We start from the raw sequence: 248,861 nt of genomic DNA on the forward strand, positions 1-248,861 counted from the left end.
GCAAGGTCTCATTTTTCTGGAAAACCGCTGTGCAGGCAAGGCTAGAAAGAGATCGTTCAGATACAAAGAGTGGGGAAAAAAGAGAAAATCAGATCCAAATATATCTGCAGATAAATATTTCATGTGCTTTCCGAATTGCTGGATGGGATGAGGCCAGTTCTGTGCTGTACGAGACTGCCACCTCCTGGGGTGGGCTGACAGACACTGGGCTGTCACTGGGAGATTGGGTTGGATTTGATGTTTTTCACCCTAGGTGTAATCCACCTGTACCACCAGGTCTGGCTGGAAGAGCAGTGGTTATGGAGGTAAGATTTGAGAGGTGATGGAGCTCTTGGAGCCAGTCCAGAGGATATAAGGATGCGCAGATGTTGGAGCACCTCTACTATGGAGACAGGTTGTTTAGCCTGCAGAATGCTCTGTGGAGATATCATGACAGCATTCGAATGCCAAAAGGAGTCTACAGGAAAACTGAAGGTGGACTCTTTGTCAGTGAGTATAGTGATGGGACAAAGGATAAAGGATTTAAATTAAAAGATTTAGAATAGCTGTTAGGAGGATATTCTTTACTCAGAGGTGGTGAGGCAGTGTCACAGGCTGCCCAGAGAAGCTGTGGGTGCCCCATCCCCAGCAGTGCTCAGTACCAGGCTGGATGGAGCTTTGAGCAGTTTGATCTGGTGGGAGGTGTCCCTTTTCACTGCAGGGGTTGGGACTAGATGGGCTCTAAGATCTCTTCCTATCCAAATCATCCTGTGATTCTATGTCCTCATTACTTGCCATGAGTGTGTAGCTCATGGTGTCCTCTGGGAGCCCTGGCTCCATCTACATGGGTCAGACGTGTCTGTGATGATGTTGGCTGTAGCCATTGCTTGCAAGAACAGGAGCAGTCTGGAACCTCTTGCCATGGATTTGTGTATCAGGCTAGGAATGTAAGGGCACCATTTTATTGCAGGAGCAGACTCCCCATTTTCTGCATGAGGAGAAATATTAAAAGGTGAAGATCTTCCCTTGACCATAAGAATGAAGGACACCCAACTTCACAACAAAAAGTTGACCATTAGATGAAATAGTCTCCCCTCCTGTACATCACAGGTGCACCACCTACATGAAGTTGAATGACTTTAATTAAAGCTAAACATTTAGTCCTACTGTGTGTTGCAGACAGAGGACAGGGTAGATGAAGCTGCTGCCAGCCTGTGTTATGAGGTCAAAACCAACCAGAGCCCTTATTACAAAGGACAGAAAAGCTCATCAGCCCTAATTTTCCTGTTAAACCGGGGAAATGGCTGACAGGTTCATGTGTAGGGTGTTGGCTGCAACCAATCAATCTTGCACAGCCGCTATCTGGATGGGATGCTGAAAGGAGACAGCTTGGACACAGTGGCATGAAATGGCCCCACATCCTGCTGATAGGTTTCTGCCTCCTTCCAAGGACTTTTGTTTACCAGGAATAGTCCCTGTAATCACTCAGAGACTGCTAGCAGCTCGCTGGGTTTCAGTGAAAAGAATTAAAAACAAATTAGAGGTAATGAGCTCTTAAATTGCTTCTGAATCCACTGTGTGGCTGAGAGCTTTGGTGGATTTGGACAATCAAATCAAGCAGGGCCCATGGCTTGTAGAATACTTCCAAGCTTCCCATTGAATATTGGCTGCAACTCAACTGCCCTTTCTCGCTGAAAATAATAGTAAGAAATTCACTCAACACTAAAGAGAAGAACAGGCTCAGCCTGAAGAAATTGTTTTCTCCCATCCAAACTGCACCACAACAGCTTTAATTGACTTCTGTTATTAATTACTTCTCCTATTCTTCTAGAATAACTATGAGCAGTTACTCATCTATTATTAGTTACTCTGGACCAAAACATTTACAAAAGTTCTCCAGACCCAAGTGATGGGAACTAAAGGGCTCTTCAGATCTCTCCATCCTTTGCTGCACAATCACTGTATATTGGTTTTCAAGCAGAATTTTACTGTGGACTTTGGGCCAGTTTTACCTTCCAAGAGCTCTGCTGTATGCCGTGGACTTTAACTGCCATAGAATTAATTCTTCCATGCCTGTTGGCTTCAAAGCAATTTCCTTGTGCAGTAAGGAATGCCGAAGGACTGGAGGTGCCTCCCATAGCTGTGAAGTTTCTGAAGGTTGGTAAGCAAGAACAATCATGTTAACCTTGAGGTTAACTCAGAGCCAATGGGCCAGGGAACAGCATGAGCAGTGAAGATGGTCCAACAGGGGGCTCTTAAGAGTGGAGCTCAGGTGGAGCTGTAAAGCTCCTGGAACAGGGAAGCTGCCTCTGGCCCCTGGGGATTCCCAATGCACAGGGGAGCTCTGCCTCCTTTCTGGGGTTTCTCTCCAGCTTCCTTCACACTTAGGAAACAAAACACAGCCTCTCCCTGCTGAACAGAGAGCAAAAATTAATGGATCCTGCCTGTCCTGCTCCTGCTGTTAATAGCTCTAAACACAGCTGGTCTGGAAATTGCTCAACCACGCAGCTGGGTGCCACCACACATCCCCACCGCAATGTCTTCTGCAACATAGCTGGGGGCCCATTGCATAGTTGTTTATGAGGCTGATTTATGGGACTTAGGACAGGTTTTCAGAGAGAGGATGTGCTACGCATGCTTGTACCACCGAGGGTACTCCCAGTCATGGGGCTGTGCTGGATGGTTTGGATGCAGTCAGCATGGACACCCCACAATCCTCCCCCTGCACCAAAACCACACAAGTTCTGAATGTCAAAGGATGAGGTGGGGGGTCACGTCTTGCTGTTAGCAGATGGCTAAAAGCTTATCTGGATAAATTCATTTACTAATCAAAATCAACAGTTTATGTGTTTTGGAAGGTGAAAAGAATAGAAATCAGTGTTTAAAGCTGGACAGGATGAACCCTAAGCCACTTAGCACAAACTTGTTTGCAGTGCATTATTATTCCTGTTCTATCCTGCCTTTATTCACCTTGTGTACACTGTACCTGTGCAGCTGATAACACAGCAGCATTTGGAAAGCAGATTTTAGACTGTCCCACTTCCCCACCAATGGCAGCAAGTACTGGGGCAAGTGAAGAGGCACAGTGAGTTCTGTTTGCCCAGCTGGGGTGGAAACAGGCACATCCCTAATAGTTCTCATGTGAAAATAAGAGTTGCATCATCCCTAACCATGCCCAGACTCCCTCTTTCATTAACAAAAATGATCACAATGTTCAGGCTTTCTTTTAGCAAAGAATCAGTCATAAAATCCTCCCTCTGCCTTTGCAGGCTGAGGAATGGAAAACAGCTTGACACACACACACACACCTGCCCTGTGCTGTCAAGCATTCAGGACTGATTCAGAATACCTTGCTATAAAGTACAAATGCAATGTAGTTACCACTCTCACACTGGTGCCTTGTGCTCCCTGCACTGTGGGCAAGGATTTTGTGGATCCAGTCCTTTGGCAGAAGTATAGCACTTTCTCTGTGTGGGCCAGGATTAATATGAAGCAGTTAACTTAACTAGCAACATATGTCTGCATCTTTTCTCGCACTGCCATTTAATCTCTCTTATCCACTGACCATGCAAGTCTCCTGTAATCACTGCAGAGTAATTATGTGATTATTCCAGCCCTTTAAATTACAGCTGCAGCTTGGACCCTAGCAATTGCAGGTGACACTGCAAGCCTGACTTTCTCAACTGTTAGTTAATTACAATTAGAAGGAAAAAAAAAAAAAAAAAAAAGAAGAAGAAAAAAAAAAAGCCCACAATAATTATAATTAGAAAACTGCCAGAAAATGAAACTTGTGTTGAGAATTTTCACCTCAGTCTTTCTTATCACAAGGAAGATTAGAGCAGGAGCCATTAATAAGGTAGCAATTCATGGTAATTCATCAGCACCTAAGACTGAGAGTCTTAATAAAACCAGCTAAAAGGAAATTAATAACAAACAAAGGCGATTATGTTGTCACTATTATTACACTGGCTTTTTGAATCCTGTTGTGCTGGCTACTTTTTGTTGAACCATCCAAGGCATAGAGGAGGAGGATGGGGAATGCATCTCAAAGGTCTTGCATAAGGAGAATCTGGAAGGTCTGTAACAAGACCAACATGCATTCCATCACATTCCCCACCTTTTCCTGGGTGCTTCTCCAGTTTTGAGGTCCTTCTGGTGTCATTTTGCTGGGGCTGAGATGTCCCTTCAGGGCAGGACAGAGTATGGAGGGAGGGAAACACCCCAAAAGAGTCATAGGCCTTTATTAATAGCATTGAAGCTTTCTGATGTGAATATCTAAAGCACAAATAGCTTCACAACTAGTGGAAGAAATAGGGAACCATTAGAAATCAGCCTGTGGTTTCTCTCATTTTAATGACTGTTGACCGAGTGAGAAGCATGTATGAACCATCCTCCTGAAACATCACAATATGGATATTTTCAGCCAACTATGGCAGGCTGAAACTCCCTTGACTCCCTTCTACTGCACACTAACTCTCCTCTCCTCATCTCATCGCCTCATCCCCTCCCCACCCTCTCTTGTCACCTCACCACCCCCTTCCCTTCCCTTCCCTTCCCTTCCCTTCCCTTCCCTTCCCTTCCCTTCCCTTCCCTTCCCTTCCCTTCCCTTCCCTTCCCTTCCCTTCCCTTCCCTTCCCTTCCCTTCCCTTCCCTTCCCTTCCCTTCCCTTCCCTCTCTTCCCTTCCCTTCCCTTCCCTTCCCTTCCCTTCCCTTCCCTTCCCTTCCCTTCCCTTCCCTTCCCTTCCCTTCCCTTCCCTTCCCTTCCCTTCCCTTCCCTTCCCTTCCCTTCCCTTCCCTTCCCTTCTTCTCTCTCCATGCTGAACACTCCTAGCTCTCAACTGGTCTCCCTAAGGCAGAAAGCTGCAAAAGAGATGGCTAAAAAATAAAAGGGAAGAGAGATGCCTCCACAAAGGACCATTTTAGGAGGCTGTACATGATTCTTCATTAAAAGCAGACATAGTTTTAGCTGCTCGATTCTCTAAAATCCACTGAAATCAATGGAAAGAGCCTCAAGGGCTCCAGATAACAACTGGACTCTGCAGCAGAAGCGCAAACACCTCCTCAAATGTAAATCCTCATCACCTGCAAGGCTTGATCCAGCATCTCTGTCTGGTCTCTGCTTGCCTCCTTTCCATTCAAGCTCACTACCCTGCTCTGTAGAATTACTGAACGCAGGTCCTCCATCACACTTACATTTAGCTACTGGGCACATCACGTCGTCCAGTTGCTCCCAGGTTCCTTGAAGGCTCACAGAGGGGCAATGAACTGAAAGCATGGCCCAATCTGTAAGTGTAATTGATGGCATCAGCAAATTCAGCACCACGTTTGGGACTGAAATACTGCAAGAGGCCATTTGAAGAAGGAAATTGTGTGGAGGCAAATGCTTTATGGTAGTAACAAGTGGAGCCCTGCGAAGCAGCTAATACATCTATATGTACAAATACCCATGGGTCACTTAGATTTTCCCCACAGTGACTCGAAGAGACAATGTTATGGTTTTGCGACGTGACATCACAAGGCAATAAAAGTAAAAGGAAAAGCAGAAGAAAAAAAATCTGGTGATGAACTGCAAAATAAACTGTCCTTCCAGCAACACAATAAAGGGAGAAGAATATCCTCCATTTCCAGAGGGAGGATGGAGAGTGGGAAAGATGCACTTTACAACCCCTTCTGCTGCTAGGAGCTGGGGGTCTGCCACAGAAAATGTTATGCATTCCTTTCTCTTCCCTTGGAAGAAAATTGAGGAAACCACTATGATTTAAGAAATGATAGCTCAACGGTCTATCACTGCAGGCAACCTTCATCAAACATTAGCCTCTTGGCTGCACTGCAGAGCATCCAGTTCTCAGTCCGATTTAGAAGATCCTTATTTCATCCCTTGATGTTTATGATCAGAATATTTCATCTGTTTTCACCAAAGCCTTCTGTCAAACTCTCTATTTAAGCAGGAATATCAGGAATCTCTCAGTATTATTTGGAAAGCGTTCATGAAAGTTCAGAAGCACTCTGCTATTGATGTGTTCTAAGAAGAGATTGGAACAGATTTTGCTAAATGACAATTCAAAAAGAAAAAAAATAAGAGAGGAAAAGCTTCAGTCCAACAGAGCTCAACAGAGAGACATCAAAATGCTCCAAACAGCCAAAGATAATACGATGCACTGGTGCAAATGGGAATGAAAGGCAAGTCTTCTTATTTGCCAAGACTCCTTTGAGCTATTGGCAATGTCTCCACTGGTGGCTACAGCCAAGGGATGCTCACAAGATGACCAAGTAGCTCAGAAATGCTCTTGGCTTTATAATCAGATAAAAAGCAAGCAAGGAAACACCAGACACCTCCAAGACTTTACCCTTCTCATGAGATTAAACATTTCTAAACTTGCCAAGCCTGACTGTATTTAGTCTGGCCCAAGTCTAACTGCCCACCCGTAGCCCTTACACACAATACAGCAGTGATGGTGGAAGATGTCATGTTCTTCTTAGAGCATAATACAGTGGTGGGACTATTCAGCCAACATGTGGGTAACAATTTCTGCTCTTGTTTGGTACAAATTTATGTGCCTGGATGGTTTTTCTAAGCATGTGTATTCTGTAGATGCTCTCTTTATGTCCTCACACTTTGGCATCCAAGCCTGCTCCCAGTACTCAAGGTGAGGCTGCACAGCACAGAGCAGAGGGCTGAATCCCTTCCTTCACCCAGCGTCAGATCTGGGCCTGGAGCCCCTCAGAGTACGACTGGCTCTTTTTGCTGAGAGCACATTGCTGGCTCATGGTCAGGCTGCTGCCAGTGTGATGTCCCTGCATGTCATGGGACAACATCTGTGAGGAGTGATGAGACTTCTGACCCTGGGGACAGTGGATGGTGACAACAATGAATCTAAAATGCAAAACTCTCTGGAAAAGAAACTGGTTGGGATTGAAATCTGGCCTTCCAGAGTGGTGTCTCAGCCACCACATGTTGGAGCTCTTCTCCAGCTCTACACAGAGCAAGACAGCACAAGCCATATAGACAAGTATCACATCATCACTCAGCCCAACTCACACTCTCTACCCTTAATACCAGGGTGCTTAAGACAAGAGATAGACAATGGACATTGGAGAGCTAAGTCATAATAAAGAGGCTTGTGAAGATCATGGCCACTTAGAAAAACATAAGCCACCAAGCAGGACAGGAGGAGGATCTCTATTTTTCACTCTATTGCCTGCAGGGCAATTATGCCCTTCCATAAGCATAGCCTGCAGTATTTTAAGCACCTGAAGAAGATGATGCCTCCACCTAAGTGATCTGTTTAATCAGGCCTGAAAACAACCAGCCCTTGTCCTAAGGGCACAGTGAGGATGCTGCTATGGCCTCCATTATCCTTTCTTGCTCAGCTCATGCTGTTCTGTTTAAAAGATTAATGAGACATATATTCTCAATCAAGAAGCTATTTCAGAAGCTCTTACTTCCAATCAGTTGTACAGTTCAGTTAGTAGCATTATCTGCCCTTATTTTGGTTGGGAGTTTTAGTAAAATGATTTATGGATATTTATTTCCCTGAGTAGCATTTGCACGTTGATGGACTGAATATCGATGGTACTAAAGCCACATAATCAATGCACATCTAATGGCGTGTGGAGTGTGCTAAATTGCCCAACAGTAATATGGGGAGGGAAGGTGCATAGATGAGGATACCTGCATTCCTCCTTTGAGTGACATGTGTGTTTTACAATTGAAGAACACATGTGTTTCCAAGACACAATAAAATAAATGATATGTGAGTATCCTACTACCTAAAGCTCATAATTTTAGTCTAGTAGGTCTGATCCCAAGCCTAGTAAGCCAAGCCTTATTCCCCTTTATAATTTAACATTATATCTGACTCTAGCACAAATCTTCCTGCCCCTACTCAGCTCACCATCAAGCCACAGCAGCAAGATGTGCATGAGAACACTATTGGAGCTGCATATTTTTCCCTTCTGATTGTAGAGGAAGCTAAAACTGCTGGTTCAACTGTAAACACTGTGACTCTAGACTCCAAAAGTTGGGTTATATGAATTACAACCAGAAGACTGGAAGCCATATGCCATGTCATGCTCTGTCACAAGCCTGGAATGCTCAAAGGGAAAGCTTTGGGTAGCAATTCCAATGGAGGAAGAACCAAGGCTCCAAGAAAGAGTCCAGTCAAGAAGAAAACATGTCAGGCTATCAGCAAATTAGCTCACATTGCAATATGAAGCCAGAAAAAGAACCACATCCAGCTCCACTTTAACTGTTTTAACAGCTCTCATTAAGTATCTCAGAAGCTCCCAGAAGCACAGTGTGTACTGGTCACTCTTAGAGTCCCATCCATCTCTGTTTTTCTGCTCATTCCTTTACAGCTCTGCAACATTCTCAGGTTTTTTTCTTTACTTTTAGGACTATTTCAGCAAGTTTCATAACCCTATTCTTCTTACTCAGGATAGCTTGCAAGTACACTCTGGTTCTTCCACAAATCTTCCTCAGGAGTTTGTATCTTTGCACTGAAAAGCATTTCTGCTAGTGAAAGTCCTGATTTTTCCAGTTATTTATTTAGTGTCCACCATAGCCAGGCACAGATTGCTGTCAGACTGCACATACCCTTTACCTGCATTTTCATCTGGCCTTCTCTCTGCCTGCAACACTGGACTTCAGAGATATACGAAGCTGAATGTGATACTCTCAGATCTGTGAGATTTCACGTGTTTAAGTCGTTTCTCCATCCATTTTGCATATTTTGGCCTGAATTGTTCATTTTAGACATGCTTTTAGGCTCTCGTAAGTACATCTTCTTAGAATTCCTGTACTTCTCTGAAGCATGTAAAAGAACTCAATACCTCTGAAGCCAGCGTTATCTTCAGTCTACCACAAACTGCACAAAGCTTTGGTTAGAACTGCAAATACAGGTTATGTATAATTCCCTGGTCCATCACAGTCAACACCTTACTGGCCTTCAGTGTTGTCTGATCCCTTGCTGCGCCTTCTGTAAATTTATTCCACATTGTTTTTGAAACTAGATAATTCTTTCCGATCAAATATGCATGTATTGCACTCTTCCCTGTAACAGTTTCAAGCACGGCCTCATCAAACACTCTCATGAGCACTTCTACTATCAGTAATTTTTTTCTTCACTGACTCTCTATTTCCAGTTCTACAAGAGAAATTGGAATAGGAACATTTTTGTTATGGGTGCAATATCAGTCTGTACTTTTGGTGCTGCAGATGTGAGGTATTTGCACTCAGGATTTTGCTACAGCCTGTCACATGGGAATTAAATTGTAGAAGTTCTCATCTGAAAACTCAGTATCAAACTCCTCCTCGCACGGTGACATTCCAGTACAATATTGCTGATGTTTTCCATCACCTGGTGGCAAATCATAGAATTGTATCACAGAATCATAGAATGGCCTGGGTTGAAAAGGGCTATAATGGCCACCTAGTTGCAACCCGCCTGCTATGTGCAGGGTCACCAATCACCAGACCAGGCTGCCCAGAACCACATCCAGCCTGGCCTTGAATGCCTCCAGGGATGGGGCATCCACAGCCTCCTTGGGCAACCTGTTGAAATCTCTGTTCAGAATTTTTTTCAGCCCGTGATTGCAGAAGGAAAATTGAGCAAAAAAAAAATAACATTCCAAACATCCACACATTTATTTCTGAAATATTCCCTTGGAATTTCAAACAAGTAAATCTGTAATGTAAAAAGTAAACTTATCTTGCTGAAACTGATCATCACTGATTTATTATGAACAAAGTATTATCATTACACATCACAGAAAAATTTTGATTAAACTATTTGATTCCATTTTTTACTTCCAAATTGTGATAACTACGCCCTACGCATACAACAGTGCTGCATACTAAGTTACTTCTATATGTGTTTTCTGTTTATAAGTACCCCTAAAAAAAGATAGGGAAATTACAGACTTGCAAATAAAAAGTATTAAAATTGTTGACTCAACCAAAAAAAAAAAAAAAAAAGAAAAGAAAGGTGATATCCTCTAATATTGTTATGCAAATGGAGAAGAAAATCATCTCTTAGGAGGAAAGCTTGAGAAAAATTATATGTATATATATTCAGAATGATGTACTTAACAAAGCACTGCAGTATCAGTAGTAAAGTGTAAAACCTGTGGAAATCATTATTATTATTAAACATTTTGATACGTGCTGACGTGATTAGGAATATTTATTACTAAAAGATAGAAGTGCAGTAGAAGTAAGGTAATAGTTACTCGAATAATTTCTAGCTAGCATTCTGAAGGTTGTATTTCGTATAAAGTGGTTTTTTTCTCTATTTCCTTAAATTTTCAAGTTTTCTGCATCAGATTCCAGAAGATCCAGGGGGATATGGACAGGTTGGAAAAGTGGGCACAGGAGAATATCATCCTGAGGTTTAACAAAGTACAAAGCATCACACTTGGATCAGAGCAATCATAGTTATGAGTTTGAGAACATCTTTAGGGAAGATGCAGAGAAGGACTTGTGGATCCTGATGGACAAAAAGCTGGACAAGATTTGTCAGTGTGCATTTTCATCTGGGAAAGCCAAGTGGACTACATCAACAGAGGGCAAGGAGAAGACTGTCTTCCTCTACTCTGCCCTTGTGATGCCCCATCTGGACCCATTGGTGTCCCATCCTGGGGCCACCAATACAGGAGAAATTGGAGCTGTTGGAGTGGGTCCATAAGAGAACCACAGAGTGCTGGAACACCTCTCCTATGAGAAAAGGCAGAGGGAATGGGGTTTGCTCAGCTCCAGGGAGACCTCATTGCAGCCTTCCAGTATTGAAGGGTGCTTACAAGCAGGAGTGACTTCTTACATGGTCTGCTAAAGGCAGGACAAGGTAGAATGGCTTTAAATTAAAAGACAGTAGATTTAGATTAGATGTTAAGAAAATTTTTACCTAAATGGTGTTGATGCACTGATACAGGCTGCTGAGAAACTGTGACTGCCCCATCCCTGGAGGTACCCAAGGCCAGGTTGGATGGACCCTAAGCAGCCTGAACTGGTGGAGGGCAACCAGCCCATGGCAGGGGGTGGAACTGGGTGGGCTTTAAGGTCCCCTCCAACCCAACGATTCTTTGATTCTATGATTCTGTGATATCTATTTAGGTTCAGCAGTTGGAGATGATGATCTTGACGGTCTTTTCCAACCCTAACGATTCTATGATTTTACTCATAATTTCAACCAGTGAAAAATTAGACAGCTGGTCATCACTAGAAAATAGTCCAGAATGGTGACCACCAGAAACCAGTCCCCAACATCTTATGCAAAAATCCTCCTATTTCTGTGCAACAAAGAGATTTTTAAAGCGGTTTCATTTGCACAGTGTAGTTAATTTCATCTTGAGCCTGCAACACAAGATTTCATGGCACAGCCAGCGAATTCAAACTCATTTGAAGTAATTTCTCAGAATAATTTGCCAAGCCAACTGTTTTTTTACTGGATATACTTTAGACCTCTGCTATTTATTTTATTAACACATCTTAAGTAAAATACATAATTAATTACAGATAAAACCGCGGCTCATTGTAACTTTTATTGCAAATCAAATAAAAATGTCATACATCCTTACACTGTTTTTAAAAAGGACTTAAAAAGCTTTTAATGATCTCTTCCAACCAAGATTAAGTGTCCTTCAGGAAAATATGCTTTAGTCAACACCAGGTTTGGGGCTTCAAAGAGGATTAAATGGGTAGAACTCAGTACTCTGTTCTACATCCAACCACGTCAAACAGTCCCTAAAATCTACAAACATAAAACTTCCCCTTCCCTTTCCCCTCCCTTCTCCAAATCAGTAGTTAAAAGATGGAAAGCCACACAGTCTAAGTCTTGTACATTAATTACTTGTCTTATGTTTGCATATGAACCAAGTAGTTCAACGTTGAATGTGCAGTAATTAAAGTATTTCCAGATGTGTTCGGTGATCCTACTCTGTTTTTACAGCCTGCAGTTATCATGTGTTTTCTTTTGGCGGCTGCATTAGGCACAAAAGTTAACAATTTTATTTTAAATTGTGGTTTTTGAATAAGAAACATCCCTGGATGTCAGAGCAGTGCCCTGATAAGGACGGCTCTGATCCAGCAAAGCTCTCCAAGCCAATCTTAACGTTTAGTATATGAATCCCTTCCTATTGATTGAAATCCCCAGAATAACCACAATCAGAGAATTCCAAACGTAACGTGAATCCCGTTACCAAATTAAAACTGCAGTAATAAAACATTTCCAGTAAAATCTGCTAAAGAAAAGTTCTCATTTTTCTTTCAAAATGCACTGGTTTTGCTTTTTTTCCCCCCCTATCAGGCTATACATCATGATTATTTTTCATGCTTGTGTTTCACAAGACAAACAAAATACCGAGGACTGCTGATTTCCAGACTTACTTTGCAGATGAAACACCGATAATGGCGTTTTTAGCACACGAGTAAAATGTTCTCAAGCCTCAGAAAAAGTGCAAAGTGAAAATCCAATCTCCACCCTGGCAACGCCTGAGCGCTCCTGCCCACCCCAGCAGGAAAATTGCCAATTGAGCAAGCGGCAAAGATGATAGAAGAGGTCTGTCATGCAGAGAGATGTGCTGTAAGCAAGGGAGCACGGCCGTAAAATCCTTAGGATGAATAAATTGGTGCATAATGCAAGAAAAGCCCACAAACTCTAGAAAGCTTAGTGGCAGCTAACAACTTGACAAACCCTTTCCTATTCCCGATTCATTTTGATAGGCACTAATTAAAGTCCTGTCTGGCAACTTTCTGTGAAATCAGAAGAGCTTAAGAGAGTCATCACTCACGTTTTCAGACTTCTGAGCCATTCTCCCCCATGCACACCTACCTCCATCCACACATGAGATTAAATATAACAGTCTAGACAAGATGAAATGCAGCACTCATACAGTTTTATTTGATTTATTAAAAGGAGAGAAGTAACCAAGTGGGAGGGAGATAGGTTAAGCATTCTAGATCCTTATGAAAATGTACAAGCTTTGCTCTCAGTTTTCAAGCATTCCTTCCAGATTGGTGCTGTGTTTGTTTTGAGGAAGATATGAAGATAAAGATGGGGGCTGGATTCAAGTGAGGAAGCCCAGGAAACCTAAGGATGAAAAGGAAGGAAAGGAGAAAGCAAGAAGGTGTTGGAGTGCAAACGGAGCATCCCAAAGCTCGAAGTCACAGCACAAGAGGCAGGACAACATGTTGAGGCTTCTTTAATATTTTCTCCTGGGCATTATAAGAGATGTACTAAGAAAGAAAAAGCTCCTTTTCCCTCCTCCACCTCTCTGGCTTCATTGGGCCTCGGCCCCAGCTCTGTGACTTGTCACCATGCTCCTTAACTCTATTTATTTCCATCAAAACCTTGAGCTGTCTCAGAAATCTCTCTTTGCCATTTGCTTCTGTGGCCTCACTGGTTCTATTACTCCACTTAATATCATGTTCTGGTTCCCTAAGGAGTATGTCCTTTTCCTTCCAGGTGTAGACTTTGCTGTAATGAGTGCTGGGATGTCCTGTAGGTAATATTGTCCTCTTAATTGATAACTGGTGGAAAATAGCTGGGGACCACGGATAGCTACTGAACATGCATTCTGAGAGTAGCGTTAGCAGAGTGCCTGTGTTTGAGCATTTATTCAGTTCAGTTTTTGTGCCTGGGAGAAAGGAGCGATGACATCTGGTGGTTAGACACTGAAACCAAGATAGAAAGAAATTTCTGATGGAAATACAGCATGATTTCCTAGATGTTTTCTACCTAAAAACACAACATTATTTCTGTAACTGGAAGACATTAAATCATGATTTAGTGTGCATTGGTGGCTTCAGAAAGGTCACCAAAGAATTAAATCTTGTAAATCCCTTGTAAGTCCCTTCCCAGCATGTCTGGTCAGGATTAGAGCCAGTCTTCCTTGCTCTGGATCCCTGGAGCAGATGCTCAGATACAATCCTTGCATCTTACATTTGTCTCCAACACAACTCTCCTTCCTCAGTTTCCCAACCCACTCATCCTCCCCTCCTGGTTTCATCCTTCAGAGGATACGATGACAAATAAGCAAAAAGACATAAACAAACAAACAAAAAAAATCACATGTGAACATTTTAACCATATTTCTTCACTTGTAAAGAGCACTACAGATTCATAATCTTCACAAAATCACTGAAGGCTTAAGAGGATGCCTCCCCCTGGGTCCAATCTTCATGGCATTTCAGAGGTCAGCAGGCTTCTTTGTCTTCAGATTAACCTTCTTGAATATGTTAAATGATAAACTTCTTTACAGAGCCCTATACCCTCCACAGGTCTTTTGCTAAGCACATCTCTGCATCCCATGTTGGGTAGGGAAGTAAAAGTCCTCAAATTCATGGCAGTGATTTTCATGTTGAGCAAAACAATAAAAATAAATCTAGGCCACGTTAGCCCTTGTTGGTGTAAATACAAGTGAAATACTGTGATGGAGGACAACATGTAGTGCCTATCACATCATAAAGTATAAATCAGAATCTCCTTTGAAGAACAGCAAGTTAAAATGATTTCTCAAAATAGTGAGATTTTTCATCATTTGCAAACAATTTTAATTCAAGAGAGATTTTTCACCAAGTTGATTCTTGTCATCCATTGAACCAGACTAGCAGATACATGGGCGGGCATTCCCTATAAATTCTATTTTGTTCCATACATACATATTCCTCCAAAGAGATGCCATTCAGTATCACTTCCATTCAGGTCATCACTGAATCATCTTGCCTTTCTTGGGAACAACAAACATTAAGACTACTGCCCATCAAAATCTGGTACATGAACAGAAGGCACATAATGAGTTAGGCCAGCTAAATCCATAGACCCATCCAGTGGCAAAAGTAATATTTCCTGGAGGCATTTGCATCCCAAAATATAACATTTTTGGCAGCATCCCTGAGCTGACATCAGGGTCATATAATGGTATAGCAAAGATTTCTCTCTGATCACCTCTCAGACACGTTGCAGCCTATTTATTTCATCATATTACCGATTGGGTGACATTATTCTGACCTTGTAATGAATAGGGCATAAGTAAAATATAAACAGAAAACACAAAATGCCTATTTCACTCCAAAGCTGAACTCATAAATGGAAATTGCAACGCAGTCAACATAGAAACTGGGGTTTGTGATTTGACGCACCTACATTCAGGTTAGTCATATGAATGAATTTCTAAGAGATGTGCTACAAAATTATAAACTCAACACAGACATTAATGGCTGATGGCCTTTGCCCTTTGTTATGCAGACGGTGGGACTATATAATTATAGTGGTATCTTTAAAATCTCTAAATAAAGAACTCCCCTTACAATTAGAACATCACACACCTCCAGGAGGAAAGGAGATTGTTGTCTCCCCTTTATGGAGTGGGAAATTAGACACAGCTTTACACCAACCATAATTATCCTCTCCACCTGTTTGTTTGTGATGGCTCATTGTGTGAAAAACTTCCACTGTGCAAATAACTCATGAAAACAACCAATTTTAACCTTGAGTCCATGACAAAATAGCCCTGAATGTGCAGTTGTAGTCCTGCCCTTCCAGATTTCAGTGGGAAGCTCCCGAGATGGGGAGAGAAGGACAGAGCTCTGGGATGTTCCAAGGGCTGTGAGCAAGCAGGCAGGTGGTTCTGCCATTGGCACTCTGTCATGCTCTGAAACATGAAGAAGATGGGCTGTCCAGAAGGACCATGGGATGGTCAGGGAGATCCTGGGCTACCTCTTCTGCAGGTCTTCATCCCAAGGCAAGCTGAGAGCATAGGACTGAACATAAGGAGCTGCCTCTTATCACCAGAGGGAATCTCTGAGGGATTTGCTGCTTCACATAGCTACTTCTAAAGAGGAAAATGTGAGCTGTATAATTTGGATTTTGTATGCCAGACCTCTGCAGAGACTCTGGATTCTCATCAGAAATGCCTTGTAGAAAGAAAGCCTGCAGGGAAGGGCTATTTTATTTGCTTCTGAATTCCAATAGCAGTCTATTTTGCGCTGTTACCAAGTGCCTGGAAAGCATCCAAACTCTCTAGAGAAAAAGATCCCCGGGAGATGCATTGTATTTGCTTCTTGTGTAATATTCTGTATGGTGATGGTGGTCTATAAACATCTATGTGTTCTAGCGTGGGAATGACCAAAAGCCACTGTGACTGGGTTGGACTTCACCCATGTTAAAATGGTATTGATTCTTTCTACTGTGAGATTGATGCACATGTTCTCAAGACAAAAAAAGAAGGATAGGGCGAGTATGGGACAATAGGTCTTAGGAATATCTGGAATAGAGGTTTCAGTTTCTGCACTGGATTTGAGATGGGGAGGATGGGATGAAGAGAAATATAGGGAATTACAGAACAAAGCATTCTGGGCAGATGGGATTGAGCATTCCTTAGCACCCCTGATCTGGAAATTTCCAAGTGGGAGCAAGAGCAAACTCTCAAGGAACTCTGCTCCAACCTGCTTTTGCTATGGGAAACTTGGTCACCCTCCAGAGTAGATCTTTAATTCTATGGAGGAAGGTGTTCACTCTGGCCACCATGCAGTCATACTGATTTCTGGATTGCCTTTTCTTCACCATGACCACGATGGATGTCTCCATGTCCCCTGGTGGCCTCTACACAGTCTTCCACACTTGTAACCCATCCAACCCAAATCAATAACTCACCCCAAGGATGGTGTCAGCATCCCAAGAAATTACAGCTCTCCCATTGGAATGGGATCCCAGGGAGTGAGATAGGTGCCAGGCTTCTGATGTGCCATTTCCCTTTCCTACCAGCAAAAGGAACCAGTCCCTATGCAATCAGAAATAAAAGTAGTAAATAATAACAGCAGCATTCTGTTCACATTGTGCCCTGCATGGCTGACCCCTAGGAACTCAAGTGAGCCGAGCAAAGGGTATATCTGGGTCATTAATGCTCGCAAAGCTTTCCCATCTCCAACAAACAGCTTTATCTAACTAATCCTCATCTCCTCTATGGAAAACGGGAAGAGCACATCATGGACTAGGAAATGGGGACACATAAAAAAAAGTTAAACATAATGCTTGAATCTAGCTGGTAAATTATGATTCAGCTTGGGACTGGAGTTCTAGGACTCTCAACTCCCTGCCAGTTGCTAACTCAACCTTGCAGCTGCAAGGCCATTTTACTGGAGATACAAAAGCACTGCCTACTGACTTCTGTGAGTTTTGCTACCAGCTAGAGGAGCAGAGCCTCCAGGGTTGCCTAAGCACCTTTTGCCAAAACTGAATTGTAATGTGGCTTATGCAGTTTTGCTTGATTTACTTTGTTCCTTTGATGTGCAAGGATTTAGTGACATGCTTAGCAATACAGTAGCATGAGAGACACTGCATAAAATCAAATCACTGCTGGGGCAGATGCTTCCAGATTTAAAAGCCCGATTGGTACTACAGACACGTAGCTGTATAACTGCAGGCTGTTTCGCCTGAAATTCAGGTTGTAAGGGCTTCTCAGGACCCCTTTTAGTCCCCAAACTGCTGTAACGAGGCTTAGGAGTCATTCTTTGAGCTTCAAGGTGACTGTTTAGATCAGCAGTAGCTGCTCTGTGACATTCAGGCTGTACCAGTGTCTCTAAAGGTCTGCTTTCAGCTCTGATTTATCAGCCAGTGTCATCCTTCTCCCCTCCCTTCTCTGCTCTGCCAGCTGTGGACATGGCCAGGGTGACCTACATGCTTGTCACCTCCAGGCTGGGTTTTACCTTCATTCACAGTTTCTAAAATAGGACATGAAGCAGATGGACAGATCGTGGATGGTTCACAGAGGAGCCATTTCATGACCTGGGACAGCCAAGTGACACTGAAGTGCCAGTGATGCATCAGTTCCCAAACACAGCCAGGTTTTCCCTTTGATCCATCAACCACATCTCATAGGAACAGGACAGCTCCCAGATCTGAGGATGAAGCATGTGACGTCAGGAAAAATCATAGTCTGTAGGAATGAGGTGGGGCTTTATGAATATTCCTCCCACCTATAACTTCAGGGGCCTATATAGCTTTCTCAGTCTGTCTTTCCCACCCTGTTCTACCTTAATCCATCCTATTCTTTTCCATGAGATTCAAGTGGATACACACTGGGGTGCTCAGGGTACAGAACAAATGGTGTCTGAGCTTTTCCTTCCAAGAGATGGGATTCATCTCATGGGGCATCAGGATTTACTCTAAGTGAATTATCCAAGTTGTCACTTAACAGAAAACTGAGAGATACAAGCTCGGCTTGACTGCTCCTGAATCCTGTTTTAGATATTCATCTCATGTTTTAGATATCCATCTTGAGATGCACAGAGGCATTTAAGGGAACTACCTGGCTATTTTGTCATGTAGGGTTTCTGTATCACCAGCTTAGTTTGACTACCCAATATTTAGATGGCTACAATGAGCCAAGAGCCATTATTCCTTAGAAACTTTCATCTCCTTCAGCAGGAACAGTTAAGAGCACAACACCAAAGAAACAAGGTCACCTTGACTCCTTAATCCAGATGGAAAAGCAGTGATCAGAAATGAAAAAGACAACTTTTAGTTGTTTTAGTTTTCCCTCACAATTCACTACAACAGCTCCTCAGATGGTGATCCTGCACAACTCAAGTCAATAGGAACACAAGGTTGAGGGCTGCAAGCCTGCACTGTACTGATAAGAAGGGATGCCCCAATCTATAGGTTATCATTGCCTTTGAGAGTAAAAATTATACTGCTGGGAAAACAAAGGCAACCCACAATCTCTGCAATGAACAGTGTGGAAGCTTCTTCAAGTCACTGGCAAGAAGCTTGAAATACTTCTTCTAGTTTGGCAGTATGTGAAAGATTCAAACAGTCTCAGTATCTCCTCTGCTCTGGTTTTGACAAGAACAAAATCCTGGACCATGCCCAAGAGCTGCACGCACTGAAGATTGCTACTGGGGATTTAAGTTGGAGAATTTTGTAATGAAAATCCTCCTTGTGAAATATTGTCCCAGAATCTCCCATGAAACTAAGAATAAATCACATGCAGTGTTTCCTAAAGTGTCCCGGCCTCTGCTAAGAGCATAGATCATATCCTCCCACAGAGCACCTTTGTGCAGATCGGAGACCTGATCCAGTTAATCATCAGACAAGGTCTGTGTGCTACTGCAGAGCTCATTGCTGGAGCACAGCCTGATGCAGACCCCTTGGTTGCAGGTGCAGAAACCAACTATTTGATTGACTCATGTTTCTAACCCCTAGCGTTTTCCTTCTTGTTATCTGCACCTGGTAAAAGCTTTTCTGGTAATGGGATCATTTATAATGAAATATATGTATTTTTAATCCCCTCTTCCACCTCTTATCTTGTTCTGAAACTAAGCTGCCAATTCCCAGTTACCAAATGCCCCGCAGTGCAGGATCCATCTTTATATCAGCAGGTGGTGCACAGGACCAGGTCATACAGAGATGGAGGGTGTTGCAGCTTCTGGCTCTGCCTGCCTGTATCCTGAGTGCTTTTACTGAATTCAGTGACATGGGTAGAGTTCATCTCAGGAGCACAAATTTAGAGCAAAATACGCTGAGGTATAAGAGAAGTTCTTAAAGATAGGATGTGGACGGCAGAGGTGATGAGGCAGGAAATGGGATCTACGTAGTTCTACACAAAAAGGCAGGAGATTTGAGTTAAAGCATTTAGTCTGCCGGTGAAACAAAGAGATAAAGAGGTGTTAGAAGTTGTTAGGGCGACCTGGAGCACCCAAAAGTCTGTCCCAGCACCAAAAAGAAACAATAGCAGCCCTGCTTCAGAGCAGCCCTTGGTGGTGTGATGTTATGAGACCTCTGCTGTCATCTAGTGACAAAAAGGAAGAAGTACCTGGAAAAGGAAGGACAATCTCGGGGTGAAAGAAATGCCAGAGCAGGTTATGACAGGGGGAAGAATAAAACTAAGCATCTGGAGCTCACTAGCAGCCTCACCTGTACAAACAGAGCCTGTTGAGATGGTTTTTAATATATCGTCCTGCAATTAGAGCAATTGGATTGCTCTAATTCTTTAAACAGTGCCCACGGCCAACCTATCTCAAATGGGTGCCTCCCTTCTCCCCATGTAGGTTTTCCATTTGAGACTGCTATCATAGGCACCCCTGTGAGCATGCATTATTTTAGGTGTCTGCTTCAGCATGGGGTCTCTTGCTCCATAGGAGAGCTTATTTGTATCCATCAGCTATAACAGGGACAGTGAACAACATCTCAGATGTAGAAACCTTCGTGGCAGGTGAGATGGCTGCTGCCCCTTATGTCTACTGGGAGGTGACCTTCGACTGGAGAAAAGTCAGAATTGCTCCAGAAACCTTGTGATCTTTATCCTCATCTTAACTGGTTTTGCAAAGAAATGCTCAAACTGGCCGCAGCAATGATGAGCATGATGCAGCTTTGTCCTTCAGGTGGTGCAAGGAGCACCTCCAGAGATTTGGGGACGTGCTTGGCAGGGTGACACGTCCCCCATGGTGACACACTGGAGGCAATGATGAGCATGGCTGGAAGCTGCAGGAGGTCGGGGGTAGCAGAAAGTCTCTGGGCAAGAGGAGGTGGAGGGAAATGAGGCATGAGAAAAACAAGAGCCAATGGTGCATGCACAGAATGAGACATCAGGAGGTCAGAGTTCAAATCCCACGTGTGACCTTGGCCCTTTGTGTGATTTAGGACAAGCTGTTTCAGCATTGTAGCTCAGCAGCACGAGAAGATATCGTTTTCCCATGGGATATCTCCAAAGGCATTAAAGATTATCAGCATAAAACACTGCAGTGATGCTGAGCTCAGTAGTCTGCAAATACTTCAGTTTCAAAGAAAGTTCAGGTTTAGTTTCAGCCATGCAGTCACTATCTGGGTTCCTCTCCTTGCTCTTCATCTGCAGAGTAGTTAGAAAGGTTTAGTTTTCCCCTTTTTAGCAGGGCTGAAGAAGTTGAATCTGAATTTTGCCTTTGTTTGCATGTCCCACGCAGTATTCCTGAGCCACGCTGCAGAATGGGAGCCTATCAATGCTCCTCTGCTGGTTCCAGGCTCTCAGTTTCCTCTGAATAACTTCATTAAGTTCGCTGACCTGTCAAAAGATATTTCAGAGATTTTCTTTTAAGTCTTGCAAATAAAATATTAAGCACAATCAATCATTCCCCGTGACAGCTTCTTAGTCCATAAACTGCTTCCATTCATTAGAAACCATCTATTTAAACGTCACAGAGTGTGGGAGAGGGGTGGGCATTCCAAAAAAAGAAAGACAAAAAAAACCCACTGCTTCTTAATCCTAATGCTGAACTGTTTTCATGCTGGTGTCACATATTGCTGTGCCTTGAATAAAGCAGGAGCATTACGGGTGCTCAACAGCTGGAAGCTTAACCTGAAGTGGTGTGAAGAGCATGAATCTCCTCAAGATCGGCCAAGGTTGGAAGGCAGGTTGGGTATTAGCAGTGATACACCTTCACGCATCCAAGCAAATTCTTCCTTCTCCCTGAAAAACAGCAGAAAACCAGCTGCCCTCTCTGCATTTCAGGATAAGTGGGATACTTATGAACAGGATTAAGAGTTCTTATATTCTCCTGCCAGTAAAAGCAAGCTGAGTATGAGGGCAGAGCCAGCATCTAAGCTTGCCTTAGGTTGGCTTGAACGCTCTTCCACAGCAAGAAGCCACATCTCTCAGCCAAGAGGAGGTTTTCTTACAAACAAAGGGATGGCAAATGCTGATACCTCTCTGCCTGCAGAGGGAAGGTGGCACACAGTAAACAAAGGCAACATTTCACCACAGCATACAGTACAGCTCACCTCAGGTAAATATGCCACAGTTGAATAATAAAAAGAGCCCGGGCTGTTATAAGGAGAGGCTGTCATGGAAACCCTGGCAGCAAGTGGTGGCATTTAGCAGATTCACTTAGGAGTGATAGAAAAAAGGGCAGCAGTACTCTGGGATTAAACACTGAGCAAGGCTGATGGGCAGTTCTACAGGTTGCCCATCAACCCAGTCTTTCATTGCCTTCCTTGTCAACAAGGGGGATTTTCACCTACTATGAGTCGCCGGGGTTGTTGAAAGGGTCTACATTCTTTAGAACAAGGAACATCCCTATGTGTTGGCAAAGAAGTTGTATGTAGTAACCAGACTTTCTGTAACCAGAAAGGTTTGGTGTTGGTATACACCATGAGGTTTGGTGGTAGAGCCTGAAGGAATAACAGCAGAACGGCTTTGAATTCCCTCCATAACATGGTCCAGAAACTCATAGGTGATCCTGCAATCCTTCAAATCAGCATCCCACAGTGCTGGAGCACAGGACAACTCCATGCTGCTCATTTGATCTGAATTAATACTAACATTTTGAAAATGAACCCCACATTTTCCAAACCTGGTTCCATCAGGTATGGGAAGATCACCACTCAGAACGCTGGTTTTGCTCCAGTGGTGTGCAAGCATCTTGCTCCTGGCATTTATATTGGGGTTTATGTCTTAATTGGCATCCCCCAAACCCCTTCAGCACAAAGGCAGACAGTGTGATAAATACAAGAATATGCCCTCTTTTCAGTGCCTTTTCCATAGTATTTCCCCTTGCAGGCAGTCTGAGCTGCCTTTATCCCTTTCTAAAAAGGAATGTGCAGCCGAGTCCCCAAACCTCACAGCAGCAGGGCGCTGGAGATAAGGCAGGGAAAATATTTCACTTGCAAGGAAACTGTGCTCATCTCACACTAACGTCTCCATCCTCTGGAATCCAAGGCAATAATTACAGCAATTTGTAGATAATTATTTGTTAATTAAAAACAGGCTTGCTGGGTACAGTTACCAATTTCCTCCGCTGGCTGCATAGGGTTGTGCAAGGAGACACTGGGGGATTGGTGATTTCGTAAAAGCATTTGTCTATTCAGTTCAGAAAAAGGCCCCCGGTGGGTCTCCTCCCCCTTCTTCCCACATCTTGGCAGGTCTGATTCATTCTCCAAAGACATCCCAGAGAAATCCATGCCTGGCTTCCCCTTAGAGATTTCCAGTGACAGCGATGTCTGCATCTATCCATAGCAGCCTGTTTCCCTGGCTAATTTAACGACCCAGGTTCACACAGATGCATTTCCATCCACACTTGACTTAGTAGTTCCTAAACGAGTGGTAGCCCTATGTTGAGGCCATAAGGATGAGAGAAGCTCACTTCCATCCCGTATTTATACTAGTAGTAATAAATGAATAATCCATAGATGATGTCAAAGCTGGGAGCAAACTGAAACAACTGACTTACCTAGTGCTGTTGGGCAGACTGTTGTTTTGGGTAGCGGCCTGAGCATAGTTTCCATGCCAGCTGCAAGAAAAAGCAGTGAATGGATTTCAGATGTCCTCCAAGAAATACTGCACATGTATCTTGGGATGATTACCCTGACAGTGTTCCAGAATTTGGGATCTATTTGTCCCTTTGCCTTACTTTCTCCAATGGAGCACATGTTCTTGTGGGCCCACCACCAGCCAGAAACCTGCTCAAGGGTTCCCCATTTCTTGAAAGGCTGGAGGAATTATTTAGTCTGGAAGCAGGGAGGTCATTGCACCTCATCCACTGCTGGACTGTGCTGGCTCTCAGCAGTCATTTTCATAGAATCATAGAAGAATTTGAGTTGGAAGGCACCTCTGAAGGTCATCTAGTCCAATTAGGATGCAGTGAACAGGGACACCTACAGCTTGATCAGGTTGCTCAGAGCCCCATCCAGTCTGATCTTGAATGTCATTTTGGATGTCCCTTCTTCAAGGGCACAGAGGAGCCAGCTCATGTAGGAAGGCAAGTTGGATGTGTGGGCTGTGTACCAAAACAGCATGAGAAGCACTGGCCTAGACCCTCATAAATAAATCCTCCTGGCTGTAGCAGAGCTGTTCAGTGCCATGGTGACAAGGACAGGACCAAGGAGTGACCATTTTGTCACTGTGTCCAGAAACAGATGCTTCTCATCCCCTTTAGCAAAACAGCAGTGAGGAGAACAAACCAGTGCTAATAGCAGGGAGCAAATTAGACTGTCAATATCCTCTTGGTGGAAATAATCTCATGGATTGTTAGTCACACAGAGCTGTCTTTGCCCCTCTAATTTTCTCCTGTATGTGAGCTTTCATGTTCCTCTCATCACCTTAGCAGCTGAGTGCCTGCACCATGTGCTGAGGAATCACAGTTAAGCAAAGTGGTTCAATGTCACGATGTATGGGGTGACGTCTCCGCTTCAGCAGCACAGAAAACTAGAGAATAACTAAGATTAAACACTGGGTTAATTAGTACATTTAATTAGCTCTCAGTTATTAAATCCTTTTCAGACCCTCAGATAAATTGCTCAAAGTACAAAACATTCCTCAGAAATGCTGTTATTTTTTCCTGCTCTTCTCTCTCCAGGTGTGTGCAGGGCTGGGAAGCTTTAGCTTTCTTCCTATATCTTCATGTATCATATTTAAGAGCATGGTGGTCCCTTACTCACCCAGCCAAAGAGCTACAGAGACTCATGGGGCTTCACAGACCACCACTGCAGCATTGACGGAGGGTATTTATTTACAGCAGGAGAATCCAGTTTCTCAGACAATCTTGGAAAACCACCCAAAGTATTTATCATGGGGGCGCTGTAAGGCCCTGAAAAACACAGGCTCTGGGCAGGCTGTGAAACTCCATTTCCATGGAGTTAAATCTGTAGGTTTGGGTCTAAGAAAGGGAGTTTCAGCATCTTCAGCATCAAGCCTCCCCATTCCTGCTTATTAGCATATGTGATAATGGGTACAGAACTCAGGTCCTCCTCTTGCTGGTGACCTCAACCCTTAAACAGAAAATTAATGGGACAAAGGGCTATCTTGGACATGACTTGCTTATTAAAAATAAGACAGTACCAGATTAAGCTGAGGGATATCTCCCGTTGTGCCATGAAAGATATCACGCAGTGAGGATTCACCCAGTACTTCTCTGTGGTTCTGATAATCCTAAACAATTAGAAAGGAGAAAACAAAGTCTGTGAGAAGACATTGTTACAGAGCAAAGTGAATTTTGGGAATGAGAATGCAGCCTTATGGAAGATAACATTCCTATTGTTTTTTTTCCCCCTGCACAGTTTTGAAAGAGAGGTATTTAATCTTTTTATAAAGAAGTATGAACGTATTTGCTTTCGGAGTCTACAAAATATGTCTGCAATGAAGCAGTGTAGAAACATTTGGGAATTAAGCAGCTAATTTGACTCTCATAAGGAACCATAACCATAGCTGAGGATTGTATCTCAGAGGACAGGGCTGACCTTTCAGCAGCTGATGCTAGGCCTAAAATGGCTTCTCATCACTGAAAGCCCAATCTAACTTCAGTTAAAATAAATTAAAAGCTATCAGTGGCTTCTGCGAATACTGGATTAGACCACATAAAAACCCACTCGAATGCTGGGAACCCAAGGAAATTTTCATGGTAAATCTAACTTCTAGTGAAGTCTTACAGGCTTTAAAACATCTCTCCGCAGTCCCATTAAGAATAGGTTTCCACTTAGCTCATGAATAATTCACCTTTCTTTTTCTGTTGATAGATGATGAGTCCCACGATGAAGCCTAACTCCATCTTAAAATCCAGCATTCCAGTTTCCATTTTCCCCATAGCAGATCCAGAACGCACTTCTATTGGAAGAGCAGTTCAGAGAATTAAGGTTCAGGCTAGACATCATTTCTTCCTAAAATCTTTTCCAGTTTCCTGCTGTTCCCGTATTGCTGGGAGTGACCTTTCCCAAGATTTTCTGATCCCTCAGTTTTCAGTCTCTTTCTCCAGGCCATGGGGATCATCTCTAATCCCCTTTTAATCCTCCCTCAATGAAAGATGCACCTAGTAGGAGCATTTCATGACTTCTCCACCTCTGAGGTGAGTTCATTGCTCTAGAAATTGGCAGGAGGGCACGTGCATTTGTTAGTTTTCAGAGTCTTTCCCCACTATTTTCTGCAAGGTTTCCATAGGTCATTTTCTTCAGTCTTAGATTCGTAGTAAAGATGATAACTACTCCAATCCATTTCACTCCTCCCCTGCCCTACTGAATTCAGACCTACCTCCCACCATCCACTCAACTTCTGATGTCAAGTGGATGCCAAACAGAGAGGTGGCAGATGAGGACAAATGTTATCCCAGGCTGCATTATTTCTCCCTTGAATCATACTGGTAGCTGAGCCACTCCATTCTGTTCTAGTACTTTGTGACTGTCTGTCTCCAATCCACATGGGATACATACCCACATCACTGTTACAGGAGCAGTTCTGCTTGTCCCAGAGGAATCTGTCCAGATGCCTTGCTTGCTGAGGGTTATTCATGTAGTAACACCCTTGTTTTGGAAGTGGTAGGAAATGCTCAAGGGGGAGACACACAGAACAAGTTCAGGGTGGGCATTTTGCTGCAGTTCCCTCCTGTTCTCCAATAGCCAGGATCTCTGCTCAGCTGGAGGACCTGTGCGAAGAGCCAGTTTTCTCTTGAGTCTAACTGCCAGAGCCCCAGTACAGAGAGGACTTGAAACTAGGAACTGCCACAGAGTTTCTTCCTTTCACCATCTCTTCTTGAGGAAGGCTGGTTGTTCCTTCAACAGACACCACAAACAAGCAGCATTAGAACGGAACAGTTATCAGAGGTGCTCACATACTGTTGTGCATCTCCCTGGCTCCATCCCTGGGGTATTATCTCTGGTCTGGCTCCTTTCTGGGACCACGGATAGACCCTAAGCCAAGCACAGGGAACTTGCAACATCTCTGAACATTGCATTTACTCACCCATCAACCTGAGTGGAGCATGGTAACATAAATACAGCCCCAAAGTCATGCAGGTCAAGCCACATATTACCCTCTGACAGAAGGATGTGTTCTTTCCTTTTCTTTATCTGCTGGGAATGTGAAGGAAAAAAGAATGAAGGACTATGTAGGAAGCAGTTTTTGTGTCTGCTTGTGTTTCTTTTCAGTGAAGGGTTAAGAAAGAGAAAAGAAAAAGGGAAGCTGAGATAGAAAGAATGAATTATCTAAACCAGTGATTTGTTTAGGGAAAATCATCTTTATTTATTGGAAGAAATGTTCTTTTTATTGTATCTCATTTCATTGGAAAGTTACTGCTGTGAAACAAAGAAATACAAATTCTTTACTTTGGAATAAAGACAAATGTGCTTCATTTTGGGTTACCAGGATACTACTGGAAAAAAAGAAAGAAAGAAAGAAATGGAAAAGAACAGCACTTTCTAATCACTGTGTCCCCACTGCTCTTGCTGATGCATAGCAGGATGCTTCCTATCTGGTGCATTTCGGTTTCACCTTTGGGGGCACCAGAGGGCATCTGATACACTGAAATGTCTCCATAAAGTGGGAAGTGTGTCAGGTTGAAGAACTGCATATTAACCACAGGTTAACAAGGATATTTATCTGCCTTGCTCCTCTTCTTTTGGGGAAAACATGCTTGTACCTTGCACACACAGTCTTTTATCTGTTTAGAAGATGCTATACTGAACTGCAACTGGAAGGCAAAGGCTGATCTGATGACACACTGAAAGGGATGCAAGACTTTCTTATGGTTGGGGTCAGAGGTCTGCCTGAAAGAGGTCACAAGTCCAGACAATCATCATGGGAATGTGCTAGCTAAATCTCAGCATCAAAAGGAAACAAGGACAGGTTACTTCAAAAGCAGAACTGCATGGAGCTATTCCTCCTCCACCCACTAGACAAGATGAAATGAGGGAACAGAAAGCTGTAGAGTGCATGGATGAGGAGGCTGAATGTTGAGGCAGAGTAAAAGCACCAGGATGAAACACGCACAGAAGAGGCTTTTCAGCCTAATTTTTCCTGCCAGGTGAAGGCTGAGTGTTCCTTACACCATGCCAACGAGGTGATGACCTACAAGTACATCACTAATTGTCCACTCCCATCCAAAACCGATGTTCCTTGTTTGGAAGCTCTTCTCCACCATTGTTCCAAACTTTCTCAGCAGACCCTATGCCCAGCTGGAGTGTAAGAGAATGATTATTACTCACCATTCTTTAAGCTTCTCTCCCTGCAGACACTCTGACAATTGGCTTTCTGCCTCCCAGCTCAGACTTACATTATTAAACTGATGCACAAACAACACTAGTGTTCTCTGGAGAGATTTTAGAAGAACTCTTTTCTGCAGGGAAGGGAGAAGAACAGAAATACAGACACTGCCACATCCTTTTTAGACACTCAAACTGGCTCCTGAACACCCAGTTCAAGTACCAGAAAGGGAACAGACATGTGGGCTAGCTCTAGCACCATACAGACCCATAAGGATGAAGTGAAACAACTGCAACCTGCGCTTGTCACTGAGACTTTGATTCGTGTTATCAACACTACAGAACATCTGTCCAGTAAGGACAGCAGCCAGCAGTGACAAGAGGATGATTAGCTTTGAGAGGAACAAACATTTGTTGGAGAGCTTTGGGAATATACTAACACCTGTCTGTCCCTCTGTCCTCTTAAAAGGCCAGTTGGAACTGTACCCATTAGCACACAAATGTTATCTGCAGTCCAGTAGCCTGGAGCAGCTCACAGAAAAATTACTAATGCTTCATCCTCATTTTCTTTCAAGGATGATGGACCGAAGTCCTGCTCTCTCCGGTGACACCACTCCATCTTCAGAAGGAAGTTATTCAGATGGATGGGAAAAGATCATAACAAGCGTTAGAAATCTGAGGCCAGATTTGCCAAGTTATTCAGTTCTCTCAAAGATCCATAGGTGGCCCTGTTGCATAGGGATCTGACAGAAGAACCTTACATCTTATCTCATGTAATCAGCTGCTGGCATTGACGTTAGTCCCAAGTTATTCTGAAATAAATAGATTATCCAGTCTGGAGATAGTTCTATGAGTCAAGTTATCCTGGAACAAAATATTCTGGGACACTATGGGCCAAACACCAGAGGCAAAATCTATAGATGAGAAGTAATAAATGTACCATCTGTGACCTGATCCCTTGAAATAGCACAGGGTACAGATGAAACCAGTTATCAAGTTCTCCACGTTGGTTCTGGCCCAGCTTTCGCCCACCCTTTCTGTGTCCCTTTTTGTGGTCTCCTGTCCTTTTTGTGACTTTCTTTCTCCTCAGGCTATTCCTGTTCCCCTGATCAGCACCTCTAATTCCTCGGGATGACCTTCTAAGGGAGCTCAGAACTCAGGTCTAGACTGAGAGCCATGGGTGGGGACATCACAGACTGGAAGAAAAGAGAGAGGTGTGAGGACTTTGAGGACAAGCTTCTTATTCACAGATAAAAAGCACCACAGGGGAAAGTAAAAAACAAGTATCTACAAAGCTTTCCTCTTCTCTTTCCCATGTTGTTCGTTCCAGAGAAGAGGATGAGCGTAGGCCTCATGGCAGCTGCAGCTCCTCATAGAGAGCGGGGGGGCTCTGTGGTGACAGGCAGTTCTCAAAGGAACAACATGAAGACTTTTGGGTTCATCAAGTCCAATTGCAACCTAAGCATACTACCCTAACTAACAACCCTCCACTAAATCATGTCCCTGAGCACCACATCCAAATGGTCTTAAACACATTCTGGGATGGTGACTCAACCACCTCCCTGGGGAGCCTATTCCAGTGCTTAACCACCCTTCCTGTAAAGAAGCTTTTCCTGATATCCAGCCTAACCTGGTTCAATTTGAGGCCATTTCCCCTCATTCTGTCACCAGTGAGAAGAGACCAACCCCACTCTGGTTGCAATCACCTTTCAGGTATTGCAAGAGAACAATAAGGTTTCCCCTTTTTTGCTTTTCACAGAATCACAGAATTGTAGGGGTTGGAAGGTGTCACGGGTTACTTAGATTTACCTATGCCCGTGACAGGGGAAGCCACCCCGTGGGCCCCCTCCCGGGGCCCGGAAAAGAGGGGGAAAAAGGGAGTGGGATAAAACAGCGACAATCTAAGGAGGAAAAACTTATTTTACTAAATATGATACCGAAATACAAGATAACACAATATAATATAATTGAGGCTAACAAATTGAACGAAACAGAGAGAGAGAGTCCCCGAAAACCGAGAGGCCTACTGTGAACTCTAGGCGACACGGCTGGAACGCTTCCCACTCTCCGAGAAGTTCGAGAGAAGAAGGAGGGCACTCCAGCCTGGGAACGAGATTATACAGCGTCCTGGTCCCGTGACTTATCATTAACCCTGTTGTTCTCTGGGATATGTAGTCTTCTTCTGTGGACTGCACATTCAATAGAAGTATCCATACTTTACATGATGTTATGATGTGGAATACTGATACTGATAGCAAAATTACAAAACCATGACATTCCACCCCTTATTCTACATTATTACATCATGGTAAATATATATATACATATATATACACGTATGTAAAATTATGATAGCTAAACAGTAGAATTACATGTAACATAACTAAATGTACAACTATAATAACTAAAATACACTACACATGCAAACATATATACATATAAATACATAAAATTATTGACTGCACTCCCCCAGCATCAAATTCCCTTGTGGTACACATTGAACATCCCCATCCTTCTGCATTACCCACCAAGTGCACCCAGGTCCCTGGGCAAAGACAGTTCCACGGATAGGTTTGCCCTTTCCAGAAGCTGGAAGGACCCAAACAGCTTTTCCCAACATGTTCTTTACATGTACAACAGGGACCTTATCTCCTTCTACAGTGTGTAGGGGGCTAGATTGACTAGGACCATCACGATTGACAGATCCTCTAGTATTCACCAACCAAGTGGCTTCTGCCAGATTCTTCTCCCAGTGCTTAAATGTTCCGCCACCCATTGCTTTCAACATAGTTTTCAACAACCCATTATATCGTTCAATTTTACCAGAAGCTGGTGCATGGTAGGGAATATGATAAATCCACTCAATGCCATGATCTTTGGCCCAAGTATTTATAAGGGAATTTTTAAAATGTGTCCCATTATCAGATTCAATTCTTTCTGGGGTGCCATGTCGCCACAGGACTTGTTTCTCAAGACCTAATATGGTGGTTCGAGCAGTTGCATGGGGTACTGCGTATGTTTCAAGCCACCCAGTGGTTGCCTCTACCATGGTGAGTACATAACACTTACCACTGCGAGATCGTGGCAAGGTGATATAATCAACCTGCCACGCCTCCCCATATTTATACTTTTGCCACCGCCCTTCCTCCCAGAGAGGTTTCATCCTTTTGGCTTGTTTAATTATGGCACATGTTTCACAATCATGAATAATCTGCGCAATAGCGTCCATGGTTAAGTCCACCCCTCGGTCTCTGGCCCACTTATATGTCGCGTCTCTTCCTTGATGACCTGAGGTCTCATGAGCCCATCGAGCTAGAAATAATTCACCCTTATTCTGCCAGTCCAAGTCAATTTGAGCCACCTCAATTTTGGCAGCTTTATCTACCTGATGGTTGTTTTGTTGTTCTTCAGTAGCCCGACTTTTGGGCACATGTGCATCCACATGACGCACCTTTACAACCATATTCTTTGTTCGGGCAGCAATGTCCTTCCATAATTCAGCGGCCCAAACAGATTTACCCTTCCGTTGCCAGTTGTTTTGTTCCCACCTCTGTAACCACCCCCATAAGGCATTTGCCACCATCCATGAGTCAGTATAAAGATACAGCATTGGCCACCTCTCCCGTTCAGCAACATCTAAGGCCAGCTGGACAGCTTTTACCTCTGCAAACTGACTTGATTCTCCCTTACCTTCGGTGGCCTCTGCAACCTGTCGTGTGGGGCTCCACACAGCAGCTTTCCATTTGCGATGCTTCCCTACAATGCGACATGATCCGTCTGTGAATAGGGCATATTTCTTTTCATTTTCTGGTAATTCGTTGTATGGTGGGGCCTCTTTAGCACGTGCTACCTCTTCTGCTGGTGATGTTCCAAACCTTTTATCTTCAGGCCAGTCCATGATTACCTCTAGGATTCCTGGACGATTGAGGTTTCCCATTCGCGCTCGCTGTGTAATCAGCGTAATCCACTTGCTCCAGGTGACATCGGTAGCATGATGAGTGGAGGGAACCTGTCCTTTGAACATCCAGTTTAGCACTGGCAGTCGAGGTGCCAAAAGGAGCTGTGTTTCAGTCCCGACTACTTCGGAAGCAGCCCGAACCCCCTCATACGCGGCTAAGATCTCCTTCTCAGTTGGAGTGTAGCACTCTTCAGACCCCTTATATGATCGACTCCAGAATCCCAGGGGTCGGCCTCGGGTCTCTCCTGAGGCTCTTTGCCACAAACTCCAAGTGGGGCCTTTCTCTCCAGCAGCAGTATAGAGGATGTTCTTTACATCCTGTCCAGTCCGTACTGGCCCCAGAGCTACAGCTCGGGCTATCTCTTGTTTAATCTGTTCAAAAGCCTGCTGCTGCTCAGGGCCCCATGCAAAATCGTTCTTCTTCCGCGTCACCTGATAAAGGGGGCTTACAATGAGGCTGTAGTTTGGAATGTGCATCCTCCAAAAGCCTACTGCACCCAGGAAAGATTGTGTCTCTTTCTTGCTAGTTGGTGGAGACATGGCAGTGATTTTGTCGATCACATCTGTTGGGATGTGACGACGTCCATCCTGCCACTTTATACCTAAGAACTGAATTTCCTGGGCAGGTCCTTTTACTTTGCTTCGCTTAATAGCAAAGCCGGCTTGTAGAAGAATTTGAATGATCTGCTCTCCCTTTGTGAAAACCTCTTCTGCTGTATCACCCCACACAACAATGTCATCAATGTACTGCAGGTGTTCAGGAGCACCACCTTGTTCCAGTACAGTTTGGACCAACCCATGGCAAATGGTTGGGCTGTGTTTCCACCCCTGGGGCAAACGGTTCCAAGTATACTGAATGCCCCTCCAGGTGAAGGCAAACTGTGGCTTACATTCTGCAGCCAAAGGAATAGAGAAGAAGGCATTGGCAATGTCAATGGTGGCATACCATTTGGCTGCTTTTGACTCCAGCTCGTACTGGAGTTCCAACATGTCCGGCACAGCAGCGCTCAATGGGGGTGTGACCTCATTCAGGCCACGGTAGTCTACTGTCAGCCTCCATTCTCCACTGGCTTTACGCACTGGCCATATGGGACTGTTAAAAGGTGAGTGAGTTTTACTGATCACTCCCTGATTCTCCAACTGGCGAATCAAATCATGAATGGGGAGCAAGGAATCCCTGTTGGTGCGATACTGCCGTCTGTGCACTGTCTTTGTAGCAATCGGTACCTGCTGCTCTTTTACTCGTAGCAGCCCCACAACAGACGGGTCCTCTGACAGGCCAGGCAAAACAGACAGCTGCTTAATGTTGTCCATATCTACAGCAGCTATCCCAAAGGCCCATCGATACCCCTTAGGATCCTTGAAATGCCCCCTTCTGAGGTAATCAATACCCAGTATACATGGAGCCCCTGGGCCAGTCACAATAGGATGTTTTTGCCAGTCTTTGCCAGTGAGGCTTATTTCAGCCTCCAGCACAGTCAATTCTTGAGAGCCCCCTGTCACTCCAGAAATATGGATTGATTCTGTCCCTTCATGACTGGAGGGCATTAGGGTGCACTGTGCACCGGTATCCACCAGCGCCTTATATTCCTGTGGTTCTGATGTGCCAGGCCATCGAATCCACACAGTCCAATAAACTCTATTATCCCTTTCCCTCCCCTGACTGAGGGCAGGGCCCCTCTATTGGTTACCTGTGATGACTGGAGCAACTCCACTGGTGGTTGGTATGTCTAGTAGTTCTTTCACCCGTGCTCGTAGTGCAGAAGTGGGCTGATCATGCCACTTCCTCATGTCTTCTCCACGGTCACGTAGGTAGCGCCACATGGAAACACGCGGTGCAATCGTACTGTTGTTCTTTGCTCGAGCTGGGAAGCGTGTGCGTTTAACAGCTGAGACTTTTGATGATGCAGGTGAGGAGTAGGACTGGAATACTTTGATCAGATCCTTCATTAGACCTGGTGGCCCGTACGAGGATTGACCTTCATCAGTTGTTTCTGATACTATTACGGGATCATCATTACGATTAGTTGATGGAAACAATTTCTTGCACATTTCATCTACTCGGTTTTCTAGCCGTGAGATGGCAGAAACTGCGGCATGCAGTTGAGGGAGCTGCTGATCGGTGGTTTGAAGCATTATAATCAGCTCAACAACTCGGGGCCATCTGTCCACGAACCCTTTAGAACCTGTTACCAATGACTGTGCCATTCTCTCTGGTGCTGTACTTGTGATTTTCTGCCACATGTCAGGATCGGCCCTCACTCTCTCAGGGTCAAGTTCGCTTGGATCAGGGCTGTACAACATTTTCGCCATGGCCAATTCCCTCAGGCGCTGAATACCTTTTTGGACGGTATTCCAACTATCAAATTTAGGCTTCAAAGCATCCTTATAGGGGTACCTTTCTCTCACGGCTTCTAACAGCCGCAACCAGAGAGTGGCAGCTCCATCCGAACATCTGCTAATCCCTCTGTCGATACCTGCATCTTGGGCAATGTTTCCTAGTTGGCGAGCTTCATTACCATCTAGAGACAAGCTGTTGGCCCCGTTGTCCCAGCAGCGAAGCAACCAAGCAAGGATACCTTCATCTTGACGCCGTGTGAACTCCTTTCTTGAGCCTTGGATTTCAGTCAGCTTCAGAGGTCGACAATAGGTGATTTCCTCCTCATCATCAGTCTCTTCTTCATGCCTCTTGGTTTTTGCCTTTGCTTTTTTCGGTACTGCTCCATGCCCGGCACCTGGGTCTTCTGCAGCCCCCCCCTGTGCTTCTCCTTCTTTTCGTTCTAGACGCGTGGACACCCGTTTCCATTTCTTGCCTTCCACAGGGGCAACTGATATTGCTACTGATGCCTCCTGTGACTGATCAGAATTAACTTGGGCTTGAATCTCAGATCGGAAACTCTCTCTCTCCAGAATAGTATGATACAAAGCACGGTATGCATAAGCCAAACCCCACATAAGGTTTACCTCCTTAGATCTCTGACCCAAATACTCACTTAATTTCTTAGGGTCCCTTAGGTGTTCAAGAGTGAAATCCCATGACACTGCGGGTCCCCATGCTTCTAAGACTTTTCCTAAACCTTTCCATATTCCCTGCCAGTCATCATTCTCTGGTTCTGGAGGAGACTTCCGCATAGAACGAATGCATAGGAACATATATGCATTCATTAATAGTGATAACATGGATGCAAGTATGAACCCTATCTCAGTTATTGAAAGGCGTGTGGAAATCTGAGAGTACAACCTAAATAAAAAGGGTTTTTTTAGCCTGTACAATGAATTAAACATGGTGGTGTTTGTAAAATTGCCTGTTCCATCTGGGATGCAAGTACTTGTAAGATTCGCAATTCCATCTGGGATGCAAGTGTTTGTAAGATTCACAATTCCATCTGGGATGTAGGTGCCAAAATTCTGACCATACCACATCTCATAAAAGTACCAGGCAGGTGTCTCCATCAGTATCCACCTTATTAGGCTATATACCTGCACAATTCCACAACACCAAATTATGGTGTTAATAGTTGACCAATACTTTAAGAAGATCATAATTGCTTTCAATCCCTTAAACAGAGCAATTGGGATGAAGAGTGGATTCATAGCTGGCAGGCTCTGTAAAAGTCAGAGCTAGCTAGCTTTGCTCTAAGGGAGAAAGAAATCCCTTTGTTTTCTACACAAAAGTTAGATAGCAGTGCTGAGAATGTACAGCAGCCCTTAATGTTGACAATTTGTCTGGTATTTCAAGGTCACGTTCTCAGTGAGCAGCTACGAAAAGATAACACTCCCCTAACGAAGCTCTTTAAGAGTAAAGAGAGAGTTGTTCTAAAAGCTAAAAAGCTCTATGCCCGCATCCTCCACCAAAATCTGTCACGGGTTACTTAGATTTACCTATGCCCGTGACAGGGGAAGCCACCCCGTGGGCCCCCTCCCGGGGCCCGGAAAAGAGGGGGAAAAAGGGAGTGGGATAAAACAGCGACAATCTAAGGAGGAAAAACTTATTTTACTAAATATGATACCGAAATACAAGATAACACAATATAATATAATTGAGGCTAACAAATTGAACGAAACAGAGAGAGAGAGTCCCCGAAAACCGAGAGGCCTACTGTGAACTCTAGGCGACACGGCTGGAACGCTTCCCACTCTCCGAGAAGTTCGAGAGAAGAAAGAGGGCACTCCAGCCTGGGAACGAGATTATACAGCGTCCTGGTCCCGTGACTTATCATTAACCCTGTTGTTCTCTGGGATATGTAGTCTTCTTCTGTGGACTGCACATTCAATAGAAGTATCCATACTTTACATGATGTTATGATGTGGAATACTGATACTGATAGCAAAATTACAAAACCATGACAGAAGGGACCTCTAGAGATCATCGAGTCCAACCCCCCTGCCAAAGCAGGCTCCCTACACCATGTCACACACGTAGGCGTCCAGGCGGGTCTTTAATATCTCCAGAGAAGGAGACTCCACCACCTCCCTGGGCAGCCTGTTCCAGTGCTCCGTCACCCTCACTGTAAAGAAGTTCTTCCACACATTTGTGCGGAACTTCCTATGCTGTACTTTCATCCCATTACCCCTAGTCCTATCCCCACGCACTACTGAAAAGAGACCAGACTCACCACTATGGCTCCCACACATCAGGTATTTATAAATCTGGATCAAGTCCCCTCTCAGCCTTCTTTTCTCAAGGCTAAACAGACCCAGTTCCCTAAGTCTCTCCTCATAGGGGAGATGCTCCAGGCCCTTCACCATCTTAGTGGCCCTCCGCTGGACTCTTTCCAAGAGATCCCTGTCTTTTTTGTACTGGGGAGCCCAGAACTGGACACAGTATTCCGATATCTTTTAGTTCTTGCTGCTCTGGTCTGTTAAGAATAGGCAATAAATCACATTAATTTCCCTATGCTCAGTCTGTTCTGCCTGCTGTGGTGATTGGGGAGTCATCTCCCTTTCCTCACTTCAGCCCTTGAGCCCAGGGCAGAGGGGTAGAACTCAAATATCTTTAAAGTCCCTTCCAATCCAAGCTGTTCAATGAGCCTATAATATTTACAACCTCTTCCTTCGTTAAAGAGAAGCAGTGAGCCACCCAATAGAGTGAACTATATTTCCCAGAAGGCCTTGCTCCCTCTCGGCGGAAGGGGCGGTTCTTGCAAGATGGCGCTCTCCCCTCCGATTGGTTCTCTGGGTGAACTCGCCGAGCGGCCATTGGCTGCGGTGGTCACGTGAGGTTTCATCGCCTCAGTGACGCCTTAAGATGGCGGCGGGCTGAGGTTGGGACCCTTGGAGGGGATCGGGCCTACCGGGCTGCCGGCATGTTGGGGGCCCGGGGCGGGTGGAGAGCTCTCCGCTATTGCTCCTCCTCATTACCGCGGGAGCAACGGGTTCCAGCGGCACGGCTGCGGGTCCGGGAGGCGCTGGGGGCCCGGGAAGCGGCGGGCGAGGTGAAGGTGCAGGTGTGTGTGGCGATGGTGGCGGAGCGACTCGTAGGTGGTAACGTGAGAGAATGGGAGAGGAGCCCTCAGGTCCTCAGCTTTGGAATTGAGGGCTTTAGTTATAGCGTAAAAACTTCGCTTCGGCAAAGTGCAAGGTTTTGCACTTGGGTCGGAAGAACCCCGGGCACCTGTACAGGCTGGGAGGAGTGGTCCTTGAGAGCAGCTCGGCAGAGAAGGACCTGGGGGTCCTGATGGACGAGAGACTCAACATGAGCCAGCAGTGCGCTCTGGCAGCACGGAAAGCAAATGGGATTCTGGGCTCCATCAGGAGAGGGGTGGTCAGCAGGGATAGGGAGGTGATTGTCCCTCTCTACTCGGCTCTTGTGAGGCCCCATCTGTTGTACTGTGTCCAGGTGTGGAGCCCTCAGTACAAAAAAGACATGGAGATTTTGGAAAGGGTCCAGAGGAGGGCCACAAAGATGATCAGGGGGCTGGAGCACCTCCCCTATGAGGACAGGCTGAGGGAGTTGGGTTTGTTCAGCTTGGAGAAGAGAAGGTTGCGGGGTGACCTCATTGCAGCCTTTCAATACCTGAAGGGAACTTACTCCCAGGAGGGGAGTGAACTCTTCAAAAGGGCCGACAATAGCAGGACACGGGGAAATGGTTTTAAGTTAAAAGAGAGAAGATTTAGGTTGGATGTTAGGGGGAAGTTCTTCACTAGGAGGGTGGTTAGGCCCTGGAACAGGCTGCCCAGGGAGGCTGTGGATGCCCCGTCCTGGTTCAAGACCAGGTTGGACGGGTGCCTGGGCAACCTGATCTAGTAAAGGTGTATGTTTGGTGGCCCTGCCAGGCAGGGGGGTTGGAACTACATGATCCTTGAGGTCCTTTCCAACCCAGGTCATTCTGTGATTCTGTGATCCGTGATTCTGTAAAGCTGTCTGGTCCCTTTTACTGTCTCTTTCTGGCTCTGCCTGTCCACAATCACTTGGTGGTCATTAGATGGGGTTCAGAGCTTTGAAGTTAACCTGGATGTGTGCAGGGAGAGGCTGTTTCTATGGCAGATTACGCTGACAAATATATGCCTAGATGCTAGGAAGACGTTCTTTACTGTGAGGGTAGTGAGACACTGGCATAGGTTGCATAAAGGTGTTGTGGATGTGCCCACCTTAGAGGCACTCCAGGCCAGGCTGGATGGGTCTTTGAGCAGCCTGGTATAGAGGGAGGTGTCCCTGCTTATAGCAGGGGAGTTGGAACTGAATTATCCCTCCCAACCAAATCATTCTATGGTGCTGTACAGCCTAATAGAGAAGGAACGCACTTACTCAGTATAGATGCTTCTCATCTGTAGTTTTATGAATTACGCAGTCTCAAATAACCTGCTGCTAATATTGGCAGTTCTCCCTTTTTGTTTCCTTGATTCTTTGTTGCTTTTCCCTGGTGTTGACATGCATTCTTTTGCATTAAGCTGGGCTGGAGATTTGATCTGTCTTAAAACGATCTTTGCTATGAGTAGTTTTTAGTTACTGGAAGCTGCAGTCTGACCTGAATTGAGACTGACACTTAGCAGTGCTTCTGATAGAGTGTGAAGTGGTCCAAACGCTTCTGCTACAGCCTCTGCTGCTGTTTAGAAGCCTTAGGGCACACTCATATTTTCCTGTGGGAGGCTGGAAGACTCATCTTATTTAACAAATCCTGGTGCTGCTTGATGAGGTAGAAAAAAAGCCATCAAGAATGTTTCTTTGCTCAGGGTATTTTATTTGTTTGTTTCCTTGCTTGGAAGGAAACTAAGAAAAACATCTACCATTATGCATTATGTACTTGTTCTGGGCCTTTATTGGAATATAGAAGACAGGCACAACAGCTTCAGGGATGTTACTGTGCAAAACACCTTTTAAACACCTGTTGCTTTAGCTATAAGAGTATGAGGATGCCATGCCAGATAATCAGACTTTAGTTTTGGACTTTGTAAAAGACTTTTTTTGCATTAACACTGCTTCAGGTGGAACCTCTTATAGAGGATGTTCAGGTAAACGCGTATCTGAATTAGTGAGGATGGAAGAAAGGCTGAAGTTTTGGTTAACCCTAGTATTATGGTCTAAACCATCTTCCACATTTCTTGTATGCACCTGCCCTCCACAGTTTGGTAGGCACTTTGTATGCAGGAGATGTAGAAATATCGAAGGCAGACTAGACTAGGCTGCCCAGGGCCCTGTCCAACCTGGCCTTGAACACCTCCAGGGTATCCACAGCCTCTCTAGGCAGCTGTTTCAGCACCTCACTGCTCTCATAGTAAAGAACTTCCCCCTGTATATTCAACCTACATCTTCCCTCCTTTGACTTAAAACCATTTCCCCTTGTCCTTCTGTTATCTACCATTTCAAAGTGCTGATTCCCCTCCTGTTTGTAGGCTCCCTTTAGGTACTGAAAGACTGCAATGAGGTCACCATGCAGCCTTCTCTTCTCCATGCTGAACAAGCCTGGCTCTCTCAGCCTGTCTTCATAGGAGAAGTGCTCCAGCCCTCTGAGCATCTTTGTGGCCCTCCTCTGGACCCTCTCCAGCAGCTCCCTGTCTTCCTTTTATTGGGATTCCCAGACCTGTATGTAGTGTTCCACATGGGGCCACATGAGGGCAGAGCAGAGAGGGACAATCCTCTCCCTGTCCCTTCTGCCCCCCCCCTCTTCTGATGGAGCCCAGGATACCATTTGCTTTCTGAGCTGCAGGAGCACACTGCTGGCTCATGTTCAGTTTTTCATCCACCAGGACCCCCAGGTTCTTCTCTGCAGGGCTACTCTCAAGGTCTGCTCATTCTAGTCTGTATATATGCCTGGTATTCCTCTGGCCCAAGTGCAAAACCTTGTACTTCGGTGTATTTTGCTTGTTGTCTTGGTGCTGACTGTACATTTTAGATACTTCTATTTTGTATTTCATTTCCTATAATGCGTTATAGAATTGCAGACTGGTTTGGGCTGGAAGGGGCCTTCAACCCATCTGTTCCTGGCCTCTGCCTTAGGCAGGATACCTGCCACCAGACCTGGCTGCCCAGAGCCCCATCCATCCTGGCCTCAGACATTTCCAGGGATGGCACAGCCAGAGACTCCTCACCTTCAGTGGGAAGAATTTCCTTATATCCAATCTAAATCTATCTTCTTTCGGTTTACAACAAGGTTGTCCCTTGTCCGGTCACTCTGTCTTTCTTATAAGTCCCTTTTGTATATTAGAAGGCCACAGAAAGATCCCCCTGGAGCCTTCTCTGTGTGGAATAATCCTCATGCTCACAACCTCTATTCATCTTTCACTGAGCCACTGATTTATTTTAATTCCTTAATTCAAAATGGGTAAGAATGTTTCTTCTCTGTGTTTTTTTTTCAATGGGGACAGCGTGGCAGTGTTGATTTTTAATGCATAAAGAGGAACATGCAGAAGTGTCAGAGTGTTAGTTTTGATTTTTACATTGCATGAATGTCTGTTGGCTGTATTGCCATTGTTTCAACAGTCCAATGGCTTTGGGCATGTAATCAAAAACAACTAGTGAACCATTTCCAGTTGGAACCTTCGTACTGTCGCTGCTGCAACAGATTGGTACTAACGTTGTCAAAATAGCCTTGTGTATTTTAACTTAAAGCACTGTGCATTCCTGCACAGCAGCAATAAAAGTGTTCTGGAGGGAAATAACTAATAGAAATGTGTACGTTGCTAAAATGCTTTTCATCTTCAAAGCACTGTGCCAGTTTCATTATTCTAAGCTGCACAGAGATGCAGGTAGATCTGAGTTATGCTTGCTTTACTCCTGGGGAGAGCTGATGTCTCTGCCTAAGGTTTTGTTTCTGTTTGCTTTGAAGTGAACAGAAAAACATGACATTGTTGGGGGTTTTATTGGTGCTTTTCTTTTTTTAACTTCCTCATAGAATAATATTTCCTTTGATTTCAATGAAAAGCTGAAATAGGCCTGATGTGGCTTGTCCAGCTCTTTGAGTGAGGAGAAGAAAACAACAAAAAGAAACATGATTCTGTGGAGCTAATGACAAGAAATAACAAATTTCTTTTTCTTTTACCTGTAGGGCTGGGTCCGCTCCATCCGATCCCAGAAGGAAGTTTTGTTCCTGCATATAAATGATGGGAGCTCACTGGAAAGTCTCCAGGTGGTTGCTGATCCCAGTCTGGAGTGTAGGTGGGTCACTTTGTGATACCTGGAGAAATATGTGCATTCATCAGTGCTCAGAGGGGTCTCCTGAGGCCTCCTTTCCTGTGCCACTGTGCTGGAGGAGCCTCCAGCAGCTGGCACCCGACCACAGGAAAGAAACAGCTGCAGTTTGAGGTCCCTTTTATTGTGCTTTGGTGCTGTGGCTTTGTGGTTCAGCTCCTTGTCCTGTCAGATCAATTTGGATCTCACTTTCTTAGTAGCTGTAGTAGTGTGGGTGTTCTGAACATCCACATCAGTGTGATCTTATAAAAACCCATCTTCCTCTCTTTTGTCCAATACTCCTGTGTCCTAAATTCTTCTAGTGTGAATTTATTCTCATTTCAAAGAATTATAGAATGGCCTGGGTTGAAAAGGGCCACAGTGATCATTTAGTTCCAACCCCCTGCTGTGTGCCGGGTCATCAGCCACTAGACCAGGCTGCCCAGAGCCACATCCAGCCTGGCCTTGAATGCCACCAGGGATGGGGCATCCACAGTCTCCTTGGGCAACCTGTTCCACTGCGTCACCACCCTCTGGGTGAGGAATTTCTCCTAATATCTAATCTAAACCAAATCTAAACTGCTGTTAAATTGTAGTTGCATTTGTATCAACAGCTAGTTAATTGTTGTTGCTCTTGGTTTCTTAGAGACCTGACTTTTGGAAGTGCAGTGGAAGTGCAAGGGAAACTGGTCAAAAGCCCTCACAAGATGCAAAACATGGAGCTGCAAGCTGAAGCCATTCATGTGGTGGGACCCTGTGATACTTTGGTATGTTGCTGCAACAGGAAGTCCAACTGGTAGGAGCACTTTGGGAATGAATGCCAAAATGGCCAACTGTCCAGCAGAGTGTGCTTCAAACTCTGCTGTTTGCTTGTTTTCTAACTCAGTTTGCCTGCAGACTTTGATTTGGCTGCAGTGTATGTAGGGTACATCAGATGAGATCAGTTTTCTGGGCTACGTGGTTTGCCTGGTAGCTCTGTCCAGAAGATGAACCATGGAAGCAGTTGATCTGGCTAACTGCTCCAGATTGTGAAGGCAGAAGAATCTGCTGCAAGTGTGTTTGGGAGCAGTTTGCTATTGCATTCGTGAGTTGAACAATTGGCTTTCAGAGGGGCTCAACTTCCAAAAGATAAAGTATTTCAGAGTGCTGCTATTTTTTTTTTCCCTCTTCATGGCTTAGAAAAATTAAAAATAATCAAGTGTAAATCCACAGAGTACTAGAGAAGATGAGAAAAATAATGCTTTTCCCTCTTTGCTCTGTAATGATGATTGAGTTTTAGAATGCAGAGATTGTTGTTTCCATGCATGGCAATAGAGATGTATTGACTTTGTCTTCTCATCCTCTTTTATTTCTTTGCTTGTTGCTTTTAGTCATTCCCCTTCAAAGTAAAGGAGAGGCACCCATTGGAGTATGTCCGGCAGTTCCCACACTTGCGATGCAGAAGCAATGCTCTTGGAGCCCTCCTGAGGATCCGCAGTGAAGCCACAGCAGCCATCCACTCATTCTTCCAGGTAGTCACAGAATCACAGAATTGTAGGGGTTGGAAGGGACCTCCAGAGATCGAGTCCAACCCCCTTGCCAAAGCAGGTTCCCTACCTACAAGGTTGCACACGTAGGCATCCAGGTGGGTCTTGAATATCTCCAGAGAAGGAGACTCCACAACCCCTCTGGGCAGCCTGTTCCAGTGCTTCATCACCCTCACCATAAAGAAGTTCTTGCACACATTCATGCAGACCTTCCTATGGTCCAGTTTCTGCCCATTTCCCCTTGTCCTGTCTCCACACACTGCTGAAAAGAGACTGGCCTCACCACTTTGGCCCCCAACACCTTAGATATTTATAGACCTGGATCAGGTCCCCTAGCCTTTCTTCATAGAGGAGATGCTCCAGGCCCTTTGCCATCCCTATGGCCCTCCACTGGACTCTTTCCAAGAGATCCCTATCTTTTTTTGTACTGGGGAGCCCAGAACTCGACACAGTATTCCAGATGAGGCCTCACCAGGGCAGAGTAGAGGGGGAGGATCACCTCCCTTGACCTGCTGGACACGCTCTTTTTAATGCACCCCAGTATGCCATTCGCATTTTTGGCCACAAGGGCACACTGCTGGCTCATGACCAACCTGTCGTCCACCTGGACGTCCAGGTCCCTCTCAGCAGAGTTCCTCTCCAGCAGGTCATCCTCCAGCCTGTACTGGTGCATGCAATTATTCCTCCCTAGATGCAAGACTCTAAACTTGCTTTTGTTAAACCTCATCTGGTTTCTTACTGCCCAGCTCTCCAGCCTGTCCTCGCTGTCCTGAGCTTTATATGTATACCACTGCCTGAGTGAGGCCTCAGATAAACATGTTAAGAGGAAAGGGCCACATGTGTTAGCTGCACGGAGGTCTTTTTTCAGGCCCAGGCCAGGCTGAGATCTTGACCAGAGTGTTGCTGATTATGAGGTTTGCACACTGGTGGTCTTTTTAGTGTCTTTCCACCTGTTTTCCTTTTAGTTATTTTATCCCTTTCACTTATGCAGTATAATTGCCTGCAACTGTGTGTGGTCTGTAGAACACAGCATAATAAGGAATTATTTAACTCACTCTCAGCAGTGACCTTGGATAGTAGCCTCCTCCTACGTGGAAATATCTGTGATACTGAAAAGCCACAGACAAACAGACTCAGATCTTCATGTTGTTGCTGTTGATTCCTTGCATCTCTCTATACAAGTCTGTGTGGATACTGTTAGCTGAGATTAAAAAGCTTCTGTTTTAATGCATTTCAAACTGATGGATTGGAAACACCTGTATTTCATGAATGTGTCCCCACCCTCAAGCTGTGGGCAGGGCGTAGGCAGTGAGTTAACTCTGATTCCAGATGCTGCACAGAAACCATGTAAGTACGTACAGTAAGAAAGTAAGTCTTCTAACACACTGGAGCTCTTTCTTGTACAGCTATTCTTTATGTTTCAGTTGAAATAAACTGGTTTTAGCTGGTGAAGAATCACATGCACACCATTCCTATTATTATGAGAAGTCTCAAAGAACGGACTGGAATTATTGAGGTTGAATTTCTGGTCCTGAGTGTGCTTTTACTTTTTGCTTGTAGTGATGAAGAAAGCATGCTTGCTCACTCAGAGACTTGTCTGTATAAAACTGTGTGGTATTTTAAAGATTGTATTTTAAGAGCTTAATAGTAATATCGTGCCAGATAACGCTGCTGTTATTTTCAGCATTGTGCCTACTCACAACACAGAACATGACTACACTGGGAATTGGACTCTACTGGTGTTGAGCCACTAGATGGCAATGCCTACAAAACTTTGTCGTTTCAAACCTGACAAGGAAGCCAGCTGATACCGAAAAGCATCGTATTCTGACAAAGGCTCTACTTATCCAAGTTAATTCCAACTCAGACTGACGTATTCGCATTTAAACTGATCAGAGTTATTGCAAAATATGAAGTATTTTATCATCAACAGCTACAGTAAAGTGATGAGGAAGGCCTGTTATTTGCAAATGCTTTTGTCACGACTCTTCTAGCACCAGGGATGGCTGTAGCTTTTTTTCATGTCTGGTGGAAGGAAAGCATCCTTTTTAAATTACCACCTACGTCATCCCAAAAATGCTGCAGTTTCAAACTTGATGTTGTCAGGCTGTGTGATCACTTGGAAATATAACTGCAGCCTTTTTGCTCTGCAGAGCTGTAGAGAGGCTTTCTGACCTTTACAGGTCGTGCAGAAGTTTCCTTACATGCTCTGGAAAGGAATTTGAAACATGTATCATCTCTCACGTGGTGTTAATAGTTGCTGGAAAAAAAGAAAAAGGAAAAAAAAGTGGTGATATTTTGAAGTCTTATGGGGCAGTGAAAGGATCTATGACCAGCAGGTGTCTGGAATATGCATGGGAATATGGGAGAGAGCTGCACTTCATATTCATAGTCTAAAAGTGTCCTTCCCAGGCAAAGCAAATGGTTCTGGCTGTCAGACATCTTTCTGTGCAGTAAGTGGGTCTCTGTGAGGAGCTTCTGGCAGCCACCTGGCCAACCGAGGTCTTTGCACTTGTAACCAAGGTAGCCTGGAGCTGGCTGTGGGGACTTTGCTCTTGCTTGTGTTAGATTACTTCCACAAAATACACTGCATGTCCATATGAGTTCTTTGGCCCTAATTCATTTTAGTTTGATTCTCAGTTTGAACATTATGTCCTATTCCTGCTTTCCTGGTTGTTTAACTAGTTGATGATAAGGATCAGAGCTTGTGGTGTGAATTGAATTTGTATTACCCTGGCAGAATCTGTGATACTTCAGCTTTTATGAGTGCTCTTTATTTGTTTGGTGGTTTTTAGTATTTTGTGTAAATCAGATAATGGGATATGCTACATCATTGCCTGTATCATGGTAATGTCGGCACACCCTCCTTTTTAGAAAGGTTCCCCTGTACTGGGCATTACAGTGATGCAAGAGAAAACAAGTCCTTCTTGTATTGGAGGCCCTAGAGCTGGATGCAGTACTGCAGGTGTGGCCTCACAGGAGTAAGGTAGAGGGGGATAGTCACCTCTCTTGACTTGCTGCCACCCTGTTCTTGATGCAGCCAAGGACGGTTGGCATTTTGAGCCACGGTCATGCTTTGACAGCTTATTTTGAATTTCTCATCAGCCTCATTTGGAGGTGAGCAGTTGCAAAAACACATAGTAGTAATATAAATCTTAAGGAAATATGGATGAAAAGCACAAGTGATATGCTTGGACTTGTAGTCCTCTTGTTTTTGTCCATGAGAAGCAGAAGTTGCCTAAAAGGCTGCACGTACTGTCCTGGCTGGGATCTGGTAGCTGGGTCATGATTTGTTCAGGTAGAGATCATCTTTGAAGGTGATAGTTAATATCTTAAGCTAGTTAACTCTGAGTGTTCTATCTGTTCCAGGATAATGGCTATGTGCATATTCATACTCCCATAATTACATCAAATGACTGTGAAGGTGCTGGGGAACTCTTTCAAATTGAGGTAAGTTGGAGTGGGTAGAGTTTCTTGATCTATTTATGTGTTTATTTTACTTGCAGAATAGATTTGGAATCATTGAAGGTTGGGGGAAGTGTTTGCATAAAACCTTCATGTTCTGCTGTGATTATTTCTTTAAATATAGCAGTCCTTTCCTTCAACAAATAATTGAGATAGAATTAAGCTGTTAGATTACTTTTTAAGTCCTGTTTAGTGTGTTAATCAGTACCTTTTGTACTGATGAGTTACTTTATCCCTGGTGCCCTGAGATAGATTAGTGAGCAGAAAGATGTGATAGCAAGAGGTGGGGTGGGACATTCAGGACAGCCTAATATACAAAAATATTTGTTAGGTCTTGAAATTAAGAATGTAATTCACCTTGATTCTTATTTGCAACCATGAGATTACTCCTTAAAAGAATGACAGCAATATCCCAAACTGCTTTTCACACATATATATTCCTCCCTACAAGTTATTCTTATTGCATATTGGAATTCTTCCTACTGAAATTGCCTTGTCTCCTGATATTGCTAAGTCTCTCTGTTTGTCCACCAGACTCCTGCTACAATCTGTCATTTTCTTAAGTACTTGACATCTTGGGTCAAAAGTGCCTGTGAAATTTATATGCAGCTGTAAACACTACAGATTCCTCATGATTCCTAACATCTCCCCCCCCCCCCACCCCATTCATGAATCATAGGAAATTCCATTTGCTTTTTATACTTACATATTTAAAATGTACTTTTCTATCTCAGACATCCATTCTATCTCATTGCATCCATTGCCACTTATGCCCATTGGCTTCAGCCTTGCTGGTGCATCATCTATAAGAAAAACTGTTGAGGTAGCAGTTGTTTGCTGCAGAATCACATCTTCCACTCTCTGCACAGCCTCATGGCAAACAGCCTCCATCTACTCATTCTTCAGGATGTCACTATCTAACCTGTGCTACTAGTGATTCCCTTCTAGACCAGTGCGTGTGCCTCAGCTTTTTGTTTGCTGTGACAATAGAGTTGATTAGCTCAACTAAGTTGTTACTGTTTAATTGAGATCCCTTAATGCTACCAAAGGTTCCCTCCAGGCTGTTGCATGCAAATTAAGATGTGAAAACAAGTGACACTTAATGATGAGAACATTATACAGTTTGCAGCTGTACAGTATATTACGTCTTCGGTACAAATTGTATCCACTTGAAAGCAGGACTGGAGCGTAGGTGGCTGGTAGTAGCAGAAGCACTGATGCAAATGTAGATTGAGGTGGTGAAATGTGAATCTGAAACTTGTATCAACTGGATCTTAACAAATAGTTCAAGATGAAAACTGCTAATCTCTCTCAAGCATAATTGCTTAGGTGTGAAATAGTACCAGTCCTGGGGAAACTGGGCTTGAAAGGTATGGAGTAAGTACCGAGTAATATACCATTGAATGGTCTGCCCCGTGAAGAAGAACCTTCAGAGAAGCTTTCCCTGTTTTGTTACTTCTTCTTTGAGCACTGTTTTATCATGTGGCCTAATTTAGTTAGGGCTTGGTTTCCTTTCTGCAGAGCTCTGCTCAAAGTTGGTCTTGGCTAGAAGAGATCCAAGACAGCTGGCTGTGCTGCTGTGACTGCTGTGCTCTGCAGGAACAGCGAGACTGTTCCTTGGCAGTGGAAATCTTGGGGGACATGAATCCTTCCTTGGGAGCATATAAATCATGGGCTTAGGATTTTAAGACCAGTCCTCCAGTTGTGAACAGAACATAAATTGGTGTCCTATTGCTCCTGAATTCTTAGCAGTAAAACGTACCTGCTGCTGACAGTCTGCAAGCAGACAAGGCTGGCTTTTCTGCACTGCTTTTTAATTAATTCCATTGAGCAGATGGGTAGTATCACCAGTTTAGTTATGCTGCTGTGGGTGGAATAAGCTGAAAGCTTTGAGTAGCCTTTAAGGCCACAGTAGTTCTAATCCTCTAACTAATGTCTGACTGCTGTTTGGACTACTGAATTCTTGAGAGACAGTGGAAAGTGAAGAGAGGAAGAGTCTATTTTCACATGAGACTTGAAGAGATGGGAAAGTAGTATCCTGAGTTAGAAGGGAGAAGTTTTTTGAAGGCATATGATCTTTGATTCCTAGACCTCTTAATCCTGTAAGATTTGTGTTTGTTTATATATTTGGCTTCCTCATCATCTTTGTTTGGTTTTTGAGTGTACTGATTAGTCTGTACATAGTTTTGGTTGGGATGTTCTCATAGTAGGATTTAAAGTGAGGGGGGAATCCCATTCGCCTCTGCTGGGGAAATCAATTCAAGAAAACGTTTCTCAAATGAAGTCCTGTAAAATTGAGGGTGGTAAACAGAGGAAATCTTTAAAAATAAGTCAGGAGATGGTAAGAACTTCAGAGAAATCCTTTGTGTTTGAGATTTTTTTTCTGCAGCTCAAAGAGAAAAGGTTGAGGAAGAACTGCTGGAAGTGTGAAAACAGCTAGGCAAATCTTAGCCTGCATAGAGAGCATCAGCAACACCAACTTGCAGATTTCTGTACCTTTGGTCGTGTCATCTTTCTGTGGAACCCCGAAGGCAGGAAGCTTCTTGGCTGCGCTGCCTTCCTTGAAAGAAACTTACTGGGAAGTCCAGAAGAGCTTTGAATATTGAGGGCTGTGCTTTAGTGAAATGCAAAGCAGGACGGGGTAATCCTTGAAATAGGAAGATTTAGGAATAACAAGGTGAGACAGACCTTTTCATTTTTAATTTAACCAGAATAATTTCTCTGTACCATCTCTTTGAGAATCTTAGGGGGTGATCCTTTCCTTGTTTTTTTTCTTTCTTTTTCCTACTGAAATCTAAAATCCATAAAAGCTTTGTATATTGCAAGAAACTTGACCCAGTCTACTTCTGGGGCTGCTCCCTAGGAAATCTGCCTGCCTTTTGTCTTTGTGACCCAGCTGTGTGTCTGTTCCCTGCTATTTTCAGCAGCCTCCCACTCTGTCTGCAATCTTGAAGGCTGTGCATTCTGGTTCTTTTTCTGTCTTTTTGACTTTGCTGTCTGGAAAGTTGCCTTGTTTGACTGTCCTCAGCTGCTGTGGGGAAGTTGTTGTCTCTTCTCCCCTCTGGAAGAGCTTTCTTGATGCGGAATGCTGTGATAAAACCCTGGGCAGCCATCTTCCCTGCCACACAGCCTGTTAAAAGAACTTTGCATGCAGTCACTTAGCATGACAGTTCAATTGGCATCCACAGCTCTTTGAAGTGTATCTCACCTGTGTCTAGTACTGCCCACGGGCTTATTCTTTTCTGGGGCAATGCTCTATGTCTGAGAAGAGATGCAATGTACCTAGTGGCTTCAGTGGAGGTAATATGTTCTCTGTATCATTCTTATCTCTTCCTACACACATACCTCACTGCATTTGACTTCAGTGCTTGACTGATCAGACTAATACATTAAATGAAGGAATATTTATTTTCCTGCAAAACTTGAGAACCATCCAAGTATTGTTCTTCTCCAAAATGTATCCAGAGAGAGTCTAGTGTTTGGTTTTCTTGTCACTTGCTCAAGGAGAAGAATGTAACTCTGGATCCCTGAAGAGTGTAAGTTCACGGCTGTTTGTCCTGTGGAACCAGAGATGTGTGTCTGCTACTGAAATTTACTCCTGCCATACTTACAGCGCTTCTGAAAAATAACCCTGTCAGCACCAAGAAAGGTTGGGATCTGCTGGGAAGAGAAGCACAGTGAAATGCAACAGGATTAGCATCCGTCAGGTGTTTCCCCTTCAGAGATGTGTCACAGTCTGGGAGGCAGCCAGTACCTGGGAGCTTGGGACTTCAAGAGAGCTGCTCAGCAGGGCTCAGTATAAGCTGGAACTGAGCTGAGGGAGAGCTTGCTGTCATCTTTCCTGCCTCTCCTGGTTTCTGTTTTTCTCTACCTGGTTCTTCACTGCTTATAATTCCAGTACATTTGTTTGAGATGTTTCTCTCAGCAGAAATAGCTGACCAGCTGGACTCCCACTGGGCCATAGCAGAACTGGGGCTGGAATTGAAAGGAGGACTTCTTTGAAGTTAAAAATTTTGCGGTTTATCTAAAGAGGAAAACTCACTCATGTTTGTAATAGGGCATCACAGAGGGTAGTCTGGATTGAAATTGTGCTACCGTGAAGCTTCAACAGTGTGGTGTTGTGGGCCTGCTCTAGAGCTAAAGCAGTGATTTCTGTGAGCTTTAGAAGTCGTGTCTGATCCCTTCATGCATTTGGTGTGCGTAGAGTAAAAGAATGGAACAGTTTATACTCTCCTGAAGCAAATTGCCTCAAGTAGAAGTTAATACAAGACCGACATCAAAGTGAATAATTTTAAATTAAATCATTAGACATTTGAGAAGGAGAACAAAACAGGTACTAAATCCAGTTGTTCTCGTACTTAGAATGAAAATAAAAAGCCTTTGATGTTGATGTCAAATCCTAGCATGTTTATGGTGCATTTACTCTGAAACACCGAGATGTTTCATACAGGCTCCCCCCCACCTCCCTCTACTGTAAGTAGAGTTTTTGACTAGGAAATGGAGAGAACTTGAAAGCAAACACATTATTTCCCCTCCCTGAGTTGTATCTGGTAGGTCTGGTTCTGTTGTGGGTTGTTTTTTGGTGTTTTTTTTTTTGAGTGGAAGTGGGAAACAAAGTCATCTAATTGAAATAAAAGCACAAGGTTGTAGCTTCATTTTGCTCATCATCAACATGAAAAAACAACCTTGCACTGTATCTGTGAATGGGGTTATTTGTTATACAGAAGCAGGCTGAGCATAGATCTGGGACATAATCACATAAGAACATTGGCCTGAATCTGTTCTTGTATGTGTAGAGTGGAGGAAACACTTCTGATGGGTTGCTCAATAGTTGCATGTGTGAAATGGGAAGTTATTAACTATAGGACACCTCCTTGGTGTCCTTGGTAAAACTTTGTTGAAGTTGCTATATTCACTCTCCACCTTCTGTTGGAAGCAGCCCAGTAGCTCCTTGCAGTGCATCTCAGGACCTGAAGGGGTCTATCAAACTGGCTGCAGGTTTGTATAGGTCCAGTTTAGCTGCAGTGTCTCAGTTTTCCTTCAGTCACTTGCTGTTGTGTCTATTTTCCCTTTGCCTCACTGTAATTACATCTGATACGAAGAATGAAAAATGACACAAAGTCATCAAAAATAAACCAGGGCCCAGCTCCTGGAGGCAGCTGTATCCTGTTTGTGGCTTTGGGGGAAGTACTGAGATTTCATGGCTGATTTCTTCTGTTCTTTTCCTGCTTCTAGTCTGTCTTTTTCTCATTGTTTAGAAGTTGCATCCTACAGGACTAGGTGGGATTCTTCAGTGGTGGGATAAGGAATGTTACTGAACTAAACTTCCAGTAGGATAAGCTGGGGGTGGTACATTGCTCTTCTCTCTAGTTCTCTGGCCATGGCTCTGGAACTGTGGTATGTGGATGCTTGTGTGTTTATTAATATCCATATTGTTTTTGAATAATTACTCTGGATTTATTTGAAGAAAACAATAGAGGCCTGCTCTCGCATCCTTGTTTTCTTTTTTAGAACTACAAAACCTACGAAACAAAGGAAGCTGTCCTGGGGTTGCAGCAACAAATTGTCCTACTTCCATTGATCTTTGTGTATCAAGGCAGGCTTGCTCTTTTCTTTAGTGTGATGATGTGAAGAGATAAAACTGCTCTATGATCTGAGGCCTTTGACAGTCTCTTTCTTTTTGTGTTGTTTTCTTGTGTTTTTTTTTTAATCTTTATGATGAGCAGCAAAGCTTTTTAAGAACAAAAAGCAACACCTTCCAACTCATTGAGGAAAATGGCAGGTTGTAGAATATCAAAGGCTGGCAAACAAGCCTGAGCTGAGCAACCTCCCCATGACAAAGCAAGGGTGGCTAGAGGCAGTGGTGTGCTTTGTTGAGCTGGTAGCACTTAGCTTAAATTCTAGGATCTACTCCTTGAAAAGCACTTCATTATCTCAGAAGGAAGTAGTTGTTTTGAAGTGAATGTAGATCAACAAAACCTTTCTTTCATTTTCCTAACCTTTGACTCCTCTAAAGCTTAGGGGTAATGTCGAGATACAGAAGATGCTGATGTGATCTCATTTATCTTAATGTTTTTGTTTAAAAAATATATATATAAATAAAATGACAGAATTGTTACCTCTAGACATCATCCAATTCAATTCCTGTTCCTCAGGCAGAGCCAGGTTGAGTTTATCTTCTCTTGTGGTTGGGCATTAGTGAAAAGAGGGCCTAGCACTGTCTTCTTTGCACTACCCTTTCTAGTATTTGTGGACAATGATGAGCTCCCCCTGACCTTCCTATTCTCCAGGCTGAGCAGTCACAGTTCCCTATCTCTCCTCACCTGAAAGATGCACCAGTTCCTTCATCACCTTTGCTGGACTAACTGCAGTTATCACCTATTACTAGTACTCCTGTACCTTTCTTTGCTCCAAGGGCTCATTGCTGTCTTTGGGCCTGCTTGGTTTTCAGCAGGAAAGTAGTGAAGCATTATTCTTAAATAATTTGTAAAGGTATCATAGCAGAGGTCTTTCAATTTCTCTTCTGCACCTGGAAATTAAAACCTGAAAATATGCCTCACATGAATGGAATTTATTTCAGATAATTGCTGAACTTGCTAAATTTTCCATTACATGTAGTTTGTTTTTTTTTTAATGCTCAAGTATTTGGTGACCCGAACTAATAGGAAAAAGCTGAAATGAAACATTTTTCAGTGCCTGTATGATATCTCTACTGTGATGTTTTCAACTCCAGGTTGTTGTAGTTATTCTTTTCTGAAGACTGAAAAGCAATGGAGCCTTGAGAGGATATTCCATTGCCGTTTTTGCTGTTGTTTTTTGTTTTAACAGTGAGGGAAAAAATAACGCTTGTCTATGAACAAGAAATAGCACTGATTGTAAGAGTTATTAAAAGATAGTGTACACAGCATGGAAAATACACATCTGCTTTTTCAAATGGCTTGAATCTGAGTTTTGAAAGCAATGCTATTGACCTTCCTAATAGTAGAGATTCTTCCCTTTTGCTATTCTTCTTGGTAGGAAAGAATGAAAAATGCATTTTTAATTTCAGAGACAAAGTTGATACATTGGTTTCACTCTTTTGAATATTGATGAGCGAGTTGTCCCTCATAGAATCATAGAATGGCTTGGGTTGGAAGGGTCCTCAAGCATCATCAAGCTCCAAACCCCTGTCACAGGCAGCGCCATCAAACTCCACTTTTAATACCAGCCCAGGCTGCCCAGGCCCCAACCAACCTGGCCTTAAACACCTCCAGGGATGAATGGGGCATCCACAGCCTCTCTAGGCAGCTGTTCCAGCACCTCACTGCTCTCACAGTAAAGAACTTCCCCCTGACATCCAACCTAAATCTTCCCTCCTTTAAGACATTAAAACCATTTCCGCTTGTCCAGCTGTTATCTACCCTTTCAAAGATCTGACTCCCCTCCTATTTGTAGGCTCTCTTTAGGTACTGAAAGGCTGCAGTGAGGTCACTCTGCAGCCTTCTCTTCTCCATGCTGAACAAGCTCAGCTCCCTCAGCCTGACTTTGATTTTGATTTTTTCCCACTTTGATCCAGTGGGATTTTCATTCTGTGTGTTTTTATTTCCTAGAGACATGGTATGTCATTTCTCCACCTTCTCCCAAGTTCGGAGAAGTTTTGGGCTGATGGTCAGACCCTGTGAAGTTCTGTCATCTTAGTGAGTTACATCTCTGCAGCTGAACTGAAAAAACTAATTGTCCTGAATCTAACTTATAATCCCCATTGTTTTGAGCCATATCTGAAAGAACTGTTTGTTTTTCCTCTGTGTTGACGTATCTGAGCTTTCATAGTGATGCAGGTGGAATGTGCAACAGGTCACTTGTTCTGTAAGCTGTGATACCTACAACTCATAACCTCTTAAATCGCTGAAAGTGGAAGTGGGGAACTGTCTTGTTTCCAGCTTAGTGTATGACTTGGTACTATGCAGCCACATTAGGTGCTTCAAACACCTACAAACAGAAGTCTCACATGGGTTATTTTTGTTTTCCTGTCTTTTGTTTGAATTGTTTGTAGAGCCTTTTAGTTGTCTGAGCAAAGATGGGTAACATCATGTATGACTGTTGTATTGCTTCTCAGAGGTGTTTGGGTGGACTCTGATGTAAGTTCTTAGGAGGAAGAAAAAGAAGTGGGGGGCTGTGATCTTTATTCAAACACTGATAGCCTAATGTGTGGATTTTTGATTTGCAGACATCACACGAGGCAAAGGAATCTGCAGAAAAGAACCACTTCTTTAATGTGCCCACCTTCCTTACAGTTTCTGGCCAGCTCCATTTAGAAGTGATGGCAGGGTGAGTAAAATTACACGTTTTTGGTTTGATCTGTGATATCTTTTCATTTGGCAGTTGTCCCCCATTGTTACATGTTATATATCTGCAACGTGCACCAGAAAGAAAATGAGCAGCAGTGCCCAGATGATGATGTGAAAGGTCAGTCAGTGTATGTAGGTGAAAGCTGAGCTCCTTTTGATTCTGGTCTATGAATTAGCTTTAGTTGCTAGGAATCTGGTATGGATTGGGAATGCTGGATGCAGACATAATCCTTACAGGAATGACAAGAGGTTTGTTATCATCACAGAATCACAGAATTATCAAGGTTGGAAAAGACCTAGAAGATCATTTAGTCCAACCATTACCAATACTTCCCAGCTAAATCATATTCCTCAACAAGTTATAGTTGTAGTATGTTAAACATAATCTGTCAGAGCCACTTTTCCCTTTGATTAGGGAATGTTATGCTCATCTACACCAAGTTTTCCCAGTAAATTAAGTTAGTTTATCAAGCAGATGGAGTCAGAACCATCCCTTATTTGAAAGCAAAGTTCTCTGAATGCTTACAGTGTGAGTTATTCTCACATGTGGTTCTTCAGCCAAGTTGCTGTCAGCCAGCTGAATTGCTGGTAAAGCCTATCACAGATCAGGTAGGTCTGTGTCTTCTGCGTTGCCAAGGGGGTTTGACATGCACTCACAGGGGAAACAGAGCTACTTTGGAAGTGATTAGTAACTGTTAGGTAACTAATTAGGTGCAGGTCTCCTGAAAACAAGGGGAATAAAACCCTAGCTTTAGGAAACGTGGCTAGAAGTTGAACAACCTGCCTTTTCATGGAGACTCCAATGAATATTTCTGATAATCATAATGTAAGTTGTTGTCCATGTCTCATTTCCAGTGTTGAGAACCATATAATAAATGTTTAGCTGCTTTCCGTTTAATCAGTGTTGTGGAGTGTAGTTGACTGCTGGTAAGTAAATAGCTGCAGTGAAGTCATTCAGGTTTTGCCTGCAAATAAAAATAGCAGTTTCTTTAGAAATCTGTATTCTGCCTTGTTTATTCTGTCTGTGAGGCTGTATCTCAGACCACCTAGACAGCTGGGATCTGCTAAAATACTCAAGCCAGAGGTTCTCAATGGACAGGATGTTTTTGACTTGCTCTCATGTGGTGCCCTGGCTGCTGTGACAGAAGCACACAGGTCACTTGGCAGCCAAAGGCTGATGCGTCATCTCAGCCATTATCTGAGACAAGATAATGAGGTTTGTTTAACTGTAGAGTTTTGCATCCCTGAAAGAAGATGGGATGACACCCACTTGTACGTGTTAGACTTAATTGGCTTTCATGCCTTGTGACCTTTATTGAAAGACGTAATTCCACAAATCAGATAAGTGCAAAGAAAAAGTATAGATTGTAATGATTAACTTGAAATACAATCTCACCCTCGTACATCAGTCTATTCCCTTTAAATAGTATGCAGCCTGCCCTGGGATTGAGCAGAAGGCTCAGCTGGGCAGGTGCAGGTCCTGCCTGCTAACTATTTTTTCCATTGCTGTCATTCAGGTGCACCTTGCTCTGTAAGGATGGGCAAAAAAAAATCAATACTCTTCTGAATGCAGTACACTGTATTACAGCTTCGTGTTCTTGTTTGACAGTAACATGCTGTTCTTACAGGCATTTAAATGGATCCAGTGCTGTCTAAATGTAGATAAGTGGTGTTTATTCGTAATGGGGCATAGCTGCTCTGTGAACCCACTCTTCTTATTTTATTTAAACATGGGGAGTTTTTGAGACCTAGAACTCAAGTGCTGTTGTATCCTTTCAGCCTTCAAAAATAGATCAAGCTTCTAGATGCAGAAACATGTGATGTTTTGCTGTGGAACTGAGATGTGAGCTATCTTAACTCTGTGAAACCCTTCAGATACTGAGAAGGTTTTTATTTCTGGTTTCTTGTGTGAAGAAAGTCAGCTATCAGTCTGTGAATAGGATTCTTACACAATCAAATAATTAAGTGCACAGTAGTAATGAAATCGGCTTGGCAGGCAAACTTGTTCTCATGATGCTTTCAAAGCATGAAAATGTGAGAGTCCCTTGGTCAAAATGGAAGTACTCTTGCTCTCCTAGTAAACAAAGCAGTGATAACGGTGAAGAATCGTGCATTTTAGATTTGATCCAATGAAATTTACCCTTTCTTTCACTTATGGCCAAGAAAATGAACTATTCTTCAGTAATTCCCTTTTGCTTAAACAAGTGTTGACTTGCTTCAGTCGTACCATTTTCAGGAACAACTGGTGCATGAGAATTTGTGGGAGGAGTCCAAGGTAGAAATATTTGGGAGGCAGACCCTTCCTCATCCAGTCTTGGCCTGTTTCCTGCTCTGACGTGCTGTGGGAAATGGGAGTGCAGAGGCAGATCCTGCACAAACCCATTAGAAACCAGGGGTGGTGCAAGACAGGTATGAGAGGAATTTTTCCATGGGGTGTTCTAGGGATCAGAAAGTCAACTGGGCAGACAGTCATGTCTGCTTGGATCTCACTTTTAGCTTTTCAGAGCTCATAAGCAGGCTGCAAGCTGTGGTTGGAAAAGTCTGGGCAGGGGCCATATGGGAAGACTTACCAGATGTGTCTGGACCCAAGCCTTCTGCTGTCCTTGCTGAGAGTTCATTTGCAGTCTGTGGGGTGTCACTGTTAGGACATGATGTCTGTGTGTTGTCCAGAGCCCTGGGCTCTATTTTATGGTGCTATTTCTGATGACAGAAGTAGAGCTCAGTTTAGCAGTTATGAGTTGGGGGTTTTGAACCTTTTCCTCTGAAAGAAAAGGAGAAAAAAGGAATTCCTGTATTTATTGACCATCTACTAAGCTGTGTATACTTGTTATTGAAGGCAAGGTCAGAGGAGTTCGTCTTGTCTCTCGGCGTGACAAGAATGGCCTAGTTGGCACAACTTCTCATTTCATTTGCAGTGACGGCATCTAGGTTGACTGCTCAGCGTGTCTGAATCATTGTCAGCTGCTATAAATCTAGAGGCTGACTGAGGTCTCCAAAAAGTCTTTATTCAGTAACACATCTCTGTAGCCTTTTAAATCCTAGATGAGTCAGTAAACACTGTGGCTAGAGGTTTGCAGGACTGTGTGTGTCCCAATAACTGGTTTAAAATGTCACTGGTTTGCTGTGAAGTCACTGGTCCTTGTGGTATTTCCTCAACCTCCTGTAAGCATAAAGGCCCTTTGGGGTATTGGAACTAGGTTGGAGGGTCTGTGAGAGCTGATGATTCAGAGGCACGCTGCAGGCAGCCAAAACCAACTGTTGCCAAAAAGCACAGCTCACTGGTTGTATTTACTCATTTATTTCTCCTTTCACTCATCTGAACTTCCCACAAGATCTACCTGCTCCTTTCTTTCCAGCCTTGTTGCTAATAGCTTACGTCATTGTTTTGCTCTGGTTGTCCTGACCTCTCATTCCGTATCAGGCACTGTCTGTTCTGCCTTTTGCATCGTTAGTTTCATTGGAGTTGCTCTTCTGGATAGCTCTGGAGGCCACCCCCTTCCTAAATCTCAGATTAAGTTTTCTCCTTTCTCGCTCTCCCTCAATCTGTTTATTCTCTCTTCAGTCCCTCAGTAGGTTTCTCATCTCCTGTTTATCTCGTTTCCCTACAAATGAGCAGAAGGCTTAGGTGCAAACTTCTGGGAGCCTACTGACACCTGCAAAGAGGTTATCAAGCAGACAATCATAGAATCTTTGCAGTAATGAGTGACAGAAGGGCAGGAGAAAATGGGCATAAGTTGCTGTGAGAACTTCTGAATGGTTATAGGGAAAAAAGTTCATGAAGAGATCAGTCAAGCAACAGAAAAGATTACTGAGGGAGGTTGTGCAGTTTGCATCCTCAGGGATTTTCCAAGACAGAGCTGGAGGAAGGCCGGATAACCTTGGTCTGATCTTCTTGCTGACCCTGCTTTAAGCAGGGTGTTGGACTAGTGACCTCTTGAGATCCCTACCGGCTTGAATTGTTCTGTCATTCTAAGTTTATTCTTGACTTTGTTCCCGTTTTTCTCTTTGCTGATCTCATGCACAAAACCATCTAAATGAGCCACCTCTAGTTCAATTTCAGTTCAGCATCTCTCCCTAGTAGTTGTATTTTTCTGCCTAAGCCACATTCTTGGCCTTTTGCATTGACATCTGCCTGTTAGCGTCTCATTATCAAACTTGGTTTAGTTGAAACATAATTAATCTTGCTCTCATCTCCTTACACACATCCTCGTGGTTTGTAAGTGATTGTGCATTTTATTGGTTTCCTTCTAATTCCAGATTTTATCTGCAATCCTGCAACTGGCTTTTCTGGTTTTAGAGAGACTCTAAAAGAAAATCTCAGTCATTCAGACCACGTTAGCTGTGTCTACCTGAGTTTGCAGAGAGCTAAAAGCATGAATTTCCTGTTGGTTTCAGAAGATTGCACTGATTTCATTTGAAAAATGTCACCATTTCACTGCTTTTCATAGCAGCGGTGAGAGAGAGCTGTCTGTTTGGATTGATGTTTGAGAAGATATTGCAGAGCTGCAAAAAGATGCAGCCTTACTCCTGTAAAAGTGGTTTTTCTTTTGGCAGTTTGGCAAATGCAGCCTTAAAATTTGATTCCAAAATGACTTGATAATTACGGGAAAAAAATTGCATTGACCTCAAGCAAATATTTGCTCTACATTGTATTATTTGAAATACTTTCAGATGCAGCTGCGAGAATGATGTCCAGTTGTATAGCATTCCTGTTGCTAAAAATTAACAAATAGAAGTGTAATTATTTATATTGGATCCCTTTAAAAAAATCTCTGACATTTCTTGTGCAACAGTTGAGTCTGACTCACAACACAGACTCTTATAATTAGCACGCTAACTTCCATTAATTAAGCTGCCACTTAATTTGAGCTATAAAAAGCAACTGTGACATCTCTGGTTTTAATCAATTACTGCATGCTTCAGTCTGCTACATGACTGCTGCAGTGACTGTTAATGACTTTGTATCACTGGGAAGCCCAGTGCAAAAGTACTGTAGAGTGCCTAGGGCTGCTTGGCTGATAAGGGCTTTACAAAGATACCCCCTTGGTCCTTTCTGCATCTCCACATTTTTGGGAGAGGAAGCAAAGGGAATGTGCTGACAGATGGCTGTAGCCATCCACGCATGTAGGGCTGAGTGTAGTCCCAGCAATGTCTTGGACTGTGCTCTTTACTTCCTTGTGTGGCTGTAAAAAATGTGCAGGTAGCATCAGAACAGGTTTTGCATTGACCTGGTGAAAAGCATCATCATCCAAAATTCCAGGTCCTCCTAGCTAAGCTAAGGTAACCTATTCTGTACCTCTCCTCAATCCTTTGCCCTCTGAACATCTTGTCACCCATATTGAAAGCACCGGTAGATGCTTCAGGATCCGAGTCAGCAGATCCAAACATCCAGATTTGTCTCTCTACAACTGCCTGAAATGAGGATGTGGTGAGATGGAGGTCGGCCTCTTCTCCTGTGTAACTAGCAATAGGACAAGATGGAATAGCCTCATGTTGCACCAGGGGAGATTCAGGTTGGATGTTAGGAAAAATTTCTTCTTTGAAGGAGTGGTCAGGTGCTGGAATGGCCCAGGGAGGTGGTGGAGTTATCATCCCTAGAGGTGTTTCAGGAAACATTTAGATGTGGGATGTAGTTTAGTGGGGAAATACTGGTGATAAGTGGATGGTTGGACTGCGTGATCTTGGAGATCTTTTCCAACCTGGGTGATTCTATGATATTCTAGTCCAACCATCAGCCCATCACCTCTATGCCCACTGAACCATGTCCCTCAGTGCCACATCTTCTTGGTTCCTGAACACCCCCAGGGATGGTGACTCCACAACTTCTTTGTACAGCCTGTCCCAGTGCATTACTGCTCTTTTGGAGAAGAGATTTTTGCTAGTATCCTGAACATACCCTGTGTTCCAGCAGCTCCTGCTTCCCAGGGAGGATTTTACGCCCAAGGAAATGGCTACAGTACAAGGCATTAAGGCAGACAGCTCCATCTCCTTTTGCTCTCTCAGCTTTCCTTAAGGTCAGTCCACAAATCCAACAATAGTATGCACACTGAATTTCTTCAAAGGTTTGCAGTCATTGCACTGAAGCAGAATATATGGAGATGGATATTTCATAGTCGACTGAACTTTGTTGCATTAAACTTTTAAAACCTATATTTAAAACAATTATTTACTTATCACTGTCGATCTTGAGGCCTTGCAGATTTTAAATAGCCTCACCCAAACTTTCAAGTGGGGCTTCAGCTATGCTATTCTTTATGCAGTGATGCACCCACCAATGTGGTTTCTGGCTGTCATTCATATTTGTGGAGCTGGGAGAGCCAGTGTCCAGCTGAGAAAAAGCTGACAAAAATAAGTCCTCTTTAAAGTTATTAAAATGCAGTTTATAGACAATATGTGATTTTTCCACTCTGAAAGAAAAAGGATTTATCACAGTTGCTTTCTTTTTTTTTCCCATGGTTGTGATGTATTTTTATTACTTAGAGTTGGAGTCACTGGGATGAATACATTTTGAAAGAGACCTTTGGACCTTGTTTCATTTAAATGCGTGGTACGTTTTGTATCACTTCTTTGTGGAGGGTCTCTTTTATCTAGGGCATGGAAAACCATTTGAATAAATGCTGGACTGCTTTGGTGGCTTTCATCAGCCCATCTCAAGTTATCGTTGCTAATTGGTTGCTTTATTGACTTAAATTAGAAATAATAATAACCAAACTCAAACAAAACAAGAGAATAAAGTGCTAAAGAGACTCATAAAGGGGCAGAGAGCCCAGACTGATGGGATCTTTGATCCTGGAGTGGAGGAGGTTGTATGGCTCCAAGTTAACTGCTTTGTGTCTCAGTTTACCCCTGTTATCCTGCCACCTGTAAAGTAACAATAGGAAGCCTAGGTGTGCAGTGAGGCTTCATAAGGAAAGTGTGGGGTGCTGTATCAGATAGTTGGGGAGTATGGATCACGTTGCTGTTCATTCATTTGTGCCTGGATCTTTGTCAAGCAGAGATGGGTGGCCTGAAGAGGAGCCTTGCTGCTGAAGCCAAAGCAGATGACGTGGTTGGGGAGAAGCTTCTGGTAGGACTCTGCCCTTTGGAAGTCACAGCAAGGGAAACTGCTGTGTTGCTGCTGGCTGGCTGGGGTGGAAGTCTGGCACTTCCCAATCCCTGTCTGGGAACTTAGACAATATAATTTTTTCTTAATGTGTGTGTTTATTTTTTGACTGCCTACAGAAGGAAGTACAGTCCCATCTTGTCACAGCATGAATTGGAACCGTAGAGCTCAGCACCTCAGCTCTGCTGCCCAGGCCTGAGCTTCACAAGCTGCTGTAAAAGCCCCTGTCAAGATGCAGCTTTTCATCATAGGCAGGTGGAAGTGGCACATTCTGTGAGGAATCCTTTAAAACTCCTTTTTCAGCATCTTTTTCTGGATAAAATGCATTTCTCCTCTGCTGACTTTCCAGCAAAACTGTGAACATTTTGACTGCACAAAATCCAAACCACCAAACAACAGTAATGGGAATATTAGTTTTACATTGAGGTTAAAAAACACATACTTGTGTCTGTGGTTTCTCTTTAACATAGTCCACTCAGATCAACGATGTAAAACACTGTCCTGTAACCACAGATTCTTCAACCTGCTGAGCACTTGTACTTCCCCAGCATCTTTAGGAGCTCAGTGTCTCCAGCTCCTCTTCAAACAAGAAGAAGGGTCATTCACTGTGGCCAACGATAAGAACTGGCACAAATCACCCTACATCTGAACTCCTGACCACAAACCTCTTTGGAGTAATTGCTGTATTTTGGGTTAAGCAGGCACCTGTAGTATTTTGGGGTGAGAATGAGGGCACTGAAGAAAAAAATAGCTGCATGCTGGTGTGGTTTAGTGCTTAGCCCTGAGTCACAACAACCAGCTTCTGTCTCCAACTGTGTCACTAGTGTGTGGTGTGACCTTGGCATAGGCTGTAAGCTGACTGCGCAGGAATTGCATCTTTTTGATTAATTGCCTTGCTCAGAGTTAGATCCCCTTGGTTCGACAGCACAAATAAGTCTTTATTACCTCAGAAACAGCATGAAGTCCTGGCTCAGAAGAAGAAGCTCAATCCATTCCTGGCTTGGGAACCATCAGCACAATTAATTATATTTGAACTGCAGTGTAAAAATTGCCAGGAAGGCAGAGATACTCAGGCCTACAAACATTGTGCGAGTTTAATTAAAAGGATGATTTCAAGCAGCTTTGGGCACAGATACTTTATACTTCTCCATTGATTTCTATCACTGCCTTACTAATGAATTGTCAACTAGCTTGAATCAAATGAGTTTTCATTCTGCATACCGTAAAGTTCTTTGCATGGGAGGGGAGACTCCTTCTGTAGAGCATTTTGGTAATACATAGGCTTGCAGAAGGAAGAAGTTTCTCCCTTCCTGGGTATTTTACAGGTGGCAATCACAAACACAGCCTCCCCCTAAGTGTCTTTCAGTGCAGAGGAGGGCAGTGCTCCAGCAATGCGTCCATGTGCTGATTTCTGCTTTCAGAAGGACTCCTGTGAGCCTGCAACTTAGAGGTACCTGAGCCCTTGGCTGGATTGGGGCTGCAAGCTCAGCTTTCTGCAGGATGGAGCCCTGGATTTTCCTGGGGAACATAGTGGATATTCTCTTGGCCTCCTACTTAAATTCTCAGATTAGCCCAGGAAACTGGGTAGAGAATATGCTGTCCCAGAAGGGGAGCGATTAATTAAGCAGCTCTGTGCTACCTTCTGGTTTCAACCCCAGCCAGCAGCATCTGGAAACTGCATAAATGCACTCGGACTTGCTGACCAGAGAGCTCTGATCTGGAGCTCTGGGTGAGGTTGGCTGCAAAGGGACTCATTTCAAAGACTCTCTTCTGTGCTTTCGTAGCAGATGAAAGGACAGCAAGAATTCCAGATGTTATACTGCTCTGCCTTTACTAGGTAAAGCAAAGGGCTCGACAGATTGTTGTGGGTTTTTTTTTTTGACCTAGGTGTGTTTTGGATGCTGAGCCAGTATTTTCAAGCTATTTTTGAATGCTGGAGGAAATCTTGCAGAGGATGGGGAATGTAAATGATTAATTATTGGCTTGGGAGGCACAGTCCTGGACTGAGGCTCCATTGAGTTAGGTGTTGAATGCATACAGAACAAAGTGCCCTTGGTACCATAAGATTGAAGCAGAACCAGCTCTAGTGTCAGTTTTCTAATGTACTTATACATGCTTGGTGTGATACTGAAGACACGTTTCGTAATAGCAGCTGAAGAACAATTAAAGGTCAAATTTGTATAGCCTGCATTTATGTAATGTCTTATATCCTTATTGTTGCTGTTGTTGAGCACCTTGAACAGTCCATGAAGCTTCAGGGCTGTGTTTTTTATCCATGTAGGTGCTGCTCTGTGTGTGTGTTGGAGGAGATTGGTCCCAGCAGGGTGGCAGGAGCTGAGAAGAGGCTGAACATCAGTTCCTGGGGGAGCTGTTCTGCACTCATCCTCCCCCAGATGTCTGACACAGAGAGGCTTTATTCTAGCAGTGCAAAATCCATCTGTGGCTGTGGAGTGTTTGACCACACGTGGCATCTTGGAGCAGTAGTTGTTATTTTTTCAGATGGCTTGCAGTCAGCAAGCCCCTTGGAAGATAAATAACTAGACATCACGTTTGGGCTGCTATGGAGTAAGAAATAAGGACAGTTCAGAGTACTCATAGTAGTCTGTATTGCTGGAGTCTGTAATCTGCTACAGTGTCCTGTGCTAAGTTACATGTCAGTGCTTTGTACCTTGAGAAATGTGTGTCTAGCTTGTGTTTCCCACTGCAGGCCAAGCTCTGTGTCCTGTGAAGCTCCATAGCAAGTAACAGTTTTTGACCAGTTCAGGCTTAAGCGTTAAACTATTTTGGCTGAGTGAGTCATTGTTTCGTGTTTGTTGTTTGTATTGCTATAGCAGTTGAGACTTTTAAGCTTTGGATCCAAGACTTTGTTGTCCCAGGTGCTGTAGGAACATGGAGAGGGGAAAAAGAAAAGAGGTGGTGTGAGGGAGAACATGCATTTCTCTAGAACCTGAGACAACAGATGGCTCCAGATGGGAGAGCACAAAGAACCGATGAGGTAATACTGACCAGTGCAGTGAGCAATGGTGTTGGAATATCACTTATTCAGACATCACTGAAGGTTTTATAGATGCTTCAGCAAAGGGCAGTTTGAAGGAGGATGATCAAGGCAGGGCTTAAGTTCACAGTAATGTTCTATCAAGCATGGGGAAAACAGGCATGCTGAAAGGGATCCTGGATAAAAGGCTTTGCTGCAAAATCTGGTGCTAGCATCAGAAGTGTTGGTCATGTATGGCGGAACCCAGGAGTGGGAGCTGAGGGTTCTGAAAGCAGACAAACTGTATTTGTTTGAATGGGGAAAGCACAGCCAGTGGGGAGAATAAGTTTACAGGCAGGTTATGTACTTGAAATCTTGACCAGGAACTGTTTTCTAGTGTGTATACAGCTAACAGCTCAAGGAAGAAGAAAGTGCTGCTGCTTTTGATCATAACCTTTATGTGTTGTGTGATATGAAGGAACAGATGAGTGAACCAAAACATGAGTGCACCTTTGTTTGCCACACAGATGCCTTCTTAAAGGGTAAAGGAAAAGCATAGCATTTTAGTAACATTTTTTGTTTAAATTTCAGTTTAACCTGTGCACAATCCCTAGTAAACATCCTTTTTGAGCAGAAGATACAAGTCAAATGCCAACCCCCTGCAGTTAGGTCCTTTCATGGGCATTAAACTGTGCCTGATCTCTACTGATTATGTCCTTTTTCCCCTAAACACTGTCAACTCTTAAAAATAATGACAAGTTCGGCATGTACTGAAGGGATCTGCTGCACAGTTCATGTTTTCTTCTGAAACATCTCTGTCTCTTCCCCCATTCATGGTTTGCCTCCCCTGCCAGACAACTGCCATGGGGTCTGATTGGGAAGCTGAAGATGTCCAGGAGTCCGCTTTCTTGTAGCCTGCAATATAAAAACATTCCTTGGAGTGCAGTTTCCCCACAGTTGAAGTGAGATTTGAAAGGAGTGTTGCTCTTTGTTACAAAGAATTTTTAGGAAGGGATCATCAAAAAGGCCTTTGGGTCCTTTGTAATCAGCTCAACATGACTAGAGGGGAGACCAGAGGGCTTCCCAGAGTGTTGCTGGAGGAAAGACTTCATAATAGGAAAAATGCATTGGTTACTTCAGCGTAAGGTGTGTTCTGTAGGAACCATGTATAGCTGAACCATTCTCAGCTGATTGAAAGGAGCTCAATCCATTCTCTCAAAGGCCCTTTCAGGGATGAACCTAGATCTTGCCACTAGAGGAGACTGCGAGCTTTACACCATATGTTCATCCTGCTGGGCTTCACCAGCACCCTCGCAGTGCTAACATTAGTCCTATAACATCAGCAGCAGGACCGTCTCTTCTCTGCTATGCTTTGGGATGTCGTCGTACCTAGAGATGTCAGACCTTGCAGACAGATTGGTGTGAAGAGGTATGGATGAGGGGAGCATGGCTGGTGCTTCTCCCTTCACCTGATACTGCAGAATGGACCATGGGTGTAAATGTTGTTCAGTGAAAACTGCACAGGTTTTGTTTAACCTCACTTAGTCATGGAAGGCTGTGAATCCCCCCTCTTCCCACCACACTGAAGGAATGTAGCTGCAGTGTACACATTAGCATCATTAAGCTGGTCAAAGGTAAAATGGAAACATGAGTATTTCTAGATCCTGAAAGAAAAATGAGCTTGTAGATGGGATTTTCCTATGCTTGTTTGCTGGGCCTGACCTGTTTGGTTCTTGCCTTTCAGGGCCTTTACCCGTGTGTTCACCTTTGGCCCCACATTTCGAGCTGAGAACTCACAGAGTCGCCGGCACCTGGCAGAGTTCTACATGGTGGAGGCTGAGCTGTCCTTTACTGAAAGCCTCCAAGACATCATGCAGGTGGGCACCTCCAATTGCTTATGGGAAACCAGTGTCCAAACTCCCCGCTCCTCCCTCAGCTGTGCTTATTGCCCCCATCCTGAGGTCACAGCTTCTCTCTCCATGCATGAGGTGAGGAAGGGTTGCACAGGCACATCCCAAGGTTCAGGGTTTGGTCAGCAGAGGTGGGGCCAACAAGGGGATTGGGAAGGGAAGATATAAGAAAGAACAGAGGGAAAAGCAGAAATCTGCTCTGAACGGGAGGCTGCATACAGCCAGAAGATGGATAAATGCATGTGACTGGTGCTAAGGAAAGTGGCACTCTCCTCTTCAAAGCCTTTTGCATCTCTCCAGTGAATCTGAGCTGTATTTACACAGTGGGCTCCTTGTTATTCTCTTTGAAAAGAGTTCCTCGAAAACTACATTGAAATTAAAAGTGGAAACAACAGCAGCTGACATACACTACTCACCAAGACTTTAGTAAAGACTGAAATCCCTACAGGCAGCTAGCTTTATATATTCCAGGTTAGATCTCTTAATCATATGATGGATGCTAATACATCTTACTACTTTCAGCATATGAGCCATTTTGTACTCAGTAGGACTTGTCAGCAAATATTGGCACATGCCCTCATATAGCAGGTGAGCTTCTTGGAAGGCTGTTGAGAAAATATCCTTAATAATATAATATTAAAAATGATATTCTAAAAAAAGCTTGAGACCCTGGTTATATATGCATGAAATAACATCCAAGTGATGTTTTATTCAGCCTGAATCATATGCAGTCTTCAGAGTCAATCTGGCCTAACAGCAAAACTGTATTGCAGTCTGGAGAGAAGAAGGCTCCAGGGAGACTTTGTTGTGGACATCCAGTACTTTAAGGGAACTCATTAAAAGCAGGGAGACTGACTTTTTAAATGGTCTGATAGTGACAAAGGGGAATGGTTTTAAACTAAAGAGGAGAGATTTAGGTTAGATGTCAGGAGGATAAGTCTTTACACAGAGAGTGGTGATGCCCTGGCACAGGCTGCCCGGTTTGCTGTGGGTGCCCCATCCCTAGGAGGTGCTAAAAGACAGCTTGATTTAGAAAGCACCAGCTGTCCTGACAGCAAGAGATTGGAACAGGGTGTTCATTAAGAGTCCTTCCAACCCAAGCCATTCTGTGGGTTTGTCCTGTCCTGTACAGAACTGTGCTGCTGCTTTGTCTTGTATGTCAGAATAGCACTGGGCTGTGCACACTGACCCACTGGGAATCTCTTTTCTCCATTAATAAGAACCCAATCTTTCTTTTCCCGTACATTTTTTTTCTTCCTAATGCCTTATCATACTCTTAGAGCATAACATACATGTCTGTTTCCACCTTTCTTAGAATCATAGAATGGCCTGGGTTGAAAAGGACCACAATGCTCATCTAGTTTCAACCCCCTTGCTGTGTACAGGGTCGCCAGCCACCAGACCAGGCTGCCCAGAGCCACATCCAGCCTGGCCTTGAATGCTTCCAGGGATGGGGCATCCACAGCCTCCTTGGGCAACCTGTACCAGTGTATCACCAACCCCTGGTTGAAAAACTTCCTCCTAATCTCTAACTTAAGTCTCCCCTGTCTCAGTTTAAATCTGTTCCCTCTTGTTCTATCCTCACTTGTGAACGGTCATATCTCCTCATGTTCGTGCACTCCCTTCAAGTACTGGAAGGCCACAATGAGGTTTCCCCAGAACCTTCTCTTCTCCAAGCTAAACAAGCCCTGTTCCCTCAACCTTTCAGTTTCTCTAGGTAATAAGGTGCTGATTGAAACCTTAACAGATTCTGCCATACAATAAGCAATTCTTCTGCAAGGTGGCGTTTAAGCCTTTGAACACAGCATGAACATATACTGTTGCAGTGAGAAATCTAATTCCTTGTCTTCTGAAGCATATATGGCCAGTTTGCAGGCTTCAGATAATTAGATTTGAGAACGGTCCTGGAACTTGTAGGATCTTCGCTTTGTAGGAAAAGAAAGAATTCCTCCCTTGGCTTGTTTCTTATTGCTGCTAAACATCTTAGGAAGTCTCAGCTTGTGCTTTCCTTTAACTCTTGCCCCAAAGTCTATGAGAATCATCCTTTCTTACCCCAGAAATTCTCCTAGCAGTAATGGTTTTGCATTCCCCATAACAAGTCTGCATTGCAACATGTGCTTACTTTAGTGAAGTTCTCACTTGCAGAAGTGGAGTTCCTGTTTTGTTTATTTTTAGATCATTGGGCAATCTCTTTAAGAAAAAAAAACACCCACACTAAAACAAACAAAAAAGAAAAGACAGATGCTCTAAAGCCTAAGTTAAGTTTCTTTTTCCCTACGTAAATGACCTAAATTCAGTGTTATCCCACTGGGCAGTTTGTCATCATCTGCAAGGTCTTCGTTTGGTGCAGAATGCTCAATTGAAAGCCTTGGGGGCTATTGACAAGAGTTAGCATCTGAGCTTTATCCTTAGATAAATAGCTGGATTGTTTAAAAGTTATTTTTGAAGTTGGCATTCAAGATTTGGAATGAATAACTATAACTTCAGTAAGTTACTGTGCTGGGAATGCTCAGCTTCTTCAGGGACATCTTCAAGTATTTGCTTATACACCATTAAAAGGTACAGAAAAGCCTCACTACAAAGATTAGCATGTTTACCATTCTCTGATGAGGCTTGAGATCTTTGCTCCAAAAGAAAAGCAGCTCTCTTTACCAAATAAAAGGAAGAACAATATTTAATAACAAAGGCACATGTACTTGGGAGCAAAGGGCCTTTTCTCCCCACTGTAATTGCACAGAGCAGTGCTCGGTTATTCCTAAATTAGCAACCCAGTTCTTATGAAGTCTCAAGTGCCTTGATCACAGTGTCTGAAATTTCTGTTTTGTGCCAAGATGTGTTTTAGTGCTCCAAAGAAGCTAAACTCTTGTAGCACTGGTTTCACAATACTTCTTGTGGAAAGTCCCACTGTGCTCAGTGTTTGGTGCCACGCTGAGTGGTTGGGTGGTACTATTACAATTTAGTGTACAGGGTGTATGCAAGTGTTTCTATGGAGAGACCTTTGAGGCCTCTTCCCAAGAGAGTCTAGTCAAGAGGTTGAGTCAAACTGCCCCAAGGCACTCCTCCTCCAAAGTGAGTTAGAGAGGGCCAAGTTAGAAGGTGGGAGAGGTCCAGCTTGTATTGAAACATCTGATCTTACCAGAATCATCTTTCTTCCAGTTCCCAAATGGGAAATTCAAGATCTCCATTCTTATCTGTGCTCTGGGATGCCTGCTACCATCTTTTCCCATTCTCTTCAATGCTGTGTTCATCATGTCTGTAGGTTTCTGTTTTTCGTTCCTGCTGACTTAACAGTGAAGTGAATTTTGAAGGGAGCCTCAAAGAGTTCACGTGATGCCACCATCATTGAATTGTGTCAAACATGCATACAAAACCATGCTAAAATAACATTATTTGGGCTGTAAAGATATTAAATGCCAAGAGGAATATTATTTTTTGAGGACACTTTGGAAAGTCTATGCATAATTGTTAATAAAATTGGATCTTAGAACTGCTGTCTCTCACTGCATAAGATGGAAGATATAATTTAACACGGTATTTGAGCTCTGTTCTGGGTGCAGAATTAGCATCTTTCTCTGGTTATATACTTGGTCAAAACATTCATTGCTGTAGCCCAGTGACATGGAGCATTGTTATCTCCCTTTGATAGAGAGGAATTCAGGCACAAAATGAAATCAATAGCAGCACTGATTTGGGGCACCCATTGGAGGGTGTATCTACAGGGTTATAGTTTTCCTTTCTAAAGTGGCATCCAACTGTCATAGCTGAACCTTTTTCTGTTTCCTGGATTCCATCAGCAGTTAGTAATTAAGTTCTATGACCAGGGAAGCAGTGGTCCAACAGCTTTTTCTTCACCAGGTGACAAGGAAGAGTGATCTTCAGCCTGTAGAAATTTAGCTCTGTAGCTGTTCATAGTATAGATGAGAGAAGAGTCTTCACAAGATCAGCTGTGAGTCTGCTCTGTGTATGTGTGTATATGTACATGCAGGTGGTGTGTGTGAGAGCAAGCATGAGGGCAACAGATAATGATCAGGTTGATAAATGTTTGGTATGTACATTCACTGTCACGTGCGTTGCATCAGTACTCATGGCCTGGGTAAATGTGGAAGCAAAAATCCTACTGGTAGTTATTGTGTATGGTTGCACGACCTAATAGAATCAGAGAGATGGTTATTAAGTTCCACAACAGCACCAGGACAGGTCAGGACTGATGCTGCTGAACTTCTTTGAAAGGTGAGAATTAAGAGGATAAGTGGGGGGAGGTGGGAGAAAGGAAAAAATTTACCTCGCTTACACTTCTACCAGCATATTTCCTATGTTTTCCTTATGAAACAAGCAAACTAACAAGCTTTTGAAATCAAGAGTCCCACCTCTAAGACAGATGGCCACCTGTGAGTCCTCTGGTGTTTTGCATGTAAAAGCCAAAAATGCTTCTTTCAGGACATATTCACATACAATCACTTGATCTATCGCTCCAGCTCATGTGCTCCCTCAACTAGCAAGCCAGTGGCTATGGTTCTCCAGTCCCTTTTCATACATCCTGCTTTCTAGTCCTTCATTATATTATCTACTTCAAGCCATAACTTCTGAGTAGGAGAGCTTTTTTTTTTTACCTTTATTTTTTCTGTTCATCGTTCATGCCTGGTACACATTTGGCATAAATAAGAGTGGCAAGAAAGCCAATGCGTGACCCACATGTCTGTCTTCTTTGCCAGGATAAAACCTCACACTCAAACCTGGAAATATTTCTCAGATTGTTTTTCCCATACCACCCACATCTTTTTTTTTCTTTCCACAAGAGGAAGCTGCTTATGTCGAATGCTGTGGGAACCTAATTGTTACTTTATCGCAGAGCGAGGGAAAAAAAGCACTAATTAAACAAGATGCTTTTCTAAAAACAGATGATACTTTCATTTTCTAGAAAGAGGAAGCTTAATGTAAAATTCCCTTCGTCTCTGCCTCGGTGAAACCAGATGAATTGCCAAGAAGTTCTCTGATTTCATTTGCATAAGGCTTTTTCTAGCTACTTTGAAGAAAGTTCAAAGCTGCCTGTTTGGTTATTTGCCACTCAGCAGCAGGAATGCTGGCTTTTCATTTCCTCTGCGTTTGAGTACTAGTAGGGGTAAAATTGTTTATCTGCATATGATAATGCTGTGCCTTAATTTGGATCTTCCTTTTTTAGCATGGGGCTCTGATTGATGCAGGACTATGAAGGCTCTGAAGGAGTGAAGATGGGCTGTTATACAAGCTTCTCTTGGCAGGTGGGGTGCAGAGGCTGCTCATCAGTCTGTGTTTTAAGCAGTTTAGAATGGGTGATCAAACATGAAAGTCTGAACAAGATGCTTAAAAAGCTAATCTTAGCTATATCAGTAGCCAGGCTTCTTCTTCTTGAGTTTAGTTCCTCTTGCCCTGTATCAGGTTCCTTATGGGGCAGCGACTTGCTTCTTCCTCAGACTTGCTGACAGTAAGGTTCATCTTTTCACAGTGTGCCTCCCCTGGGCTTAGCAGTGTTGAGAGCCCACTGTTGATCTAGATATCATTGGTGGATTTTTTTGCCTTTGTCAGCTCTGCAGTTAATGAAACAAGTTGTTATGCTTACAGAAAACACAGAGATGTGCCAGGGCTTTCAAAAGTGCTTTTTGTTGCAACAAAAACCTTGGTCTTAACCCAGGCTGATGAAATGCAGCCCAGCTACATTGCTGCATTGCTTACAAAGATGAGAATAAGGAAAGTGATTCTGAAGAAGAGTTGGGAGTGTCAGTTCTCCACAGGTATCCCTGCTTTGCGCAGGCATGGGGGCTACAAGTAGTTATGGGAACTCCTACTGGCCAGCATGACAGCAAGTGTTCTGGATAGACTGCTCTGCTTAACCAAGCATGAAAATGAGTCTTACAGCAGCAAAATGCACTGACAGACAGTGTGGGAGCTTTTTTTGTTGAGAAGCAAAATGGCATTTATTTCATTTAATTTCTACATAAGTGAAGCCCTTTTCAATGGGTAAGTATATCCAAACAGGATGCCAGTGTTGTTTAGCTAATCCACAGTAGTTTAGGGGAATTAAAGAAGGTCTCTTTTTTGTTTCTCAGGCATCTCTGCATTGATGTGTCCTCAGCTTTAACTCAATGCTCATCTCTAAGCATGTTCTCTTTGAGTTACTGTGCAGGGTCTCTCTAACTGGAATTGGTTGAATAGTCTGGCTCTACACAGTGTGGATTTATTCTCTTCTCCTTTAGTTCTGTCTGTTGTGACAGTAAAGCAGAAGGACAGAGTTGCTCATTACAGGAAAGGCATCTCACTAGTGATTTATCTGAGACCAGTTACCACAGATGGTTGTATTGTGTTCATTTGTGGTTGACCTGGGCTGCTCCTTGAATATTTGAGGTGTGTTTTTTTTTCACTGGAAATACTTGTCTGAAGATGCTAAGGCCATCAGCAGACACTGAGACCCAAAACCTGTAGAAGAAAAGCAGGTTCTAATCCACTTCAACCGGTGAGCAAGCCTGCTAATTAGCAGCATTAGCAAGCTGGTACTCTCTCATGCAGTCTGACCATGCAAAAGTACAGAAGCTCCTTTTGTACCCTTTGGTTGATGTGTACTGTGTTTTATTTATAGTCTGGGACGTCTAAGCAGTGTTAATTTTCCATGCACTTCTGTTTTCTCTGTTAGGTTATGGAACACCTTTTCAAGACAGCAACAAGCACTGTGTTCTCCAGATGCCCTCGTGATGTTGAGCTTTTTCATAAATACGTAGCTCCTGCACAGAAGGTAATAAATGTGACAGGAAAGAGCTGCATTTGGGAGGCTCTTGACAATAGGGAGGCTTGATTTTCTTTTTACTGTGTTCTACTGTTAATAAATCGTGAAAAGCCATGGAATTGGCCTGAGCTTAAGTTATTTTTCAGATCAACACAGAGAGAACTCAAAGCTTTCTGTTGGTGTTGGCATTTGTGGTACAGCTGTAGCTGTCATATCAGCTTGTGACATCTGAATCCTCAGCTCAAAAGTTAGGCTCCTTTTTAGTACTGAGTGACTTGAAGTAGATTTTGACATATATTTAGAGCACAACACAGATCTACAAATGGGATCTTGGAGGGAGGTGGGGGAGAACTTTTCTTTCTTTACTCTGGACCTGTGAACCCTTAGGAGTAGCTTTACCGTTTTGTTTTTCTTGTTTTGAACAAGGGCAGGTTGGAACAAATGCTGAAGAACAAATTTGTAACGTGAGTACACTTTAATTTCAAAATAATCTGGAGGAGGGCTTTTGGGAAAAGGATTCCTGTTTTGTATGTCTTTTGGGAAAAGGATTCCTGTTTTGTATGTCTTTTCTTTTTCCCCTAACTCAATACCTTCTGAATTAATATGATGTCCAATCCAACTCCCTTGCGATGAACTGGGACTCTATAGATAGTGGTGCTCTCCCTTTATCCCACAGAGCATTGCAGAATTGCTCAGCCCAGCACTGGTTTTCCTATTAAGCAGCTCAGCTTCTTTTTACATCAAGATCATGAAAGATGCTCCTTGTGCATCTTATTTGTGCAGACACCACAGAGGGCTTCTGTGAAGTGAATCTCCCCATTTTGATCCTTCTCTCTTTGTACCTTTAACTAATATTCCCAGGAGGACAGAGTTACTTCCAGCTTCTCCCATGGAAAAAGAAATTGAGTCAGCCCATCTCTCTCTCCAGTTCTTCCTCTCTCTTCCACTACTGGCAGATCTAGGACCTTTCTTAGCTTACACATCCCAGTAATGTGGGTTAAACCTGTACCTCACTATGCCCAAACATATAGAACAATACATTCTTGATGTAATTTTTCCAGAGGCCTTCCATGTGTTACTAAATCCTTGTAGTTGGATGTGAAGAGCTCATGCTCTTTAGGGATTCTGGTTTATAGTTGGGTTTGGATAATGATACAGAGAGAAAAAATTATTGTGAGCAAGTTATCCTTTCTGTCTACAGCATTTTGCTTGGTATGTGGAAAACCTGTCAGCAAAAATATCTTCCACTGAGTCTTGATTTCCAGCTACCAGACTTGCAGCAACTTTAACTGCACTTTTTTTTTCTGTTAGCATTACCATTATTTTGTCAGTTCTGGTGAAAATTAGTGGGAAGTCTGATTTCAGAACTGTTATAGGAGTAGAGAAACATTGCTGCAAATAAGTATTGTGATATTTGCAAATTGAAATGAAAACACTCGAGGTGCAAGTCCTGGGCTGTTATTTTTCCTTAATACTGGAACAATGGAGCTGTGATGGATCTATGCCAGTGAAGGCATAAAAAAAACCCTCAAATTTGTATAAGGTCAGTTTAGTACAAAACTCTCTTCTGACTGAAACGCAATATTGCAGCAATGCAGAAGTGTTTTGAGAGCTCAGCATTTTCACTTTGCATGCAGTTGAAGCACAGGAAAACATAGGGTTCTTGCCATATGAAATGTAAGTTTTTGGTTTCTATTCCAAGCAGCGTTACTGGGAAGTCTGACATCACACAACAGGTTGGCACGGTCCTGGGGAAATGCCTCGTTAATTTTCCAGTGCAGCACTTGGCCAGAACATTTACTTGTTATTCCTTACACAGTTATCTCAAATACTTTTTTTTTTTTTTTCCTCTTGCAGAATTTCCTACAATGAAGCGGTGGAAATTCTGAAACAGGCTTCTCAGACTTTCACTTTTAAGCCAGAGGTAGGTGGTTGCCTGGATGTCTTTCCCTGTACCCATTGGTGCACACAGCCAGTCTGAACACTTGAGGTCTCAGTGACCTTTCCCTCTTTACTGTCTGCAAGCAGTGCTAAGTGTGTTCTAGTTTCATTAGCAGTCATCTTAAGAAGCTTATTTCAATGGTCTTCAAAGAAAGGAATTATATTTAGGTAGCACTAAAAGTTTTACAAGGGTTGATAAGTCAAAACCACATCAGAATACCATGTAATGTACATGTAGGTAAAGGGAATCCCTTTCCAAAGGATATAGCTGGGAAAGAGAATCACATAGTAGTATTGCAAACAGTGTTAGATTATGACTTAATGAAAACTGTATTTTGCCCAATTTCGAATGTATATAGAAGTGTTGAGAGTCTTTGGTTGTGCTTATTTCCAGTATACCAATTAGTCTTAACCTCACTTTGCTATTTTAAGGAAAATAACCCTCTGCCTGAAGATATCTTCATAGCTGGTTGGGTAGCTGTCTGATCTTTGTGAACAAGTGGGTGTCAAACCTTAAATCCTGTTTGTGAATATAGCTGCAAATCATGCTAGCAGTGCTGTTCCACAAATCATTACTGTTTTTCTGATGCAAAGGAGATTTATCAGCTGACTGCTTAAGAACAGAGATTTGAAAGGAACCATCTCAGTCAAATCTGTACTATCTAAATCTGAAACAGCAAACTCAGTGTATTTTCAGATGAGGAGAGCCTGCAGGATGTATTTCCCTCCATCTTTTCCATTTCCTCTGTATTCTTTGCACAACCAGTGGTCGTCTGGAGATCTCTAGTCAAAAGCCACAGCATTTATAACATGGAAGAAAGCAAGAAAAGCAAAAGGCATTGCAAATGTCCAAAGTTTCCAATACAGAATTGTTTGATAGGATGCTGAGCTTTTTTTCATATGAGAATTAATGTGGTATGTAACAGTACACAGCAGGGAAGAGAGCAGTCATCCTAGCAAAGCTGCTTTCTTCACACCAAAAGTAATAAAATGACAGTATGGTTTGGGTTGGAAGGGATGCTTGAGGTACTGGGGCAATGCTGAAGTCAGTCTGGGCTGAGTAAGCTAATTTTGGATAGGTTCCTATTTCCCTGAAGCTACGTGGAGAGAGCTTCAAGGGGTTGGTTTGTTCTGGTTTTGTATTGTTTCTGTTTTGATATCAGATGTTTGGGCTTGATGCAAGGATGATCGGGCGCTGTTCCATGGAAGTTAAGCCATGTTATTTTCATTACTTTGCTCTGCCCTAAAACCTGTGGAACTCTGTGTACTTAGCATATTTTCCCAGTAGGTTGTGTGAACTCAGAAGTTAATATTCATGTTTTTTTGTTAGTCAAAAGTGCGCCTCTCTATGCAGGACTTTTGCTTAGTGCCTTGCTGCAGGTGACGTACACAAAAGCAAGATACTAGGTCGCTTTTCTTCTCTTTACAGTGGGGCTGTGACCTCCAAACAGAGCATGAGAAGTACTTGGTGAAGCACTGTGGCGAAGTTCCTGTATTTGTGATTAACTACCCCTATGACCTCAAACCTTTCTACATGCGGAACAATGAAGATGGACCTCAACAAACAGTGAGTCCACAGGTCACACTTTTCATGGCATGCGTCTTAGTTTAAAAGTGAATAGAATCATAGAACGTCCCAAGTTGGAGGGGACTCATAATGATCACATTGAATCCAGCTCAAAAATGGCTTTCTGCTGGGCCTCTAGTCTTGAAGGCCAGGGTAAGGCTTGGCTAGCATGTGGGTAATCCTGCCCAGTCTTCTTTCTGTTGCAGAAGAAATCCCAGAGCAGGAGTAACAGGAGGAAGATACAGGAGATAGGCAGCATGAAGATTTTGTTTAAATCCTTTAAGGCATATTTGCCATAGTTTTTCTTTTCCAGGTATGCATTTGTACTGCTAGTTAAGTGCCTAGAATTGTATGGGTTCAGGAAGCCCATGATTCCCCAGTCATCCACATCTACCATGTATCTCAAATAGCAGATGGACACCAGAAATAACTCTTTTTCCACAAGTCTTTTGCTTTGATTTTTCCAATTAAACCGAGACCAGTCTGGATCAGTGCTTCTATTAAAAGAGTGACTTCTGCTGCCATGTATTGCCCTTGCTTCACTTGCTTTAATTTTCATATCTGTTGAGCTGTGCAAAAGTAACCCTACAGAGCAAAACAGGGAAGAAAATCAACCCAAACTTAACAGCATGGATGATAACACTGTTCCTAATGCACTTCAATACTGCCTGCTGTATTTCTGTTATAGACTGTATGGCCTAACTTACGTTAGTTTTCTCCTTTTTCAGGTTGCAGCTGTTGATCTTCTAGTACCGGGAATAGGGGAGTTGTGTGGAGGCAGCCTGAGAGAGGAGCGACTGCCCTTCCTGGAATCACGCTTACAGAGGTATGGAAAACCTGCGGGTGCCAGGAGACCAGCCTGGCCACAAGTGTGTTCAGGCAGCCCTCACTGGTAGACAAGGCAGGACTGGAAGGGCAACTGTTTGTTTTTTGTCTTTTGATACACATTTATCTGAGTAAGCAATTGATAACCAGTGAAGGAGGTCCTGTGCTTCTGCTGTAGGCATATGAGGTGCCACTCTGCTTCTGCTCACTGCATTTCTCCACTCTCCACTCTGTATGGACTGTCTGATACAGATTCTCCTCAAGGCACTTCATCCTTGAGCTCTTCCTTCACAGCTTTTGTGTCTGAGAGTTGATTGTGAAGGTGGAAGTTGTGTGGCCAGAGCTTTTGTTACTGTGTTGTGCAACTGAGGAACTGCAGCTGGGAAGCTTTGCTTAGCTGTGGTAGGGTTGACTTCAGTGTATTTCATAGAATAGAATTTCATAGAATTTCTTTGCTAAGAGCTTTATGGAATGCTTCATTGGAAAGGGCTGAGCCTTGTACTGAAGTCATATGGGCTCTTTGGCAGTCTTTCCCTACTGTGTTGTTCTGACTCATGAGGCTTAGAGTAATTTTAGGCTAAATTCAGTGTCAGAATATCAAAGCTGTTACTTCATTAACAATAATTGACTTTAGAGATGGGGTAAATCTCCATATAATTACTCCGTGGATCCAGTCTGAATTTTCAAAATAACTTTTCATAACTCATCTGAGTCCATTTTTACTATTTGTACACTTGTTACAAAGCAGTTGTGGAGGAGAATTAATCCCAGAGTAACGTAATTTGTACCCTGGGAATGAATTTATCACTTAAATCAGCCAATTGGTCACGGAGATGTATCTAATCAGTGGAGAAATGCAAAATCCATTTCAGCATAATGAAAAAAGATAGGGCAATTAAAATCACTACAAGATTGGTTCACAGTTTGTGGTGTAGGATGGTGTCGCACCCTGCAAGACTTTGCTGTGCTTGCTGTTAACTCTCACTGTGAACTGTCGTGACAGAACCATGCTTCAGCTGAAGCAAAGTGCACTTGAAATTTCTATCCATAGAATCCAGAGTTCACAGCCTTCCAGGTGTGGGGATCTCAGTAAAGGTCACAGCCGGACTTTTTTGTTTGACAGGAAGGTCACAGGAAGTGTTTTGAGCTACGAATGTTGTATCTTCAGTGACCTCAGACTATAGCTCTGCACTTAAGATGAACTGGACAAATAACACCACGTGTTTCTCTGTTTTGAGTGCTCAGGATCTGATCTGCTGAACCAAAATATTTTGTTAATGCCTTTAAATTCTACTTCCTGCAGCCCCAGCACAACCCAGAAGAGATAACTGGATTCTTGTCTCCTTATGCACATTCTTTACAGTAAATCTAAAAGTTCTGGTCATGGATTGCTGTGGTGCACTGGAGATCAGAGAAATGGTCTCATTTTGCCTACAAAAATTTTTGTTTATGTTGAGAGAAATGAGAAGAAAAAAAATCAACTTTGTTCTGTTTCTGCTGGGTTTGAAGAAGGGTGGAGAATCTACTGGTGGCAATTAGGAAAAGATGTCTTTAGTAAATTGCTTTACATAAGCTACTTTTATTTAATAGTTGAACGTGTTATTAAATCCGTGGCTATTTAGTGGTTTTTGTGAACTAAGAAGCCACACATATGGGGAGATTTTGCCTCATTCATAAGTGAGATTGCTGTGTGTTGTAAGTTTAATATTTGGGCCTATTTTGAAAGGTTTTTCTTATTTCCATGGAGTTAAGAAGAATTTGCACAAGTCTTTGCATGGAGCTGTGTGCTTACAAAACAAACTTTGTATTTTAAGAAGCACGTTTGAGATTCTCTACCAAGTGCCAGAGCTGACAGCCATTGATCATGTCTTCCCTTTATTCCCTGCCTTTCCTTTTTCAACTCAGTTTAGTTCTAAGACCCTCCCATTCCTCATAACATTGTTTTCCACGCAAGGGCTGCTTGTGCAGATCTGTGTTCCTTTATTAATGAGTTTTTTTTCTTCTTGTTCCACAGATTAGGACTCACAGATGCCTACCAGTGGTAAGACTGTTTCTTATTTTGCAAGCAGTATTTCTTTTCCTGAGGCTTATTAAACAACTGTTTCATTTTTTTGTACAGTTCTTGAGGGGGACATTTCTTGGCCCAGTTGCATGGCCATCACTGCCAGTCTCAATGGAACAGCCAGTTCATTTCAACAGAGTTAATCTAGTGCCACTTACTTTATCTTCCCAATTTGTCCACGGACAGCACAGGTCATTCCTTTCAGGACTGCATGAAGTGGATTAATTTACAACTCATCAGTGATACTAAGTCATCAAATCGTGTTCCAAATTGAACAGATTCTGGCCACCTTCGCATGAGATAAACAGGTTGCAGAACCACAAGCAATTTGTGACCTTTAACAGCTCTGTGAATGACTCCCTTTGCAATTGACAGAGCAACTGGTTTGAAAAATCTTCCCTAACAAAGCTATTGAAGCAATTAAAACTGTCCTGCTAAGGAGACAGAACAACCTTTGAATTAACAGCTTAGCCCATTAAAATGACAAGACTTTAGTGCTTCTCTTGACAAGTGTTTCTTGGTGTGTGCTTTGTCAAAGCTACTGAGAGGTTGATAGTGCAGAGAATTTTATATTTAGAAGAGTGTATTCAAATGCTCTTTAGTATTTGGATTGGCCATTAGGGAGGCTGCCTTGAAAAACGCAGTAGTAATGCAGGATTCTTACACTCCTCTCTTCTCAAGTATGAATTCACTTTGAAACAGCCCAGTGCCTGGCAGTCCTTTACATGATCCATTTGCAAACAAGGTGAATGAAATGTCTTCCTTTATTATTTGCATTTGTGGGTCAGAATGCACTGTATCACCTCATCTAACCCAGAGCAGAGGGTCTGGATTTCTTTCCGTAATTTCTCTGAGCCTGTGCTTTCTGTTTATAGGAAATATTTGTAGACAGGTATAGTCTAAAAATATATTATTTAAAAATATTTAACTGTCTGTGTTCCCAGGTGAAGCTGCTGGTAGGAAGCTGTAAACATGCCCGGTGTATGTTATAGACCAAGCAGCCTGTGTAAGGGAGTAACAGTCAAGCTGAATCCTTTTAGCCTACTGTATTTAGTTGTCCCTTTGAAGCTTATGTGAGATACTCAGAGGAATCCCAGGATCCCATGTGGTACTTGCAATGGTTGTTTTTTGTCCTAACTGAGCAGCACCTGATATTCAAGGTGAGCATTGTCAGCAACTCTTATATGCATAAATAATTAAATATTGGGTCTTCTGGAGAGGAAAGGGTTAGTGACGAAGGCTGATCAGGTGTATGGTTAGATGTTGTGATATAGCCTTAGGAAGTCTGTTGCTCACTAGCAGGGAGCCTTCCAGCATTGCTAAAATAGCTCAGCCCTGCCTTATGCTCCGCACAAGAGACATTGTCCATCACCCATTTTCAGTTTCATGTAATATGTAGCTTCCTGTAATCTCATTTGGGAGACCTTTTTCTTCCCTTTCTCCATTCCATCGACAGTGATGTAGTTTCTCATAGGAGACTGAAACTGGTTTTGCCCCCTGCCATAACAGGACTTGATGTACTAGGAAGGTTTGGATTATCCCATATTGGAATATCCCAGGTTACTTCTGGAATCCAGTCCAGATTCTGCCAGTAAAGAGGTAGATGGGTTGCCAGCATCCTTCTCAGAGGAGGTGGCAAGAGAGACTGAAATTAATCTCCTCCATTTTAATGATTGAATTTAGGCTCCAAAGCTGGCACACAAACTCTTTGGAGAACAGCTGAGTCATTTCTTATGAAATATATTTGCTAACTTTTGTATGGACAGCTATATAAGATGTTGTCCTTTTTGAAATCCCTTAGATAATGCCGTATCTCTGCTTCTAATTGTTTTCTTCTCCCTCTAAGCATGAGGATGTTTTGGGACACACTATTTCTGGAATGGCTTGAAGATTTACTTGCAGAGGAGTCATTGGTCAAAGAGGCAACCAACTATGTGTAGATAAAGGAATATGGCCAAACTCCTCTCAGTCTTCTTCAGTTCAGTACAGCTTTCTTGTTGTGTAGGTTTCTTTCCATAAATAGAAAGAGGTGGGGAAATACTTGGCTTGGCTTTGGAGTAATTTTATCTTATTTTCACACGCCTTCCTATGAATTGCAGACAGAATTCAGTGCTGTAGATGCTGATTTTGGCTAGACTGAGAGAGATCTATGAAACTGAGGTGGGAAAGTCAAGAGATCAGAGTTTACTCTGGGAAGTCACTTGCTGCCTTTGTGCCTCTTTCCTGCTGTTCTCTGCCAGTGTTGGCTGTTAGCTCCAGAGGACAGAGACTGTGAATTCAGTGACCATGGGGTACTGAATACATTGTGTTACGAATGGACTGTAAATCCAGCTCATATCAGTGGTTTCCACTGACCCCTCTGAATGCCTTCTTTTGTGGATTACCAAAACACTGTAGCAAAGCAGACTTTGCATGATATCAAAGATAGCATTTTACTCAGCATCAGAACCTAGAATTGCAGAGTTGTTTGAGTTGGAAGGGACCATTAAAGGTCATCTAGACCAACTCCCCTGCAGAGAACATGGACACTTACTACAGCTCAGCTGGTTTCCATAGAGCCTGTTACAGACTGACCTTGAACGTCTCCAGGTATGGGGCATTCACCACATCTTTGGGTAGCTAATTCCAGTGCCTCATTAGTGGTACTTGAACGTTTATTTCCTAAAACACTCAATGAAAACGATTCTTCATATGCTAACTCATTTCACTGCTAGTTTTTGTTGCCCATATTTTTTTCCTTAGTGTATTTCTTTTCTTCCACTAAAGTATTCAGCTCTGGGGACGACAGTGGCTTTGTTCTCCCTAGCCTTACTTTTGTCTGACTGGCAGCAGAGGCTTCAGTATTGCAAGGTGGTTGTATGAAAGATCAAGATTATATTTGTTTTGAAAGGAGACTGAAAAGCATACGTTCTGCTTTACAAATGATCACTAAGAATGCACTGATCTTCATAGTGCCTTGCCGTGCATCACAGGATTTTGTGATGGTGACAAAAGGATATAGGTGTTTAAAGGGATGAAAGGAAATGCTTTTCTAACTTGGCACGTAACAAGCTCATGGAATTCACTGCCAGGGGATGTTGTTGCAGTACATATTTTAGTAAGATTCAAATCTCAGAACTACCAGTCCTCCAAGTCCAGAACATGGAACAGTGAAGATAGCGGGGGTCATGGAAACCCCCATTGGAATAATGTTCCACATTCCCTCAGTTGCCAATGGAGGTCTCAGCCATCCCCTTAAGTACAAGCTGCTGGGAGAAATAGCTACTAGATTAGTTTGTGAGTGTTTTCTGAGTTGAGAAACATACAACACGTGGAGATTATTGAATGAAGGAAACCTCAGGAAACATTTTCCAGCCTAAAGGGATCTTTCTGTTAATCTGCAGGCAGTTATTCATTCTTTCATATGAGAAGAACAGAAAATTTCTCAATTCCTTCACTTTTTTCTAAGCGCAGTCATCAGGAAGGATGCACAGGCTTGATCCTCAGCACATTTAATTCAATGGACTTTTTCTATTAACTTTAATGGACTTTGTTTTGGTTCTTTTGCCAGAATGGCTTCTCGAAGTGCTCTGAGATCTATAGATGAAAGCCCTGGATAAGCAAGGGTAGAATTTATTATTATTGTTCATCTGGAAGGAGCAGAGTTATTTAATCTTTATGATGACTTCATAAAGTGTGTTGCCACCAAAAGGTAATGAAGGTGCTAGACACAGCTGTCTTTGCACAGGCTGAGATGTACTCGCTGACATCACCTGCAATATCTGTGCTATTCCTTCAACTCCTAGTTGTTGGCTAGAGTTGCCACCAGCTGGTTTACCAGTTCATTTTAGAACTGCTGAGTTGGTACAGGTTGACCTGCCATGGGCAGCACCCATATCACACACATCCCTCTGATTTAGGAGGCTCTTTATATTTTACAAGTCACCACCCTCAGCATTAGATTTGCTCGTCATCTTGTTTGCAAAGCTGCTAAGCAGAGTTTCCTGGAGGCAGTTCCTAGTATGTAGAGGAAACTCAGTGCCAGGAAGAGGTAAGAAGTTCTGCTTTTGATTTTACTTCTCAGGCAGAGTGGAGGAAGAAAAGCTCTTGAGGGGGAAAAAAAAAGAATAAAACCAAAACTGTTGTAATGAGTGGCTTCGCAGATTTCAACTATTGTTAATGAACTGCAAGAAGAAAAGTGATATTCTATGGTACAAAAGGCATACTGTCAAACTGCGAACAAGTGTATAATTCAAGATGTGTGTTTATATGAACTGATATTTATATGCACTTCAATACAAATACAGAATTATGCTTATATATATATTTAAGTGTAGTTGCTTTTTGTAAACTGAGCTGATGAAACACTCCTACATGAGGATGATAAGCATGTAGTAGATGTGCAGTCATGCAGTCCCTTCGCAGTGCATTCATACATAGTGACTTTGTGGCCTCATAAGGCTCAAAAGCAGCCCCATGAAAGAGCAGACCCACTGAGCTGATTTTCACTCCTATTAAAGCATAACTTGATGACAGTGTATAGCATAGTTCTTGCATGTCACATCAGATGGAGTCAGGAGGAGAAAGGGGGAACTGAGCCATTTTAATGTTATAGACACCCACATAGTTGGAATGGCTGCTTCCAAACTAGGGGGCTGTATTTTCTGTGCACAGCAGGTACTGCTCTCCAAACTGCAATGTCTTGTTGCAGATTTCACTTTTGGAGAAGATATGTACAGGGTTTTTTTTGCTGACTTGCTGTGGGAGTGAATAAATCAGACTATTATTTGGGGGTGGAGGGGCAGAAGGTGACAAAAAGCCATTATAATTACCCAAACTCAGAAGGAATCTTCAGCAGACATGAAGATGTATTTGAGCCAAGAAATTGGCTTCTTAAGGAATTACTGGAAATGAAACAACTCGGCCTGTTGAAAAGATGACTGGACAAAAGATGAATATTTATTGTAGGGCAGATTTCAGCCTGGCAAGAGCTGAACAAACCCAAGCAGGGGACTCTGATAGTGGAAAAGTTTTGTGCTGCTGTAGGAACCTGGGCTTGTGCCTCTATTAGGGATATAGTTAAAAACTTAGGTGCTCTCAGTACAAGTAGTGCTATGATGTTAAAGCTGTTCTTTCTACCCAAATGAGTTCTTGCTCCTAAACAAAACAGGCTGTAGCATATTGGCAAGGCACAGTTCTGCTGGTTTACATTTGCACCTGAGGCTTCTTGCTAATACAGTTCTGCCTGTCAAGGAGCCCCACCCCTTCATGCCCCTCTTTAATGCTGGCTGCGTTGGCAGGAATCCACAATGTTTAGGGTCAAAGGGAAGTAATTAAGATGGAAAGCAAAACACTAGATAAAAAGCTGTCTCTAATTACATCAGCATAAATGTGCTGCAAAATGTAACTGTCTGTTTAAATTACAGGTACCTAGACCTGCGAAAATTTGGCTCTGTTCCTCATGGAGGCTTCGGGATGGGGTTTGAACGCTACCTGCAGTACATCCTGGGTGTTGACAATATCAAAGATGTTATTCCTTTCCCCAGGTTTCCTCACTCCTGTCTGCTGTAGCTCAGCAGTGTGAAAACTGCCGGTGTGACCTTGTGTATATAATATTAGCATATGACTGTGTGCATTTTATAGGAAAATTGAGAGAAACTTTGTACTGGTCAAACTCTCAGTAAATTTAATACTGCCTTATTGAAAGTAATATATGTTCTTGTGAGATAATGGAAGCATGCTTGCAGTTAATTTGATAGCAGTTCATGTCTTTGATGCATTTCAGGAGCATTAATAAATCCCATTTAACCAAAGAGTTAAGATTCCCATGAGCACAAACAATGGGAGTCCTGAGTAAGTATTGTTGGGAGGTAGTGGGGGTTTGATGTGAAATATTAATAAGGAGGTGTGACCTGAAATGGACTGAGAGCCGGGGCTGCTGTGAGGCTTTAGTAGGCTTTAATTAAATGCCTGGACGGTGCTTTGAAGGTTGGGTATTGTAAAATTGCAGTATTGTCACTGCTGTGATGTATTTGCTCTTACGAAATGACAGCTGTATAAAGCGTGGCTCTCCCCACCCTAACTTAAAAGCAAATATTGTTTACGTTGGAAAAAATCAGCCAAACCTAGCAAGGAGAAATGTCATCCTGGGACTGCTGGAGTGAATTAGGTGAATGATGTTTGATTTTGTGAATCACCAATAAAGATGTACACTGGGTTGTTTTGTAACTCTTCATGGTTCCTTATGTTGTTATAAAACCATGGCACTCGGCATCGTAGCGTTTCCTCCGGTCTCTAATAGATGTTTCTTTCTGCATATACACAGATTAGTTACCCAACTTCTGCAGGAGATACCTGTTCTATGTGCCCAAGCAATCACGTTTTCGTGGCAGAAATGTTCAGTTACATCCATGTCTCTGAAGCCAACATGCAGTTTTCTGGTGTTTGTTGTTGTTTCTTTGCTTTTTCATGTTGTTGTTGGAAAAAATATAAATATGTGATGTGTTCATCTGGCCCAAACAGTTTTGTGTGTATTTTGAAACAACCACCACCCACTGCCAGCCATTGCATGTGTATTAAGTAATTGCTTATCGTTGTAGGATCTGAACTCCATGCAGTCTTTAATGGGTCTGTGCTCTCAGCCTCCCTGCCAGGTAAAGAAATATTCATTTCTGTTTTGAAAACAGGATTAAGGGCAGATCAAGTGACTTGCCCAAGGCAATTGGAAACCAGTGGTTTATTTGGGACTTGAACTGAGGATTTCCAGCATCCCCCTTCTAAATTATCACAATCCAACAAATTGTCATTTACGTAGTGCTTACTACGCTGGAGCCCAAGATGTCTGCAGTAAAAACAATTTATACAAAGAGAAAAAGCAAGGTAACAACCTTATTGCTAATGAACCCCATGTAAATTGGCACATAGAACGTGAAGTGGCTGCAGAACAGCCCTGAAGACTTTTCTTTCCAAGTAAATGAAAGAGATTGAAAAATAGTCATCAAATAGCATTGCACTGGTAACGTTGCAGGCATGTTTTCTCTGTAGTAGAGCTCTATAATGCAGTATCTAGAAATACATGTTTATGTTATGTGGCACCTGCCACATTTTGGTTTGGTTTGTGGCTGGAGCTCTTAGGTATCATGGTCATACACCACCAGGTCATTGCTTTGGGGTGCTTGGTGCATGCACTGGGACATCTCCTGCATATCAAGATTGTTGTTATATTTCTTTCTGGTTAGGCAGGTTTTGACTGCACACTTGCTGGTTTGTATCTCCTGGTACTGCCTGAGTTCACAGAATCATCATAGAATCCTTAGAGTTGTTAATTGTGGTTCCATGAATGGGTTCCAGCACCTACCTTCCCTTTGAAGCCACCACTTCCTACATAGGACGCCCTATCTTCATGCATTTGAACTCTTTTAATGAGTTATCTTAAATGCCATTGCTGGAACACTTTAAGCAGAAAGAGAGAGAGTGCAACTGCCAATAGCCCTGTCCGTACAATGTTCCTAAATACCATCCAGTCAGCAAGCGTGCTCATTGAGATCTTTAGTCCTCGAGTCTGTCACTGTTGTAATAAACGAGTCTGAACCAAAAGCTCACATGCTGCCAAAAAGCAGAGGAGTGGTAAAACCACCTCCTGTCCACTCAGCATTTGTCCCCACAGTATATGCAGGGTGGCAGTGTTGATTTTGGCATCAGCAGGCTGTTGTCAGCAAGGAGGTGGGTGATCAGACTGCAGAATGCCAGGTCTGATGGGCAGGGTGGGGCTAACAAGCGACAGGTGAAAAACAAGGTGTAGAAAAGAAGACAATGGAAGGTGACAGCAAGTCAGAAGATGATGGGGGATGATTCACAAGTCAGGGCAAGGATGGAAGGAGAGCTTTAAACAGGCTTGCAGGGTGGTTGTTGAGGCCTTACATGAGCTGACAGCTTGCAAGAACTGAAGACTGATACGATCCACCCTTCATTCTTTGTCTTGAAAGCGATTGTTGCAGAACAGATCAAGGTTGAACCTTTCACTCTGGTGATAGGTAGGAATTCGAAGCAATGTCAGGTGGTTTTGTTTTCTGTTTTGTTTTCCTGGTTGTAGCCCTTGCAGAAAGGCAGAAGTTGAAGAAAAGTGAAACAAGAGTGACCTGTGGATGGTGATTCTTATGATTCCAGCTACGTGTCCAAGAGGAGCAGCTTCCCTGGTCGTGTGCATGTGATTCTGTTTGATTCAAGGCTCTCGGTGAGTTGGCAGATCTGGAGGGCAGGGCTGACCTGATAAGCATTGCCCTTGGATCAAAAACCTCATTGCAAAAGGCTCCCCAGTCCAGCAGAATGGGCAGGAGAGCTGGGTTGTTCCCACCAGAAATAACCAGGTGAATGCTCAGACTGAAAAAAGAGGGGAAAAAAAGGGTTGTGCAGGCTTGGAAGCAGCCAATAACGTGCATCATTTTGCCTAGAGGGGAAGACCTGCATGTGATGACACTTTTTAGCCTTAAGACCCCAACAGGTGTTCTTGCAAGAAGCTTGTTAAATGGATAACCAGCAAGGGTGGCAGCCACTCATTCCCTCGTAGTCTCGCATTGTTCACCTCGAGTTACGTATAAAAAAACATTGTCTAAGGAATGCAGCATGTTTTCTCTGGGATTTCCATGTGGAATGTCATGTATTTCCTTCGAGTCTTCTCTCCCAGAATGAAACAGAAGTTAATCAGGAGGATAGGGAAGGTCATTCCTCTTGGAGATGCAGGCAGGGAAACAGTGTTTTTTAGATTTAAGCCATTTCCTTGCTTCATCTTCACTTAGAATCTGCACTCTGGCAAGAGCTGAAGCCAGATAAAAACTTCTTCAAACAAAAAGCTGTTATTCTTTGCACGCAGGAGCCATCTCTTAGCAGGACATGCAGCGCAATAGCTCATACTGGGTTATTTTCAGTGCTATAAAGCAGTCAGCCCTCAAGGCCAGGTAACCATCACGGTCTACGCTAGCATCCTTTGGGTAAGTCTTTTTTGATGTCCATCCCTGGGCCAAATGTTCAGTCAGCAGACTGGCACAGGGTTTCTATGCAATTGAATTGGGTTTACCTGCACTGAAGCCCTGAGACACAAGGGAGAAACACCAAGGTGCTCAGCTCAGCAGTCCTCTTTCCAGTTTATTCGGTAGCAGCTCTAAATTATAGAGCATCCCTTGAGGAAATGCCAGGAGTTTGATGGGAAATGTAACAGACAGTTTTGTTTGCTGGGCTAATATTGATTGTTTTGGAAATAGCTTATAGTTGTGTTTTTCTTAAAGGGAAGAAGGGGACTAATTTGCCAAGAAACACTTTGGTCATTGTTCCCATTAAATGTGTGTATAGAGATAAATGAGACTTTGCTGCTGAATGCAGTGCCGCTCATTAGTACTGTTGTTTCAGCCTCTGTCTCACGCTTAGGGGGAGATGGGTCCAAAGGAGAAGTAACGTTTTGTATAAAGACTGTCCAAGTCCCAGTTTCCTCAGATCTAAGCAAAGCTACGGAAGCCATAAAATGGTGGTCTCGGGGGTGAATTTATTGTTTTATCATATAGTTTGTTGCAGAGCCGTGACCTTCGGAAGGATTGTAAAGTTTTATTTTATGATCCTGCTGGTAAAGAGACGTATATAATTTACTGTATGAGATCTTACAGGCTTGGCTAACAAGAAGTTTGACCCAGAGTTCAAAGAAATTATGGCTCCCATTGTTTTATGGCTGCTGTGAAATGTGTGATTATCTGTCCTACAGCTGCGTCTCAATGTCTGCTGCATAAGGTGTTGGGCAAAGATGCTTTCACATAAAAGGCAGCACCAGGCGAAGCTGTGTGGCCATTTAAAAGACAAATAGCAGAAATTGTGGGCTCAGTTATGGGTGAAATGTGGGTGAAACGACTCAAGATTCCTTGTTGCTGGTAGTGCTGACACTGTTTTACTGCAGAAAGCTGAGGCACAGAGCAGTGAAGCAGCTTGCCCGAGGTTATGGAAGGTAGATGGCAGAACCATGGGCCTAAATCCCTGCTCGTTACCTCCCTGTGAGAATTCCCTCCACCTTTGGGTGCACCCACACCAGAACGTTTGCAGTTGATCTGGTTTCAAATGCATTTTTAGCATTTCTAAGATCCCAGACCTCGCTTCAGTGATTTTTATCTATCCCTACGTGTCCCCAGGCTTTTCAGATCTGGCAATACAAATTTCACAGCGCTGCTGTTTATTTTTATTACTCTTACAATTGATTTTATTTTATTATTTATTTATTTTTTTGTTCCTGAATGATTTGAGGCAGCCAACTGGGTGTATTTTTAATTTTCTCTGCTAAGCTTTTTAGCTTTGCACCAAGAGCCGTATATGCCTCACTGCCTTCAGCAGCTTCATGTACTGATACTTCAATGTAATAATGTATTATTCTGTAACAGCAGAAGCTTCTGGATTCAGAAGCAACCAACCAGGGGGCTCACAGGCAAAGAATACACAAATGGCTCAGAAAGAATCTCACTGTGTTCTGGGAGGTGGCCTTGACAAACATTGCACACATTTCTTTATTGGATTGTTCTGTCCTATCTGTTTTTAAAGAGGATCCAGATTTCCAGCCACATGGGAAAATAGTTGTATTTCATGGACTCAGTGGCTCTATAGTAGTTCTATGGTGTCTTCACAGAGTATTTTGAGCATTAATTCAGTGCTCAAGGGGAAACGGTTTTAAACTGAGTCAGGGGAGGTTTAGGTTAGAGATTAGGAGGAAGTTTTCACTCAGAGGGTGGTGACACACTGGAACAGGTTGCCCAAGGAGGCTGTGGATGCCCCATCCCTGCAGGCATTCAAGGCCAGGCTGGATATGGCTCTGGGCAGCCTGGTCTGGTGGTTGGCGACCCTGCACATAGTGAGAGGTTGAAATGAGATGAGTATTGTGGTCCTTTACAACCCACCAGGCCATTCTATGATCCTATCCTTGTAACCCTTTGAACACCTCAGGCTCTAGGAGGTTCTGGCATTGCTTTTAACTCCTGAGGCCTTGTTCTTGCCAGGCTGGAGGCTCAGGGCAGCATCTCTTTGAAGCCCTTGAGGTGACCTCTCCAGTTGTATACTGTAAATAAAACACCATGTGCATCCTGGCATTCCCAACAGCTCCTACAGCGTCACAGCCACTGAGAAGGGGCAATGCACAGCAGTTGAAGTTGGTGCTTTGGGTGCCTCTTTGTAAACATGCAGAGGTGGTGTCTTCTATATACCTCCATGCTTGAACTCAGTGAACCCAAATAATAACGCAGATGAAATCTGAGTGCTTATACAGTGGCTTAAAAACACTTCCAAAAGCTATCGGCATTAATAATCGTTTGTGGTGATTTTTAGGCAGTAGAGGGCTCAAGTATTTAACAAATTTCATATTAACAAATATGAACTCAGAGGGTGATTTGCCTTGCAGGAGTACATCGCCGTCTCCTTGGAGCACATGTACTGTTTTTAGCACTGATTGAGATCTGGTGCCATCTGTAACAGTGCTGGTATGGAGAATGGAAGAAAGTTTGTGCTCAGTCCTTTGAGACAGAACATTATGAAGTGCTCATTTCCCATATCATTAGAAACTCCAAATAGCCATCTGGCCATAACCAGAGACGCACATGCCTGCATCCACAGCTTAACAGCATTCAGCTGTGAGGGTGGCCTCTCTGTAGCATTTGAGACTGGGAGCTGGAGATCTTCCTTTGCCACGGGTCTTGGAGACTTCTCTTTGCACTTTGGCCTTTTTACAGTTCATTTGTGATTCAGACCTGACTGACTTTTAAGAGTTATCTATCTTACATTCATTTTCCATTTCAGCCAGGGCTATAATGTGGTTCCTATCCCTCCAAACAGCCTAAAATGCTGTGAAACCACAAGATCACATCACCTCCATGCATTGATGCTATGATAATTTTCACTGTTCAGAAAGTGCTGTATTTCAGTCTCCCATCTGTCTGGCCTTAGCATTAGTCAGGGTGAAATCACTGGACCTTAAGCATGAGGGAGTCATTAGAACAGAGCATAGGACGCCCTGTCCTTGGAAATATTCAAGGTCAGGCTTGACAGGGCTCTGAGCACCTGATGGAGCTGTGGCTGTCCCTGTGTATTGCTGGGGAGTTGGACCAGATGGCATTTAAAGGTCCCTTCCAACTTAAACAATCCTGTGATGATTTTGTAAGTCCATAGAACTTGACCTAAAAGATGATGAGAACAGCTTTTCATGTGCTACCTGAGTAAGTTAATTCCAGAGGGGGTTGGAAGGCCTTTATGCTGTTGGCTTCATTATATTTACCACATGCCTCTCACCTGCAGTAGATCTGTCCTTAAGTGATGGCCTCAAATTGCACCAGGGGAGGTTCAGGTTAGATATTAAGAAAAATTTAGGTATTCAGGAAACATGGATGTGTGCACTGAGGGACGTAGTCAGTGAGGATTGAGTTGGACTTGGGGATCTTAGTAGTCATGATCTCAGTTTCTGTACAACAACCATTTATACACCTCAATACACATCTGCATCATAGATCTGTGCTCCCAGTATTTTTAGCTCTACAACTGTAAACAAACATAGAAATGCACTATAATAACTTACACTTTCTAGGAGAGGCCTGAACGTAATATGACAGCAATGACTTCCTTCTCCTAATAGAATTTTTAGTTCATTATCTCGACCACACAGCGCACGCCCATATCCTCAAGGGGTGTCATTGGAGCAGGAGTGGGGGGAAGGCATCTGTTTTTATTCTGGCTTCTGTTCTGACCAGCAAATATAATGGCATATGACCGCTGAGCCGACAGTAATCCAGTTACAAAAGTCTTCAGAGTTACTGCACAGACCGAATTAAACTTGATTACATCCAATTATCCTGAAAAGCCAGACAACAGCTCGTAGCTTGGGGTGAAGTAACTTCTTGCGGGGAGGCCTTGCGGGGTGTCAGGAGGATAATTGCTCGTTTGCTCTACTGCAGAGCACCATCTGCTCTTGAAGTGATGCCTAAGGATGGGAGCGTGCACCAGGCAGGGGAGCCGGGCAAGATTTCTCCCTGCTAGTTTTATGATGATTTGTTTTATGGTTGCTTGCCCTGGGCCCAGCTGTGATCAGAGCCCCAGTAGCATCAAATGGTGTCTGTTCCATACAGACCTGGATCCAGGCAGCGTTTGCATGAGGAGCTCCGATCCATCCCAGAGGAAGGACCAAGCATGAAGAGCATCAGTAGGATTTTGTCTCATTCAGCTTGCAGCAAAATTAGATGGAGTTCGGTGCAGAAAGCAGGACTGGGGGTTAGCTTGAATTGTAGTTCCCAAATAAAAAACCCATTTAATAAGCTTTGAATGAAAGGACTGGAAGCATCCCCTGGCTGCATCCAGACTTGGGCTCATCATCCCACTGCCTGGCTGCTGCTGCCTCCCCCTCCTGATGAGATGGGCTGGGTTTGGCCAAGCTCCCAGCAGAGAGGAGACCGTGCAGGATCACAGCATCACAGTGTGACCAATGAGCTGAGGCTGGAGGCACCTCAGGGTCCCAGCTCTGCCCCAGGAGGAAAACCCAGAGCAGCCCCCAGCCCCTCTCTGGGTCCCAATTTAATCCGTTGTTTTCCCATTGCTACATTTTGAACACTGCTGACCCTTGGATCATCTTCCCTTTTTTGAGTCTCCAATGCCCCCATCTTTACCAGAGCACTGTAGTGAAGGTGCTCCAAGCTGTCTCATTATCTGATCGAAGCATCCTGCACTAATATTCCCCATCTCTTGGAAAGCAGCTGGAGCTGCTGTCTATCACCGAAGGACAGAGCTGTCTCGTGGCTTTCCTTCGATTGCTGGCTGTTCTGGGGGGGAGAAGGGAGGGTTGCTGTGCTCTTTTATGCAGGTTGGAAATCTTCAAAAGGCTCTGCTTAAAAGTGATGGTGGTTTTTTTTCCCTCTAACCTTGAAAATTCGGGATGCAATAAAGCCGCTTCCATCCAGCTCTGCAGCAGGAACTGTTTGGGGAAGATAAAGTCAGGTCGCATTGTGGACTTGCATCTCAAGAGGCCGAGCATCCGCTCTGAATCAAAAAGCAGCCGTGCACCAGCGTGCAGTACAGCAGATGCCTGTACCCTGCAGTGTGTGTAGGTTGGTATTAACCAACATGTTGGGCATTTCTGAGGGCTTGGTGCCTGGCTGGGGTGAATAGCCCGAAGCATTCAGCTTTGGGAATGCCTCACGTGTGCATCCTTCACCAACAGCCCGGTGCGGGGAGGGAAACTGAGTCAGAGCATCACAGCTCTGCGGAATCATTTGAGTTGGAAGGGGACTTTAAAGGCGATCTGGTCCAGCTCCCCTGCCATGAGCAGGGACATCAGATGCTCCATCAGATGCTCTGAGACTGCAGCCTTCCCTTCTGCCGGTAGGTGGCACGGCTCGGTTACACACATTTGGGGCCGTGTTTCAGTCCCCCACACGAGCAGGGAAGCGCAGTGAATTTCAGGGTTGAAACCACCGAGGTTCCTGCAGTAGGAAGAGTCGCTCTTTTCAGTGCATCCCAACCTGAGTTCAGCCTGGCTTGCAGGAACAGCTCGAAACTTAGGGACGTGGTTCTGTAGGCATTGGGTGGATGGTTGGATGTGATGATCTTAGAGGTGTTTTCCAACCTTAACAATTCTACCAAATCAGGAATTCTGTTATGAGCTGCTAAAGCAAAGCCACATGCATGGTCTTTAACTCCTCAATGCATTGGGGTCGTATCTGTACTCCTGGCCCTGTGCTATAGTGCTGTGCTGGAGGCTGTGGGTACAGGCAGAGCTGAAGGTGTCAAAGTATAATTCAGGGTCGTGTTTTAGAGACTGCTGAGGTATATCTGGCCATGCAACCGTGTGAGTCAATGGGATCTGCAATAGGGGATGAAGAGAGAAAGGGCAGTGCGTGGTCATGAACCAAAGACCGTGGAATAACTCATTGCAGTGATGGTAATTACGGAACGTTTCTTTAAACATCTCAGTCCCACATGGAGTGTTTCAGCTCTGCGTGGGGAAAGTTTGTTAACATAAAAATGCAGGCGGGGTTCTCCGTAACTGGTTTTAAAACTGACACCACTTTGCATCTGTGTCAGTAGGAGCAAATTCCTGACCTGTGAATCATTAACATCAAGCGTGGATGGAACAGCTTTGCGTGGTACCTGCGTGTTAATGGGGACTTTCTGCTCTCCAGTCACACTTTGTAAACCCTTTAGCAGGTTGGCAGCCTGGGAGAGATCTTTCCAGCCACAAGGATGCTGTTGTCCCTTTGAATGTGCCAGATGCCTCTGGGTTATGCATTGACACATAGGGCAGAGCTGGGTGAGCAGTGCCCTCCCTGTCCTCCCTTGCTCCATCAGCATCCCACTAGGGATGCACTTGTGATGTGCCCATAGCTGGCGCCTCTGCATCGCTTGCATAGGACCAAGCCCTTCTTTTAGGCAGTGAAAAGGTCAAAAAAATCTCTTTTTGTTGCCTTTTGCAGAAAAAAAAAACCCAATCCAAACCAAACCAACATAAAAAGAAGCTTTGGAAATAATACATTCCTAACAAATACTATCCATGTTCCTTCAGGGGTTGTTCCTCTCCTTTGTGTGTTGGCAGAGACGATAAACACCATACGGCTTCACTGCTGTCCCTGTCTCAAATTGAGGTGGCATAGCTGCTTCCCAGAGGCACTGTGAGCTGCAAGCATGGCTCGCAGGTGCTGCAAAATCCCCTCTCCATCAGCCATATGCCTTACAGCCTTAAGTATTGCAGCCCTAAAGCACTGCAGCCCGATGCCTTGCAGCCCTAAGCATTGCAACACTACACCTTGTAGCCTTAAGCATCACAGCCCTGCACCTTGCAGCCCTACAACTTGCATCCCTAGGCACTGCAACCTTGCACCTTGCAGCCCTAAGCATTTCAGCCCTGTACTTTGCAGCCTTAAGCACTGCAGCCTTAAGCACTGCAACCCTACACGTTACACACAGCACCCAACCTATGCAGAGTTGTTATTGCACCAGATACAGCGCAGCCACACAAAGAGAAACCGTCCCTGCCCATGAAGAAACAGAAGGACAGGGAAATGGAGGCAGGGAGTGAATGTGCCCAAGCAGGTTTGGGGCAGAGCTGTCATACAGCCTTGGAAATCTGTCCTCAGCGAGCAAACCTGAGTTGTATTATCCTAAAAACACTAACAGCAGCGTGAGCGTGTTGTGCTAGGAGGGCTCTGGAGAACTTTGATGGAGGATTTGGGGTTTAAGGATGGAGCGAAGGGAGGGTTGGAGCCTAATGCTGCTCTTGGGAAGGAGGCTGATGTTACTGCAGCCTGAGCCGGGGAGGGGATCAGGCTGTAAATGCGCAGCGTTCCCAGATCTGGGAGATGATAGCTAATCTCAGCCAGGCCATAATACCCTGTAACACAACACCCAGCTCGTCTGCAGGAGACTCCAATCCCCTTTCAGTGGGTACTGCTCCATTATTTAAAAATCAATAATAAAATATGAAGCTTTTATCGATTCCCCTCAATTATTTTTCTTTCCCCTCCTCCTCCAGGAGGGTTTTGCTTTAGCCATTGCATTGGCTTTTGTTGTTCTTTTTTTTTTTTTTTACCCAGCCTCTTTGTTTTCCCTGTGGCACCTCCATTGCATGCAGTGGGGTGGGAGCATTACTGGGGTGCAAAGGACCTTTGCCATAGGGAGTGGGGAAGGGGTATGGGGCAAGCTCTTTGCAAACGGTGATGGGGAGATTTTGGTTGGATGCTAGGAGGTAATTCTTTGCTATGGGGGCTGTGGGTGCCCCTGTCCCAAGCTTGGATGGGGCTTGTGTCACCTGCTGTATGGGAGGTGTCCTTGCTTATGGAAGGGTTGGGGCCGGGTGGACTTTAGGATCCCAAAACATCATGATTCCACGATTCTGTTATTCTACGATTTAGGATTAAGCCAGCAAGGCAGGCGCTCACCCGCTGAACAGTGGATCAAGTCCTATAGAAACGGGCCAGGTCCACAGCCTGGGTACGAGGCAATATCGGGGGTTGGGTGGGGGGCAGTGGGGTGTGCACAGCACTACGTGGTCCGTCTCCACACGCCGGGAGCGGGCGGGTTTTGTATCTTTAAAGCAGGAGGGAGGCGTGGTGAGCCGGGGCCGGGGCCGGTTTCCTGCTTACCAGCTCAGAGCCGCCGCTGGAAGCGGGCGAGCGGAGGGGGGAGGCGGTGCTCGGCCCCCCCACCCCGGTCCCTCCCTGCTTCTCTCATTCCCTCCCTCCTTCCCTTGCTCCGGCCCTGCCCGCTCCCTCCCGGCTCCCTCCTCCCCGGGCCGGCGCTGTGGGCGCTGAGCGCCCCGGGAGACAGCGCCCGGTTCTCGGTTCTCCTCTCCCGGTTTTGCATTCAAGATGAGCGGAGGAGGAGAGGTGGTGTGTTCGGGCTGGCTCCGAAAGTCGCCGCCGGAGAAGAAGTTGAGACGATACGTGAGTGAGGATACAGGGATGGAGATACGGGAATGAGGGTGTGGGGGGTAGGAATGAGGGTCGGGATGGGGACGGGGATGGGGATGGGAGCTCCGTACCCAACAGCCGCTGCACCTGCTGCCCGCTGTTGGCTCCGTGCCCCCCCACCCGCCCGCTCCCATCGGAACCACCCCGGGTTGCGGGGACAGCTCTGATCGCCGAGTCCCTCCGTCGGGTGCTGGTTGACACAGCCGTGCTTCCTTTGGGATACCTTTGTCCCCAAGGGTAAAGGTGAAGCATCTCCGCTTCCCTCCTCGAGCCCCATAACGATCGCTTTTCCCCCCCCCCCCGCCCCTCCCAGCCCGCGATTCCTCGGTATCCCGCAATGTTCCGACGCTTTGAAGATCAGCCCCGGTAGCGCTCGGATCGCCCTTTGTGCCATTAGCGGCGGAGATCAAAACATGTTGAGGAAGTTGTAAAAGAGGGTCCAAATGCCGCTTCTGTCACATTCCCCGCTGCTCGTTGAAAGAAATAACTGTTCTTTGAGCCCTCCTCTGCCTGATGGGCTCCGTGAAGGGCTGGAGGAGTTGCCACCCTATGACTCGGCACATCCCTCGCCCCGGTGCCGGCATCAGCTCGTGAGGATGTGCCTGGTTGGGTGCTACTCTCTTTCCTGGGGACATTCATCCTCCACCCGTGGATGCTCTCTCTCCATGGGAACCTCCATCCTTCGGTCTCATCTCTTTCCTATGGGTGTGTTTTTTGGGATCCACCTGCCTGGTGTTGAGTGATGGAGGCATTGCTGTGTACCCTTCAAAGGGAGTTGGATTATTAGTCCCATTCTACAAGCTAACGTAAGGTTGGAGAAGTATCCCATTTGTGATTTGGTGTTACCAGCCTCACCCCGAGCAGAGGCAGCCTGTCAGACATCAGTGGTGCTGTCAGCCTCCCCCAAAACAGGAGCAGCCCTATCAGTGGTGCTGTGTCTCCTTGCATTGAACCCTTCGCTATCCATTCCCTGTGCCCCTTCAAGGTGTGGGGATGGAGCGGGGATGGAATCCAACCCCAAATGTACTGAGACAGAGGTGCAGATGGCTGTTTATGTGGGAAACATCCAAAGCCCAATGCGTGTGCAGGCATTTCTGGGAGATGGACGGGATGACTTTGTGCACGCTGAACTGTGGAGGATGCTTTTAGCTTAATGGAGCAAAGCACCTTCCTCCCTCAGAAATCAACTAATTGCTGATCCTGAGTCACCGGTGGCCTTAACTCATCAAACATCATTAGCTCCCCGGCGTCCGCCCTCTGAAAGGGTGCTCACACCGTCGGCTGAATATCCAGCCTGTGCTCCAGCATTCCAGCATCAATCTGCTCAACGCCACGCACGAGGGTGTGACGAGCTAATTACCGACGTGCATAGGGAACGCTTTTCATCCAGATACACCCCAAAGTGCTTTGCAAGCCACCTATGTTTCCAAAACATCCTTATTCCCCCTCCCCATGCTCCCCGGAGGAAGCGCGGTCACGGCGGGATGCGCCCATCCATCCCACGCAGCCGTGCGGGGCAGGAAGCGGCGCAGGGCAGATGGAGCTCGGGGGGATTGCTGGGCACCGACTTCCCCTCCAGTCACTCCGGTTGCTGTTGGCTTCCTGCCTTGTGGGTTGGGTCTGGGGACGTTTGTCACCCATTCTGCTCCATCCCTTTGCCAGCCCTGCCCATGGTGGGGGGTTGGAGCCGGGTTGATCTTTCAGGTCCTTTCCAAGCCAAGCCGTTCTGTAATTCTACAATCCCTTTTGCTTTTTACTGTAGTAGTATTAATACCATCCAATAGTGGTTGGATGTGTTGATCAAATGGTTCTCTCCAAGAGTGGCTGTGATTGTGAAGCTGACAGCACTGCTCCCGTGCAACCTACAACAAAAACACACGGTCGGACTTTGATTTTCCACGCACAAAAAGCCCTCACGGTGGCTTTTGTACAGATTACCAAGGAAGGATTCGCCTCTTCTCTTGGTTTATATTCTGCTTGGCGACCTCAAAGGAGGAATCTCAAGCTGCAGGATGCTGCTAATTGGGTTTGAAGTTCCTGCTCTGCCTGTATTGACACAGGGAAGAAAGATGATGGATTTATTTTCTTTTTGACAAGCGCTTTCCAGCCGTGCGTGTCTGCCCATGGGTGTGTTGCTGAAAGTGCCCTTGGAAGGGCTGTGCTGCGTAAGCCGGGCTTTGTTTGGGTTTTACTTTTCAAGGAGATCTTTGGCAAGAGGGGAGGATGCTCAGTTTTCTTAATAGTATCCATCCAGAGCCTATAGGGGCGGGGAGCCCTTCTCTATACCTGATCTGCACAGCCTTCATCTGTAGTTACGGTCTCGCTTTAGTGGGTTGTGTGTGGGAAATATTGGGGTCAGGAGTTTCTCTTCCATGACGTGATGTTCACCAGATCAAACGATGACTGCTTCAATTGTGCCTTTATTGCCTTGTAATTGGGGCATGTGTGGTCTCAGAGCCTTAGTCCATTGGGCTCTGATCTTGGGTGAGCCCCATAGATGTTACCAGAGGAAAACCAGGCAAACACATGAAGATCAAAAGCATTGGAGGCACCAAAGTACTGATACCTCAGCTCTGCCTGGGATGCCAAGCTCCATCACTGGTTGGCTTGAGTATTTTTCAAGGCAAACACTTCAGTACCTTCTCCCCTTGTGACTTTCACGCATGGAAAGGTCTCCTCATGTGCCGCCACAAAGCACAAAGCCATCCTTTAGCTCTGGCTCCTCCTTAAAACATCCCTGCAATAAATAAACATGTATATGTGTATACATATGTGTGCATGTCCATATATACATATATATATATACATATATATACACACACACACAAAATCCAGTCCCTAACCAAACCCCTTGCCTTTCATTGTGTGATAGATTCACCGCTGCCTGTTGTCTCTCAGCCCCACGTGGGTCTGGGGGCTCAGTTCTCTTTATTCAGAGTCAGGTTTGGGGTGGGCTCTCATAGAAAGGCAATGCAGAAATGAACTGCTGTCATCGCTGAGGAGCTGGGAGCTTCCTGTCGTTAAGTCAGCGCTCTTTGCCTGTGCATTTATGTACCATGCAGCTATCTCTGTCTGGCTGAGATGTGCAGCTACAATTCTGCTGCAAACAAAACCTTTTTTTTTCCTTGCACTGGTTTTACAGTCTTTTAATGCTTTTCTTGTTCTCCCGCTGTTTTAACTGAGGGGAGTGTTTTGCTTGGTGCAGCAGTGGATATCTTCACATCAAACAGGAGCGGTTTACTCAAGGTCATAGAATCATAGGATCATATGAACTGTAAGGGACCTTTAAAGGCCATCTGGTCCAGCTCCCCTGCACTGAACGGGAGCACCCACAGCTCCATCAGGTGCTCAGAGCCCATCCAGCCTGACCTTGGGTGTCTCCAGAGATGGGGAACCACCACCTTTCTGTGCAGCCTGTGCCAGTGCTTCACCACCCTTATTGTAAAAACTTTTCCTTATACCCAGCCATATGAAGGTCATCTGAAGGCTGGCTGTCTCTCCTATGCAGTGGGAAGAGCTTAAGGGACGTAGTGGGTTATGGTGCTGGAATCCTGCAGCCCTGTTCTTTGAGTATCTCCCACTGAAGGACTTCTTTTGGGCCCTGAAGGAGATCCTCAGTATCCCGCCTGAAGCTGCACAGCAAGGACATCCTCACTAAAAAGGACATAGGATGTGGACAAAGGAAGCAGATGTAGGGTGAAGCCATAGGACCAGCGGTGCAAAGAAGTGCTAGGCTGCCCAAATGATTGGGGTACCAATATTTCAACCCTGTTGTCAAGGGAGGAGGAGAGAAGAAAGACATCCTTTTAAGTCTGTAGTGAAAGTCTAAGAGATGGCTGTCAAGCAATCTGAGCTCCTCCTTTTCTTCCCCAGTGGGTAGCTGCTGTGTTTGTCTGTGCCTAACTCAGGATGCTCCCCTCCGCTGAAAAGAGAAAACAGTTGGAGAATCTCCTGAGAAAAGCACCAAAAAATGAGCAAAAACCTAGAAAGCATGTAAAGGCTAAAGGAAATGAAGTTGTTTAGTCTGGGGATGAGAGGAGAAATAACAGTCCTTGAGCATGTCAAAGGTAGCTGCAAAGGGGAAGGGAGTAAACTGTTGTCTGAAGCCAGCAATGGGAGGCCAAGAAGTGCTGAGCTCAAGCTGCAGCAAAGGGAAATAGCGTTAGGAAAAAAAATTCCTATGCTTTGCCTGTGAGGGGTGGAACAGATGGTTTGGGATGGGCTCAGAGTCTCCGTCGGTGGAAGGAAGATTCAAAGAGCAGGTTGTCCAAGCAGTGCCTCAGGAGTGCCTGTTGTGAGGCAGTGGAATAAATTTGACAGATTCTCCAAGTCCTTTCCAGTGCTGGTTTGGGTGAGTTTAGGGATTTCGAGCCTGAATTCAGGAAGAAAAAGAAGGAGGCTTTACTGGAACGTATGGGGTCAGGTGGGTGTGAGGAAAGAGGGCGGTGGGCATGGAACAGGCTGCCCAATGCAGTGGGCACAGCCCTGAGCTGATGGAGCTCAGGGAGCATTGGGACACTGCTCTCAGACATCGGGTTTGGGTTTGGGTGGTGCTGTGTGGATCCAGGAGTTGAACCTGTTGATCCCTGTGGGTCCCTTCCAACTCAGGATATGGTATGGTTCTGTGAATCCAGCTGTCAAGCTGCCTTGCTGCACCCTGCTCCTCCCATGTAATCTACAACCTTGATTCAAAAGGGCCATCAGATGGTTTGGCCATTGTCGTCAGCCCCATGATTCAGAGGAGGGATGAGCGCTCACTCTTAGCAGAGAAGTGTTTGCAGGTCAGAGGGTGCGTTCCCCTTTCCAGGACATCACCACCTCTGTTGTGCAACACTGCACAAGGATCATGCTCCCTCTCTCTTGTTTCTCTGCAGCATCATATACTGACAAGTCAAAACACACAGCCTTTTCCTTGCAACTTTGTCTTGGGACCACTTTCCTTAGGAGAAGGTCCTGGGGTCAGTGTGATGGTGGTATGTTCTCACTGTGATGCTCCTTGTGGTGATCATCTGGACAGTTGGACTGGATGACTTAGAGGTCTTTTCCAGCCTCCGTGATTCTGTGATTCTTGACCTCCAGCCTCCACCTACTGAAAGGGTAGTTCAGGGGATGGTGGAACCAAACTCTTGGACAAGGGGGAATGGTTTAAAACTGAGACAGGGGAGGTTTAGGTTAGAGATTAGGAGGAATTTTTCACTCAGAGGGTGGTGACGCACTGGAACAGGTTGCCCAAGGAGGCTGTGGATGCCCCATTCCTGCAGGCATTCAAGGCCAGGCTGGATGTGGCTCTGGGCAGCCTGGTCTGCTGGTTGGTGACCCTGCACATAGCAGGGGGTTGGAACTGGATGAGCATTGTGGTCCTTTTCAACCCAGGCCATTCTATGATTCTACAATACATGCTGTGCTAAGACAGCTCCTCTGCTACTGGGCCTCTGGACTGGTTTGATCAGGGTGAGCTCAAAGACATGGCCAAGGGGGTGAGGTATTTGTGTTGTGAATGTTGTGCTTCATCTCTCCTTTGTGGCCACATTGTGACTTCAGAGCTGGCCAATGGTCCTGGCCAAGTCCACAGTAGAAATGAGAGATCAATAGTGGCAAAACACAGGTTGGGCTTAAGGACCACGAACAGTACTTGAAGAAAGTGTTGTGGGAAGCTTGTTTCATTTCCCTTTGGAAGAGAGCAAAAGTGATACTCAAACCTTTTTTTTTCTCTTTTTCTTTTGGAGAATGTTAGATGCAAGAGATGATGTAATAGTGTTTACCAGACCAAAGCACATAATTTATAGTAGTGACTCAAAGGCAGAGCAAATATTATTTATTTGGATTACAGTAGCAGCTGAGGAAACCAGAATTTGGACTCAAAGCACTTGGTGTTGGCCTCAAGCCAGCAATGTGCTCTTGTGTCCAAAAAGGTCAATGTTATGCTGGGGTACATTAGAAGAGCATGGCCAGCAGGTTGAAGGAGGTAATCCTACTCTGCTCTGACCTGCTGAGGCAACATCTGGAGTACTGTGACCAGTTCTGGGCTACTTGGTTCATAAAGTTAAGGAAGTGCTGGAGAGAGTCCAGTGTAAGGCCACAAAGATGACTGAGGGTCTGGAGTATTTCCCTTATGAGGAAAGGATGAGAAATCTGGGACTGTTCAGCTTGGAGAAAAGGAGACTGAGAGGGAATCTTATCAATGGATATTAAATACCTAAAGGGCAGAAGCCAAGTGGATGGGGCCAGGCTCTTTTCAGTGATGCCCAGCAACCCCTGTGACTCTTCTGTGATTCTGTGTTGGGTGTTCAATGAGGCCAGGAAGGTTTAGTCAGATGGAGAAACCAAGGCACAGAGCAAGTTGGTGGTTTGACCGCACTTGTGCTCAGGGCCATCTCAGCTGGGAACCAGTCATGACTTAGATTAATTAGAACGTAGAGCCATTAAGGTTGGAAAAGACCACCAAGATCATCTAGTCCAACTGTCAGTCCACACCCACTATGCCCACTGACCACATCCCTCAGTGCCACATCTCCATGGTTCTTGAACACCTCCAGGGATGATGATGGATGATGGATGATGGATGATGGATGATGGATGATGGATTCTGACTCCGCCACTTCCCAAGCAGCCTGTGCCACAGCACTGCCACTCCTTCAGAGAAGAAATCTGTCCTAATATCCAACCTGAATCTTCCCTTGTGCAACTTAAGGTCATTAGTTCTCATCAATATTACCTGGGAGAACAGGCTGACCCCCAGTTTGCTATACCTTCCCTTCAGGTAGTTCATCCCATCTAGTTGAGTAAGGACATCCCAAGGTCTTGTTCCCCTGCTGTAATGCTGAGATGCTGCAGCTGGATCTTAGGGCAGCCAGAGGTGGTGATGCAGCACTTTCATCTCTGTCTTGGGAAGGGTGCATGGGGAGCAGTCTCAGAGCTGGAATAGGTTTCTGAGTTCTGTCGTTGCTGTGCTGCATGGCCCATCCTACCCCTATGGCGCAGACCCATCCTGCCAAGAATCTAAGCAAAAAGAGGTTCAGCCCAGGATCAGCAATACACATTGTATGAGTTTCATGAATAAGCCAGGAGCATATCTGAATGGCAGCACTTCATTTGGTGCCTGCAGCTTACCAATGGCTGCGCATCCTGTAATTCAGTTTAAATAAGAGTAGCTTGGAGAAGAAAAATCTCTCATCTTGATTGCATGCATGATCTCTGGGCATCACCACTGCTCCTTTCACAGCTCAGAGCAGAGCAATGCAAAGGGAGGCAGGGAAAGCTTTGGGATATTGCTTGGCTTTTCCACTTTCATCCATTCCAAGAAGTCTTTGCTGTTAGAAATGAACTACTTACAGTGCTGCGCTAATTGCCCTCTATGATTGGATGCTTTTGTAGTTGAGGATTGCGGGCAGCATATATATATGTATATATATATAAATGAACACGAAACATCAACCTCAGTCCAAAAAAAAACTCATAATCGTCTTCAGCTTACGAGCTGTGCCTTTAGAGAATGAGAGGAAAATGTGAATGCTGGAAGTGTGTGTTTCTTGCTGTGCCTGTAGCCAGCAGCGCCTGTTTCTCCAATGAATCTGGAATAATTTGATGCTAGCAACTTGTGGGGGGATTTCATTTCTGGATTTGTCCTCTCGTATTTGATTCCTTCTTTCTGAGCTCTTGTACAGTTTTCCTGGAGCAGGTCGGAAGGATCTGGGAAACATTGCATCAGTCTGCATTACAATAATACCTAGAAATGAACTGCTCTGTCCAAATGTGATATTTCTCACCCAGCACTGATGCCTGCTCAGGATGGGAGGTTTACTTTGAGGCCAGAAATTGGACGTTTTTATTTATGGTTTCAATCTGGCTGTGCGGCAGGACCAGTTGGGAGCAGCTCTTAGACATTTCTGTATTAAGCATTTGAATTGCTTCTTCCTCTTAGCAAGCTTTGCCAACGCTGCTCTGGCCCCTTCTTCCCATGGCCTCAGTAGGTTTAAATCCTGTGTGTTCAGTCTGTATTTTTCCCTGTAAAGTATTAGCAGAGATTGCTGGTTGGGCTTTTGGATGGGTTTTTATTGCATTTTTCTTCTACTTTCCAGCACCTTTTGGGCACCTGAAATACTTCCATTGTGTCTCATGGGTTACTCCAGGACGCTGTCCTAATGGCATCTCAGCACTTGTTATGCATCATATTCCATTTAAACCTGGTATTTTCCAAAGGCATTTGCTTTGGAAGGCATTTAGACATCCCGCTGGTGGTGTTCCAGCTCCTGCATCCATATGGTATGATGGAAATAACATTTGAGTCAAAGATTTGTGGTCTCTGAATCTCATAGATTTTCGGTGATTAAGTTTTGCTGATGATCACAGCTGCTTGTTCAGGTTCCACCCTGACTTTCTGAATGTCCCTGTGGACTTTCTTGCTGCTGCCAAAGGATGTCAGTTGCTCAACTTAATGTCATACCCGAATGGGGACTGTCTCATTCCCAGAACTGACTGGTAAACCTGCCTTGTCCTCCTCTTTCCTGGTGGCACAGAATGACAGATTGGCTTGAGTTGGAAGGGACCTTAATGCTGTCCAGTTCCAACCCCTGCCATGGTCAGTCACCCAGGGCCCCCCAACAAACCTGACCATGAGCGCCTCCAAGGATATGGCACCCACAAGGACAGGGAAGGTTTAGGACCTAATTCAGCTCAGGTGCTTAGTACTTCACCATTGCCTCTCCCTTTCAAAGTCTCTCTCAACTCCTCTCTGTAGAGCACCTCAGCACATCCAAGTCTTCTTGCCATGCAGCTTGTGGGCTTGAGATCCATCCAGCGCAGGAAGGGGCAGACCCAACACATACCCATACCAGCATATTTAAGGCAAAAAATAGCCACGCTGCTCCCACGCCGTCCATCCAGCACACAGCTCCTTTGATTCCAGCTCTTCTGCAGCTCTCTGTGTCGTTCCTAAATAACCCCCTCCAGATAGGAAGCTCCCAGGAAAATGTCATTTGCTGTGACAGTGGAAGAATTGCTGACTTGAGGCTTGTGTTCTCCCTTCCCTGCCTCCTCCAGCCCCTGACTGCTGCACACAGTGTCAGAGCAGAGTTTCCAGCAGGGTGAAGGGGAATAGAAGGGCTCATTGTTTTGGGGTCAGGGCGCAGGGTTGGGGTGGCAGAGGAGGGGAGTGGAGCTGGCAGCTGAGCCCATCCCTACCTATATATAATATGTGTATTATCCGTAGCGACAGCAGCGGTGCAGACAGTGAGCAGTGTGTGATCGCTGCTGGCTCGAAGCAGGGGTAAAAGATATAAAATAAATAGAATTATGAAATAAAAGACAAAATAGAGGAGATGGGATGCTGGCGATCACGCGGAGCGCAGGGCTTGGGGTCCTCCTGCCTGTGCCAGGCAGATGCTGAGAAGCGATGCAGGCTGGTCCCTGGAGGAAGCTGGAAATTGGGGTTTGAGCTGTGAACCATCTGTGTGTGCAGAGAGCCTTCCTGCCAGCAATCGGGACTTTATCCCACAGAAATGTGTGTGGGTGGACCCCTGACACCAAGCTCTTTGCAGAAGGGCGAGGAGAGTGATTAGGAGCCTGGGAAAGCTGTATACCACGGGTCTGCAAAACAGCCAGGGACATCCACCTTCCAGAGAGAGTGAATGGGAGAGGGGCCCGGTAGAGTACATGGGGCTGCCATCCTTGCAGAGGGGTCCTACCTTGGCTACTGGGATGTTTTATGGGGTACTTCAAAGCATGTGGCACATCACCAAGGTGCCATGGGCTCCAATAACACACTGTGAGGCAGATATCCCACCCCATCACTTGAACCCACCTACAGAACAGGATGCGTCCAATGTGACCCCATGTAAGCTTTCTCCCATGATGTGATCCATTGGGGAGAAGTGATCCTGAACCCAGCTCAGAGCCAACATCGGTCCCCTTTGTGCTCAAGAATTGGGCATTTATGATCCCATGGCATCAATTGTAGAATAGGAGCTGGTCATGGACATTCAGGCTCATAAGACTTCTTGGAGAGTTCCCACCTACAACATGGTCTGCATCGGTCTGGGACCAGCAAGACTCAACACAGAGCCTCTCCCACCACTGAGATTAGAGCTCCTGAATTGCACCCTTTGCAAAGCAACACGAGAGAGTGCTGGAAAGGACTGGGCTGTTGTCTCAAACGCTTGCAAAACACGTTGGCTGAGGCTTCGACTCAGAATCAATCAGTGAGCTCGTTTTAGCATCAAATCAGCACAGCCAGCTGGCACGCACGCAGGCGATGCATCATGTGCTAGCGTTCCAAGGAGCAGTTTGGGATGGGTTCTGTGCAGAGGGGAAGGTCGTTTGAAAGGTTTTTTAATATGGAAGGCCCTTCAGTAATTACACGCATGTGCAAGCAGAGGTAGGCTGTCCTACAAGTCAGTGTTGTGGACCTTAATTTCAGTGAGGATCGAGGTGCTGAGGGCAAGAAGCTTCAAGATTTGCATTTCTAATTAAAGAAGTAAGAAGGTTTAAAGCCTATTCTTTGCATTTCTTTGTACCTGAAGCCACCCACTAGCCAGCCATAGCTGGGGCTGAAATGGAAGGTGAGAATCCAGCACTACGTGTTCTGGATGAGCTGCTCATGGATCACATGCTCCACTCTGCTGCACAGTGCTGTTCAAGCTGCTGTGGGTTAGGCACAGTCCTCACCTCCTTTTGCAACAGAGGAGGGCCTGGTGTAAACCTTCCTTTGGGGTCGTGACCATCAAAGCATGTGGAAGTTATGGCTAATTATAAAAAGAGAGACTTAGGTAACATGTTAGGAGGAGATTCTTTATGTGAAGGATGGTGAGGACCTGGCAGTGCTGCTCAGAGAGATGTGGGTGCCTCATCCCTGGAGATGCTGGAGATCAGACTGGATGGGGCCCTGGGCAGCCTGCGCTGATGGGGGACAGCCAGTCCATGGCAGGAGTTGGAACTGGGAGAGCCTTAAGGTCTTCCTGAAACCCAGGCCACTCTATGTGCATCCCTTTGTGCCCAAAGACCATCAACATGGGATAAGTTTGGGTTTGTTTTCTTCCCCTGTCTTTTCACATCTCACACTTTCAACTCTCTTGCTAACATTCACCCATCTAACCTGAAAATTATGGTATCTTGGCATCACAGCGCTGAGGTGAAGGATTGAAGGATGTGAAGGATTTTAACATTGCTTATCCAAGCTTAGCAGAGGCTTGGGGTGAGCAGTTTGGATATCCAGCAGGTTTTTGAAAGAGAAATTGCCTTTGTGGCTATGCTGGATGCTTGGGTCTTTCCTATTTCTGCTTTATAAATAGGAAATGAAAGTGTGAAGTGACTCTTAGGCTGTCAGAAAGCTGGGAATTGGATATCAGTTTCCAACAACATCCTTCAGTCCTATCTATCATCTTCCCTATTTTTACGTTGCATCCCACAGAATCACCCATAGGTTGGGGCTGGAAGGTCCTCTGGAGGTCATTGGTCCCACACTGTTCAGGCTGTGTGCCTGGTGAAGAACCCCTTCGTGTCTGCCTTTCCTTGCAGTTGTCACTCCCAGACACAGGGTCTGAATTTTGGGAGGTCCTGTGTTGGACTCGATACACCTCATGGGTCCCTTCCAACTCGGGATATCCTGAAATCCTATGATAGATGAGACAAGGAGAGGAGTGGATTCAGCCTGTTGGAAAGCTCAGCCCAACAGCCAGGACAGGGGATCTGATGAGCGGAAAACCCTTCAGACGTGGGAAAGAAGGGGGAAAACTGAGCTCGTGTTGCTGGTGCTGTGCTCACTGTGGGTTTGTGCCCTGCAGCTGCAGTCAGGGGATTTACTCAGTGTACACATGTGAGTTCGCTTGGGTAACAAGAGTAAATCTCACCCTGCTTGAGAGTGTCTGGGGCTAAAACAGGGTATAATAGCAACGCATGTAATTTTGTACTGTGAGCTGGTAATTTACTGTGCTGTTTTGGCTATCAGAGCAACAGCTAGAGGCTGTTAAGATAATTTAGTGGAGGTTTGCAGTTATAAATACATTTCCATCATGACTGCGGGTTCTAATAGATATTAAATTCAGCCAAAGGGTTTTTAGTACTGCCCGGTGTTTCTGTTCTAACTTATTTATCTGAAGGAATGAATTAAAGATGGCTATTAGATACGTTGGTTTGTTTTTAATGTATAAATAGGAGTTGTGAAAGGAGAAAAGAAAAAGGATGATGCAGTTTGTGTTGTGTAATGCAGTTCTTCAGCAGTGTGGCTCTGGGGTGCCCTACTGCCATCCATGCTAACACTACTGGTGTGGTGAGTAGCATGCAAAGCTATCAGAGTGCAATTCTTTCTTGCAAACAAGGGTTTTGATTGGGCTATTTGGGGTGGAAAGGACAGGAATCTTCTCCATCCACTTTGGCCTCATGCAACCGTGCAGAAATTAAGAACTCCTGTTTTGAATTGGGATGTAAACACCTGCATCTCCACCCAGGACCTTAGAAACCCCCAGAACAATACCCATGGGTTTCCAAACCTATCCCAGCCCCATTAAGACATCTCCACGCAGCACCAAGAGCCTGACAGTGTGAGAAGCAGCGTGAGCTTCTGTGGGAATGCCTCAGCTCTCCCGCTCTGCTGCCTTCATCTGAATAATAACGAGCAAAAGTTTGAAGGCTTGGTTTGGAACTGGCTAGGTGTCCAAAAATAGGCTCTCCCTGGAGATAGCTCCTACTTCCTGCTGGGCTAGAAATGCTGTGCTGACAGCCTATGTGCTTGGAAGTTTAGGCATCTCTTGGAACCCAGAGCATGAAGGAATGCAAAATAATAAAGGGAATCAGTTGAGTTTATTGTATCTCATAGAAGGCATTGGTTTGAGCTTTGGAAAGTATTCATCTCCTCCTCTCCTGCATAGAAAGGCACCTGAGCCAAACCCTAATATTTACAAATATTTTTGAGATCTTCCAGATATTTGAGTTCAGCATGTTTTGAGATCTTCCAGACTAGCCCCTCTTCCTATAAATAACAGCACTTGGCTTGGGTGTGTTGGAGCTCCTGGAAAGCATGGCCCCAACCAGGGCTCCCCACATCCATTGTTGTACTTGCTCCAGCTCTGTTTCCACACATTCAGAGGAGGCTTTTTATTATATATATGTGTGTGTTTTTAGGTTGGAAAGTCTCTATCAGGGTTAGTGGATAGCTGATACCATCTGGTATATCCTACAAGCTTGTCATCAGGAGTTTTATCTCCCCATCTCTCCTTGAACTTTCCATTTATTTTGGTCTTCTTTTTCTTTTAATTTTCTTTTAATTTTTAACATTTAGTCCCTGCTCTCAGCCCTCTTTCCTCAGCGTGTACCTCTTTGTGTTTGCTTGTTGAGGACCTGCTTGGACAGTGCTGAGCAGAGCATCATGCTGGATGGGGCTCCGAGCATCTGATGGAGCTGTGGGTTGTCCCTGTTCATTGCAAGGGAGTTGGACCAGATGGCCTTTAAGGGTCTCTTCCAACCCAAACAATTCTATGATTCTGCAAGCCCATGGCCATGCCCGTGCTGCAGTATCTTGCAGAAACAAAGCCTGATTCCCTGCCTTGAAGCACAGCCCTACAGTGAGGACCAAGCCTTACTACTTCACACACACACACACACAACTTCAAGATATAAAAAGCTGCAATATAAACCTGAATCATCACATGGCCAGCCTGGGCTCAGCATGCTGGAAAATCTAAGTTTCCAAAGTTGTTGATTAGGGATTTAACATGAAGCTTTTTTCCTCCATCTCCCAGCTTTAAGGTTTCCACAGGGATGGCTCAGGCGATGCAGACAGCTGGTATTTCACCCACCACCTCCCCAGCCACACCAGCATCACCTCTAAAACCCATGCTGGGAACTGCATTTAAGAAACACAGTCTCAACCTTTCCTGTCTTGTTTTCCCCATCTGTTTTTAACAGCGTGTTCTTGCCATTTGGACCTTTCTGGGCTCGATCTTGTGATCCCTGACTTAGTATAACATTTTCAGTTTATTAGGAGTGCTTTTGTTTCCTTTGGTGGATGGTTTATTTTTGGTTTTTGTTTTGTTTTTAATATTATTTCCTTATTTATTTCTTTTTGACTTCTCTATCTTTCTTTATCTTCCCCATTTCCCCTACGTCGTGAGGTTATCCCAACAGCAACAAGTCCTTCAAGTAGCTCTGAGGCTTTTTTAAAACCAAATGAGAAGGATGAGTAGGTATTTTTTCCCCTGTGTTTTTCTACCATTCTGTAATCAAAGCCCAGGTTATAGGGTGCAGAGGCATGGGAGTTCTTAACATTGAGTTCTTTAAGGAAGACCAGCAAGTATGAATTCAGGGCTTGAGGTTGCAAGTGGCTGTTGGCTGGATGTAGGATTGGGGTTTGGCTCTGCTCTCCATAACCCATGAGACCTTCTCATAAACCTCTTCTGTTCTCTCTCCTCAAAGACCGTCTGGTCCAATGGATGGAGGTGGGAAGCAGGTTGCTCAACCCCATCAGACTTATATTTAGCAAGGCAAGGCATTGAGGTGAAGTGTGCCCACCCTGATTTATTCTGGGTTGGTTCAACCTAAAGCTTCAGGACCAGGTGTTGGGCTGCTGTGACCTGTTGGGGATCCATCTGTCAAGAGAAGGTGTTTCTATACGGCTGAATGGATGGTGTAGGCTGCAAGAATTACCCCCCAAAAGCCATGGAGAGTTCAGAACTGCTGTGTCTGTGTCCTAATGATTTAAACATCGAAAGGCAGAGCTCCTTCCCAAAACCCCGCAGCTTCAACTGCATCCAGCTGAGCAGCAGAGACACGGCCCTGTGTAATGAATCTGTTTTATGCATTGACTTTCTCTGAGAGCAGCCTTCGCCTCACTTTGTTTTTGCATAGAAGTCACTGTTATTTCCTCCATTGCCGGAGGAATATCATCAGCAGATGAGTATCAGTAGTCATAGCAAAATTTTTTCTCAATGGTGAAATGACCCTTTTAATATCATCCCCACAATCAAAGAAACATAGAATGAACTGGGTTGTATTGGAAGAGATCTTAAAACCCATCCAATCCCAACCCCTGCCATGGCAGGGACACCTCCCATAGACCAGGAGCCTCATGCCCCATCCAGCCTGGCCTTAAGCACTGCCAGGGATGGGGCACCCACAGCTTCTCAGCCAGATGTTTGTGTGTGTTGGCACTGGAAGAGGCTGCCCAGGGAGGTGGTGGAATCACCCTCCCTGGAGATGTTCAAGAAACATTTAGATATTGTACTAAGGGACATGGTTTACTGGGAAATAGTGATGATAGGTGGATGGTTGGACTAAGTGATCTTGGAAGTCTTTTCCAGCCTTAGTGATTCTGTGATTCTATATCAAGGTAAACCTCATCTTCCTTTTGCACTGAGTAGTCTTGTTTAGTGGCAGACGCAGTAGAAATGAAAGGAGATGGCTGTAAAAAGGAATGATTACAGGTGCCTCAGAGCAGGGTCAAGAGGACAAGCTTGTCCTTAATTGTGTGCTTTATCCCAGCTTAGGTTTGATGGATATAGAGGATAAAAGCACTAGGCTTGGATGGATTCGTTCAGCTTGCTCAGATCCACTGAATTTAGCCTTCACAAGTTTATTTTTAATGCTGGGGAAGGCCTCATCTGCTGGAAATAAAGTGGGTCGATGCTCACTCAGGGTCCTCATCAGGCTGGAAGGGCTCCATGGTGGATACACATTGCACATCCCTTGGTTTTTCTTGCTGCTGATCCCAGCTGGAATTTGGCCTCCAGGGACTTTTGCCATAGTTCTGTGTTGGCTTTCATCCTGCAGAAAGATATGGGAGACAGGAGGGGATTCTTGTGCTCAAAGCCCTTATACAAGCTGGCCCTAAAGGAAGCAGCCAGGGCGATTTGTCGCCTAGTAAGCTCTCTCCAGCATTTCTGAATGAGGTTTTCAGTATTCACAGCCACGTCGTGGAAAAGGGGCTGTTAGTGCCTCAAATCATTAACTCCACGCTGTTGCTTTCCTTTGCTATCTTTTTATTCTCTTCATCCTCCCTCAGCACTGTTTGTTGTTTTACTCGCTCTGTGTATCCTTTCAGAAGTAGTGCTAGCATATTTATTAGTATTAATTGGCATATGTGCAACAAATGTCACGCAAGGATCACAGAAAACGTTGCCTTGGAAAAATCAGCAGATTTATCCCACGTGGGGAATGGGAGGCAGCATGGAAACCAGATGGGCATCAGCTGCCAGTGCACCCTGATGGGGTCGGCCACGATTGCATCCTATTTGGACCTTATAATGGCTGGCAAATGCTTGCTTCGAACAACTCCATCCATGCTCTATATACCATGCAATCAGTCCTGCAGCACCCAACTTAACACTCTGCTCCTTTCCCATTGTGCCACCAAAAAAAAAAATGGGAGAAGTCTTTAGGAGGTGATGATAGGAATGATTTTCTCAAAGGTCAGTTTTAGAGCTACTTATCAAGGTTTGCCACTGATGCAAGCAGAAGGACCAGACTTGGAAGGTGAACACGGAGCACAAAGAAAGCCTGAAGCCTCATTTTATTATATTTTTACCCACTGAGCTGCCTTTCAGTCTTAATATGGACAATAGGCACTTGTTCCCAGCCCGTGTCCCACAGACAGTGCTGGGGAGGGGAGCAGATCTCGCCCCGCTGTGCTGGGGGAGTTGATTTTTCCAACGTTCCTCCTCAGGAACATTTGGCTCAAGGAAAGACTGTGGAGGAGGCTGAGCTCAAGTGAGCAGAAAAACATGTGTCCCTGCAGTGTACTGCTCATAGAGCAGTGCTTTGGGTTGGCTTCTTTTTCTTTTTAATATGTTCTCTACTTATTTCATTAATTTTAAGCGTGTCTGAGAGCTTGGGAATCACGTGTGGAGGCTGGGGGCAAAGCCTTGCTGATGGATATGGGCCGATGGATATGGGCTGCGTAAATATAAGGAAGGGAAATCATTTCTGCACAATCTGAGTTCTCCCAGCAATACGTTCAGCCTGTTTTTTCTCTTTCTCATTCTGTTTCTTTGGATGAATATGTTTGAGGATGGCAGAGGTCAAGGAAGCCTTTAAGAGCTTTGTCTGAGCCCCTGCATGAAGATACCGTTGTCCCTCCATGGCCTCTCCCATTGTCTCCCACATAGAATCATTCAGGTTACAAAAAAACACTGATATCATCCAGTCCAACCCATCCCGCCATGCCCACTGACCATGTCCCTCAGTGCCACGTCTCCACAGTTCTAGAACACCTCCAGGGATGGTGACTCCACCACCACTTCCCCAGCAGCCTGTGCCAATGCATCACCGCTATGAGAAGAAATCTGCCCTAATATCCAGCCTGAACCTTCCTTGCACACAGAAATAAGGTGCAGCATCGCACCATGTCCCTTCTGTTTGCACCATGAGCTGGTCCCCATGGGAGAAAGGAGAAAGATGCAGGGAAGGCTGGCTGCTGGGCTTTAACACTGTGAAGCAAAGCACTGCCATCTTCTCTCTGTCACCACTTTATTCTCACACCCAGCCTCTTCCTCCCTCTTTCTTCTTCCTCGTGCCCTCCCTAAATGAAACATATTGCTTCATCCAGATACAAGACGCTGAGCAAACAAAATGCAGCTCCAAGTCTACTGTTCCTTTCCCCAGCCTTACCCATCCAAGGCAAGCACTGTCCCTCTGGCCCAATTCAGTCCCAGTAGGAACACCCAGGACAGGGTGCCCAGCACCACATCCAAGGGCTTTTGGAGATCTCCAAGGAGCAGCCCCCAGCCCTGCTCTGGCCCCTGTTGGCCATGCTTTTCTTAACACAGCTGAAGTCTCCATTACTCTTTTTAAAGGCACATTGCTAACCCATGTTCTATTTGGCACCTGTGAAGGATGCCAGCTCCTTTCCTGCAGTTTGTGCACTCCCGGATGCTGCATCTCAAGGAGGTGCTATGAAGCCAAGTGAGGGCCATGAATGGTGATTGCATGAAAACCCATTTGTCTGTGTGTACTGAGACAGCTGGTGAGAAGGAAGAGTGTTAGGAAAAGAGGGAAACACAGGAGTGTGGCAATTCAGGAAAGAAAAACAGAATACTGTGGGTGTGTCTAGCATGGGGCACTGGGTTATCAGGGTCAGAGGTGGTTCCCGTCTGGCTTTATCCTTCACCTTGTAACACAGCAACCAAACGCTGATGAAACCACCCTGTGAAGTTAAATTAGCACCGCCTGCAGCCTGTCTCCAGCCGGTGTGATGGAGCTGAGTGAAGTGAACCTGGGGGGGTGTTGCTGGCGAAGGGCAGAGGGGTGGTGAGGCAGAACCTCTGCTGCATCTGCTCTTCCTCGACATCCGTGCTTTGCTGGCCAAAAAAATCCCAGATAGAGGAAATGAGGATTTGCAAGCTTGTTTATACCACCGAGTTTTAAACGTGTGCCAGAGCCAGCTGAATTCTCCTTGGGCTCTTTCTCTAGATAGTCGTTTTGTTTTTTGGCTTGGACAGTAAATGATGATTTAATAGTGAAGTGAATCAGTGTATTTGATCTTATTACAGTGATATAAGTCAAATCACATCCTGGGAAGCGTTGTAGTGTGCATGAGGTTACTGTCATGCCCACTGATGGGCAGGGAGAGCTGCGGCCATGCAGGGATGGCACCTAGCAAGAGCTGTTTTTTGGCTGTTCCAGTTCTCATCCTGGAAATGTTGCAGTCTCTCTTATGCCTGAAGTGGGATTGGCCTGATCTCAGTGGGTTACTTTGGGCTAAAAGATGATGGTCCCACACAGATATGTGGTCTAGGTGAGGGGCAGTGGGAGTTACAGGGAAAATGACCGATTCATTGTCCTCACACCTTCTTGCATTCATGTTGTGAGCTGCTGTTTTGTCCATTAGGGAATAATTTTGCTTCAGCATGCAGTTCTCCTGCCATCTGAGCACTGCAGGATGGAAGAGGATGCTTGCAAGTGATATTGTGTTTCATCACAAGATCCTCTGGGTCCTAAACACGGCCATGATACTCCGTCAAACAGTACAGGATTGAGATACACAAGGATGTAGTTGGGTGGCCTGACCTTATGATAGACCATGCAAAGTGCCAAAGTCCCTGCAGCTTCTGAATTGTCCCCTCCTGCCCCCATTTCTTAGTGACTGTACTATGATTGTTGGATTCAGAGATGTGTGGGTAATGGAGACAAGGACTCTGAAGAATTATCATGTCTTTCCAGGATTATTTTCTACTTTCTTTCTTTGTTTTTTCTTGGATTGATCATGATTTTAGAATGGTTTTGCAGATGAATCTATGAAGGTCGGAAGAAGGTGGGCATCAAGGAATGAGATCAGATTACCTTCAGATATCCCTCCCAACTCAAATGATTCAATGGTCAGGGTCCTTTATGCTCATTTGAAAACAGTACCTCAACAAGTTTATCTCTGGCAACTTCCTTTCCTCAGGCCTTTCCAGAGATTCACCAAATTACATCTTATTGCATGTGAGCAAATAGGGTTGTGTTACGGTGCTTTATGGCATGTGAGATAGAGGGCAATGCCAGTGGAGTCCTTATCTGCTGCACATCCCTTTGGCTCTGCCTCACCTCCTGCCTCAAGCTCTGGAAACAGCTGACACATTGCATAGAAATGATGAGCAAATGGGGGATTTCCTCTCTTACAAAGCCTGAAAGCCAAACATGTTTAATGTCAAATGTTAACAGTGCAAAATCTTCAGCAGGGATGTCAGAGAGCTGCTGGGCTGCCTCAGCAGAGAAGGAGAAAGGGATTTTCACTTCTTGCGCTCTTACCTTACCTCTTCTGAGGCTTTCCTGCACGTCTTGATCCTTTCCCCAAGTGCACACAGTGGAAATCTGATGAATCAACTTCTTCCTGCAGCTTTTGTTGCCTCATCAGTTCCGAAGTGTAAACTCATGGGTCTGTCTTCATGTGATTCCCTCGAAATAGCTTCCCTTGGGCAGATGGTGTGGGGACTGGGCAGCCTTAGCGGCACTGTCTCCTTGGAGAGCTGCCATAGCTCATCCTGCAGGATGGTCCCTGCAAGGCTTTCACTTTTCCAGAGGAGAACTCTCGTGAGCAACTTTACGCTGTGTTGAGCAGCCTGGTGTGCTTTCTGTTGGGTCACTGAAGTGTGTTGAAATCCTGGGTTCACTTATTCTGAAACATCCTTACTTCCTCCTGTAGGACCTGGAGAGAGCAGGAGCTGAGACACACTTCACCACCTCTTGTGATATTGACCAAACCTTTAGAATTTATACTTTTCTTGCATTATATTTTTTTTTTTCTTGTTTGCTTATCTTTGGAGCAAACCCAGCAGTTTCTTGCAAGAGCCCCACACAGTTCTCTCAAAGATAGAGGAGTGGAGCTGGCTTCTGGTCTTGTTCTTGGGGCTGACCCTACAGCCCATTGCTCACAGCTGATGTAACGTGGCTTCTTTCCCTGAACGCTTCCATGTCACCCCGTGTGCCAATGAGAATCACTGTCTAAGAATGAGAAGTGATTTAGTTCCTAAGCAACCTCTCTCCTGGCCTCTTGCTAAAGAGTGACTTAGCATTTTCCAAAGGAAATAATACAAAAAAAAGGCATGGGTGGCAATGTGTCGGGGTATGTTATTCTAATGCACTTAACCCCCAGGATGCTGGTTTAAGGAGCAGCCACCAAGCAGCTGAGTCAGGGTCAAGAGGACCATCGTTCTCATTTTTTTCCCACCGCTTTCATTTCCTTCCTGGTCTCGAGACATCGTGTTGTCTGCTGTCAGTCTGTTTGACTAATGTCATTTCATAGGGCATTTCTTCTGTGGTGGCTATAGGTTTTATTTCAAACCCATGAATGCCAACCCTAAAAAATGAATATGAAGCCCACATCCCTGTCCTAGCCATCTCTGTCCATCTGAGATACTCCTCCCTCCTTCATTAGAGCAGTATCTCAGGAAATTAAGATCTTTTTTTTTATTTTGTTTTGTTTTATCTTGTTTTGACCCCCATAATAAGGAAAGGCTTCATGTTAACGATAGTTTGACCAGCTTTGGCCAGACTGTAATTCTTTTGTTCTCTGTTATAGAGGAGCCAAAGCAATGGGCTAAATGCATACATTCAGGTACTGGGCACTCAAGTGGATGTGTTTTATTTTGAGCCTGTAGGGATAGGATGAGCTGTTGAAAGGAGATGGAAATTAGGCGGGGGAAACCATTCTCCAGAGGAGCTCCAGGCCCTTCAGCATCTTGGTGACCCTGTGTTGGACTCTCTCCAGTATGTCCAGGATTCTGTTGTACTGGCTGGCCCAGAACTGGACCCAGCACTGAGATGTGTCCCACCAGCACTGAGCACAGGGAATGGATTTCCTCTCATGATCTGCTGGCAGAGTATTCTCTGCCCAACACAGCCCAATCTTTGCTGTGAGGACACAGTGTTAGCTGATGGTCAACTTGGTGTCCACCAGGAGCTCCAGTCTGGAGGACAAAGCTGCTTTCCAGCCAGTCAGCCCCCAGTGAGACCTATATCCGCCCAGTTATCTAGCCTGTATCTCACCAGTTTGTCTATAAGGACATTATAGGAGACATTATGTAGGAGAAAACATTAGCATGCATTACTATAATCATGTTGAGCAGCACACACTGCTCTCACTGAGCCCATAGAGGTCTATCAGGTTGCCAAACATGATTTAGTGGTCTTAATACAAAGGCCTAGGGGTCAAGAGGATTGCAAAAGGTCTAGGCCACATGGTGACAGTGGTGACAAGCAGAGATTTTGGTTAACATCTAGCAGCATGGGAGGCATCCCTGGGCACTCACAGGGCTTCTTTGTAGAGATCAGCAACCTATCTCCTTTATGTTTGTGAAGTCAGCAGCCAAGGGGGAAGCTTCACACAAGGAGCACTTCTGCTAGATATAGTAATACTCTCTAACCCTGACTGAAGCCAAATCTGGCACAGATGAGTGGTTACATTAAGCAAAAGCTTCTTCAGCTCCTGATGAGGCTTTGAACCCTGAAGGAGATAATGGCAGGTTTGGGATTAAGACTCAGGCATGAGCTAATGGCTGCTGATGAACCCCTCAAGCTGCAACAAGTTTCTATATATACTAGGAAGGACACACTATTAGTTTTTATTCATCTTCCCTTAAAAAAAAGAAGATAAAAAGATAAAACAGCCTGGCAGAAAGTCAACATGCAAGGAATGGTCAGGCACACTGCCTCATTTGTTGGAATGGCCGACAGATTAAATTAAGGTTTAAAAAAAAGAAATAGGGAGGGAGGGAGAGAGAACAAGCATTTTCTATGGGCAGAGTTCATTCGCAAGTCACTCATTTCTCTTGCTCTTCAGGGAGTGATATTAGACAATTAGCTAATTGGTTTGGGGAGGTGACCTGTCAGTGACTCAAGGAGGAAATGTCTCCCGTGCAGTTTGACATAAAGAATATATTTTCAGCCCGTTGTGACAGCTGCAAGCACACCCCATTAAAATCAAGCATGTAATGGCTGTAATAATAGCGAGCTTGGAATCCATCGTAGCGAGGGAAAAGCAATGAAAAACCTGATAACACGCACTAAATTGCAGTCAGAGCTGGTACGTTACGTTGTCATGTTCGAAATATTTCTGAATTATCTTATCATTAGTGCTGTATAAGCACCAGAAGCCCTTCTGAGGTTAAAATCTGTCCCCAGTTACCTTTCTGAGCGCATCAGTTCAGCAGCTCGTCTGCCTTCAGACCCAGGTACCCGCACACATTAATGATGCGGTTGATCACCACATGTGAATTTGGGAGGGCGTGGATTTTAGCCCCAATCCTTTGGAAAGAGGTTCATTGAATGACTGAGAGTGGAAATAGTCCAACCATCAAAGGGTTGCTTGTTCATATCCATAATGTCTTCATCAAGCTGACCCCTTTATTTTGTGTGTTCTGGCAAAAGCAGTGGGCTGGAGGAAAGGAAATGGGAAAAGACCATCCCAGAAGGCTGTGATGTGCACGTACCCTCAAACCCTGTGCACGCTCTTGGTCACTGATAGCACTTGGTGTAGCAAAAGCCGAGATACCGAAGGCAGCGTGTTGTGAACAGACAGCAGTCATGTGATGATGAGACAAAGAAAAGCAGGAAGTCTCCTTCAGCTGAAGTGATGTAATTTTCCACAAACAGAACTTCATTCACGTGAACGTTTGAAAAAAAAAACCAAAAAGAACACAAAACAACAACCAGGGAAACAACAGCTTTCAGCTGCTGGCGGTATGAAGGAGGAGCAGAGCCCAGGCTGGGTTCACTCCAGCCTTCCCAGCCCTCTCTTGTGCTGAGGGCTCAGAATGGGACCTGGCCCTTCAGGTGTGTCATCCGCAGTGCTGAGTAGAGCAGAAGGATCACCTTGACCTGCTGGTGATGCTTTGCCTGGTGCAGCCCAGGGCACCGTTAGCCTGTGGTTCTGTGAAACTGGAGCTGCCATGAATGAGCACATTGTGTCTCGGTGGCTGCTAGCTGCCTGGCACAAGCAGTGACATCCTTCATGCCCTCACCCTCCATACATCCCCAAGAGGACATTGGGTCCCCTGCATAGATGGGCAGGGATGGTGGGAGATCCAGGAGCCCGTGTATTTAGAGAGACAGTGTTTAGACGATGAATTAAGGCAATGTTTCTCATCCTGGTGTGTGTCTGTGTCAGTGTCAGGCGGTTTCACTGCTGCACAAACAGGAGACGGCTGCTATTTTAATCACAAGAGTTTCTCATAAAGGTCGTAAAATTAAAATAAACCCCGACGGGCTGACCAGTCATTAGTGGTAAAACCAACTGTGCACTACTACAGACATGTCCCACAGCATGGTAACTGGACGTAGGAGTGGGTTGCACCAGAAAAAAAAGCAGACGTTTTCCAAACCTATTTATTTTTATGTGCATCACAGCAAACTTTACAATACCTGATTTGTGTCCTTTTGCATGAAGGGTCAAAACCGTATGAAATGCTGAAGTGGATGGAAAGTTCCTCTCCCCCCATCCTATCCCACTGACCCAACAGCAGGGATTAGAAGGTGCAGGAGTGGCAGAGCTGCAAAGCCCATACTGGATTTCATGTACAGGGAAATAGGGGCAAATAAAAAACAACTATGGCCACGTGTGGTGTAGAAGTGAACAACAAAAGATATTTTTTCTGTGTGATCCTAAAGGAGTTACTGCTCATCCACCAGTTTGTTGCTTCATGCAAGTGGTGTTGGAGGCTGCGGTTTGATGACCAAAAGGGTGAAGCTGTGATTTCTCTAAGGAGCTATAGAAAAACTGAGTTAACGGCGAGCCCCACGGAGCCACACATCAAGTTGTGCTTTATATAAGACGAAGGGCTGAGGTCTCAGTTGTTTGAACAGAATCAGCTGGAGATTTGGGGATAAATCTTTTAAGGAGTCAAAAAATAATCTGCTGTTTCAAAACCAAGGTATCTTGCAGAGAACCTTTGTTTTCAGCAAAAAGATTTGGAAAGGTATTTTCCCAAGGAGGAAATGCAGGTGGAAAGGAGGAAGGATGAAGTGAGCACTGGATGCTCATCTCCCTGGATTTTGGGCATCTCAAGAAGCTCACCCACAAGTTTCTGTCTAGAGATTCCCCCCACAGCTTTATTGATCACCGGGGCTACTAAGGGAGTCCCTACCTAAATTTGGCAAGGATCAGATATCATTTTTAACATTTGTCTTTGTCTGCTGTCTTCAGGCTTGTTCTTTCCAGCTCTGGGGCACTAACATGGATTCAGACCATTCAATGGGAGGTGTTTGCTAAAATCTTCGCGGAGGTGCAACCACAGCAGGAGGTTTCTATACATACCTCTCTCTGGGCTCATTGCAAACATCCTGCCGGGAAGAGGAAACATTTCCTCTGCCCCAGGATAACCTGTCTTCCCATAGAAAGAAAGTTTACGTTTCCGGCTGGTGCATATGAGTGTGAAAGAGGAGGCTGCATCCCAAGGGCTGGCTTTACCGTTGGCCAAAGTCAATGGTGCTGGAAGAGCATCACTCAGGGCATTTTTTCCCTCCCTTATACAAGATAGTAATACAACAGAGGTGAACAAGGAGAGGGTCTGGAAGAAGAGTGAAAACTGCTGAGTAGCATGTCATAAAAAATATATAGTTTTTTTAGAAAAAGAAAGAAAAATTAGGGAAAACGGGAAGAGAAAAGTGAGGTGGAGAGGAAGACTTCAGGAAACAAGGTGGGTTTTTTTGGTTGTTTATTGATTTGATGTTTTGTTGTTTTTTTAAATACAGTGTACAGGAAAAGATTTCCTGCTACACAAAAGGAACAACAGAGGAATGCTTTTCCTAAAAATAACCAGCCTGGCCTCAGAGGCAGGTCCTCTGTGGGGACTGTCAGGTTTGATGGATCAGCCAGTCCCAAGGGCACGGCCACTCCATCCCTCTGCCTCCCATTCGATGGCAGGGCATCGATCCAGAGCAGAACCAACTATTCCTCTCTTCTCTCTCCCCACTGAACATTTCTGAACATCTGTCAGACGATGGGGAGGGAAAAGACTTGGGAAAAAAAAATCATCTGCTTTCACAAGATGGACGAGAGGCTGGAAATCGCAAGAGATCATTGAGTCCAACCCCCCTGCTAAAGCACATGTCCTACAATAGATCACACAGGGAGATGTCCAGCTGGGTCTTCAATATTTCCACAGAGGGAGACCACAACCTCCCTGGGCAAATAATGAGAGCAAGATCATAGAATCATGGAATCATAGAATGGCTTAGGTTGGAAGGGTCCTTAAAACCCATCCAGCTCCAACCCCAGCCTTGGGCTTGTTGCCCCCCACCAGATCAGACTGTCCAGAGTATTCAACCTGGCAACCAGGGATGGAGCATCCATAAGGTGGGGTAAACTTTAGAATTTGAGGGTGTTGTATATTGAAGTGTAATTCCAAAGGTCTCCCAACTAAGTACCAACTGCAACTGGCTCTGCTTAGCTTTCGAGGTGAGACAAGATTGTGTCAGCACAGCATGGCCATAGGTGTTGCTACTGTGAGGTAGAGCTAACAGCAGCCAGCACCTTGGGCATTGCAACTGGTAGGTGAAATAGTGTGATAACTGGGATTTTGAGGGTGTTAATGCTTAGCATGAGCAGGTGAGAGAGTATGTGACCATGCCAGACCCTGGAGGCTGTCTGTTCATTCTATTCCTGCTACTATAAATTGGTGAGAAATGGGGACAAGGTGAAGGTGAAGACAAGAGATCCTCTCACCATCTCTCCCCTCAGCATCTTGTGCTCATCCAAAAGGGCAATGTCTGGAACCACCTTCTTGCCCAGGGAGCTGGCAGGAAAAGAAAAGGCAAAATCACACCAGGCAAAGAGCTGAGAGTGATTCCCAGCTGCAGCTGCTGCAATGGGCATTTAAATATATATATAAAAATAAATGGAAAGCAATTGTAAAAACAATAAAAATGTCATCATTAGGTTTCCAAAGCATTCATAACAAAGGAGAAAAGCAAGGATAGAAGTAAACAGTGTTCCTTGTTTTCCTTTTTGAGCTCCCATGGAACAGACACCAGGAGGGTCAGCACCTTAAAAAGCTGCTGTCAGCTCTTTTGAGGCACAGCTCCATCCCTGCACACTTCAGGGTTGGGTTTCCAAAATGCCACTTTTTGATGCCATCTCCTGGTTCAGTACAGAGCCAGCTTTAGGATTGCTTGAGAAGGAAAGTCAATTTCCTTGAGTTTATCCAACCTACATAAAGCATTTGGGCATGTGAAAGAGCAGGACGCACACACAGTAGAGTGGATTGCTGGACCCAACTTGAGCTTCAGCCTGGCAAAAGAGTCTTATTGCAACAATATCCATCAATTCTTGTTCCTACATGGCATGGTCAGCTTTCAGTCCAAGCCTGGTCCCAAAGGTGCAGAATAATACAAAAGCCAGGCACAGTACTTGTTGTTCTTCTCATATAACCATGGATGATTCCCAGTTACTTTGCTTGGTGCCATATGGTGAAGGAATTGTATTCATCAGTATTTTCATGTTCTTGTCCAAATAAACCTCAGGGCTCCCTGGAAAAAGCATTGAGCATTATAGTCCCTAACAGGACTGCTGTTCCACCATGGAACCACTCTGTATTTCTAGGAACCTACAGCTAAGAAAATCCCTTCCACACTTCATTGTTAAATAATTCCTAATACAAATTGACCCAAAAGCCACTCAGGGGCCCCAGAGCCACTTATGACCCTTGGGGAGGAGCAACCCAAAAGAAACGTAAGGATTTAAAGCCCTCGAGAGCTGAGGTTGTCCCTAACAGATTGATGGAGAGTGGTGATGTTTGTCTTCCCCTCTGCTGCTTTTAAGTGCATTGGGAATCCAAGAGGGGAGGGATTAAATAATAGGGATGACTTGCTGTAGTTCCACGCAGCTATGAGATGTCTGCCAGTAAATAAAAAATACCAGGAATAGGGAGAGACCACGGGTCCTGGGAGCAGCGATGCAGCACGCACAGGGAATCTGAATGCTGCAGAGGGGCGGAGGGAGGGCTGGCAACACAAATGCTGCTGTTTTCAGGGAGCAAAACCTGAGTGAGCAATGTGTCAGAATGAGCGGTGTCACAGCATGCAGGTGTGACAGCTCAGGGGGGTGACAATGTCTCTGCAGGGATTTGGGGAGCACAGGTTGATGTTTATGCCTTTTTGGGCATCTCTCAGGCATCAGATTTTGACAAATAAAGGCTGAAGTGAATGCTGAGGGTTGAAAGCCCAGCTCTGGGCATCTCACAGGTGCACACATTGTCACAGCCACATTGGAGATGTCACCCTTTGGCCAACACGCTGCTGGGCAAGGAATTTCATCCTGTAATTCTGCCTTTCACCTCTGGCCAGCCTGGGAGCAGGATCTATCATCCAGGTTTGGGCTGAAATTTCCTTCTCTGAGCAAAATGTGGAGGTTGGATGCTGCCTCCAGCGCTGCAAGAAAAAACTAGGGGGGTGGGGGGGTTGTAATCTCACCTGGGCCATCAATATTTCTGCCCACTCCTGTGCTATTTTCCCCTATCATCATCCATTTTTCCCATCCAGCATTGTGCAGGCAGCCCTAACCTGGGATAATTCAAAACCCTTGTGCCCTCCAGAGAGCAAGAGGTCAAGACTGCATGAGTCATGCTGCAACCCATCCCTCTGGGGTGATTCTAAATATGATGCCTCTCATTATGGGTTCACAATAAATCCCTGTGATTTCCAGATGCTTTTTGCCAGATGCATCTTTTCCTTTACTGTGTAACCTAATGCAGGGAATCTGCTTTAGCAGAGGGTTGGACAAGGTGATCTCCAGAGGTTATCTAGTCCAGCTCCCCTGTGGTCATCAGGGACAGCCACAGCTCCATCAGGTGCTCAGAGCCCATCCAGGATGACCTTAAATGTCTCCAAGGGTGGGGTACCACCACCTCTCTGGGCAAGCTGTGCCAGTGCCCCACCACGCACACTATAAAATGTATTTTCTTTATATCTAATCCAAATCTCCCCTCTTCTAGTTTGAAACCATTTATCCTTGTCCTATCCCAGCAGACCTTACTTAAGAATCTATCCCCTTCTTTCTTACAGCCCCCCATTTGATACTGAAAGGATCTTCCTTCCTTCCCAGCCATACCTGGTAGTTGATTCAGATCTATTCAGTGGCATAGCCCATGGCTTTGCTAAAAACCTGAATTCAGACTTTCTATAGGGAAAAAAAAAAAAAAAAAAAAAGCAAACTCACTGTGTAAGGTTTGTGTGCTCACTGCCTGGGAGAACAGAGAAACAAGGTCTGCTCCATCACCTCCAGGCACCCCTTGGTGACCCCAATCTGCCACCCTGAGAGCACCTCGAAGGTGGGCCGTTGCATTAATTGAAGCCTTTTTAGTTCTTACAGGCAAGATTTAATCACCTTAAATTATGGTAAATGGATGGGGAGTTATCCTGTGATCTCGAAGCCACACAGGTCAACTTTAATTTCCTTTCCCTTCCATCATTAATACTGGCAGATGGGTGTTTGATTTATTAAGCACTGAATAATAAGGCTTTCATGTGGAGTGTTGTCAGAAGGAGAAACAGGCTCCTTTGAAGCAGTTTCCTGGGAGTTGGACGTGACTTTATATATATATAGATGTATATATTAAACAATTCAGCCCTTCCCTAATCAGTGGTACCCGACCTCTCCATCTCTCACCCAGTCCTCCCGGTGTCACACACTGGGAGTGATGATCTGCGACCTGTCCCGCTGGGAGGATGATGAATGCTCACAAAGTGCTTTGAGAACATCAGATTAGTAGGACAGAGCCTCATTATTATATTAGCAATCACCGGTCCCTTGGCCTTTTCCACTCTTGGTGCACTTAGTGCAGCATCTGAAAGGCAAATGCTGTTTACAAGCAAACCTCAGTGCATTTGGATGCTTTGGAGAGAGCTTTTTGTGCTGTTCGTGGGTTTATTTTTAATGATGCACCTGTGGTCCAGACTCCACCGCTGTCCCCACAAACTGCTGCCTGGCTCTTCATGCAAACACTGCACTGATTAAAAATAAAGACCACTGGGTGCTCACTGTTATAACTATAGAAACCAAATATTTGGTTCAACTATAAAAGGCAGGAGTGTTTATGACTACAAGGCCAAAGGCATTTCTAGCCAAAGTGGAATGTATTTCAGTTCTGCAGACTATTTTTAGCCAGCAGCCACTCTAAATTTGAATCTTCCCTTCCATAAGCAATTTTTGGTGCCTACTGGGATATGCCCTTCTTATTCAGGGTTTAGCAACGTCACTACAGGGAGTTCAAACTGCTTTGATTCACCCTGTAAGACAGAAGTAGATTTCATCTTTTGGGGGGATTTCTGGCAGTTTAGTGAAGCTGGAGGAGGACTTTGCTTGAAAGATGAATAAATATTTCCCTCAATTGTAAATTAAATATTTGGATTCGGAGCTATTGTTTTAACCCTTCCAAATTGAACATAAATGTCACTTTGAGCTGAAAAAATCCAAACACAGTTATGAAATACTAAATTGAATTGTTTCAGGAGCTGGTTTTGTTGGGGTATTTTTCTTGTGTTTTTTATTTATGGTTGAAAAAGACCCCTGAGATTATCTAGTCCAACTGTCCACCTACAACCAACATTGCCCACTAAACCACATCCCTAACTATGACATCTACACTTCTCTTGAGCACCTCTTGAGTCACTCCACCACCTCCTTGGGCAGCCTGTGCCAGTGCTCAACCACTCCTGCAAAGTAGGATTTTTTCCAAATATCCAACCTGAGATTAAGACGGATTAACAAAATACTTGTTAACACATCTGTCCTTCCAAGGTTTCACCTAAAAACCATCACCCATCCATGTGCCTTAAAGCTGGTGGTGGCAGAAGAGGAAAACAGGACATGGGTGATGAAATGGACTTGTTGGGAGCAACCTGAATCATAGAGTCATAGAACATCCCAAGTTGGTAGAGACCCATAAGGATCATTGAGTCCTCCTCCTGGCTCTACACAGGACCACCCAAAGAAAACCTGCAGAGAACAGGACTGTTGCCCTGCTGAGCTTAAAATTGCATCAGTATCTAAAAACCTTTCCCCTGTTGGCATCCAGGGAGGTGAAACCCAAAGTAAAGGCTCCATACTGAGTCACATAAATTTTATATGGAGGCGCATGGCTTGGTGCCTTCTCCCCATTCCTTCTCATCCTACTCTACAAGCCCCACTTGGTGATTTCCCTCTTTGCTGTTTATACCTTTCAAATATTTACAGACTGTTAAGTTGTCGAGTCCCTGCTAAGCTGCCATTAAGCCAAGCTAAACACATTATCTCAAAGAGTCGGTCTTTCTGACTTGATAATAATATTTTGCTTTGCTCTTCTCTGAATTTCCTCTGGTTTATTGACATTTTCCTGGGATTGCAGCACTTGGCCCTGATGGTGATATGGGCAGTGTCATCTTTGCAGGTAATTGAGAAGTGGGTAGAAAATCCATACACTTGTGGCATATTATATTGGATATTAGGAAAAATTTCTTCTCCGGAAGAGTGGTCAGGTATTGGAACGTGCTGCCCAGAGAAGTGGTAGAGTCAACATCTCTGAAGGTGTCCAAGAAGGGAGTTAATGTGGCCCTGTGTGACATGGTTTTGTGGGCATGATGGGCATGAGCTGGGGCTGGACTAGATGATGGGAGAGATCTTTTTCAAACTTAATGATTCTGTAATTCCATGATACAAAGCCAGGATGAGTGCTGAGTTTTATGAGTTCTAGATACCTCCTTGCCTTGTTTAAGAAGGTGTAGATTGGAAGTGATCTTACACCTTAGCTGAACATTGGAATGAGCTCACATAGGACTGCTCTCCACAAATGCTCCATCTAATGGCCCTTCACTGGGCTTGTCCTCCTGTCTTCTCCATAGTGACAGTGAAAACTGAGCTTTGGTAGGCTCAGACCTCTCTATAGCTATTCCAGGGGTCTTCAGAGCAACACTCACCTGTGCATGTACGGAATGATTTCCCCATTAGAAAGAGGCCCTAATAGCCTTCATCTCTAAGAATAATAATACAGTTTTTGAAGATGCTCCTGCTGCTATCTCCCCAGCCTTCATTCTCCTATCTCTTTCCAGTCTTTTTGGCTAAGGCAAGGGGACACCATTGGCTTAGTGTAGGACTTCATTCCTCCTGATTCCCAACACACCAAGAGCAGTAATTCAGGAGCACCTGGGATGTGTGTGTAGCCCACCCTTGCTGTTCTCTGGGTGTTTGCTCAGGGTGGAGATCTCAGCAGAGATCCCATTGCTCATCCTTGCCGGTGTGAGTCCAAGAGAGATGGAGCAGAGATCTACAACAGGCTTTGCTCCTATTTACTCAGCTGCAAAAACCTCTTGAGCAGTTGGTGCTTTCAGAGGGCACCCACAGAGTCAACACAGACCATTTTTTTTCCCTCTCACCTACTGTGGGGAACACATAGAGCCTTTAGGAAGTTCACAGTGAAAGCGAACTCCGGGATCCCTGTGCATCAGGAGGTAACATAATAAGGAGGGGCTTCCTTCCTACTTCTGCAGAGCATGGTGTGTGTATATTTGCTAACACTCAGCCAAGGAAACTGGGATATTGTAGCCCAGCACAGGCTCTCAATCTTCCCAAAACCCAACAGCCTCAGCAGGTTGGGGCAGAAAAGCCCCATATCCTGTGCATCCTCCAACATGGTCACAAAGTTCCCATTTTATATTAATATTTGATTCTGAAGATGAGCTGCCTTCTGATAGAACTTGCAATTGGTATCCTGTGGAGGAATACCGTGAAGCTTTTATCACAGTGCTCGTAGGTGGAAACCCTGATCACGGTATGCAGGTGCCATGCCCTTGCCTGTGCCTTGATGGGTTGATAGTTGGCCTAGATGATCTTAGTGGTCTTTTCCAATCTTAATGATTCTATACCTTGGTTCTCTGGTCACTTCACTAAGAAGGGATGCATTGGTGGGAGTGATGTGAAGTAGGATCAGATGAGAAGGAAATATGAATGCAAAAATGCTTGGAATGAGCAGCAGGGTCCTGAAATGGGGGATAAAATATCCTCCAGCTTTCAGTAGAGCCACCTGGACACCACGTTCAGCCCGCTCCACAGGCTGGACAGGGGCTCCAAATGAGAGCTGGGCCTTTTCCCCCTTGGCAATCCATGCAAGGCAGTCCCACAGCTCAGAGTAAAGCTCTCTGCTCCCTTTGGGAAGCATCTGCGGTAGTCCACGACCCCAGATCACTTGAGGAACACCTCACCTCCAGAGGCCATGCTTGGCTCGTCAGGTCACGTTCTTCTTTCAGGTTAGCCGTAAAGAACATTTCCTTCTGGCCTGCCCAAGCCAGACACTGTGTTCCCATTCCAGGATTGATCCCAGATGTGAGTTAGCATTACAAGTACATCTCAAAAAACGTCATTTCCCCCCTGCTGCCAAGTCTTCCACCCCCATCCCAGTCCCTCTTCTAGAGGGATGATAAACACATGCTGTAATAAAGCTCTGATCAGTTTTTGCTCTTTCCACCCCTCTTTGCTTCAGGTTCAGGTTCCCATGTGCTGTTTTCTACCTCTTGGTTCACAGAACTATTGCAGGCAGAAAAATTACTCCCCACCCATCATATAGCTACACTTTTCACCCCCAAAAGTATTTTTGCAGATAGCAGCTCAGTCATTTTTTCTGTAACAGCTATCCAAGATTGGATCCTGATATGGAGCTTGGAAAGCTGCAGTACAACAGGGTAAAACCCCTTTTTCCAAGCTTGTGACAGATAAATGTCAGCTGCAACATCAGTTCTCACCAACTCCCACCTCCTGATCTCATGTACAGATTTATGCTGCAGTGTATATAATGTCTTTTAACAGGCATCGTGCGTGAGTTTTATGAAGCTAAGAACAAATAGAAATTAATGTGTTTCACGTCTATTTCCAAGGTCTGTCTCCAAGCATGTGAGCTTTAAAATAATCTCCTGCATGGAGCTGGTGTGACAGGGTAATGAACAGGGCGCAGGAAGGGGATGCACAGGCACACGCAGCTTCTTTTTGTCCCTACTTTAGTTTCCAGGCTCCTTCTTAGTGATGAAGCAGATCAAGCTTTTGTGTCCTGTCTAATGGCCTGAGCGTCCCATAGAGTCTGAGTACTTTATGGGAGGAAAGCAGCTTCGTCTTTATGACACTAATGGGAAAACAGGACCTAATGACTTCTAATCCCATTCATTTCACTTGCAAGGGTACTTTTGGTGCCAACTGCTGTTTATACTGCCGTTTGGTTTCCTCAGTTCTGCCTTGCAGTACCAGTCACCTGGTCCTCCATACCCCATATGTGTTAGTTTGAATTAAGAAACAAATGTGGTGATTCTCTTGCTGGAGAATCTCAGGGGTAAAGGACAGTCCCCCCAGTGTGGATACCTTCAGCAGGAGAACGCAAGCAATGTGACACCTGGACCAACACATGTAGACCCATCATATTTTCCATTTGCATGTAGGTTTCTTCCCAAATCCCCGAGTCTGGGGAGAGATCAGTGCTATATGAGGGAGAATTGGGGATTCTTGTTTCTCTGGCAGTGTCCATGCAGCATGTGGGCTGAATGTTTCCTTTGTGGTTTTGTCTGTGAAGGCTTGTGTCTAGCCCTTTGCTCTCGTGCCAGGGAGTCCCAGCACTTCCATCTTGGAGCTGCATCGCTGGGACAAAGGACATCAGTCTGAGCGCAACTTCCTTTAGCCTTTCTGATGGTTTTGTGTTTGAGTGGAGCATGTTTAAGTGGGTCAACAAAGAGGTCATTTTTCCAGCTCAGAGCACCCTGATAAATTAACCAGTGAGGATTTTAATAATACATGAATGGAGAGAGGTTTGCTGCTTTTGGGAAGGCTTCTCTGACATTGACGGGGTCAGCAGCAAGGTCGGTGGCCACTGGGATTCCAGCAGAGAGGTGGTAGGTCCCATCCTCCACCGATAATGTGTCAGTGCTATCTGTTTGGGAGAGCTTCCCCCATTCAAACCTCCATGAAAGTGTTAGCAGCTTTTCAACACACATTAGCAAGCAGAGGAGCTGCTCCAACAGTTGTGGTGGTAAGGAGTTAGCACTCACACTCATGCCCACTCCTTTGAAGCCTGAAATGTGGGCTCCAAGCTGGATTTCCAAGAAGATGAGTTTTGTGTGATCTGGCAGGGAGAATGCAGTTGTGTCAGGGATGCGGCTGCTTTTATGAAGTAATTTAAATTGAAGGAGAAAAGTCTAATCCACATCGACCCCACTAAATGATCCTGTTGATTCTGTAGCTTCTCGGCTGTTGTAAAGCGGTTCTCAGCATTTCAGCTCATTTGTTCCCCCTTGGCTTCTTTCATTTTACAGAGGTCTTTAAACAAAGCAATCTGTTACCATGTCCTCAGGTTATTTTTCTGCCCCGTTCAGACAGATTTGTGGACATTCTTCTAACCAGACTAGAAATATTTGATATCAAGAACTGTTCTCACCATGTTGTTGTTTGGCTGGGAAATAGAAATGAACAGAAATCCTGTAGCATTTCTTATCTACTATTTCAGGCACTTCTATAGGCCTCACAGCTCTATTTTTTCAGAAGACTATAGTGACATAAGCATTGCTGTTAAAACATTGTTTTGGGGTAGAACATCTTCTGTTGACTGCTCTTCCTGATGGCCATAATGAACTTTACCAATGCACCATTGTACAGCATATCAGCATCCATCAGACCACAGTCGTCTGTCTTTGAGGTGGTACCTTCTGAAGAAGGTTCATTTCTTCCTACAGTGATACCCAGGACTTCCCTTGCTATTAAATTCTGAGTGGGTGACTTCTGGACGCTGCCTCTTCTGAAGACATCTACCCCAAGAAGAATTTGAGATGGCTACTTCCCTTTGGTTTTAATAGAGCAGAGTAGAATAGAGTGAAGTAGAATCAAATCAAATCAGAGCTTAACCGTTCAGTTCAGTTGAAAGAGATCATCAAAGATCATCTAGTCCAGCTGCCTACCCGCTTCAGTGCTAGGCAAGAATTAAAGCGTATTATTGAGAGCATTATCCAAATGTCTCTTGAATGCTGACAGACATGGGACCTCACACCTCTCCAGGAAGCCTATTTCAGTGTTCGTTCACCCTCAAAATAAATAAACTGTTCCTAAAATTTTCCTGAAATATTGCATCTCCAAGTTTCATCTCGTACAACTCAAGATTCACCGACAAGTTTAATCTAGTAAGGGAGCCCATCACTGGAGGACCAGGGAGAGATTTGATGATCTGGTATTTGAGAAAGAGGTGTGCAGGTCAACATGAAAAGTTCTTGTAGGATGCAGAAGTTCTTTTGCCTTTCCACCAAAGCACGGGAAAAGAAGACAACAGCTTTCCTGATATGGGTTAATCCCAAATAAAGGAATTATTTCCAAACCAGCAGGCAGAAGTATTCAGCAAAGATTCTTTGAGTAGGAAAAGGCTGTTATCCAACATTAATTCTAGGCCAAACAGTAGAGCATGTTGCTGTATTAGTGGCAAGTCAGCTAGAGGGTAACAAGGACAGCTTGGACAGCCTGCATACATGACTGATGAATTAAAACCTGATAGACTTCAGAAAGATACCCACCTTCAAATGTGGCTTTTCTTGATGCCATTTTTCAGGGATCTATACTGGATCTATAGGCCATTTCTCTAAGTAAAATAAATCTGATGGCTCTTGTGGGGAGGTGCTGCCAGTGGCACAAAGGGTAATGAAGCAGTAAATGCCGAAGACAAATTCATCACCATTGAACAGTCTGGGTCACTTGGCAAGCGGAGCTGATTTAAACAAAATAAGTTAGAATACAGCCTGGTGCAAAGGTATACATCAAAGGAGAAGAAATTAAGATTGTTCTGATGGAAAGGGGCAGTGAATCATACAGGGTTTTTCTGGGTTTAGTAGAAAGGAATTGCATGAGCAGCTCCTGACATGAGAGAGGCTGGCGAAGAAACAGCTACTGTGATCTGTGATGCCTGTATGAAGGGGTAAGAGGTGCATTTATTTCTCCCTGTGTACAGCAGCAGCAAGATGTATTAGACTAGCTGGCTACTAATGTTGGTGATGAAGTGTAAGAAAGGGAATGTGAAAGTATTGCAGAAATGGTGTTTCTGTGCCTAGGCTGACAGTTGGTTAATTCTTCAGAAGACTTGAGGGGTTGGGGTACACAAGTGAATGTGATGTTTTCTCCCAGTGAAGGTGCTAAGAACACTATAGTCTGGTGTAGAAAGGCATCACAAGAGCCTGCTGTGAAATGCCAAAACCACGGAGTGATAAATTATAAGCAACACTCTCTTTTTCCTATTATTTTTTTCCAGAGGTAGTGACTTAAATAAATGGTGACTGAGTTCCATGTGAGCATAAAGAGCATGTGATATCAGGCAGATCAGTTGATCCCAGGATGGAATTCCCAAGATGAAGTCGCAGTGATCATCACCATTGCCTTTGTGGAAGGCCTGAATTTGATTCACATTGAAATGACTCGGATCAAATTAGCATGATCTTAACCTGTTCACAGAAAACTTGAGTATATTCAAAGACAATCTGAATGGAACATGATTTCTAACATTTGTCATGGTCAGTGGGGACCCCCTTGCCCATACAGGAGCCAATGAACATCTTGATAGTGTTGAGCCTCCTCTTGCCTCCTGCATTTCTGGGGCAGAAGGTCTGGTATCACCTGGGTCTGATACCAACTGGAGGACATCCTGGTGGTCCAGCCCCATCCCCACTCTCTGCAGGACATATTTAAGCAGGGATCAGTGCCTTCATTTTCTCTCTGAAAATAGTTAGTTCTGAAAGGGAGTTGGTTCACGTCTGTCAAAGCCACTTAAAGATCTGAACCAGCACCTGGAGGCAAGCACGTTTTTTTGTGTCAAAAAATGATTTTTCTGTGAGCAAAAAGCTCAGGCAGATACATGAACCTTAACCACATCTAGACATAAACTAGACATGAAAGAGGGGAATTCTTCACAAGGAAAAGACCACAGAAAAAGATTATTGTAGCTAAGGGGTCAAGGGAGCCAGAAGATAAAGTCATTTCCTCACCTCTGCAAGGTTAGCAATCGCATTTCATTCCTGGTCTGCCTTTTCTCTTCCAGTCTGGCATCTCTGAGCTAATTCTGTTTCTCACCCAATGGCACCTGGCATAAAGCAGCCCATTTTGAATAGTTTCTCATGCTGGGGCTACAGCAGTAATGTTTTCTTGGCAAAAGAGCTACAGCAGGGAAAGATGGAGCTCCAAAATTGTTTTTAAAGGTGTGAGGATGCCCGATTCCCACTTGTGTTCTTGGAGGCTGGTGGTTGTTTTCAGAGGGTTTGAGGGGATTTATTGGAAAGGATAAAATAAAGAGACATTTGGAGGGAATGCATTTCACCTGAGCAGAACTAAACTCTGCCAAATGTTGTACAAATGGACCCCTGTGCTGGATGCTCTGTATCTGGTGGAAGTTTTGGCAGTGAGGATCACCGTGCTGCCCACTCCGCTCTCACCCAACATCCTATTGGTGAGACCATCATTCTCTTGACAAAGGAGTTGGGGACCACGATGCTGTTCTGATAATGTTCAGGAAGTGCAGTTTTGTCCCATCGTCTCACTTTTGCAGTGGTTTATCAGATTGGCAATGGTTACACACTGTGACAGCGGGACAGCCTATAAAAGTGATTGAAAATTAACAAGCTTTGGAGTTTGCTTAAAATTAGAAACCATTCTTGGAAAGGCAAACTTGACCCAAATACTTTGCTCTAAGCCAGAGAAAACAGGAGTGCAGTCCTTTATATTATGGGAGAAACTCCCTAAAGCTTGACCATCACCTTCAGCCTTACAGTACCTCCAGTTGATCACCTCAAAGTGAACAGCAGACATTGATTTTTGCTTTCTATAGTTAGACAGGACTTGGCAAGATCAGAATAGGTCCAGTATCACCTTGCAGGACCCTTTTTTCTGCATTCTTTATGTGAAGGAACCAGTGTGTAAAAGGAATGGAGAAGCCTATTGACACTCCTCTTTTCTTGCTTCAGAAGTGTTGTTTTAGGTTCACTTGGCACTGAGACATAAGATGAGTTTGGGGTTTGAATTCCAATGGATCAAAGCAAACCTTTAATGAGTTTTGTGTGTGCAGAAACCAGCGTGTGCTCACCATGGACATGGGGCAAGATCCATGGACAGTGAGGTGTGGGTGTTCTTTGGGGTGGATCTCTATCTTTGTGGGAGCAATTTGGAGCAGCCTAAGCCTAGGAGTAAAGGGATGGAAGCCTTTGACAGTCCTGTGGGATTTGTTTTGCTCTTGCAGAGGTCTCCGGCTGTCTCTCTCACATTTCTCCAATTCCTGCTGCATAGAAAGAAAGCCAGCGATGGCTCAGACTGCCCAGAAAGCCAGAAAAACTCAGTCCTGGTTATCAAAGCCATTTGTTTGTGTTGAGTTCCCATGTCCAGCCCTGCTTGTGTAACAGGCCCTTGTCTCTGCCAACTGGTTCTCATATCCCGCCGGGAAAGCACTTATCAGAGCCTGATACCAAAGTCTCAGGAGAGAAGAAAAATCTCTGAGCAGTTTGCTTTTTCTTCCAGAAACCCAAAGCTCAAAAAGCAAAGTAAACTCCTTTCTTGCCGCTTGCGTGCTTGTGCCGTGTGTGTTAAATCATAGGATCATAGAGTCGTTTGAATTGGAAGGGATCCCTAAAGGTCTTCTGGCCAACTCCCCTGCAGTGAGAAGGGACACCCACAGCTCCATCAGCTGCTCAGAGCCCCATCCAGACTGACCTTGAGTGTCTTCAGGTCTGGGACACCCACCACCTCTCTGGGCAGGGTTGAGTACAGTCAATGGTGGTGTTTGAGTTTTGCAAACCAGGAGAAGCACTTGTCTCTTTGTACATCATGTAAATATAAGTGTAGTGTCATTATAATTGCGTGATAACTATAGTATCACACTATGACAAATGTAATGCCACATAATCACCACCTGGAGCATCCTGTCTGTCATGTCGGTCTCTTATCCATATTAGCCACGTCAGCAGAGAAAGCGAGACACAGGCCAGAAAGCAAACTGTGCTCCAGCATTGATGATGGTGAACGATGAGGACAACGCGGCTTTGTGCTCAGTTCATCACTTGCAGTTCTGCTGCACAGCAATCCAACTCAGGGGTGCCACCACCCCACATCTCACATCAGCATCAAGTCAGGATGTGGCTGAGGAAGATACAGGGGCTGGGAGGGACTTTTGGGGTAACATTGCCAAAAACAAAGCACCTCAAGGCCCAGCATGAAAAATCCCTTTATCTGCCCCAGCTTCTGGATCAGACCCAGACTAAACAGTTGGATGGAGACTCGCTGCATGGCTCTTTGGGGCCCTGGTGATATCACCCAGAGCCTTGCTTTTACAGGCCATGTTCCCTGTTGCCCTTCTGTTTTGTTGCTCTGGTCCCTCTGTGTGTGTGCTGTGGCGGGGGAGAAGAAATTTCGGCTGGGAATAGTAGAGAGAAATACAGAGCAGGGCTGAATAGCAGGAAATACTTTTAGATAACAAAAGCAGGGACACTGTGGAGGCCTTGCACATGAACCATCTGCAGCCAGCCCCAGGGCAGGAGCTCACTCCTTTGAACCCCTCATTTCCTGCACCTTTCTGCTTGCAAAGGCACCTTCTGCAAAAGGAATTACTGGAAAAGGTTCCTTTCCTTAAGAAGAACTAAAATATGTTCATGCTGCCCTTACACACGTGAAATTGGTGTTCTGGAGGATGAACATGTGACAGAGTGATGCACGGGTACTGCTCATCAGGTCTTCATACAGTTCAGTATGTATCAATTCCTCCCTGGGAACTGGGTCTGGTTATGGAAAAGTCATTTAGATTTGGAGATAATTCAGGTTGGAAGGGAGCTCAGAGTTCTCTGGCCTGAGCTCTCACTCAAAGCAGGGCCAGCTTTGATGTTAAGGCCAAGTCTGGAGGTAAATTGTGTTCTCCTGGCCTTGTCCTGGCAGGTTTTGAGTATCTCCAAGGATGGACATTCCCCACATCTTGTTTTCTTGTTTTACTACCGCTTATTTTGAAGCCTTTTCTGTCCATCTAATAGAAACTTTCCATGGACCCATGTGCTGTCCCTGTGCATCTCCCAGCACAGTTTGTCTCCATCTTCTGTGGTAAGGCCCAGCCCACCCTGGGGTTTCCCTCATGTCCCTCATTCCCAGACAGTCACAACTTGTCTGATAGTGTAAGTACAACCTCACTATTTGATATTTTGTTTTTCCACCCCATTCCAAACGAGACACTCCAGCATCCCAGCAGAAACGCAATCAGTGCCCTCACGTCACCCAGGGAAATCTTTATTTTCCTAAGATCGACAGCACAGCATTGAACTATTGAAATCTTTCCAACCAGAGAACTCCCCTAAAATAAATACCAAGGGAAATGTTTTCCACACTGTGTCACTGTTTTGTTTTTGCCCTCCGAGTTCACCGAGCACAGCAGCAGGGAGCAAACATGGATGCTATGGTCCTGCAGCTCCTATTGGTATCTCTTTGGGTAGAAGCCATCCCAAGCCATCTTTTGCCTAGGTGCAAGAATGTCTGTTGGCAGGAGCTGGCTTTGAAGCCTGTGTATTTTTGAATGGTCTTTCAAATAGGTTCTAGTCTTGTAAAACCTCCTTAAAACCTCCAGCCAGCCATAAGTGATGCTTGGTGCAGGAAGACTTGTGTTGGCCGAGCCGCCTTGGGGTGGGTTTTGCACGTAGCAATTTGGTGCGTGCTCCAAAGGCTAATTATGCCTTCAGCAATGGGAGAAACCTCTAGGAGAGAAGGTTTGACAGCCGGAGATACACACCAGGGTGGTTTTTATATTGCTATTAATTCCCCGGTTCCCCAGTGAGCTGAGGAGGAGCTGCCGAGCACCCCGTCAAGGCTCACTGTGCCCTGCAGGCTCGCGCTGCTGCAGCTCAGTGTTATTAACGCTGTCAATCAAACCTCCCCCAAAGTGATGCCGCTAACGAACTCACCGTGAACTCTGCCGCAGCAGACACATGATTAGGGGGGATCAGCACGGCGGGGCAGCCCGTCTCATGGGTGTGCAGCTGAGAAGAGGCTCTAGAAAGCAGCAGCTCTCAACCGAGGTCTTCTCCATCCCTTTGAAGAGAGTGAGGAGTGGGCAGCAGATGAGGAGATGGTGCTCAGTAGAGTGTGTTTAGAAGGGGTCTCAGAGCTCTCTCACTTGGGGACATGGGCCATAGTAGGGCCCCAAAGTGCTTGGTAAGCTTCACAGTTACCTGAGCAGACTCGTGAGTTTCCTCACCCCCTGCTCTTTCTTATGAATCTGTCTTCTTCCAAGATGTATTTATTTCCTTTGAGTTAGCACTAGAACTGTGGGAAGGGAGAGGTTTTCTTGCATGAATAATCAAACCAGCATCCTTCTGTCCATCAGATGAGATAACAAGCCTGCAGGGACACAGACGAAGACAACATTATAATACAGGTCACCAGCAGGTTATTCTACAATCCTCCTGTTCTGAGCATCACTCCATGATGCAGATAGCACAGCTGCAGTGGGCAACCGTGTCCCTTCTACAGGGACAGGTGTCTGTCAAAGGCTCAGCCCCAGTTACAGTTGGTGCTGTTGTAGTACATAACAGAAACAAGAACACTACCAAGCCAGCCGAAACATCTGAAATGATGCACTGGAGAGTAGCACATCATGCACTCGTTTGACACCTCCATCTCTATCCCCACTTCCTAGCAGTGATCCTGCCAGGATGCTGGAATTGGTGTCACTGTGGGCTTACAGTGCACTCTGAAGCATCCCCCCTAGCAGATAATGGCCATGGGGGCAATGGCAGGAGTTGTTCTGTGCCCAGGACTCTCCTAGCTCACAATAAGTCTGGGATAACAGGACGTTTGCCCCTCTGCTAGGTTTTCTGCTTTAATCATTCAGTGAAACATTTCCCCAACATCGCATCTTGGTCACTTATACCACATGCCAGTTTGGATTAAACACTGCGATTTGTGTCAGATTACATTTTGGAAGACTTATTTCACACCTGCAGTGTGCTGTGGGCAAACGTTGCAGCAGGGGGAGAAAGAGTAGGATAGAAAGATTTCCAGGGAAATATTTCTGTTTTTCCGTTTCATTTTCCTTTCCTTTTTCCTTATTCTTTATTCCTTTTTCCCTTTTATCTCTCCTCCTCTCCTCTCCTCTCCTCTCCTCTCCTCTCCTCTCCTCTCCTCTCCTCTCCTCTCCTCTCCTCTCCTCTCCTCTCCTCTCCTCTCCTCTCCTCTCCTCTCCTCTCCTCTCCTCTCCTCTCCTCTCCTCTCCTCTCCTCTCCTCTCCTCTCCTCTCCTCTTCTCCTTTCAGCCACATCTTGCCATCAGCATTATGGGGATGGGTTTTATTTTTAATGAAAATTCTTACAAAGATGTACTTGCTAAGCATCAAAATATCTGTCAGTGATGTTAAGGTCAGCTGCAATTTAAATGGGAAACAGTGCTTTGTGGGCAAAGGATCACACAGATCACACAGCTGAAGACATGCCTCACAGGTACCATTTTACAGCTGTGGAACTGTTGGCCTTTTTCCATCATAAAAGTGTTAAATAAACACAACCTTTGCCTCACACCACGTGAGGCACGAGCTGGCAGCAGCAGGGAATTCAGAACAGCCAGGAGAAAGAGAAATAAGGAGAGGAAACAAATTTGGGTGGAGAAGATGTGCGTTGGCCGTCTTGGCCAACCCATCCCCATCCCATGTTTTCCCATCATGACAGGAGAAGAAAGGAACCTCCCTGGAAACATGATTTTGGAGCATGGAGGTTTATATAGACTTGTATCCTCCTCCAGTCTGGCATGTGCTGTGATTTAGCCACGCTGGAGCAGTTCTTTTGCAATCAACTTATATTAGGGTGTCACCAATACCACCAGCCAGCATGTGTTATACCATCTTCTCTGCCAAATATTGACCGTGTGGGACTTTCCATGACTACCAGACAGACAACAGAGAACTAGAGAAGTTGCGGGTCTTGTAACAGAGATAAAAAGGGAAGCTGTGGTAGCATCACTGTCATTTCTTGCAGCACATCCTTCTATTTTTTCCCTGAAAGTCTAGAATCTAGCTACTGTACTTTGTGTCTTTTTCAGTGCAACTTCTCAGCCTTGAAGGGATGTCTCAAATCTTGACTCCAAATAGTTGAAAAGCGGTAAAGCCAAGGAGCGAGGACTAGTGATGGATGTGTCTTCATTCACATGGTGGCTCATCTTTTTCCAGACACTCGTGCTAATGGGTTCCCGTTTCTTAGGTTTGTAGGGTGGCTGCAAATAAATGGTTTTATATTAATTGGAAGAAGGTGATGGGATGTTTAGGACCTAGAAAAAAAATGTTCCTAAGATTGATTCCCAGTGATCTGGGTAATCCATTTTTAGGAGGTGGAATAGCAAATTATTGCTGCTGCCTGGGGAAAACGGTTTTGTGTTTGTTTGTTTTTCCCTCCCTGATGGGCACATCTCCATTATGCATGTATTCTTTTTGTCTAGGAGCAACCAATGGAGGTCCCCACACAGAAGTCACCTTACTGCCAATCTGGGGTTATAAAGATGTGGCAGTTGGTTCTTCCTTCATAGGAACATCAAGTGCTTTTTCATGGCCCTACCTCTCATAATGATGAGAACCCAAAACCTGGTAATTAAAAAAAAAAAAAGAATAAATCTCACAAACAAACATCCAGAGTTGGGGCAGGGTGGTGGGGATGGAATCCTTTTGTGCAAATTGAGAGCATGGGCAATACCCTGCTTCACCCTGCTCATCCACGTGGGCCGTATCCCACCCATGTTGTTCAGATGCTTTCCTTTACGGTCAGTCAGATGAGCTAAATGCTTTTGTTGAGCTCATGTTGGTGCCTTCTGGTATTTAATAGACAAAACTGATGTTTTATTCAGTAGGAGCTTCCATGAAGCAATGCTTGGAAGCACCTGCCTCTCTCCATTGACTTAGAATCATGGAATCATAGAATGTTTTGGGTTGGAAAGAACCTTTAAAGGCCATCTGGTCCAGCTCCCCTGCAATGAACAGGGACACCCACAGCTCCATCACGTTCTCAGAGCCTGGTGACCATGAATGTCTCCAGGGACGGGGCACCCACTACCTCTCTTGTCAATATGCACCACTGCCTCACCACTCTTATCATAGAAAAAGGCATCTTTGTTCAAACCCCAGCACTGGCTCTGATAACTGGCATTTGTTTTCCAAGGCTGCTACCCATAGCAGCCTTGGAATTATAGGCTGCTTGAACCATAACAACCTTTTTCTTGCTGAGGAACTTCCTATGTATCCAGGAACAGAAGATGTTGCAAAACAAATGAAGCTTGGATTGCCCCCTGGCATTATTCCTGATATTTAAAAAGCCAAACCAGTTTCCCATTGGTTTCATTAGCCTTTCTATCCTGGCATTTAAACAGAAATGGAATTGGCATGCTCAGTATCTGCAGATGCTTCCTATGATGTTCTCAGGGGCTTCTCTGAAGGGCCGGATGCCCAGAGCTCTGTGTCCAAAGCTCCAGGACTCCTCTGAGCTGCTGAAAGGCATTTTGATATTGCAATTGCAGATTATCATTCAGGAGTGAAGGATATTTGGGTCCTGAGAGTGTGGCTGAGCAAGGTCACTGTGAGCCTCAGGACTAATGCTTCTTGGAGTCATTTGTATCTTAAGCCATAATGATATTTCAGTGCTTAATTCTCTCAGATAACCAGTGAGATTTGGGTACCAAAGTCCTGGGTCTGTACACTGCTTATACAGATGCCTCAAGCAGTGTCTCAGAGCATCCCACAGTGGGGAGGTGACACATCCATCTGTGTCACTTCATCCATGGCAGTGGTTTCCTGGCCCTCGTGACCTAAGCAATGGGTTTGACATCCCCTCTCTTCTTGGTTTCAGGCATGGAAGAAGCGCTGGTTTGTCCTGCGCAGCGGTCGGATGAGCGGCGACCCCGATGTCCTGGAGTACTACAAAAATGACCATTCCAAGAAACCCTTGCGTGTGATCAACCTCAATTTCTGCGAGCAAGTGGACGCAGGACTGACCTTCAACAAGAAGGAGCTGCAAGACAGCTACATCTTTGACATCAAGACCAGTGACAGGACCTTCTACCTGGTGGCTGAGACTGAGGACGACATGAATAAGTGGGTTCGCAGCATCTGCCAGATCTGTGGTTTCAACCAGTCCGAGGAGAACACAGGTACCGTGAGAGACAGGTCCTCAACCAAAGCACGCCCCGTCCCATTCTCTCAGCAAGTCTCGAATCCTCCTTCAGCCTATGGGAGGAAGATGCTGCCCTGTGCGGTGCTAGAGGGGCTGGAGTAATCTCTGCATGATTTCACTTGTATTTCCCACCTTTGATATCTAAAGCAGAGCAAGTTTTTCCCCTGCAAGCTATCTATCTCATTCACTTTTTCCCTATGACAGTAGCCCTCTGAGCATCTTGTAAGAAGTTGATGGGGTTTGGGATGGCTTTTAGCTGCAACCTTTGTTTCCATCTGTCGCCACATTCCCCTTGAAAGTCATGGGAGTCAGCAGTGAAAATTCCCTTTGTTCAGCAGTTTCAGTCCCCCAGTGGAGAGCTTTCATGGGACTGCAGGACCATATCCCTCCTCCTGCTTTTTCTGTCCCTACCACCAGCATTGTACAGTGTTATGGATGTACATGTCCTCCCAATCTCCATCCCTATTTCCTCCTGAGAAAGGCTTGGATGGGAGGATGTAGATATGGGGTAGTCTCCTGGAGCGCCACAACCTACTCCATCATTTTCCACCACCCAAACCCAGCTGTGCTTTGGCAAGCTGCTGTAATCGGTGCCATCAAGCCACCTCCACATCCCCAGCATGGCCTAGGGACTTTCACACCCACTTCACCAAGCCTGGCCCTCAAAATGGTGCCACTAGCATCCAGCCCTCCAGGGGCTCCACAGCTTGCTTAGAGGCACTGGGAGAGGTCACATCCAGCACAAAGTGGAGCTGAGTGCCTGGGGTGCAGCATTGTGGTCTCGATGTTCCTGCTATCAGCTGTGGGCATCTTATCTTCACTGTGGTTTTATCTCATCCAGGCCTTTATCTCATCCATGCCTTCACCTCATTGTGGCTTTCTCTGAGGACCAGCCATAGGTTGGAGGAGCTCAGCTGGAGCTGTAAAACCAGCCCAGCATGTGCTGCCAAAGGATGTGGCCGCAAGATGCTGTTGGTGGCATGCTGAGTCCTTTCAAACCTCCTTATGGCACACACAATAAACCCTCTCTGTGCATTACTGTTCTATCTCATCCCCAAAGGATCTTCAAAAATCAGCCTCAGAAAGCACCTAACCAAAGGGGACTTGGGCTCCATGCTCTGCATTTATGTAGCAAGCTCCTCTTAGCAACGTCCAGCTTGAGTCTGTTTTGGTCCAGTGCAGAGCAGCTGCAATCTGCGTGAGCTGAAACCCTGCCAAGATCTCGTCAGGCAGGACAGCAAACAAAGCATCACAACAGCACGCGTGCAATCTTCCCCTACTGACGCATTAAACGGGATGTCACCTTGGCAATGGGTGTACAAGTGGCAGAAAGGATCCTCGATAACACCATGAGCGTAATCTGGCAGTGAAAGGTCAGGCTAAATAAATTGCATCCCGTTGTGATGTCAGTGACGCGGCCCATTGAGAGCTGTTTGGTGGCTGGGTTTTCCATTTTCATCATATTGCAGAATCCTATGAGTTGGAAGGGACCTTCAACAAATGCCATCTGGACCAACTCCCCTGCAATGCACAGGGACACCCACAGCTCCATCAAAGCCCATCCAGCCTCACCATGGATGTCCTGACCAGGGATGAGGCACCATCACCTACCTCTCTGGGCAGCCTGTGCTAGTGCTTCCTTACCCTTAGGGTAAAAGATCTTCCTTACGTCCAATCTAAATCTCCTTTCTTTTAGTTTTGATTTAGGTGTGCATATGCAGCTGGGGGAACTTGTTTTCTTCCCATTTAGTAAAACGAGCTTCCATGTGGGGACAGTGGGATCAATACTGGGCTTCGCTGAAATATAAACCTGAGCATCAAAAGGAAAAACAATCTCGTGCCTTCAAGTGCATCTGTCCCGAAGGGAACATAGGATTTTTCAGGCAGCAGAGATGCAAGCGCTGTTCCCCACAGGACCACTGAGTGACATCAGCAAAGGAGAAACAAAACTCCTTATTTGTAACTAAATCACAGCTTGTTAGTGCTGGAGGGAAAGTACCCACTTGAAACAGTACCGGGCTGCCAAAGAGTGATTTTCTGAGTCAGCTGTGAAAAAGCCTGCGACGGGAATGCAGCAGATGTGGCCAGATGCTATGGAAAGAGGGAGCATGAATTATGCAGGGCTGGTGCTTTGCTTTGGTGTTTGCAGCAATGGTGACCTCTGCAAGGCACCTTTCATTCACCGTCCCTGATAAGCAATGTGAAAACACCATTTTTGTGGCTGTCACAGAGTGGCTGAGGCTGGAGGCACCTCAGGGTCCTTCCAGGCCATCCCTGCCTCAGAGCAGCGTGTCCAGGGCTTCTGGAGCTCCCCCAGGGGCAGCCCCCAGCCTCCCTCTACACTGTGGCCTGATGTCCTGAGGGACCTCCTGGACTCCAGGCTCTGCCAGTGACCTCTGGACCTCACTGATCACCTCACTGCAGCATGGTGTTAAAAGTCAGTAACTGGATGCGCAAAAAGCAGCAGGAAAAGCTAAACATCATAGACAGCAGCAGCTCCATGCTAATTGTAGCAATTAATTACCTTCCCCCAATTCTCCCAGCAGTCAGGCAGCATGGTGTAATGAGATCAGAAACCATTGGTGAAGCTCCCGTGCACATCCTTCTGCTTTTTCTCATTCCTGGGAGATGCAAGGTGCTCACTGCATTATGCCAACCCCACAGCCTGGATCTGGATCTGGCCCCAGAGCCAGGTGGTTCCTGGCTGGGTTCATAGAATGGTTTGAGTTGGAAGGGATCTTTAAAGGCCATCTGGTCCAACTCACCTGCAAAGAATAGGGATGCCCACAGCTCCATCAGTTCTCAGAGCCCATCCAGCCTGACCTAAGGTGTGTGCAGGGATGCAGCACCTCCACCCCTCTGGGTAATCTGTGCCAGTGCCTCCCACTCAGTGTAAAATCTTCCTAACATCCAGTCTAAGTTTCCCCTCTTTTTGTATGAAACCATTTCCCCTTGTCCTATCACAACAGACTCTACTAAAGAGTCCCCTTCTTTCTTACAGCCCCCATTCAGACACTGAAAGGATGTTATCAGGTCTCTTTTCAGCCAGGAGAGCACTTCATCACCAGAAGAGGTGTTCACTTGGAGGGACACCCCATGCCACAGGGGACCTCCATTGCTTTTCAGCACAGCCAGTGAGGAAATGAAACCCAAAAGAGGCTACAGGCAGCAAGGTTGGATGCATATTGCCTTGCAAGGATTGCAAGAAAAAAAGGCAAAACACCTTTGCAAGAAAACAAAGAAAAATAGTCCAAAGAGCCCTTTGTTGCTTCCTTCTACCGGCAGCTCAACAGGAGATGGTAAATTTTCTCTTGCTTGGTATTCACATTAGTCTGTCGTGTCCTGTCTAGACTAGGAGGCTCTGAGGATTAAGGCACGGATGGAGTTTAGCGTGGTGCTGCTGTCAATGACCGCCAGCTGTGCTCCACATCTGGCTCATCAAAAGGAGCTCGTTTCAGCCTCAGGGACTTGCACGACTGCCCCGGCATCACCGGTGTGCACTCTGTGCCCCAGCCTGGAAATAGCTGTGTAGCAGTGAGATTGTATTTACTAGAAGAGGGGAAATTAAATTAGATCTGAGGTGTTTACCCAGACGGAGCACAGCTCTTTGTTTCTGCTAACACCTATTTACTTAGCTAGCTAATTACTGCTTTGAACAAGAGGAGCCTTGCAAGGAGGGACACGGGTGTGACAGCTCTGCCTTTATTCCAAACTGTGATGCTTCCTCCATCTGGGGACAAAAGGCAAGAAGTCGCTGAGGTTTTGTTTGCTTTTATCAAGTTTTAATCCATTCTGGGTGGGAATGTGACTAGTTATGTCCCCTCAATGGATTGCAATGTGTATGTGCATAACACACCCAAGGTGCAGTACAGAAGAAGGCATCAGCTTTGCTCTGTTGACCCTCATTTGGGAGAATATTTCTCATTATCACACAGCTGTTGGGTTCCCAGGGCCCCTGTTCTGGGTGCTGTGCCCAGAGCCCAACTCCGTGGCCACGACGCTGTGTTTCCAACCATCTGCATTTTCCCTGCCCTAGTGGGCAGACAGCCATGTCTGTGCTGTGAACTGTATTTTCTCATACGTTTTGCTTGTCAGGGAAAAAAAAGAAGAGAAATATATATATCTATTATAACAATCCTTCTAAATGTATCTCATGTGCCTTTAACCCCTTCTGGAACCGATGCTTCAGCCAAAAACCTGATGTCTCCTATTTCTGATAGGGCTGAGAGATGCAGTAATGTGTGTAATTTATTTTCTCATGGACCAGTGAGCGTATCCATGCAGGGGACCTGTGCCCAGGTTACTTATTTCAGATGGGTTGGTACCTTCCTGTTTCTGCCCCTGTCTATCTCTTCTCCTTTTCTTCCACCATCGTATGTGAGATCTCTCTCTGGGCTTTGTCTCTTGAGCACCAAGCAAACCCTTGGTGGGTTTTCAAGCTCTATGAAAACCAATTTGCTGCCTGTATGCTAGAGGTTTTTCCCCACGCTGGAGGGAGGGAAGGCAGCAAGTATCTGTTTCGATCCGCTTTGCACAGTCGGTGTCTCAGCTCAGCCATGATGTCTCACCCCAATGCTCAAGGCTTCCCAAGTGCTCGTACTATGGCTTTGCCCTAATGAACAGCAACCCGATCACAGACAGGCCTTTCAGGCCACAGTGAAAAATCAAAGAGAAGGAGCAGTGATGCATTAGTGGATGAGTAAACGTCGCTGCCCTGAGCTGAAGGCTGAGGGTGAGTAGAGCGTGGGAAAGGGCCGGCGCTGGCTCCTGCCCATGGGCTGTGCTTGGCAGCAGTGGCCTCTCCCACCCAGCCTGGGCACACGTCCCCAGCCAAAAGAGAGTCATCAAGTGCTTTTTTTTTTTTTTTTTTGCTTTTCTTTCTTTTTTCTTTTTAAATATCATCTGGGACTTCATTTCTTTTATTTCTTCTGTATGAATTCAACCAGGTGCTCCCAGGGTCTGCCTCCTTCCTCGCTCCATCTCTGAAGCACGGCACTGATGTGTTTCATCCTGGCTGGGATCAATCCTCTGTGCTCCCCAGGCTTTTACCATCTCACAAAAAGCCAGCCAGGGCCCAACATTAATGTTTAATGGGGAGCTGAGTGTCTCTGCCTGCGGAGGCTGCAGGGCTGATGGTTTCCCAGCTGGGAAGAGGGGACTCTCCTTCCTCTTTTAACTCAGCTTTCTACCAACCCTGCATGCACGGGCTGCCTGCAATCTGTGCTTCTCAGCCCATGTACTGCTCTTGCTCCCTTCTCTCTTCTCCCTGCAAACTTCCTTGGTCCCAGGATCAAGCCAGCAATGCCTCTCACTCTGCTGATCCCTTGCAGCCTGGTTTATGTGTTTGTTGAGGTGAATGGCTAAAACATAAAACACCACACAGAGATACCCCCCAGAATTCTGTCCAGCAGACAGGAGCTGCCCAAAAGCTCAACAAAGAGGCTGCAGATAAAACCAGAGATAACATAGATTAGTGTGCCACCCACCACCCAAAACTACTACCAGATCGCTGGTGTTCACTATCCTTGCATGTGAGATCAGGGTACTAGGGAGCCTAAGCAAAGCAACAACCCCAGGGCAGCCCCCACTTTCCACTGTCTCCACTTCTGTTGTGGCCAGGAGGAATGAAACCAAAGGGGAAACACTAATGACCAGGTACTTCCTTGCTATTGTGCCCGGCACACGCCTGCTTCCTTCCCTGCTCGCACCCTAGATGAACGGTGAGCTGTGCTGGGAAGCATGCTGATGGCTGAGGAATGGGGGCAAGGAGGGAGGTGTGGGCATGTCCTTGAATCCCTGAAAGCACCAAAGCCCAGTGTGCTGTATTTTGGGATCTGCACCTTTGATGAGTCCTACACCCTCCAGCTGGGTCAGGGCTTAATGCTTAAGCTCGTTTCAACTCAAGTTGATTGGCCACGGATTCATCTTAATAACCAGGTCATAGCTGACCATCATCTCACCTAGAGGCCAATCTGTCTCCCAGCAGACAGCACAGTGCTCTGTGGCAAGAGATGAGCAAGATTATCATGGAATCATAGAATCATTAAGGTTGGAAAAGGCCACTAAGATCATCTTGTCCAACCATCAACCCATCCCCCAAGAGGCAGACCTGTATTAATTCCCTCCATGTACTAACTCTTCCTCAGTGTTCCCATCAGTGCTTTCTGTGCTCAGCATCATGGAGCTCTTCTTCTTAAAACACAGTGATTCACATCTAGACCCACTGGTTGCACATCTTAGGGATGTTTGGATCAGTCCCACTTGTACTTCTCTAAGGTGTGAAGATTTCCTAACAAAGGAAACCTCTGTGGCTGCAGATTTACCTTGGGAGAATAAGTGCAGATGTCACATCTCAGCCTTGATCAAGACCCAATCCAGTCTAGGTATTATGGATATGGAGACCCAGAGGTTTGAACTTAATTTGTTCCAAGCTGATGATTGAGCACCATGTGCATGTGAATGCCTCCGTGTATGAGTCCCGGTCGGTCCCTTAATCATACTGCCTCTTTAAATTTGCTCCAAACTTCCCTGACCCTGGCTTTCCTGAGCTGAAAACAGCAAGTTATTTTAAGATCCGACACTGTTCAGCTTTTATTTCAGTGTAAACAATACCAGAGATGGAGTGGTCTTGGCACAAAGGAGCAGCTTGAGAGCAGTTAAGTGCCTGCTGGCTTTCCCTCCTCCTTTTTCCCTCTTTCCCTTTGGAGATGTGCTAGTTCAGGTGCTAACGAGTCTGCTAAAGAGCAGACAGCCACTGACAACCAAGGAATTTGCTTCCTAGAAGAAAGAAGCAGGGAGACTGTTGCTGATCCCTACCAGCCTATTGAGGGCTCCTTGCTGTGATTCGCCTCTTGTTTTGGCTCTCCACCAGAACCAGTGCTGCTGTCAGTGAGACTGGTGGTTGAAATAGGCTCACTTTTGGGGAGAAGGTGGAAAAAGTCTGAAACTGGGTTAATCATTTGTGCCCTAAAAGTGCCTGTTTCTTTCCCGTGGCTCTCCAGGAAACCAGCACTGCTGAGCGCAGGTGGAGACTTCACCTTGTGACTCCTAAAGTGATGCTGAGATGAATCTAATCCATCTCAGAGCTGCTGCCAAGACCTTTGAGATGTTTGACTTTTCAGGTTGTTTCATCTGACATCCTTTTATTTACACTGAATGAGGATCAGCCCCTACTGTTAGGGTAGAAGTGATACTGGGGGACATGATTTAGCAGTCATGTTAGTGATGGGTTGGCAGTTGAACTTGATGATCTTTGTGGTCTTTTCCAACCTTAATGGTGCTATGATTCTATTCTTCTACACCTTACTTTGCTTGCTGTATCCAGTTCTTCACTGTGGGACAGCTACCTGTCTCACCTCTGCCAAAGATGAATACAGAGATGGAGGTGTGGGGCTTTTGGGGATAATCCTGCCCTTTCCTGGCCGAAGTCCCACTGCATTCACTGAGCTGAGGCTGGGATTTAAGTTGGGAGGGGAGGAAGAAATGTAAATTTCAAGAGCTGGGAGGGGTTTATTATTATTAGAGCAAAAAATCACCCAGCTTTTCCAGCACAGGTTTCCAGCAGATGTTGGCAAACTGTATTCACATCTCTCGGTCCTGCCCAGGACTCACTTCTGGACCAGATACTCTGAATCAGAAAACCACCTGAAATAATTCTTCATTTTCTAATTGGCTTTTATCGCTACAAGCCCTGCAAGCATCAGGTCAGCCCCATTAGTTTAATGGGCACAGAGGAATTTTTAGAATGACTTACTGACCGTGGAAAAAAAATAAATGTGTGCAGCAGACGGTATCAGCATCAGATCAAAAAAGCAAAATCATGCAGGGCCTTTGAAAAGAAAAACAGCTGATGGGCTTGGAGCAAAGCGACCAATGAAGCGGTACTGTCTGAGTGTAGCAGAGGGAGGGAGGGAGGCATTTTGGGTGTCAGCCAGCTGGGAGGAAGGACGCAGCCAGTTTTGCCTGTATTAGTATTTCCCAGAAGAGCCCTGGGCTGTGTAGTGTTGGGATTTGCTATATTGCACCCGATCTTCAGAGCTCCAGGGCATCGAAATGAGACATAGATCTGCAAGTGATGCTCCATGCGTGGGACTCAGCCCAGAAAGTGTGATGGAGGCAGGACTCCAAACCTGTGTGCGAGCAAGCTGGAGGTTGAGAGAGAAAACGACAGTGACCTGAGTCAGATAATTTAGGGCTGACATGCCTCCCTTTTGCTTTTCCCCTTATGTTCCATGACTTCCTTTTCACTTCCCCCCATATATTCCATGTTGTGCCCCCAAATCATTTAACACGGGCCTTGCTTTTATACCTCCTGAGCACTGCTTTGTGAAGCAGGCTCTGAAAGCTGGGATAGATTTAAGCTCTCATTTTGCAGACTCAAACGCCTGTTTGCTTACTGGTTTGTCTCGCTTTACATTTCCAATTAAAACGAAGCTTTCTAAAGCCTATAAAACCTCCAAGAGAAAATGGTAGTGGAGCAGGAAGGAGCCTTGAAGCTGTCGATTACTATGAACTTTCCATGACACCACTCGGCGTTCGTTTCCAGACTGATTTTTATTTATGAATGCGGTAGCATTTATTACTGATTTTATCTGCAAAGATAACACTACTTCCCTAGATGTTTTCTATGCTTTGGTTATAATTATTGCCTGCTTCTCAAACGTACTTCTGCGTTATTTAGTGTGGTACAATGTCAGAGCTGCAATGGCAGCAATTTATTACCGGGACTCTGGGGTTACACCTGGTCTGGGGAACACATACAGATTCCTATGTTGCTTTTGAAAGTAAACTGGAGTTGAGTGACTCTCTGCACTTGCTATTTTTTCCATACCTGACAACAGATCCCCTTTTTTAAAGCATTGGGCAGCCGTCAGGTGTGCACTCAGGCACTTGCAACTTCATTGCATGTAAAAGTGCAGTGAATGGTCACTGCCCCCCCAGTGGCTCCATCCTCACCTTCATCCTCTGGCAGGTCACGCGTTCTGCTGAGTACCTCTTTGTCTGACATTGGGATCTATGCAAACCATTCCCTCAACCTTGCGTATACTTTGCACAGGCTCAACCTTGATGTAAAGCGTTTATGATGGTAATTATTTTTGCTGGCTTGCCGTAACAGTTCAGATTGCACTCAAATGAGTCATGATGAAGTCTTTCAAATACCCACTTGAAATCCATAAAATCCACGCTGAGTCTTTTTGCCAGCTGATGGTTGCTTCAGTGATTAGTGTTAGAGTCAAAAGTTGGTCATGTGCCACCTTCCTATCTTCTAGAGGTTCATCTCAGAACAATTCTTGATGGAGAAGACTTTCTTTTAATATCTCAGTCCCAATACTTTGACTCCAATTGTTTTTACCCATCCCCAAACTTCATTCCATGTCTCTAAGAATGGGGCGTTGTGACTTGTGCTTTTGTGACTTGAAGCTCAGTCATTTACAAGTTCATTACTTTTCTTTGTTATTAACATCAACTCCTTCTGAAGGTTTGACATCCTGCTGGCTCTTTTGTGATGCTCCAGAAACTCAGTCCCACCATTTCCACTGCCTTCAAGAGGAACTCAGAATACAAACACGTGAATGCTTTGAATTTCTTTGATGTGTCAGAAGGACTATCCTATCCCATGTCTGTCTCCCATGTTTCTGTTCAGATAGGTCCATTATGTCCTTCCTGAGTTCTAGCCCTGGACAAACAGTGCTTCTTGCAGTAAAACACCCACCAGTGTGTCTTAGTAATGGGAACATGGGCTGCTAGAGGATGTCTCATAGTGCTGTGTGAAGGGAAGCCCAGTTCCGTGCTCATAGACCTGAATCATAGAATCATTAAGGTTGGAAAGACTACTAATCATACAGAATCACAGAATGACCCGGGCTGGAAGGGACCTCAAGGATCATGAATCTCCAACTGCCCCACCACAGGCAGGGCCACCAACCTTCACATATAGTACTAGACCAGGCTGCCAAGGGCCCCATCCAACCTGGCCTTGAACACCTTCAGGATGGGGCATCCACGGCCTCTCTGGGCAGTTGTTCCAGCACCTCACCACTCTCATAGTAAAGAACTTCCCCCTGACATCCAACCCAAATCTTCCCTCCATCAGCTTACAACCATTTCCCCTTGTCCTCCTACTATCTACCCTTGTTGTTGACTCCCCTCCTGTTTATAGGCTCCCTTTAGGTACTGAAAGGCTTTAATCAGGTCACCCCACAGCCTTCTTTTCTCCAGCCTGAACAACCATCAGCACATCACCACCACCATAGAGGGGTTCATTTTGCAGGTGGAGTGCCTTGAAGAATTAATACTTCCTTCAGTGCAAGCACATCCACAGCTACATTAGATAAAGTGTTTGCTTTAATAAGAGTTGTAAATGATGAAGTGAGGTATAAATCAGTTCTTCCTGCAGGTGCATTGCTGCATAATTGATTGCTGTGAAGTTCTCAGCATTCTCTGAAGAGTCTGGAGATGGAAAGCTGAGGCAGTCTGCTATGGTCTGCTCCTAGTAATTCCTGCATTCTTGTGGTCGCAGCCAAAATCCATTATATCATGGCTTGTTCCTCCCAGCATCTGCAGACAAAAACAGTTCCAATGAACTGCATATTTGTTGCCAAGCCTTATTTCACCTCATGGGTGAAGGACTCTAATAGGGATGGCGTATTACCCGTGGTGATAAGGATAAGAGGGAGATGAGGTACTGGATTTAACCCAGATCTGCTTCAACAGCCACCAATTTAGAATGTGGTTTTTACCAGAGGTGGTAAGAATTCACTGTGTTCCTTTTTCTTCTTAATTCATTTTCATCTCAGCGCCATGCATTGCCATTCTCAATTGAACTGGATTTAAAAAAAAATAAAAATAAATACAAAAAATAAAAGATTTTCACCCTGCACACAGCAGAGGTTGAAACTGGATGGTCTTTAAGGTCCCTTCCAATCCAAGCCTTTCTAAGACTCTGTAATCTGGAAAGTGCATAGCAATGGTTTTCAGTCAAAGCAGTCAAGAGGAATCCCCTCTTAAATCAAAACTCTTTGACCTTCTCCCCTTCCTTTAGAATTCACTTATATTCTCTACAGGTTTCTCATAATTTCTGGCTGCAGATGATGCCTTGTCAGGCTCCTATTTTGATGAAATGGCATGTTCCAGCTGGAGGATGTCAGAACATTTTCAACTGGCCCTAAGCCAAACACGAAGCATGAGAGACGCAACGGGCCTGAGCCAGTCTATGATTCTATGAGGGTTTGGGTCCAGGTGTTGGCACCATCTGCAGTGCGCACAAGGACGGTCACAGCCATAGAGGTGATAATGTAATCTGGCTTTTCTAGGTGTTAGGGACAGGCTCACAGCACTTTGTGAGCTGTGTTTGAATGAGAAAGAGGAAGGAGAGGAGCTGCTCAATAAGGAGAGTGCATGGGATGGTTCCCATCCCATAAGAGAACACCAGGGGAGTTTATTCCAGTGCTGAGATTCTGCAGGATGAGTCAGGAGATGAGACTGTCCATGTGGAAACGTTCATGCCCAGAAATAAGAATTGCAGGAGCACAACATAGAGATGAAGTGATGGTTACCAGAGTCCAGCGGGATGTTAAATGCAGCAGGATTCAGGAATCCAGCCACTCCTGCAACTCCTTTAACTATCCAAACTCCTGCTTGGGGTGGTCCCAAAGGGGACAGTTATGGGGATGATCCTAACCCAAAGGCACTTCTAGGAGAGGCTGCTGGCCATGTGCTTCTGAGCATGAATACTCCTCTAATGTATTGCTGCGCTGCTTTCAGCCCACGCCAGTACTTGCCTTTGGCACAAGCCCTGATCCCAGTCCCTGCCAAACCAGTACAGATGTTTTAACACCCACCGGAGCCCAGATAATTACTAACAGAGCAGGGAGACTGGTTGGAGCTGTTTTCTTTTCATTGCCTGAACTTTCAGTCATTCTCAAGCGAGACTTTTCTGACATTGCTTTCAAAGACATTTTTGTGGGCCACGTTGCTAATACTCATTTCATCAGGGGAATGCCAAAAAGCCCCAACCATAATGAGGATCCCACCATTTACATTATGGTGACCACAGAGTGAAACAAGTGCAGGGGAGACAGGTGGAGAAGCAGGGATAACATTTTTATGGGAAATGAACTGGTTTCTATTCAGTGGCTTTTTGGCCATAGCAAGGCAAAGCTTGGTTCATTTTCAAATGGATTTGGGGAGCGTTTTCAATAGGATAAAACATGGTGAGCGCTGATCAGAGGATGTGGCAGACTATCCCAGGCCTAGATCCTGGTGAGAGTCAGTGCTCACTTGTCAGCAGAGCAGATGGGAGAGGGAAGCCAGCAGTGAACATCTTCTTCCTGGTCTGTGCTTCTACAACCCTAAAATAGAGGAGGTTGGCCCATGACCAGGAGTTGTAGTGCCCTGGGCCGTTTGCAAACAGTCAGGTTGGAATTGGTTTATCATGAATGAAACCTCCTGTCAAATAAATCTCCCTGGGGCCATTTAGTAGACATCAATGGGAAGGAGGGACAAGAAAGACTTCCTGATCTTCATGGCTACACAGACTCCACATCTTCTCACTCTTTTTCCATCAGCACACTTTGAAGCCCTCCTGGAGAAGCAAGTTTTCTTTCCTGTACCATTCGCTATCCCAGCTGGTTGGGTGGTAGATCATAGAATCATTATGGTTGGAAAAGACCATTAAGATCAATTAGATGATGGACACAAGCCCACCAGCCATGGCTGGATCAAGCCATCTTCATGTCTACAAGCTTTGCTATGAGATTCCTCACTCACCACGTCCAGCCATGGAGATTTTCATCTGACATTTTGTTTCCAGTTGCTGTGGAGACCAATTTAAATGAAACTCTAGTATTTTGAAGGAGAATATGATTATAAGTCATTTGCGATGCAGGGTCTCATGTTAATAGCATTAGCATATTATTTGATTATGGCGATGTGTAGGGAATAAATTCTAAGTCCTTTTAGCCATCGTTACATATTAAAAGAAGAGGGAAGGAAAAACCTGCAGGTTTTATATGGTACTGAATCTTTTCTGTGTCTGAACTCACTATTTCTGCATGCATAAAGCTTTGGGGGTCACAGGCATTTGTAACCTGATGGCAGTGAGAGTCACTCCCCAGAAGAGATCGTTTCTTTCTCTGCCTTCACTGAGCATTAATAGACTGCATAATGGGCAGGATTCTCATTATTAATGATGGATAGAGGGTTTTAGGATGTTTTTTTAAGCAGTGTGACTTTTGCTGGAGTACCGGTGTTGCAGGGTCCCTTGGTGTTGTGCAAGGTGCAGTCCTCCCAGCGCATGCAGAGATTTTACTCTTTGTTTTTTGCTCCCAGTTCATCTTAAAGATGGATTTGCCTTCAGGACCTGTTCAGATGGTTCTGATGTGTGTACAGGGTAAGTCAGCAGTCTTTAAATGAGAAAAAGGTCGTGCAACAGCTCTGAAAATTGCTTGTTCTGAGAGCTAAGGTGACATCTCTGAGAAAGGAAGTCCTGGGTCTTCCACAGTGAATTCCAGGGAGAGCAACTGGACAACCAAGAGCTGAACTTCTAGCAGGAAAAAAAAGAACCAAGGAAAAAATGTGTGTTATTTTTGAGTCTCTATCCCTACAGACACAGGGGCTTTCAGGGATGGAGTGTCCCCTGCTCACACTGACCCCGTGCTCTGGTTCAGGGACGCTGTGTTGCAGCTGTGCAGGTGAATGACTCTGGGGGTCTCCTCTTTTTGATGTGGTTGATGTTCCCTGGGCTGGGAGCTCCCGAAGCCATGGAAGAAATCTGGAGCTGTACCACATTCCCACACCCATCGTCTCTCCTACACCTTGTGCTGTGTCCATCATTTTAACCCAGAAACACCACCTGGGAAGCAAAGATAACATTAGCCCTTGTTGCAAGGAAGAAAAGTAAGCCCAAACTCTTGCATTTTGGCCCCGCTCATGGATGTGAATGTAGCTAGGGAATAAAAGGGAGGAGAAATTTAGGGATCCCCTTTCTTTTCCCATTGCTGCTTTGCTCAGCGATCACAAAACAGATCTTTAACAGCACTGCTGTTTTATTGACTCTCCAGCAAACCAGGAGTTGTAATGTTTCTCCCCCAAGGTAAGGAGAGAGAAAAATAAATTACTTCTGTAAAGAGCCAGGAATGGCAGTTCTTCTATAATACAAAGTGCAAATATTTGGGCCTCTTGTGTGCTCCCTTGAATAGAAATGGCACTAAATCATGCATAAGTAAAGCAGGTTCATATTTCCCCCAAACAGAAGTTTTTCTCTGCTCTCCTGGAGCATTAAAGACCTGCGCTGCAGTCTCCATAAAAAGGGCTATAAAATTTCAAGCAGGCCATTAGGCAGCTGGAGGAAACCCTGGCTGGGATTGGGCTGGGTTTCCATTCTTGAGAAGTGAGAAGTGCAAGCAAGGAGAGTCATCTGCATTCTACTCAGTAGGCAGGGCATGAAGAAATTTGTTCAACACTGGAAAGCCTGAGCCCTTCACTTTTTCTGCAGGCTTGGAGTGAAGGCTCCTGGGGTCCAACATGGAGCAGTACAGAGCCTTACCCCTGGGGACAAACAGCCCCAGCACCAAACTGGGCACCCAAGTAGGGGCAGCTCTGCAGGAATGGGCCTGGGGCTCCTGGTGGGCAGAGAGGGGCTGGGGGCTGCCCCTGGGGGTTCTCCAGAAGCCCTGCATGTGGTGCTGGGCACCTTGCACTGAGTGTCCTGCTGGGGCAGGGCTGGGACCCTGAGGTGCCTCCAGCCTCAGCCAGCTGACGATGCTGTGATGCTTCTCCTGAGACTGTGTTGTACGCAGTTATAACTGAGCACCCTTACCCTTTCCCCTCCATTCCAGCCTTTTTTCTTGTTTTCTCTTCATCCCTCATCAGCTTGTTTTTGCAGTGGCAGAGGTGATGATTCCTGAAAGGTCAGAGGCATGAATGGAGCCAACCCCATCCCACTCTGCTGCCTGGTGCTGTCCTTCCTCCCTGCCTTTAGGTCATTGTCCCCCCATGAGGCTCTCAGATAAGGCTGCCCCAGGTGGGATGCTGAAGGTCACACATAAATCAGAGCTTCAAGGCGCCCACGTTTGCCTGCTGTTATCTCCAGCACCAAAGCACTTCTACCAAAAATAAACAGCAGCATGGGGAGCCCTCCAAATATTGACACAAAAGGATTTGCTCTTTAAAGGGTGTCTGCTCTATGCAGGGTGTGCTGATACGATGCAGAACCAGGTCGGTGCTGCCAAGGGTGTTCCCCAGGGTTCTGGGAGACTGTGGACTCTCAGTGACAAACATCACTGTTTTTGACACAGCCTCTCTCCCTCCTGCCCCTTTGTCCTTCAGCGAATTGATTTCTGTTCTGATAGCTAAGATATATAATGCTTTAGAGTCAGGATGATCTGACTTGCCTCCTTTTCCTCTCTTTCTCTCACCAGCAGTGGGATACATTCCCCTTGTTCCCATGCCCCTGAAAGGCAAAGACTGGTGAAAGCAACTGCATCCACCCCATTTTTTTGGTGATTTTTGCAAATACAAGCAGATCTCTGGCTTTAGCAGTCACAGACAGTGTGATTTATTTCCACGGATGTTTAACTGACAGTTTCTCCCATCACCTCTTGCTACAGCAATTCTTCCAGTCCTGCATTGGATGCTTGGCTAATTGGTGGTTTTAACCGTTGTCAGTAGAGAAAGCCTAAGGGGAGCAGCCTGGGCTAAAAATCACTTTGATGGCTGTAATGGGATAAAAGAAACCATGCCTTCAGCCCCTACGTGCAGCAGATCCCTGTCTGTAAATTGGAGGTGCCCCTCTTTTCTTTATGCAGTCTGTCCTGTATGATTTCTCGAAAGCAAATCATGGAATCATAGAATCATTAGGATTGGAAAAGGCCACTACGACCATCAAGTCCAACCCTACCCATCACACCATGCCCACTGACCACATCCCTCAGTGCCACATCTCCATGGTCCTGAAACACCTCCATGGATGCTGACTCCACCACCTCCCTGTGGCCTTTGCCAATGCATCCCCACTCTTTCTGAGAAGTTTTTCCTGAGAATCAATCTGAACCTCCTCTGGTGAGACTTAAGGAAGAAATCACAGAACTCATCTGGAAAGGAAAAGCTGAGGAGCTTTATATATATGACTGTATAGGACTAGATGATGTTTAAGGGTCCCTCCCACCTCAAATGGTTCTGTGATTCTATGATTCACGCTGGCCAGCATGGTGTGTGCATCACAGGGAACCAGGGGGGGAAAAAAGCTAACCTGGCACCTTGCTGCAGCCATCAGTGAAAGCACAGAATTGAGCTGCAACTGAAAAACATCATCTTCCCAACTGCATCTTTTCCAATCAGTGGGTTACAGGGAGCTGAAGTTGCAGCCTCTGCCACGGTGAAAGGAAAAAAAGGCGTTATGAACAGCAATTTCCAAAAGAGCCCAAGTAATTATTGCACTCATATAAGCCCAGGAACATTGTGTAAAGAGATGTGCACATTGCAATAGCCGAGTGCTGGAAGCGAGGGAATTCAGAGCTGTCAGCAATGAGGAAAACAGCGCTTTTGGGGATCGAAAACGTTCATAAAGAATTCCTGGCTCCCAGCCTACTCGGTGCCGTTGCAATCATGTGTTTTTCCTTCAGAGACAGAGTCCCAGTGAGGATTTTCTTTCTCCTTGCTTCAACGTGTGGCCAAAAAGGCACATCTAAACCTGGACCGGAGAGCACCAAGCCTTCTGCCGACCAAAACATGCCTGGCATCATGGCATTTTGCTTCTGTCTCTCTTGAAGGGAGTGGTGTAGCATCTGTAGCACAAGCCCAAGAACTTTGCATGCAAGCTGTGCTGCTGACATCAAGATTTACATTGTGGCTGTCCAACACCATTTCTTCCAGACCGTGAGAGTTCAGTTCTCCAAACTTGGAGGAGCACAGGCCAGGAAACATGGGGTTAAGATGATACCTCCCATATGGCCCCACTCCATAACCTTAACTCTGCCCCCACTCCCCAGAGAATGGCCATAGGAGTTGGAACGGCATCTCATCCCTCTTTGGCTCTATTTAATGCATTCCCTAAACATAAACTCAAGACATTAATATAAAGCCAAGGGATTTGGAAGTTTCATTCATAGTGTAAAATAAATGAGGTTCATGGACTTACCCTTGTCCCCAAAGCAGATGGTGGTAATGAATGGAGAAGCGTCACTCTTTTTGGGTCCTGACCAGAGTGAGCTGAGTGTCATTGGCTGTGTTGTGAGTGAGACCAATATCCAGAGGCATTTGGATGGGACCACCAGACAACGAACCATAGAATCATAGAATCATTAAGGTTGAAAAACACCTCTAAGATCATCAGGTCTGACCCCAATCCACCCCTCAGTGCCATGTCCCTGTGTTTCTTGAACACCTCCAGGAATGGTGACCCCACCACCTCCCTGGGCAGCCTGTACCAATGCATCACCACTCCTTCTGAAAAGAAATTGTTCCTGATACACAGCCTGAATTGATGAGCAGGACACACCATCAATGTGTGACCTGGAGTCACGAGCTGCCCTTTCCTTAATGTTAAAAAAGAAAAAAAAAAAGGATAAAAAAACACATAAAAGAAGAAAAAAAACAACAACCATCTTAGCATCTGCAGCAGCAGGATTTATCTTCCTAGCCCCTTGCAATCCCCTCCCAAGCCAGTGAAACCATCCATCTCTCACCTGCTATTAGGGAGTTCATCTCACAGCCCTAATGGAGTACGTGAGTCCTGGATTCACTCTCACTGATGCTCTCAGGCTCCGGGTCACTGTGGAAAGCGGGCTGGGAATTCATTTTGAAAATCAATGCAGCCATCAATAGAGTGACTTCCCCTGGGGAAGCAGAGGTGCTTTCACTGGGCTTTGCCACTTGCTTTCTCCCCTCCATCTCCCGTTTCATTTTACACCATTGAAGTGATAGAGGGTAACCTCCATGTAATTAATCCTGCTTCTAGGAGCCACTGCTCTCTCTGATTTCCCCAGACTGAGCTAATTCTTTGGAAAAGTCACCTGGTGGTGCAGCATGCGATGGGTTACTCCACGTATTGAGATTTTGAAACGCTGTCCCTTATGGTGATGCCAGGGACCATCTCCTCAGTCCAGCACCAACTGTATCCGTGAGTTGTGGAAACACAAGAAAACCTCTGCAATTCCTGACTCCTGGGTGAATTTTCAGGTTGAACATTAGGAAAATCTCCTTCTCCAGAGGAGTGGTCAGGTGCTGGAATGGGTTGCCCAGGGAGGTGGTGGAGTCACCTTGGAGATGTTCAAGTAACATTTAGATGTTGTAGTGAGGGACGTGGTTTAGTGGGAAATCTTGATGATAGGTGTACGATTGGACTGGATGACCTTGGAGGTTTTTTCCAACCTTGTTGATTCAGTGATTCTATGATTTTGGCTTGCTGAGGCTTTTCCATGTCACGGGAATTGCAGAGCATGCAGGGATAGTATTGGATAACTGCTCAGGGACCCAACTCATCACAGTTCATGGTTGCCCTCAAATGGGGACAGGACCCCAGCAATCCATCTTCACACCATCTTGACCAAAGCCTAATGTCATGGACAATTCCCAGCCATGATTCAAGAGGTAGCAGGATTAGGGTACTGTTCCTAAGGGGCATTTTGGGTGCAGTCATCTTGTTTTGGATAGGAAAGTGGCCGTGGGCTCCACCATGTCGGAGGGGCTAGCATTTGAGACTCAGGGATTTCTGAAGACTCCCTTTCCAATGGAGATTTGTCCTCACTGCAGTGGAATAAATATTAATAAGGGTGAAGGCTTTGTTTTGTCTAAGGACACCAGGATGGCCAGTTACTCCCATGAAAAACAGAGGAATCTCTAATGATTGTGCAAAGAAGACAGGAATTGGAGTTTTAAGCTCTCATCCCCCACCATTAATGTCGGTGTTCCATATTGATCCTTCCTCTGTTTAGCACAAACCAAACAATAGAGTCAAGCCACGCTCTTTGGCTTTTATTAATGTACTTTTTCTGCGTTGGGTGAAGTTTGCAGCATCACCGAGGAAAAAAAAATGGAGCATCATTGAGTGGGTGGCAGACAGATCGATGAGGTATCTTGACAACAATCCAAAAGGCAGTGAAAAATCACCCCATACACCACGGCTCCTTGTCTGAGCTACAGTGGGGAGAGGGTTGAGGATCTGAGAGAAGGAATGGAGGAAAAGAGATCAGAAACCTGGAAAATCCTCCATGTTCATGTGCTGATTCCTTAAGTGTTTCTGAAGCGGAAGTTTGTGGTAGAGAAAATGTGGGAGCAGTTCCTAAATCAGTGTTTGACCAAGGAAAGAGGGCTTTTTTCTCATTATGTCTGGGATTTTCTTTGCATTTTGCATCAGCACCAAATAAACGTGAATTAGAGCTATAAAATGGGTGACCTCAGCACCACACGAGTGCTTTATGCACCAGGAGTGCATGTGTGGAAAGGAGAGCATTGCCTTGCCTTCAGCTGGAGATGGAACAACTTACCCAAGTTTTTTTTCAGCATCCTGGCTTTGGTATTTTCTTTTTTGATGACATTTTCAGCTTGGCTGTAAAAATTCATTTCTGGTTCAAATTCCTGGAGTTTCCCAGGAGGGCTGGAGTAGCTGGGTGATTACACTTCACCTCCGGGATGTCCTCAATTGAAACGTATTGCATATCTTTTGATGTATATCTTCTTCAGCAAGGGGAGGGGGCACTGGGAGTTGGATCCACGTCCTGTTTTATAGGCAGAAAATGTCAGAAACTCTTCCAAAGTCACGGAATAATAGAGATTTTGGGAACGTGGGAGTATGTTACAGTTCTGTTGTCACTGGGTCCATTCACATTCCCACCCCATGCCTCAGTTTACCTCACTGCAGGACAGCAGTGATGTCCTGGTATGGAGGTGACTTGAATCACATCTCCAAACCCCCCCACAGGAGATCTCTAAAGAGAAACAGCAGCAGAAACTACAGTGTTAAATCTCTTTCTTCTTTATGAGCTGGCCTGGCATCCCCTAGACATCCTTGCAAACTGCTGAGGATATGATTAAAAAAAAAAAGATAACATAGGATAAAATGATAAAATATAATAAAATGTGATAAAATATTTATTTTCCTACTATCTGTAATTGCTTTTGCTCCAAGCGCAGAAGCCTGCTGCTGCATCACTTAGAGATGTAAGCAAACCCCACTGACCCTACAAACATTGGAGCAGCATTTAAATAAGGGAATCCATGCAAAATCAAGCTGTGGCATCACTGAGTGTTCCCACTCACCACTGTGTTTTCTCCCCACACAGATGCCCTGCGAAGCATCGTCTCCATGAACCATGCACCGCGATCCTCACCGGCAGAGCTCAGTGGTGCCAACCACCACCTGCTGCGTGAGCGCAAGTCCTCGGCGCCCTCCCACTCCAGCCAGCCCACCCTCTTCACCTTTGACTCCCCCGCCGGCCACCTCCAGAGCACCCTCTCTGCCAGTGCCCCCCAGGATTACCTTTTCCTCCACCAGTGTATGAGCAGAAAGTCAGAAAACGCAAGGTATTGTAACAAATCATGTAATATCATAGAATCATAGAATCATAGAATCATAGAATGGCCTGGGTTGAAAAGGAACACAATGATCATCTAGTTTCAACCCCCCACCATATGCAGGGCCATCAACCACCAGCCCAGGCTGCCCAGAGCCACATCCAGCCTGGCCTTGAATGCCTCCAGGGATGGGACATCCACAGCCTCCTTGGGCAACCTGTTCCAGTGCGTCACCATCCACTGCATGAAAAACTTCCTCTTAAGATCCAACCTAAACCTCCACTTTCTCAGTTTAAAACCATTCCCCCTTGTCCTATCATTATACACCCTCATAAGCAGGCATTCCTCCTCCTGTTTATACACTCCCTTCAAATACTGAAAGACCTCAATGAGGTCTCCTTGGAGCCTTCTCTTCTCCAAGCTGAACAATTCCAGTTCCCTCAACCTTTTCTCATTGGAGAGGTGCTCCAACCCTCTGATCATCAAAAACAAATCCCATGGCCTTCCTCAGAGTTCCCTTCTGACCTCAACCCTGTGGTGATTTCCTAAGGTCTTGCAAAACTCAGTTGCAGAAAGCCCTAATCAATGGTCTGCTTTTGGAGCAGGAGTTTCCACTGGTGACCTTATGACTTTCCCAGCTTTCTTCATTTAACCAGAAAACCCCCAGCCCAGGGATGGGCAGGTTTTGCATCACTTTCCACCTCCAGACACAGCTAGTTGCCTTAAATAAGGAAGAGCATCCTTGGCTTGAAGAATTTTGGCTGGTGAGAGCAGTAAGAAGGATGGAGGAGAAGCAGCCAGAGCCCAGCTGGTGGGGTGTGAGAGCAGAGCCTGAGCTGCCGCCTCCGCTGGGTTTTCCTGCTGCAGCTGCCTTTCCTTACCAAAAACAACAACAACAAAAAGCTGGGGTCAGAAAATTAACTTCAGATGGCGTTAATGGAACAGTGTTTATAAAAAGGCCTCTGATGCTCCAGCTGGAAGGATATCTCAAAGCCACGTTCCAAGATCCCAAACACTACCAGGGTGAGGAGGAGGAGGAGAGCACAAACACCAATGCTTTGATGGGCAGAGACAAACTGGGCCTGAAATAATCACCCTGATCAATGCCCAGTGAAGGGGTCAGGCTGCAGGACTGCTGGGAATCCCCCCACCCAGCTCTGTTGCTCTCACCTTACTCATCCATAATATGAGAATAATAGTAGCTAATTGGTGGAGGAAGATGAGTTATTAACCCGTGGGATACTTCAAATCCTTGCCTGGAAGGACCAAACATCTCATAGGCAGACAGAACTCCAACAGCAGAGGGGATGCCTTGGTGTTATCACAGCATCGCGTTTCTCTTTTTCACCAAATAAACCCTGTTTCTGAGCGCCATCTCGTGCTGGCTCCAGGAAACAGAGCCTTCACCCTGCATAGAATCAGCCCCAATTGAGTGATGTTAACTGACATCTCCCAGCTTTTCCCACCAAAGAGGTGGTAGATGCCCCATCCCTGGAGACATTCAAGGTTAGGCTGGATGGGGCTTTGAGCACCTGATGGAGCTGCAGACATCCCTCCTCACTGCAGGGGAGCTGGACTAGATGATCTTCAAGTGTCCCTTCCAACTGAAATAATTCCATCATTCACATGGTCTCAAAAAGCCTGACCCATGTATGGCCCAAAGGTGACCCGAGTCTGATGCAAACGTGTTTGTTCCTTACTGCAGAAGTCACGGTGACATTAGACAAGGGGGAAAAAAAAAGAGGATTGTGGGTGCAGAAAGCCGGTCTGCTGGAGCCTATGGTCCTCTACAAAATGTCCCATTGGAGGGAGGAAGAGGGAGAAGTCACTCTGTAGGAAGAGGGAGGCAGCAACAGAAGGGATGAAACAAGAGGCTGGAGATAGAACATGCTTTGACAGAGAGTTCAGAGAAACTCAGTAGAGGTGTGGCAGCTCACAAGTAGTCACTGGAGGACCAGATTCTCCCCAGCTTTTGGTCTTCATCCTTGGGCATGACCTCAATGCTAATCAAAGAATCATTAGCATGGAGTGACATAATGATCACGATGCCCCACTCTCCCCCAGGGAACTGAGTGTAAATCTGAATTCAGCCCCAAGAATTATTCCTCTCAGACTGCAATCAAGGCTGCAAATCCCAGTTCCTGGATGGAAACTGCTGAGAGTGTAACTGACCTTTTTGCAGCTTGCACCACTCTGTGTGGAGCTCCAGGATGGGTCTCCAGCATTCCTATCCTGCTGTCCATGCATCCCCACAACCACCCAAGCAATTAAACAGAGCGACAATGAAAAGAGGAGAAAAGAAAAACACATCTCAGTCTATCACTGGCTTTCTATGGCTCTGAGTGTCGATGGAAGGAAATTGTCTGTTTCAGTAACAAACAGCCCTGAATAGGAGATGCATCTTGAGCAGCATGACAGGGTCCCGGGGACACGTTGATCTTGTAACACATTGGTGTTAGAGGCTGCTCCCTGCAGGAGTATAGCAAAGAGACCTGATCAGAGCTTTGCAATGAGCATTCTTCCCTCCAACCCTCCCATGAGGGCTCCATCTTTCCCAGCAGAAGTTTTGTTGCCCTTTGAGAGGGCAAGATATAGGTGTTGCCTGGATACTTTGCAAAAATCCCCGTGAAGAATTATTTTAGCCCATCTTGAATGAATTGACACAGTGTAGGTAAAAATAATCCTTCCTACTTCCTTGGACGTGGATGGCCAACACATGATGGTGGTGATGATGGGGTGGCTCATTGCAGTATAGGATCATTGTCAGCTAATGCAGAAATTGCAGTTTCTTCCTATCTTAATTAAAGGCCCATTGCAGCCTTTAGCCTTGCCATGAAGCTGTGTGTCTGCAGCTCCCACTCATGGCTTTGCTGGGAAGAGCCTGAGGCTACAGGTTGTCCTTGGGCATCTTGAGGATGTTCCATAGAATCACAGAATTATTAAGGTTGCAAAAGACCTCTAACAGCAAGTCCAACCACAGGCCCATCCCCACCATGCCCACTAACCATGTCCCTCAGTGCCACATCTACACCCATCCCCACCATGCCCACTAATCATGTCCTTCAGTGCCACATCTACACAATTTTTTAACACCTCCATCACTTTTCTGGGCAGCCTGTTCCAATGCATTACCACTTTTTCCAAGAATTTTTCCTAATATCCAACTTGTTTTGGGACACATTGGGTAATGGTCTGGCACACTTGGAAGGGTCTGAGATCTTCTTGTCCCCATGGATTTGGCAATGCATGTTGGGAGGGTGTTCAAGAGAGGGAGCAGAGCTCAGTGCTCCCCAGCTCTCCCTCATCTCAGCCGCTTTCTTTCCTTCCTTTACAGGAGCGCCAGCTTCTCCCAAGCCACGAGGTCCTCCTTTTTCATGCGCAGCGACACAGCTGTCCAGAAGCTCTCACAAGGCAATGGGCACTGCGTGAACGGAGTGGGTGGGCAGCTCCATGGCTTTTACAGCCTGCCAAAACCCAGCCGACACAACTCAGAGTTCAGGGACAGCGCGTACGACCTCCCACGCTCTTTTGGTTCCTACACACACCCCAAGTTGAGCCTCACCAGTTCCGAAACAGATAACGAGGAAGTCTACACCTACAAGACTCCCAGCAATGCCTTATGCAAGGAATTTGGGGAGCTCTCCACGGACTCCTATGATATTCCCGCCACCCCGCTCTCTGTCTACCAGATCCCCAGGACATTTACACTAGACAAGAACCACAATGCTCTGGCTGTGGCCGCCAGTGACTCACCCACCATGCCACCCCCACGGCCTCCAAAACCTGGGCAGATGGAGCCACGATGGGGCAGCCCACCCCAGCGACCCCAACCCAGTGAAAGCTTAGGGTTGGCCCCCATGGCAGCCACCATTCCCCGGAGAAACACACTGCCAGCAGTGGAGAACAGCAGGCTGCACCGAGGTGAATGTGGGGACTGGGAGCAGGGGCTGGCTTTCTCTTATCTAGAAACCTTGGACAGGGAGGTCCAACTGAGTTGCAACAGAGCCAGGGTAGATGTTGACAAAAGCCAATGTGGGAGGCTAAACACAAAGAATCTTTCCCTGCCAAGTTTCTGGCCCTGCTTTTGGTATGCAATAGGCTGATGGCATGGAGAGGCACCCCAGGGCTCTCCTCACCCAAATTGCTCAGCAGGGTGTTGTGCCTTGAACTAAAACCCTAAACCTGCTTGTCCATACAGTCCTTCACCAAGATTTGCCATTTTTAGCTTGGCTGTTGTTCAGTTCATAACCAGGGCTATCAGAGCAACAGCACTTCACCCTGAAGGAATCTCTTCATTTTGCTCACCAGACAGGGAAGTAGTTTTGCACATCTCCAAGACCCAATACCCCAATACCCTTCCCATTGGCCATGGGTGGGCCATGGATAAATGTACCCTTTCTGAACTTTGGTCCTAGTCTTGGAGGGATCAGTGGAGTCTTGAAAAGAACAGTTTCTCTCTGCATCTCCTAATCTAGCCCAGTTCATGTAATTGTTGTTGGTTCTCAAACAGGTGAGGTAGTGCAAAGTGATTTATAAGGGATAGTTGGAAAGAAAATATACAATAAATTATACACACAGTTCTCTGAAATGCCTTTTTCATTTTCTTCTACCTAAATACTAACATTTAGACTGAGACCAGGGCCACACTCAACAGTATGTAGACAATAAGTATTCCAGTGCTTAGTACCCCATCTTCACCCCACCCTCCCTCCAGCAGAAGCTGCCAGCCCTTATGTCTGCCAGCAGAGCTGTAAAAAGCTCTCCCTTAACCCAGTTTTGTCACCATGATCTACCTTTCCTGACATCTTCACCCCTGAGACTTTGCAGTGCCTTGACAGAACCAGGTTAGGTGCAGGCAGCACGGTGATGTGTTGGACATGATAAATGGGAAAGAGTGCATCAGGGATTCAGATGATCTGGGATGGCCTTCAGGTCAAACCATCACACCAGTGTCTCTTGCTTTGACCAGCAGGGAGAGATATTGCCTTGCAGGACCAAGTTCATTATCAGCTGTACTGGGATGTGTTGTACATTTGTGGTTGTCTTGCAGCTTCTTCTTGCGAGACGTACGACTACCCCCAGCACGGGGGCAGCAGCTCCATGCAGTCGGTGGAGTCCATGAATGATGGGTACAACTCCTACCTGGTGAGTTGCCTGTTGGGTAGATCATTGCTCTATAAGCACTATTTGGGCCTTTATAGATTAAGAGATGAGACATTTCCAGGCGGAGCCTCACAAGGAAGGCTTTATGATCCTAAACCACGGTGACCAGGAGTTAGGCTTCTTCCTGAAAGCCAGGGATGATGCTGAGCTGCATTTTGACACATTGCCAGAGCTGCCTCTATTGTGCTCTTTCTAAAACTTCCTGAACTGGAAATTGCATTAGAGCAGTCTTTCATATTTTGTTTTAGTCATGGTCAAAGCCCAGGGAAAAATAACTTTCCAGGTTGTTTGCTTTTGCAGATCACTGTGATCATGATAAGATGTGCATGTCTGGGTGATGAAAGCCTTTCCCTAAATTTGGGATGCTGCATTATCTTAAAAGCGGGGGAGTTAGGCCCTCAGTGCAAACTGATGGCCAAGGCGGATAAAGGCTATTCATTCCCTCTGTGCTGAGCTGTTAAGGCTGGTCCCACTCATATGTGGTGTGTTTGATGATGATGATGAAATGAAGGGGTTTGTAGGGTCTCTGAGTGGTGTCTGATGCTCACAATGTGCTACCGCTTGTCCCACAGCAGGCCAAGGCTGTGGTGGCCCGCTCCCACAGTGCTGACTCCGAGGACAACTATGTCCCCATGAACCCCGGTTCCTCACCCCTGATCCACACTGAGAAAGCCAACGACAACGCCCAGAGTCTCTACATCCCCATGAGCCCTGGGCCACATCACTTCGACCTGGTGGGATTGTCCTCGGCCACTCTCCCCATGCATAAAGGAGGGGCCATGGCCCAGTGCCACAGGCGGCTGAGTGAGATACAGCCCCCACCAGTCAACCGCAACCTCAAACCCGACCGGAAAGGTAAGAATGGGTGTTTGTGGGCAAAGCTTTCCCAGAACCCTTCTGGCTACATCTGTCTTTTTGTGCGTGCTCAACAGAGTCCTGAGTGAGGTCTTGGTTGCTACCAGCAGCACAGTCAGACCCTCAGATCTCCCCCTTCCCCCTTCCATTCCTCTTTCAAGAGGAATGCACTATGTTGCAATGAAGATCAAAATACCTATCTCACACCCTTCCTGGCCTTTAAGGGAGATGCACATGTCAAGCACAACCCTTTTGCTGGCAGCTCTTTCTGCACTCCATCTCAGAACCTTTGGGTGGTGGTACAGTTACCGTCCCTGGAGGTGTACAAGAAACATTTAGATGTGTCATTTAGGGACATGGTTTAGTGAGCAGTATTGGTGGTAGACAGACAGTTGGACTAGACAGTCTTAGAGGTCTTTTCTAACCTTAATGGTTCGATGACTGTATTCAGATCACTCGGATTTCTCCTGCTGTTTCCTACTGATTGGTTTCCAGCAGCTTTTCCCTCAGGGTTTTTCTTACACCCATATCACCACCTTGTCTCCTGCTCAACCAATTCAGGGAATTTTGGTCACAGCTCAGGAGGGCTCCCACCATTAGGATGTCAGCACCTAACTTAATCAGCACACTAGATGAGGGCTGGGTTTGCAGCAGAGAATTCTTCTCTTCCACATAATAAACTACCCATGATGAGAAAAGCTTTCAGGTTACTCTGTAGATTTCCTTTTTGAATCAATCTGAGCAAGTGCTCTAGCCAGAAGTTGATCAGTGCTGGTGTTTTCTAGCTCTGCTGAGGCATCAGGACTCCCTTATTGGAGCCATCCATCCAGCTCTGAGCTGTGAGTCAGAGGGAGAAACTGACCTTTTCTCCCTGTCTCAGCATAAATGACAGAAGAGATCTTTGATTTATCATCAGCAAGGAGGACTAATGTGCAAAATGGGAAGCAACAAGTTAAATTTAGGAGACTATCCCCTCTCGTGTTGGTTATGATCTGAATAAACACTTTTATCCCAGCAAAGCCATCACCGCTGGACCTGAGGAACAACACTGTCATCGATGAGCTTCCCTTCAAATCTCCAGTGACAAAATCCTGGTCCAGACCAAGGTGAGTAATGGTTGGGTATGATGCATACTCAAATTTCCCCAAAAGATGGGTGATCTCTTCCATCTTGATTTTTCCTTTGTTGATTTTAGAAACAGTAGCTGCAGAACTGGGTCACAGATTGAAAATATACAAGCAGCTGTACTGAGCTGAAAGTCCACCTTGCACAACATCTTCATCCATCAGGGATCAGTTGGAGCTCTATGGGAAGAGGATTAGAATTGGGAATGTATCGAGTAATTATTTCCTAATATCTCCTGCCACACCAGCTGTTTTGGGGCTGGGGGATTTCTTTGGTCACATCATGGCCAAACTTTGGATCTGGGTCAGATGATATTGAAGAAGAGGACTATCTCTCTTGGATTCCTTGTGAGCTCTGTCCAAGTGCTGGGAGAGCCAGAGCCACATCCCCCACATCAGAGCCAGTGACTGGAAGATAAATGGGTTTAGATTAGGATTTCACGTGAAAGCCCAGCATGTGGCTGAGCAGTTAATTAAGATCCCTTGGAAGCATTTCCTATTTGGGGATCTGACATTGCCACAGAGCTGTGGCTCTGACACAAGACCTGGAGTCCTTCATGACTCGTGGTGTGGCTGAGTGACCCCCAGCTCAACTGCAGTAGGGGCACAGTACCAATTTCATATCCAGCTCATCCCCAGAAGTGCTGCTTTAGTCTAAAAATGCAGGGTGAGATGCACAGGGTTTGACTCAGTTGTGTTTTGATTGCCTTGAAAGCAAAGCCTAGCCTGGAGGAAGTCTGCAAAATGAAACCAAAGCACTTCATAGCAAAGTCTGCCAGCCAAAAATAACAGGATTCATGCAGCTCCAGTTCTGCTGCTAATTCGCAGTCTGATCTTGTCCAATGAAAGGAAGAAGCCAGGTTTGGCTGTTATGACTCTTGTAATAAATTGGATTGTGTGGAGACTGACTGCAGGGCATGAGCGCTGTGTGCTGAAATCACTGCACCAGGAAACAGCACACAGACTTTGACTGACATGATGCCTGACCCCGTGGAAGCTAATGGATTTTTCCCTTAACAGTTAATCACATGAACCTGCCTTTACAGCAAAGAAACAAATAGCTCTTTAAGACACAGGCTTCAATGCCAGATGCTGATTGCATTATGTTATTCTCCATAATTGGATCTGGCCAATTGAAAACAAGGCGACGCCTTGCAGATTTTTTTCAATCAGAAAATTCAGATAGGGCCCTGTATGGTTCCAAAGCCTGGAGCTGAAAAGGGCCTGGAGATGAGAAGCCTGCTGGGGACCTCCATGGAGGCTGTCTCTGCATCCTCCCCAATGAAATGCTTCCTGTGAGATGAAAGAGTTTATGGATCCTGATTTATGCAGCTGATTGAGAGTTATGGATATGCTCAGAGATGTACTGGATGCCCCGTCCTTGGAGACATCCAAGGTCAGGCTGGATGAGCTTTGAGCATCTGATGGGGCCATAGGTGTCCCTGTTTGTTGCAGGGGAGTTGGACCAGATGGCCTTTAATGGTCCTTTCCAACTCAAACGATACTGAGATTCTATAATTCTGTGGTACAGTAAGCAAGGTGTTATTTTAAAAGTACTAGGAAGGGAAAAAACAATAAGATCAAACCCACTGTTTAGTTAACACATGGAATGGACAGATTGGAAGACCCCCAATACCATCAGCTCTTCTCCATCACCCACCATGAGCACTGGAAGAGATCAGGTGCAGCTCTCTTCCATCTCTCCCCAGCCATGTACCCACAGCCATCATTAACGTCTTGAACCTTGTCCTTTCAGCCACACCTTCAACGCCGGCTCTTTGCAATACTGTCGACCTGTCTCCTCCCAGAGCATCACCAGCACTGACTCAGGAGACAGTGAAGAGAACTACGTGGCGATGGTAAGGGCCCCCTGGTAGGATACATGGTCCTGGTAGGACGTGTACGTTCCCCAGTGCTGCAGACGCATTCCTGGCTCATGACATGGAAGCACCACAATGATTCCAATAGCATCATGATGGATGTCGTGTGCATCCTTGTGTAATCCCCACATGCACAAAACAGTGGCTTTTGTTCCTGGTATAATACATCCTACTGGGGTTTTAACTCCGTATGAGAGCTTGAACACACATTACTTATTTCACAAGGAATTAAGAGGGAATAAAAACATCCAGGGCGTATTTTCCTAATTAAGTTCTTTTTTTTTTTTTTTCAGGGCTTTTTTCCCCCACTGACATAATGTTTGTGCGGAGGGCAGGGGCTATCAGAGCACAGCAGGGAGTGGCACTGCTTACAGGGAGGGGCTTTGTCTCTCTTAGCAAAGCTGCTGACTTGAAGCATATTTTTAAGGCTGCGTAACTGAGGGGGCTGAGGAGATGGGTGCACTGCATAGCACAGTTGTGTTGAGCAGAGATCCCGGCACTGTGTTCACTGAGGATTCACTATTTCTTCCCATTTTAATGCTCGTTATCTCTCCTGTCTCTTCCCTGCATTAGCAAAACCCCATTTCTGCTTCTCCTGTTCCTAGTGGCACCAACAGCCCAGCGCCTAAAAAGAGTTCGGGTAGTGTGGATTATCTTGCCCTGGACTTCCAGCCAAGCTCACCAGGGCCACACAGAAAGGTACTGGGGATTTGATAAACTTCTGATTAAAAGCAATGATAAGATTTTTCTGTGTGTCTGTAAGAATTCTTGAGATCTTACAAGAAAATGAGCAAGATGCGACTCGTGCTCCAGAGCTGGTGAGAAGGCAGAGACCTGGGTGCTGGTTTAACCCTCCCATCACACTGTGGTCTCATGCAAGAAAGCTGCAGAAGAGACCAAAATCTTTCACCCGATACCGTTCAGGAGGTCAGAGGGAGGGTGATGAACTGTAAGGGAGGATGGGAGTCGATGGCTGCTGATGGATAACCAGCTGGTGGCTGTCTTTCTCCTCCCCACAGCCCTCCACCTCATCAGCTGCCTCAGATGAGAAGGTTGACTATGTGCAAGTGGACAAGGAGAAGACACAGGCGCTGCAGAGCACCATGCAGGAGTGGACTGATGTGCGGCAGTCCTCAGAGGCCACCAAGAGCACCAAGCAATAGTGGCAGGGCAGACACCTAACAGGCAAATGTCCCAGGGGTTCTCCCAGCTTGGGGCCCTACCAGACTTCCAGCTCCATTTGGACTGGATTTCTCTAAAACTGCTGTCTGTGTGGAGGGGAAGGGTTCTTTATTATCATTTTCTTTTAAGACAAAAGGAACTTAATTGCAGAGGAAGACTTGGCAGATACTGTTTGCCAGTGATAAAGGTCAACTGTATTTGTTGGCTGGGTTTGTGCTTTAGCTGCTGAATGCACCATCCAGGAACTTTGACGTAGCAATACCAGGTTCCACCTTACACATTTGTTGCTTACAGTTATTAAAGCCACCTTGTATATGCTAATATCATCCTTCCCTGCCTTCTTCCATACCATGCCCATAAACTGTGCCACTTAGGTTTGGCAGCATCTCTTCTAGGACATCATTTCCCACCACCAATTCTCTCCTCCTTATGGTTGCCCTCTTCTCAGCATCCACTCAATCCCAAACCTGAGCAAAGTCCATTCCTCTTTGACTTTATTTTCATCATCCCATCTCTTGTAAATAGTGATATGTTCAAAACGTCTGATAGTTTTTCTCACTGTGGGACAGCCTCTGTGTTTCTGGTAGTGATTTGTAACCGTAACGAGCTCGAAGAGCTTCCAGACTGCCTTGTTGAGCTGGCTTTGCAGTCCAGGACTTGCCCCACCGTACATACATACACCAGCACGTACTCAGATACTTGCATGCATGCAGGAACACCCAGGTGTGATGGAGTGTCTTTTATGGTTGACTCTCAGAGTCATTGGGTTGGAGATGCTGGCTTTGGATGGCAGAATTTCAGCCTCTCTGAAGCCAATTGCCTGTGAATCTGGCCCTAGGGCCAAAACCTACCTTTTGTGGCACAAAAATAAGCCCAGAGAGGATGAGTCCTACCCCTGGCTATCTGTATGAGGCATTCAGAAGGGCTGTGGGGCGCCTGTGTACCTGGGCTGATGTGAGGTTGAGTGATAAGTGAGAGGCAAGAGGAGATGTAGGGACCAGGAGAAGGCAGATGTTGTACCTCAGAAGTTGGACTTGGGTGAGGGGCTTCTGTGGGCTTTATCTGGGGTGAAAGGAGTGGAATAACTGAAATGTTTGTCAGTGGTGAAGCCCTAGGCCTGGAAAGGAACTGGTCAGAAGAAGCAGGACAGGGTATTTCAGTGTTAAATGTATTGTAGCATAGAGCTGGTTCATGCTGGAAGCAAAGGATTGGTCTAAATATTTTTCCTCATCTTTGGTGATACCTCTTTGATACAGATGGGACTTTGTGATGTTAACAACCCCAGGCTCTGATAATGGATGGGAAGCTGCTGTTCCACTGCCTGCATCTTTGACACATGGAGGCTTTGGGATTGTTCCCCAAGCAGCTGCCGCACATGGAGAGTAGAGAAGGAAGAGGCAGCTTATTGCAAAGATAATAACTCATGATCTCATGAAAACAGGAAGAACTAATGATTGCCATGGAGCTGCCTGATTGCCAGACAGCAAGCGCTGACACAGATAAACAGACTGACTGCATATCGAGAGCTAAACAAAAGGCACGTTAGAAGGATTAGGTAATAACATTTGCTAAACAGCTTGAGTTATTCTTTCTTCAAGATGGACCCCTCCCAGCACCAGGGGCTCTACTTCCCACAACCACCACCAAGAAAAGCAATCGTTTGTATTAAGTATTGATGCTGAAGTGTTAACACAGTTGTTTAATCTTGGCCTGAGTTTGGAAAGGGCCAGATGCATCTCACATGGGTACAGGATGCCAGACCCTTAGAGGCTAGGATCTGCCTCATAAAATAAGTCCTCAGTTTCCAACACACATTTGTGTTTTCCTCTGCCCTGCCATGAAATGGGATGATCTTAAGGGAAAAGCTCTGATGACCCTTTTAAGACATTGCAGTGTTGGGCTTTTACAAGAATAATGGAGCAAATATCCTCATGCTTATGGTAAAAATAATAATCATCATCTAGGAGAGAGATGAGAGAAGTCCCAAAGGGGAAGATTTAGCACAGCCAGATGCTTTGTGAAGACCAGGGCTTGTGCTTCTCATTGTGGACTTGAACACTTGCATGGTGAGATAATGAAATGAAGAGCAGAGTGCAGTGCTTCATCTCTCTATAGCCCCTTTCATCACCACTTCTCAGGGGAGACAAAACATTGGGTCTGGTCCAGAGCCCACTGAAGTCACTGTAAAGGCTCCCATGAAGCTCAGTGAGCTCATTAAGAGGATGTGGAGAGATCTTCTGGCCTTGGCATCCCATGGGTGCCTGAAACACGAAGGAAAAGCCAGTCCCATGGATCTGGTGTGCATTGACCTGGCTGGAAGTGAGCTCTGCACAGTCCCTGTGGAAAGGCAAAGAACTTGGCTTTCCTATTTTGTCCCCCAACCTGCTCTATACAAAGGAAGATCAGGTTGGGGAGGAGGGATTATGATGTACACTGAACGCATTTCCCTGCCAAAATCATGCTGTTTGCCTCCTAAAATGCAGCCTTCTCTGGGTGGATGGCAGCAGAAACTTCAGAAATAGCCCTTCATGTTGCTTGGGGTCTCTCGCAGTGCAATTATGCTTGAGGTGAAACTGAGCCAGCTTCAGGCCAAAGAAAGCTTGAGCCGCACCAAAAGCATGAAAAAATCAAGTTGTAATTTGCATTCAGATCTTTTTCTTCACTTTTCTGGCCCAGTGCATTAGATATATATCCAGTTGTTTAGAGCACGGTCAGAAATGTGTCTTCTACCTCATGTGAGGCTGGGAGATGGGGAGTGCAGCGTTTGAGGCACAGACTCAGATGTGAATGATCCAAATCGTTTATTACAAGTTCTCACATCCCTTATATACCTTCACAAGTTGTTATTTTCTAACTTTCCCGTCCGCCCTTACAACTTTCCCAACCACCTTTACATGTCAACAAAGCATTCTTCAAAACACTTTTCAACTGTCCATGCAGGCACGTATCCAATCAGAGCTGTGAGACCCTTCTTCTCCTTGCAGAGGTGTCCTTGGTTCTCATGCTGTTTATCTTGCTCCACAGCTGCTGCTCTGAACAGCTTTTCTTGTATTCCCACAGGGGAGCTCAGCCATGGTGCCATTGTTTGAGAACCAAACCAGGGTTGGATACAGTTGGTGCATCTAGTGCTCACTTCCATGTTTAATCCAAGGTGTTAAGATTAGGAAAGCATAATCAGTACTAAACACTACTGGAGAAAACAGTCCTTTTTCTCCACATCCCACAGTGATGATATTTGTTCACAGGTAGACTCCATCCATATAGACGTGGCTGTACCAGCCCCTCTGTAATCAATTGCTGCAGTGGAAATCGCCATCCCCGCCTGTTGTTGAGCTGATTACAGCAGTCCCTGATGATTAATGTTTGTGTAGTATTTAGTCTTAAACTGTATTGAAAAGCAGCTGGCTTAATTACACGGACTGCCAAGAACTTTGTCCCGAAGGCACTGAGTTTATCACATCCACTCTATACTTGGATACTCAAGTATGACAGACTCTTTTGTTAGAAATAGGTATTTTAGGAAGCTGAGAATACTGCTAATGATTCATTTTAATTGCAGGCAAAAGACCTGACTTGAGTCCTTACGTCTGAGCCTCCTCTTCAGCTGCACAGTCTCATTTATGACAAGGGATGTGCTTTTATACGTGTTTGCTCACGGAGGAGGGTTGACGGTAGGACATCATGACCTCAGTTTTTAGTTTTAGTAAGTATCAGAGCCATGTCAGAAAGCTCTTCTAGCATTTAAAACTACTGATTTGGTGGGTTTGGGGGCAGAGGTTACCAAAAACTGTGTATTCCTTTTTGTGAGTTTGCAACTGCTGTTCACAACCACTCTGTCTCATGAGATACATGAGTTGTCTTTGAACTGATTTGCTCTTACTTGACATTTGAGAGTTTCCATCTCTAAGTGGATGCCAGGATTAGATCTAGTCTCAAATATAAGAAAATGTGTGTGTGTGCAGATTGCGCTGGGACAAAGCTGACTGACTGGCAGATGGGGCTACATCTGGAGCTGGCACCAGAAGGTGGCCAAGGCTTGGGTTCACTGGAAGATAACTGGGATGAGTTTGGAGCCAGGGCCACCAGCCACTGAAGAGAGTTGTGTACGAGTTGGGAGAAGAGAAGGCAGGGGTGTTTGCCAGCAGGATTTGAGTCTTGCTTTCCAGAACTTTATTTGGCATGTGACTCAAGTCAGATCAGAAGAGATCTGTGGGTTGTGAAGAGTTTTTCTCAGTAAAAGCCATTCGGAGCCATAAAAACTCCTCTCCCACCACTCTCAGGAATTACCCAGGGCACTCCACACTTGGGGGATTCATCAGCAGCTGTGTGGTGCTTAAATGGCTGCCAAGGTTAAACCAGTGCATGGGTTTTGATGGGAAGATGTTTAGATAAACTGAGTGCTGACAAGGGGACCCAGAGAAGGTTTGGCTCTCCTCCATGGGGATCTCCAGAAGGCTTCAGATGTGGAGCTGGGTGTCTCTGCTGGGGTAGGGATGGGTAAGAGATGCCCAGTGGCTCCTCCAGCACCGTGATTCTGATTCTGTGAATTGTGTGAAATAGCTCCACATGTCCTGGCTGATCTCCTTAGTCTGGGAAAGGAAGAAGTGGGTGTTTCTTTAAAGTCCTATTTGTATTTGTACTGACATTTCCCCACCTGGTGGCACTGCTTTTCCATGTAAAAGCTGATAGCTCCACTGTGCATCGTGCTGAAGGAACACTGTCAGTGTGAGAGCAGTGCGGTTGGACTATGCCTCTAGAGAAGCTCTATCTGCAATGGGAAGGGCAAAAAACAGATCCTAGCCCCAGTCAGGTGTGGAACCAAAGGATGTGCATGGCTACCAAAAAGCCAAGCAAGTCTGACAGACTGGTCCAGCATCAAATCACAAGGCAGAGGCTGAGATGGGTTCACACACTTACGTTCACACACTTCTATCTGCTCCATAGCCTTGAAGCAGTCCATCCCTCTGTCCGCTTCTCCTTTATGTCCAATCCTTGTTCTCAGCTCCTTGAGACGTGCTGTTAATCAGGTTCCTGCCTCAGTGTTTTCTCTAAGTCTAAGAGCCAGTACACAGCAAGGTGTCACCAGCCAACTTACAAAGAGCCTTGCTTAACACACTCTGCCCAAATTTCCACATGTTCTGGAGCAGGAGCCAGGCCCCGTGGCTTCATCTCTTGAGCTAAAATTGCTTCTTGATGGGCTTGCTTGCAATCAGCAGACTCTTAATTTTCACTGTCAATGAGTGCATTTGTAGGCCAGTCGATTGACTGTAAGGGCCATCCTTTTACTGTCGTCTTTCAAGTGACGACGCATTTTATGTTCAGGTGGGCCCTGGATGTCCATTTAAACTAACTCCCACTTTCAGCCTGTAAAGTGAAGACTGTACTTATTTCCCCACCTCACAGGAACACGGTGAGGTTCAATTAGTTGACATCGTAATTGCCATGTCCAGCATCATACATGATCTGCCAGACAAGTTCACTGAGAACTTCATGTATGATGACCAGTGTTGGGGCTTTCTCATGAGTGAAGGAATGGGGGGAAAAAACCCATTTGCACAGCTGTGGTGTTTTGATGCCTGATGGTCCCCAAAAATACCACATTTAATTTGGGAGCCCTTATGGCTGAAAAGATCCCAGAGAGAAGGGCTCCAAGGGAAAGACGTTGATGAATCCCATAGGGCTAGGACAAACCTTTAGAGTTAGCCATGTCCCACTCAGCTCTTAGTGAAGTCAGCAGTCCCCACTGACTTTGAGCATCACGGGGTGGGAATGGACCCAGCCAAAGTAGAATAGTTTTTTGTCATATCTTACCCTGCAGCAAAGGCAGGTCAAAGCCCTGGCTTAGAAGCAGGGCTATGTTGTGTGTTTCAAAGCCTGTGAGTGTTCTGAGAACAAAGGACTTTTCAGTCTGTGGAAGGAAGGGCAAGAGTAATCTGTGGCAAACTGTACAGTACATGTCTTCTTGTGGTGTTGCTGTTGGAATGGTTGTAAAGTTTTCAAATCACTCTGGACAGCTAATTAAGTTAATTAATTTATTTAGTTTGTTGTCATTTAGTTGGTTGGTTTTTTTTAATGTAATAGGAAACAATTATTTATCCTGTAAATCAGTCTTGAGTGAAACCTAGATAATTCCTTGTGGATTTTTTTTTTCCCTGTTAATAAATATGGTACATGACTGATGTGAAGGTGATCTCGTTTTTTAAGTACTGTATATGATGGGAAAAATCACCAAAAAAATAAAAGAATGAAGATAAAATGATGTCTCTCGTTGCTGACTGCAGAGCAGGGTGGAAGGAGGAAACTGGATCAGTTTGAATTATGCAGCACTTGGAATCTTTCTAAACATTCTTCAGGTCATGAGTTGAGCTTCAAGAGGAGTCTGCGGAGGGTCTCTAACAATCCCCGTCGACATCCATCATATTGATGCTCTGCTGGCACCTGAACGGTTTCTGGTGGCGCTGCCTGAGGATCGTTAAATTTCGCACCATTTTGTCAAGTTCGGCGTCAATCCCATGGAGCAAGTCGTTAAGATCCATGTTGTCCACTTCATCCCACTCAGTTTCCGAGGAATCTGAGTCTGTATCTCCCGGTTCCTGGAACTGAGAGAACATGGGCACAGTGAAAGGGATGCAGGCTCGTTTGGCAGAGCATCACACTGCAGGGCTTTGATTGGCATGGAGCATTTCCAGCCTCTCAGGACTGCTCGGGGCAGCCCATGGGGCTCACACCACCTCTGGCAGGCCCTGTGTTACGTGGGTGTCTCTTACTGTGTGACAGCCCTGTGGGGAGAGCTAACGGATATCTGGGGGTCTGCTTTCCTTGGCTGTCTTCATATTTATGGTCTTTATGGTTCCTTGCTTCACAGCCACTGTACTCTCCTTACACAACGCAACTCGGCTGCTTACCTGTTCCCCAGTTCTTAATCTTCTCCAAAGGAAAAAGGCATTCTTCAGGAGCTCGACAAGGCAGACAGTTATCAAGGCATCTGTAATGAGCCAGGTTCTCCCTCCTAGCACAAAATAGTCCCAAAGGTGTCCCAGGATGCCAGGCAAGCTGTAGGCCTTCTGCTTGGTGTTCAGGGACTGCTGCTTTGGGCCCTGTGGAATGTAGGCCTTGCTGCCTCTGAACCAGACCACTGGGCACTGGGAAGGACCAAGCCAGCAGGGCCAGTACGAGGTCAGGATCTTGGTCTTCACTGGATCCTGCTCGCTGGGAAGGACCTGGTTCTTATTGCCACCCTTTGTGATTTTGGGGCAGACGTCCAGGCCAAGCCAGCAGAGCCAGAAGGAGGTGAGGATCTTGGCCTGCGCTGGATGCTGTTCCTTGGTAACGACCTGGTTGTTCTGTTGGTCTTCCATCTTGATGGGGCAGGAAATCAGGCCAAACCAGCAGGGCTGGGTGGAGGTCTGGCTCTTGGTCTTCATCTGCTGCTCCTCAGGACGGGCCTGGTTTGTCTTCCTGCTCTCAGTTGCTACGGGGCAGGAGGTTAGGCCAAACCAGCAGGACCATGTGGAGAGCCTTTTCTTGGTGTCCACCAGACGCTGCTTCTCAGCAATGACCTGATTTGTCTTCCTGCCCTCATTTCCCTTGGTGCAAGTCAGGCCAAACCAACAGGGCCAGCTGGAGGTCTGGCTCTTGGTCTCCTCCGTATGGTGCTTCTGAGGAAAGACCTGATTTTTCTTCCTGTCCTCAACCCTGACAGGGCAGGAGGTCAGGCCAAACCAACATGGCCAAGTGGAGGTCAGGATCTTGTTCTCCACTGGATGCTGTTTGTGGGGAAGTACCTGGTTTGTCTTCCTGTCCTCAACCCTGACAGGGCAGGAGGTCAGGCCAAACCAGCACAACCAAGTGGAGGTCAGGATCTTGTTCTCCACTGGATGCTGTTCCTGAGGATGTACCTGGGTTTTCTGCCTGTCCTCCGTCCTGACAGGGCAGGAGGTCAGGCCAAACCAGCAGGGCCAAGTGGAGGTCAGGGTCTTGGTCTCCACCGGATGCTGCTCCTCAGGAACATTCTCTTTTGGGTCCCGATTCCAGACCCAGCTGAGATAGCTGGCATAGTCAGAGCCATGTCCCACAAATGGAGACATGGTCAGAGCCATGGCCAGCAGGAGAGCCAGGCTGAGATTCATCCTGATCTCTCGCAAAGAACAATCTCAACGCACAAATGGCTGTCACCCAGAGCAGAGCTCCAGCTGTGACCACCAGGACGGAGCGGCTGCTCCACGAGTCTGAGCTGGGGGAGGCTGCCAGCGTGACATGACTAAGTCTGATGGCACGCCCTGCTCTGTGATGTCACAATGCCTTTCCCCTGCACCGCCCATAGGACTGCCAGCGTGCCCTGGTGGATTCCATGGTGGCTGCCCCTGTCACGGGCACAGGTAAATCTAGGTAACCTGTGACAATTTGTTAGACTTGGATCTCGTCAAGGCAGAGGGTCGAGGCTCAGGGAATTCCTCCATGTGCCACTCCCACAAAGCAGGAAGCCAACACAGCAGCAGACGGGAAGGTTTTGGAAGCCTCCTTGGATGCCAGTTTCATGAAAGACCCTGAATAACAGCTGGATGCACTGTGCTTTTTTCTAACTCCAGCTCCAGATCCATTTTGATTTCCCATCGGCAGCACCTCCAGCCTTGCAGAATTAAATAAAAGAAGCATGCTCTGATGTCCGTCTAGAAAAAAATACAAATGGGATTGTTGTCTGCATTTCATAGAATTACTCAGGTTGAAAAGACCTCAAAGATCAAGTCCAATGCAGCCTAACCACAGTACCCTAACTCTAACAACCCTCTGCTAAATCATATCCCTGAGCACCACATCCAAATGGCTCTTAAACACATCCAGGGATGGCAATTCAACCACCTCCCTGGGGAGCCTATTCCAGTACTTAATTACCTTTTCTATAAAGAAGTGATTCGTAACATCCAACCTAAACTTGCCCTGGTGCAACTTGAGGCCATTTCCTTTCGTCCTGTCTCTTGTCACTAGTGAGAAGAGACCTGCCCCACTCTCACTGTAAGAACCTTTCAGGTACTGGAAGAGGGCAATAAGGTCTCCCCTCAGCCTCCTTTACCCGAGACTAAACAGCCCCAGCTCCCTCAGCCTCTCCTCGTAGGGCTGATTCTCCAAGCCCTTCATCAGCCTCATTGCCCTTCTCTGAACCTGCTCCAGTACCTCCATGTCTTTCCTGTGCTGAGGTGCCCAAACCTGAACACTGTACTCGAGGTGAGGCCTCACCAGTGCCGAGTACAGGGGCAGGATGACTTCCCTAGTCCTGCTCACCACACCTTTCCTGATACAAACCAAGGTGCCATTGGCCCCCTTGGTCGCCTGGGCACACTGCTCGCTCATATTCGTCCCACTGTCCATCAGCACACCAAGGTCCCTTTCCATCAGGCAGCTTTCCAGACACACCTCCCCAAGCCTGTAGGGTTGCCTGCGGTGGTTGTGACCAAAATGCAGGACCTGACACTTGGTCCTGTTGAAACTCATGTCTTTAACCTTGGCCCACTGATTGAGTCTAGGGCCCATCGATCCAGTCTATAATATAATATATATCATCTCATTTGGAGCGAGAGATGTGAAAGATAACAAGAAGGGGTTCCACAGGTACATGGGCAGGAGGAGATAGGCCAAGGAGAGTGTTCTCCCTCTGATGAAAGGAAATGGGGAGCTGGCTTTCTCAGACACAGAAAATGCTGGGGTACTCAATGAGTGCTTTGCCTCAGCATTCACAGGTGTTCATGCTTCCCATGTCTACCATGACCCTGAGCCTCTAGGTGAGGGTACAGACAGTGGTTTCTGTCCCAGTGTAAGGGTGGAGCAAGTCTGAGTCCTCCTCATGCAATTGAATGTATATAAGTCCATGGGACCAGATGATCTCCATCCTAGGCTTCTGAGAGAGATGGCTGATGTGGGTGCTGAGCTGCTCTCCACCACATCTGAAAAATACTGGCTTTCTGGTGAAGTCGTGGAGACTGGAAAAAGGGAAATATTGCTCCTATTTTTAAGAAAGGGAGAAAGGAAAACCCAGGGAACTACACTTCGTTGAGCCTCACCCCAGAGCTGGGGAATTCGAGCTCTAATAGCTCGGGGGAGAGTTTTCAGCTGAGGGAAAAGCCTTGGAATCCTTGTTTGCAGAGGAGGGCTATGATTTGCATTTGCAGTCCTATCGCTTGCCCAAATGGTGCTTTTTGAAACTAAATGGGACTTGTTAGTTCTGGCCCTATGTGGGTTCCAGTACCATATGTTCGGCCTCATCTGAAGGCAGGAACTAGTATCGAGCCAGTAACATTATTCGAACATGCCCAGGCTGGCAGGCAATTGCCCCTTTGCCTCAAACTGACCACTGATAACTTGCGGTCCTGGATATGCTCGTGTTTCCACAGGGACTGGGACTGGCCCCACGTGTGTTCCAGCACGACGTATTCGGCCTCATCTCAAGGCAGAAAATAGCATCCAGCCCTTACAATGACTGGGATTGCTTCTTACTGGTATTGTTTTGTCGTTTGTTGTATTGCAAATAACAACAACAGCAATGTAAGACAAGATGGGTGATTTTCCATTGTAATAAATGCAGTCTCAAGAATTAGAATTATTAGGCATTATCTAGGATGTCATGTGCTTCTTCTATTTTAGTAGTAGATCAAATGTGAATTGAACAGGATTTGATGTTAGCAGTGCTGGAATCTGTGGGAATAGCTTTTTTGGTGTATTAGTAACGCTCAGTTATTATTGTTTTCCTTTATTTGCATGTAGGGATGAAAATAAAAGAATATATGAGAGTATAGACCAAGAGATTCGATCCTTTGCTTACATCCCGTCTAGCAACGCCTTTGCTTTGGCTTCTCCTCACCAGCAACGCAGTGCTCCCCCCTGACACCTCACAGTCAGGATTAGGCTGCACACACAGCACCGAAGGCACGCATTTCTGCCACTTGAGCTCAAGAAACCTTCACTGGAAACACAACAAGCAGGTTGGGGGGCGTTGTGGGACGGAGCTACGACACAGAGCTATAGACACACTGCCCAGGGCTTGTGTTGGCTCCAAAATCAACCAAAATCAGCCCTCGTTCTGTGAATGATGATGTCGAAAGCTCTGCTTTCCATAGTGTGCACTTACATTGGGTGCATACAGTGAACCTAGTTGGGCTACTTTCCTAGCAAAACAGTATTTTAAGAAATAGCAAGTGAGATAAAGGGTCTTAGCTCAAGGCATCCTAAAACAAAGCCCAGTTGTCAAGCCCAGCAGATCTGGCCAGAACCCAGGATACACCAGAGTAAACAAGTCCTAAAGACACATTTGGACAAACAGCTGGGCATACCATGTACTCTCACAGCATCCAGAGGTCACCAGTGACACAAGCTGATAAAAACACATTAAAACAAAACAACCCAGGAAAAGTCCCCCAATACTCAGGAAGGACTGCAGATGGGATGCATGTGAGCGGTCTTCATCCCCCAGGCATTGCTGGATCCATCTTCACCCTTTTCCCCTTCCCCTCCCCAGGCTTGTGGCAGCAGGCAAGACAGTGCTATGCTGAAGCAGAAGGGCACTTCTCCAAGCTGTTGGCAAATGCTTGCCTCCACAGGTGCTCAGCTGCAGTGGTTAATTTAAGGCATTAAATGCATAGGAAGCAGTAGGACCCTCCAGGAGCCAACAGTAGTCTCCAAATCAGCCCCTGAGTCTTTTCCCATTCCATTGTTCCCCAGATCCTCTCCTGAGTTGCTCGCTGTCAATGAGGTGAGAAAGAGGATCCTCTGGCTTTGGGCCAGCCCCATGGACACGAGCTGTCTGCTAGATACTGGTCTCTAGAAGACAAGTCCATGGAAAGAGCCAGATCCACCTCCACCCCCCGCAGGACTGCATCCTCCTGAGGAGCTGTCATCGTCCTTGTCCCTCTCAAAGTCTCTCCACCACAGCGGGGATTTTGGCAAGGTGGAAATGTAGGCAGCTCTGTTCCTTGCCTCCTTTTCTTGCTCCTGTAGGAGAAATGACAGAAGCACATTGTTGTTATACACATGGAAATGATGCTTGGGAATTGCTCCCACCTTCTATGTGCTGTCCCATTGGCCCTAGGGAATTTTCCCCAAATGAAGATGGGGCTGCAGAGACATGTAACTCATCTCTACAAGTCAGTTGGAGAGATACATCAAAGTGTTGTATCTCTCCAGCCACATGGGTGATCCAAAACCAGCCCCTTGACACCCAATCTCAATGGGAAATGCAATCTGTATACACCTGGGATCTACCTGCAAGTAGAGGATGTTGTCTTTGGAGATGGCTTCCATCAAGTCCTTACTGAGGGAGGGTTCACTGTGCAGCTGCCTGGCTTCTGCCACAGCCTCGTGCAGTGGGGAACTTGACCTGCCCACTTGCTGCCTGTAGAAGAGCACGTAGGCAGTGTCCTTGGGGAAGAAAGAAGTCACATTGCTGACAGATTCAAAGGAGGAGAAGGAAACCCTGGTGTCATTGAAAAGGTACCATGGGATCTCAAAGTCCAGCTGCTTGTCAGAAGCCAGTTTTGGTGTCCCTTCCTGAGGCTGTGCGTGGGGCACGGTATCGGTGCACTCTCTGCAGTAGCAATAGTAGTGTCCACTCTCGGAGGAGATGCCCGAGTGCACCACCACGCTGCAGAGGTCGTACACGGCGGACACAAAGGTGTTGCCCAGGTCAGATCTGCCCTTCCCATGCTGACAAACATCCTCAGTTTCCTCAGAGCTGACGAGGATGGGCAGTTTGAGCAAGACAGGGATGGAGACATTGTCCAGGATCTTCCTCCTCTTCATGGTCTGCGGGTCGAAGGAGAAGCGCAGCAGTGTGAGGATGAGGTAATGTGGGGCCTCTGTCAGCTCTGCCACCTTCTCAGCATCCTGCAAAGAAGCACATTTCTCGCAGTGGTATTGATTCTCTGCGGTCAGTCTCTCTGGGGATAGAAAATAGTTGATTAAATCCCCAACGGATCGGGACTCCTTAGGAGCGTGTATCTGCTCCCCAGAAGCCAAGTGAGCATCTCCGGTTGTATCCACACCAACAGCACTGTTGCTTAAGGGATGTGCTGTTTCTCTGGGCTTCTGAAAACCCAGTGTTTCCACTAGCACATGCTGGGCTCCAGGATCTCCAGACACAACGGGCTTCCTCCGGATCCAGGGAGATCCTGTTGGCTGTTTTTTGGGGGGCTCAATAAACTGTGGGCCGATTTCTTCCACTTGTAAAACAGAGGTGCTTCCTGTCCTGCACGTGGGCCTGTCTGATGGGGGGAACGCCAACGACAGGTCTGTGAAGGCTTCTTCTCGTGAAGAGACGTTTAAACACTTCAAGCAACGAATCTTTGTTATCATTTTTCCCCCAAACATCTTCTCAACCAGTGTCTTGTTTAAGGACTGATGCTCCATGGCTTGAGACATGAAGCTGGATTCCTTGAGCTGCTGGTAGTAGATCCTCTTTCCAGTTTTTTCTTCTTCATGTAATCTTTGGCAGAAGGAAAAAGATGGCAACTTTGAGCAATAAAACATACAGCACAAGTTTCTACAGTACGGTTTCTGTTCCCCGCTCATCACAGTTAACGTGTGATAACCTGTCTGTGTGCATGGCTCTGATGCCAAGTGTTTTGCAGAAGGCACAAATGGTCAACATACATTGACCCCACTTTGTGAGGCATCACTAGGACTCTGGGGACTTGGGATCTGTTGGTGAAAGAAAGGCAAAATCACCATTTTAGAGAGGAGGCTTGTCAGGAAAACAGTTTTTCCTCTGAATGTGGGGCAATTTCAAGCTGAATTCATTTCTTCCCCCCAGGTCGGCACAAACAGAGTTCGACTAAGAAGCCCCAGACTGGCTTTCCCATCTTTTACACCCAATCTGTGATCTCAGCCACTTGCACCACTTCAGAGGGGTCAGCATTTCATATGACATGAAGGCTTGAGGCATTATCACGTCTGGGCTCCAAAATTAAGAGTGCTTGCCACATACCGATCCAGGAGGTACTTGAGATACTCTGAGCAGTCCTGCTGAGCACCAGGGGTAAACCAGGGTGGCCAGGAGGCAGAGAAGAAGCTCTCTGGTGAGATGGCGGGTCGCTGGCAGAGAGAGGGAAAACACACACTTAAGCCACTGGTTCTCACTTCATACAGGAGAAGACTGGTTTGGTTTGTGGAAATCAGCAATGGAAGGATGAATTTCAGCCCTGCTGAACATCCCTCTGTTGGACTGCCACGGGGATAACAGATTCTATGTGCCCCCTTTAACCAGCATGTATCAATTTGGTACTCATATGAACAATACGTGCATTCATTTCTTCATTCATTTTCAAAATGCTTTCTGTTCCTGACCCACAGACTTCTACTAAATTCAGCCTGAACTTAATTTGATCCTTAATTTGATACCAAGTCCATTTACTAAAAAAAGAAATGTAAAAAAATCCACTAAACTTCCATCCATCCTCTTATCATTGCAGGCAGGTCAGTGGGCTCACAGCAAGTAAAAAATCAACACGGTGTCTCTGGGGGACAGACGGATGCCTTCAATAATGGACGAAGATATGACCCATGTGGAGTCACCCGTGCTATATTTCAGGTTGGTGGAGAAAGCACTCAGAATTAATATATGAGTTGTTGTGGGTTTTTTTTATATTTCCTCAGATAAGAAAGATTCACAACATCTGGAATCCAGAGGTTTGTTGCTGTTGTGGTTATTGTTTTTTTGGCCTGCCAAGTCCAGTTTTAAGGCATTTTCTACTGATTGGCTGCAGTTTGCAGTGAGGCAAGGGGACAAACAGGTTGCTCCAGTCTTCTTCCTTGCTACACAGCAAGAAACAGAAACTGCAGTTGAACACCTACAGGCTTTTAGCTGGCCACACATATAAGCTATTACCAAATGGATTTCATTGTCAAAACTAGTAGTTACTGCATCAGTCAAAGCCAGGACGGACAGAGACCAAAGAGAGGCGGCCTGATGTGAACACAGCTCACTATCACAGACGACAAGAGTTCAGCATTCACTTTGCCTCCCCCGCCCCCAAAATTAGCCTCCTTCCTGTCAACAAAATTTGTCCTGTTACAAAAATTACCCAGATCCTTATATACACTCCTTATCTGCACATTGGAGTTGGCAGGAAGCAACTTGGAGATGAACTTTTCCACAGCTGACAGTCCAAACAAATTAGTAGAACATGAAATAATTACCTGACTGTGCTCCAAAAATGCAAAGAGCGATTGCAGTTTCGTCATCAGGGGCTGGGAGTTGCCCTCAGTTAAATTCAACACTGAATGCCGAAAGCTGCAAAAGACAACCAGAGATGCAAAACACGATGGACAGTTAGCATGGGAAGCACAATGCCAGTGCAAAGAGCAACCCGGGAGCAGTCCTAAGAGGGAACGAGGGAGCAACAACTCACTCTGAAGCCATGAAGAGAGACTGTATGACACTGTTCATGTAGCAAGTGTTTCCCAAGTTAATTAAGCCGATCTTCCCTGTCTCTGATTTGGAAGCCAGGCGTGGGTAGAAGCAGGCCAGCTCATTCTTCTGGGAGGTCCATGCATTTTGTCCCAAGAGATGTTTAATCCGGTCTTCATTAGGAACTGGAAGAGCCTTGGAAAGAGAGAGCAGTGACTTTCTAATGGGCAAACGCAGAACTCCTCAGCAGGAGGTGTTCGTGGTGCAGCTCAACCTCACGCTCTTCACATGAACGTGTTTTATCGCTACTGGTATCACTATTTTAGAGGCACTCAAAACTAAAACTCTTGATAAAACCCACAGTCATGACAAGGATATCCACAGGTCCACCATTAGAGAAATCTCTTCCCAAAATGCAGCCTACTAGCCTACATGGGGCTCAACCTCAGAACCATAAACCCTTTCTTCTGCCTCCATTTGAAGTGCTGAGGTTAAGATATTCCTACCAGTAGAACAGCCTCTCTGCAAATTGAGAGGTCATTTATATGGGGGGCTGTAAGTAAGAAAGGGACAGACGCTGTAGCCAGGTCTGTTGTGACAGGAAAAGAAGAAACAATTTCAACTAAAAGGGGTGATTTAGATTGGATATAAGGAAAAAGTTTTTAATTATAAGGCTAGTGAAGTAATGGAGCAGGTTGTCCAGAGAGGTGGTGGTGCCCCATCCCTGAAGACACCCAAAGTCAGGCTGGATGGGCTCTGAGCACCCAGCTGAGGTGTAGGTGTCCCTTTTCGTTGCAGGGGAGTTGGACCAGCTGGCATCTGAAATGTCGTTTTCAATTCAAATTATTCTATTATTGCATATGAAGTTCAGAAAAACAGCCAAGAAGCAATTAGCTTACTTTTATAGCATCCAACACTGGTTCATAGAGATCTGGAAATCCTGAGAAGCGGAAGAACATGCAGTGGATGAGCTCAGCCAGCTGCTCCAGGGAGCTGGTGGCAGAGTTGGAGTCCTCCTTCTTCAGAGAGGCAACCAGCCTTGGGATGTGAGGTAGCAGCTGGAAAAGGAGAGTTCACTATCTCAAGAACAGATCCAAGAAATTCACAAAGCTTTAACAGGATGACATTCAAATCCAGGCAGAAAGGACAGTCAACAGAAGTTGACTTCAGTCCTGTGCCAGACTTCGTCATTCACCCTGTGAACTCAACAGCAAATCTACCGTCAGTTTTAGCAGTGCAAATTAAGGGCTACCAGTCTTGAGGGGTTTCATATCGTACAGCACCTGCAAGTTTGTGCTGTCATTGCCTTTCTTTGTGAAGATCAATATTTGCTGAAACCTACACTGGAAAGAATTGTTATATGCTGAATACCGAGTTCATGGATTCAGACCTACATAACAGGTGAACTAACATAAAAAAGTGTTATCTGGTACATTATATTTTATTCCATGCTGCATAAAATAAACTGGAATTGGTATGGTCGGATGGGTAGCGACAGGCACATAAAAAGCACATTTGTTATTCTGCATTCATCTAGAAAACTCAAACATGAGCAAACAGACCACAAGCAGAAGGATACATTGCTCACGGGCACCCTCTGCTGACCCCACAGCCACACAGAAAATTAAATACCTGATCCCAGGGCAGCAGATGCAATGGAATAAAACTGAAATTACACAGCATTTTTTGTGTTTCTATTTTGCTTAATTTTACCCCAGAACAATTCTAGAGTAAAGGCTCAGAATCCTCGGTACACACATTTCTGTCCCACTGGAACAGTGGAACAAGTCCGAATCCTCCTCAGGAAACTGAATGTGTATAAGTCCATGGGGCCGGATGATATCCATCCTAGGGTTGTGAAACAGATTGCTGAAAACCCAGAGAACTACATGCCGGCGAGCCTCACCTCTGTGCCTGGGAAGATCATGGAGCAGATCCTCCTAGAAGCTATGCCAAGGCACATATGAGATAAAGAGGTGATCTGAGACAGACAGCATGGCTTCACCAAAGGCAGATCACGCCTGACCAATCTGGTGGCCTTCTATGATGGAGTGATGGCTTTGGTGGATGGGGGAAGGGCAATGGATGTCATCTACCTGGATTTCTGCAAGGCTTTTGACATAGTCCCTCACCACATCCTTCTCTCTAAGTTGGAGAGGTGTGGATTTGAAGGGTGGACTGTTCAGTGAATTAGGAATTGTCTGGCTGGATACAGCCAAAGGGTTGTGAGCAATGGTTCTGTGTCAGGGTGGACGCCAATCACAAATGGTGTCTCTCAGGGGTCAGTCTTGGGACCAGTGCTCTTCAGCATCTTCATTAATGACAGATGATGGAATCAAGTGCAGCCTCAGCAAGTTTGCAGATGATACTAAGCTGAGTGGTGCCATTGATACACTGGGAGGAAGGAGAGCCATCCAGAGGGACCTGGACAGGCTGGAGAAGTGGGCCCATGAAAACCTGATGAGGTTCAATAAGGCCAAGTGCAGGGTGCTGCACTTGGATTGGGGCAATCCCAGGTATTGATATAAACTGGGGAAAGATCTCCTTGAGTGCAGCCCTGCAGAGAGCTGGTGGATGAGAAGCTGGACATGAGCCAGCAGTACTGCATCCAGGTCTGGGGACCCCAATACAAGACGGGGCCCCATCCCTGGAGGCATTCGAGGCCAGGCTGGATGTGGCTCTGGGCAGCCTAGTCTGGTGGTTGGTGGCACTGCATATGGCTGGGGGATTGAAACAAGATGAGCATTATGGTCCTTTTCAACCCAGGCCACTCTATGATTCTATGATTCTATGATTCTGTGATTCTGTGATTCTGTGATTCTGTGATTCTGTGAATCAGATTCTAAGATATGATTCAACCCCTTAGGCTCCCTCTCAGCCATGTTGTCCTACAACTTAGAGCAATGAGTTCATACAAGGGTTGGACGCATCCTTACCAAGTGAAATGCTTCATGGGAGTGCTGGAAGCTCAAGAGCATGTACTGTAGGACAGACAAAGCCCCCTCTCTCACAATGGGGTACAGCAGCTTGGAGAAGACCTGGTGGGGAGAGAAAAGCAAATGAGAAGGCAAGATGACATCATATCATCCACGTGAAGGGCCTCTCAGGAAATGGAGGTCCCAGGCATCTACTACATTTACTGGCGTGTATTTTGGCCAAGCCACCCAGCACTGGCCTAGACACATTTAAGGGAGAGTGTTTTACATTCCCAAGGACGGGTTGCACAAGATCTCCATGTTTGATTGGCTCTAAAGTCTTTGGCTTGCTATATTTCATAACTTTTAAGATACCAGTGCCTCTGCAAAACAAGCTCTAAAGGACATTGGATTGGGCATTCGGTTGATGCAGGACCCAAAATCCTTACGCAACACACTCAAGCGAGAACCAGCTTGACTCCCAGTACCCATCTCCCTTTATTAGGAGCTACACTAAGTACTAAAATGGGCATTACTGGAGAGCATCATTCCTAGATGCAAAACTGGTAGTAGCCCACTAACCCATATACAGTAATGCAGCATACGCAATGTGCAGTGGGCACGATAGCCCCTGCAAAACTCCTTGGTATAGCACAATCTTTCCTATACACCTCAAGTTGTGTCTCACCCTCATTCAATTGAAAGGCAAGAAGGTAGCTCAGGTGCAAGAAGTTTGTGTTTTGCACTCATATTTAAGATACCCACTGACCTTTTCAATTTTTGAAAGCGTAACTTCAATCAAGATGCTGAACTTTTTCACTGCAGCCAAACCCTTCAGCAGAGCAATGATCCACTTGTCTATGTTCTTCCCCAGGGGCCATGACACCCAGTCGATCATCCTGAAATAAAAGTCAAACTCTTGAAGCAAATGTAATGCATATATTGTGAAAAGTTAAACTCCACTTTGGGTTAAATTTTCTTCAAGTTCATACCCAGACAATGGACAGGCCCAAATAAGAGACAGGGTGTACATGTGGCATTTAGAGAGCAGAGTATGACCTTTCAGGGGACTGTTTGGCAGGATGACATGGGAGAAAGCCCTGGAGGAACTGGGGCTCTTCAGCCTGGAGAAGAGAAGGCTCTGAGGGGACCTCATAGCGGCCTTCCAGTAACTGAAGGGGGCCTACAGGAAAGCTGGAGAGGGACTTTTTATACAGGCAAACAGTGACAGGATAAGGGGAAATTGTTTTAAATTGCAGGATGGTAGTTTTAGACTAGATATTAGGAAGAAATTCTTTACTGTGAGGGTGGTGAGGCACTGGCACAGGTTGCCCAGAGAGGTTGTGGATGTCCCTTCTGGGAATCATTCAAGGCCAGGCTGGATGGGACTGTGAGCAACGTGGTCTAGAGGGAAGTGTCCCTGACTATAGCAGGGGGGATGGAACTGGATGATCTTCAAGGTCCTTTCCAACCCAAACTAGTCTGTCATTCTGTGATTCTAAATCATAGAATCATAGAATGGTATGGGTTGGAAGGGACTTTAAATGCCATCCTTTTCCATTCCTTGCTGTGAGCAGGAACACCTCCCACCAGATCAGGTGTCCCAAAGTTCCATCCAGCCTGGCCTTTAGCACTTTCAAGGATGGGTCATCCATCACATGTTATTCAAAGCACAACAGAGCTTGAAATAGGTCTCCCTGTGTCATCAGCATGCTGACATTCATCAGAGAATCTGATTCAAGTCCACAGTGGTATGCAGGCTCTTCTTCTGCTAACTTCAGCCAACGTGAGTTCAGGTTTTTAGCACTGCTTTGGTGCTCTATGTACCATAGCACTGGTTTGTGGATCTTCAAATACATCTTTCATAGGAGTCACTAGAAGGTCAGTCTTCTTTTTTCAAGAATCATAATGCAAATCTAAAGAGTTGGTGCTGAATATCCATATCTGTGATGATAGTGTTGATGGAGGTCTTGGTACTGGTGCTGTTAGATAGCAAATGATGCTGATAATGATCTCTCTGTTACTACTGGTAAGGAAAACCAATGGGATCTGGATCTTTATCTTCTCTGTACAGGAAACATCAAATCCCCAAATCACATTAAAGAAAGAAAACAGCTTCATAGAAATCAGGTACTACTGAATAGAATAGTTAATGAATTCCTACTACAGCCACTCAGTTAACAAGATGTCAAGATTCTGCAATACATTATGGAAGAGTCACTTGTACAAAAATGATATCAGACTGAGTGATGACAGGTTGTCCAAGTATTTATTTAAACATCTTTTAAAATCATGTTTGAATTAAATGCTAAGCAGCATCTCAAGGTAATCAAGGCTTGGGAGCTTCAAAGGTCAAACTTTGCTAATCATTTTCATTCCAGTACCTTTTGTTTGAAGATACCAGACCAACTGTCTTACCCAATCAGCCACTTTTGTTTACAAGCCTGCACCTTGTGCAATAATGCATAAAGGCAACTGTGTATAAATAACCAACCAAGGCAAAGAGCAAGAATAAATCAAGTCTACAAGAAACTGGGGAGAAAAAAAAAAAAAAAGGAAATGCTAGGCAATAAATAAAGCTTGGAGAGCAGAATATGTTGGGATATAGAGAAACAACAAAAATCAAGCCAACCTGGACCATAAAACAAATACCAGAAAAGCTTCTGCAGTTGCATCAGAGTGAAGTAAGTTGCTGTGTATGGGAGATGGTGGTGATTGAAGACATCATCTGGCCTTTAGGTGCAGCTTCAAAACAAAAAGCATCCTCTTGTTTTTAGCAAGATGAAGGAACTGGTCAGAAACGAGGAGGCAGAGAAAAGAAACTGGAGTAATGGAAACAGGAGCAGTGAGAGCTGATGTGAAAGAGAAATATAAAAAGCTCATACATGACAACCAAGGGGAGCTGGATGTTTATCGAGTAAAATTCAACTCTGTTGGTTTTTATTGACTCACTCTTAACACTGGAGTAGTGCTTTGTGTGGGAAGAATAGGAGGAGAGTTCCAGTAATGAAGACAAGCAATGAAGGAATGAGTGGGAAAAAGGGGTAGCGTGCCACAGGGGTTTACTCAGGTGGCAAAAGTAAGATTTGTCAGGATATCTGATTTCTAGTCAAAGGATGTAAGATCAAATCTAACTGTATCTGCAGGGATACAGAACAAGCAGTGTACTTCAGGACCTAGTGGTGCTGGCAGAAATATCCTGAATGTGGTAGTGAAACTTGTGATGATGCAAAGCTGGGAGGCATCATCAGCACAGGAGGATCAAAGCATCATGAGGAAGACCCCGAGGATTACACATGCAGAACAAGAATGAAATGCTTTCATTCAAAACACAGGCAAGGCACAAGGGAAGGAAATAACAAGAAATGGCTGCTGATGGAAATTCATTTGCTTGAAGAAGAGAAGTCAGGTATTTTATGATCTCTTGAGCCACCATCTAAAGCCAGGGTGAACCTCACTGGGAATGTGGTGCACAAAATTCAGCATCCATATCCAAGACCAATGAATTGAAGTGGGAGCAGGTGTTGAAAAAGCCTGTTGATTTGGTCAAGAAAACAAAGAACCTCTCCTGAGAGAAAAGCATGAAATAACATTGCTCAGCAGAGCCATTGGAAAGCAGAGAGGGGATGGGGTAGCTCTCTGAGCACATGCTGAACAAAGTGTCCAATCCTTCTTACCAGGGACAGAAAAGAGACATTGCAGCTATTTATGCTGGCATAGAATCAAAAGAGCTACAAGACTACCAGAAATAAATATAAGCTGCCTATTAGAAGAGAAATCTAAACCATTAAAACAATCAAATGGTGGAATAGCTATGAAAGAAAGCAGTGGGAGCAAAGACCCTTCTTGCTTTCAAGATTATGGTTGAGCACTCATGAAAGGGATGTAAGATCAACACCTACAAAGCAGGAAGATGGATTCAGGGATCTAAAGGCCTTCCTTCATCTCCTTTCACACCAGCATAAAATAACCTTGTCCACTCTAAGCTATTTTTTCCAACATTAATGGCCAAATTACAGTCCTGCCCCATCAGCAGCCAGTGGGAACAAATAGCTTTTTAAATTCACATTGCACTTTCCACATTGCAAGATTCACAAATGTTTCATGAACCACGGCCTTAATTTTCCAAAGGAGCCATTGATGTGGCATGCTCAGCTTTTAAATTCAAATCCTGATTTCTAGAGATAGTGAGTGCTTGCATCTCTTTGTGATGGCAGAAGCTCTATGCAGCTGAAGTTGGGACCTTTGAAACACACACACCATAAGGAAAAAGAACAAAGAAAAGAAAAGTACAGGCAAAAATACAAATCAGTACTTGGCTGAAGTCATGGATTCATATTAACAGGCTCTACCTGAGCTATGACAACGGACACTAAGAGACTGTGATGTACATCTAAACCAGTAGATGTCAGGATTGCTTTTTTTTTTTTTTTTTTTTTTTTAACTACTATTTTTGCTCTAAATGCCTGATCAAAAGCTCCACCCTATGTCCAGTTCATTCCCCTGCCATGAACTCCAAAATCCAACATCTGGAAGAAGAAACTTCTGCATGTGACTACTCTGCCAGGTATCCCGATCAAAAAGACCCTTTCAACCTGTACATTTTTCCCTGTTTAGAATCATAGAATTGCTCGGGTTGGAAAAGACCTTAAAGATCAACGAGTCCAACCACAACCCAACCACACTACCCTGACAGCCCTCTGCTAAATCATGTCCCTGAGCACCACATCCAAACAGTTTTTAAACACATCCAGGGATGGTGACTCAATCACCTCCCTGGGGAGTCTATTCCAGTGCTTAACATTTTTTTTCTATTTATGATGAGAGATTCAACACATTTTTTTCTATTTATTTAACATTTTTCTATTTACACAGCACGCACTCATCCAAAGGCCAACCGTCGTGCAGTTTTCTGGGGCATCTGCTGGCTATAAACACATCACCAAAACTGCAATCCTCCTAAGTGATCTTAATTACATTGTGCACATTCTGCTTACAGATCTTGGCTGAGTAATCGTTTACTCATCCCTCAGCGTGACAAAGAAGTTTTAAGGAATGATGCAACTGATTTTACAAGCACTATATTTAGACACTGGTGCTCTTACAGGATTTATCACCTGCAGCTCACAGCAGCATCTGGGAAACAGATCCCAGAAGAAGAAAAAGATGAAGAAATTGAGAACTGAACTAGTAACTTTAACGTTTGTCCTGGCTTGCTCTGGATCCTGTGAAAACCATGCAAGTCAGAGAACCCTTTCTTTGTGCATCAAGTTCCTATTGTGAATAATTCTGTCATGAAACCTACTTGAGGGGGAAAAATCCCAGTAGGAACAGTGAGAAAAAGATATTTCCACCTCCTCTGGGCTAAGCACATGTCAACATCACCTACTTAAGTGGAGACCTCTTGTGGAGAAAGCATGGGTTGGAGATGCTCCTAGCTGAATGTGGAGCAATGTACTGGGGCAAGGTGGAGCTGTAGGATTTGGACAAAGGTGTGCAAGGAAGACCAGGGCCCTGGCTCTGTAAGGACCAAGTCCAACATGACAAGTAGTGTTTCACCCACTGCCTCTCCATCATGCCTCGATGTCACCATCAACTCTTCTTGCACAGAGGATAAAAATCGCACAGCACCAAGATGCAGACCAGCAGCACCTCACCCATCTGATGGAGGTCAAGGTGTGCTTGTTGAGGCAGCTGAACACAAATTTCTGCAGGTCTTTTAGCAGTGGCTAACAATATAGGGCAGTGTCCCTCAGAAGGGATACAGAGGCCAACACAAAATTATTTAAAGGAGACTTTGTGAAGAAAAAGCCTTTAATATCCTCTGAAGGAAAAAAAAAACTGTTATGTTCAAAATATCTTAAGCTAGGTATCCCATAACACTACTTATTTCTAAGATAAAAGAAACCAAATCAAACCAGACATCACTGTCATCATCATCATCATCAGTGGTCTTAATTCTAGTTCTCCAGGCCCTCAGGGCTGGAAGGAAGTACCTTGGAATTCCCCTTTTCTCTGCACCTTGCAATACAACACCAGCCAATATGGCTTTTGCTACAATCTGGGGATGAAACTATGCATAGGAACCCAATGCAGCTTTGGGACAGTTTTTTTCTCCAGACTGAGAATGACGTTCATTAATGCAGTTTAGCCTACCTGCCAATGGCCATCATCATTTGCACATCAGTGATGCTGTCATCATTGGTTAGGTTTCTTATGACACCGTCCATGAGCTCCAGAGGGACAAATTGGACCACGCTGGCCAAGGCATTGGATGGTACCTCCTGCTCCTCTGCAAGACATGGATGAGTGCCAGCAATGAAGACGTTAGTCACCAGAGAAACCAGGCACACAAGGTCATTTCTCATCTGTAAAAGCCAAATCGTTCCTGCCTTCATAAATGGAGCTGACACAGACCAGCCATGAGGGGTCCATGCTCAGCTGCACTAGGACAATTCCCCGGGTCCCAACATAGCACAGAACGAGGCTGGGTGGCAGCCATTGAGCTGCTGCATGATGTCATACACAGCCCAAAGGGAGGCAGGAACCGCAGACACAAGAACATTATTCCTAAAACACAAAATTCCCCCCGGGTGCTTTCTTTATACTAATTACTGCAATTAGTGCAATGAGATGTGACTGCAGGTTTGCCTGGAGCATGTTTTGTGTTTTCAAAGGAGGGAACACTGGAATGCCCATCTCCTCGAGGGCTTAGAAATAGCAGGATGGGGTGCTCACTCACATGCAGAGAGTCTGATCCTTCAAGGCACTGGTATCTCCAAAAAACCTTCTGAGCCCTTCTGCAATAATCTAAAGGTGTCAGAAGCCAGATGAGTATCTTATCTCCCACCTTCAGACATAGCTACCTTCCAGAAAGACAGCAGGGTTTACCACCTCTAGATTGCAGAGAAATAAGTCTTTAGCTTTGCTCTTACTTTCTCCTAACAAGTAGGCTGAGGGGTCCCATCAAGTCAGCCATTGGAGAGAGATATTTCTGAAAACTTCCGGGTCCCACTCTAGCCTTCTGCAAAGGAGATGCTTTCCATTAAGCCCAGCTGATGCTGAAAAATGCCAAGCACTCCAATTTTGCAACACGGTATTTCAAACCAGGTAACAACTCCTATTCAGAGACCCAGTGCAGTTTCAGGAGATATTTATTTCTAATCCTAAGGCTCTGAGTAACAGTTAGATGCACTAGAGTATTTCAGTTGTGGTTGCATTTCTGGAGAGGAACATAAGATCATAACCAAGCAAGACTAACTAAAGTATTATGCTCCTCATCAAAGCTGGTAACTACATTTGCACCCTCCTTTTTTTCTTATTATTACCTGTTGAAGAAATGATAGTGAACAGCTCCTTCAGCGAGGGCAGGATGGCCGAGGTCTGAGTCCTCCAGATCCTCTGCAGCAGACCGCTCACCTTGTTCACCTGCTCCAAAAACTCCATGATGTCATCTTCCCCTTCAGAGACACACTGAAACTGCCCAATGCACCGTATCAGCTGCTGACAAAACAGGACCTGGTGTTTGCCTGTGGGGATGCACTGAGGATGTTGCGTTAAGAGTTTGCTGATCTTTGCACACTGCTTGGGGCTGGGCCTCTCACAGACTTTCCGGAGCACCTCGATCCTCAATAAGCTGAAAATGCTGTTTGCTGATGGACTTTCCAAGACAAACTGCAGTCCTAACTGGATATAATCAAGTACATAATGGCTTCTCTTCCCCAGAGGCCCATAGCCTTCCTGGAGGAGGCTCAGTAGGAAGCGGACATTGAAGAACTCCTCAAATTCCTCTGGGTGGTAGTGACCATAGACCTCCAAAACCTCTTTCCCAATCTCTCTTTTATATTTTGTGTCCCCCACGAGATAAAGCTTGGTGCACAGCTCCAGCATGGACCAGCATTGCTCGCTGTCCATGGGCTGCTTTGATGCCTCAATGACGCGCCTCACGAGCCCTTGTTTCACATTGTTGGGGTATGAGGACATCACCACAGCTTCCAGTATCTTATCCATCTTTGTTTCCAGCTGAAAGAAAAGAACAGAGCAACAGGTTAGTTGAGGGAAGGTCTATTGAGCTTTCAAGATCAAGTCTGAAAGAAAAGCCAAAGAAACAGAGGCTGGGAGTTGTCCAGAACACTAGAAAGGTGATAATCCTTGTGACTTTTTTGTGGTGGTTTTCTGAAAAGTTTCCCTTCTGGTGATGTTTGATAGAGACCAAAGCCATAAAGCTGGAACAAACACACAAAACCAGAACTTCTTCAGATTTGTCACATACTTGAGCACTGTTGTGTTGTAAATCTCTTACAGCCTTACACTTGATCCTAGGAAAGGATGAGCTTGTTCTCCTCTAGGGGTACAGTAGCTGAAGACGGTGTTCCAAGGCTCACAAAATCCAGTTGCCACAAGAAACAGGCTGCCACAGACCTGTAAAGGGGGCTGAATTTGGTACCAGGAAGAAAACAGTGGAGTCAAAGTCTTCCACTGGTGTCTGCTGGCTGAAGTGCCTTCCAGAGGCAATGATGTTCCTAGTGATTGCTTTCACAATCAAGGGAGAAAAACCCTGTGAAGGGGAGGCACACAGTAGAAGGGATGTACATTTGACATTTACACTGTGCTGTTATTCGCCCCAGTTCAGAGCAGAGGGAGAGCTGCAGTCCTGGCTGTCCTCCAGGGACTTTCCACATTTGTATGCAGGTCCAAAGCAGGGAAGAGAAACTGCAGAGTCAGGCAAAGCTTCCCATTTGTCACGGCCTGGACTGAAGAGCAATAAAGTGTTAGAGAATATTGAAAAATCCCCCAAGGCTTTCCTTGGAACAGTTCAGAACATTTACAGCCAGGTGCTGGATGCACTGCTACACAAGAAACTGTTACAGATGATAAAATCAGATAAGACAGAATTTCATAAACCATATTACAGGCAAAAACAGCAGGTCACCCCCGGTGCTATATGCTGCCCAAATACACTGTGAGACTGCACCTTCCTGCATATAGCCTGAAACCATCCACGGGAGAAGAAAAAGGGAAACATGTTTCATCTCCATTACCTAATGAGAGATCAAGGCAGGATAAGTCCATCCACACTCGTCTGTGTCTGACTGCAAGGAAAGTCTCTTTTCTGTTTCTCAGCTTCCCAGTCTGCAAAACAAGGACAAAACACAGTGCTTTTCTAATGTAGTCCTTCCAAAGATTGGCTGAACTTTCATGGTCAAAGCATTTGAAGCTCCTCAGGTGGGTAGCATTATATCAATCAAAAGTATACGTGCAGATGGCATATACTTGCAGTCTAATCTCGTGGCTGGCAACTCTGTTCAAAGCAGGACTTTGGATCTTGACCATCCTTAAGGTCCCTTTCATCCCAAGCCATCTCATGATTCTATGATTCTACACCTCAACTTTGATTTTCACAGATGAAAAGCAGAAGGAACCTCAGGGGATGCAATACAAGGACCATCCCATCACTGGAGTAAGCCTGTGTCTGAGCCATAGATTGTCTTCTCCTCTGGTAGGCATCTTCATGCTGGTGGGGAAGAAACTAGAGCAGATGCAAACCTTGAGCTTCCAGAATTGGAGGGACACCTTTGTCCTGTCTGTAGCTCACTAATCAACAACTATCACAATGGTCACTAGTTGTAACACTGCTAAACTTCACCCAAATTTTCAGTCAGCTTCCAGCTACATTCTTAGAGGAAGCTGCAGCTCTGGGCTGGTGCCAGGAGGAAATATGTGGATGGGTCACCCCAGCCTTGCTGCCTGGTGGCAGCTTAGTATGGTCTGATGTAGTGTGGAGAGCATAAGACTGTAATGGGGCTCCACCCATGGTCAACAGATGTAAAGGAAGACCATCTTCCCTACTAAGAAAGATTGTAGGATCTCATACTGACTTTAGGAGCTTATATTTACACAGGGAGGACCATTTGAATTGACCTTGTGGTGCTTCATGATCTCTGCAGCAACACAGGCATCACAACATAAGGTTGTGAAGTGCCCTAAAGTTACCAGAGGTGGTTGAACAATCCCACATTACTATTGTGTATCAGGATGCACCAAGCTGCCCCTGGGCATGGGCCAGATAAAGCCAGGATAGAAGATGTCAGCCAGGCAGCCCTTGAAAAGGTGATATTTACAACGCATGTTTCAATCTTAAAACTGTATTAAAACAACACTCAGGATGCACTGCAATATATAATAATAAACACTACAGTTTTCAAACTACATAAAGAGAGCATTCAAGTGGCAAATGTTGGGAATAAGGATGGGTAATTCAGTCCCAACACCTCTCTAGATGCTATCAGAGATAATAGTTAAAGGATCTTGTACTGACTTTATTTTTATCGGGGCCTTCCTAGAGAATGAGTCAGGGTTTACAGTGAAGGACTGTTGCCTGTAAGAGCACTGTCTCATTTGCTGCAGGAACTGGAACTGTCATAAATAACCCCAGGAACTGTAGGAGAAGGAAGGATAGCTTCATTGCTGGGCAGCTGAATGCCACCTGGAGATTTGGTTCCTGGTCCTCTTCTGTTAAATACTAAAAGAAAGAGAATTCAGGAAACCAGGCAACAACGGTGCATATTTCTGAAGTGGGAGAACTTCAACATTTCTGTACTTTCTTAACCTGACGGGGAATAATAACTCACAGAAAAGCTGGGAGGATTGGCTCATTCCTGCCTGTAAAGAGAATTGAGTTCCTGAAGCACATGAAGTTGCTGTAGAAGGTCAGAGTGTTAATTATTAATCTAAAGAGCCATTTTGAGGTTCCATCTGTTCTGTAGCTCAAATAAAACAGAAAGTACGCAGTACAAGACCTGCACTGAAAAAGAAATACCACGAAATGATGAAACTGGCAGAAAAAACATGGGTAAAGTCATAAGACTGGGCAAGAAAGGACCTTGAGAGGTCTCCGGTCCAATGGCTGAAATTAAACCAAGTTACTTGGGGCTCCCTTAATTCAGACACAGCTTCCAAAAGAGCATGCCCAATGATTTTCCCAAAGAGAGACTGACAAAACCAGCTTCCTGGGATCGACCTTCTAGATTTTTTGAAGATAAGCAAGGACAAATACCCAACCATGCCCTAGAAAGCAGACAGTGAAATGGAATATAAGCAAAGAACTGCATCCACCATCTTAGTTTCACACTCTGAACTGAGTAAACTGCAAACAAAAACATAAGAGCTCAGGATGAAAAGTCACCTTGGGCTCTACTTGAATCTAATCTTCATAATCTGTAATGCTTAGAGGTGTCCTAACATATTTTTCTTCTGTGTTGTTTTTTTTTTTTTCTCTTTAATTAGGACTCAGTTCAATTGAATTCTATCCAATTACTTCTAAATCAATTCATTCCCCTATCCCTGCCAACAGATTTCCAGTAAAGGCTCCTTGCTATTTTCTTTTTTGCAGAATGCAATGTCAGACCCTACATCTCAGATCATACAAAGCTGTGAAAACATAGATCTGAAATGCACCTTCCCCTTAGGGAATCTTGGTAATAAATTCAGCACATTCTCTGCAGTGACTTTTGGATTATTCCATGCTATATAGTGTGATAAATACCACTGGAGGAAAAAAAAAAAATCCCACCATCCAAAGGAAGGCTGATTAATAAAGTGATTTCTTCTTTATTAAAAAGAAATAATGATCTTCTTTTCTAAATTCTCTGGAGGTCTGGATGTTCAGAAACAAGAGTCCCCTTTACTGACCTTAACTCCTGCTCAGTTTCTTTTATGTCAGTCCAGACATCGCTATTCTTCTTGCTGCATCCTCCAGGCAGCCAGGCAATTAGTGTTCAATCCTGCAGGATGCTGAGCTGCTGCAGGATGGAGGTGACTGCACACAGTACCTTCCTAGAGCACAACACTCTGCTCAACAGTATTCTATGAAATGTCTATGAAATTTGCCATGATTTGGTATACTTTTTTCAAAGAAACCGCTGTCACACACATTAAGTATGTTCTCCAGGACCATCCAAGCAGTTTTCAGTTCTAATGATCTTTTTTTTCCCTGCGGGGACCTTGTGTATCCTTAGCCATAGGTAATGGAGATACTTTTGGTCTGAAGCACCTGTTTATCCATCCTGTCAAGGAGGAAATACAGACTGCAACTCATTCATACCATATCCAATAGATGCAGCCTGACCAGCGGGTATTAAATAGTCACAGACAGTCCCTCTCATCATTTCTATATGGCTGTTTTATATTTAGGGCTCTCTAAATCATGGGATCATAGAGTGGCCTAGGTTGGAGGGGACTTTAAGGATTATCTAGTTCCAATCCCCTGCTGTGGGCAGGGTCGCCAATGACCAGCCCAGGCTGCCCAGGGCCCCATCCAACCTGGCCTTGGACAACTTCAGGGATGGGGCACCCACAGCCCTCTGGGCAGCCTGTCTCAGTGTATAGCTATGTTCCAGTGAATAACTATGAAGAAACTGCAACTTCCATACAGAGCTGGAAATCATCAAACAAAGGCCATCAACACAGCTACCACATCCCCTGCTCCAATGTCAGCGTGATTATGTGATATCCTCCCCTCCACAAGGGAGTAGAGGAGTCACTGTTGCTGGAGTTGTTCAAGGACGGTGGGGATGTGGCATTTGGGGACATGGTCAGTGGGAATGGTGGGGTGGGGTGGGTTGGGCTTGGGAATCTCACTGGTCTTCCCAACCTTAATGATTCTACAATTCCATGTCCAACAGTCAACAGATGGTATGTATATGGGAATGTATAGAGCATATAGTGCATTACCAAATAGCTGCCCATACCTTTACCAAAATATGCTGTTTCTCCTGAAGGTAGGGAGAGCTGGAATCCTTTACTCAGGGAAGAGAAGGCTTCAGGAAGAACTTGCAGTAGCCTTACAGTATATAAAGGGGGCCTTCATGAAAGATAGTGAAGGACTTTATCAAAGATTTTAGTGACAGAGTAAGGAAGAATCTTAAATGAAAAGAGGGGAGATTTACATTTGATGTTACTCAGAGGGCAGTGAGGCACAGGAACAGGCTGCCCAGATTGCTGTGGGTGTTAATGGATGGACACCACTGCTGTCCTGGCTGCCCTACCTGGAAGCCACTGTCTCAGCCACCGTGCTCCCTTATTTCTCCCATGCTGCTCCTTCAGTCCCCTTGATGTACACAAACTCCCAGGTCTCTCCTCTTGTTTTCTGTTTCCTGCTGTTAGGCACTCAGTAGTTAGATTAAAAAAAGGCTTTGGCTCAATGTCAAAGTGATCAGTGCAGTAATGCCAAATAAAGCCGAAGGCCTTGACATTTTATCCTCTCTATCTCCAGACTCCTCCCAGCTCCATTCCTCCCTTCCAGACAACAGACACACACACAGATCTCTAATAGATGCCAGCACCCTTTCCTGATAAAGCATCTCAAAATGCATGTCATCAGCCTTCATCCCCCAGGGTGACTGCAGGAAACGAGGCACGAGGAATTACAGTTCTCTATCCCCATTGCATCAAAAAACAGCAGCAAAGGCATAGAAAGCAGGACTTGGACCACCACTGACAAATCACTGGATTTATGGCTGAACCAGCACCAACCACAGACAAAAAATAACTCACATGGGCTGCTTTTCAATGTTCTGAATATACTGAGCAACATATGCTGAAAAGCTTTGTCCTGCCTGCATAAGGCAAAGTTTTCCCTGTTCTCTCTCTCCTCTTCATGTCCCCCTGATGAACATATCTCCTTTTTCTTGCCACCAAAGACTTCTGCTTTCCTCCCTAGCCAGAGCTCTCAGCCAGGGCACTGCTCTGCATACAGAAGCACCCAGATCCCTCGCTCACCTTCAGCCCAGTGTCCTTCCTATTATCATCCTCAGAGACTGTAAACACATCCACTCCGGAAGGCTCGTTGGGTTTTTTGGAGGTATTTATAGCATAAACATCACTCTTCTTTCTTCACATTTTTGTCTGCTTTTCTGTGTATGGAAACAGATCCCCTGGAAACAGCCCAAACAAAAGCCATGTCCTCTTCACCAAAGCGTACCAGACCAACAGCTACAACACTGGCTGAGATTCATCTCATCGAACACCACCTAACTGATCATAGATACACAGACAGCACCTTTAGGAAATAGGGGATTTGTCCCTCATTTTAGACATCAATTTCTCCTGCATTCTGAGCCCTGAGCATCCCTCCTTTGAGCATTCCTCCTGTGTTTTGCCCCCTGAACATCCTCCTGCTGAGCAGCCCAACCCCCAAACCCCAACCCCAAAGCCTCTCTTTGAGCATCCTTCCTGCATCTGAAGCCCTGAACATACCAACTCCTGAACAAACTCCTGTACTCTGAACTCCAAGCATCCCTCCCACTGGGCATCCCTCTTTGGAGCATCCCTCCTGCATCCCAAACCCTGAGCACTCCTCCAGCATCCTAATAGCAAACATCCCTCTAAGCATGCAGACCTCTGAACATCCCTCCTTTGTGTATCCTCCCTGTACACTGATACGCTGAGCATCCTGACCCCCAAACATCCTTCCCTCTGAGTAGCCTAACCTGCAAATAACACCACTGCAGCTGGACCCCCAGGTATTCATTCACATGAGCATCCCTCTCCCTGAGCATCTACATCTACTACATCCCTGCCTCTGAGTTTCCCTCTTGCATCCCTTTCTCTGAACATCCTAAAATATCCCTCCCTCTTAGCACTCCAGCACCCGAGCATCCCTCTTTCAAGTATCCTTCCTGTATCCTGAAGCCCCAAGCATGCCGACTTCCAAACATCCCTCTCTCTGAGCAGCCCGACCCCCAGACAACTGTCCCATATCCCAACAACTAAGCATCCCTCCTGCATCCTTCCCTCTAAGCATCCCTTCTCCCAGACAACTCTGAACAACCCAGCTTCTCAGCATCTCAGACCCTGACCATCCCTCCTCCAAGTATCCTTACCTCTGAGCAGCCCAAGCCCCAAACACCATTCCTGTATCCAGACTCTTGAGGATCCCTCCTGCATCCCTTCCCTGAAGCATCCCTCTCTGAGCACCCCGACCCCCAAACACCAATCCTGCATCCCGACCCCCAAAACATTCCTCCTGTATCCCTTTCCTCTGAACATCCCTCCTGCATCCCTTCCCACAAGCAACCCTCTCCGAGCATCCCACTCCCCAAGCATTCCAATCCCATTCGAATATCCTTTCTGTGTCTTGAAGCTCTAAGCATCCCAAACCCCCAAGCATCCTTCTCTCTGAGAAGCCTGGCCCCTGAGCCCCCCCTTCTGCATCCTGACTCCTGAGCATCCCTCTATAAGCATCCCGATCCCAAACACCATCCAACATCCCAATCACTGCGCATCCCTTCCCCTGAGCACCCCGCGCACCCCTCCAGCTCAGCATCCCGCACACTCCAACCCCTCCATCCCCTCCATCCCCTCTTTACCTCACGCCGGAGCCGTGCCCGGTCCTTCCCCTCTCGCTCCGGGCGGGCAGAAAGCCGCAGCCCCGCGGGCAGCTCCGGGGGCAGGGCGGAGAGAAGGGAACTACAACTCCCAGCGCTGGCCGCACCGGGATCCTGCGTTCGCCGCGCCCCCGCTTCCTCCTCCGCCTCCTGCGGGCCCGGGCGGGGACGGGGCTCGGGGCTCCGGGACCGCAGGTGGGTGCGGGGCTGCGGGGCGGGGGGAGCGGCGGGGAAGGGCTGGGGTCAGCCCGTCCCCGCCCCGAGAGGGGAAAGTGAGGAACGGCAGGGAGAAAGGCAGCGGGAGAATGGCTTTGGGATGCGCAGGTTTTGTGTAAATCGGTTTAATCTAGTTATTATTGTGACATCGTTATTGGTACTATTAGGTTTATTTATTATTATTATTTTAGTATGTTGTGCTGCTTGATGATAATTTGGGATGTTCTCAGGTTCTGTCACCAGTATGCCCAGGGCCCCATCCAGCCTGGCCTTGGGCACCTCCAGAGATGGGGCACCCACAGCTTTCTGGGCAGCAGTGCCAGGGTTGGCAAGTGATGCAGACACTTAGATGGGATATTAGAAATCAGTGCAGAGCTTTACAGGGCCGACACGATTTGGGCATAGGCTCAAATCTGGTCCCTGCTGGCCATCTGGTTGTCAGCACAGCCTGTGGGTTTTGGGGTCATGAGTGTCTCATTTCAGCTTTGATCCTCTGACTTTTCATTCTGTGTTCCCCTCTGTCTTGTCCTCCAGGTCCTGTTGGAAATACCCCAGTAATTTTGGTAAGGACGGTAAAAAAGAAAACCTGCTTTTATCAGAGATACGGTCCTGACCACAATTATTGAAGCATTCCCAGCAGTCCTCCTTCAGCAGCTTTTACCTTCATTTCTTTTTCCTATTCTCCAACACCTGTGGACACTCTCATTCCTCATATGTCAGCATGAGCCTGACTTTATATTTTCTTTCCCAGACTCTTTGCCCATCAGCCATATTTCCATCTCCCTACACCTTCTCTTTGCCCCAGACTGCTGACTGCTTAAACCCAGAGAGCTGCATCTGTTTGCATTCACCTGCAGCCCTATGCCAGCAGCACCAGCCTGGAGCATCTTCCAGGAGATGCTCAGAGCATCAGGGAGGTCCCCATCACTCAGAGCAAGCCGGGGATGTTAGAAAGCTCACATTCATGCTTCCCTTGTCATCTCATTGGCAGAGTATTTCCACGCTAACACAGCACGGTTAGAAAATAAAATCCAAGTCACTGTTGCCTGGCACTGCCACAGGCAGCAGATCGATAGAGATGCTTCCTGTAAGGAGGGGTGAGCTGGCATTTCCTGCCCTGTGCCTGCTGGGAGTTGGAGTCCTCTCCTGCAGCTCGCTGACAGAGCACTGTGATGCCTCAGCCAAGTGTCCAGATTGAGGTGGGATAGACTTACATCTTGCAGCCATGGGAAAACATGGGGTTTTTCCTCTATGGGACTGTTATAAGGAAGCACACAGTTTGTAGAGTCTACACTGCAGAGCTGGGATTAGTGAGTGTGCATCAGTGGTACACTGAGGGGGGGTTAAGCACCTTGTCACAACACATTTTGTCCCAAATCCTTCTTTAAACCCAGCTCTCACGTGATGCCTGCCCACTGACTCTCACTATGGAAACACTGAACTCAGGTTTTTAATTGATTTTTTTTCCTTTCTAAATACTTTCTATTTTATTTCCATCCTCCATATGCTGTGCTTATGTATTTTTTTTTTCCTCCTATCATGACTTCCGGATATCAAATTGCCTTTGCTGTAGTGCCCATAATACGAATTTCCAGCTAATGGTCTTTTTCCTCTGCAAAACCATCCCTTTGAGAAGGGACTGGGACAAAATGGCTCTCCCGATACAGCCATAGCAAGTGTTATACGTTTGCTGCCTCCACCTGTGCCCAGACCCAGATTTTCCAGCTTAATGACCATTTTTACCGGGGTGTTTTGTGGAAATTGGGATTTTTTACCTCAAACCAAAATGCTCTGCTGTAGTCAGATGTGCTGGAGTAAAGCAATTGTTGGGAGCTGGGAACAGTGCCCAGCACCAATGGAGCACTATGCCTGTGGCTGATTATCTGCGTGACATTAATGCACTCTAACAAAGCAGGCTGGGGCCCAGTGCTGGGAACAACCATCTTCTCTGATCATACTCTACCTAAAGTCTCTCACAACCACACAGGTGCTCGGATACTTTTTTCCCCATCCCTCCTTTTTTTAGCTGTAATCAATTGGGCTGCTCACAATGCAAAATTGCTTCCTATGCTGCATTACCTGGCCAGACCCGCTCGACATTTATCCAGACACCATGGCTCTCAGCAGCTCTCCTGGGCAATGCTCAGAAGCCAGGGAGGTTTTTAGTCTGGCTCCTTCTCCTGATGCTTAGCAGAAATAGTCCCTGTCTTGCTTTAATGTTATTGCCACTTAGGCTCTCCCTTCTTGTGCCCACCTGAATAATTCATCTCCTGGTTTTGCTGTGTGTGTGCTTTGCTGCTTGCTGTTTACTCCACAGCTCTTTCTTAACTAAGCTGCATGTTTCATTGTCTTAAAGATGGGTTTCCAAAGTTTTGGGATGAAGGGGTGTTGTATAGGTTGGGTACTGAAGGGGACACTGTGACCAATTGCTGCTGCTTTTCCTTCCTCACTCCCAATAAATGCTTGTGCTTATGTTTACTTCTCAAGGAAATCAAGGCTTTGCTGCATATTCTCCCAAATAAAAACTTCATTTTGTTTTCTGTTTAGTATCTTTCATATATTTTCTCTGCCCTGCCAATAATTACAGCTTTGGCTAACCTAGTATTATCTTAATTTTGTTAATGCAGAGACAGCTGTCTTCAAAGCTTCAGTGAGACTCTTTAACAGAAATGGACATGCAGTCACTTCCACATTCCATTAAATTGTTGTTTTGGGGTAGATTGTTTTTAATGGGAATGATCACAATTAATAATTTTGATATGGATAAGCAACAGAAAGGCTCACATTAAAAAATGACTTTTCTTCTACTTTATATATATATATGTATATATATACATACATATATATATATATTTCTTAAGATAAGGTCCTTGGGTTTTGGTTGTTGGTTTCTTTTCTAAAACTACATATACTAATAACTATAGGGTTTATATCAACCTCCTGTTTCTGCCTAAAAAGGATAAGCCAGGGCTGTACTCATTTTTCAGAGTGCTTAATACTTAACAATATTTGTGCCATTTTTCCTTACAGAGGCACATCACAAGCAATGCATTTCTGAATGCCCACCACACACTAGTGGGTTTGTGCCAAGTTGGGTGATAAAGGCACTCAGTTAAATAATAGATGCAGAGTTTTATTTGTTAGCTAATTAAAGCATTTTAAAATGTGATGGATGAAGAAGAGGGGAAATTAGCTTATCCAAAGCTATTTTACATTTAAAATTATTAAACAGTGAAGTGCTGCAGATAAGGGAGGTGCCGAACTATAACTATGTGAAGATGTCAGTAAGTGAAAATGAGTGGCTTTTGTCATTTCACATAGTTTCACGGCTGTAATCTACTGTTATGATTATGTGCTTTCAGAGTGATTTGTGTCCAAATACATTTGAATACAGACGTAACTTGGTGTTCAGGTGTACTGGAACACAAATCACTCTAAAAGCACATAATACCGGTGCTCATTGGCCAAATTCACATCTTCAGGTCTCAGATTAGATCTCAAAGTGATCTAATCTGAATGGACTTTAAGTACTGCTTTGGGAGCAGCTACACAGAAATCTTTGCTGTAACTCTCTGCTTCCAAGAACCATCACCCAATTTGTACTTGTACCAGTGACTGCAGGCTGTAGCCACCTACATCCATGCTTTTGGATCAGAATTAATTTAAGGGAGTACTGAGTTTGAAATGAAAGTCTGCATCTTACCACTGAACTTCTGGAACATCCAGTGGCCTTCAGGTGGCAATCAAAGGAGGGGAACATCTCCCTGCAGGTGGCCAAGGCTGGCAGAGAACCTGAGGAAACTGCTGTGGTACAGATGAGCAGGCTTGGTCTCAGTAATCTGAAAACATGACCTGTGAAGAAAGAACAGAAAGAAACAAAATGGGTCACTGAGTCTGAAACAGCGGAGGAGGGAAGAAATGAGCATGGCCTTTGGGGTCATTGTCAGTGCTGCTTCTACAGCTTGCATTATCTGCAGGGAGATGCTTCTGTTCTGGTATGAAACTTGAAAAAAATCCATTTGGGGCTGTTTCTGTGTTATTGTGTTTGCATTGTGAGGATTTAGAGTTTATTATTTCTCTTAATTACTATGCACTGACATACACACAGTGTGCTAGGGGCTAACACAGGCTAAAGAAGGGAGCGGAATGTTAAACTAGAAGTGAAATAAAGATTCTCGTTTGATTCGTTCATTAGCTGATTTAGTGTGGATGAGTTTTTCATAGCAAAATGGGCTTGCTGTTTAAAGGTGCAGTTGTTCTAGGGTGCCATTACCACCATTACTCGGGTTTTAGCAGCCATAAAGGAATCAATATTGCAGCACAAGTTGATGTTCTTCCAGTCTGTATTCTGCTGTGACTATGGAACTGATAATAGTGTTATCCTGCCTATGATTAATCTATAAGCAGTTAGGAAAATGCCTTCATGTAAACTTAATTTTAAGAGAGCTGTTGATCTGCTTTCTGTGAAATGACCATAGCTAATAATGTGAGCTACTGTGTATCTCTGCAAGCAAGCACTGATGGGCTTCCTGTTGTTTTTAGTCAGTTGCCAGCAGTAAATCTGGGAATGAACTGTGATGGGTTTGGATTCAGTGAGCAAGGAGAAACAGATGTGAAACAGAGCAGCCATATTTGCAGGTCTTCAGCTAACAGGAATGAGAGCACAGATTCTCAGTACAGCTAAACTGGTTTGCAATAGAGGAGTGCCTCCCTCCTCTTCCTTTGCACCAGCCCTGGTTCCAAGATGTAGCATAAGTGTATTCTGAATAGAAAATGAGAGAGGTTGATCTCTAAACAGGTTCATTGTTGGGTCAGGTAAGTGCCAGAGATGATTTAAGAGATAAGGGAAGTGTGATAGAGGGCAAAGGGAGGTGTGTTGTTTCCAGAAGCAGTGATGCTTAACTGCATCATAAAAACACATCCTTAGTTTGTCTCAGCTGACTGCAGAGGAGCTACACAGAAGCTACGTCAACTGAGGATACGGTCCCAATTAATTAAGAGATGTTTTCTAAGGTAAAGCACATTGGAAGGAGAAAGCTTGGTGTGTTTTTTACTGAATGGAACTGCAAAGATGACTGCACACCAATGTGTGTTTGGGGATTCTGCTGCAACAGCAGCTTTAATTAAACTTTGAGATGTCATGGAAGCTGTTGGGATGTGTCTGGTTCTTATCCTGCCCTTATTTTCACCATGTTCATGAGGGAGATGAGAATGGTTGAGTCCGGGATACAACTCTGGAAGTCAGTCATTTTCTGCTCTAAGCACCTGTGAGAGAGATTTCACATTTAGCATGACTGTAAAGCTATGGAAGACTCATGATTTCTGGCAGTAAACTGAATGAAACAAAGCCCTGATAAGGACTACTAGGAGAAGAGATGCTTATTCTCACAATACAGCCTCCGAAAATATTTCCCCATTTCTAATTCCAAAGATAAACTATTGCCATGTAGTTACACATATATATATACAGAAACCCTTTTCCCTGTAGTTTAACCTTTTCAACTACGTTGGATGTTTTCATTTTTTTATTATTATTTCTTTTAGAATTAGTCGCAGCATCGTGACTTTTCCATCATGTCAGAACCCATCACACTCAATGTTGGAGGAAAGCTTTATACCACCTCTCTGTCCACCTTGACTAGCTTTCCAGACTCCATGCTGGGGGCCATGTTTAGTGGGAAGATGCCAACCAAGAAGGACAGCCAAGGCAACTGCTTTATTGACAGAGATGGAAAAATCTTCCGCTATATCCTGAATTTCTTGAGAACTTCTCACTTGGACCTCCCCGAAGACTTTCAGGAAATGGGCTTACTTCGACGGGAGGCAGATTTCTATCAGATTCAGCCTCTGATTGAGGCCTTGCAGGAGAAGGAGGTGGAGCTTTCTAAAGCAGAGAAGAACGCCATGCTCAACATCAGTCTCGATCAGAAGACCCAGACTGTTCACTTCACCGTTCGAGAAGCACCCCAGATCTACAGCCTGTCTTCCTCCAACATGGAAGTGTTCAGCGCTCACATCTTCTCCACTTCGTGTCTGTTCCTGAAGCTTCTTGGTTCCAAACTTTACTATTGCTTCAATGGAAACCTCTCTTCAATATCCAGCTACCTGCAAGACCCCAACCATTTGACCTTAGATTGGGTTGCAAGTGTGGAAGGTCTTCCCGAAGAGGAGTACACAAAGCAGAACTTAAAGAGACTCTGGGTGGTGCCAGATAATAAGCAAATCAATAGTTTCCAGGTATTTGTGGAAGAAATGCTAAAAATAGCTGTGAGCGATGGTTTCTGCATAGATTCTTCTCATCCACATACTTCAGATTTCATGAATAATAAGATTATTCGCCTAATTCGATACAAGTAGGAATGTTTTTCTTCTTATGATGCCATCATGGAGGTAACACAGGTTAAGTGTTTCCCTTTTAAACACACTTACAGCCTAATTCAGAATCATGCTTACCTGGATTAAGAGTCACTAACAGGAAGATGATTTTCCTTTAACGCATTTACCGATACAGTCTTTCAGAATATGTCTGTATTCTAAATAGAAGGAATATTGTCTAGCACCTGAATTAAGGATTGATTCTGTCTCAGCCTCCACCTCTAACCTGCCGTACAACTGTGAGGAAAATCACTTATCTTCTTACTGCATTTACAGATGAAAAATGGGAATGATCCTTAACCTGTAATGTACGGTTGATGGGAATGTTCAGTTATGAAGGTTTGGAAAGTGTCTGGAGATCAGATGTGGTGAAGGAAGCCACGGAGACATAATGAGATCAGGTGTGCTGAAAGAAGCCACGGAGCCACAGTGCAGCAGAAGACAGTCCAGGAGGATACATTTTCCTTGTCTTTGCCATATCACCTGGACTGAGGATCCAAGAAGCTTGTTCCAATTAGTGGAGAAGATGCCTCTCCACATGGACACACTGAATCTAGATGTAAAAGATGGTGCACATTGTCAGTGAGTAGAGGATCCTGTCTGTTCTGTCGCCATCTGAAGATGACAGTTTTTTTTCCTGAACCCTGTGAGGAAAACAATGCTGTGTTCTGATTTCAGGGAAGCCATGGTTGATGTGACTGACTGTGGGAACAACCAAGAAAGCTGTAACAGAGAGAAAGATGTTTTTACAAACTGAGAAGATTGTGTCTGTTGGGGAACTTTGCTTTGGATGCTCTTAAACCCTGACATTTTCATTCCAAAGGCATCCAAGACAACTACTCCTTTTCTTTCTCTTACAATACTGTATTTGTCTCAAGGATGCTCCCAGAAACACTCGCTGAGGTGATGAACAGATTTAGAGGGATGACGTCCCCAAATATTGTCTGAATGGTTGAGATTCTTCTGACAGGACATGACTTTCTCTTGGGAAGTCTCCCTTCAGCAGTGTCTGGAGCTTATGGGAGGGCCTTTAGGTAGGGTGGATTCCATCTGAAAGGACTACTTTTCCATCACTGACTGTACTACTTTTAATTACAAAACTAGAGGCTTAGCTTTTCTACCAGTATACACTGAGCCTTTTTTTTTTTATACCACTGTGAAATATCAGACTGCTAAGGCATCATTTTACCTTCTTGCTTGGCTTTAGAGTCCAGTTGCCAGAGATAAGGCACTGCAAAACAAAGGGTAAATGACAACAGTCAAGCCCTTTCCTAAAAGCCTGATCCTTGCTCTGATGAAGATCATAGTCCCCTAGCTGCATGTTAGCTCTAGATACCCCTTTTGCCACATTCAAGGTGGTTCGTTCTTCAGCTAATTATTTTTTAAAGTATCTTAGCTGTCTTTCCCTAGTCAGATTGCTACATGTGCATGAAAGACCCTCCAGAACATTTCCCATTCCCTCAGGTGAAATAGAAGGGAAACTGCAATAACCAACTTTAGTGTTTATAATTTTATTGCTTCTTAGCACAGAGCTGCAAAGCTCAATATTGCTCTTTCTTTTCCCAAAGCAGCTGGGCGGCTGTTACGTTAAGCTGATCCATGAGAAAAAACCTCATTAATACTGTTGTAAAAAAAACTGAGAGATAAATATATTCCCACTGTCCCAAGCTGTATCACAGGAATAACACTAATCAGCATGCTGATAGTAAAAATGCTCATTCTGTAGCTATTGGCAGCCTGTTATAAATCTCCTTCCCTGTCTACCTTGGTGCAAGACTCACCAGCACGATGGTGGAAGTGAGACCATGTTGTTAGGCCCTACTGGGATTGAAGCCCAGAAAACCATTAAGCATAGCCACTTTTTGTGAATTTTCAGGATTAGAAGCAGGGTGCTGTGGCCAAATTTCAACTTTCAACTTTTCTGCCTTTTATTTGCCTTGGGAAGAACTCTCTTTTCCCCATTCCTGCCCTGAACTATGAAGCAGGAATAACATACTCCAGGAGATGCGGCATGCCATTGGCAAAGCAGAGCAACACAAATAATGTGAACCTTATTTCTGCTGAGAGATTGCCAGTCAGTTGGACATTCATAGTTGTCATCTATGCAGATGTTATTATGATGATCTGTAAAATACCATCCATGAACTCTTTTTCATCAAATCTATGCCTTCAAACAGATAAGCCTTTGCTGAACGTATGATAAAAGCTTTGGGGAGATGTCAATGGTACTAGTTTTTTTTAACTTTAGCCTTTGAGAATATATTTAAATGATTTGTAAAAGCAGTTCTTGAATGTCAGGACTAAATGAATAGATCTGTAATAATTAGTTTGCTCTTAGCTTGAGTTTATCTGGGGGCAAGAGCAATGGGCTTAAAGGGGGAAGGTCTGTGATGGAATGCTTAAACCCATCAGTTTGTTATGCAAACAGTGGACCACTTGAATCCACATTCGTTGGTGCTCAGGTGACTAAAGTAGGCAAAAGTATCACTGACCACAAATCTCTATGAAGAATTTCCAGACTGTGTAAAGACAGCAATGAAAACAAGCCTTGGGAGGAATAGAAAAGCTTCAAATACTTAAAAATTGTTGAGGAGAATAAATGTCTTTGAGAATGAGATACTATGTATAGCATCACAGCAGTTCTGCCTGCTACCAAGTATGTCAAATAAGTGGTAAGTGAATCAGCTGGGATTGCAATCAAACATATGTTATATAAATACAGCTGCTATTTCAAACAACATGCTAAGCTAAATTTATAGCTGTACCCTAATTTTGCACTCTGTGAGTTATGTTGTAACGACTGTTTATAGTAATATTCTCTCTCCGAAGCGTTTCTTTGCCTGTTATCTAGATAGCAAGCTTTTGTTTACCTTCTGTTTCAAAGCCCTGGAGATAACTTTCTTTTCTGTCACCAATCAGCAGCACTGATGATTCTTGTTCTCAAGTTGTCCTGGGTTAAAGAAAAGTGAACAGGCACAGAGCCATGTTGTGTGCTTAGTGTACATCACAACCCCATCGCTTAGTCATGAAAAGCACTTGAAATGTATTAGCAGTAACAACTACAAATTATTTCACTGTTGGAGTGGAATGTTCTTTCTTGGAATGGACTTCTTATTTTTTAAATGTCGGTAGAGAGAGATCAACCATTTTAAGAACAGAAAAACATCCGAGTTAGGGCAGATGATAAATAAGTTTCTAGCTTGAATGTAATGGCAGTTACAGACATGGACATGTACGTGGCACAGTGGGATTTCTTAGATGACAGAAAGAATATTCTAAAGCATATTAGTGGAATCCAGACAAATCACTCATGGGTTTCTCTTACAAGTTTTTTTTGCTTCATATCTCTAAATTGTCTAATAATATCCAATAGTAATGAAGGGACCAAAACCATGCCTAAACACTAAAATGTCTGATGAATGCCACTGTTGTTAAGAATCATTAGGAGACAGTGAGATGAGTGTTCCTACAGGTGATGGTAGGGGAATAAAAGAAATTGGTGTAGAAAGTTAGACTTGGAAGGATTCTTAAGTTAACAAGAAATCCAGGATTTAGAAGGAGAGCAGAGAGACTCTAGATGTGAGATAAGATGTGAGATAAAGGTAAGCAAGGTTTAAATGGAGACAAAGATTTTGTTATGGAGAAGACTGCAATTAGAATGACTCATTGGTCCTCTTCAATTTTAATCTCCTATTATGCAACTAAAATATTGGCCATGCCAAGAGTAATTCAAGTACCATGTCAGAAGTAGACAGCTTTGCTAAATTTGCATGTGCTTTCAATCACCAAACATATGCACTGCTGTAGTTGCTCATATTTTAACTTCGTTGCTGAAAATAAACCTCTGCAGTCAATCAGACTGATTCCCATTCTAGAAAAGGAAAGGCTGGAGGGGTTTATATGTAATGTTCAAGGGAGTAATAAATACTGCCTTCACCCCTTGCCAGGAATCGTGTAAAACAAATCTATGACTTTCTGACACTTCACAGATAAATGGAGAAGTTATGAAGACTATTTCTTGTGAGAGTTTCATTTTCACCTCGTACCTTTGAACTTGGTATCACTGCTCAGAATTGCAGTGTTTTTGGAAATATTTAACTGTCCTGGTTGGTGAGCCATTCTGTAACAGTTCCCTTATCCACACACTGCTGGCCAGAAACACGCAGGCAATAAGCACTGCTAATACGTGACTCTCCCATTAGAAGTCTCGTATGTGAATTAGTACATAAGGTCATGCAGGTATTCTGTGTGAGAAAGGCTGGATTGAGCTTAAATGTGCAGATCATGCTCTCAGATTCACCCCAGATAATAAAAGGGATGGTTTTGCTATGGATTCAGAAAATCAAAAAGAAAAAAAAAAAAGCTATATGGATGCATGAAATGAATAATTTCTTTCCTCTTGCCATTTTCTGACCACTTATTTTCTTATTCCTACTCCTAGCTGCTGGATTTTTTTTGTTGAACATAACTTGGTTCTTGATTCACTAAAAAGCCATACTTTCAAATGAATGCTTTTTGAAAGGTGTCAAAAGATGGGTTTGTTTCTTATCACTCTCACAGACAACAAATAGGATATCATATTTAAAAATCTGGTTGCATTTCTCTGCCTGTAATTCTCTTGTGAGCTGCTACTAATATATGTTTTAGAAGACAATAAATAAAATGTGAATGACGCAGTAAATGGTCTGCCTGACATACATTTTCATGCAGCAATGTCTGCTGAATCTGCAGTTTTTACTCTTAAAACTGCACTGCAGTGCTTACCAAGAAGTCTCTATGACTAAGAATCATAGGATACTCACAAAAAATATGAGCGCTGATGTAAAAGAGACCAGATCGATGTACTTCTTCAATAATCCAAGCCATTCTCAATGCCATTCATGTCTTCAAACACCTACAATGCAGAGATTCAAAAGATACATTTTTTTAACAAATCCTCATGTATTCATACAGCCTCACTGTGGCCTCATCACCCAACATTACATCCCCTGGGCCCAACACAGCCCAAAACCACTGCTGGTCCCACACCACCCAACCTCACATCAGTTAGGCCTACCACCATCCAACCTCACTACTAGAGACACAAGAGTCAACCCCATACCCAGCCCCACACCATCCAATACCATACATGACCTCACAACATTCGATTCCCTCTCAAATTCAACAGGGCAAGATGAATGAGGAGTTGCTGAGCTCCCTTGGTTTCTTCAGCCCAGGGAATCATAGAATCACAGAATGGCTTAGGATGAAAGGGATCTTAAAGATTATCCAGTTCCAACATGCCATGGGCTGGTTGCCACCCACCAGCTCACTCTGCTCAGGGCTCCATTCAACCTGGCCTCAAGCACCTCCAGGAATGGGGCACCCACAGCTCTCTGGGCAGTAGTGCCAGGGCCTCAACAATCTCTGAGTAAAGAACTTCATACTAGCATATATTTCCTCTCCTTTACTTTAAAGCCACCCCCCCTTGTCCTGTCATCATCAGACAACGTAAAAAGTCAGGCCTCTCCCTGCAAGTAACTAAAGGGCATACAGATGCCTTCCTGGAGCCTTCTCTTCTCCAGGCTGAACAAGTCCAGCTCCCTCAGCCCTTCTTCATTGTCAAGGTGCTCCAGACCTATGAGCATCTTCGTGGCCCTCCTCTGCACTAACTCCAACAGCTCTGCATTCTTCTTGTGCCAGGCTGGGACACAGTACTCCAGATGAGGCCTCACAGTGACAGAGAAGAGGGAGACAACTCCCTGCCTTCTTTTAACACAGCCCAGCACACTGTCAGCCTTTCAGGCTTCATGTCCAGCCTCTCCTCCACCAGAACCCTTAAGTCCTTCTCCGAAGGGCTGCTCTCAGTGAGTTCTCCTCCCAGTCTGCACACACAGCTGGCATTACCCAGACTCAAGAGCAAAGCAGTGCGCTTGGCCTCATTGAACCTCATTCAGAACCTCATTGAACCTCATTGAGAAGGTTGCAGGGTGACCTCATTGCAGCCTTTCAATACCTGAAGGGAACTTACTCCCAGGAGGGGAGTAAACTCTTCGAAAGGGCTGATAATAGCAGGACACGGGGAAATGGTTTTAAGTTAAAAGAGGGAAGATTTAGGTTGGATGTTAGGGGGAAGTTCTTTACTAGGAGAGTGGTTAGGCCCTGGAACAGGCTGCCCAGGGAGGTTGTGGATGCCCCGTCGTTGGAGGTGTTCAAGACCAGGTTGGACGGGGCCTTGGGCAACCTGATCTATGGGGACTCTATGGGGATCTATGGGGTCAGTGGGGTCTCTATGGGGATCTATGAGGTCTATGGGGTCTCTATGGGGTCAGTGGGGTCTCTATTGGGATCTATGGGGTCAATGGGGTCTCTATGGGGATCTATGAGGTCTATGGGGTCCCTATGGGGTCAGTGGGGTCTCTATGGGGATCTATGGGGTCAATGGGGTCTCTATGGGGATCTATGGGGATCTATGGGGTCTCCTGGGCAACCTGATCTAGTAAAGGTGTGTTTGGTGGCCCTGCTAGGCAGGGAGGTTGGAATTACATGATCCTTGAGGTCCCTTCCAACCCGGGTCATTCTGTGATTCTGTGTGATTCAGTTCATGCAGGCCCACATCTCAAGCGTCCCTTCCTTCTCAAGACTGAGGAAGCCTCACAGCACACAAAGCTCCTCACAGGGCACAGAGGGGCAGCGCTGAGCTCTGCTCTCTGGTGACAGACAGGACCCACGACCCTCTTCCAACCTGGGACATTAACGATCACACATAACGAACCCCACAAACCGCCCACCCCTTTACAACCGCCGCCCCCCGCCCCACTCAGCGCCGAGGCGGGGCTGCGCCGGCTGTGCTGCGCATGCGCGGGGTGTCAACGGGGACGCGTAATGGCGTCGGTCGGCTGGGGCTGGTTCCGCTCCTTGGCACTCGGTGTTTCCTTCCTCAAGTTTCTCCTCATCCCCACGTAGTAAGGATGTGCCCGGGGCTGGGGAGCAGCGGCACGGCCTCTCAGATCTCATGGGGACGGAGTAGCTGTGGGCTTTTCCCTCTAGGGAGGTGGGGCGGTGTAAGGTGGCGGTCCTCGTTTCTCTCAGGGCTGTGGTACCTGGGCTGTTGTGGTGCTGTCTCCTTGTCTTTTTTTCGCCTATAAAAGGGCGTTGTGCCATCCTTCTGCCTGCTTTTCAGGGTCTTGAGATACGTTGAAGCGATTATTCTTTTCAGTTTTTCAAAAATCAGCTTTTTTTTTTTTTTTTCTCTTGAAGGTTATCACATTTACTTCTTAAAAAGTCAAAAAAAAAAACCCGGAACTTTAGTTAATTGTAAGAAAAGCCTGATCTATGGGTCGTCTTGCCATGCAGTTAACCTGTGTGTGTCCTTGAGTCTGGTAGCTGCCTGGGTTTGGTTTTCTTGCTGTACTCTGAAACGTTTCTTCTTTATATGCAAACGTGTCTCTTAATCCAAACCTTCTGTAGTCATTCCACAGACTTTGAAGTGCACCGGAACTGGTTGGCCATCACACACAACTTGCCTCTGTCTCGGTGGTACTATGAAGTAAGTTTGGGGTGACGTTTGGTTCTTTGGCTTGGTGTTCTTAGCTGTATGTAAGGTGTAGGTCTGTTGGTTATGTCAGTCTGATGCTAGAGGAAAAAACCCTTTTCAGAAGGTATGAGGGTTGCTTTGAAAGTAATGCTTCTTATTTGAATCATAGAATGGAATAGGTTGGATGGGACCCTAAATGTCATCAAGCTTCATTTTGTACCTGTGGGGTGGTTGCCACCCTCCAGCTCATACTGCCCATGTCTCCATCCAGTGTAGCCTTCAGCATCTCCAGGGCTGAGGCACCAGTGGAAACCACAATAGGTTTTAAAAGCACAATACTGTTGTCTGATAGAGCAAATTCTCAGCTGTAAAACACTACTTTTCATCACAGTCACCACCATTAGCTGCTATGCATCTTTGCCACTGATGAACAACAGCCTTTGTGCTGTGCTTGTAACAAGTCTGTACCTGTGGAGGTAACATGCAGTTTCTCACCTGCTATTATGGCTTTGTTGCTAGGAAAAGGTTGCACGTCCAGTCTATCTTTATCTATTTGGTCTCTATAAGCATTCAGCAAGCACTGATTAAATCAGTTAATCTCATTTTGTCTTCAGGCAACTTCAGAATGGACCCTGGATTATCCACCTTTTTTCGCTTGGTTTGAATATGCACTGTCACATATTGCCAAGTACTTTGACCCTAAGATGTTGGTTATTGCAAATCTGAATTACACCAGTCCTGCGACCATCTTCTTCCAAAGATTTTCTGTCATCTTTACAGATGTTCTCTTCATATATGCAGTTCGTGAGTAAGTCTTAATGTTCTAATTTTAGGGACGGGGGGCAGTCTCTTACATTGCTGAGTAATGACTACATTATTTGTATGTGGAACAACAGCAAAGCTGCTTTAGCTTTGAAAGAGAAATATGGAGCCTAGTGCTGAATGCAAGATAACTTGTTTTTCTTGGCAGTGCTGTAGCTGTACATGTGATTGGTTCTTTACATATTAAGGTATCAGGAGCCTTTTCACCCGCTCTTGATGTTTTGTTTCAGTCCCTGGGGTCTCTTTGCAGGGGTTGTGGATCCACTTGGGTAAGCACAACTGTTGTCTTTTTTATTGCTGCTCTAAGGAGTAAAGGCATGAGAGAAACTTGTGATGAAATGCCAGTATGAGCAAAGATTCTAAGTCACTTTTGTGGTTTTGGTCTGTTCCAAGTGTTACGTAACAAGATTATATTTTTAGAGTGCCTTGCCTTTACAAGCAAGAAAAATGGTGCTACCAAAAGCAATGCAGCGTAAATCATAGGATGGCTTTGTTTGGAAGGGACCTCAAGGATCATGAAGCTCCAAACCCCCCACCACAAGCAGGATCACCAACCTGCACATTTAATAGCAGATGAGGCTGCCCAGGGCCTCGTCTAACCTGGCCTTGAACACCCCCAGGGATGGATGGGGCATCCACAACCTCTCTGGGCAGCTGTTCCAGCACCTCACTGCATAGTAAAGAACTTCCCCCTGACATCCAACCTCAGTCTTCCCTCCTTCAACTTAAAACCATTTCCCCTTGTCCTGCTATTATCTCCCCTTTCAAAGATCTGACTCCCTTCCTGTTTGTACACTCCCTATAGGTACTGAAAGGCTGCAATGAGGTCACCCTGCAGCCTTTTCTTCTCCAAGCTGAACAGTCCCTCCCTCAGCCTGTCTTTGTAGGGGAGGTGCTCCAGCCCTCTGATCATCTTTGTGGCCCCCCTCTGGACCCTCTCTAACAGCTCCCAAATTGATCACAATTGTTTTTAATCTGACCTAACCTTAACTTCAGCACACATGTCAACTGTAGGACTTCATACAAGAAATTGTAAGATATTTTTGCTCAGCAGGCTGCTGGGATTGGTGAGAGAAGGAGAGCTAAAGGTCAGGGGTGATGACCTGAAATGCAATACAAAATTGACAGCAAACAGTGATAACTTGTGTTGTTATTGAAGACGAGACTTGAGCCCATGACAGAGTTACTTAATGAACTTTAACATGTGGAAATTGCTACAGCAGCTTCTGAATATTAATTCTGTTTTCCTATTCGTGACACTCGTCTTGGTGAGTTTAGCAAGAATTCTATCATTGTCCTCCATCCAAATAAGGTATCTTTAAGTGCAGTTTTGAGCTTCATAAAGTAACAAGGTTTTCATTAGTTGTTTCAATTAAGACCTTTGTTTCTTTTATTATTCAGATGCTGCAGATACGTAAGTCCTTTGCGAGCTTCAAAGGATATTCTGGAAAAACCAACCTTTATTCTTGCTGTTCTGCTCATGTGGAACTTCGGGCTGTTAATTGTGGACCGTATCCTTCCAAACCAAATGAGTTATGTGTGTTGATGATCTTTTTATTTTAACTCATTAAAAAGCCATGAGTAGGATTATTATGGAGCTGGTTAATGCTGTGTGGGAGATATCAAGGTGTTTTCAACCTTGGATACAAAAATAACTGTGGGAAGTCCAATTGCTGTCAGTCAGGTATAATGTTCATTGATCTAGCTAAAGAGAGAGCAGGAAAAGCAGCAGTCATTCCTTACTGTGGACAGGTCTAGTTCTGTCCTTCCCTGTCCTTGTCTGAGTTACATGCTTACAGGTGGTAGGTGATAAGTGAGGACTGCTATATCCATCCATTAACTAGTGTGAGGCAGAAACGAATATATACATATTCAGGAAGTGGATAATTGACCTTTTATTTGTTTTGTGATGTACATTTAGTGTTACATAAGCAGTCAAATTACCATGTTTCCTTGCACTCCAATAACACTCCAAGTTTAGTAGACCTTGTGTACTTAATTAAGATTAGGAATGGCTTTGTGTCTACCTGGAGTGTATTTAAGGCTGCTTTCTTGAGTTGAGTTCCGTTTTAGTTTGAGTTTGATTATATGTTTGAGCCTGTCCAGAAAACTGATAGTTGTGGAGAAAACTTCCTTTATTCCTTTCCTGACTCAAGTTCAGATATTCACTTTCAGTACAATGGCTTCCTGTTTGGCCTGATGCTTCTCTCTGTTGCCCGGATATGTCAGGTAAACTTAAGTTGCTCTTTGTTGTTGTTTCTTAATTACTATTATTTTTGCATATTTCTTTTAGGTACATCAATTTACCTCGTTTAGTTTCAATAGGAATAGCACATGGGAGTGGCTCAGAGTTGGGCATCTAATTATTTATTGAGTCTCAGGGTAAGAGGAGAACCTGACTATCACTGCAGTTGCTTGCTGATGCTGTAGCGTTTCAGTGTGCTGTGAGAAAGCTGGTTCTGTTATACCTGAGCAACCTGATGTGGTGTTCTGCCATCTCTTAGAAGACAAATCTGAAGCTGCAGGATGGTGAGGCCTATCTCAGTATTATCTGACAATATAGTTTCCTTGTCTGCACTGATTATGCATAACAACATTGTTTGTAATTTGGAGTGAAAATTCATTTGTTGGTATGCTTTTGATAAATGTCAGGAGCATGCTATGGGACTATTTTGTATGCAGGGAGAACAAGAAGAAAAGTGTGCATTTTTTTTGTTTCTTCTGGTTTTTTTCTTTTAGAGGAGATACTTGGAAGGTGCTCTTTTTTTTGCTGTTCTTCTGCATTTCAAACACATCTACTTGTATGTGGCCCCAGCATATGGCGTTTATTTGCTGCGATCCTATTGTTTTACTGCAAGTAATGCAGGTAAGGTGGGGTTTTCTACACTCACTTTTTGAGGGGATGCTGTTTAGTAGCATATGAGGAAGGTGGAACACATGCTGGTGCCACTGGAACAGGATGGCTGTGGGTCAGATGAAGGTTCTTATAGTGAACAGAGTAGGGAATCTTTGAGGTTCCTTTCTGTTTATTTTAAAAATAAAAAGAGTTTATATTCCTCACATGAAACAAAGAAGGTGCCTTTCTTTGAATGGGAAAAACAAAAGGCTATACAATGTAGGAATGCAAGCCTTTTTTTAACCCAAAGAGGCAGATTGCCCTCTCTGTGCTTAAATTTATAACAAAATAAAAGCACTACTGGCTGGTTCTCACCTCTGTGAAAATGCCCTACAAATTGCTTTGCATACCTTGAATTTACTAAAAGATTCAGGAAACAACTGAATATATTGATATCAAGGGCTTTGTACTTGTAGTTAGTGCTGGCAGTTCATTCATAGCGTGGGATGTTTTGTCTGCCTCTCCACCTGCTACAATAACTGCATTCATAATCTGTTTGCTTCTTGTAGATGGATCCGTGAAGTGGAAGAGTTTCAGCTTTCTTCGTGTAACCCTTCTGGGATTGATTGTCTGTCTTGTTTCTGCCCTTTCATTGGGCCCCTTCATAGTACTGGTAATAACCCACCTGCTGTTCACCTGTGCTGTTAGAAAAATGTATAAAAATGCAAACTATGTCTCATCTATTTTCTCCTATTCTTTTTCTTTCCTGTAGGGCCAGCTGCCTCAAGTGATTTCACGCCTCTTTCCTTTCAAGCGAGGCCTCTGTCATGCTTATTGGGCCCCTAATTTCTGGGCTTTGTACAGTGCTGTGGATAAAGCACTCACAGTTGTTGGTACAGTATGCAAATCTTGCTACTTGGTGCATCTTTGAAGGTAGAGCTCATGGAATTTTAGTCCTCCTTCCCCATGCAGGTAGCAAACTGCATTTTTAGGTTGCCTGAAAGCAGCTGATGATCTACATAACTTGTTCCATGTCATGTTTCCAGTGAGAGATCAGAAATCAATCTACCCTCTCTTATGCTTTTTTAAAACAAAGCAGTCTTAGCCATATATTTCAGTCCTGTTCTACAGAACGGTTTGGTTTTATTTCAGTTCTGCAGCTGCTTTGTTTTCTTTATTAATACCAGCTTGTACTTTGTTTGTTTTCAGGCTTGAAGTATAACTTTCTTGATCCCACAAAAATTCCTAAGGCCTCAATGACAGGAGGGCTGGTTCAAGAATTTCAGCATACTGTCCTTCCTTCTGTGACTCCACTGGCAACGTTAATCTGTACTTTCATATCAATATTGGTAAGAAGAAATAATGGCTTTGGCAATCTGTGGTTTTTGTTTTATTAACGTGCACTTTGCATAAATTTTCATCCCAGAGCAAAACCACATTTTATTAAATTATAAATAATAAATTATTAGGGTAAATATGGAGTTAATATCTTCTTTTATATGCAGTGTTATTCAAGTGTGGGTAAGCTTATGAACTGTGGCTCTAGAACAGTTAAGAGATGAAAGGCAGTCTTGCATGGAACCCACTCTGTGCATGTTGTGTGATAGAAGGAAGCTGGTGTGGGCAGCTTGCTGTGTTCCTGACAGCATGACCTACATGTAAACATGATGTTCTTCACGTGACAAGGAAAGAATTGAAGGTTCACTAAGTAATTACCTGCCTACAGAGTTCAACTCTAATGGAAACCTGTGTGAGCCTTTAACTGGAATGCTTTGTTTCAACACCTGTAGGCAGTAACTTTTATATCAGGAGTTTAGCAGCCTAGGTTCAGAAGTGATTCTTGCAACCCAGATGACACAGTTGCCTGTGCAGTTAGTTTTTAATCAATATATGGCAATAAGGGGAAAAGGCACACTGAAGTTGTTCAGGTTCTACATCCAGAATCTGCATCAAAATAGATTCTGTACCTCCAGTACTATGTGATTCATGTGCCATATAATCATAGTTGTGTAATGTTGAAAAGCTTTTGGACAGTGGCTTGCATTCAGAACTGCAAAACTTCACTGAAGTCCTGTTTTTGCCTGTTGTTTCTAGCCCTCTGTTTTCTGTCTTTGGTTTAAACCTCAAGGGTCCAAAGGCTTTCTTCAGTGCCTTGTTCTTTGTGCGTTGAGCTCCTTTATGTTTGGCTGGCACGTGCATGAAAAAGCAATTCTCCTTGCTATTCTGCCTTACAGGTGAGTTCTCTATGTGGTTGTTGGCCATACTGAACCTGCTGCCACTTGCTGAGGAATGCTCAAAGAGGATCCTAACCCAGTGCCAGTTTTGATATGTGAACATCAGTACAATTGGAATATACTGTTACTCGTGCAGTGTTGTTTGTAATTGGGCACAACTGCATTGCAATACTGGGAATACTGGGGAAAGGAAGATATGGGTTTGCTGTGGTGGGGTTTCCTTGTTGAATTTTCTCCTACAGGCTTGGAAGCAAGAGATTCCATCACAGGTTTGGATCTGGGAGGACTGGGGTGCTATGGAATTCTATGTGACTCATTCTCTTTTGTGGCTTGTAGTGTTTTGCTGAATTTACTAAAAGACTGAGTAACGTGAATTTGTGTCAATTTTAGCTTGCTGTCTGTTCAGAGAGCGAAGGATGCTGGCATTTACTTGATTCTGACAACCGCAGGGCATTTCTCACTTTTTCCATTGCTGTTCACAGCACCAGGTAAAGTGTTTTCTTTGAATTATTTTGTTCTAAACTGAAAATTGTAAGAGACCGTGTACTTTAAAAGGGTAGACAGTGCTACAGAAGAGCCCTAGACTTCATATAGAAGTAGAGATGGGAAGTCATTGTAGCCAGTGTTTGTTCTCCCTCACTGTGTTGCAGTTGGTGAAACTTCCCTTTGCCTAATGTAACCATGCCAAGTGAAAGGGACAAAGACAGTTGGAGACTACAAACCTGGAAGGCTGTTTTCCATCTGACTTTTCCAGCTGACTACTGCTTATTGCTATCAGTTAATTAAATAAAACCCCTGCAGCAGCATCAAATAAATCAGTATGGGTGGAGATAGACTTGTTCTTGTAAATCGGTGCTGTTCCAACCTTCTTCACCCTGCCTTTCATTAATCAGACATACTAAGGTTTAATTGAAATAAGCAGGGCTATTGGTTGTGCTGCTGCCATATGTTGTAGTTCTAATTATGTTCAGTATGCATTCATTACGTTGTAACACTTGGTATGTTCTTTAGTAAGTATATATGCCTATCCTGTTGTATCCTGAGCTATAAATCATTTTGCTCAGCTTAGATAGAGTAATTTATATGGGCAACACAGTGTTGAATGCTAGCACTTCAGGATGCTGCAGTGTAGGTGGCACAAGCTTAAGAGTTTATTTTAAATGTCTATTGTGTTCTTTTTGTATTTCAGAACTTCCAATTAAAATCCTGCTTATGCTGCTGTTCAGCGTTTATAGCTTCTCTTCACTGAAATCTCTGCACAGGTAATAAAAACAGACTTCGTTCTAAAACAAAGAATGAAAATGCTTCTATTACAGGGAAACAGTGTCATCACAGGAGAGAGATGAACAGCACAGCAAGCTGATGCTGAAGAGTTAAATTTAAGTGTTACGGTGATGCCTCCTTTCTCAGGAGGAAGGGCTTAAGATAGGACTTCTATAGGACGTCTCTGTTATGTTTGAACAGACAACCATCCAATTGCTCTCAGAGAGTAAATCCCAGCCTCCTCAGATGTGCTGGTAAAGCACAAAGGTACAACAATCCTTATTAGGATTTAATTCTGTTACAGTGCTTACCAGGGTGCCAGTGCTTAACAATACTGTGCTTAAGCAGTGGTGCTTAGTACCTTCATGTTCTTAAGGGCAGGTTATGGATGTCATACCTCCTTCCAAAGGAACACAAACGTAGCTTGTAAACTGCTTGCAGCCCAAGTGCAACCAGTGTCCTCTGCAAGAGACACATTCATACTCATTACAGAAGGCTTGTGGGGAGGGGACAGCCGTTAGGACAAAAGCTGATGCTTCCAGTGTTTAGATCTAAGGAACTGCTATGGAACGAATATGTGTAGGAAGAACAGAAATCTCCGTTCGGTTCTTTGGTGTGAGCTGAAGAACAAAGGCACCTTGAAAATGGGTACAGAAAACATATGATAAGGGAATTAGCTGCACTGTGTGTTGTTGTACTGAAAGCTTGGAAGATCTAATTGTTACCTAAAGCCTTATTAGTGAGTGGGTGACAATCTCTGTGCTCATTATGTGGTAGCTGGAAAGAGGAATGGTTATTTTTAATAACAGTGCAGTGTTTTGACACTTCTCTTTTCCTCATCCTTTTTGACAGGAGGGAGAGGCGTCTCCTTAACTGGCTTGAAACAATCTACCTCATCCAGCTGGTGCCTTTAGAAATCTTCTGTGAGATTGTATTTCCTCTGACCCCCTGGAAGCTGCGCTTTCCTTTTGTCCCCCTGTTGCTGACCTCCGTTTACTGTGCTCTGGGTATCACTTATGCGTGGCTGAAGCTTTACATCTCTGTCTTGTCCAAAAGAACTTATGTTAGACATAAGGCTGAGTAACATTGCGTGGCTGGGCTCCATCCCAGGTTTATCCCTTTGAGGTTATCAAGCACTGTGAGCAGTTGTCAGGACATACACTGAATGTGTTCTGTCTTCATGAGGGAAGTTTCTTCCAACACTCCTGTACTGTCCAACCACGATACCTCTGCTTGGAGATGTGACATGGCACAGCGAGATGCAGCGTAATACAAAGAACTTTGTATTTATACTGACTGTGAGAGGTCCAGCCTTCCGTCCTGAGCAAAGCTTGATTTTCACATTGCTCTTTATAACTCGTTTTGTTTTTATTGAGATACAATAGCTCATCGCTGTGTACAGGTGAGCACTGTTGCTGCATACTGTGGAATGTGTTAATAAAGACTTGATATTTTTGTTTGAAATCTTTGTAATGGGCCTTTCTTGATGTTTTTGGAGGGTATATCTGTCCCACAAGGTGTGGCTGGGTGCTTGTCCTCATCCCCTTGGTGCTGTTAGTTGCTCCATTCCCCTGCAGCTCGGCGGAACTCGTTGTTCGTGGCTCCGCTGGCGGCGGAGCGCAGGCAGCGCCGCACCGTGCGGTCACCTCTGTGCGCCGCCGCCGCCGCCGCCGCCATGCCGTTCCTCCCGGACGAGGCCCGTTCGCTGCCGCCGCCGCCCCTTGTGAACAAGGGCTCGGTGTGGTTGGGGCTGTGCGGATGGTTGGCGGCCCTGCTGGACAACGGCTTCGCCCAGCGGCCCGTCCTGAAAGCGGGTGAGGGGTTGTGGTGGGGGGGGGGAGCCCTGAGGTGCGGGGCTGAGGGGATCGTGAGGGGACTTGTGGTGTCGGGAGGGGATTATAGCGGATATGGGCTGTGCGGTGCCCTGAGGTGGGGGAGTGGGGATGCTGAAGGAATATGTTGAGACTTGGGGGCATTGAGAGCGATGTGAGGGATGTGGGGAACATTGAAGGGGCTCTGAGAGGTATGTGAGCAGATCTGATGGGACTCGGAGATATGAGATGTGGGGAGACCTGAGGTGAGGGGATGGGAGGGCTCTGAGGGCATACTGGGGGAATGTGAGGTTATTTGGAGGGAATTAAGGGGGCTGTGAGGGATGGGGGTTGTGGGGAGCCCTGAGGTGCAGGGCTGAGGGGATCGTGAGGGGACTTGTGGTGTTGGGAGGGGATTATGGGGGATATGGGCTGTGAGGTGCCCTGAGGTGGGGGAGTGGGGATGCTGAAGGAATGTGAGGAGATTTGGGGGGATTGTGAGGGATGTGGGGAACACTGAGGGGGCTCTGAGAGGTATGTGAGGAGATCTGGGGGGGACTAAAGGGACTCGGAGATATGGGATGTGGGGAGCCTTGAGGGGATGGGGTGGCTCTGAGGGGATACTGGGGGGATGTGAGGTTATTTGGGGGGAATTAAGGGGGCTGTGAGGGATGGGGGATGTGGGAAGCCCTGAGGTGAGGAGCTGATGGGGCTGTGAGGGGACTTAGGGTGTTGGGAGGGATACTGGGGGGATTAAGGGGATCTGAGGGATATGGGATGTGGGGAGCCCTGAGGTGAGGGGATGGGAGGGCTCTGAGGGGATACTGGAGGAATGTGAGGTTATGTGGGGGGAATAAATGGGGCTGTGAGGGATGGGGGTTGTGGGGAGCCCTGAGGTGAGGGGCTGATGGGGTGTGAGGGGACTTGGGGTGTTGGGAGCAATACCGGGGGGACAGAGGGGACTCTGAGGGGTATGGGATGTGGGGAGCCCTGAGTGAGGGGCTAACAGGGATCATGAGGGGACCTGGGGGGGAGTTGTGAGGGAGACCACAGGGATTGAGGGGACTGTGAGGGATATAGGGGGATCTTTGTGGGATTTGGGAGTGCCGTGGAGCAGTCTAAGATATGGCAGGTGGGGAATATGAGGGGGATTTGAGGGATTCTGAGGAGTCTCAGGGACATGGAAGGGCAGAGTACTGAGGTGAGGGATGGAAGGGACTGAGATTCATGGGCTTGCTCAGAGGGTTGTGGGAGGGCTGTGAGGGGAATCAGGGCTGTGGTGGGGATTTTGAGAGGTTTGAGGTTACTGTGAGAGTAATGGGGATGGTCTGAGGACTGAGAGGGATTTGGGGCCTTTGGGGTGGACTTTAGGGGAGACTCAGAGGGATTGGGGGAGCCTTGAGGTGAGGGATATGGGTATGGGATGTAGGGGGTCTGAAAGGGGTATGGGTGAGATCTGGGGGGGATCAGAGGGATGTTGGAGGGTGATAAGGGGACTCTGAGGGACATGGGGTGGGGGGAGCTTTGAAAAGTAGGATATTGGGGGTACTCAGTGGGGTACTGAGATGAGGGGTGAGACTCTGTGAGGGACATGCAGGGAGAAAACAACACTTCAGATTGTTGCTTTGGGGTTCCCCCCTGTTACAGGTGTTCACCGCCAGGTCCTGTTTACCACCGTGGGGTGGTTTGCCGGCTATTTCCTTGTTAAACATGCTGAGTATGTCCACGCTAAACTGGACAGAGAGCTGCTCGATTATGTCCGGCGGCACCCTGAGGACTTTAAGGCAGCAGGTTGGTAATGATCTCAACTGCTAAACAGGTGTATTCCCAACTCCAGAATGGATCTCAAGCATCCAATAAGGGTTTTCCCAACTCCTCTTGCTGCCTTTTGCAGAAAAGAAAAGAATAGGGGAACTCCTGGAGGATTTCCATCCAATTCGCTGATGCTTCTGCTGAGCTGATTCTGGGTTAAGAGCTCCACGGGGCTGCCTGCGGCTTTTCAGCTGCCCACGTTTGGAAGGGGAACCATTGATCTCATTAAATAAAAGTTAATGATGAAATACAGAGCATTTTGTCCCCTGTTAACTCCGATCCACTTCTTTCCTCTGTTTTTAAAGTGTGAAAATGGAAGACTGGGCATACAGTGAGGGGGTGCTGAGGCTGTGGCAGCTCCCAGCACAACGCGTGGCCCACATGCATAAAGCTGGATCCTCCAGCACCATCAGGAGATGCTCCGCTCCCACCCTGCTGTGCCTGTCCGTGTTTGTCCCACCCGTGGTGGCCATGTGAGGACAGTGACCGCCCCGTGGCCACCTGCCTCTTATCAGCTTCATCCCACCCTGGGGTGACTCCTGCCTGGGGACACTGTGCTGGGCTGCCAGGGACCTCTGGAGCTCATCCCAGGTCACAGAGTGGATCTGGGACATCTCACAGCTCTTATCAGCCATGTTCCATAGCAGTGCTGAGCACATCCTGCCATGTCTGGAGGTGACACATCCCTGGGCACCCTGAGCCTCTCCAGCCCCAGCCAGAAGCACGGCCCGAGGAGCCCGCAGCCCTCCTCCCTGCGACCGCCATCTTGTGATACAGGGCCTGTCCTTCTTTGGCCACAACAACCCTATGCAGCACTGTGGGCCTGGGGTAGAACAGCTGGAATGATGTGTGTTGGGAAAGGATTTGGTTGTGGGGGAGCATCTCTGATAAAGCAGATTATATTTACAGCTACCCAACACTTATCTTTTCCACCCCTGGTTCCTCATTGGCCGAGTACTTCAGGTTCACAGTCTTCCCAACACTCAACTAAACGTACGGATACTGGATAAACATCAATGGCTGCTAACTGAGCATATACTGCTAATTCGTTAACTTCTCACATTTGCTCACTCAACATTAGGCCATTCTTCCTGGATACCTGCTGAGAAATAAGTTTGGAAGGAAAGATGTAGGGGAGTATCTGTTGCATTCCTCCTAACCCCAAAGGTGGGACAGTTTGACCTCATGGAGAGGCCCTACGTTGGTTTTTCACTGAAGGCCTCTTGGCCAAACAGAAGAGCCCATAACACCAAACCTGCAGTTTTTGCATTCCTTATTTCATCTTAACTACTAAGCATGCATAAATATGGTAAGTTTACCTAAAGGACAAAAGAAGTGGATTATTAAAGACCTTCCTTTGTTGGAATGAAGAGAATCTGGTGTAGGGAGCCTGCTTTGGTAGGGGGCTTGGACTCGATCTCTGGAGGTCCCTTCCAAGCCCTACAAATTGTTAGTACCAATCAAGTTCACTAGATGACAGCAGAGACCATCAAATACTCGCATTGCCAGTTCTAAATGCAGAAACAACCTTTCATTCCCATATTTACCTCCTCCTGTACAGGTCATCTTCCCCATTTGTTCCTGCCCGGAACAAGGGGGTCCCACAGATAATTAATGGGCTCTTCCATCATTTGGCAGCCCGCCGTCTGCTCCTTTGGCACACATGGACCCCAGGTTCCTTTGCCACTCACCCCCATAAGCCACCTCAGGTGCAGCAGGGCTTGCCCCTGGTCAGCTTGACCTTCACAGCATCTGCTCACAGCCAGGCCAAGTGTATAAGCCAGACTCGGTGATGATGTGAGAGTGTCCGTCTGGCACACATAGTTACAATCTTTCGGTTCTCTCCCTCCATGTCTGTTGATACTTGTTTACACCTCCCAAGATCTTTTGCTCATCAGAGTGTGAATGTCTTCATTTTTTCCCAGTAAGAGACAGATTCAAGGAAGCAAAGTAAGGGACCCGGATAAATGAATGGAGGGGGCTTGGAGAGCATGTAATAACAGGGGTGGTAATGAAAGAAAGAAACTGGGAAGAAAGAACTGGGAAGACGTGGAAGTGCCCAGGGAGGGTTTTGCTCCAGAGTGGATTGAAAGCAGCGTGCAAACAGCAGGGAAATGGGGCAGTGGTGGAGGTGTACCAAGCAGAGCAGAGGGGGAAGGGAACCATCTCTGAGACCTTGGGAGTCTGTCATCTAAGGGAAGGAACTGATAGGGCTAAAGGGTGAACAGGATGCTCTGGTTATGCTGTTCTGCTGGTTTGCACAGTAAATCTGGTTATATCTGGGGTAAATGGGGAACCTTTTGTCTGTTACCACTGTTCCTTGATAGAATGTCAAACCAATGAACTGCTAGTGGATTTACTGCTTGTTAGCATAGGACATGTAAATGTATGCTGAACAAAATAAAGAGAGCTATTCTGATGCCACAATAACTGAGAGACCTTCCTAACGCGACTGAGCAGCGACATTTGGGAGCGTTGGTCAATGCATGGCTGAGCAAGGGCCTGCAGTGTGCCCAGGTGGCCTCGGGGGCCATTGGCATCTTGCCTTGTACCAGCAGCAGAGCAGCCAGCACTGCTGGAGCAGGGGCTGATCGTCCCTCTGTGCTCAGCTCTGGTGCAGCTGCACCTCGAGTGCTGTGTTCAGTTCTGGGCCCCTCATTACAAGGAAGCCACCGAGGCCATGCAGTGTGTCCAGAGAAGGGCAGTGCTGCTATGAGGGGTATGAAACACCTTATGGGTCTTATGGGGAGCAGCTGAGGGAACTGGGATGGTTCAGTCTGCAGAAAAGGAGGCGCTTTCCTTCCCAACGGGTCGGCCACACTATGGGCAGAAATGCCACTGCCCCGATTAAAGCGGTGGATGCCATCTCCCCCAGGCAGATGCTGATCCTGCGCTCCCAGCACCCAGTGTGTCCGTGCCGCATCCCACCATGCCCACGATCGGGACACCGCTTCCTACAACGCGCTGCCCGGTGCCATCCTCGGGCTCCACCGTGTACGGCGCGGGCAGGAGGAGCCGGCCGTGCCCGGGCTGACCCAGCGAGCCCACCCAGAACCGGGCGGCCGCTCCCGCCGCCCCACGACGGCCCTCATCCTCGCTGCCCCCCCCCCAGCTCTACTCGGGACGCGGCCAGCGCCGCTCCCCCCCACACCCACCGCCTCCCCCCGCGGGTCCCCGCCCTCCTCCGCTTCGTGCGGGCGGTTCCCGGTCGGCCCCGCTGCGGAGAAAGCGACGCGCTCGGCGGCTGCAGACAGTTCGTTTTATTAGCAAAGAGCGGGGACAAAGCGCCGCGCGGCTCCGGGATCCAGCCCGAAGGCGCCGGCGCTGCGCGGCTCCGTCCGAGTCCGGGGCTCCGAGTCCGTCCGAGTCCGGGGCACCGCGGGACGGCAGCGCCGGCTCTCGCCGTGGGGACGCGGCCCCGCAGACGGCTCCGCGGCTCCGCCGTCGCCGCTCGGAGGCCGCCCCGTCCCGCGGCGCTGAGCCGGAGCCGCGCGGGGTCACCAGCTGGGCTGCGCGTCGCCGGGGCTGATCCGCTCCAGGATCTGGCTGTAGCGGCGCGTGAGGGCGGCGGTGTCCCTGGTGAGGTGGCTGAGGATCTGCTGCAGCCCGGCCAGGTGGTGGCACAGCCGCTGCTCCAGGCTGCCGTCCGCCCCGTCGGCTGCGGCGTCGGCGTCGTCGTCGCTCGCGGAGCTGCGCTCGGTGACGGAGGCCAGGCCGCGCTGCACCACGGGCTTGATGGCCTTGAGGAGCTGGTAGCGCTCGTACAGGTCCGCGGAGCCGTCTGAAGCCGAGTCGGCCCCGTCCTGCGGGAAGACCCCTCTGAGCAGGCTGGGGAACATCACCTCCTGCTCCATCTTCTGCGTGGCCGAGAAGTACTGCTCCATGGCCCCGCGCCTCGCCTCTCCTCGCGTCCTGCCGCTGCCCGGCCCCGCCGGCTCTTTTATGCCGCTCCGCTCCGCTCCGCTCTCTTCTCCTCCCCGCTGCGCTCCCCGCCCCGCTCGGGCTCCGGTCCCGCTGGGTCGCGCCCCGTCCCTGGCTCCGTGCCCCCGTCCCCGCTGGGTTGGGGCCGCGGTGCCGGGGTCGGACGGCACCTCTGCCCCCTTGTGCTTGCGGCACTCTGGGGACGTCAGTGCCCGGGGGTTGAGCAACGCCGCGCCGCACCGACGGCACAGGGCTGACGGCAGCGCCGGCGGACGTGGAGCCGCGTGCCAAGTCCCGTCGGGCTCCTCTGCCCAGTGCTGCCAGAAGGGCCAAAGGACAGTCGGGCTGTGTGGCAACCCGCTCCTATTTTGGGAACAGAAATGAGCTCCTTTTGCAACCCACGGCGGGGGCAGCTCTGTGCCACGGGCACAGCAGGACACTCGCCTCTTGGAGCAAACACGCTGCGCCCCGCGATTGCCCCCAGCTGTTCCCATCGTGCCTGTATGAGTCGTGCTTGTCCACGTGTGTCCATGGAGCTGCATGGAAAATCCCACTGAGGTCCCCTGAGGCCGTGGGCAGTGATGGCAGCAGGACATGAGGAGTCCCCTTGCCCACGACTGTGCCTCACCAAGCTGGCTTGGGAACGGCGACCTGGTGCCATGATGGCTGCTCTCAGGTTACCTCACAGCCTGCTGTTCTCCAGGCTGCACAGCCTCAGCTCTCAACCTGTCCTCCTGGGAGAGGTGTTCTATCCATTGGATCCTTACTGTGGCTCTTCTATGGATGTGCTCCAACAGCTCCATGTCTCCATGTACTGAGGACTCCACTTCTGCTTTCCATAGTGTGCACTTACATAGGGTGCATACAGCGAATCTGGTTTTGTTCCTTTCCTTTTTTAAGAAGTAGCTGGTGGGTTTAAGGGCCTTAGTTCAAGGCGTCTTAAATGACAGCCTGGTTGTCAAGCCTGGCAGGTCTGGCCCAGAGTAACCAATTAACACCAGAGTAACAAGTCCTAAAGACACATCTGGACAAACAGCTGGGTCTGCCGTGTACTCTCACAGCATCTAGAGGTCACCAGTGACACAAGAAGGGCCCAGTGGAGCACAAAAGTCCCAACCAAAGCCGCTCGGTCTCTCAGCATCGTCCAGGTCAACCGGTTGCTGCTCAGTGCCACCAAGCAAGCTTGCAGGCTCACTACCTTGGAATACTGGTAACGTGTGGAATCAAACACCATAAGACACATGAGATTGTGGTGGAGGGATGTTTATTAGGGAAAATGGATGGAATTTTGAGAAATTATTAATTTGTTGTCCCGCTCTTTTAAGCATGTCACAAAGATGTGGTGGAGGACTCTGGTGGTGGCTGGATGAAGGATGTTTTGGACGTTGGATGTCTTTCTAGCTGTGAACTTTCAACCTTTTCAGGGGGCTGCACTTTGTTGTATCAGGAACTGTCTTCTTATGGAGTCTCTCCACCACAGCGGGGATGTTGGCAAAGTGGAAATGTAGACAGCTCTGTTCCTCGCCCCCTTATCCTGCTCCTGCTCCTGTAGGAGAAACGACAGAAGTACACTGTTGTTATACAGATGGAAATGATGCTTGGGAATTGCTCCCACCATTTTGTTCTGTCCCGTTTGATCTCGACAATTTTTCCCCCAAATAATCTGGTGTTGCAAAGACATGTAACTCATCTCTCAAAGTTGGTTGAAGAGATACATCAAAGTGTCGTATCTCTCCAGCCACATGGGTATCCCAAACCAGCACCTAGACACCCAATCTCAATGGGAAAGTGCAAGCTGTATACACCTGCGATATCTACCTGCAAGTAGAGGATGTTGTCTTTGGAGATGGCTTCCATCAAGTCCTTACTGAGGGAAGGACCGGCTGTGCAGTTTCCTGACTTCTGCCACAGCCGCATGCAGTGGGGAGCTTGGTCTCTCTGCCCGCTGCCTGTAGAAGAGCATGTAGGCAGTGGCACTGGGAAATAAAGAAGTCAGGTTGCTGATGGTTTCAAAGGAGCAGGTGCAAACCCTGTGGTCGTTGAAGAGGTACCACGGGATCTCAGAGTCCAGCTGCTTGTTGGAAGCCAGTTTTGGTGTCCCATCCCGAGGCTGTGTGTTGGGCACGGTATCGGTGCACTCTCTGCAGAAGCAGTAGTAGTGTCCGCTCTCGGAGGTGATGCCTGAATGCACCACCACGCTGCAGAGGTCGTACACGGTGGACACGAAGGTGCTGCCCAGGTCAGATCTGCCCATCCCATGCCGACAAACATCCTCAGTTTCCTCAGAGCTGACGAGGATGGGCAGTTTGAGCACCTCAGGAATGGAGACATTCTCCAGGATCTTCGTCCTCTTCATGGTCTTTGGGTCAAAGGAGAAGCGCAGCAGTGTGAGGATGAGGTAAAGTGGGGCCTCTGTCAGCTCTGCCACCTTCTCAGCATCCTGCAAGGAAGCACATTTCTTGCAGTGGTATTGATTCTCTGCGGTCAGTCTCTCTGGGGATAGAAAATTGTTGATTAAATCCCCAAGAGATCGGGACTCCTTAGGAGCGCGTGTCTGCTCCCCAGAAGCCCAGTCAGCATCTCTGGTTGTATGTGCTGGTTCTCTGGGCTCCTACAAACCCAGTATTTCCATCAGCACCGGCTGGGCTCCGGGATCTCCAGACACAGCAGGCTTCCTCCGGATCCAGGCAGATCCTGTTGGCTGCTTTTTGGGGGACTCAATAAACTGTGGGCCGATTTCTTCCACTTGTACAACAGAGGTGCTTCCTGGCCTGCGCGTGGTCCTGTCTGATGGGGGGAACGCCAATGACAGGTCTGTGAAGGCTTCTTCTCGTGAAGACACGTTTAAACACTTCAAGCAACGAATCTTTGTCAACATTTTTCCCCCAAACATCTTCTCAACCAGTGTCTTGTTTATGGATTGATGCTCCATGTCTTGAGACATCAAGCTGGATTCCTTGAGCTGCTGGTAGTAGATCTTTTCAGTTTTTTCTTCTTCATGTAATCTTTGGTAGAAGGAAAAAGATGAGAACAATAAAACATACAGCACGAGTTTCTACAGTATGGTTTCTGTGTGTGCACAGGGGCCTGATGCCAAGTGTGGTGTTGCAGAAGGCACAGATGGTCAGCGTGCATTGACCCCACTTTGCACGACATCACCAGGACTCTGGAGACTTGGGATTTGTTGGTGAAAGAAAGGCAAAATCACCATTTTAGAGAGGAGGCTTGTCAGGCAAACAGTTTTCCTCTGAACGTGGGGCAATTTCAGAAATTTTCAAGCCCAATTCATTTCTTCCCCCCAGGTTGGCACAAACAGAGTTCTACTGAGAAGCCCCAGACCGGTTTTCCCATCTTTCACTCCCAGTCTCTGTTCTCAGCCGCTTGCACCACTTCAGAGGGGTCAGCATTTCATATGATGTGAATGCTTGGGGCATCACCACGTCTGGGCTCCAAAATTAATACTGCTTGCCACATACCGATTCAGGAGGTACTTGAGATACTCTGAGCAGTCCTGCTGAGAACCAGGGGTAAACCAGAATGGCTGGGAGGCAGACAGGAAGCTCTCTGGTGAGATGGCAGGTTGCTGGTAGAGAGAGGGAAAAACACATTTAAGCCACCGGGTCTCACTTCATATAGGAGAAGACTGGTTTGGTATGTGGCAACCAGCACTGGAAGGATGAATTTCAGCCCTGCTGAACATCCCTCTGTTGGACTGCCACGGGGATAACAGATTCTATGTGCCCCCTTTTACCAGCATGTATCAATTAGGTACTCATATGAACAATACATGCATTCATTTCTTCATTCAGTTTCAAAATGCTTTCTGTTCCTGACCCACAGACTTCTACTAACTTCAGCCTGTACTTAATTTGATCCTTAATTTGATACCAAGTCCATTTATTAAAAAAAGAAACCTATAAAAATCGACTAAACTTCCATCCATCCTCTGATCTCTGCAGGGAGGTAAACTGCATTACTGGGCAACGTAATCAGTGCCTTTAGGCAATTGTTGTCACATTAATACAGTGGCAGACCCGTAATTGCCTGGAGAAATGACTTTACGTACTGGGCCAAAAGAAAAATAACTAGAAGGATTGTAGGAAATTACTGGGAAATCATTAAGTACAAGCTACACAACAAGCAAGTACGTGAATGCACATCAAACACACCATAACCTGCTTGGAATAAACAGGCTCTTTTATGACCAAATGTGCAAGCTAAGATGTTCTCTACGTTACCCCCTGAGAGAGACCTGCAATGGATCTGTAATGGTGTAGCACCACAATGGAACAAGGCAAAGCTGCCGGTCAAGTCTTGGAAAACAGAGAGGTGCGGGTCAGTGGGCTCACAACAAGTGAAAAGTCAACACGGTGTCTCTGGGGGACAGACGGGTGCCTTCACCAATGGATTGAGATATGAGCCATCTGGAGTCACTCATGCTCAATTTCAGGTTGGTGGAGAAAGGACTCCTAATTACTTTGTGTATGGGCTATTTTTCTTACTTTCCCTCAGATATGAAAGATTCACAACATCTGGAATCTAAAGGTTTGTTGCTGTTGTGGTGTTTGGACTTTGGTCCAAAGAAATAACTAGAACATGAAATAATTACCTGACTGTGCTCCAACAATGCAAAGAGCGACTTCAGTTTTGTCATCAGGGGCTGGAGGTCACTCTCGTTTAAATTCAACACGGAATGCCGAAAGCTGCAGAAGACAACCGCAGATGCAAAACAAGATGGACAATTAGCATTGTGGGAAGCACAGTGCCAGTGCAAAGAGCAACCCGGGAGCAGTCCTAAGAGGGAACAAGGGAGCAACAACTCACTCTGAAGCCATGAAGAGAGACTGTATGACACCGTTCATGTAGCAAGTGTTTCCCGAGTTCAATAAGCCAATCTTCCTTGACTGTGATTTGGAAGCCATGACTGGGCAGCTGGGCAGCTCGTACTTCAGGCAGAGCAGGTTGGAAGCAACTTCGTTGTCGTTTTCCTGGCACTCTGTTTCTTTGGAAACTGAGGCCGTTTGTCCTGCTATCTGGAAGTGAGAGAACATGGGCACTGTGAAAGGGATGCAGGCTCGTTTGGCGGAGCATCACCCTGCAGGGCTTTGGTTTGCACGGAGCATTTCCAGCCTCACAGGAATGCTCGGGGCAGCCCGTGAGGCTCACACCACCTCTGGTAGGCCCTGTGTTGTGCGGGGGTCTCCCACTGTGTGACAGCCCTGTGGCTGGGCAAGTCCCTGGGGAGAGCTAATGGACCTCTGGGGGTCTGCTTTCCTTAAAGCTCTCCAAGTTTATGGCCTTGATGGCTCCCTGCTGTGCAGACACGGTACCCTCCCTGTGCAATTCAACTCGATCACTCACCTGTCCAAGACGGCTTCTTAGTCTTCTCCAGAGGTCGCAGGCCTTCCTGAACAGGCAGCAAATGCAGGTGATTACCAAGGGATCTATAAGGAGCCAGGTTCTCCTTCTTTGCACCGGGAACTGCTGCTTTGTTCCCTCAGGAACAACAACCTTGCTGTCTCTGTACCGGACCTGTTTAGGGCACTGGGAAGGGCCAAGCCAGCAGGGCCAGTAGCCGGTCAGAATCGTGGTCTGCACGGGTTGCTGCTCCTGGGGAAGGACCTGGTTTTTCTTTCTGTTCCCAGTCCTGTCAGGACATGAAATTACACCACGCCACCAGGACGAGGTGGAGGTCTCCTCTGTATGTTGCCCCTCAGGAGGGACCTCATTTGTCTTCCTGTCCTTGATCATAATTGGGCAAGAGGTTAGGCCAAACAAACAGGACCAGGATGAGGTCTGGCCCTTGGTCTCCTCTGGGCTCTTCTCCTCAGGACGGACCTGGTTTATCTTCCTGTCGTCAGTCCTGATGGAGCAGGAGGTTAGGCCAAACCAGCAGGGCCACATGGAGAGACGTCTCTTGGTGTCCTCTGAACGCTGCTCCTCAGCAAGGACCTGGTTTGTCTTCCTGTTCTCAGTCCTGACAGGGCAGGAAGTCAGGCCAAGCCAGCAGGGCCATGTGGAGATCCTTCTCTTGGTCTCCACAGGATGCTGCTTCTCAGGAATGTCCTGATTTTTCTTCCTGCCCTCAGTTCCTTTGCTGCATGTCAGGCCAAAGCAACAGGGCCAGCTGGAGGTCTGGCTCTTGGTCTCCACTGTATGCAGCTTCTCAGGAAGGTCCTGATAGGCAGAGACACCTCCCTGTAGACCATGTTGCTCACGGCCCCATCCAGCCTGGCCTTGAATGCTTCCAGGGAGGGGGCATCCAAACCTCACTGGGCAACTTGTGCCAATGCCTCACACTAAAGAATGTCTTCCTAATCTATGGCCTAAAACTAGCCTCTTCCCCTTGAAAGCCATTTCCCTGTTTCCCGTCTCTACTTGCCTGTTTAAAAAGTCCCTCTCCAGCTTTCTTGTAGGGTCCCTTCATATTTGGGGTGACCACTATAAGGTCCCCTCAGAGGCTTCTCTAGGCCAAAGAGCCCCGATTCCATCAGCCTGTTCCCATAGGAGATGTGCTGCAGCCCTCTGATCATCTTTGTGGCCCTCCTCTGGACCTTCTCCAACAGTTCCATGCACTTCTTGTGCTGGGGGCTCCAGAAGTGGATGCAGTACTGCACGTGGGGACTCACAAGAGAGAAGCACAGGGGCAGAATCACCTCCCTCAAACTGCTGGTCACACTTCTCCTTATGCAACCCCGGATATGGTTGGCTCCCTGGGCTGCATGCACACACTGACAGCTCCTATTGAATCTTTCATCGAGCCACACTCCCAGGTCCTTCTCCTCAGCGCTGCTCTCCAGCCATTCTTACAACATTCATAGTACACCAAGGTGGGAGGGAGTGTTCATCTGCCAGAGGGCAGAAAGGCACTACAGAGGGACCTGAATAGACGGGATGAATATGCCAAGGTAACCTGTGTGGGTTTCAATAGGGCATGCTGTCTGATCCTGCATTTTGGTTACAACAAGCCCAGGCAACCCTACAGGCTTGGGGAGGTGTGGCTGGAAAGCTGCCTGAGGGAAAGGGACCTTGGTGTGCTGATGGGCAGTCGACTGAATATGAGCCAGCAGTGTGTTTGCCCAGGCGGCCAACAAGGCCAATGGCATCCTGGTTTGTATCAGGAATGGTGTGGTGAGCAGGACTAGGGAAGTCATTTTGCCCTGTACTCGGCATTCTCCAGTGCCGCAACTCTAGTACTGTGTTCAGGTTTGGGCACCTCAGTACAGAAAGGACATGGAGGTGCTGGAGCTGGTCCAGAGAAGGACAACAAGGCTTGTGAAGGGCTTGGAGAATATGTCCTATGAGGAGCGGCTGAAGGAACTGGGGATGATTAGTCTGTGGAAAAGGAGGCTGAGGGGAAACGGCAGAGAGCGAGCAGATGGTTTTAACAAAGAGAAAACACAGTGGCAACGATCTGAGGAGTAACGGGAATTGACTACATGTAACCAAATCAAACAATACGGGAGAGATGAGAGTACCCAAAGTAGAAGTCAAAGCACAGCAGTGCGAGGGCAGCGCGGGCTTTAGAGAGCGGCAGGGGTCCGGTCCGGAGTCCCACCCCACTTCCACTTTGTGCCAAGTCCTCCGGAAATGCCACCCCTCCTCTCCATGAACCCAAAATGACGGTAACACGGAACCAGGACATTAACTCTTTAACTGCCACTGTTCTGCAGGATGTTCTGATGTGGAATAGCGGCAACAGAAATCACTCAACCACAACATTCCACCCCTTATTCCACAGCACCTCATCATGCAGAACATATATCTGCATAGGAACACACAATAAGTAACACGTGTTACATATGCATATACACATACGTGTACATGGAATCACTGACTGCACTCCCCAAGCATTTCCTTGTGTTACACACTGGACGTCCCCATTTTTCTCCATTACCCACCACGTGCACCCAGGTCCCTGTGCAGAAACAGTTCCAAGGAGAGGTTTGCCCTGTCCATTGGCTGGAAGGACCCAAACTGCTTTTCCCTACACGTTCTTTATCTGTACTACAGGGACCTTATCTCCCTCTACAGTGTGTTGGGACCTGGATCCTGTAGGACCATCTGGATTGACAGATCCTCTGGTGTTGACCTGCCAGGTGGCTTCTGCCAAATGCTTCTCCCAGTGCTTAAACATGGTTTTCAACAACCCACTGTATCCTTCAATCATACCAGAGGCTGGTGCATGATAGAGGATGTGATAAATCCACTTGATGCCATGTTCACTGGCCCAAATATCCACAAGTGAATCTTGGAATTGAGTCCCATTATCAGTCTCAGTTCTTTCTTGGGGTGCCATGTTGCCACAGGTCTTGTTTCTCAAGACCCAATGTTTTGTTTTGGGCTTTAGAATGAGGTGCTGCACATGTTTCTGTTCACCAAGTGTTGCCTCCAACATGGTAAGCACATAGGAGACATTGCAAGACCGTGGCAAGGTGATATAATCAACCTGCCATGCCTCCCGGTGCCGCTTCTCTGTTTGTTTCCTTGAGCCCAGCTCCCGTCTCCCTACCCCTTTCCCTTTTTCCCTTCCCCTTTGTCGGGGGCCGGGGGGACCACGGACCTACTGTCCCCCTGTCACGGACATAGATTGATCTAGATCACTCCGTGACAGTAAGGCTCTCCTATTCTGATGGTAAAATTGACAAGAGAGTCGCACTTGCTGCAATAACTGTGGCTCGATCAGCCTTACGGCTGCCCTCAGTTAAAGGAGCAGGCAATGCAGTGTGTGATCCTTTTGTAAGAGGCTTCAAAGCAGCTGCCCCGAGGGAGGGCACATAATGTGCCAGGTGAGAGAAGGTGAGAAGAGGGCTGTACTGTCCATTGGAAACAAGGATAACAGGGAGGGAAGTGTGAGTGTGAGCACAGCCCAGCGTGCCCACACATTAGTGCAGCTGTAGGTGTGGGTTTTGAGGCATTCTGTTGTCTTTGCTCACAAGACCGTCGGGCTCCTGTGGGGACGTGGCCGCCGAATGGCGTCCGCACGCGATGGGTCCGTTGCGCGGCGCTGCGGTGGCCGTTGGGACCTGGTGACACCGTGGCTCAGCGGCTGGGGCCGCCCGTCTGCCTCGGTCCGTCGATGGGAAGCCACGGCGCTCTGTTTTGGGAAAGGACGCGGGGCCACTTGTCGCTTGCGCATCCCCCGGGGGCTGCGGCTGCCCCAGCGCCGGCCCCGCAGCTGGGAGCTGTGCTCAGAGCGGGCGGCCGTGGCTGGGCGTGCTGGGAAGGGCAGAGGCAGCCGCTGGGCTCTCCCACAGCTGTGCTGGCTTTGGGCACGGACGGGGCACAGTTAATTCTCTCCTAGTCCCCACCAAGCAGCGCAGCACGCCCCCAAGGTGTGTGGGTGCTTTCACCCCGTGCGTGGCGCTGTGGGATATCGGGACTGCGGGGACATGGCTGCGCTCCTGGGGCTGAGTGGCGTGGAGGATGCTGCCTCCTGCTCCCACCTTTGGCCCCAGCATTGTCCTGCCGAGCTGCTGCAGGGCTTGGGCAGCACATGGGGGTAGTGGTGGCTCAGCGGCGTCAGCCTGGTCCCCATCGCCACCTCGTGTCCCATCGTGATGCCGGAGGGAACACGGAACACTCAGAGATGAAGCCGGGGGTGAGGAAGTGCTGCTGAAATCCCATTGGGAAAATGCAACCTGTATACACCTGGGATCTACCTGCAAGTAGAGGATGTTGTCTTTGGAGATGGCTTCCATCAAGTCCTTACTGAGGGAAGGACCGGCTGTGCAGTTTCCTGACTTCTGCCACAGCCGCATGCAGTGGGGAGCTTGGTCTCTCTGCTCGCTGCCTGTAGAAGAGCATGTAGGCAGTGGCACTGGGAAATAAAGAAGTCAGGTTGCTGATGGTTTCAAAGGAGCAGGTGCAAACCCTGTGGTCGTTGAAGAGGTACCACGGGATCTCAGAGTCCAGCTGCTTGTTGGAAGCCAGTTTTGGCGTCCCATCCCGAGGCTGTGTGTTGGGCACGGTATCGGTGCACTATCTGCAGAAGCAGTAGTAGTGTCCGCTCTCGGAGGTGATGCCTGAATGCACCACCACGCTGCAGAGGTCGTACACGGTGGACACAAAGGTGCTGCCCAGGTCAGATCTGCCCATCCCATGCCGACAAACGTCCTCAGTTTCCTCAGAGCTGACGAGGATGGGCAGTTTGAGCACCTCAGGAATGGAGACATTGTCCAGGATCTTCGTCCTCTTCATGGTCTTTGGGTCGAAGGAGAAGCGCAGCAGTGTGAGGATGAGGTAATGTGGGGCCTCTGTCAGCTCTGCCACCTTCTCAGCATCCTGCAAGGAAGCACATTTCTTGCAGTGGTATTGATTCTCTGCGGTCAGTCTCTCTGGGGATAGAAAATTGTTGATTAAATCCCCAAGAGATCGGGACTCCTTAGGAGCGCGTGTCTGCTCCCCAGAAGCCCAGTCAGCATCTCTGGTTGTATGTGCTGGTTCTCTGGGCTCCTACAAACCCAGTATTTCCATCAGCACCGGCTGGGCTCCGGGATCTCCAGACACAGCAGGCTTCCTCCGGATCCAGGCAGATCCTGTTGGCTGCTTTTTGGGGGACTCAATAAACTGTGGGCCGATTTCTTCCACTTGTACAACAGAGGTGCTTCCTGGCCTGCGCGTGGTCCTGTCTGATGGGGGGAACGCCAATGACAGGTCTGTGAAGGCTTCTTCTCGTGAAGACACGTTTAAACACTTCAAGCAACGAATCTTTGTCAACATTTTTCCCCCAAACATCTTCTCAACCAGTGTCTTGTTTATGGATTGATGCTCCATGTCTTGAGACATCAAGCTGGATTCCTTGAGCTGCTGGTAGTAGATCTTTTCAGTTTTTTCTTCTTCATGTAATCTTTGGTAGAAGGAAAAAGATGAGAACAATAAAACATACAGCACGAGTTTCTACAGTATGGTTTCTGTGTGTGCACAGGGGCCTGATGCCAAGTGTGGTGTTGCAGAAGGCACAGATGGTCAGCGTGCATTGACCCCACTTTGCACGACATCACCAGGACTCTGGAGACTTGGGATTTGTTGGTGAAAGAAAGGCAAAATCACCATTTTAGAGAGGAGGCTTGTCAGGCAAACAGTTTTCCTCTGAACGTGGGGCAATTTCAGAAATTTTCAAGCCCAATTCATTTCTTCCCCCCAGGTTGGCACAAACAGAGTTCTACTAAGAAGCCCCAGACCGGTTTTCCCATCTTTCACTCCCAGTCTCTGTTCTCAGCCGCTTGCACCACTTCAGAGGGGTCAGCATTTCATATGATGTGAATGCTTGGGGCATCACCACGTCTGGGCTCCAAAATTAATACTGCTTGCCACATACCGATTCAGGAGGTACTTGAGATACTCTGAGCAGTCCTGCTGAGAACCAGGGGTAAACCAGAATGGCTGGGAGGCAGACAGGAAGCTCTCTGGTGAGATGGCAGGTTGCTGGTAGAGAGAGGGAAAAACACATTTAAGCCACCGGGTCTCACTTCATATAGGAGAAGACTGGTTTGGTATGTGGCAACCAGCACTGGAAGGATGAATTTCAGCCCTGCTGAACATCCCTCTGTTGGACTGCCACGGGGATAACAGATTCTATGTGCCCCCTTTTACCAGCATGTATCAATTAGGTACTCATATGAACAATACATGCATTCATTTCTTCATTCAGTTTCAAAATGCTTTCTGTTCCTGACCCACAGACTTCTACTAACTTCAGCCTGTACTTAATTTGATCCTTAATTTGATACCAAGTCCATTTATTAAAAAAAGAAACCTATAAAAATCGACTAAACTTCCATCCATCCTCTGATCTCTGCAGGGAGGTAAACTGCATTACTGGGCAACGTAATCAGTGCCTTTAGGCAATTGTTGTCACATTAATACAGTGGCAGACCCGTAATTGCCTGGAGAAATGACTTTACGTACTGGGCCAAAAGAAAAATAACTAGAAGGATTGTAGGAAATTACTGGGAAATCATTAAGTACAAGCTACACAACAAGCAAGTACGTGAATGCACATCAAACACACCATAACCTGCTTGGAATAAACAGGCTCTTTTATGACCAAATGTGCAAGCTAAGATGTTCTCTACGTTACCCCCTGAGAGAGACCTGCAATGGATCTGTAATGGTGTAGCACCACAATGGAACAAGGCAAAGCTGCCGGTCAAGTCTTGGAAAACAGAGAGGTGCGGGTCAGTGGGCTCACAACAAGTGAAAAGTCAACACGGTGTCTCTGGGGGACAGACGGGTGCCTTCACCAATGGATTGAGATATGAGCCATCTGGAGTCACTCATGCTCAATTTCAGGTTGGTGGAGAAAGGACTCCTAATTACTTTGTGTATGGGCTATTTTTCTTACTTTCCCTCAGATATGAAAGATTCACAACATCTGGAATCTAAAGGTTTGTTGCTGTTGTGGTGTTTGGACTTTGGTCCAAAGAAATAACTAGAACATGAAATAATTACCTGACTGTGCTCCAACAATGCAAAGAGCGACTTCAGTTTTGTCATCAGGGGCTGGAGGTCACTCTCGTTTAAATTCAACACGGAATGCCGAAAGCTGCAGAAGACAACCGCAGATGCAAAACAAGATGGACAATTAGCATTGTGGGAAGCACAGTGCCAGTGCAAAGAGCAACCCGGGAGCAGTCCTAAGAGGGAACAAGGGAGCAACAACTCACTCTGAAGCCATGA

At 45.7% G+C, this 248,861-nt stretch overlaps 8 protein-coding genes and 2 pseudogenes across 35 annotated transcripts; 5 read left to right on the forward strand and 5 right to left on the reverse strand.

Moving 5' to 3' along the window:
• Positions 1–37,099: 37,099 nt before the first annotated feature.
• NARS2 (asparaginyl-tRNA synthetase 2, mitochondrial) lies at positions 37,100–86,136 on the forward strand. Of its 16 annotated transcripts, none has more exons than XR_014932020.1 (14): positions 37,100–37,316; positions 41,355–41,464; positions 42,123–42,243; positions 42,847–42,987; positions 46,372–46,452; positions 54,674–54,774; positions 66,615–66,858; positions 73,445–73,543; positions 73,966–73,998; positions 75,392–75,458; positions 76,905–77,042; positions 77,771–77,868; positions 79,882–79,908; positions 85,335–86,136. XR_014932020.1 is itself a non-coding variant. In XM_085509587.1 (14 exons), the coding sequence occupies exons 1-14, from the start codon at positions 37,176–37,178 to the stop codon at positions 85,477–85,479; spliced, it is 1,563 nt and encodes a 520-aa protein (XP_085365713.1). In that variant the 5' UTR covers positions 37,100–37,175; the 3' UTR covers positions 85,480–86,136. The 16 variants fall into 16 exon arrangements, 12 of the variants coding, with proteins under 12 accessions (XP_085365713.1, XP_085365720.1, XP_015707936.2 ...); XR_014932027.1 differs by having other exon boundaries at positions 66,615–66,747; XM_085509587.1 differs by having other exon boundaries at positions 73,961–73,998; positions 76,905–77,054.
• Positions 86,137–97,049: 10,913 nt separating this feature from the next.
• On the forward strand, positions 97,050–179,938 carry GAB2 (GRB2 associated binding protein 2). 4 transcript variants are annotated; one of them, XR_001552827.2, is made up of 10 exons: positions 97,050–97,343; positions 142,644–142,944; positions 163,247–163,487; positions 166,813–167,399; positions 168,529–168,623; positions 169,214–169,496; positions 170,512–170,602; positions 172,377–172,479; positions 173,106–173,199; positions 173,520–175,126. XR_001552827.2 is itself a non-coding variant. In XM_015852451.2 (10 exons), exons 1-10 carry the CDS (start codon positions 97,269–97,271, stop codon positions 173,661–173,663), a joined length of 2,046 nt encoding a protein of 681 aa, XP_015707937.2. In that variant the 5' UTR covers positions 97,050–97,268; the 3' UTR covers positions 173,664–179,938. The 4 variants fall into 4 exon arrangements, 3 of the variants coding, with proteins under 3 accessions (XP_015707937.2, XP_032298166.2, XP_015707938.2); XM_015852451.2 differs by having other exon boundaries at positions 173,074–173,199; positions 173,520–179,938; XM_032442275.2 differs by having other exon boundaries at positions 169,217–169,496; positions 173,074–173,199; positions 173,520–179,938.
• Positions 179,701–181,928, reverse strand: LOC107308505 (uncharacterized). Its single transcript, XM_015852453.3, has 2 exons — positions 180,588–181,928; positions 179,701–180,275 (listed from the first exon to the last, which is right to left on the reverse strand). Exons 1-2 carry the CDS (start codon positions 181,809–181,811, stop codon positions 180,075–180,077), a joined length of 1,425 nt encoding a protein of 474 aa, XP_015707939.2. The 5' UTR covers positions 181,812–181,928; the 3' UTR covers positions 179,701–180,074.
• Positions 181,929–184,407: 2,479 nt separating this feature from the next.
• LOC107308506 (ubiquitin carboxyl-terminal hydrolase 35) lies at positions 184,408–207,514 on the reverse strand. 6 transcript variants are annotated; one of them, XM_015852455.3, is made up of 12 exons: positions 207,357–207,475; positions 201,030–201,120; positions 199,317–200,010; positions 198,145–198,280; positions 192,758–192,887; positions 192,010–192,111; positions 189,973–190,131; positions 189,075–189,268; positions 188,863–188,956; positions 187,652–187,758; positions 185,932–187,150; positions 184,408–185,661 (listed from the first exon to the last, which is right to left on the reverse strand). In XM_015852455.3, exons 3-12 carry the CDS (start codon positions 199,996–199,998, stop codon positions 185,491–185,493), a joined length of 2,994 nt encoding a protein of 997 aa, XP_015707941.2. In that variant the 5' UTR covers positions 199,999–200,010; positions 201,030–201,120; positions 207,357–207,475; the 3' UTR covers positions 184,408–185,490. The 6 variants fall into 6 exon arrangements, with proteins under 6 accessions (XP_015707941.2, XP_015707940.2, XP_015707942.2 ...); XM_015852454.3 differs by lacking the exon at positions 207,357–207,475 and adding an exon at positions 205,035–205,143; XM_015852456.3 differs by lacking the exon at positions 207,357–207,475 and adding an exon at positions 204,738–204,835.
• Positions 207,477–218,646, forward strand: KCTD21 (potassium channel tetramerization domain containing 21). 2 transcript variants are annotated; one of them, XM_085509682.1, is made up of 3 exons: positions 207,508–207,569; positions 211,361–211,585; positions 213,135–218,646. In XM_085509682.1, exon 3 carries the CDS (start codon positions 213,165–213,167, stop codon positions 213,945–213,947), a length of 783 nt encoding a protein of 260 aa, XP_085365808.1. In that variant the 5' UTR covers positions 207,508–207,569; positions 211,361–211,585; positions 213,135–213,164; the 3' UTR covers positions 213,948–218,646. The 2 variants fall into 2 exon arrangements, with proteins under 2 accessions (XP_015707949.2, XP_085365808.1); XM_015852463.3 differs by lacking the exon at positions 211,361–211,585 and having other exon boundaries at positions 207,477–207,569.
• A 2,166-nt stretch (positions 218,647–220,812) lies between these two features.
• ALG8 (ALG8 alpha-1,3-glucosyltransferase) lies at positions 220,813–230,100 on the forward strand. 4 transcript variants are annotated; one of them, XR_014931988.1, is made up of 13 exons: positions 220,813–220,909; positions 221,415–221,493; positions 222,096–222,289; positions 223,705–223,814; positions 224,465–224,532; positions 225,043–225,169; positions 225,709–225,812; positions 225,912–226,032; positions 226,349–226,488; positions 227,268–227,373; positions 227,764–227,861; positions 228,563–228,635; positions 229,489–230,100. XR_014931988.1 is itself a non-coding variant. In XM_015852462.2 (13 exons), exons 1-13 carry the CDS (start codon positions 220,830–220,832, stop codon positions 229,718–229,720), a joined length of 1,566 nt encoding a protein of 521 aa, XP_015707948.2. In that variant the 5' UTR covers positions 220,813–220,829; the 3' UTR covers positions 229,721–230,100. The 4 variants fall into 4 exon arrangements, 2 of the variants coding, with proteins under 2 accessions (XP_015707948.2, XP_085365699.1); XM_015852462.2 differs by having other exon boundaries at positions 227,234–227,373; XM_085509573.1 differs by having other exon boundaries at positions 222,096–222,285; positions 227,234–227,373.
• A 174-nt stretch (positions 230,101–230,274) lies between these two features.
• NDUFC2 (NADH:ubiquinone oxidoreductase subunit C2) lies at positions 230,275–232,511 on the forward strand. Its single transcript, XM_015852465.2, has 3 exons — positions 230,275–230,450; positions 232,095–232,238; positions 232,342–232,511. The coding sequence occupies exons 1-3, from the start codon at positions 230,312–230,314 to the stop codon at positions 232,389–232,391; spliced, it is 333 nt and encodes a 110-aa protein (XP_015707951.1). The 5' UTR covers positions 230,275–230,311; the 3' UTR covers positions 232,392–232,511.
• A 2,993-nt stretch (positions 232,512–235,504) lies between these two features.
• On the reverse strand, positions 235,505–236,190 carry LOC107308548 (thyroid hormone-inducible hepatic protein-like). Its single transcript, XM_015852515.3, has one exon. The coding sequence runs from the start codon at positions 236,141–236,143 to the stop codon at positions 235,757–235,759; it is 387 nt and encodes a 128-aa protein (XP_015708001.2). The 5' UTR covers positions 236,144–236,190; the 3' UTR covers positions 235,505–235,756.
• Positions 236,191–237,244: 1,054 nt separating this feature from the next.
• LOC146762868 (ubiquitin carboxyl-terminal hydrolase 35-like) lies at positions 237,245–240,834 on the reverse strand (annotated as a pseudogene).
• Positions 240,835–245,371: 4,537 nt separating this feature from the next.
• On the reverse strand, positions 245,372–248,678 carry LOC146762869 (ubiquitin carboxyl-terminal hydrolase 35-like; annotated as a pseudogene).
• Positions 248,679–248,861: the final 183 nt, after the last annotated feature.

Source organism: Coturnix japonica, chromosome 1 (assembly GCF_054131305.1).
Source record: "Coturnix japonica strain WE chromosome 1, WE-NBRP24, whole genome shotgun sequence".
Lineage (NCBI taxonomy): Eukaryota > Metazoa > Chordata > Aves > Galliformes > Phasianidae > Coturnix > Coturnix japonica.

Excerpts from the sequence above, each read along its gene's own strand:
- NARS2 (XM_085509587.1), top strand. The coding sequence starts at position 37,176 with ATGTTGGGGGCCCGGGGCGGGTGGAGAGCTCTCCGCTATTGCTCCTCC. Across the intron at positions 75,459-76,904 it reads CTTTCACTTTTAAGCCAGAG|TGGGGCTGTGACCTCCAAAC; the intron begins GTAGGTGGTTGC and ends TTCTCTTTACAG. Across the intron at positions 79,909-85,334 it reads CTCACAGATGCCTACCAGTG|GTACCTAGACCTGCGAAAAT; the intron begins GTAAGACTGTTT and ends TTTAAATTACAG.
- GAB2 (XM_015852451.2), top strand. The coding sequence starts at position 97,269 with ATGAGCGGAGGAGGAGAGGTGGTGTGTTCGGGCTGGCTCCGAAAGTCG. Across the intron at positions 142,945-163,246 it reads CCAGTCCGAGGAGAACACAG|ATGCCCTGCGAAGCATCGTC; the intron begins GTACCGTGAGAG and ends CTCCCCACACAG. Across the intron at positions 173,200-173,519 it reads CACCAGGGCCACACAGAAAG|CCCTCCACCTCATCAGCTGC; the intron begins GTACTGGGGATT and ends TCCTCCCCACAG.
- LOC107308505 (XM_015852453.3), bottom strand. The coding sequence starts at position 181,811 with ATGAATCTCAGCCTGGCTCTCCTGCTGGCCATGGCTCTGACCATGTCT. Across the intron at positions 180,276-180,587 it reads GATTAAGAACTGGGGAACAG|GAACCGGGAGATACAGACTC; the intron begins GTAAGCAGCCGA and ends TCTCAGTTCCAG.
- LOC107308506 (XM_015852460.3), bottom strand. The coding sequence starts at position 199,998 with ATGGATAAGATACTGGAAGCTGTGGTGATGTCCTCATACCCCAACAAT. Across the intron at positions 192,112-192,757 it reads CGCTTTCAAAAATTGAAAAG|GTCTTCTCCAAGCTGCTGTA; the intron begins GTCAGTGGGTAT and ends TCTCCCCACCAG. Across the intron at positions 190,132-192,009 it reads CCCATGAAGCATTTCACTTG|CTGCTACCTCACATCCCAAG; the intron begins GTAAGGATGCGT and ends CTCCTTTTCCAG.
- KCTD21 (XM_015852463.3), top strand. The coding sequence starts at position 213,165 with ATGTCAGAACCCATCACACTCAATGTTGGAGGAAAGCTTTATACCACC.
- ALG8 (XM_015852462.2), top strand. The coding sequence starts at position 220,830 with ATGGCGTCGGTCGGCTGGGGCTGGTTCCGCTCCTTGGCACTCGGTGTT. Across the intron at positions 223,815-224,464 it reads CGGGCTGTTAATTGTGGACC|ATATTCACTTTCAGTACAAT; the intron begins GTATCCTTCCAA and ends ACTCAAGTTCAG. Across the intron at positions 224,533-225,042 it reads CTGTTGCCCGGATATGTCAG|AGGAGATACTTGGAAGGTGC; the intron begins GTAAACTTAAGT and ends TTTTTCTTTTAG.
- NDUFC2 (XM_015852465.2), top strand. The coding sequence starts at position 230,312 with ATGCCGTTCCTCCCGGACGAGGCCCGTTCGCTGCCGCCGCCGCCCCTT. Across the intron at positions 230,451-232,094 it reads GCGGCCCGTCCTGAAAGCGG|GTGTTCACCGCCAGGTCCTG; the intron begins GTGAGGGGTTGT and ends CCCCTGTTACAG. Across the intron at positions 232,239-232,341 it reads TGAGGACTTTAAGGCAGCAG|AAAAGAAAAGAATAGGGGAA; the intron begins GTTGGTAATGAT and ends TGCCTTTTGCAG.
- LOC107308548 (XM_015852515.3), bottom strand. The coding sequence starts at position 236,143 with ATGGAGCAGTACTTCTCGGCCACGCAGAAGATGGAGCAGGAGGTGATG.